The 273,651-nt window shown below is 35.9% G+C and overlaps 6 protein-coding genes and 1 long non-coding RNA gene across 10 annotated transcripts; 3 read left to right on the top strand and 4 right to left on the bottom strand.

Moving 5' to 3' along the window:
- Nucleotides 1-23,028: 23,028 nt before the first annotated feature.
- Nucleotides 23,029-23,817, bottom strand: LOC114355598 (uncharacterized). Its single transcript, XR_003656118.1, has 2 exons — nucleotides 23,570-23,817; nucleotides 23,029-23,168 (listed from the first exon to the last, which is right to left on the bottom strand). It is a non-coding gene; the product is annotated as an uncharacterized LOC114355598 (long non-coding RNA).
- A 17,785-nt stretch (nucleotides 23,818-41,602) lies between these two features.
- LOC114355586 (mid1-interacting protein 1A) lies at nucleotides 41,603-43,778 on the bottom strand. The gene is made up of 2 exons (XM_028308528.1): nucleotides 43,559-43,778; nucleotides 41,603-42,174 (listed from the first exon to the last, which is right to left on the bottom strand). The coding sequence occupies exons 1-2, from the start codon at nucleotides 43,600-43,602 to the stop codon at nucleotides 41,715-41,717; spliced, it is 504 nt and encodes a 167-aa protein (XP_028164329.1). The 5' UTR covers nucleotides 43,603-43,778; the 3' UTR covers nucleotides 41,603-41,714.
- Nucleotides 43,779-82,873: 39,095 nt separating this feature from the next.
- Nucleotides 82,874-176,003, top strand: dve (SATB1_N and homeodomain domain-containing protein dve). 3 transcript variants are annotated; one of them, XM_028308519.1, is made up of 6 exons: nucleotides 82,874-83,092; nucleotides 131,594-131,765; nucleotides 166,195-166,383; nucleotides 167,926-168,149; nucleotides 173,001-173,819; nucleotides 173,931-176,003. In XM_028308519.1, the coding sequence occupies exons 1-6, from the start codon at nucleotides 83,003-83,005 to the stop codon at nucleotides 174,591-174,593; spliced, it is 2,157 nt and encodes a 718-aa protein (XP_028164320.1). In that variant the 5' UTR covers nucleotides 82,874-83,002; the 3' UTR covers nucleotides 174,594-176,003. The 3 variants fall into 3 exon arrangements, with proteins under 3 accessions (XP_028164320.1, XP_028164319.1, XP_028164321.1); XM_028308518.1 differs by lacking the exon at nucleotides 167,926-168,149 and adding an exon at nucleotides 166,785-167,014; XM_028308520.1 differs by lacking the exon at nucleotides 82,874-83,092 and adding an exon at nucleotides 92,696-92,716 and having other exon boundaries at nucleotides 167,920-168,149.
- Nucleotides 176,004-180,332: 4,329 nt separating this feature from the next.
- LOC114355590 (lysine-specific demethylase 5A-like) lies at nucleotides 180,333-185,228 on the bottom strand. Its single transcript, XM_028308534.1, has 4 exons — nucleotides 185,214-185,228; nucleotides 182,041-182,190; nucleotides 181,112-181,194; nucleotides 180,333-180,468 (listed from the first exon to the last, which is right to left on the bottom strand). The coding sequence occupies exons 1-4, from the start codon at nucleotides 185,226-185,228 to the stop codon at nucleotides 180,333-180,335; spliced, it is 384 nt and encodes a 127-aa protein (XP_028164335.1).
- A 37,444-nt stretch (nucleotides 185,229-222,672) lies between these two features.
- On the top strand, nucleotides 222,673-225,784 carry LOC114355575 (leucine-rich repeat-containing G-protein coupled receptor 5-like). 2 transcript variants are annotated; one of them, XM_028308509.1, is made up of 3 exons: nucleotides 222,673-222,946; nucleotides 224,000-224,184; nucleotides 224,451-225,784. In XM_028308509.1, exons 1-3 carry the CDS (start codon nucleotides 222,937-222,939, stop codon nucleotides 225,774-225,776), a joined length of 1,521 nt encoding a protein of 506 aa, XP_028164310.1. In that variant the 5' UTR covers nucleotides 222,673-222,936; the 3' UTR covers nucleotides 225,777-225,784. The 2 variants fall into 2 exon arrangements, with proteins under 2 accessions (XP_028164310.1, XP_028164311.1); XM_028308510.1 differs by having other exon boundaries at nucleotides 222,701-222,764.
- A 669-nt stretch (nucleotides 225,785-226,453) lies between these two features.
- LOC114355574 (leucine-rich repeat-containing G-protein coupled receptor 5) lies at nucleotides 226,454-229,927 on the top strand. Its single transcript, XM_028308508.1, has 3 exons — nucleotides 226,454-226,712; nucleotides 227,466-227,670; nucleotides 227,775-229,927. The coding sequence occupies exons 2-3, from the start codon at nucleotides 227,488-227,490 to the stop codon at nucleotides 229,815-229,817; spliced, it is 2,226 nt and encodes a 741-aa protein (XP_028164309.1). The 5' UTR covers nucleotides 226,454-226,712; nucleotides 227,466-227,487; the 3' UTR covers nucleotides 229,818-229,927.
- Nucleotides 229,928-231,022: 1,095 nt separating this feature from the next.
- Nucleotides 231,023-272,126, bottom strand: wdp (Leucine rich repeat protein windpipe). The gene is made up of 3 exons (XM_028308503.1): nucleotides 271,937-272,126; nucleotides 248,900-248,941; nucleotides 231,023-234,103 (listed from the first exon to the last, which is right to left on the bottom strand). The coding sequence occupies exon 3, from the start codon at nucleotides 234,082-234,084 to the stop codon at nucleotides 231,967-231,969; it is 2,118 nt and encodes a 705-aa protein (XP_028164304.1). The 5' UTR covers nucleotides 234,085-234,103; nucleotides 248,900-248,941; nucleotides 271,937-272,126; the 3' UTR covers nucleotides 231,023-231,966.
- Nucleotides 272,127-273,651: the final 1,525 nt, after the last annotated feature.

Below are 273,651 nucleotides of genomic sequence, written 5' to 3'. Positions count from 1 at the left end.
ACTGGACCGACGTACACATGATATACTTACTTAAGTACCATAAAGTTACTAGATTCATGCCCGTTTTCACCATCAATCCCTAATTTTTAAGTGACCCCTATGAAAACAAAATTCCTGTAATGTGGTACCATAGGGATAGGAGTAATTTAAAAATTAGGGATTGATGGTGAAAACGGGCATCAGGCTGCTTGCGCTATACTCGACCGTACAAGAACTTCTGGAAGTCTGAGGAGAATGTGTAGATATGTTTATCGTCGGATGTCAATAAGCTGATAATATAATTGTGTAGGATGTTGTAAATGTAGTAGGTGCGTGTATTTGAAAAACTAATATTAATTTTACCTATAAAATAAATATATTCACAAAACAATAACAAAAACAAATCCAGGAAGGACGTTGTTAGAAAATCGACATGTACCTACAAGGGGTCATAACACGACACAGACAGTGTAATAGCAACGTGAATTTTGTTTTGTTAGTGGTAATTTCGAGATTTGCTTGGTTGTAAATCTGCATCATACACAACTAACCAATTTTTGTCTTTTTGCCACTCTGGCAATATCGAGGTAGAGTAGGATTATTATGCCTATTTTATCACAAATGTTAAATTAACTTGTTTTCCTAGGTTTCGTAAGCTGTCGATTTGGATTTTATAATTTTAAGAAGATTTATTTAATTGATAACGCACCTATAAATAAATTCAGAATGAACATTTAATTCTAATTATGACGTAAGTATAATCGGCGATTAAGGATAAAGCAGGTATATGATCTGTAGCATTAAAACAACTGCAATGTTATCAGCTCATCAGGCATTGATCGATTAAATGAAACTAATCTGTTGTTACCACCAAGGTAGGTATAATGTTGTTATTCTTTTTATCAACTTTTTAGATAAAACAAAAGGTGTTATTTTTCCTGTTTAAGGATAATTAGATTATAAGCTGAGCACGCGCCAATTCCGCAATGATTTTCAGATTAGATAGGTTAAAGTTTACATCCTGAATTCAAAATAAGATGGTTATCTAACATTTCAAAGTAAGAGCAGTGTTTTTGGATCAGGCTCGAGCGACAAAAGATTTCTGAGAAATTATATTTTTATTATTGTTTTTACTCGCACTAACGTATTCTATTTGCCGTGACAAGATCACGCCAAGTTAATCACATACTCAAAGGCAATGATAATTGTTTTGTGGACGATTAACGCGTCCTAATGCGTATTGTACCGTCGACGGCACATCAATTGAAACTCTGTGGCATCTCATTCGGTTGCGATAGGGGCGATTTTGCAACAATAATGTGTAGGTTCATGTGCTGTGGATGACGTGTGGTGGGGTCGCTGGAGCGGAGGGTCAGTCGACCTCTGGCGGAGGCCGCGCGTGCGTCGCGTTGCGCCATGCGGGTAACTGCTGGACAGCGGACAACACTAGGATAGGTAAATTATACAAAAAAACATCTTTGGTTTAAGAAAATGTGAAAGGAAATTGAGTTTTAGTTGCTTTAAAACCAACAGTTAATTGAGTTGGCAAACAAGTGATCTATGAGAAAGGCAGGAAAGAGATGATCAGATGGGAAAGCGAGGTTCACTTGAAATCCTCAACCACAGAGAAACTGGCTCGCATACAAAGGCGAATTTCGACATTTTATAAAACAAGTAATGTAGAGTCGTGCTGTGGCTTAATATCGTGTTAGTTTAGCAGTTTTATTAAAGTCTGGCATAGGAAGGTTATTATGACATAAGCATGTGCTTATATTTTACGAGTACATTATAATCATTTCTAAAACTATCAGTTTACATGACATTGGTGATCCTAAAAAAGCTATTCAAATTATTTTTGTACCTAACAGAGAGGGGTCAAGCAACCTTTAACGAGACGAACTTGACTCTAAAGGTAACCTGGTAGTTAATGGATCAGAACAATGCATGCTTAAAATAATAAATTATTGTATTCGTAGTACAGATTAATTAATAGTTCTTACTATTGATTCGGCTGAAGTACAAAAGTATCTAAACCTAAATGAGAATGGTTTATTAAGGTTGGGTGGCACCATTTTACTTTAACTTTGACAAACGTCAAAAAACTGTCAAACTCCATACAAAAAACACCTGTTATCGTTATAGTTACGGTTAAAGTTAGGTGGTGCAACTCAGCCTGATTATTTTTAGCATGAAATCTAAAATTAAAGAGGTCAAGTATGTACTTGACTTCTTTTTTTTCTTTGAGTAGAGTAATTAAAAAAATACATAATCATTTTATATTATGCGGGCACTTTACATGCAGGATCATAAAGGGCACCCGCAGAATGTCGCCCGCAAATTGTAGAACAATGATAATACAACTCTTTGTTTCAAAGCGAAAAGTTTATTGAATAATTAACTCTGAGATTTGTATACAGCGGAATTTAAATAATTAAGTTTTAATTACAGTACGATTTTCATACAACAACTTTTGGAATTAAATCTCTACATTATCAGAAAAATACACTGTCTTGTACACTTCGTAAGTTCTTTTTTTATTACGCCAAATCTTAAAAAATCTGGATTTAACCACTGGAGACAAGGGATTCATAATGAATGGGACAATATTATTTGATCCTCTAAAAACTAATTGATCTTTTTTGTATGTGCACTTTTAAAAATAAATGATGTTTTTTATTATATTTTATCTTTATATTAATTATTGGGTCTATATTAGTTGATCTACGGATAAATTATGAATGATCTTCATTAAAGGTAACATAATATTTATGTTTAACCTACTCTTTTAATGTTTGGTAAACNCGTATAACTTGACTTAAATATGTTAAAAAATTAGAAAAAAAATTAGTTAAATATGTTAAAAAATTAGTTTTAACACCTTTGCTGCGGCAGTAACTTTCTAATACTTTCCATTCCTTCGGTACAAGGTCAATAAACCTGGTATTAAAACTTACATTGTGGCGGCACAAGGCTTAAAGACCTTGTAATATTTAAGATATATTAATTTTATTTTTGGCTTCATTTTAATAGATATTGTGTTTTTTTTCTTTGAATATTAATAATAATGCATTTGTTGACATACACCTGAAGGCGTTCCTGAATAACTTGTTTAGTATAAAAATTATAGCTATATTCAAAATACAAGGCTTATGCACCCTGTGCCGCACTGAAGTAGGGAAGTCTGGTGGGTATTCTAGGGATGTGAAATACAAATATCGATAGTTTAAATTAAGTTTTAATAAAAATTGAAAAAAGTAACAAACAAAGATGTTTTAATAATTTAGTCTAAATATTTTACAAATAAGACATACACGCATAAATACTTAAATAAGCTATATTTAAAGAAAACATATTATTTAATAACATTTAGTTACAACTTCAAGTGTTTGTCACGAAAAACATTATTTAAATTAGCAATAAATCGTGTAGCAAATTAAATTATAATCAATTTGCAGTTTTGATTTTTTTTGTTTCTCTTGACACCATGTCGACATGTGCGTTTCTTACGAATGCGAGGCAACACTGGCTGCACGAAGCTAGCGTGGGGTGCGGTACCAGGTGCGCAGGGTACAAGGTGCTTCGACCTGGTTTCGCATTGTGAAGACATTTTATTACTTCCGTGCGGTACCAGGTCTAAAAACCTGGTATTAAGGTAGGTACATCATTGGATTCTATTTTAAGAAGACATCATAAATATATATTCATCACTTTCCTACACCGGACCCAATTGAAGTTATGCCTTTCGCACGACAAGGAAGACTATAATTTTCTTAGCCGCACGGTAAGCGAGACGTACACAAGGTCTATAGACCTGGTTTCGCACTCAACGTGTTAATTTAATATGACATTTGTCGATATGTCCCAACACTAACATTTTTGTAACTCGAGATAACCTTGTAGAGACGTCGTTAATACTCTAGCTTGATTTTTATAATTTCGAATTACTACTTATTGGTGTAATTTAACGCTGCATTTACACGAAATTAACATTTTTATTGGAAGCACTGTCGTCGAAAATATTGTTTGTAGGTCAGACGTGAATTATTTCTTGTCCGCCAATATTTAGCTCTCATTGATCGCTACTACAAAGTTATGTCGTTACTTTTGATGGCAGCTGTCATTCTAATCAAGCTATATTGGATAGACTATAGTTAAGGTAGTAAGTTTCATTTTATTAAAATATTTTTATTATATTATATAACTAAAAAAATGTAATTTTCGCAATTTTTCCTATATTTGCATTATATGACAATGCTTTATGCCAAATTTCAAGATTATGAGTTTACGGGAAGTATCTTGTAGGTTTTGATTCCTTTGCGAGTCGAAAATTTGTTGAAAATATCGACATAATCGGCAGTATCTTTTGATTGGCTTGGCTTAGAAGTTTGATATTTTCACAGCTTAAAGGGACAATAGACCTGAGTATTTCATGAATTTCAGCTTGATACGTTTACGCGTTCTTGAGATAAAGGGTCTTGACAGACGGACGGACAGACGGACAACAAAGTGATCCTATAAGGGTTCCGTTTTTTCCTTTTGAGGTACGGAACCCTAAAAATTATACTGTGTTGAACCTACTCTTCTTAAGTTCTTTCCTTTTTAGGTACGCCAAATCTTAAAAAATCTGGATTAAACCACTGGAGTCAAGCGATATAATATTATGTAGTTACAAATCATAGAAACGTTCAACATGACAAAAAGTGGCACATCTAAAAAAATATAAATATTGTGTTGTGATTTATTTACGTTAAAAATACATGAAAGATAACTTTATAAAGATTACTTTCAGTTCCTAATTCCAAAATCAACCAACAAAATTAATAAAATGTTAAAGGCTAAAAATAACCGCTTAAGTATCATAAGCCTTTCGTACGAAAGGTATGCGAACGTCACGTCTTTTAGGTACCAGTTGTGTGACGTCAAATGGAAGATTTTTGGAATGAGTTGCATTTTTTTTGCAGTGATACTTTTATTTGTTTACCTTTCTTTCTGTTTTAGGGTTGCGTCTCCTGAATTTCATTTTACCTACATTCTCTGGGGATCAAAAGTTGATACTTGAGTAAAGTATTGATTGATGCAGCAAAATATTAATAAACTATTTTTTGGATTTATCATTTTGACAGCGATAACAGATTTTATTTTATTTTTTATTATGGAAATTGTTTTATCATCTATGCCACAATCTATGCAAAGTAGGGTAATGTAATAACTAGATTGTTATTGTACACACGTGCAATCGTTGTTTTTATTACTTTCCAACATTATTGATCACGAATCTGCGGTGGAGTATCTTAGATAAGAGCTATTACATGTGTTTAATTAACGTAGTTTACCTAACAGACGTCATACTTGTAATACCCACGCAGGTTCATTAGCTGTTTTGTATCAAAATAACAATAATAAAATATGTGGATAGACGAGTTATGTATAATCAAACGCAACTTCATTTGGTCCGGTAGAAACTTTTATCTTTTTTATGGGACAGGAGGCAAACGGGTCTCCTGATGTTAATGTTATTAATCTATGTTAATGTTGTTAAAAAACTATTTGACTTGTTCCGTAAAAGTCACACTAATATCCGCAAAACAACAACCCACCTGCTTGAAAACCAGTTTGTTTTATAAATAGTCATGGTGATTCCCATTTTTTTTTTGTTTACTTATGTCTACATTCTCAAAAATATTTTTCGAGACGGTTTGAAACGTATTAATGATTGATTTTGTGTCCTTTTTAATAAGTTTTTAAAAAGGAGGTGATCCATACTCGTATTAGTTTGGATGTGTAACTTGTTTCTTTTTCTTAAGATCTGGTTAAACCGAGTTGTGCAAATATGTTTTGTCGAGAATTCTGTTCCGGATGTAGGTACTTATAAACAGTTGCATGACCATGTGGTTAACCTGCTCAGAACAAATTTAAACGTGCTATGTGTATTTCCTTACTCAAAATATATTTGCGTGTAAAAAATTTGGCGAAATTAACAAAATGAGAATGCTGTAGACGTTATTTTGTGTCTCTATGTCGTTTTTTTTATTTAAAAAAGGTATGTTTGCATATAAAATCAATTGAGTAAATACCAACAATTCAACATTTGCCATCTTATTCATTAGGCTTACTAAAATTGGACTACATTTTTAGATCCTACTGGAGACTTTATAATTTACATTTAATTATAATCCAATTTTGCTAAAACTAGTTTTTCTAGCATGTATTTTTAAGACCACCTAGATTTTTAAATCTAAATATCTCACCCAAAACAGCAGATCTGCCTGATCTGGTGATTCACATTCGAATCACATACGCACACTATCTAAGTAATCTGTTTACTTAATAATTTTTAGACAACATAATAGGTTGGTTTTCCTGGTAGTTCACACCTTACTGCGCATCTATACTAATGTCCACTTTGCAAACTCATCCGTGTTTTGAGATCACTGTGAATCTTAATCATGCGTTATGTGCTTACCTACCTATACTCATCTACATTCCGCAACATATTATTATGATACAAGAGACAAGCGATTAGAGCTAGGGTTAAGTATTTTTTTTAATTCTGGAAGAGAAATATAAATCTAATCAATTATTGATTTTGTTTTCTTTTATTTCAGCCGAATGACGTCTACTGCTGGACAAAGGACTTCGCCAAGGATTTCCACAAAGACCGGTCCTGCGCCGCCCGCATCCTGGCACCTCCCGCGACCTTCACCAGATCATCGGTCCACCTTGAGGGAGGTCTGCCCACACTACGTCTTCCGTCTTTTTCTTTAGAGACATCATTTTTGCAGAGTGTGTCGACGAGTCCCAGAAATAAGTGAACTTTTGCGATGTCTTTCTTCGTTCAAGTATTTAAATAATAAAAACTGTATATTAAGGTTCATATTAAATTTATGACAAAGTGACGTAGGTATGTAAAATAAACAAAACGGTTGTTGTTTAACTTTAAATACCTGCATACTAAAAGGATCAAAATGGCCGACAACACGCAAACACAAGCAAGGTTCAACATCTTTGTGTACTACAGCAAATACGATTGAATCCTTGAAAAGCTCTTAAGAAGAAAGGACACAACAGTCTTGAGCATTTTCTTTTGTCGGTTATTCATTCACTTCATTGTAATTCCTTGCACATCGGATCTGTAACGGATATTAACCGAATAACTAACTGGTGTACCTTGAATGCAAATCGAAAGGTGACAAATCTACTCCACTTTTATATTCAAGGCAGTACAATGACTCGTCTTGAGTTTTCTTCTGATCTGACTGTAATGTAGTTAATTTCTAGTTTGTGATTAATTTTAATGCGATAAAATACAATGATGTCAGAGAAGTTGTCTTGAAATAATCAATTAAGAAATAGGTCTTCAAAATGCGTATATAAAGTCATGTGTTATAATAACTTAACAGTTAACAGGTTCCCCTTTCTCTTGTTTATTCAATTTGAATAATATCTAGTTTTCTTTTTAGGTTACTAAGTATAGTAATTTATCTTGGTCCGAAATAATTAAATTAGAATGCAAACTTTCAAAGCTTAATCAAAATGGATATGTAGGTTACAATGTTTTATTTTTAGGTGATGACATGACAGTCAAGCTAAGTGGTCTCTAAAAAGATAAACACACAGAACTTCAGTCAGTTCGATGGCCGAAGAGGATGTAGCTGGCAACCATTCGACAACAACAATTACAAGAGGAAAATTTCTCGTACACGATATTTACTCATGTCCACTTCCTGACGCAAATGACTAGTCCTAATAACTGACGTGTTTAGTTGACGCCATTGTGATGTCAGCAGGCAAAAAGAGCACTTGAACTTGTAGTAAAGTTAGACTATTATTGACCTTTACCACCATACACAGGGAAAAAAGATTAACTTTTATGTTAACGACTGCAATTAGTTTCACAGCTGAACGACTGTAATTAATTTCACAAGTTGCCGTGCTTTATTTTAATGAAATTAAGTAAGAATGATAACTGTACAGGAATTTTTACTCAACAGAGAATACTGGACCGGCGTCGATTTGGTGTATTATGTTGATAGAAATTATCGTATACCGACTTGTAAATATTTTTCCATCATTATTTCATAATCCCTCCCTGGTCCATCAATAAAAGGCAGCCGAAATATGAATAGATAGAATAGAAATACGAGTATGTTTTTTCATTTAACATTGTATCAGTAATTGGTCCGTCTTATGTATTTTCCATTGTTAGGACATTTCGAAATTAAACTCTCCTATTTACGTTTGCGTTATGAAATAAGTAACATTACAAAATTATGTCAGAAATCAGGGTCCAGAATGCATAGTTTGGTTGGACTTTGGACTGTCCGACGAACTGGTTGGTGTGAAATTATGATTTTATGTTTCGTTGCAAAATCATGTCAGCAGAAGGCCGTTCAAAGTGCACGTAAAAGTTCGCACCACTATACTCCGGCAGTTTTGTAAACGTTCTGATTAAATCGACTCGCATAAAGATTGAACTGCTTTAAAAAGCATTTAGGTTTAATTTCTCTATTCACTGGAAAAAAAAGACGGTTCGGTGTCAATGGCTTTGATATTTTTTTATACCTAAATAGGCAAGCAATGATCAGAATTCAGGCCTAATGTGGAAGCGAGCTTAGCCCGGAGTTTCTAACCTCAGAGGGACTTTTCCTGCCTTTGGTTCTGAGGTTTACCAGTTTGCTGCCGAAACCCTGTTGAGTTTGGATGCTGAACATTGTTGTTATGATGACAGACTTAGGAAATATTATTTGTTTGAAAAAAATCGGTTTCTATAAGTGCTGACTAGGTTTAGTTTGGTTGGACTTTGGACTGTTAGAGGAACTGGTTAGCAGCAAGGCCGCTCACCAGCACCAGTCGTGAGCATGTGGATATTCACATATTCATCGAGAAGGCGGATTCGCTGTATATTCGGACTTGCAGGTGTTATAACGGCCTCGCTTTTGCATACCTACTTAACGTGTTTTCAAATCTTACGATCTTGAGTTGATTGACTTTGAATTGACTTTTATAGAGTGACCAAGCAGTTTCAAGTTTTCTGACCTAGCTGTGAAGTTAAAGCAAAGTCTAGGCGTCTGTTTGTGCGCTTATGCTATAGTGTAATAATTCTTAAAACAACACTTAAATAACATATCTTTGTTAAGTAAATAACGAGACGACAAACCACAGTTACGTCCTGTCTGGTGTTCATAGTGCAAGGACATGTCTAAGCTTATTTTAATAACTGCCAAATAAAACCAAAATATTAAAAAAACAACTTAAAAATAAAATTGTCTCTACCTCACAAGTTGCTGTATAGGTACATTTTAGGTACCCAGTTAAACTACAGATTCCAATGTGTATGTAGAGATGACAAATAAAGCTAATGTCTAAAAATACATACATTTAATAAGATACATGCTCTTATAAGCGCAGAAATTCGAGTCTTCAATACATTCACTAGCAAAGTTGTAATAACAAGTACCAGTCGATACCTAGGTAGAGATCGCGTGTAACTTACAAATCTTACAATCAGCAGCATATAAGACTGCATTTTTGTTGCAAAACCGCACCTATTGCAACTGAATAAGATACCACTGTTAAGTTTGATGTGCCGCCTTCCGTACAAGTTTGCGTCTCGCATAACGGCATCATAAAATACGCAATATGCTAATTTGTATCATGACTGCGCATGATATCACTTTATTGCTGCGGCTGTCGCTACCGCCTACCGGATAATCCTGTAAATAAAAAGAGTATATTTGTAAAACAATTTGTCATACATAAATCTGTTCAGAGATTAAGGTGACTTTGGAAAAATCACCCAAATTGACGTCACCATGACAGAAAAATCAATAGCTCGTCTTTATTACGATACATCATCTTGATGTAGTATTTCTATAGGCACATTGTAGGTACCTATGTATTTTAAAGCTGACGTCTGGGTGGGTATTCCAACCGCACTGTTGTTGGAAGTTTGCCCTTAAAAAGTTACTTGCTGTACTGATTACATTCTTAAGGTAGTTTTCCTTCACCTCAATTCAAGTGTTATTCAATAAGTTTTACTGTATAAAAATGCAACTGAAATTAAACATCTCATAGGATAACGCAACACATTATACCCCGATACTTGTATTGTACCAAGAACGGATTATTAAGTGCATTCGATAAGATTTTAACGTTGTATAAGTATGTGCAAACATCAGCAATGGTAACAGTAATCAGTTCTGAAGCTGATAAGTACCGGTAAGTGCAGTCAGGTCCGGTCAAGTAAGGTAATTGGTTGATCTCGAAGGCTCGTCCTACCGGTTTCGGAGAGTGGCGTGGTCGGTGCAAATCGCGATCGGCCATAATGACTCACCTGTCTCTTTTTGGGGCTGAGAAAAAAGGCTGGTTAGGAGACAAGAAAATGTTTGTCTTAAGCTGCTGACAAATAATGGGTTGAGCTTCGCAACAGCGCGGTGTGGTCGCTCTCAAGTAATCAATTGGCGGGTCAAATACCTAATATGTCTGCGGTGGGTGGCGTAGAGCATTGAAGCTCTAGGTACTTATTCTCACATTCTCACAGACTCGAATCTTCGAGACCGAGAGAATAGAGCTAGAACAAGAGCATCATTCGCCCGATTATCGATACATTGATTGCATTTCTATTATTCTATCGACACACCAAACGATTGCGAAAAAACAATAGAATAGGAATTCGTGCAAACAATCAATGATTTGCTATTACAGCTATTTGTAGATCGTTTAGAGATGCACACAAGATTTACCCATAATACAGTTTGTTTAATCACGGTGGCATGGCAGTGTTATAAGCTGCATTTGAGAAATCGCAATATAATTATGTCGAGGAAGTTTATTAACAGTTGTAAAACATTCTCAGTATTTTAAATAGTTAATAACACTCACCGCTCGAACTGGTCGAGATTTGAGCTAAGAACCTGTCGACGTGAAACAAGACCAGGTGGTCAAACTTCCCACCGTCGAATACATACCTACCAACTATTTAAGCAGGTTTTGTAAAAATAATTATATTCTAACCTGTATGTAATATTTCTAGTGTTTACGTTATGTCTTTAACATGTAAAGGCCATCGGTCACACACAAGTATGTTTTCATTATGGCATTGACTCGAGCGCTGATGAGAAGATAGACACAATACAATAGATCAATTCTAGACAGCGTCTTTCACTTCGTCGCAAACAATGTATGTACATAGGTAACAGAATAGGTACTGAAAGTAGTTCTCTCTGTTTAAAATCTAGAATGGAAATGAAAGTTATTATGGCGTTGATAGCATTGTTGTTTTACTCCTCAAAATCTATTTTTTAAAGTTAGGTCTTTATTATGGTCGTGACTATATATCAAAAATAACAATGTGAACAGTTATTTAGATTAAATAAAACCAATTTTGTGTGGAAGTTGTAGACACACTAATTGCAATTATACCTATCATTATATTTTATTAATTTATTTTAACAGCATTGAGACTATTACACCGCTCTTTCTCATTACTGCGACTCCAACTCCTATTTAGGGCCGATTTTTCAATCGTCGGACAACTTTTAACTGAAGAATAACCTTGTCATTTTGACATATTTCCCATACAAAAACTGTCAATGTGCCAAACTTATTCTTCAGATAAAAGTTATCTGACGATTGAAAAATCAGCCCTTAAGCATCCAAAATCTTAAACGCTCAATAAAAATGGAAATAGAAAGAAACAGAAAGTAACAGGTAGAGTTCGACCAAGATCCTGCTCTACATAATTTCTGTTATTATGCAAGAATCCAAAATCTTATGCGCTTTGTGCCAAGAAGTGTGACAGGCTTAGAAATTAGTTTTCACTTCCTGATTAGTACTTGAGACCAACAATTGGCCACACTTCTATATGCGGCACACTGTTATTAGTTTGTTTATCTATTATCTGTACACTTTTCTATTGTTATACCGACTAATTGACAGTTAAGTGAAGATGTTCTTTCGTCACGTGTGAAAGATCAAAAGATCTCAACAACATTATTTGTTATTTTAGTGAAAAATAAACATGACAGTTCAATGATGAGGTAATTTTGGATAATACGAGTATGTAGATGAATATGTTGGTGTAATACCTATCATACCTACTTAACTTGCTTTTGGTAAAACTACTTTCCTCGTAGGTTATAAGTTTGTGCAAAATGAACGAGTTCAATAGATCGAATACTTACTATAGATAAATGGATAATGAATAATTGTATCTATAGTTTCTAGAAGGAAAGTCCCTATTATGATCTCGAGCTCTCTTAAGATTTAGTCAAACTTTTCCTTGCATCCATATACCTATACTTAGGTATTTGTCGAAATTGATATGCCTTTAGGAGTTCAAGGTCATTCCTATACAGAACGACATTCGACAATAAGAATCAAATAAAGCTCAATGAAGTTCAATTGATGTGAAACACGAGATGATATCGTGGCTGGATCTGCGGCAATTTATTTTATAGATTTAGGAGTTATTTAGGTTTATTTGAAGTGTGTGTTCAGTCTCTACAACTTTTCAGATTATTTTTCAAACATTTTTCAGTTTAATTATTTAATTTTTAGCGTTAGTTCGTGGGTTCAATTCCCGCCTTAGGCAGTTCGATTTTTTCAAGTTATTTATAATTTTAAAATTTTTCAGTTTAGCTAAAACATAAAGTGTAGTCTGTATTTTGCAGCTCTATATTTTTCTAGAATAATTGATAGATGCATTTTTTAAAGATAAATAGGAATTGCGTAGATAATTAAATGTAAGGATAATAACAAAACGATTTGTGCCAATTTTATATGTAGCATTAAATTTTATTCGACCTGGCTACGATTGAAAAAATACTATTAAATTAATAATAAAATACTATTAAGTTAATCGTACTATGCAATTAACACGTCTTCTAGTCTTTATTGTCTGGTAGGTGTTTGTCAGTACGTTTTTACCGGATTAGTGCATAATATTTAACCCAGTGTTTTTATTATTCTCCAATGTAAATTAATTTTAATCTGTTTCGCAAATAAATCTTATATGCATGTAATAGCTTTTATGCATTGGAGAAATTGACATGCACAACTGTGTACCTACTCGTAGGTATATTATTTATGCAGTTATCCTTTAAAGTTGTTCTGAAATCCAGAGGACTTTGCAAATACAGTTACCGAACTTAGCTCGTGGTTGAAGTATAAAAGTATTTATTCTGTGGCATAACTTTTAAAAGTTTTTGCAGCGCCAGATTTCAAGAGCGAGAGCGCCTTTTGAAGCAAGCTGCGGGGCATTGACCGGAGGAATCCTGCCTCCCATTCTACGCTGGATCAATGTCATAATAGAGGTACGGATGGTAGACCAGCTTCGCAGTTTTATATTACCAAGAAAGTTTTATATGATGATTATACAAAATTGGATAAAATTAACTTAATCTAAGTAATAGATACAATTCTTTTGGAACCACTTTATTTTTTTTTTCAATAAGTAAAACATTTAAGAGTACCTAAAACATTTATTATGCAGAAGATTATTTCAAGTTACATCTTCGGTCCCCAAATGAAAGTCGAACTCCTATTCAACATCTTCCTAGGTTATCACAAAAAAGAATCGAAAATTCTGAATAAGTATAACGTTTTACAATTTCAGGAATGCTGTACTGCTGTAATTCTTCTGAAAACATATGTTCTATTTGGCTTTGGCGAAACATACGGAGCGACCTTATTAACTTAGCGAGTTCACTCTCTGGAAGAAAATCTGATTTGACAAATGAGATGGGAAAAGACTTTATCTATCTTTACGGTACAATAAAGAGTTTGAATTTGAACATATTGAACAAGAAGAGATCATGGATCACACCTACCTAATTCCCATAAAAGTAGAGTTCTCCATCTATGAGGTACGAGTAAGTTACTTAAGTACATTTTGACATAACTAAATAGCGTAGGTATGTGCTATTTTGATGTAAGAGTGAGGTACACATAACTATTTCCAGTTTCATTGATATGCTTTCAGTTGGCTTCTAGTTGACACTTTCGCATGTATAAATTATGTATTAAAGGACATAGAATTGTATTTTTCCAAAATAAATTATTTCATATCATTAGTATAGTAGATGAAATCAATATGAACACTGAACTTACGAACGACAAAAACATTCAAATGTAGCCCAGACAGGCCGTTATACAATATGTCATTATCGCAGTCTTTGTTAGTAGTTCAGTAGGTGAAAATAATGTAGAGTGGGTAGAGAAAACCGCTTAACATGTAACAAAGAAAAAAGTGTTCGCTGGTATTCAAATTTATAAACATTATGATAATCTTGCGTTTAAAGTAATCAGATGGTAATCGTATTAAAAGACTGCAGTGACCTCAAGTAAATTGTCGTAAATGCCTCAGAATATACAATAATACTCGACTGAGCACGCTATAGGAATTATCTTCGTTTTGTAAACAGTAACCTGAGAACCTTTACACTGTACTTGGCCAGTCAAAACAAACAATAACATCCAGCTTTGTATGCTGCACTTCGATCTTTCAAGTGCAAAAATATTTGATTTGCTGACCACAATGACCGAGGGCAATGTCACTAAGCCCCAAAACTGATACACATACCCCGAATTTCGAGTCCCTTATGGTGATTTGTGAATCAGGCACAAATTATATGTTACTAAAAGAAGAACATAAACTTCGTTATTTGTATTGAATAATTCATGGCACACGCAAGCCAAGAATCTCCTGTTAGGTAGGTATGACTATCAGGTTGTCATTTAGAGCTAGAATTTGGTAGAATAACTTGATTTAAATATCTACAACGATGAGTAGTTGCAATGTGTCATCAGGGAACACCTAAGGTAGATAAGGGTTAGCTCTAACAATAATGTGGTACGTTAATCAATCATCATCATAGTAATCATCAAGGTGGTCAACACATTGTCACAATATGTGTTGCCAACTTCGTGGCAAAAGTTGAGTGAAAGAAGATAACAGTAAAGGCCATCGCCCATACACGATATCTTATCAAGCAGCGCTGCATCCCAAAAGATAAGACTTGTAAATATGTTAACTGTTTTATAGCGGCAGTTTTATCGTCATAATTGAAATGACGAGCCTTTATTTTTTATTTATGTTCGGGTCTGATCATCTTTTTACATGCGACATCCAAATCAAAAACGAATCATCATGAAATGCTGTCATGTTTGCTGAGCTACAATATCAGATGTCACGTGCATCTGCATGAGCTTCGCATACATTTTTTGCGCTTAATGACGTCACAATTTGGCCAGTAGTTTAAAATAAAATAGGACACCTTCGTAAATAGCTGAAGTCGTCATGACGACCTCCAGAACCGGCCAAGCGTGAATTGGGCAAGTATCTCTTCCGGTCGTGTTCCGCTCGGAAATCAATGCAAAATTAAGAAGGTTCTCAACTACATAATATGCAAATTGATTAACAGGTATTCAGCAAAGTCCCTTTACATTTTTAATTTATCATGGCCAGACATAATATGTCCATTGAAGTGCCAGCAAGGTCAAGTGCGTTATCTGATAATCTCGGTTCAGGATGAAAAACTAGTTTAATTGCTTTCAAATCGCTTATTTTGCACATTTTTCATCATACTATTCATAATAAGCTACACATAGGTGTTCCTTTTTAACAATTTCGCTCTACTTAAACCGGACGACCGTAAGTAGTTTGGAGGGCTCACTATATTAATATTTTTGTTAAAACTACTAAGTATATCTATTTTGTACGTTCCTTTATCTAGGGATCCACATGAAACACTGATGTGCCATATTTAACCTTGTGTACCAAATCCGAAACCTCAATAACTAATTCGCGAACCAGAAGTGGGCCTATCATTAACTACAATCACTCATCAGTCTGAGTGACCTCGATGGGACCGCGCCGCTCTCGCGTGATTTAACGGTTCTCGCGATCCCATTGACGAGCTGCGCCAGCGCAGACATTATGGTGGATCATGATTTTATTTTTTTTCCTGTGGGCTTTATATTACACCGTTATTTTAATGTATGTAGATACTTATTATAGAACTAAGTCAATATTCAGTTTGCACTCAGCTGGTCGTAGGAGTTGACATCTTAAAACTAAAGCATAGAGTGAGGGTTTTGACTGGTTGAACTTCAAGGATAGGGTTAAATGACAATACGGATATAATGTCATGCTTCGTCGTCGTGAAAACAGTTAGTTTTCAATTTACTGTTTAATTAGATTTTCAGTAGCTTTGAAAACAATTACCTAACAGTCAATTGAGTTCAGCAAGTATTTACTTATCCTTCCTTCACAAATCTGTGAAAAAAATAACCTATTTACCTACTAAGTTTCTGTAATACTGAGTCATTATAGGTACCTATGTTTAGTATTTCAGTAACAACAATAAATACCTACCTAATTGCAAATGCTAACTTCCCAATCTGCAACGAAAATAAATTGGCTCTTTTGTTAAATAATGTAGAGTCGTTCAAAGTTATTACAAAAGCGTTTAAGTGATTGTATAAAAATCACCGCATAATTACATGAAAAGTGGTATCAATGTTACTTCGTATTAAATATTTGAACAATGATAATTCATAGTAAAAGTATCATAATAATAAACAAGGAAGCACAGGAAGTGTAATGGCGGGTGGCGCAGATAAGCATAGATCGCGGCGCATGCGGTTACATAACACACTTCCGCAACAAGTAAAAGTACGGTCATTCTGCTCGATGGATCCTCAACTGTTAAAATAACACGTAGAATCCGCAACAATAGCAGATATTTGGCAGATTGTAGAGTCACTAGTCGAAGGTGCCCATCCACTTTTGATGCTGGCCGTAGTTAGGTACTTATTGGATCAATAAGGTAGGATAAGATATAAAATAATAAGAACGCTTTCTTTAATTAAACGTTACGCTATTGATCACAATCTGAATGGTATAGTAGATAGGTAGGTATAGTCTTAATCTAAAAAGAAGATACCTAGATCTGAATCTAAAAGGTAGTACTTAGTACCTCAGTTCGTTTCCGTAACTAGTATAAAATCCAGAACAAATGTTTTTATAATTTTATCACTGTCTCTCATTCTATATTCTATTTTTTTAAAACGGTCATGACAGTATCAAAACTTCTGCAAGATAATAGGCAAATGGGCAAGATATCTTCAATAATACAGTGTGTCCGGGCATGTAGTGATCAAACTTTAAAGGCGTAATCTATGAACAACTNTTAAAACGATTCCAACAGACACTTAATCGATAGTTAACAAAGCCAAAGTTCACACGGTGATTTTAATTATTTTAATTATCTTCCACTAAATGTGTCATGAGACTGTCACGTAACAGGCAGTGGGCTCCTTCCCATCTGGTAGCGAGCATGTGCTAGCCACGCAGCTTGGTGATAAACCACTGAACTTAGGCCATCGTAAAAAAAGACTATCATCATAATTGCAGCCACAGGACGTCCACTGCTGCAGGTTCCCACCAGGTAGCGTGCATGTGCTAGCCACGCAGCTTGGTGATAACCCACTGAACTTAGGCCATCGTAAAAAAAATCTATCATCGTCCATGATAGATTTTTTTAGAGCTGCAGATTCGCAGCGAGCTTCATCCAGCATCTTCCCGCAACCTTTATGAAATAATATGTCCACCTCGTGGATTCATTCCACGCCTTGCTGATACGTGGCTTCTATTCTAGAACCTTGCTGCCCCATAGGCTATCAGTTCTGCGTACTATGTGCCCTGCCCATTGCCACTTCAGCTTGGTAATCTGTCGCTATGTCAGCGACTGTAGTTCATTTACAGCTGTAAACGAACTACATTTCTGATTCAATCTCGCAAAAAACACCGAGCATAGCCTTCTCCATAGCATGCTGTGCAACTCTGAGCTTCCTTAAAAGGCCTATAGTGATAGGACGCGACTATCATAAATAGCAGGCAGCGGGTCCCTTCCCATCAGGTGGCGTGCACGCACTGTCCACGCAGCCTACGATAAGGGACTGAACTTCGGTATTTGATGATAACAACATAAACAATGGTCGACCGGTCAGACAGACGTGCCAGCACGCACATTGACGCTGCCCTTACGCAGAACTCGCTAACCTTTGGTTTTCAAAAGATTACATTCACAGCTATGTCAAGGCGTAAAAAATTAAATAAGTAAAGTAACTGTCAGGAACGAGCCTCACGAAAATTGCGACTCAGATAACATTAAACCCGTTTTTTGTTGGATTTTCTTGTTATTTAATTTACAATAAAACTATAAAGAATAAAATAAATAATTACTTGTACATCTAATATTGCACGTTTAGGACAGTCCTCCAAGTTTCACTTTCTTGAAATATTTACGTTCTCAACATTTTGTTAACAGGTTTTTAATTTTAGCTATTTTTAAAATTATATTAAAGAAATACTAGCTGTATTTTTCAGCAGTGAATGTTGTCGACCACTGTCATTTGATAACATTTGTAGGCCAAATTTCTCTGGGGATTTGCCGATGATGAAATAATTACGAGTAAGTTCAATGTGTCTCGTATACTCCAGACTAATTATAATTACATGCTATCTTTAACAACATTTATACGACACATTAGGTAGACAGTGATTTGTAGATTAATTAATACGGAACAAACTAATTAAGTAGATCCGTATTTGATATAAGATATGGTATTATACACTATAAGCTTTAGTCACGTAGGTAAGCAATAACCAGGATTAATGGTTTTCTCAAAACTCTATATTTTCCGACTATTAATAAAATATTTTGTAGGTTATTAGTAAATTATTTTTTTATTCTTACATATTACTTACATAAAATGTACCAATTCTTAAGAACACTTGCACAGGCTCTGTTTATAGCTGTGAAAGTTCAATCGAGTAGCCGCAAAGCGATAATTTGGTATTAGATTTCTCTGCATTAGATAGTATTGTAAGTAATTTCAGACATACTTATCTTAAGCTTGAAATCAAGTAGGTAATAAAAGTTATGTTAATAGGTTAAAATTACAACTGGAATTGTAGCAAGGAGTTCACAAAAATTTAAGCTGATGGAACCTTTTTAAGCAGTTGACTGAACTTAGTTATTTTGACAATGGAATAATATAAGGCTGGGTTGCACCATCATACTTTGACTGTTACAAACGTCAAAAATCTGTCAAACTCCATACAAAATACGCCGGTTATCGTTATAGTTACGGCCAAAGTTTGGTGGTGCAACTTAGCCTTATTATCATGGTGTAAAAGAGCTAACAAGAAGTTCACTTAAATTACATTAAACTTTTTTTATCGGAGTAAAACTAACTCTATTAACATGCAATTTATTGGTCTGACACAGATGGCCAATGGAATGATACAATAAAATACAAGTTACGAGTATGTTGCACAATTTTAGCATAGCCTCGGTCAGCCGCACAATTTTCTCAATCGAATTAAAAATGACGGAAGTGTTCCTAGTGGCTAATCTCGTCATTTTTGTTTACCTAACACGTTTAACCGTGAATTCTTACGTCCTCAGGCGAACGACGAGCGACGTAGTACGGATTTATGAACGAAGCGGTTACACACAGATCTGTGCGGTTACATAATTATAATTGACCAGCGCTTGGGCAACACATTGAGTAAGCCAGCCTCACTGCATCCACAAGCCAAACTAAACTTTATGACGTTAACAATAAGAATACCAAATTATATCACAGACGTTATAGTCTTGGCCCGTTTTTAATTAATAGCAATCCGCAATCGTGTTTTCTTTTAGCCAAAATGAACGAAATAAAAATAAAACATTGTGATTTTAAGGAATTCAATGCTGTGTTAACAAAATAAGGAACACTTTTAAACAATAACTCATGAAATCGTACCTAGATCGTGTTGGCAAGTAAGTCTTATCATTTTTGTTGGTTGCAGATGTAGAGTAATTGTAAACTTAAAAGTCTAGAGATAAGAACATAAACTGTCTCTATGTTCTAGATGTCATCCATATATTCTGGAGTCAATACATATAATTAAGAGCTAATATTAATTACATTCAAGAACTATCATTTACGAAGCCATTTTATATTCTGACCATGCCAAGAGCTGAGTCATTGATGAGAACTTGGGATCACTGGTGTCGCAACTGATATATCGCTAACTACATAGAATAGCAATCAAATGATTTGTTAATCATATGTTTCATCATCCAACTTCAACTTATTTATCTCTACATTTCTTAGTAGTGCTTGAGCTAGCTAGACTTGAGTAGGTTGTTTCATACTAATTTACCGACAATGGTCAAAGCTGACAATTAAGCTGTCCTCAGAACAGGACTATTGGTTTGATATTGATTGAAAATGAATAGTGAAATTGATTTAAAATGACAGTGCAGGACGCGTTGTCTATTCATTTTCATTTTGTTCGATGAAATATAACCGATCGATCAATCGAAGTTTTCAATGAAGTATTGAACAATTATTTTCCTGACATGCGACTAATGCCATACTACGGCTTACGATATTTTTGGTGTAGAGACATATCGTACTGACACATAACTTAGATTACGCGTAATATAATACCCTGTTACATGAGTGCAAATAATACTACTCGTAGTAACTAATAATACCTACTCTGTCCTCGTGGCGTCATTTGTATGATAATAGAAAACTTAGGAATGCGTCTTAGAATGTAGATTACTCTATGTGTCATTTTGTAGGGGGATTTTTACCCATTTATCTACTCATAAATAAAATAAATTATTAGGTAAATAAGTACATAAAGTTGTTAGAAATTTAAAATGGGATAACAAAATGCGGTTCGATATGAGTATCTAACCACTTTACTATTGTAGATTACGGAGATACTTAAATTATAAGCTACATAATTATGAATCCCTTACGCCGTACTGTCAAGAAATACTTACAATAGATGAATCATTAGCCCAAAATAGAGCTGCATCGCATAAGATTTGAGCGTTATTTATTGCTGCATAAAGAATTTTATCTAAAATTTTATTATGTTCTTGGTTGCATTCTGTGCGGAATATTAATTTAATTGGTCTTGTAGGTGTTTACTTATCTTGCACGGAAGACTTGAAGGGCCATGGCCATATCAATTATATTGACTTCAATAAAGTAATTTAACACTAATTTGTCTAGTGCAATTAGTCCTTAAACTTGCAACAGCGAGCAGACAATATTCTTTGTTTACTGGTCTTAATTTTATTTTTACTTTTTATTTGATCGTTTGATGTTTTAACTTCTGGTTTCAATAATTTAATAAAATAAACACCAGTAAGTGAATGAAGTGATTTAAATCTTTTAATTTGGCTAGTACAACTTGTCCATAAACTTGCAACAGCAAGGCAGACAATTACCTTCTGTCTCAACTTTATTTTTAGGTACATTTTATTTAATCGTATTATATTTTTATTTCTGGCACAATAATTTAGTAAAAAACTCTAAAAATTTATCACCAATTATAACGACAATACAAGGTCTATTTATTGTTATTGTATCTTATAATAAATAATAATAATCGTTATCATCAACATCAGACATACAAATTCCGGATGGACAAAGTCGCGCTCGTATGTTGCGTAACTCAAATGTGTTTCACGGACAACGACCTACACTATCTGTTTACGTTTGTAATGAATTAGCGAATCGGTAAACGTATTCTTAAGTCACTCTTTAGATGTCATAACAGTGTCCATCTATCTTTTCTTTAGTCTTAAAATGTAGAGTCAGTAAATCTAATAGGGCTCTCAATTCAGCCAGAATATTTATTGTTGAAGCACTTGAATAAACCCGAACGGACTATTTACACCTCTCGTTCCCACCGCTGCAACTCCTGTGTAGCCAGGTTTACAGCTTGGCCGCCAATAAAAACCCAACCAGTGAATGCAAGTTTGTCCTGGCTGGGGTAATGAGAGTGCCTTTTTAACACGGAGGCGGAAACCTAACTTAATATAATAACATAATTAAATGCTAAGTGAGTTAGGCCAGTTGATACCCCTAATAATATAATTAATCAACATACTTTTTAAGACCTGTCAAAACGCAACTCTCATAGTTTTTATGGTATGACGTTACCAGTTCGCGAACTTTGACTGATGTTTTTTTTATGCTAGACAAGGCAGGTATTTGACCGCAATCGCACCTGGTGTTAAATGAGATGCAGTCTATGATGGTACATACATATCTGCCCTGTAAGTGCCTATTCACTCTAGCCTTATAGTGTTCAGGAAATACAGCAGCAGGCTGCGAATTCCAGTCCCTAGCTGATTAAAAACCTACTAAAAATTGTACAGTCGGTTTTCAGTGCTAGAAGGAAGTGTTTTTGTTGATTAATCTTTGTATGAATATTAAAATGATTTTTACCGTCATTATTTACAAATAACAAAATGTCTATGTATTAGGCAAAAGGTATTGTTTGTGCAATTACAATAACAAAATCACGAGCAAGTAATAACACTGTATTGGCACGTGTAGCCGTAAACTTGACAGGAGAACCAACTAAGTAACGTACATTGTATCATGCAAATGTTCTACTGGTTGTTGTATTATATTATGACTCGTTCGTTATAATATACAGTGAAAAAAATGAATAGAAAACTAAATGAAAACAGTTTTTCCAGAACCTGATGCACTAAAAACTATTGCATCTTTTAAACGGTGTAAAAAGATGCTCGTTTTTCTTGAATTTCGCTCACGTGAGTTTCAGCCTGGCTCATAAAGTCTTTATCACATTTTAACTNTTTAACTACTTTGAAACACTACATTTTATATACCAAAGAAAAATAAATTTACATATCCTTTTCATCCCCTACATAACAACTCCAGTTAATGTTAAGTTTACATTTTTTAGGTATCTGTTGTAAGAACCGAAATAAGAATTCAGGTATCTACGAACTTCATTGTATCTAAAAAATATGTATGTTTATAACCACAAAGCTTTGCGTTGTCAAGCATTTTTGTAGATATTGTAATCCGTCATGACGTCAATACTTATGTTTGTTATAACTATAAAGATGAGATGAAGAATCGATAAGGATTGCGACAAAAAGCTGCATTATCGATTAAGACACAGGTTGTTATGAAAACCGATAAAGACAATGGTTATTTATCCATTTATTTTTATTACATTCTGATAAGATATTTTTATGTACCTACAATGTGACGGGAACAATCCACGATTAGATATTTTTGACGACTCTCTGTCACGTACGAATTTCTTTTCTTCGTTTTCTTTATTTCTGCAAATAGAAATATTGAAGGTTAAGGAGTGACTGCACATAACGTTCTCTGAAAAGTGTGCGTTGAAACTCAACTCGTTCTTTTAAGAGCAGTACACTGCTCATATGCTATAAAAATAGCTGCCCCAGATTATGTATACAGTAAACGAAGAGCCGTTGTTTATTTTGGAAAGAGGGATAATTAGACCTACCTGCCATAAGTAATAAATAGAGGTAATAATAAAATCGATTCACCTATTTTGGGAAAGCAAATTGTCGATCATCATCAATCATGAAAGATTCGAACTTTTTTAATATGTTTTTACTTTGTCGAGTAATTAATTAGATACTGTCAATTAAATGGACAGCATTTTTTATTATAAACGGTGTGAGCCGAATCGATCTTTTGGTAGAAATCTTACCTTCGACGCTGATCCATCAATTTGTTCTCATCTATAAATTATTCTCTGTATTCTTGATTATTTTGTGGCATCACAGGTACTAATAATGTAGCGGAAGATGAATAGTCTGTATTTCACCTTTGTCGAAACAAAAATATAAAACTACCAATTGTATCACACCTAATATCACAACTTTTATATGATCCATCTTCTTTATTTAACTCTTAATTTAAATGTATTGAAAGAAGACTTGACCGTAAAAAGAAAACTGGAAGTCTAAAGGCTATAATGCTTTTTACCGCGCTTATATTTATAGTCAGTCGGGTGAAAATGTCAAAATAAAAATAAATAGTTTGTCCTTCAGGAATGACAAGACAAAACAAAGAAAAAAACTCGTGACCTTTGTGAGTAAACGTTAACGAACGACCTAACTATTTATTTTTGTTAATATTATTTAATTTTAACATTATACCTACTTATAGTTCTGTGCTTATGGGAATGCCCAAAGGAAAATTGTCGGAGGTCCTCTTTGGCTTATAAAGTGCCAGTGGAATAGCATTTTCAGAGCAAGCTCGTTTCAACATAGATTTCTTTAGAGTTTAGGATGACTGGGGTAGTGTTAAAAACGTTTAAGGAAGAATATTTATTCTATTACAATGACAGTTTAACTTTCTCCCGGGACAAACTTGACCTACACTGGTTGGAATTTATTGGCGGTCAAGCTGTAGATTCTGGCTACACAGGAGTTGTGGGAACGAGAGGTGGGATTAGTCCGTTTGTTTATTCTATTAATATATCGCTATTTGGGAGTTTCCTACCTTGAAACATCCGTATACAGTCTGCCTGTCGTTGATTTAAATGATTACGTCACAAATGTTACATGAAAGCTGTAACTTAATAATAAATAACTTTTTACGTTTGCGGATGCGCCCGGGCGCCCGGCCCGCGCCATTTTGTGTAGGACTTGTGTACTGCGAATGCGCACAATCACCTTTGTCTTAGATTGAACACAATGCCTACAATTCACTGAATCCTAAGTGCTACAAGAAAGTGACCAGTTTCATGACATTTCGAGTGAATGTTTAATAATTACCAGGAGTTGGATATGGGTAGATTATTTACGACTTTTACAAAATACATATTATTATTCACCTGGTAGGACCTACTACTACTGACTTATGGCTTCGTTATCTAGAGTCAAACTAGAGTTTTCAAAAACACAATCCTCCTTCTGGCGGAAAAACAGGACGGCAACTAAGATGAAAATGAAATTAAGAAAAAACACTTTTTTTTGTTTAATGTTACAAGTCACAAAGCTCTTTGCTTGCTAGGCTGCAGTTAGAGCATACAAATACAAAGAGATCAAGTCTTGACCTTTGTTTTACTTACATAAATGTTTATAAAGTTGTCAAAAATAGCCTATTTAATTGTAGTCGGAACCTTGGTTTTAATTTAGCAGCTAAACTTGAGGCTTCAACCAGTTCCGTAGATTTTATACTTATGATATAACTATGTCTCTAGCAGGTGCAAATAATCCAGATTTTTCCTTAAACGCGTTTTAAATTAAACATTATTTATGATAAAAAAGCTTGATATCATTCAGAGCGTGACTCGTGTAAGTGAGTGGAGACTTCCATCAGCTTTCATGTTATCTTTTGTCTTGCGTGCTCTAGTAGGTAGTTCATTGTTATTGCACGCAGATCGCGATGCGCATGCCAGCATGTGCCTTTGTTTATTTATATCACTCTACTGTGCATAAAGATTTTTAAACTAATGGAATAATGTAAGACGGACATGAAACAAATATTTATGTTACGAACTTTTTGACTCTACCGAAATACTTATGTGGCAGGACGCTTTCCTTGCACTGTCGTATTTTTCGTGTGTCTAACCTCCTTTGAATTATTTCCTGGCGTAGTCTTTAATACCATAAGGTCTGCCAGTTACCTTTGGGCTAAGCCGAAAAAATCTTTTTATTGTGACATTATTAATAATGTTACCTACTCTTTGCCGTTGTCTAGAAGTTTGTCATTGAATAAGAAATAGGTAGACAAACAGCCGCCTCTACATGTATTTTGTTTTGCATACGCCCTCAAGTTATTTACTTAAAATACACATAAACATAACCAGTGACGTCAATAGAATTTGGAACTGCGATGAATTTGATAAAAGTCGGATCATGCTGAAAACCAGTTCGAAACTGTATTATAATACAATACCAGTTTATCTATAAATAGTCCAATAAATAGTAAGAAATACGTAGTAAAATATAACTACGCTAGTTACGTCAATAAGCAAAAAAGAACTTCGTCATTCGTCAGTTTTTGTGAAGCAAATATTCGATAGACAAACATTATTTTTAAACAGCGATAAAAACGCCGAAAGCAGAAAATAGGTAATTTAATAAAAACAAAGTATAGATACAATTTACTATTTGTTGCTACCTAGCTAACTAGTAAAAAAGTTGTAGTACAATGAAAGTCTGTACCTACCGTCTGGTTAAAATTATTTTATACCTACTCTGTAGAATTTCCATCTCGATCCAAAACTCGGTATAATTTTAATGTAGGTAACTATAATCCTGATTACCGGGAAATTTATTTTAATAGAGATTTTTTACGCAACTCCAAGTGATTTTAAGTTATCAACTTATCAATTCAATATTTGCTCTTACCTGCCGTTACAAGCTAAACTGATTAAATTGCAAAAATGGAATTCCCCCCGGTTTAGATTAACGTACAAATGTAACAACCTAACCTAGAAAAAATATTATTAAATGGAAAAATACTTTGAATGTTTTGATAATTAAAAATGTAGAGTTCATTTAATTAGAGAGCCGTGGTAATTACACTAAGGAACGGACATGGGCAGAGCTCAGCCAGCGGCCATTTCTCGAAACTTCTTGAATTGCCTTCGTCTGTACAGTCAACAGTATATTTTTTGTGGCAAAACAGTACCTTATTACCAGTAATAAGATATCACAGTGTTTGGCTTGACGTGCTGTCTTCAGTACATTAACATGCGAATTTTGTTATTTAATGTGTGCTTTGGCCTAACTACCAGGTTACGTAATGAATATCAATTAGACATGACCTTTGCATAGTGGGTACTTAATCTTTGATGTAATTTAAGTTGCTTAAATCAGGTAAAAATCTATAAAAGTTAAATTGTATTGCTCTACAATCCTAAATATATTATTTACTTGTGTATTTTTCAGTGCCTCCGAATTAACTGAGACAATTCAATATAATTTATTTCAGTAAGTATGTTCTTATCTTTATAAAAATGCCAAAACTCACACAGACTGTAGCTTTTACTTTGGCTGGTGTAACTTACTACTAATTGCAAATAACATGTTTTTACTTACAGTGTGCCTACCATGAGTTTACGTTAGGTGTGCTCGCTAGCGACTGCGTAAAAAAATGACATTTAAATGTATGACATATTGTGCAGCGCCCCTAGCGGCTACTTTCAAGAAATAAAATCTTCATAGAATCTTTTGACGTATTCGCTAGCGAGCTCACCTAACGTAAACTCATGGTAGGCACACTGAACGCACACTACATATTGTGCTGTGATGAAAATTACACAAAAATGTCGCGATTCTCATAATAAATGTAGAACATCTCATCATATTACACATGTGACGGGGTCCTTGACTGGACAAGAGCGACCTTAAGATCTGGTTTAAGTGGAATAAAGCGTAATAGGTTTAGTTGATAAGCGTATTCGCTAACCGGTTCAAATGTTGCATCATTTGAGATCCATGTCAACACAATTATTTATAGTTTGGACTTTTCGCAACACCAAGGAAAAGCGTCTACGAAAACATGTCTACCGGTTTGCGAACACACGCGAAAAGTTTCAGAGTAATTATAAGATTAAATTTCAAGTAATAAATCATCCCTACGTGCCTACTACCCGTAGACTGGCCCCTAATAATGTATATTGTTATATTTTTAGGGAATACGTTTAATGAGAGTCACTGATATTATCAAGATGCGTCTTAAAAAAACAGTCCAATTTCCAGCATAGATTGATACTTTTTGATTGGTTGAAATTCAACATTAATCACAAGACAAAATCTATGACGGTGAAATAAACTAGTTTTGAAATACGGACATTAGAGACACGAAAAGCATCATAGATTATAATAATTCACCTCTACCAGTGTTACATCTGCAAGTAATCAATTAAAAATAATGCCTAACACCACAAATAGCCGGATAAAATATGGTGTAACTGGATGATGTCATTTGTCGCGATGCCATTGATTCTTTCTTTGACCTCTGTCTAGCGGCACTTGAGAGGCTTCATTGCGTTAATACATCTGCCTATATCTAATATTAGAACAAATACTAAGTTATTTAGTGTGACTTAACGGTCTACCTATTTCAAGTTTTTAATCCCAAATTGCTGAAAAGATATCAGCCTATCCATTTCTTTGTAACGCTTTTGCAGCTAAATTATTGTTGAAAAGATTAATAAATCCGTCAACACCAGCTACTCTCGTTTTCATATGTTACTGTCATATCCAATGAAGCGTTATATTTTTTAGATGTAGAATTAGAATACGTAAAAGTATTATACACATATTCCCACAATACTTATAAAACACCACTATTCGCTCTACACACTTAAAAAATATAAGATTCCCCGTTTAGAACTGACGATGCTGAAAATATCCAAAGTTCCTTGAACCCACAACAAAAACACTACATTTCATTAGTTTATCATAATAGCATGTAAGTAGTAGTCAATAGTAGTAAAGCCACTAAATTATTGTTACCACCTTTTGTACACAGTTTTGACAATAAAATTATGATTATTATTGATTATTATTATTGTCGTCTTTGGTTTTATTAATAAAAAAGCCTGCTTATTATAGGTACTAAGGAAATATTAGTTTTAGAGAAATATGATTCTGCTCTAGATCCATATTCATGTAAATCGTAAAATACTGATTAAATTTAATATCGATTTGATCGATTTCATTTACTTAAATTCATAATTAAAATATTAAGAGTTCACTGATTTACAATCGCATCAGCAATTATGATTAATATTGAGATATCCTTATTACAGAATAGTTTTATCGCATATTTTGTAGAGCATAAGTACAATTTGTTATTTACCTTAAAGTGGTCAAACCTTGAAAATTCAATAATGATACTTCCGTATTGATTTCCACACGTGTAAGAATTATATCAACTCATTAGAGAGATCATCTATTTTAAATAATTGAAAACAACTTTGATTTAAATATTGGAAATGCTATAACCTACCTATAGGTACTCGCACCCATCGAATAGGTGATTTATAACTATGACTACAACCTCTAAAGATATCCAATTACCCTACTTCACTTTAAGGCTAAAACCACCCCTGTCATTGACAGAGGGTTAACCCAAGTTCATTAGAACTTTAACCCCGTTTTAAAGAGGGGAATGGAATTAATAATATCGATTTAGGACTTTCCCCTTATTAAAAGTTGATAGAGATACCTACCTACTATCAGTTTCAAGTTTCAGCAATTTGTTAAAAAGGTCTCCAGAAGAGCTTAAAAGACTTTTCTTCTCGGCTCTTTTTTTCTTTTCTTCTTCTTATCACAATAGTTTGCACTTACTTAGTTGCTTTAAATTACATAAATATTCATCATCCACTGCTGAACATTAAAGGCCACCCCCAATAACTTCCATAATGATTGTGGTATAAACCCTAAATTTTCCTTTACATTTTCGAATGGCAAGAAAAATCTGTCATAGTGATATACCAAACTTTGTTTTAGAAGTAAGCTGACCGTTTATTGATCCAATCACTTGACGACATTTTCCTCGATAGCTTCCTAACGATGCCTAGATTTCATACGCTCAACGGAAGCTTTAACCCAGTTAGTATAAATCTGACGAAGGTCCGTCATAAGGGCCCTTGGATAGTTAAAAAATTGGATTCTTAGAAAACATTTTATAATGATTTTCCTAAAGAAAACATCATTTGCACTAGACATTCTAATTCAGAAATGGGGAAGGTATTTAACTCATAGTACATAATATAATAATATGTCTCCTTGTGCATTTCGAGGCCCCTGTGAGGTTGGGGCCCTAAGCACGGGCCCCACAAGCATTAAAGACGGTACTGTTAGCGCCTCGGTCGGAACCGGATCGACTTGCGCGGTAAACTCGACCGTTTTGCGACTGCGCAGTCTGCCTGAGCCGCCTGCTGACGTCTTCCGGAGGTTCTAGAACAATCTGACGTCAGGTTACGTCACCATGCCGGTCGCCGCTTGCCGCTTGCTCGACTTGGCGACCGTCCGAGTGGTATAGCCATAATGGCGCTACCATAATCTGCAATATTTAACTCAAATGTCAGATTGCTGGGAATACCTACCAATTATTAGGCTGTTAACGTTCTGGTAGAGGGGACAGGCCTTTCCCAAATGCAGACTAACATTTCAAGACTTAATTTATATTAATGGCCGCCACACCTCCGCATACTTGATTAACAAGTTTTAGCACAAGAGTGAGATAAGTTGCAAATTGTTTACTTAAGTCACGAAAGCGTCAAGGCTTTATTTCTTTACTTGGCGGACTGGTCGAATCGTATTCAAAATCAAAATAGTGGACATGCTGCGTTCATTAATAAATCGGTTGCACAATCCTGCATTTTCATATCCAAATCACGAAATAGCGATTATAAGCTCATGAAAAGTAATGTAAATATTGATGGTGTCAACAAACTAAGCACCTAAATCATTAAATGGTTGGTGCTAGTAAGCATGATAAACAGATTTTATATGACCTCAAAACCTTTTCGCAGGTAAAAATAATACCAGTCTGATATCCATCCATCCATGGACGAACGTAAACAATGGCTGCTCCCTCATTATTAAGCATATCAGGGAATCTTTTGATAATATTTATACGAGACACATAAAATACCACGTAGTTACCTACACTACCATAGAAAAAACAAACTCTGACACTACGTCTGCTTACTTTAAAATGTTAGTTTTATATGTTTTGGGATTTTTATTTTCTCCTCTTTGTGAGTGTAAGAAGGAGCGACGCGTTTATACGAACGCGCAATTGGTAAAGAAAAGATAAACCCTGAGCTCCTATAGTGGGATATTTGAAGAAACTTAAATAAGTATTTTTCAAATACCTAACTACTTAAAGACCTAAAATGATGGGACACACTTGTATCATTGTTCCCAGTTTGCTTATAAGTTATTTTAGACTTCTGAAAATATTATATCATTTCGTGCTTCCAAGAACGCTTTCAGCAATCATTATCTAACTGAGCAATTCCAGACGCCTATTGAAGATTAAACAAGTCTGAAACTACCCTCCAAACCATTTAGAAGTGATACTCGTTGTAGTTAAGTTACTTAGGTAGGCATTACTGAAATCGATATTTCAATGAAACTACATACATATTTCTATGTACTGGAGCGCAAGTCGCTCAATGACTACATATAGTGTGTGACTTAACGCTTCGTACATTAACCTAGTTACACAAAGCCTTTCTATTTTTACACTTATTTTCTTTATCTAGTGAATGTGAATCTAAAATAAAAGTACTAATTAACTGCGCAATATTATCGATAAACATACATAATTTTAATATTTATTCACTTGTTATAACGTTTTAATATGAACACAATATGAATCATGTATCCTTTTGTAATTTGTGCAATACAATAAGTTCAAAATTAAAAACTAGGTAGGTACTTAGTTTAATATGGAACATGTTATCTATAAATAATGATGATCATGGTAATCTAGACTTTTATTTCTGAAAAGTTTATATGTTGCATATAGTAGACTGTTTTTTTTTATGCATAACAAGGCAGGTATTTGATTTATCCTTTCTCTACATCAGTGGTTCTTAACCGGTGGTCCGTGGAGGCATTCCAAGTGGTCCACGTAGACATCGTAATAAACAAGTGACGTGACGTGATGAGTCGAGGTAACACAACGCAAACGGCGCACAGTGGTCGAGAAATCGATCTCCCCTTTCATAGGATTTTGAAAAAAAAGTGGTCCCTGACAAGACAGAAATTTGGTAAAATGGTCCCTCGTGACTTAAAGGTTAAGAACCACTGCTCTACATTGAGATCGAAGACACGTAGCAATAGCAACAATGTTGCTTCCTAACGGTGAAAGTTTTCAGAATTTATCCAGAATTCCAGTGGTTTAAAAGTATCTAACTAACCTTGGGCACACATACTTAGTGCCCTCTTTTTAATAATTGTACCTAGTTAACATACGTAGGAGGTACAGCAAGTTTGGCTAAAAAACAGTGTGCGTTTTTACACCTAAGATTACAGTCGAGAACAGATTATTTGACCAATTTTTGTTGCAAATTAGCATCTATAAGAATTGCCTTAGCATCCACAGTATCTACACATATACTTCTCAGCCAGCTGGCTTTACTAGCGCTGCCTTCGAGGACTCCGTTTTGCATGCACCGAGCGTTCGGTTGCGCAAGCCGAGGCCGCCCGGCCAGGGTTGGCTGCTAAGACTGCGACTTGAATTAAAATTACGATGACGTAGATTGAAGTTGTCTGATTATAAGGTCTAATTTGGTTATAGACTGAAAGACGGATTAGTGGTGAAAGGAAAAAGTTGTGGAGTCCTGATTTTCATGATATTCTTAACAAAATCGGAAAACCAGTACAGTTAATTAGATGGGAAATTAAAAAAATACGGGAGTAAAAACAGATTTTCCAGGAAATTTTCCAGGTACATCTGTTATTTCCTAGTAGAATCCTAGGTGTAGTAGGTAGTGTAGTCGTTCTATGATCAGGTTAGTTAGGGTCTCCCTCAAAGTTGACGATAACTTGGAGACAAATTATGAGTTATGAGTCAGACTCAGTCAAATATCGTAACAATCTGGCGCTTTCAGCCATTAGGAAAACTAAGTTCCTACGTATGATTGTGTTCATAGTGTAAAATTTTCAATGTAGAGCGACGAATGATTATACAGGTAAGTGTAGGTAGCTATCAGCCTTTAAACTTCTCAATACATAAATTAATTTATTGTTCGAAAGTCACGAATAGATAATCGGCGCTATTTCCTCTCACCGCACGAGTGTTATTTTAGCATTGGCATCCCTAATCGAAGGCCGCCACGCGGAAACTTGCAAGCCGCGAATTGCTACTAATTTCGTTCGTGTGCGTTTCGTTTCACAATATCTGTACCTATCTGTTATCCTCGTACACTTGACATTGGGGGGCGTGCCTCAACCTAATTCGTAAACTAAACGCGTTGGGCCAAGTAAGGAGAAGCAGTTGGAAATGCCCTCGAGGTGAACTTGGTCAACACCAGCATTCCATGGCGTCAAATTCTGGGTGGGCCGTTACATCACCACTTAATTATGGTGGTCACCATTGGCTACTATGTAGAAGTGGGTCTGTGGGTCGTCGTGCAAACTCAGTAGGTAATGTTAATATTAGTATCGTGCGTGCTACACTTCAGTGAACACGGGAATATTTTTTATCTATAGAAGTAGGTAGGTACTAAAATTAATGATATCCTTACATATTAGTGGAAAATTAGTAAAAAATATAACGAACGTGAATAGATTGTATGACTATGATTTAAGAGCCATTTTACATTTTCGTGCGAATTTCTAAGATTTTGGAAGCATGAATTACTATCTTAAGCAACACCCAGAGATTATTTAATAACTGCGAAAGATAGGTCAATCCTTGGTGTTGACCATTAATGAAACGGATTTACTAAAACTCTTTTGCTTAATTCACAGTGCCCCATCTCCCACAACCATTTTACGGAAAAATTGCCGCAGACTCATTTTCAAAGTCCTGTATCTATTATTTATGCTCAAATAATAAGCTTAAAAATATATAGTAATCATCGGACATATATTCTTGTAGTCCATTAATGAAATAGATTCTTGAATTTCATTACCATTATTGAGTAAAATCTAAAAATAATTTGGCAAATTTGAAGATTAACGTCACATTTTGATCGTGGTTTTTGGTTTAAAAACACAGCAATAACTGCAATAAAAGTATCCCAAAATAAAGAATATTCATTGTAGAATTGATTTCTACAGTTATTGTTTAAATATCAGTAACCACTTTGTCAAAATATTGATGTGAATATCAGTATAAATTACAATACGCAAGCCGACATCCATTNAGTCAGTGAGTGACAAAATTAAGTAACTTTGACCCGTTATAATTCTTAAACTACTGGTTCAAATTGAATGAAATTTTAAATATACCGTGTCTTTACAATGCCTGCATAGCTAATGAAAATTCAGCCTTCTAGTTTTATCTACAACGAAGTTACAGGCGGTCGAAAATGGCCTGAATTGCTTCGAGAAAAGGATGGTACGGCCGTGCCGCTTTTTTGCTCGACTTGGTGGGGGCACTGCCGTGCCCCCAGATATTATAGTATCGTGCGTGCTACACTTCAGTGAACACGGGAATATTTTTTATCTATAGAAGTAGGTAGGTACTAAAATTAATGATATCCTTAAGCTACTTATTAGTGGAAAATTAGTAAAAAATACAACGAACGTGAATAGATGATGTATGACTATGATTTAAGGTCAAATTCTGATTAAGTAGGTACCAAAGCTTTCACGCATCACCCAATGACCCTAAAAGTCCAAACCAAAGTTCAATATTATCAATACTGCACCTTATGTCTTTCGACTTTGAGATGTCTTTAAGATGTCAAGGCAGAGTTATCAAGGCATGGGATAAACGTGGTTTATTTATAATAATCACTATTAAAGCTGATGTTACTGCTACTAAGTACGGTCTTCTATGATTCCCAATATAATATCATTGATGATTCCTCACTTTCCTAGCTAACGCCTTTGTGGACCCTTTGAAACGGTGTTCGACCTGTCAACACGCCTACGCCTCGGTAATTTTGTATTTAACTTTAATCTTAAACTAGCTGTCACGGACTTCGTAAGTTCGTACGCGTGAAAATCGTTTGAACAACTTTTCCCGTTTCCGCAACATTTTGCACTGATGCTAGCTAAGCTCCTATTGGTAGAAGCGTGATGTTTATAGCCTTTAAAATAGCCTTCTTCGATATCCAACACTACTTAAAGTAAGGGTAGGCTATCCAAGACAAAAACATTTTTTCAAATCCGACCAATACCTACTTAGTCCCTGAGATTAGTTTTCAACCAAACAAACTCTTCAGCTTTACATAATATTAGTAACAGATGATTATCTACCGTGTTACTTGAGTTGGTAATTACCTACTATTAAACCTACTCAATATTTTTTATATCCGTCATTATTTTTATTTTAATTATCCCAGCAATAACTACTAACCTAAATAAAAGCATAACTTCTTAACGATGTTTTGGATAGTTGTGGTAAACAAACTGTAACAAAACTAGGCTTAATTATGCAATTCATTAATTGTCAATTAACTTGAACCTTTCCCTATCGTTAGTAACGGAATGATTCATGTGGCTATAATTTTCCAAATTATAGTACTATATTCTTCCATTGTATCAGTTCGAAGGTTAATTAGAGCCAATTAATAAGTTAGCGATGATTTTATGAGCATCGATATTCAAACAAAGTTTAAAAAATTAACAGATTTTTCTGCGTTTTAGAATTTCGTCCTCTTGCGACGACAGTGTGACATCTCCTAATTCTCCTACTATAATTTTGTATTAAGGCGGGCGGGTTATAACGCCTATAAACAGTGCTGTGGCCTTAGAAACTTTGTATTTTACTGCTTTGCAGAATCGGTCACGAAATCGTATTTTCAAAGAATGTTACATTGATTACAGGGTGCTGCTATAAGACTTTATAAATCGTCATAGTTACTGAGTAGGAATCTGATGACTGAAAGTGAGAAATGATTTAACTGCTGCAAACTGACAATTAAACTATTCTTATTTATTTACTTTGAAATTATGGCTAAGGAATTCAAACAATATTAAAACAATTAAATTTCAATATTAAGCATAGTTCTTCTCTATTTCTGTGCATAGTGCGTAGTTAAAATGTTTGAAATCTTGAACAGGTTTAAGTAAATGAGAAAAACGAGTCGTCAATCCTACTTTGAGTACTTACTTGCTTCTACTCGCACTAAAGTAAACAAAGATTGCTCAAGTTTCTGCGTCGTGTGATACACGCGAGGTCTGGCCTAGTCGACGACGGCACATCAAGCTTGACACTGCGGAATCTTATGTAGTTCTAATAAGGACGACTTTGCAATAAATGTGTATAAGCCCGATGCGTTGTTGCCTTTACTGGCAACTTCGATCGATGCCTGCGTTTGCGACTGTGAGTACATATTGTGACACGCGATTGCTATTGCTTCGCGAATACTGCATTTTTAAGACGCTTAACGCTTATTTTAGAGGAAAGTTCAAACGGAATCCTTGGAAAATACAAAAAATACTGGAGATAATACAATACATCATACAACTACAACACTGACAATCAGAAGCAGTACAAGTTCGAATGGTGCTAGAATATTGAAGTCATACTGGTGGTACTGCTACATGTAAAAGACGATGCTTCTTGCTCTGGGATTCTGAGATATTTTACTCCACTGAATTCCTGAATTTGACTAAAGTTACTGGACCGTCACTAATAGGTAGTAGAGTAGTAAAAGAATAAATAAATAAATATACTTTTTCAATGGTTTTGCTTGCCCGTGTGAATTTGAGCTTGTATCTTTTCCTGAAAATTTTTCCAAGTCAAAATTGCGAAAATTCGTGCGAGATACCGTCCGTATTTAAAACTGTGTATGGAAATTCCCTCAAAGAATACGACAAATCAATACAAGGTGATCTGGAATGTTCAGTTAAATGACCGTACGTTTCCATCGATTTCCATTCATAGTGCTGTTACGTCAACCATTCATTTAACTCGTAGATTGTAATTATTACGCTGTTATCTTGTATCGATTTGTACATACAGGAAGATGACATTCAGTTGTATGTGTCTTGTAGTTAACAAAAGACAAAAGTACGTACCTAAACAAGTGCGATTGCGGTCAAATACCTGCCTTTTCTTACTAAAAAAAAGTGCTTTAAGAAGGTCGTTAATGTCCCTAAATAAAAAATCCAGGTATTCAGTTTAGTGTACCAATACACCTTTTTGAAAAAAAAAAAACAGGTAAGTAATACGAATGAAAACTATTTATTTTATGGGTCACCTCTCGGGTGTCTAGTTCTACTGACATCTGACATACACAACACAGGTGATATATTAAATTAACCTACATGAATGAATTTCAGTCAGTCTCATCCACATGTTTCTCTGTTTGGAAACACGTGTACATAACATAATAAATATGCAATAATAACATAAAATTGGTAGGCTCAGCTAATTTAGTCCGAAGCAAATATTTTCCGATCCAGTCATACTTAGGTTCAAAGATCAGCCAGTGCGCGTAGTCCACTAATAGTTCTCGTGTTTAAATTCCGCTTAGGTTGGACTGCACCATCTTACTTCTTACTTTTACAAACGTCAAAAATCTGTCAAACTCCATAAAAAAACACCGGTCAACGTTATAGTTACGGTCAAAGGTAGGTGGTGCGACTCAGCCTTAGCCATCTAAACGTCAGTGCAAAGCTGCTTTTGCATCATCGGTTTGCATCACCGATCCGATTCGCGTAAACACTCGGCGGCCTCGGTGTGACCCGTTCTTTAGACAAATATTATTGACATCTCGAGTTAAGAAAATTATGCGTGATGATGCTTATCATATCGATGCATAATCTGAAGGTAGCGATTTACGCTCGTGCTACACAAAGCCGTAGTTTATATTCTGGTAGTAAATACTTAATATAATAAAACATAAGGACAATCAAAAGTAACGAGGGCATTTTCAAGGCGAGAGTGAATAGGCACTTACAGGGCAGATATGTACCATCCTAGACTGCATCCCACTTAACATCAGGTACGATTGTGGTCAAATAACTGCCTTGATGCATAAAAAAACAAAATTTTCTCTCATCATCTACAAAAAAACACCGTATTACATCTAGTTTAAGTATCATTAAATTTATCAAGTTATTTAAGTTAGCGAGTGTGAAACGACTCTACTTGCAATTCTACGTAGCGCCGTAGACGCACAGAAAAAAAATTGACGCCTTCTAAACTCAGGTTAATTAAAATTATTTTTTGTATTTTTGATCGACTTTGAAGGATACATCAAGATTATTATGATTTAATAAGGATATTTTTGTAACCGGAGTTTTGTTTAAGTATAGTAGAGCTACTTATGTATGGGTTACTGAAACTGCGTGTTGTAATGAGTAACGCAATGCTGTTAATTACTTCTACTGCAGCTATTGTTTACTTAATTGCATTCTAGAATGTTATCGTTTAATAACTTTATTGAGACTTCAGCCTCTTTCTGATATGCTTTGTATGACTTTTATGATATTACTAGCTTTCCGCCCGCGGCTTCGCCCGCGTGGAATTTTGTCTGTCACAGAAAAACTTTATCGCGCGCGTCCCTGTTTCAAAAACCGGGATAAAAACTATCCTATGTTCTTTCCCGGGACTCAAACTATCTCTATGCCAAATTTCATCAAAATCGGTTGCGAGGTTTAAGCGGGAAAGCGTAACAGACAGACAGACAGACAGACAGAGTTACTTTCGCATTTATAATATTAAGTTGGGATAGTGTCTTTTACAAGGGAGACCTTTGGAAAAGTTTAGTGTTGCATCACATGCCCAGTTTTAGACCCAGTTCGTTTTATTTGCAGGACCAATGCCATTTTTTTTGTAAAGTTTTCATCCAACATACTATCTTAATTTACTAGGCCTGTATTTTTAGGCTGGAGGCCTTTTTCAGCAGTAGACTTGCATTTGGCTGAAACGAACGAACGAACTGTGAAAGCTATTTTTTAAAACTTTCACAATCATCCAAAGTTTAAGGGTGTATTATTATAAACAAACATTAAGTAATGTCATAACTACCTGCGTCAATTGGGCTTAAGTTCCATTCTAAGAGGTTACTCATAATCTCAATGTTATTGAGGCAACAGGTCATTGTCAATATTCATTGTACACAATCACATTTAATTGTATCGTGTGCCTTGATGTTTGTATGCTGATATGGATTTATATAAATTACTCGTCGTACCTATAAATAAAATTGACATGAGCAAATTCTCTTATCAACTTGGTAACAAAATTGGTTTTGCCTAATGATAAGAACACTTGCGAAATATAATCTTTGTTTGTTATTATGTCGTAATAGTATTTAAATGCACTATAGTGATATGTCCCGGCTTGGCACGGCTATGAATATAATATAAACCTTTATATTTTCTGAGACAAGATACTTAACGTTGATAATGCAAATGCAACCGAACTTGGTAAGATAGATAAATAAATACAGATTGAATTACACAATTCAATTTACTCTGGTGCAACTTTTAAGTGGATTGCTGCTGTTTTTAGCTGATTAATGTAACAAGTCTGCATGTAGCTCCAACTGTCGATTGAGCACGGAGTGCATAGCAACTTATCTCATGTGACCTTATCTTCCAGATAGTATTCACGACGATCTCGTAACTGCGATAAAAATAATCTAGCATTTAAAATAGACTATTGAGTACACATTCTACACATAACAATCTAACCAAACAAAAATGATTATTCAAAGAAAAATCGAGACAAAACTAACGAAATGAAGCAAATTAGAGCCATTGAAGCCATATTGTTGGTTGTAATAAACGCAGAGACAAGGTCAGAGTAATTCAGACGCTGTACATAAGCAAAAGTATACAGAACGTTTTCAGTGACAGTGTTCTTACTTATAAAGTTATCGTGGCATTACAAGTTCATATACCTAATTCTCAGAAATAAGCAGAGTTGAAAGTTTCAAATGGTTACAGAAGTATCAGGATTTTCAGTTTCAGTATTATTTCTTCAAACTTTGAGCAAAGACGACTTCTAAATAACCTTGTTGGCTTTCAATGAGCTATTTGTAAGGAAAACTATAAACCACTTTATCCTCTTTACCGCCGAAAGCGGGGTCACTATGTCTTTTCGTGTTCCGATTAGTTTGACTCAACTTATTGCCGATTTCACTTGCGTGACAAAAATAAATACCTCATTAATAAATTCTTATAAATGGGCGTATAATGTAATAACATAGCAGACATAGTGTGGCGATATGGCTTCACTTTATTCCCTAGTAACCCGCTAACCTGTCTGCAGTGAATCGATTTCTGCGGAGTAGGTAATATAGCATTCGGTTCAAGGACTTGAGAGCAAACTACTGTAGCAACTTGGATGTGCGGTAACACCATAATTTCAGTAGCTAACATGTGGATTTGAAGATCTGCTCGTGTTTCTAAATGTGGGATTTTAAATCTGACCTCCAAGATGTTGATACTCATGTGATTATAAAAAAATCCGGCACTTATTTGATATTTATTTATTTTCTGCATTATTTATATTTAAAGAACTTTTTGTCCGATACGCTTTCACGCCTAAGACGGTGTCTATTTTTATAAATTTTGGCATAGAGATAGATTGTAGGTACTTTGGCGGATGTGCGTTACGTTTTGTAGCAGATTTTGGAACAATATTTTATATCATACTATGAAGACTATGAGAAAAGACTATACCACCTACTTTAAGTTGCGGGCACCAGCTAGTCTGCTAGTAGGTTTTCATTAAGGGCTAGGCCACACAAAACCTGCAATATATTGGTCTTAATTAAAATTTGCTAATGACAAGCCTGGGAATTCCGATTTGTTTCATAATAAGTAAAATAGTAGGTAATATGAATATATTGGTTATTGCCGTTTTTCCTGCATCACGCCATATTGTAGGTATTTCAGCAGTTATTTCATGTAGACAGCTATAAATATCCGTGTAGAGCGCGCTATGCGTAGCGTGATGAAGCGTCATCGTGAGTCACCATGTCCTGAAGAATTGACATTTGTAGTTACTGTGCAAAACAAAAACCTAGATCTGTATGAACTAGAGATATAAGGCAAGACTTTTTTCTCGGTTTCTAGGAATTTGTAAAGATAATTAATTATTACTTTATTTTTTATGTGACAAAAGAAGGCAAACGACCAAACGGATCACCTGATGGTAAGTGATTACCGTCGCCCATAGACACCCGCAGTCTCAGGGGCGTTACAGTCTGATCTGATATTATCTTCCTAACTATTGCCACAACATTAAAAATCATGTGAGATTGCGGTAATCTTTGAATTTGGTAATCTTTGATTAATAAAATGTTATTGCAGTTCTATGTTGTCCCTTGTTGAATAATGTATGCCTTAGTTTGAGGTAGTTTGAGGCCTGACGCACACATATTGACCTATCCTTCTTGGAATTTTTTAATTTCGAATTCTTTACGAGTAAAAAGTACCTACATATTAAGAACTCAATTGCCCTTGACCTTCACATTTCGTCGCTCAGGCCTCAGAATACGGAACAAGCTCAGGCACAAGTTACATTTGCGGAATACCATCCCAGCTGCCTTTAAAATAGCTTATGTAAGCACTCGCTCGACATTCTGTGCCATAAATATTAATACCTATTGTATATTATTACGTAATAAGTAGGCTCAGCATAATAGTAATAATATGTTAATTGTTCAAGTGTCACATTATATCATTCACATAATTTTACCTACCTAGGTAGGTACTTTCTTTGTGTTTGGTGTATTTTATGAAACAAAATTATATAGGATGTCTCATTAGCTTACATCAGTTGTATAATATCTGAACAATATAATTTTATGTGAATATTATCTGCAGTGTGTTTTCTTAACAGAGAATTTCATAAGCCTTTAAGACCCACCAATGTCCTTCACCACATTCCAATGAATTACATCAGAAAACTGTGCTAATGTTATGCGAAATTAAATTGGTAGGGGACTGTTTATTTATTGTATTATCTTCACAAAATATCAAGTCCTAAGTGTGTAAGTGTGTAATGTGTAATGCTTATGTCTACGAGTGTTAGAGGTAGTAACAGNAGTAACTGAAAAACTATAAAATAATGAAAATTAAGTTTATTAAATAATTAATAACCTCGTTAACTTACTGAGATTCCCATACACGTTCAGCCCTTTTAACCTATATGTACAGCTCGGGCCGCTTAGTCTATATGTACACCGCGTGCGGGACAGGCTTCGATCACAGGATATACGAACAGAAGTTCTAGACTGGCGCGCCGACCTCTTCCTGATACGACCTCGTGAGGTGCGCGGCGGCGGCGGTCAGAGTGCGCAGCGACCGCCGGAGCCCGCGCAGATGTCGCCGGCAGGCCGCCGCGGCCCTCGCAGCAGACTCCCTCTCATCCTCGCCCTCGATCCCGGAGTCCCCAGCGGCACTGGACGCGTCACTCTCGGTATCACTGATATCAGACACCCGCCTGCCTCGCTCCACGTGGTCCTCATTATCACCCGACCACAGCAGCTCAGTCTTCAAGTCGTTCAGCATGGAAAACATGCTGAATGGGTCATCGTCACCCTCCTGCGGCAAGTTCATCAGACGGCTGGGAACCAGCACTGTCTCGTCCATGGCGGTCACCATTTTCACAAACTTCTCCATGTCATTGAGGATGCTCTGTTTTGAGAACTCTGTATCATCGTGCCGGGCGATTTTGCGCAGACTGTTCCTGTAACAACGGAGAGAGAACATTAGGACTTGTTGTTGTTTACACGTTATTGGTGGGGAGATGGTGAAGTTTAACAACAATGATAATCACTTTTGCCAACTTAATCACGGGCAGATGAAAGATTAACTTTTATATAACAATATGTTATGATTATTAGTTTTTTTTAAATAAATAACAATGTTTACAAGCTACCTACTTGTAATATTGAAATAAGTATCTAAAAATAATTTATTTATTATGATGACATTGACAATGAAAATGAAATACAAAAGTATTCAATGATTGTAAATGCAATCTGAAACAAGTAGTGATGACCTCAGAATGTGATTACCTATCATTTATAATTTAAAAATATTGTATGGTCCATTATCATTACAATGCCTGAATGCCACCAACTTATCTGATGTAAACCGTCAGCATTAAATATTAAAATTGTGCTCGACAGGGTCCATACTATCCAATATTATTTTGAAGATCATAATAGCAATAAAGAATTTGAATTAATAATCAACCAAAATAATTTGTGCCCATTGACAAGATATAATGATTATTTTAGTAGGTATTTGTCTACACAGCTAAACAAATTCAAACAAAATATTGAAGGTGCTGTTCATTTCGTTGAAGGATGCTTTGAAACACTTAATAATTTCATTCAATTCTAGCCTATATTATCAATTTTGATTTTCAACATTTAACTATTCTGTTATCTACCTTACTATAATTTGAACATTTCAGATTTAAATTTTTTATTATCAATTTGCTCATTATTTTTTGCCATGGCATGAAGTTAGACATGCTCAAAACCAATCCATAGTGATAAGGAACACTTGTACAGTAAATTTATTGAACAAGGTGGAGCATTGAGATGACTCATGATTTAGGAATGTATGGTAGGATTGCATCTTATTATTTTTGCTATTTGGTCTTAGGCATTAGAAATATTCTAGTTGCAGTTCTGGAACTGGAATTTCCCGCATTTAGGAGGACCACTGAGTCATATTGTTCGCGCAGGCTCAGTAGAAACCCGCATAACCTCAATGACTAAATTCAATGCATCAAAGCGTCCCCTCAAAAAAATGGAAAGCCAGCGAGCTTTGCGGCGCATAAAATGTAAAAAAATGCGGCACGTTGCACATTTTACAACGATTTGACATTTCGCGTGAAAGGCAATTTCGACATTTCAAGCATGAATCGAACGACCGATCAACAATTTCCTTGAACCATCCAAGATTCCAAAAGACGGCAAAATGGTCACTGATCACTGCAACACGATACTCAGGAATGCTGCAACACACGCGTCCTATCCACTAGCTAAAGGCCTGCATAGGACGGGCTGTGGCCAAGTGCTGAATATTGGTCAATACCAAAAGAATTATGAACGTACCTGCTATTTTCCAATTTAGTCGATATGTCGGTGTTGAAAGACATCTTCTTGTGTTATTTAAACTAGATAAATATCACTGAACACACAACGCCCTAATTTTACTGTCACTATAAACTGATGCCACCAGCAACGGCTTACGAAACGACGCGAACTGACGACGCGAACATCAACGACCGTACGCAGCGGAGAAATTTGACGTTTGGCCAGAGGTGGGGAGCTCCGTCGTATTTATATGACTCGATCGTACGATGCGGGGGAAGTGAACTTCGATTAACTAATGATGTTTTAAAATTATCAGTTAATGATAAGCTTGTAATAATACCATACAAACAAACCCTCAGTTATTTTGCATTTCTTAACTCCTACGTAAGCTACAGTCGTAGTTTTAATTCATGAAAACAAGATTAACTCGCGATTGAACGGACGCAAGGAGCGTCCCACTAAAGTCACACCATACAGGAACGGTTTTGATTGGCCAGTTTATACAGTCGTGTTTTTTCATTGGTTACAAAGGGTTGATTCTTTTGCGCGGGTCATTTAAAGAGTGTTGTGATTTTGTAACGAACATTCAAAGTTTTTTGTATTTGGTTAATTTTGTCAAAAAAACTTTATTTTGCTGCATAACTTGTAACTGTAATTTACCTAACCTACATTTTTAAAAAGTAGGTAGCTATCTAACTAAAATAACTATTAAATAATATTCTTTTGTTTCAGTTTTTATTACAGCTGAATGATAGTAACAAAGGTGACCAAAGGTCTTTGGAATACATGCATAAATGCATATAATTATTATTGTTATCGTCGATTAATACAATTATATTCAAATTAATACCTACAGTCCTTATTTTGCGAACTAATTAAATGTTAATGTGACGTGTGTGGAAATTAAATAAATAAAATACCTACAAGAGGGTAGTTACCTACCTACTTATGCTATGTGTGATAGTAGGACTTACCTGCCCACCTACATATTATTAAGATTACACCTTACCTACTTTATGAAGAAGAATAAAAATAAATTATAGTTATGGCGAAATCATTGTTCTTTTTCTATAATAAGGGAAAGAGAGTGTTAATAAAAAAAAATTAAACACAAAACTCGCCAATAGGCACTTTATTTAATTATTATTGTAAACGATGCTTAATGATTTAATCTAAAACAGATAACTGACGCATAATTATTATAGGTTCTTAATAAGTACCTATGTACCTACTTAATTACTAACGATAAGTAAAGTATCTAGGTAATTCCTAGATTTTTTGATTGCCCATCAAACCCAAAAATAGCACATTAGTCACATCGCATTAAAGTATTAAAGTACCTACCTACCTTTTATCGATTCTAATAATGATGTTATCGTGGTGTTAATTATTACAACGTGCGATTGCCAAAGATAGGGTAGAGCATCAATGCGGTGATAATTTACTCGCAATTTGCTAATAGTCAAATGTTAAGTAGCTACTTATTTATTACATGTAAGGTATTTGTGGTATTAGTCAACTGTCCGCTACTTACTTACCTCGGAGAAACCATCAACACGTTATTAATGACCACGCACATTCAGTAATAAATGATCATAAAGTTAAGCAGATTAAAGTTTTTTTTAAACCTATGGGGAATTTGTGGGTCTGTTTAACACAATTATATTTAAACAATAATCCAATCTAGTAACCCACGGAAGTTTTGCATTGCTCTACCATTGTCTACAGGTAGATACCTACCATTTGCAGGTTTGAAAACTTTTGATTTACTTGATCAAGTGAAGGGAATTACAGTTTCAGTCTAAGAAAGAAAGAAAGAAAGAAATAATGAAAAAATATAAAGTTAACATAAAAATAGCTAGATATGTAAACTCTACTAAGTTCACCTACATTTCACGTGATTGCTTATCGTTCAGGTCAAATGAACCACACCTCCAGTCTTATTATCAATGATTGAATCACGAAACAGTTTGCATCACTGTCGTGATTGTGTTGTTGCTTACGGCAACTTGTTTCTATTCCACAAGTTGTTTGCTGGGGGTGAGGTTATCGGTCATAGCACTTATGACAACATAAATAAGTCAGTGATGATGACAGTCATTCTTGAAAGTCACACACCCCTCATTCGTCACATGGCTATTTACTAACATTTGCAAATGACATGGCTCTCTATTTACATAAATAGTTGAACAAGTTCACACATTACGCCATGGTTGATTGACTCTATGTTGATGACCGAGGAATAAATATTGTTATTTGTAGAAACAAAGCTGTGACGTTGGATAAGGAGATTAATTAGATTAATATAATCTTAGACCTGTTTACCCCATGTCCTATACATGTCGTTATCTTGACTAAGTAACAATAGGACGCTATTGTTAAGTAAGTAATCGGTGCGTAAATGCATAAAGGTATTCCTGTCTCTCTATTTTCAAAAGCGCCGAACTTGGAAGACAAAAAGTGGAATAAAGAAGAATTAATGAGTCATTGTCGATTCAAAGAATCACGTGTCGTTTTAATAACTACCATTGTGCTAAAATAATGAAGGAGGAGAAATTAATTTAGGCAGCAAAGTAGGACCTAGTACCTACCTACCTACATATTATAGTTATTTGAGAACCTTTACTAAAATTTTCACGAAACTTTTTGATTTCTTTTTTAAGTAAATTAATTTAACATAGTATTTATTACTTTTTCAGTTTTTTTGCTGCATTTACGTAACCACTTGTTTTTTTTATTGAGATAAAAGCACCTGGGAGGTATTCGCAAAGTATTGTTTTTAATATTTTCAGTATAAAAAAACCTGCACCAACTTAAGGCGCATGTCGCGGAAATGTTTACGTTTTCTGGTATTGTTATGTTAACGTCGTTAACCCGCAGCTATTCTTCTGGGGCTAAAAGTCAAACACCGATTGGCTTTGAAAACACTGTGACGTGGAACCTAGGTAGGTACAAGCTGTTTGATTTTCTAGATTTTATCAATTTTTTGATACAGCTCTACCTAGACCTACTTACTTAACTTAGTTCCTGAAAATAATAAGTAAATTACTTACCTATTAAGTTTGTATTTTGCTGTTCATGAACTCTCCCTTCTAGATGTTTAATTTTGGACATGTGGGACTGAAAGTGGATAAAACAATAAAATAAAACAATGCTAAATATGTACCTACCTACCAGACATGGACATAATTTTAACTTCACTAGAATAAAAAAAACCCACCAACGTCCCTTATTAATATTACTGATTAAAAACATAGGTGTACATTATTTTTGGATGACTAGAAATATCTACGAATATTATTTAAAAGATCATCTTGTGTGTTGTTTTAAAAATAGATCTGCTATAAGTAGATAAGTAATATTCTATAACAAATTGTTTTTAACGGTCGTGCGTGAGAGAGTTGGCACTTTGTCAATCCTCGCTTTAATTAAGTACCTATTATTGTTACTTTATGCTACAAGTTAATGAAAGACAAAAATTATGAATGAAAAATGTCCTCTATTCATGGTCAAGGATATCCTGAGTAACTAATCAATTTAACGAATAATAAAAAACTAGTTTTTAAGTTGCGTGACAAACTAGCCGACTTCGAAGAAAATTATTTTAAAATAAGGAAAATTAATCATCATAAACATTGAATTCTTCCAAGAAAAATAATTTTATCAATGGGCTTGTGAGTAAATCTTCGATATCAGTTCATTGATAATAAATCGGATCATATCAAAAGTAGTGAGAAACTGGAAACTTATTTTGTTATTGAAAAAAATGTTAAGCGAGTCATCTCATGTCATCATCCTTATTATCATAAAAGGTGAATCTCTGTGTGTTATGTGCTAAAACTATGACCATGAACTTTTATCTTCCGCCCGCGACATCATCGCGGGAGTCCCGCGATCAAACACTGTTTGTGGTGCGACAGTGTAGGTAAGTACAGGTACCTAAATAAATACAAGACGTATTTTTGGAATTTGCATAAAGATTAAAAGGGAGGGATATAAATTTGGTTAAATTAAGCTACAATTACAACTTTTAGGTTGTTATGGTTAAGTTTTCAGGCCATTTCATTGGTAAACTCTCTGAAAAAGCAAAAGATTCAGATAACTTACTTAACCTACCATTAATGAATAACATAAGTTAAAATATCTACCTCATGCATAAATAGTAGGTATGAATAATAAATAAAATACAATAATTTAATATAAACTTTACTACTTTGTAGTACGGTTTGTCGTAGCATAGGTTCGTAGCAAATCGTAGTATAGTAGAAACTTTTGGGTGAACGGTGCGGTGGTGGTACAACATACAAACGTACTACTGCCATCTAGTGATCACATCAAAAAGTGGCTGCGAGATAGTACTAAAAGTTTTTTATAGATGGCGTTACAGAATCATGTTAAAACACTTACAGTGCACTCTTATAGATGGCGCTGTATCTTCCAAATAGAAAATGTAGATGGCGCTTCTAGCTGTGAAATAGAAAATATAGATGGCGTTGTATCTTTTACATTGAAAATGTAGATGGCGTTGTGTCTTTTACATGGAACATATAGATGGCGCTGCAACTGTAACTCGTAACTCTTGAATGACTTAATAGATGGCGCTGAGTGGCGATAATAGTTAATAGCTACATGGACTTTCTTGCGAGTTGTTGGACTTGTTGGGTTTGACTCTCTTAAGGACAGAACTCAAAAATTGAATACTCACTGTGTTGTGATGGTTGATTATACAGGGTGTTTGGCGCATCGTGTGCCAAAATTATTTGGCGTATAGAATGGGTCATTTCCTATATTTTCAGCCCCCATAACACGTTCCATGCCAGGCGGCTACTTTTATAANCTAGTAAAAAATAAAATACAATAATTTAATATAAACTTTACTATTTTGTAGTACGGTTTGTCGTAGCATAGCTATAGGTTCGTAGCAAATCGTAGTAAAGTAGAAACTTTTGGGTGTGTGGGGTGGGTGGTGGTACAACATACAAACTTATATACTGCCATCTAGTGATCACATCAAAAAGTGGCTGCGAGATATTACTAAAAGTTTTTTACAGATGGCGTTACAGAATCATATTAAAACACTTACAGTGCACTCTTATAGATGGCGTTGTATCTTTCAAATAGAAAATGTAGATGGCGCTGCTAGTTGTGACATGGAAAATATAGATGGCGTTGTATCTTTTACATTGAAAATGTAGATGGCGTTGTGTCTTTTACATAGAAAATATAGATGGCGCTGCAACTGTAACTCGTAACTCTTGAATGACTTAATAGATGGCGCTGAGTGGCGAAAATAGTTAATAGCTACATAGACTTTCTTGGAGTTGTTGGGTTTGGGTTTGACTCTCGGATGGACAGAACTCAAAAATTGAATACTCACTGTGTTATGATGGTTGATTTTAATAATAAATATGCCATATGGCCCTATATGAAATCAGCCTATGGCGGTAAAGTCCTCTATTTTACTCTCTAATGGGATAATTTTTTTTCATCCAAAAATGGCATGTTGATTTATAATATTTCATGTTTTAGTTAGTAATTTCCAGCACAACATTTTGGACACATTAAAAATGCCTCTTTATTAATAAATATGACCCAATTCAACCTCAACTATACATAAACTTCACTACTCATAATAAAAAAGACATTTATATTTTCACAATATTTTACAGAAAATCATTTAATTACCCGGATTGATAAGTGCGGGTGAATAATTTCGATTAAAGCCGTCGGCTAATACAAGCGCGGCGCTAAAGTTTGCCGTCGACCTCGAGCACTCTACGGTTTGCCGCCACTAATCAAATTAAGCTTGGGATACTGGGATAGATTAATATGGCGGTGGACTTTATTTTTTATCACTGCAGATAGGCGTCCAGCCTCTTATGGGCGTTTGCCTGATGGCGTGGGGCGCACTGGTCCCGATGGCTCCCCGTTACCTCTTTCTTCTTCATTCGTTACGCTCTTAGCAGAGCGGTCGTGGTCACGTTGAGGCGTTGTCTCAACGTTACCTCTTTATTGGAAGCCAAAAGTATTTTGAAAATTAAGAAGAAAAAACAAAATAAACTTCTTTATGTAAGAACATAATGGAGCACAATTCAAATAGGTAGGTAAGTAAAGTTATTGCACCGCAAATGACATAAGTTGGACTTCGATAGGATCATAATATAGTGTAATAAATAAGGTTCCATATAGGTAATCCAAAAAAAAAAATCCCTTATGATGCAGGCAAAAAAAAAATTAAAATCTACAAAATGAGAAAATGAGACCTAAGCTCATGACGATGAAAAATGACACCGCCTATAATTTCTTTTAAAATATACAAGGTGCTATCTAAAGATCTCAGAATATCTATGCAATTATGCATTATACCAACTTATTTTCTTTGAAAATCACCACTCTGGGCGGATTCGTGAGCAGTCGCTCATAAATATGAACTTCCGATAATTACTCACATTTGCTGAATTTAACATTCGACAAAGAGCCTCTCTCCACATTAATCAACCCATGGGATATTCGGGCGATTTCATTGCGTCCGGCGGGATATGAACGAGTGTACAAACAGAACGAGGGCTCACTTGCGACCACTGCGCCACTCGCCGGTGGCCGCGGAAAAATTATTACACATTGCAATTTAATTAGTCAAAAGTTCGCGCAAATTGGATTGCTGAATAAATAGGCTGGCTGTCACATACCTACCTACTTGAAAATACGTTTTGATTAGTTTACACGATATATTGATAATTTGGTGATAATAATTTTTCGATAGGTAATTAATTATAACACATGACTGTGATAAAGTTTTATGGAAATAAGACGCGAAGGAAGAAATAGTCCCAATCAAAAATGTCTAAATAATTTATGGATAGTACAAGCTTTTCTTTCTTTGGTTGGTTGGTTTTAGTCCACTATAGGGTAAGTGCGCTAGTTTTCGTCCAATTATCGGAGTTGCCAACTTTGTGATGCGAAATGAATATCTTAAAATACCCTTACTCATATGTATTATATGTCATTTTAGTCCTTATATAGTCTACTTTACGTTAATATTATATGACAATAAGTAAATACCACGGGTTTTTTTATAAAAAATATTTTATGCAAAAGAGGCGATTTCACTAGTTTTCGTCCAAAATAATCAATTTTCGTCCTAGTGTACGCTAGTTTTCGACCACTGTGTAGAAAAAAGGGTGCAGTTGAATTATTAATTTAAAACCAATTCTACAATACAATAAGTATGGATTGTGGTATATCATTTGAAAGGTAATTTTTTTAGCTTTCAAATGATATCNCGTGTTTTCTGGAACCTGTTATTATGTCTTTTATGAAAGAAAGAAAAATAGGGCGGTAATAGGATACAAATTTTGGGGGGTCGTTAATAGGCGCACTTACGTTAGTTGTCTTGCCAACAGTATTTTACCTTTGACCTTTAATTCAACAGGCAGACGACGGGAGGCGAAAGGTTCAAGGGCTATTACGAGCGAGCATGCGCGAAAATGCAGAATGCACTGGCGCGCATGCTCGCGTAGCTATTTTTGGATACTAATACCACAGCTAATACTCGTTCTCGTAGACCCCTCACTAAATACCAATCTGCATCCAATCAATACAGCATCCGCGCCAACGACTACAAACACGCGTAACAGTGTTGTTACCTGAACTCTGGTATCGATACTGTAATACTCTCGAATTAATTTAAAATCGAATCAGAGATGTTTCGAATTGATGTAACTACAACTCGTTCTGCATAACTGGAGAGATAATGCCGCTAATAAAAACTGCTTTTTTAATAAAAAATAAAAAAGAAGAAAAGGAAACTTCAAGAACAAAAAGCTAACAGACTGTATACTGCAATTGTTTATTATTAATAAGAAAATTTAAATGGGACCACCCTTGAGGTATTACCTATACGCAGAAAAAAGATTTGTTCAAATCGGTTCATAATTGGCGGAGTTATCGCGTAACAAACATAGAAGAAAAAAAAACATACGGGTCGAATTGAGAACCTCCTCCTTTTTTGAAGTCGGTTGAAAATATATTGAAAATTTGACATGTAATGAACATTATGAATAAATTTCTTATTCTTATTCTGATTTAAAAAAATTCATCTATACTAATATAAACAGGTAAAGTTTGTGTTTGTATGTAAGGGGGGTCATTCCACCGGCCAAGAAAATCACGTGTCCGGGGCCAAAAAGTACCCGAATATCATAATATTTTAGTAACAAATATTTTTATCTAATAGTATTACTTTGGTTCTTGTTGTTAAACCACAGAGATAGTTAATAATAGTTAATTAAGTAATTTAAAAAAAATCGTAAGTCGTCAAAAATTGATTACCACGACGTGTCCGCGCTCCCGATTTCAGAACAGTCATAAGTTACTAATGTATAAAAAACCGAAAAAATCCACACCGAAATCTAGTTATCAATAAAAACACGTTATGGGTTATTTACTCTTTTTTATTTTAGTTTTTCTTAACATTTTATAAACACACATTGTATCCGAGCTCACAATGTTAGTAAACATAGAAAAAGGTTCGTAAAGTTCAGTAGGTACTAAAATTTATTTTCACATGCAGCATCTAGACCTTCTGGTCTTTTTCCGTTTAGGGACGACTCCGCGGCAGGTCCTGCAGGGCACACAGCAGGGTATGTCTTGCTCCTCGCACTGTATTTGGATGCAGGAGTGGGTTGCTGGCTTCGCTTTGGCTGGCGCTCTGGGAGTTATCAATTCCACCTGGCAATTGAGAAACTTGTCAAAAATATTTAAGGGTAACCTTTGGTTGGACCTTTTGTACAGAACAACTTCTATTTTTATTTTGATAATGGTGACACGAATATGAACAATGCTATGTTTTGGGGTTTCATGTTTCATAATCTATTAGGGACATAATGGACGAAGATTGACATTATTGGCCATTGTACCGAAAATCAAAAAGATAGCAGGATGGACAATGGATATGTCACCGTAAAATTGTGAATTCCGTCAGATTATAATCTGACGTAGTTAAATTACAATCTAGCCTTTTAAAAAAAAAATGCTAAACCTAACCCACTGTTAGTTTACAATCTAACGCGTTATACAGTGTGAGTCACGTTAAAGTGTACATATGAAAATAGATGAAACTAGACCTATTTTTATCGACAAAAAAGAGTAAAAAAAATTATAGAATTTTTTTTCTTCCAATTACTTATTGTAAAGAAAACGTAATAACTTTTAAACTAAGCGGTATATCCTGATAAAATAAAAACAGTAATAATGCTAAATAATAGGCAATACTAAAAAAAATCATAAAATACACAATAAATGCTAACAAATAATAAAAAATGATACTTTTTGAAAAAAATCTGCTTTTAAATTCGTGTTTTTTTGGTTATTTGATAAATTTCTCCAAAAAATGCGCCTATAACCGGTGGTTTTTATTACTTTTTATTATTTTCTATCGTATTATCTTTGTAAAACCAAAAATCGNCCTGTATATTATATGGTTGATTAAATATGCCAATTATGGCCCTATATGAAATCAGCCTTTGGCGGAGCACTCTACGGTTTGCCGCCACTAATCAAATTAAGCTTGGGATACTGGGATAGGTTAATATGGCGGTGGACTTTATTTTTTATAGTGCAGTGAATGTTAAGAAGAAAAAACTAAATAAACTTTTACTTAAGGAGTACCTACATTTCAAGCCCGTATTGACAAACATTACTATGAGGTGTCACAGTGCGCGTGGACGCCCAGGGTGACACACAAACCAATCACAGAGCTCTATTCAACGCTGTGCTTTCAATTTGCTGCTTCACTTAAGCAAGCATCGTTTGTGAATACGGGCGTCAAATAGGTAGGTAAGAAAAGTTATTGCACCACAATACAATGACATAAAACAGCATTGCAATAAAATCTACAAAATGAGAAATCATGAGACCTAGCTCATGACGATGACAAATGACACCGCCTATAATTTCGTTTAAAATATACAAAGATCTTTGAATATCTATGCAATGATTGCCCTAAACCAGTGTTTTTCAACATTTTTCATGACACGACCCCCCCTAGCATGAAAAAAATTTTGGCGACCCCCCGACCGTTCGCTTTTTTTTTCATGCATTTTATAATGTTACAAAAATGTTTGTAGGGACCGAATACTTCAATCCATACAATATTTGCATAATTATATTTCGGATAAATCTGTCTTGATAAGATTTTTTTTTACTGAAGTAGTTTTTACGACCTCTCGCAACCTCTCGCGACCCCCCTATACAGGGTGTTAGGTAAATGGGTATATGAGCCGACACTAGCCCATGTTAACATGGTCATATAAATGATATGGTGAAGTCAGAAATTTGATATCATCATTTTAATTTTTCAAATTTTCATACAAAATACATTTTTTAAAATCCGATTTGTATGAAAATTAAAATAATTAAAATGAAGATATCAATTTTCTGACTTCACCATACCATTTATATGACCATGTTAACATGGGCTAGTGTCGGCTCATATACCCATTTACCTAACACCCTGTAGAGGCGACCCCCTGGGGGGTCGCGACCCACAGGTTGAAAAACACTGCCCTAAACCAACTTATTTTCTTTGAAAATCACCACTCTGGGCGGATTCGTGGGCAGTCGCTCATAAATGTGATTTTAATATTCGACAAATAGCCTCTCTCCACATTAACCAACACATAGGATATTCGGGCGATTTCATTGCGTCCGGCGGGATATGAACGAGTGTACAAACAGAACGAGGGCTCACTTGCGACCACTGCGCCACTCGCCCGGTGGCCCGCGGAAAAATTATTACACATTGCAATTTAATTAGTCAAAAGTTCGCGCAAATTGGATTGCTGAATAAATAGGCTGGCTGCATGGTCACATACCTGCCTACTTGAAAATATGTTTTGATTAGTTTACACGATATTTGATAATTTGGTGCAATAATTATTTTTTATACAGTTGGCAGATAAAGACATACAGAGGAATATAGCACTATGGCAAAGCTTCACGTAAATAATAAAGACGCGTTTCTTTCTTTGGTTGGTTTTATTCCACTGTACTTATTCTTTATACATTTTCACAAACGAGCAACCTCTGGTAATGTTCTCAATATAGTATTTACAGGTGGCCATCCTTCTCATAACTTCGGAATATCGTAAGAAATCGTAATCGTAACTCATCGTAAGATTGTCGGGCCACCGCATAATCTTCCCAAAATCACAATTAAGTCATCTTATACTTAGAGCAATAAGATTTATTATCACGCCGCATTAGATGATTGCGAAAAACAATAATAATAAATTAATTATTCCGCCGCATAGCGCCGCGGCGAGCTCAAGAACGGCTTTGGCGAGCCTCAAATTTCCTAAACCCAGCTAAAATGAAATCGCTTCTGAGAAAAAGGGGTCTGTTTTAATGCCCATCAGAAAATAAATTCCCCAAGACAATAATGTGGGATTCGTTGCCAGATATATAAATTCAGAATAAAAATACTCGGCTCGTTTCTTGTGTAGGGATGGGAATTTTGTTGTTAATATCGATATGAGTTTTGATTGAAAGTTCGTTGGATATAATAAGTATACTTAAACGTTTGCCAATAATGTCAAAGTTTTTCAAGAGGATTGTCTGAGTCGATAGAAGATTGAAATAATATTTTAACGAGTGACTCTAGCGCTTCAAAGACATCCAGGGCTCAGTTTGCGGACCGAGCTTCTGAAACATTATCTTGGATGACCTCTTCGAGCAGGAGCTCCCCTCGGGGTGCAAACTGCAGGCTTAGTATGCCGATGACATAACATTCCATAAAATTAACTTTTAGAATATTGCTCAAAATAGTAAATATTCTAGAACTGTTACATTTTTTAAAATATAAAAAGAAAACTATTTACCGAGAGTTCAATTTGTAATCAATCAAGTTAAAACCCTTATTTTCGCATTGCACATACGTAACGTTACTTAGGCTATTAAAATGTCTAGTGTTGGAATTGATAGATTTTGTTGTTCATGTAAAGCAAAGTTCAGAATCAAACTTTCGCAACATTTATTCAAACTTCACTCTATCGACAAAGTAGATCTTTACCCACCCCTATAAGTAAGGCCGCCCGCGAAAGAGTTGCTGGCATAAACTTTAAGGCCGGATGAACAAATAAATGAAGAGCCCGATCAATACGAAATAATACAATTCCCCACAATACCTACTTCGCCTTTATTATCGGCTGCTTTGTTTCGCGTTCTTTGTTTTAAAATAGCGTTTTCTATGTTTCAGATGTAAGGGCACTTGGAATTGTACGAGGATTACGTTTCGAGCATTCGTAATCTTGATGGTTATGAACTAAATATCAAGAGTGGCAAGGTAAGTTCCAATTATATCGATGCAAATATCTATTGCAAGATTATAGTAGAAAAGTTATGATTAGAGTTAAATAAAGAATAATGAATTTTGAAGATGTCAGCTATCCAGGCGTTTAACTAAGTGATACGCACACTAAAATAGGGGTGTACATTTTGTACATTGTGGTAAATGCGATGGTGGTGCTAAGAACATTGGCTGGCGGTTTTGTGTTATAGTTTCACACATAGGTTCATATGTAAGTAAAATAAATATGATGTCATTGATAGAAGTAAATATTCCATCAAGATTTAAGTAGTTGCAACAAAGCACACTGAAATGTAGAGTTGGTGGAGGTGGTTAAATATTAGTTACAATTTCATTTCTTACATTTGCCAATGTTACGTAAAACTAAGTAACATTATTCCGAGTTTAATTTAATAAAACAAAAGAAAACCTCAAGCAGCGGGCGCGTCAGCGCGGAATCGGAAGAAAAACACCGATCGCGGCGAATGCTCGAAACGTTGTTGACACAGCTAAGTACCGCCCGCGACGCCTCGCTTCATTTGCATTTCTCTTAATCTCCGTTATGAATAAAGAAAAATTTCTCGCGACGTTTTTAAGCGCCGAGGCTTAAGCGGCCGCCCGCCTAATGAAGCGGCCGCGGGATTAGAGCCCTGCCCCCCACTTTCGCGACATTACACTTTTAATTTGAACGAATCTTATTATTTTCTTTTGTTGATTTAAGCCTCCAGCGGGAGACGGGTCGAGACGTGACCTGCAGTGGAAAAATGCGATTGCCATCTAAAGCCAACCGTTTAAATGAACGAGATTGGAGCTTAAAAAGTATAATGGACGAGGGGGGCGGGAGGGGGCGGTGTAGCAAGATGGCCGATTTGCGATTGAGATGAGACGACCCCCGCCGCCCCCCGCCCGTAAGATCAAGCAATATAATTAAGTCGACCGTTAACGTTACATCCACCTACTTATGGTTCCTCAAGCTTATTACCGCTACCTTTATTTTGTCAATCAAATATCACTCTTTTTCTCCTATGTCTATAATATTTTACTTTCCACAATTGTTTGTTGCTACCAAATTCAATATTGTCTAGAATACAACAAGCAAGTTCATGGGTTAAAGTTCAAAGCGTAAGATGAAAAGCGTCTACACACTACGCGACTACGCCGCTACGCCGTAGCGACCTGCACGTTGCGATGCAAATCTTCCTGCCGTCTAAGTAGCTCGTAGTTTTAATACGGCGTGTAGCTCCAGCGTCACGTGCCTGAAACGAACAGGCACTAAAGGCTTTATCCGACGTTTACGTATTCATAGTAACAGTCCAAGTCTTATACGGGCACCAGTCTTCATCTACCAAGAGAAGCTTTACTCGAGCGCTCGAAAGAAATAAGAAGACCGTAACATTTTGTTTCTGCGATCAAATATGGGACTTATTCTTTAAGAATAAGGTGAGATTCTGTTTGCAGGATGGGGGAGTCATAGATAAATTTACAAAGAGGCAGGTAAAGGCTAGCAGAGAGGCGAGATCGCGGGCACTCTTCGATGACAAAGCTGATCTGGTCACGTAATGAAAAATGACAAAACTGCAAGGCGTCTCGCCCCGGCTTTCAGTGGATCCGGCGAATGGGAGCCCGCCTTCAGGTAGGTATCAGGTATGGGGGTAGGTAGTCCTATAACACTAGGAAAGTATATAAAATACTACGGACGTGAGAAAGTTTTTAATGATTGGTTAATTTTTTGTTACCTAAATGCATACTACGAGTACATGTTTTGCTTTTTTACAGCATTTGGCTATTATTCCTAGAACTTAGTTTGGTAAGTACTTATTGTCAAATGAAATCCCCTCCACTTGGTCTGTGATAATGTAATGCAGCAAATGTTTATTTTAACAGGTGGAACATTATCTACTGATGCTCAGAATTGTATTATGGTGGTATAAAACATTTAAATATTCTATCAATTTAAATGAAACAAAAATATTTAATTATTTAAGGAGCCATAAAATCAAGACCACAGCTCATCCTTCAAAGTAGGCGCGCGATATCTATCGAAACAAAACGCAATAAAGCCTTCCTTTGAGTCGGAGAATACGGAAAAGTTCAAAAGTGGGGGCGACCGCAACACCACCTGGCGCGGCCCAAAAAATACCAGAGTCTTCAGCCACGAAATTTCAGCCATACTTCCAAACCTATAATCCCTCATAATCACCTTTACAAAGCAAAGATTAAAAACGATTCGGCCACCCCAAGACCGCGCCCCGCTTTTATATGCGCGACGGAGGAAAGTGCGATTAAATCATTATTTTTCTTAAGCTCGCTCAGTTTTTTCTGAGGAACTTTTTGTTTGGACTTCCGACACGATCAAAGGATCGTGTTCAAATTTACATAACATTCTTAAATAAATTGCGGGGTGGGTGGGGGCCAATTTGGCGATCGTACTACACAAACTTATTAATGCGATTCCAGGATTGATGCTTAATGTACTATTAATTTATTCAGCAGATTAGTAGAGTGCCATCGCATAATTTACGCTCGTATTTTGTGTCTTAGTAAACGCGTCTTGTAAAGGTATTATCTGTGTAGTATGTACGTATTTATAGACAAATAAATTATAGACATTACCTACATACGATACATTGGTAGATAACAAATCATGTGTATGTTTTTTGCGAACATTTAGGTAAATTAGTTAATGGGTATTCAAAAGTAATTGAAAATGTATTTACACTTGAGAAACACGTTTGTTTCAGCAGGTTTTTTTTATGTGACAGGAGGCAAACGAGCAGTTTCAGGTGGGACTCGAAGTCTTTATACAGCGTCTTAATGAAGGCAAGCCTTCATCGACGAACAACAAAACGTGATTGATACTTATCCTGAAAAAATGAATGTAAAATGACATTGAAAATAAATTGATTCCACAATCAAAGCTGCGTAACATATCCTTAACATACAAGTAATTCCTTCATATTCACGACTAGCTGTGCCTGCGACTTCGTACGCGTGAAAATAGTTTAAATAAATATTTGCCGATTATGCAACATTTTTTTTACTGCTTCGTCTAAAAACATTTCTCGATAAATGGGCTACTTATCCAACACATTGAGATAAGCGCGTTAAAACAACGTAAAACCAAACTTTTTAGCTTATAATATTAGTATAGATATCTCTATCAAAAAATTATTCCCTTGAAAGATCGAAACTAGATAAGGAGTCTCCTACCTGCTCTCAAAGAACTCATCGATTTCGTTAATTAAATGTTTAAGTTCGTCGTAAGTCGGGCTTTGTCTTACAAATGTCCATAATTAAAAGCGTACTAATTAACGAATTTCGCTGTAGGTATCGGGCAAAGTTGTAGTTTGTATTTTCTTAAATACTGAAACATGAATGTTAAAGTCGAATTGGTTCGTTGGAGGCGTTCGGCAGCTTTTGTAAAACTTATGGCAAAGAGTTCACACGCATCCGCATACCTATACTTTTTATATTATTTTCATTATCAGAAAAGTTCGATTCATGTAAACTAGCATAAGATATGATTAAATAAAACATTGATTAATGCAAGAAGTGACGGGTTCGTGTCCCGGTTGGATATTTTGAAAAACATAAGATAAACATAAACATAAACCAGTAGTGATGTTTTCAGGTTAAAAGGGAAGAAGGGAAAGGACGATAACACATTTAAGTGTACAAAGCGATTGCATTGCATCGTACCAATGTCCAACAAACTTCCTAACTTGTCAAAGAATATTTTCATGAACAAAATTCGGTACTCTTTGACAATAACGACTCAAAAAATAGAAGGAAAATTCCCCTGCACGCACACATTATTAGTAGCATCCTGTTCTAACAAAAACTCGATAAATAACGTTATTAGCGGAACAGTGGCGCCTGATTCAATCAACCACAGCCCCGAGCACCCACCTACAATTACTCGCTTTAAAATCATTTTAACCCTTGCCCGGTGGAGATAAGTTTATTTTGAGCCGTGGAGTGCCATCATTCATTTAAGTGCTTCTTTTGTGACGACATTCCGCTGCGCCTCTCCCAATTAACCCTCTGGAGGCACAAAAATTAAGTTAAATACTCCGACTTTGCTGCCGTGTTTACTTATTGGCAATCGACTGCGCACGGGACTGATTCTGGACGTTTGGTTTCAAAGGTACGGCAGGAAATTGTACTTAAAAATTTAAGTTTGCACGTAACTTTTAAACCACTGGTTAATTGTGAATTTTCGGGATGCGGGAGTTGAATTCGTAGATGTTGCCGCACTTAGTCAAATGTGTAATATTTTCATGCGAATTTCATGAACCAACTTCATTCAACATTCGTTCGTTTCAGCCAAATTACGTCCACTGCTGGACAAAGGCCTCCCCCAAGGTTTTCCACAATGAACGGTCCTGCGCTGCCCGCATCCAGGCTCTCATCCACCATCAACATTCACTGAAGTTAAATAAATATTTTCACTCGAAAGCATGTTTTTTGTTTAAAATTTCGGTTGCAGAAACTCAAATATTTTGTAATTAAGGAATGTGGCTAAACGATTATGATTTCGAATAAAAATCTATTCAAATGTTTTCATTGCCTACAGGGGAAGGTCATTTCTAAAGCTGGCAAGTTGGCTCTAAAATCTATAATAGCAAGTTCCATTCTTTTAGGTTGTCCATTGACTGCTGTCCATGTCTAGGAATATACGAAGGCCTGAGACCTACTTCAGAATCAGTCTCGTGCTTTGTCCCTTTGCTAATACAGCGGAGTTTTATGCTCACGTCGACATCGTTTTATTCTCTATGACGGCGAATCGATACGGTAAAGCGGTTAGATGCAACAAAGTTATCGCGAGGCACAATAGAACTTGGAAGAGTGATATACACCGTTGTGGAGAATGCTGTACATCGAAGTGTTGGAAAACTGATGAACGGACGAAGGTGTGTCAAGCTGTACAGATTTTATTTTAGTTGTAGTTATACATACAGTGTGAGTCACGTTAAAGTGTACATATGAAAATAGATGAAACTAGACCTATTTTTATCGACAAAAAAGAGGACCAAAATTTTTTGAGATTTTTTTAAAATTTTTTATAGAATTTTTTTTCTTCCAATCACTTATTGTAAAGAAAACGTAATAACTTTTAAACTAAGCGGTATATCATAATAAAATAAAAACAGTAATAATACTAAATAACAGGCGATACTAAAAAAATACATAAAATACACAAAAAATGCCAACAAATAATAAAAAATGTCATTTTTTGAAAAAAATCTGCTATTAATTTCGTGTTTTTTTGGTTATTTGATAAATTTCTCCAAAAAAGGCCCCCATAACAGGTGGTTTTTATTACTTTGTATTATTCTCTATCGTATTAACTTTGTAAAATCAAAAATCGCATGTCTCTATCCCTATCACAACATTTGCTATGATCGTTTGAACTAAGCCTGTCCGGGCGCGCCATTCAACGCTTCGTTAACAACGAAACTGAAAATGGCTCTAGATTTGTAATTTTGATTAAGACAAGTTAGATTTCAAATAAACACAAAAGATTTCGAAGTAAAATAAGCATTTTAGTTAAAATGAAAATTGTCTCTACCTGTAGCGGAGAATAATGTTGTGGCAGGCCTTTGTTCAAACAATCATTGCAAACGTTGTGATAGGGATAGAGACATGCGATTTTTGGTTTTACGAAGGTAATACGATAGAGAATAATACAAAGTAATAAAAACCACCGGTTATAGGGGCATTTTTTGGAGAAATTTATCAAATAACCAAAAAAACACGAATTTTAAAGCAGATTTTTTTTCAAAAAGTATCATTTTTTGTTATTTGTTGGCCTTTTTTGTGTATTTTATGAATTTTTTAGTATTGCCTGTTATTTGGCATTATTACTGTTTTTATTTTATCAGGATATACCGCATAGTTTAAAAGTTATTACGTTTTCTTTACAATAAGTAATTGGAAGAATAAAAATTCAATAAAAAATTAAAAAAAAATCTCAAAAAATTTTAGACCTCTTTTTTTGTCGATAAAAATATGTCTAGTTTCATCTATTTTCATATGTACACTTTAACGTGACTCACACTGTANTTGAGTACAAGCCGTCAGCTGTACTATATCTTGCCAATAGCCAATATAAAGCGGCCACATGATATTCATGGTGACATGCTATTTTAATTTACTGTGATTTATCAGGCTAACACAGGAAACGAGCTCAGCTATTGCGGTTACTGAATATGACTTAAGTTGAGCTATTTTGGTCTCCATCGCACTAGGATAATTTTAGTCGTGTTGGACAAGGAAAAATTAATTATCAAAAAATTATCTACAACTTAATTTGTATGCAAGTCTTGACCCCTTCTAACGAAATGGAGATTTTAGAGACTATTTAAATGAAAAGCATAATAAAATTTTCGAAAATAAAGCCCAATCATACTTAACAAGCTTACACTGATGTGCCTTTTTGGGACACAAAAAGAATCGTCACTCAACTTCATTTGCTGATAAGCTGTGTCGTGACAGATAGCGTGGAGGTGATTAAATAAAAGTAAGTTTTCATCAAAATATCTTGGGTATTGTGGACGGTCTACCTGTAGATCTTGACTACAAATAAGTTGCAGTGGTCGGTTCACCACTGTGCTTTAAAAGTTCTGAGTACCCAAAAGTTAATTTATCTAACGCAGTAAATATTGTATTTGAAAAGATCTGGTTTTGAAATGCTGCTTAGACAGCTAATATTATATGCAAAGTTTCAGTGAAGCTGGAAAAGAGGAACTGAAGATAGCTCAGTAGTTAGCTTTTAGGAGTCACTCCTTGCTTTAGTCTGATAACGATACCAACGATCTAGTCCAGTTTTCATAATCTCGCCTCTTGACAATGCTCTAACAGTCAGTCCAGCCACAGCCTCCAGTTCTTACCGAAACGGCACATAATTAATCTACTGCTGACTGTTAATATGATAAAATGAAGCCTCTTTTTCGTACCTCCACTCGCGTTGTCAATGCTACGAGTACCTATACTAACTCGCTGTCAGTCAAGCCACAGCTTTCTGTTCTTACCGAAACGGCACAGAATTAACATAATAAATCTGCGCGCGCCATCAATCACGTGGCCAGATGACTACTCGAAGGCTTCCTAAGCCCTCACTTTCATCTGGGTCCGGCGCCGTAATTACAAGGGAATGTGTTAATTCACTTTTTTGTGTAACGAATATTTTGAATACAATGACTTTTTTGGGGAGTCTAGTTCCTGGGAAAATAAGCGTAAGGTAGAAGTTATTTGGTTTTCNACACTGTATATTATGTTGGATCTTAAAACGCTGTAAACTTTAGATAACACCTGATGTACTGTCGTCTGTGAAATATGAGGATCGTACAAAGTGGCAATCTATCACGAGTGTGTGAAAGTACTTTTAATGATCTAAATACATAAGTAGGCATTAATTAGGTGACAATATTCAAATTGTGTTTCGCCATAAAGTAAATGATAGAGAGATCAATACTAAAAGTAATATTTACTGTCATAACATTGAATTAAAGTAAAACTGTAATGTGGTTGGTCTCAAAGTTCACGAAAGTTAAAGTTCAACGTCAAAAGTGAGGAGAGTGTCCGAATCTATCGTGACTATAGAATTTCCAACTAGTTAGGGCAAAGGATAGTTGTAAGTTTACAACACTTCAAACTGAAAACTTCACACCAGATCCAAATGCAATGTATCTCCATTCGTTATTAACTTACTAAACAAGACAACTTCTCAAGCTCACATGCATATCCAAGTTGTAAAACTTAAGCCCGCCGAGTAACTTGGCTTAAACAGTAAGTAGCGACATATTTCACGGCGGCTTGTACCTGCGCCTAAAACAATCAAACACCCACTTGGCTGCTTGCTTGAGTACACAAGTCCGTGGTTAGGTTTAACTAAATACGAAGTGCGGCTTAAGTGAGATAAGTTGTGAGAGCTAACGTAAATGCGCCTATTACCGCCAGTTTAAGCTGACTTCGGATAAACGTTAGAAAATTAGATATAAGACATGGTGATAGAAAAGACACTTTAATTTATTTATAACAATGATGAAGTAATCTTTGAATTCAAGTAGTAATAATGAGTATTCAATCACACAATAATTAATAAATAGCAATTTTATCTGAAAAAGCAGTTGTTTCTATTACCGACCTATAGACGAGGTGTGTTTCTATTAACGTTTTTTCTGTTTCTATTACCGACCGCTAAGAATATTGCTCTTCAATTGGGTATATTCTAAGAGGCACGGGTTCGATTCCCGCTCAGAGGCTCGGGAACCACTTGATTTTTTCAGGTTAAATTTGTTTTGCTTTTAGTTTTAGTTAAACTATATTTGAGTTTAAATAAAAATAATTTTCATTTAATATTTTATTTTTATTTTAATTTGACTATAATTTTTAATTCGTTTTTGACTGATGTTTTTGATTTTAATTGTGTGTAATTGTGTATTTTAATTTAAACTATGGACAATTGGACACTGTCTGTATAATTATTTTAAATTATTTTTTTATTAATCCAAAAGATCTTAAAAAGTTACATAGTAGTTGTGATAACGCATGATTGGTTTGGTGTCATGTCATAAATGTTAGTTATATACAAAATACAGGCTTATAAGTCTTCGCAGGTGGCGTTATAGTTATGAGGCGGTAATAGAATTAAGTATGTTATCTAACGCAGTAAATATTGTATTTGAAAAGATCTGGTTTTGAAATGCTGCTTAGACAGCTAATATTATATGCAAAGTTTCAGTGAAGCTGGAAAAGAGGAACTGAAGATAGCTCAGTAGTTAGCTTTTAGGAGTCACTCCTAATGCTTTAGTCTGATAACGATACCAACGATCTAGTCTAGTTTTCATAATCTCGCCTCTTGACAATGCTCTAACAGTCAGTCTAGCCACAGCCTCCAGTTCTTACCGAAACGGCACAGAATTAATCTACTGCTGACTGTTAATATGATAATAATGAAGCCTCTTTTTCGTACCTCCACTCGCGTTGTCAATGCTACGAGTACCTATACTAACTCGCTGTCAGTCAAGCCACAGCTTTCTGTTCTTACCGAAACGGCACAGAATTAACATAATAAATCTGCGCGCGCCATCAATCACGTGGCCAGATGACTACTCGAAGGCTTCCTAAGCCCTCACTTTCATCTGGGTCCGGCGCCGTAATTACAAGGGAATGTGTTAATTCACTTTTTTGTGTAACGAATATTTTGAATACAATGACTTTTTTGGGGAGTCTAGTTCCTGGGAAAATAAGCGTAAGGTAGAAGTTATTTGGTTTTCAATGCTTACCAGAAAATTTTTATTTTTATTTAAAGACTTTATTGCACACACAACAATGTTCAGTACAAAAAGGCGAGCTTAATGCCATAAGTCATTCTCTACCAGCTGACCTTGAGCAAAACAGAGATATTGAGTAGGCGGTGCTAAAAAGCTACAAAAATGTACACAATATAATACATAAAATATTATAATATATATACATAAATACATACATATAATTTATATAAAATGGATGACGACAGGTAAGGGAGGATAGGAGAGGATAAGGGAGAAAAGGAGAGAATAAGGGAGATTAAGACGACTTGATGCGTTCAAGAAAATGTTTGCGCACAGAGTGTTTGAAAACAAACTTACTAGGAGCCTGCCTGATGTTCTCGGGAAGAGCGTTCCAGAGGCGAATGGAATTGAGGAGAAATGAATTAGAGAGGAAACCAGTGCGGTGGGAAGGAGTGGAGAGAAGGAGCGTGTTGGACGAACGAAGTTGACGTGCGTGCGTCGAACTCAGAAGTCAAATTCTTGACATTTCAAAATTTTCCCCATAAAAGTCACTAGATTTACCGTCAGCTCTTTGTATCTGATTAACCTATGTAATTTGAATAATATTTACTTAACTTCCTAACAATTACTTCAACAAACTGCAGCTCATATTATGATAACTGGATCGATCCGTCGGAAATGCTCGCTGGAAATTGTATCAGCGAGGCGCTTTGAAATTTCCCATCTGGAGTGTAGCGGCCGCCATTTATGTAGTTTTAATTCCGCCATTCCTTAGCTCGGAGCCGGGATCTTATTTCATTAGCCGGCCGCGAGTCGGGCGCGCAGCCATTTAGCTCGCAAGCTACAGAGCCAGCGGACTGAGACACAGTGGCAAGGCGAGCGCATGATGAGCGGAAAATTGATTGGGTTTTACTCACAAGGAGATCAGTAAAGGGACCAAACACAATATTTTTATGTTTGTAAACTGTTTATGTTAGTGTTACTTTTTCTTTTACCTATAGCTTAGAATAAAATGCGCAGTCTGCTCTGATAGCCGTTGGGGCAGGAAAGTTCTCGAGTGGCGACCACGGATCAGAAACGCCAAACTCCAGGCCTCCCACTCTGTAGGCAGACGATCTGGTGAAAAACCTGGATGCGGACAGCGCTGGTCGTTGTTTAAATTCATGGGGAAGGTTATCACGCTTTCTTACCCGCTTATCTTATCTCAGAGCCTTACGTCACTCGTGCTGCTGTAAATACAGTGGAATCGTACTGCTTATGGTATATGTGAGATCTGTGGAAGGTACTGTTCATGGTATATCCTTGATCAGTTTATTTTAGTGTCGCTCTTTTTTTTCCCAACAACTGAAACTCCGCTCATCTCAGCCCAGAGCCTTACGTCACTCGTGCTGCTGTAAATACGGCGGAATTGTACCGCTCATGGCAGATATTTCACCTGTTTATGTCAGATTTCCACCATTTTCCAGCAGTGGACGGCTTTTGGTTCAAAAAGTCCGCTCACTTACGCGCATATCTCTGCCCAAGGCCTTACGTCACTCGTGCTGCTGTAAATACGGCGGAATTGTACCGCTCATGGCAGATACTTGATCTGTTTATGTTTGGGTTGCTCTTCCTTTTGCTTGTTATAATTAAAAGCGACAAACCCGTTTGTCGTTATGTGGAAACGAAATGGAACAAATCTGCTGAAACAATGATATTATTATGAAGCTCGTATTCTTTTTCGTCTGGGAAATACTGAACTTTCATTAAAACATTTTTATTAGATATGAGGTTTATAAGTCGGTAATTTGAATAGTTAGCTGCCTATATTATTAGATCCTACTAAATCTGAAGCTGAAATCAGGTTTACAGGTTCTTTTTTCAATTTTCAACGGGTTTGTTTTTCTTTAGGTTATTTTTTGTTTGAGACGCAACATTAATAAGAACAAATGTAGTAGCTGTATTACATAACAAAAATTACTTACGAGGTGTCACAAATAATATTCGTATCACCATTTTGCTTAGCGAGCTAACGTACAGAGATAACGTTATTTTCATATGATTTGATTTTGTAATGATATTTACATTTTAGTATAACTAAGCTTTAAGTTGTTTAACTTATGCGTATTCTTTTATTGTTAGAAGGCACGTTATTTATTTTCGTCAAAAGAAAGCAGGGCTCAAGGCACCATTGTGATCTGTACTCGGGGTCGGCTGATTGATGTCTTTAATTACAATTTTTAATGTCAACAATCCATGAATCTTCGTTCTTAGAAATATAATTGATATTTGTGCTAAGAACTTGTGAAGCTATTGTGAAATTGGTATTTATTTTTACGACTGCGAATTTAATAAAGTAACTTTAGTACTTATGTACTGACGTTATTTTTGTAAGTGCTTTTGGATCAAAATATCTCTTGCTAAATAACCCTTGTTTGTATTTACTCAAGTTTTTCATGTTTCCAGGTTACCGGGATCAAGATCAATAGACACAACAACAATTTTTTCGCGAAATCTGGTGTCAAATATTTGAATACTAAAATCGCTGAGTATACGGGTAAGTCCTGAATAACATGCTCATTTTAAAACTTTTCATTGNCTTCATTATAATTAGAAAAGACGTCCGAAGTAAAGAAAATAAACTAAACAACAATAAGTACTTAGACAAAACGAAGCAGAATCCACTGAAGCAGTAAGCGCTTGCTGCTTGAAATTTACGATTGTAAATAGGGCATTCCGTTTGTTTACTTATGACCGAGTAATTCGGTGAATCTGTATAATTACCGGCATTAAGATGATTCCGTTCCCCAACGAAGAGTGGGACTTAAGTAATGTTAAAACATTCAAATGTCCGCGAGGACCCTTAAAGTTGTGGTTATAAATTTAAAGACGATTCAGGAGATTGCAATTTTGGGAATAGATTGTTTTTGTAATGTTTTTAACGGGCGTGGTTGGGATTTGAATGGGAAGTCTCTTAGCGTAGTCTCGAAACTAGAGAATACTGAAATTGGATAAAAAGCCTCTGTTTGTTTTTTACACAAAAATATAAATTTTTATTTGCATACCTACGCAATAAGCAAATGTAATATAAAGTATTTTATTTCTTCTTTTGTAGTCATCTTAATATTCTTCTCTCACATAAACAATTAAGACAGTTCTAGTTCTTGTATGCATAAGAGATCAAGAAAAATATGTCATGAATGTAATCTTTTTAGGTCCCGGACAATGAGGAATAAACTTGATTACCTAAGTTACATACTTAATAAGGTTATCAGAAACGGTAGTCATCTGAACTGCTTCAATCCATTCCAAACCAGGGTAATTACTACCCCGTATTTATTCACGGCATCGATGTTTTGCTCGATTTTACTGCCATCGATAAAATCTCCGCTCTATTTGCCTCCATCCCACAGAGAAAAACGTACCGGCTAATGATTTGCTAACGATCATATTTATATTTTAATGCACCCGAAGATTATTTCCTTTGAGGGCCCGTCCTCTGATCAATCGAGACTGAGCATTACGTATTTCTGCCTCGGTTCCCGCTTAAAAATACTTAGTTCCAACGTTTTGGCAATAACCATTTTATGGTTCGAGATCGTCCTGATTTTTGAGGGAGATAACGAACTTAATGTAGCTTTGATGGCTAGATTTGTTGAGTATTTTGTTCGGCAAACACAATTTGTGGTATTGGGTATGTGTTTAGTCTGATACTGTATTTGCCTCATTAGATCTTGATTCGGTTTCGGGGGTATAAAAAGTATTATATTACATACTTGTACGCGAGTACAATTTATTTAATGTCTAGTGATCTGGGCTGGAAGCAAATACATTTTATGATTGGGAATCTTTTATTATTTTGGGGTTTTTGTAAGATATTTAGTAATTTTGAATACATAAATATTCTTATTCGAAATTATGCAGTGTCTTCTCATTTTGATAAATATCGGGGATTTCAAATTCGTAAAATGCATACCTAAAAAATAAAACATAGCCATGCTACTGGGTACGCCTGACTACATCGGTTCCATGTATTTCCTGAGCTTACATTGATAGTTATTATGAATGAATTTCATATAAATGGCAAAGCTCCCCAGATTGTAATGGCGCAAGAATGACTGGCCGCGCGTTTTCCATCTGTCTCCGAACGAGTAAACCGCAATACTTATTTCGATATTGACACATACAAAGCAGATCAGTTTATCAAGTAAAATGTGAAATGGGGAAGCGGCTAACGAACGAGAAAAAGCGGTACATCAAGCTAAGTACTGATGAATCTATGTGTTTTAATAGGAGTGAGATTGCAGCGCAAATGATAAACATAATTATATGTATTAATGTAAGAATTTTTAACTTGATCTACTGTATCTTCTCTGCTGCATTTAAAAAGTAGGAAATATGTTAACAATTGAAAAAGAAAAAACAAAATCGTAATTGATAAATTGTATAGTAGGTAGAGCTGCAATTCCAAGTCCTTGTATTTAAGTAGGTACATATATATTTAAAACATCACCGATAGATATAGCCCACCCCACTCCATCGAATAAATACCTTGTAGCAATCAAGTTTTTCTTCTGTACGTGTTGAGTTGGCTGTTTAATTTGATGCATGGCACCGGTTCACAGGAACGTATCTGCAAATTATTCCGAGTTTCCGCACCTGCTCCCGCTCTCAATAATAAAGTTGCGTTTAAACGCAATTCGTATGTGAGATACACGAATGAGAGCAATAAAGTGTATTAGGAGAAATGTATTGCAAATAGAATACCCGAGCCGTACGTTATGCTGCAAAAATACAGGTGCGCCGTTAAGGGGGTTTATTATGATTACATATTTTGAATAACTACGATCTAGTTAGATTATTTGAGTCTATGTAGGACGAGATGTTCTGGCTTATATTGAGCAGTTGACTCTGTTAAATGTAGAGCCGTTTAGGACCCCTTGTAGTGTTATGTTACAATAGAAGATTGGTAACTTGGACCCATCTTCTATTTATACAGCGCATCATACTACTTACATAAAATAATCCGTGCCAATAGATTTTGAAATTTTGCATAAAGTTCTATACCTACAAATAAACAATTAGGTACATATGGACTGAATTGTTCAAAATTATTTCATTCTACAGGCAAATAAATAGTTTTTTCAAATTGGGCTTATGAAAGCTCTTTATTTTCCGGAAAGAAAAACTGATTTTCAACTTAGAAATGTGATCACAGTTTAGCAAGGTCAAAATTCTATATCCTATAGGTTGCGTATTTTGATTTCCAAAAAGTAACAAAGCATCAAAAGACAGGTTCAATGCCAATATTTAACCCATATTAGACCAGCGTTTAGTGATTTCTTGGAATATAANTAATGACTGGACTAAATATTGGAATTAATTTGTGATATTCGCAGGCCGGTGTTTGTTTAAGGCGGGCGGCACAACAAGAGCTCGCAAACGGCAAGTCATACAGGCGTAGACCGAATGACGTGTAGAGCTGACAGGTTGTATTAAATAATCTAAAGCTGAGTTTAACCATGACTATAACCATAACAGGTGCTTTTTGTATGAAGTTTGACAGACTTTCGACGTTTATCAAAGTTAAAGTAAGATGGCGCAACCCAGCCTTAAGTTATGTTGATAATATAACTTTGTGACCTTCATAATTAAATCGTATTTTTTATGATACATATAAATTTTTATGATAAAAAATAATTACAAAGATAGTCGTTGTCGTTTGGTTAAACTTTTATAAAATAAAAAATAAATTAAAAGATGTCTCAAAAATGGATATTAGATGAACCTGGATTTTCCATCTTGATAAGTTACACGAGTAGGGTATTTTCGGATTTGTTCCGATAGCTTTAAAAGAGCAATTAGGAATGTAGATTTTTTTACCGCACACTAAACGACTCACGTGTCAATAATAGTAAAAACTTTTAATAAAAAAAAAATACTAAGTATCGAGAACTGAGAGGTAAATCGCCTCGTACCTATAGGTATCGAGAAAAGTTAATTTTGTTTCTGCCGAGTCTAACAGTTCCGAACTGTAATCGCTTACCTGTAAAGGCAGGTATTCACGCGGGGCGAATTTCTCGGAATCCCGCGATGATCCGGCGTCTTCGTCCGTCACCGTTCAATATCCATTAACTCATCACAAACCAAAACCAACCTAATAACTATAGGCTTGAGATGTAAAATAGCGTTTTAAAATTAGGAGTTTAGATATTGGAAGATGCCATAGTCAGCCGATAAGATTGATCGAGTGGGGTAAGAAAGCAGATAATCTGGTCGGACGATAAAAAATCGGTGACTTGTCAAATTCGTCGCATTCTCGTACCCATCGGCGCGTCGGATCGGTCTCGGTTAACCGTTTTGTACCCAGAAATCGTTTTCGATTCTCGATTAGATAGATTTAAGAACTTTTTGGTCAATGTGTAGTAGTTCCATTGCATTCAATTACTTTCATTTAGTGATCCGATTTCACTAAATACCTGATTCAATCTTTGGGTTTGTTTTGGTAGTGGGACTATAGCATGTTCTTTTACTATGTCTCTTGGGTTTCATAGAAAATCTCAAGGCGCTCAGAAGACTATAGGTATAACTATAGGCAAGAAATCGGAACTTGTATGATAAAAAAATGCTTTAAATAAACGTAAGTAATCTAGAAATAATAACTTTGTAAAATGAGATCATAGCATTAATTAATCTTGCTGTATTTTAAACATTATCCACTCGATTAAAGTAGTTATTAAGTAAGTAGAGTTTAAGATGTTTAGCTATTTCTGATCTGAATAAAAGTTATTTTGATTACCTTTAAGCAAATTTAGATAGGTAGGGCAGTACTAGAGAATTTTGATTTAAATAATATTAATATTGAAGTTCCAAATGTCCACATCGTCCACGCAGGTAGTTGTGGTTCAATATCGGATGACATTTCATTAATTATTTATAATCCCCTTTATTTTTTTAGGCTAGATCTTCGAATCGCAGCAGGTTGCAATGTTTATACGACTCTTATCATTTCAATTTCAACTTTATTTTGTAAGCGTTAAAATTGAGAATTGGTTAAGTTAAAGTATGATGTTGACGGTCATAACTATTGTAAGAAATCCGCTTTCTTTGACTGTAAGGATTATTGATGATTAACCGATTACGATGCGATAAAAGGATTCAAAGGGTATTTTTGTTATTTAATCTCTGCTTTGGTAAGAAACTATGCAATATTGTTTGATTTTGCCGTAGGAATTAACTTTTGCGTATATTTTTAACTTTTGATTTATAAACATCGATTCTACCTAGTATTAAGCTTGACTCTTTGTACGACTTATGTAGTTTTGAATGGTAACTATACCATAGATAACATTTAATACACTTCACCATCCAGTGGGAAGCACCTGGATGCGGGCAGTGCAGGACCGGTCGTTGTATAAATCTTTGGAGAGTCTTTAGTCCTTTAGTGAACGGCATTTGTTTGAAGCGTATACCATACATCATAAAGAGGTATTATTTCATCACAGAAAACAATTCTTCTATCAAAACTATCTCCAAAGACAACACAATTTCCTAGACAATATTCCCTAAAAACTTCGTCTCAAATTCTCTCAAAACCTTATGAGATGAGCTACGAAATATTAGCATGCCGCGAAAATTAATCTGCGCGGCGTATTACGCGAGATAACAAATTTGTATCACCCCCCTCTTGGGAGGCCTCCCACCGCCCACTCGGCCTACAAATCGTCTCACGCAATCTTCCACGTAGAGTCGACGCCAGAAGTATACGGCAAACTTGCAAACATACGATAGATTGATATTGTTAATAGACATTTATTTATTTATTTAAGGACAGCTAACAAGACATATACAATTAACTGGAAAGAAACATTGAAAACAATACATGCTTATACATAGTGTAGCCTTAATTAAAAGCTGCCACGAAATGTGCATAGATTGCGTGGAAGCGTAGTATTGACTAAAGTCTTACATCTACATCATAACAAAATAATGTATTTGGTGTCTTCTTATTTTTAAAGTGCAGTTGGTCTATGCCATACTGTCTTCTTAATTCACGTGGTTTCTTTTTAACCTTCTAACCACGTTGTCAATGTCTTATAAATAACCTCTAATAAAAATATTGCAGAAGTTTACTTCAATAACTTGAGAAGTCCCCGATTTATTATTACTGTCCTGTGTGCCTACCATGAGTTTACGCTAGGTGAGCTCGCTAGCGAATACGTCAAAAAATTCTATGAAGATTTTATTTCTTGAAAGTAGCCGCTAGGGGCGCTGCACAATATGTCATACATTTAAATGTCATTTTTTTACGCAGTCGCTAGCGAGCACACATAACGTAAACTCATGGTAGGCACACTGATAATGTTTGGACTCTACCATGTCCAGCGTCATATTTTATTTCTCTCTCTCTCTCTCTCTCTCTCTCTCTCTATTGACATCTTGATAGGTTAATGACACAGTGAATTGTATTTTATAGTCCCAGATTCGATTACTTAAGTTTATTGAAGTCGTTAGTAGATACCACAAAATACCGTTTGCACCTCAAAATACAAAGAGTTTTAGTGCATTTTTTAAATTCTTTATCATTAGGTCACAATCTACACTACAGAAGTACGACCCTCTCATTTTTTTAGGATTTTTCTGGTAAAATAGGTTGCGAAGTCTTGTAAAGCAAGGAATAACTTTACATCGACGATTTATTTGTTTGAATGGATTTTTCACCTTATTTGTCGGATCCTATTGGCGCTAAGCGTACCTGTGCTAGTCTTTTGTATCGCGTGACAGCGCAGATACAATCGTGTGTACTCCACATTATGATCGCCAGTAATAACAGCTGTTAATGATTACTTAATAGTAATTGTTTTAAACTTGTTGGTAATCTACAGACATAGTAGAAGTATGGCTGTAGTAGTGTCTATTTCTATTAGCTAATTTAATGAAGTAATCTCAACAAAAAATACAAATTGCTTCATTTGAACTATACTGCGCCAGAAGGAGTATGCATGTATATTTCTTTGACACGCTCTGTACTTCTTGTTGTAAATTACCTATCATTGTTGTAAGTAAATACTTTATCATGAAAAATAAAAAGAGCTTGATGTGAAATCAGAGTTTTGTAATCGATTGTTCTGTGTCAGAAAAAAATACAAAATTTTAGATTAAAAAAACATTCAATAGTGGTTTTACAACACTTCTTTCAATTGATGCACTGTCAACCGTACACGTTTTGTAATCTTTGATTATCAATTTTTACCTTTTTAACAGTAGCGTGAGCCTACGACAGTTAAGAAATACTAATCCAAATCAAAAATGATCGAAGTGACTAACATACTAAACTATGTCGCCATATCAGAACACATTAATATTAGATAAAAAAGATTAGTATAACAATTAAAAAATGAATCATCATATTTGATAGTTGCATTGCGTTGTGATTCTTTCGGTATAAAAACTTATTATTTAATAGCTAAAAGTAATAAACTAGGTTAAGGCTAACGTATTCACTCTGTGTTGTGCAGAAATTAATAATGTTTTAATAATGTGAGAATTTTTAATGTCAAGAGTCATTGATAAACTTCATGTTAGTGGTTTTGATAACGGAAGTTTAAAAATGCGTCATATTATTATACTCAGAGAAACCATTACACGAAGATTTTGATATTTTATTAAATTGTTTCTTCTCGTAACTCGTAAATACGAGCATCAGGTAGTAAGGAGAGGAGAAGGAAATTAAAATCTTAAAAAAAATATCTCGAATTTATACGGATTCGTGACCTTTTAATCTTTTTATTGCTAGGCACGAGGTAATACTTTATTATGTTTATTTGCTCAAATCAAACGAGAAAAAACTGACATTTTTTGTAGCTTTCTTAATAAGACAGTAGCATACACAAATTAACGCATGCCCTTGAAATTAAGACTCATTACTAAATACCGACTCCCGTTACGATCCATACGCCATTTGCATACGTTACGAAAATAGCGCGCGAAACCAGCTGCGTGACGTCAAGACTTTTTTTACGGCTTCACGGCTTGCACCTCCGTGCATTTGCCACGACGAATGTGGTTATCTGTGGCACTGACGAACGCCGGATGAAGTCTCGGATAGATAACGGCGCTGGCTCGGCGCATCGACCGGGGGGGCGGGGTTACGCCACGCCCACTCGGCGCGACAGAGACCACCTAATCTACGGATAACGGATAAACCTAACCGGAGGAGGTTTTCGGAATGTCGACGCCTAGTAACGCGATTGGCATGGAGGATATAGGCGGATTAGGAGAGCATGTAGCGCCAAGTCGAGTTGAGATCCAGAGGCGTGTTTGCGACGCTACGGGCAAGTGATTTTGTACTGGAATACGCATTTTCAATTGTCTTCGAGACAGACGAATCAGTGGCTGAGAACATAGCATGATATAATAACGACAGAAGTTAGCACCGAATTTTATAATTAGTCACTCCTTGGGTTCTTGGTAGTGACGTAAGTATAAGCATTCATTTAACATCACGTAGATACGTCTGAAAATCTTAACCCACTATTAAATAAATTGACAATAACAGTGTCATATTTCTTAAAAGTCTGGTAGCTTATAATACAGGGTATAATTAATCAATAAACAGTGCACTGACCAGAAAACTCTTAAATAAATTTCCTTTCAATCTAGAGCTGTGCTTTATTAACAACCTGCTAATTTGAAGCTATGCAAAATCATACTCTATTTCAAGGCGAGCGATTACACGCAAAGTTCAAGGTCGTAGTCCTTCGCCACAGAGTAACGAAATTCGAACAAAGAACGTTCGTATCTGACAGTTCTTCGTTGTCGATATAAGTGAGTGGCTATTCTGTTTTGTCGTGCTATATTGTAGCCAATTAAGTTTGGGAGCTGGGAGCACGTATCGTGTGTCATGTGACAACACATTTAGCGAAGGTTGGATAAATTGCTGTGATAATATAAATATGTAATAAGATGTGTAGAGTGTAAGTTGGTTGAAAAACCTATGCTTTTTTTTAATTCTATTTATTTTGGAAATGAAGATTTAAAAAATAATCTGGTCTCATTCACTGGCTCATATTTCAATCAAATGTTAAGGCCATTATTGGCCTTATTAAAAAATGTTAAGCACACGTTGAATATTTCCATACTACTTAAATGATTTTGTGATAAGCTCCTAACAGTTCAAAAATGTAAGATTTTAATTGTTTTTATTGCAGTTACATACTACCAGTATGACCAGTATCACGTATTACTGTACTATGACACCGTTATCAATCCAGAATAGTGGCTACCCTACTTACTTCGTGACGCCTCTCTATCACGTATCACTATTGTCACCGCGTTTCTGACACGTAATAGGTCCAGTTGGACAACTAGACTAGCAAATGAAAAAGAAGCGGTATTTCATTTATTTCATTGTTTTCTACATTTTTTTTAATACTGACTGAAATTGCGATTTTTATAAGCGAAAAAAAAAGTTTTTTGTACGAACACATCAACCTGAAAACTGCATCTAATGCACTAGTAATAAAAGCTATTTTACAACAAAAATGTACATGATGCTACCTGTATAAAGGACTATAGGAAACAAAAGACTGGAGAAAACAAGACCTGTTTTTGTAGTACACTGATACTGTGATGATACGCTTGTTAAGACAAATTACTTACAGCAAAAAAGTAATTTCACAATTACGTGTGGATAAAGTGGTCTTAATTTGTTTTACTTCAGGGTTGCTCTATAGTGGTAAACGTAGGGTTAAAATATAGCTTTCATTAAATGATTCTTATTTCAGAAATCTACAGTACGAGTAAATAATTCGTAAGATTCCTAAACAGATACTTTTCATGATTAATTGAATTATGAAATTAGGACATGAATTAATTGTTAGGTGTAAAGTTGACAATTTAAATTCTAATCTTGTTAATGTTAACTGAAATGTAATTAATATATTATTTTAATAGATTAAGTACTGGTTTAAGCTAGGCTCTACATTGCGTAAGATGTTGTTACATACGTTGGTCCTTTTAGAGTCCCAGAGGCGACCAAAAATGTGTTTAAAGGATTAAAGTGTTTCTAACCGTAACAGGCTTTGTATTTACACCATCGCTCTATTTAAATCAATTGGCAGCATAAGCTTTACTTACTTAAATATAGGGTTGAATTTCCAATGGCAAAATTTCGTGACATTTTAGAAACTTATAACCTCAGCTTGTTACAAAACTGGAAACCCGCTAAAAAGATAAAAGACTTCATTCAGGTGTGAATTGATGACAGTTATCGGAATGTTTGCTTTGGTTGTGTATTCTGTATTTAGAACCATGATTTTCCAAGCCTAAGACAATGAGTTAAACCAGAGTAACTATAAATAAATTTCTATTATTCTAAATGTAGAGTTAGATATAAGGTAGAAACCAATCAAGTTTTTCATCGTAATGCTATGATTGGAATGTAACATGTAGAGCTGATGGAAGAATATTTCTCGAGTGGTAAACTACGACCAGAAGAAGTAAGAAAGTAAGAATAGAGTAACCAAAAATAGCAAATCGTCATCATGTTATACTCTCTGGGATTAATAACAAGCTTTATATTCCAGGAAAAATATACTTTCACGAATCCCCAGTCGCATGGGCTGTTTTTTACCCCGATATATTCTGAATTCCCAGGGGAAGTGCAGCGTAGTTTTCCTGTAACATCACACACGCGAGTATAACCGCAAGAAAATTTACTTTGAAATATTCTGATAGGGTTTTTCTTTATGTAAACGGAACTTTTCCGAGCTTTCTAGCTTTTTCTAGCTAGGCTTGCACATCGGTGGACCGACGATCTGGTGAAGGTCGCGGGAAGCACCTGGATGTTGGCAGCGCAGGTTTTATGAAAACCCTAAAGAGAGGCCTTTGTTCAGCTGTGAACGTCCTTTGGTTGAAATGATGGTATTGTGCACGGTTAAAGTGGTTCTCCTGTGATGCTGCAATCTGTTAGGGTAGATTAAAAAATGTTTAATTAAAGACCCAGGCCGTACTTTAAAATACTGCACTCAGGCATTTCAGGCATAGATACAAATCTGAGATTGGTTTCAACGTAAAAATTGCCTAATTCATGACTCAAATTTTTGTATCAGTAAAATGAAAATATAGTATAGCAAGTAAATATTTTGCCAATTTGCAGGTACGAAAATACCTATCTACACTGTTTTAAGAGATATTATTGGTAGTAAAATATTAACACCTTTATGCTAATTCGTTTCTTCACTAGTCGGAGTAAGGTCTTATGATACGGGTTTTTTCTGTTACTTTTAAATCTCTGTCTTATATTTCGTAAATATTTACTTTATTTATTGAAATTCATCGTATTGTTTTGCTTCGAGCTCCTTCTATATCCTTCTAGTTAAATACGTTGTGGTCAACAAACAACAGTTATTTATACCCTGGACCACTTTAACAGCATATCAGACTTACATTTTTGTTGGATAATAACCCCTATTACAAATACATAAGTTCTCACAGTGTATAGCTTGGCGTGCAGTCGTCTGTATTATTAGAGCCCATTATGATCCTAACAATAACTACTTTAATGAATAACATTATTTAACTACAAAGGGGAAGCTTTTGGCCTGGCTCCCACCTGATGGAAAATGATCATGCTGAACCTAGAAGCCATTTCACCAGTAATTCACAACCACAGAAGAACTGTTTATCTTATCTCTAAACGGAACACATCAATGCGGTTAACATTGCTGCTTTATTGGAATATAAAAAACTGGTTTGGCAATCAAGATAAATCAATCATAGTATTTAATAGATAAACGACTGGAAATGTGCTTGGAGATTTTCATTTCCAGCTAGCTAGAAAAAGCTAGAAAGCTAGGAAAAGTTCCGTTTACACAAAGGAAAACCCTATCAGAATATTCCAAAGTAAGTTTTCTTGCGGTTATACTCGCGTGTGTGATGTTACAGGAAAACTACGCTGCACTTCCCCTGGGAATTCAGAATATATCGGAGTAAAAAACAGCCCATCCGAGTAGGGAGTCGTAAAGGTTTATTTTTCCTGGAATATAAAGCTTGTTATTAATCCCAGAGAGTATAACATGATGACGATTTGCTATTTTTGGTTACTCTCATTATTGCAAGATATTTGTTATTGTCTTTTTTGTTGTTTGTTTTCTTTATATATTTTTTTAGTTTGTCCATTTTATTCCAAACTTTAGTAGGTAATACTTACTCCAATAAAATCAAATCAAATCGATAAAAGATTCACGTTTCTTCAGAATTCATCCCCTAAAAGGGGGAAATGAGGTAACAAAGCCTGAAAATGAACGTGTGTAGGTATTTGTATGGTTTATCGGGTCATTAACAAAAAAGCTAGTTTAGGATAAAACTGAGACAAGAATAATGCTGTTGCATACTTAGGCTTAATTTAACTTTGACAAATGTCAATAATCTGTCTAACTCCATTTAAAAAGCACTGGTTATTGTTATTGTTACGGTTAAAATAAGGTGGTGCAACTCAGGCTTAGTATTATCGAAAAAAGGATTACGAAAAACCATTGACTTTCGGTCATTGTTTCACTACAGCTGAATACAATAGTGTTCGCGACCTATGGTGTCCCGGTTTTCATATCGTTGCTTTTAACAGTGATGTGTTTATTTTATATTGCACAGTTTCGAGGAAAACGGAAAAAAATATTGATGATTAACATTTACTAAGCTGAGCTGCACCACTTAACTTTAAACGTAACTATAACAATAACCGGTGGTTTTTGTATGGAGTTTGACGCTTGTTAAAGTTAAAGTACTGTCACTATGCTATATGTTTCCCTAAACGAAATTAACCTAAAATTAATATTAATTAAATAATATGCAAACACATAACTAACTTAACTTTTCAGTAATTAAATTAGTAAAATTACTATTACTTAATAACCACACACACACACACACACACACACACACACACACACACACACACACACACACACAATTTTCAGTTCCTACTAAAATAAGTCAATAGATATGCATGGTATTTCCTAGCTGTATAATTTCATAATGTAAATTATTGTAAATGGAGAGCGGGGTTTTCTAACACAAGTATCTACTTATACTTAAAAGAAAACCCCAATCGAAACCCTGTTTTTTCAAACCTGATTCTGAATAAACAATTTTGTAGGTATTTGTATTTTGTATTTTTGTACTATGTGAAGGTGTATCAGTGGATTTCTATAGAGTTTGATGATAAGGTGTAGGTAGAACATAAGTTTTAGCAACTTACTGAAATCAAATCAGACTTTTAGCTTTTGTAGCAATTACCAAATACATGGGGATGTATAAGGGTTATTGCCCTTAGCAATTGCTACAAATGCTAAAAGCTTATGAGGATAAGATGCCACAGTGCTTAGCTAGATGAGCCGTCATACCAGTGATATATTGCTTAATTTATAGCCCATCAGTAACTGTAATACATAGTATTTAATGTTTGTTTACCCTCATTAACCTAATAAGACTTATCAGCTGTAGGCTCTTCAATATCTTGCATTTGTATAGCAATCGAAAACTCAATGAAGCCAGCCGTTTCACAGCGAATGTATCGAAAACATTATGAAACGAAGATCTATTGATAAGATCTCCTACGCATACCTATCCTACGTAGGATCTTGCATTACTGGACTGCCGTGGGAACGAGTCTTTAGTTTCAGCAATTACTAAAATATTTACAGCACAAGCACCAAACTAAGCTTTTGTAGCAATTTCCCCTATTATATCCCCATAAGATGTCACAGTTCTCGAGTGACGACCACGGTCTGGAAGACGTAGCGTGGGTAGGCCTCCTACTAGGTGGACCGACGATCTGGTAAAGGTCGCGGGAAGAGCATGTATGCGAGCAGCGCAGGGCCGTTCATTGTGGAAAACCTTGAGGGAGTCCTTTGTCCAGCAGTGGACGTCACTTGGCTGAAACGAACGAACGAACGAAGATGCCACAGTGCTTAACTTGATATGCCGTCGTAGTATGTATTGCTTAATTAATAGCCTATCAGAGNTAACAGAAACTTTATTAATTAATTAATACAAAGTTTATTTACCCTCATTACTTAAAGTCTTATCAGCTATACTTCAATATCTTGCATTTGTATAGCAATCGAAACTCAATGAAACCAGCCCTTTCACAGCGAATGTATCGAAAACATTATGAAACGAAGATCTATTGAAGAGCCCGTCTTTGTTTTACTACTCCGAGTAAACAATAGTCGTCCGTTGCCTACGCTCTGCCCCAGTTTTCATTGTTGCTCGTTGTAAAAGCTCTATTTATATTGCTACCTAGATAATCTTTTGAAAAATAACGGTTATTAAATTGTTTTGAAGGTTAAGTCGACACCGCAAAGGGTTGTTAATGGAATTATCGTTTTTGTGGGATTATTCGGCTCGTTCAAACGGTACTGACGTGGGAGTATTGTTTAGTATAATTCATATTTAAGAAATTATATGTAGTTAAGTATAATTCAAAGTTCATCAAGCTTAAATAGTTAGAAGAACAGTTATTGAGGATAACGCTTTTTTGTTGTGTTAATTACTTCTTAAATAATGATCACTGATAAGCTAACTGTTTTAAAATTGGATCGGTTTACGCATCGAAATTACATGCGAATGATAAAAGAAACAAAAGAAATGAACTTAAGCTTTATTTGTAGTCTCATTATTACAACCATATCATAAGAGATGATTTTAAATAAAAATTGTCCTTGTTAGAGCAGCGATTTGTCATTAATCTCAAAACACGTCTTGATTAGCATCTTAACGACGCAGCCATTCACGGCGACCCTATTAATTCCGCCAATTTGTTATACACCGCGGAGGAGCATAAGAAATTAAGAAAAATTAACTTTCAGGAAGGTAATATTGCTAAACGGGCACGTACAAAATTATATGAAGCCGTGACAATTTTTTCCTGCACTAAGGAAGAGCCGGGAAGCCGCAGTGATTTATATAATGAATAAAAATGCTTCCTAGGACCATGAGGCGGCCATTTTGCTGGGATATTACAATTAGCCCCATGATAGCCTTTTAAAATTTGCAAAAATAATGTAATAAGGCTTCCGATTTGATTGAGGGTATTGCTTCATTCTCGTTATAGGCGAACGGTAATTAGGTGGGGATTATCTTTCTGAAGCGTTTGAGGCATTGCTTCAGCAAATTTGAAAGGGAAAATCTAGTATCTCTTTCATCTTAATTAAGAAGCAATAAGCAGATAAGTAACTTGACTATAACATTGATAAACTTAAGTCTCTTTTAATGAGATTGAGAAAATATGATTAACTCTATCTAAATAGTAATCCTTTTAACTTTACACAATTTCCAAATTATTGAACTTCTTTTTGATATTGACGTTAAAAACTACGATATTTTATGTACCTAGTTGGCACGAATTTCTATACATAAACGAGCTAAAACAAAGACGCATCACCAAGTCAACCGCGAACGAATGTGTGAGGCGAATCGCTAATCGGAAAAGAGCGCGCTTACAAGCAAATCGCTGGCCTACACCCCGGCACAACAAATTAAGCGTCACACGGCTGCAATCTGTGATTACAAGTGTAAATAATCTGACGAACGCCCAACCCGCGGGGTTGGGCTGAGAGAAAAAAAGAAACTCGTTAAAATAGCGGCTTAAAAAAGAAAAGCGCTGAAACGGGAAGGTTCGCTCGGGTGGTATCGGTTTTTCTCGACGCGGGCGGTTCGCTGGGCGGGGCCGAGCGGCAGTACCGCGCCGCCGGCCGGCTCGCACGCACGTATTCGGGCTCTTTGTCGGTCGCGCCAGCGTCGTGCACATGTTGTGTGAATTTTCGGCATGCCGATGTCGTCGTGAATTGTAGCAAAATGGACTTTCAGAGTGCGATGGAAACCTTCGCTGAAGCATGGGCTGCGGCCAACACCGTCAAGTCGGAGGTCCCGAGTGATTTGTCACAGGTGAGAAGATATTTTTGTTTTTTTTTCCGGATTTTTTGAGCAAAAAAAAAATCACGTGAATAAAAAAGTTAGGTTATTTTTTACGTACATCCAAATATGATTAGTTATGATTTTATTTATCTAAGTTTTGTTTTGTAGTTTAATAAAAACAATGTTTAACTAATTTTAAATAATTTTACTGAATCAAGATTCCAACTTATCACTTTGTTATTTTTATGTTACGTCTAAATCTACGTGTATTGTACAATGTGGACTAATGTATGAAAAGAAAATATCGTCTACCTGTTTTTCTGTTTTGATAAATAAATAAAATACTTACTTTTTAATTACTTTTAAAAATCTAAAAACTTATCCGTTACTTAAAACTCGTAGATGCAGTTTCAAACTCTGCAAATCTAAATAATAAACGCCAAATAATGACGGAAATAAATAAATAAAGTGATTTTATTAACTTTTTTCCCAATATTGTTGAAACACTGCAGGGTAGATTAAGTATTTGCCACGTAAGAATGCCGCGTTATCATGATAACATTGACATCAATTGAAAATTATTAAAACTTTTAACTTAAGTCTATAATATTGTAACTTATCGATGCATTGTCAGATTTTTTTAACGTTAATGCAACTGAATATGCAAGAATATTCTTAACGTGCAAATTAAAAAAGTGGTTAGATTATGTAACTAATTACCGTATCTTTTATTTAGTTTCTTCTTCTATTTAGTCCAAACAAAGCAAAGACTATAATTATGATAAAAGATTTAAAATTGATATTTATACACTTAACACAAGGCTTTGTCAATAAAGACGTATAAGTTGATCTACCTTAATTTTTGCCTACTTTTTCAAATAATAGTAAGTACGTAAAGACTACAATCGTCCCTGTAATCATTAAAATAATTAATTCGGCCAAAAAAACAAAGATACAATAATATCCTTTTCAAATCAAGATTAAAATAAGATTAGCCGGATTTATTTGAAAGATTCCTGAAACTTTGGTAAATTACTACACATGAAAGATGTTCCGCCGATAAAATTTGTTGTGGATAAGCATTAAAAGATTATCTGTGTTCTAATCTATTATCAGGTAATTTATCGGCATTTATTAAGCTGCATTTACGTGGCTAATGATGTGTGTAATTAGTTTACATTATAATTACGTAGTTAAGCTATTTTAAACAAACACAGAGGACCCGGCAGACCCACTGGTCGGCCACAAAAATGTACTTCCATTAGCAACTTTAGTGCTGGTTTAGATACTAATTGAACACTTACTTTTATCGATTATCGATAGATAGGGTTGTAGCGTGATTCACACGTAATAGATATTTTAAATGAGATATCTCTTGAAAGACATCATCAACACTAAAATGACCGCAACTAAAAATGCATTTTATCATCTCGTTACTTAAAAAACCAAAAATCAGTTAAAAATACCCAATTAATCGATTACGCAAATATGTATTTTTTATTGTCATTATCTTAAACGTCTTTTGAATTATCAAAAATAATAATTGAACCAAAAAACACACAGAGTATTATTATCTTGTCATAGCAATTGGTGCACTTACGCATTATTTCCCGTTTAATTGCAATTTAACTGCTGGACCCATTGCGAACCAGTTCTGCTGTGGTTTTAGATTTTGCGAATTAACTTAAATACCAAAAGATGCTTAATTGCACCACAACAGTCTTCTATATTTGCATTAATTAATATTCATATTCAGTATATTAGATATTTACTTTGTTTAGACAATGAGGACATTTAGCGAAATAATCTACGAAGATGATTTAAACAATATTACATAAGTAATTAAATAAAGTCGTAGATAAAAAAAATGGAATAAAGTTCAGTCACGTTCAGTGTCAGTAGATAAAAAAGATTATTTATTTTAAAATGTATTTTTTTAAGGTTTCATGACAAGTAGGGAAAAGCAAAGACGTCTTTTCAAGTATAGGCGCTTTTTGAAATTATGTAATTCAGTCTGTATTGTCAAATTAAAGAAGATTTTGACGGTGATCGTTCGTGTCGTGATATTATTATTTGTGATCGTTTTTACGTATTTACCCCACGATCCATGTTTTGTGACTTGAGTCTGATCAGCCCTTTAATTTTGGATGTGGATGGCCGTATGAATTAGGGTCTTTGTATGCATGATTAATAAAATTGTAGGTACAAATATTGATCTTTCTTGGTTTTTACGATTTGATTCTCAAATAACTAATTAATTTCAATGTAAAGTTCGTATTAACTTATCATCTTAATCATGCAAGAAGATGATTTTCTATGAATCGGTATAAAAATCTCAAGTAAGATAAAAAAAAACCTAGTATAAAAATCTTAAGGATTAATATTATAAATCCCAAATCATATTAATTTTTAAAACTTCACAGAATCATGTATTTTATTTTATTGGGATGGTGGATGTTTGTGTGGTATCCACCTATTTGTCGGTTGACACGGTGTGCGGCGAGGGGCGCAGTGCAATGGTTAATGAAACGTCACGGAGGGGTCGCAGTCAGATGCATCGTTACCTTCTTGTTCTATTAATGCTTTTGTTTTATTTCGAAATAGGCGCAATGGCAAGCAATTGTAATTTTTACGTCATTAAAAATTACTAATAACAACATTAAAATCAAAATGTAAGTGTGTAACTAATTTAAATGGTAGGTATGCATTACTTACGAGTTACACAATAATTTCTTAAGTAGCTAGTACAGATCACATTATAGTAACTTATAATATTTTATGGATTGAATAACCTGCAATCTGTAATATTTTTTTTCATGAGTTTATAAATGCCACTAGTGGTCAAAATTAAATAAAATATTTTTAATTTTGATTTTAATACAATCATAGTGCCCACCAGTTCTATAAAGTTTTTCAAGTAATAATTCCATGTTATTTCATTGAATAATAGTAATAATTACTTCAAATCAAACCAACCAACATAAAACAAGACTCAAAATGAATTCCAAACCACAAAAAATCATCTTAATTTCAGAACGTCTGGAAATCAAACATAATTTTTTATATCTTTTTTTATAAAATATTTCAGCCAGCACCAAAACCGAATATTCTAAAACAAATGCACATCGAAAACGTGTCGGCTAATCGATCATCACGGGCGGGCTACCGATAGCGGTGTTTATAAATAATCGGTTTGCGCTAATCCACTATCGCGGATTACCGATAACTCGGTTATTACCGCCACAATACCGCCGATAGCAGCCGTGATTGAAACGTTCGAAACCGTGAACTGATTTCAGTGGCATTTACGACCTGAAAGTAATGAAATCGTATGTCATAATAATGTAATATTTTGATACACGTTTAGAGCCGATTTAAGGAATGCGGGAATAATTTTAGATGGAAATTATGCAGTGGAAGTTTAGAAGTTTTACATTGTTGCCTAATCGGTCTGATGGATTTTGCCGCGAGAGATCGATTAGATCCGTTTTCTTATGAATGTTTCGATCACACTAATTGCTATCTTTAGAAGAGGTTGAATATTTGAGTGCTTTTGCATTTCGTTACAATTAGACTTAGGCTGAGTTGCACACCTTATTTTAACCGTACCAATAACAATAACTGGAGCTTTTTGTATAGATTTTGACAGATTTATGACGTTTGTCAAAGTTAAAGTAAGATGTACTTAAAAGTTCTTTTTTTTAACTCAGAAATCGATTTTTGAAATTTAACTTTTGTCAGGTTGTAAGTCGATGTTAGTTTGTAAAACTGTTCAAATTAATATTTCTGGTGCTCTATTTTATATCTATTACGCATTGGGTTCGGTAATATTTGTTGAACAGCCTCTGCTAATCCTCTATTCTGAAAATTCACACTAACATTATGTTAGATTTTGTACAAATTAGGTAATGCTGATCCGCTTAGTTAAATAAGTTTAAATGTTAAAATATCACATCATGCTACTGTCAAGCTAAATAAGTAGGTTAAATGTATCTATCTAAAGAAGTACGAGGTGTTCTTAGATATTTGATGGTATCAACCTGAAATTAGAAAATTATAAATAACTTGAAAAAATTGAAACCCACGACCTTAACCGCTTGCCGGGCGACTGCTGTTACGGCCAGCGTTTGTTTCATCAATGTTGGGTATAGGTACCTACCTTTAAAATGCGACTCTTAACGCTAAAAATTAAATAATCAACCTGAAATACCTGAAAGTAAAACTAAATATTTTGCAGATTGCAATAATAAAAACAAAAGCATCTAACTGAACTCGATCGGCTGACAAAAACAGGCGCAAAACACTGCATTCTGCGGTTTTTGCTGATGGCTTTGCTAATCATTTCACTTTTTTACCAGAAGCTTAGGCATAGATCATACAACGTGTACGAGTGGCCACAACAATCAAATATGTAACAAATTGTTTTAATAGTGCCTACTTATACGTCTTATAAAAGTAGATTTTTTTTTCAGCCACTGTTAATAATTCTATGGTTATGTGCAGTTTTTTGTGTATTTAATACATACTTTTCTTTAAGCAGATACTAATTAAAATAGAAGCAGCTTATAATCAACAATTACTAACATCTACAGCATGTTTCCTATAACAGAGTTATTCAAGGAAGATAATGCGTGCGCGATAACTGCAGAATGTTTTCTAATTGCGTAGTTTATTTAGGTACTTACATACACATTATCTCATATAGTTAGTTAGTTTTCACACGGTTATTGTATTCGTACCCACCGCCTCCATAATTACCATAACGCCTGCCTGTAGCACGATACTGACGATACTTAACAAACTCCAGCGCGAAACGTGTCGGCACCGTTACCGATTCCAAATGATGACTTTGATGTTTCGAAACCGAAATAAAAAAGGGTATAAGCACAATTACATCTTAGACTGGTACGTAGAAAGTGGGCGCGTGCCAAGCTCGGCCCACAAAAACGCCGGGAGTTTGTGTATAAATAATCCGTGCAATTAGACACGTACTACGTCGCGTCAGGTGAAATATTCTGTGGTTCAATTTGCGCCCCGCACAATGCGCGCCGAACCTAATTACGGCCCACGACCGACCCGTTGTCCGCCTATTACCACCCGCTACGGATCCGGACAATTTTTTCAACACAGATTTCCACCCAAATATCATTTAGTAAAAAATATCATCCGGCTACTCTCCGTACGCTTTTTTTTCTGTGAAAGTTCATTACACAGCTCGATGTTTGATATTATCAGAACTCTATGAGAAGCTCGGACTATTATGTCTGCTGTCAGGAGCGTTTGATTAGATATCTTTTTTGTTCGCATAATAAAATGATCTAAGTGCATGTCCAAGTCCAAGCCGCCTGCGCGCGCGTGCCGCGCCCGGTAATAGGCTCCATCTCGCGGATAAAGCGGCGACACCGTTACCTTTCTCAAATCACGTACACTATTGTAATATCCAATCGCCCAGAAATGAGATTGCGGCTAACAAGTTATTTACATTGACGTTTTAATATGGACAACGACTGAAAAAACTATTTAAAAAGGTAATTATAATGTAGTACCCGTAATAGCCACCGTACGCGCCGGCACGCTGCTTTTGTGACGCAGCTAAGCCCCGAGATTAATTTTGGCGGCACAATGAACCAGTTTATAGTCAATAATACGCGTCTTAATAAGTATCGGTTGCGATATTTGTTTGTCAATTCTGTTTCGAAAGTTGGGCTTGCAGCGCTCCCGGCGAATCGATAGGATCTTTATCACGCGTGGCTTTTTTGGGTGAAAAAAATGATTAATATAAGGGATCGGCTCGGACGGATAAGTAGTTGAGATTGACGGAATGACGCGGGGTCTGTGACCGCGGGGCGCGGCGCGGGGCGGGCGGCGGAAAGCCGCGAGGCCGCATTGCGCGGGAGTCGGGAGCAGCCAAAAACTAACCATAAATTACTGGCTACTTGCCGGACGGCCGACGACACGCGCGGAACTTTTTTGCCGAACCAGCGATCCTGTTACAACGTAAATTTCTCACGAACATCAGCTCATGAGGGCATATCTTTGAGAGATTGCTCAGAATAATGAGCTCCGAGATTTACGAACGACCGATGAACGATTTCATGTGAAAGCGTTGTCGCATTATTAAAATGAAATGAACTCATTACTTAGTTTACACTTTCCTGCTTTTTGTGAGTCTGCATTGAAATTGTCATTTACTGCGCGTTCACATAACGATAATCAAAACGCTGCAAGTTTTCCTGAGAAATTTTCGCAGTTGTTAATCATTACTCTAAATTGTTCGTACGAATTTTCCATTCCATTCACAAAAACGATCTCTTTGCCAATTTAAATGTGTGAATTAAAACCTGCTCGGTGTTGTGGTTTGTTTACCTTGATATTCTAGTTCTACGTAAATAAGTACTTCATTAGTTATAATTATAGTACTACAATCTGCATAAATAAGTTTAAAAATAGTAATCGTGAAACAAGATTTATTGAAGCGTCTGTTTATTTGTTGATTGACCAACACAATTCTAAATGGGTGCGTGATCATTAGCGAGTACTTCCAAATTATTCGCACCTTGTTAATCGTTTTGTGATTAAAAAATATTTCGTGGTTGGAGGTGAATAAATGTGATGCAACAGTTTAAATTTTCAAATTTTACTTTAGAAACAGATAAGATGGGATTCATCGCATGATCAATAAATAGATCCATTTCCCGTCAACAAGTCACTTTTAAGCCATGTAATTGACATTCTGTATTTTGTCTGTATGATACATTTCGTGACGTGTAATTTTGTCGCTTCAGAATGCTTATTTACTCCAACAATTGGTTCAAATCATTTATCGGTTACATTAATCACATTACTTTGATAGGATAAAAACTCTTTTCACGATAAAAAGTTGTCATCTTACAATTAAACACTTATTTCGTCTCCATTATCTTTTCAGGTGTCCGAAACATTCCCAAACTTAATTTGCGTGTACACGAAATTTATTTCGTACACAGACTTACAAACTAAGGATATTAAATCGACCCATTAACAACTAAGTTATGTTAATACGAAATTTTAAAAACGATGCCACGGTTTGACAAGAAATAATCGCTCGTAATCGTCTGGCGTCCGCATAATAACACAAAAATAAAATAGCAATGTCCGAATACTTTAAATTTAATATTCATCGTACTTGAACATACAAAGCGTGCCCGCCTTTCTTCGGGGAAGGCGACTGTACTCCTAGCGATTACCTGCTTTTTTGCCCCCCTCATTATGCAGATTCTGGCGAAAAAGGAATAAATTTAATAACACGCGTTCGTGCGCATGCGTTATCGAACGCACTTGCTTCTGATAATCTGCGCGCGCGCCGCCGCGCAATTACCCAGTGTTGCCAACGTATTTTGAAAACCACGTAGAACATGTTGGAAATGAACGATTTGAAGAAATCATTAGTAACTTAGTTCTTCGCTGATCTGTAAATTACTTTATGTTAACTGAAATAATATATCAAATGCCAACTTTTTATGTAATGTAGGTACCATGTACGTACATATGTATTCAGTAAGATTTTATACAAGTTTCACAGTAAATATGATGACTTTCCAATCGAACATGATACAAGTAGGACGAAAATTAAGGCATCCAATGTATTTACTCGTATTATGCATCAAATATAAAATCTGATGCGCTTTCGGCTGCTGTACAATGTACATTCGATCGTTTAACCATAAATTAAAACGAAAAATTAGTTGGTAACACCACGCATGAACGATTCTCAATCCGCTCCCGCTACATCGTCCGCGTGCGCGCTCCACCACGCTCTCAATCCCACCCAGAGCATTTTTAATTTCAGTTTCTCAACTAGTTTTGAAATTAAACTAGGTATATTTTGTTACTTAATCCGTTGAAAACGAAAGGCTTATTACCTGTGTTGGCACAGTAAAACTGTTTATGTGTAGTAATTGAAACGACACGGTTGTTTCTTCAACAATGGACGTTGTTTAGTTCTAATACGTTATTGCTCAACATTTAGATACAGCAAATGAGGTTAAAGGTTTCTAATCTAAGATATTATACTTTCGCTGTTACTTAAGCTCTACAGCATGCAGGTTGCAAATTCATTTTGTTGCAATGTTTAATAGATTTCCATTCTTGTACAAATTTGTTTTCGAATTACGTGACAACACGTTATAGATGCTGTAACAAGTTTGTGGTGAGCGGATGTTAAAAAGCAATAAAAGTTTCATGTTATTCAAATATAGGTTGGCTAAAAAAACAAAGAGACTGGAGTTTAAATTTGTCTTTTAAGAAGTCAAATAGTAAACAAAGAGTATAAGAAAACAGAGAAGTTCACAAAACTACGAGTTCTGTAATCATAGTCCCGTATTTTAGTATCAATTTTTCTCGCTCATGCAAGTATCTCGCTACGAGAAAGAGGGATGAAAACATATGAAAATCTGGAAATAGCGTTGAGAGCTGACGCTGATTACAAAATATTTGATATTAACTATGAAACAAAAACAATTGAACCACAAAATGTCAACGTAGAATACGAGACACATCTGCACAAACTACCTACATAACTACTTACATAATACTACTTAACATGATTCATTAGCATTGCCTAACTAATCGAAGGACTCTGCAAATCTAAGGGCGCATTCACACTCCCTGATCCTTAGGGCGCGTCTAAAAGGGCTACTCCGAAACGCTGTTTACGTAGTTTCGGGTCTATCTGTCACTGTTGCTCATGCTGGTATTTCACTTTGCGTGAGTGAGATGCCAACATTCGAAGTTTTGGATAACGTTTTTCGGAGTAACCCTACAGATGCCGGGTTCCGTCCATTATTAATTGCACTCCTCATGGGAGGATTATCCTTATTAAGACACCGCAGACCTGAGACATGCATTTCCTTGCCGTCTTAATACGGAGGGTTGAGGATCTCGAATGTCGGTGTCGACTGAACTTTGTGGTTCTTAACCAGATTACGTTACGTTGTTACTGTTATTTTAATAGTTAACATTTGCGTATACTGATTGTTAGAATAAAGAAATGTTTTGTCAAATCATAAGAGCAAATTACCTATGAATAAATTATCTACGAAGAAAATCATAAACTTGATCAGTTGAAGTAAAATATTTTTAGATGACAATGCACATTTAATTTGTATTCATTTGACTATAGGCACAAAGTGTTATCATTATATTTTTAAAAGAAAACAAAAGGTTTTCTTACGAACAATAAATGTTCTTATTGCGTCACATCCATGAATTTTCATGCGAGCTTTTCAAGCTTCGGTTTATTAAAACTACATTGATCTAGATTCTAAAATTGTAATGTCAATTAAATATAAGGCAATTAAAGGTGTCCATATATTGTAGGTCGTTAAATTGTGGTCGTTAATTATTTATCGATTTAGCGTTTTTCCAACCACTAAAACAGTGAAGGCTGCTACGGGCAGACGTTGCGTCGGCACTGTCCGGTCATTGTGTTCGTAGCGCGAATTTTAGGGTTCCTTAAATTGATAAAATAAATGTTTCAAATATACTACTTCATTTAATTCACTATTGATTCTCGAGAAAAGTTTTCGTTTTGTGACGTGACGTGCTTTTGCTTTTAATTTACACATGAATTTAAAGTTTCAGTTCAAAACTCTTTGAAGACAACTTAATATCATGGTGAGTACTTAAGGTCTTAATTATCTTATTAATTATATTATTAGTATTATTCTTAAAAGAATGGGTAGTTAAATCACAGACGTTTTTTAAATCAGTTAAATCAGCACTGTGTCATTGATCACTGATAAACCTTGTGCGTCAGCGCACTTGATCCTTTATTAAATGCATTCCGGGCTTTAGGTCATCGGTTTATTATGTCGGAGGACACGAGCTACAATGGCTACTGAGTTTCTGACTTGCTTCTTCTCAGTACTGCTGCAGATCATTGTCATAATTGTTTTTCTATTTCTTAGTTTTTAAATTTGCAACTGTCCACATTGCATGCCGTGGCAACCTATAAATTAAGACAACACTTAGTTCTAAGCTCTTTTAGTTATAGTAATTCCATGTATGCGTGTTTGTCTTGTTAGTTGTCCTAATAAATAAAATAAAATAAATGTAATATTGAAATAAAAATGTTTTTATTAGCAACACGGAATATCAAAATTAATAAAATTACTTACATAAAAAAAGAAAATTAAACAAGAAAGTCAGTATTTAAAGAAAAAAGTGTTCCAAAAAGGTCCCCAACTCAGGATATTGAGATTGAGACGTAAACAAAATGTCCAAAAAGGATTTTAAGTTTAATTTAAGGATTGGATTATACCAATCTTACTGCAGACTTCATCATCAAAAACTTTAAAATGTATAACAAACTTGCGCTCAGAACCTATCGACATAATTTGCCAAACGTGCGCGCCGGTAATTAATTTTGAAATCAATCACGATTTCTCCCGCCTGGACTCGTTACAAACTGTCAAAATTCGTGCAGTTGGTAGTTTGGTACCGGCCACAATGGCGGATCAAGTCGAAAACAGCCAAAAACTGGCCCCCGCGCCTTAGCCTTGAATGGCTTAGCCCCTGGACACGGGCAAATAGCTGACGTGGCCGCGGGCGGGCGCGCCCTGCATACACAATGCGCCCGCGCATGGACAAACTGCCGTGGAGATGACGGAAATTTCTTTCATCTCAAGTTCTTGTCAAATTTTGCCGTATCTATAACGATAACCGGTGCTTTTTCTACGAAGTTTGACAGATTTTTGACGTTTGTTAAAGTTAAAGCCCAGCATAAGACCAGGTTTCTGAATTAAGAGATTGAGCGTGCTCATCTTCTACTCAATGATAAATTTAATATGAAAATTCAGAAACCGAGGGTAGATAACCACGAAAATATGATTGATGTTAGTTACGATCCGTACTACACATCATCATCATCAGAGGCAAAATGCACATTTAAGCAATTTGCAATACTTAAGAAATTATTTACAAAGTACAAGAACAGTACCTACTTGCCAATATCGATTAAGAAATTAATAATAAGAATCATACAATTTATTCACAGAAATAGGTATGTTCAGTAAGAGATGCATAAGTAATATCTGCATAAACCATTGCAAAACTATTGATTTTCCATGAAAAACTGAAGATAATAAATTGCTTTTCTAATTTCCTAATGCCTTTTACGTTACTGTAATTGGATTGCTATCTTCCTGCGTCACCAATCAAACCCAAGCCGTTTTTCCAATGCCGTAATGATTTTAATTATTTTTCTCTGCTTGATCAGCATTAAAAATGACACTTCTATAGCAAAGACACGTAGGTGAGTACAGGTGTTCGTGCGTCTTCCCATCGTTAGCGTAGTCAATTGATTACCTATTGTACTGCAGAACATTATTACTTATATTTATAAACTTATCTAGTGATTTATTGTTAATTCTGCCGTTTTTGTGTTCCTTGCATAATCTGCTTTTTCACGAAGATTAAAATCATTGTTTTTATGGAAACATTCATGTGAATTGCTGTTATTAGTCTGCGAGATTTCTAATAACCATTGAGAATAATATTATTCAAGTCTTTGTTGTATTTGAAGAGTCTCTCCGCATCTCAAATTATTAAGAAACAATACGCAACTACACACTCAATTCATTTGTATTGTACTTGTATAAATAATTCTATTACGAATTAATAATATAACCGGAGCTTTTCTTAGTATGCATGTCTTTACAAGCGACTTTCATTTCTTTAAAATATTTTGAATTAGCTAACTAGCCTTTTAAAGAGTTTAGTTCAAATCTGAGTAGAGCTTTATGTAACACTACCCCGTTATACACTGAAAACTTGATGCAGTTCTATGTTTCCAAATTGTATTTTGACCAAAGAAAGTCCTGAAATTGACTTGAGTGTCATTATTTTGTCGTTTTATTGTTTTAGAGCTACAAAGTCTATCTGTGTTTTCTTTATCACATTTAAGGCTGTTAGCATCAAGTAATATTTGAGTTTGACCGCTCCACCGCCGCCGCTGTCCAGTCCGGTAATGGAGTATTTCGTATTTGCTTCATTTTTTATTTTTTGCTGGTTCGATTACGCGAACGCGATCGGCTCATCATTCTCCGCGAAATTCGGGAGCGTCTCACCAGATATTAATTATTGATTGACGATAAAGTAGGTATTCGTAATGTCCGCTGTGATTATACGCTGGGTAACATGTCGGAATGCCGGATTTATAGTGGTTCCAGTGATTTCTCTGACGTGACTCCTGATCTTCAACCGGGTTATTGCCCTTTTTATTTTCTTGTGAATTTCGTGGTTGCTCCCCCATTTCATTCGTTTCAATTGATATCTTATTACTGTCTAAATTATTTTATTTCTTAGGGAGACATAGACTTTCATGTAACTACGGTTATTGATCTCCAATTAAAATAATGATTTTGTCAGAATGCTATTGTATTAAGTAAAATATAATTTACTCAACTTTATACTCTTAGTTCACAACTACATGTGTGTTGCACTGTGGTTTAGTCACAACGCGGTTTCGAGTCATACGGGGAAAAAATACTTGTTTGCTAATGTACATGGGTAAGGTTCCATATGATCCTGAAGAATTTAATACTATCGTTATTTATAAGGTACAGAAGGATTTTCTACAGTAGAGATAATAAAGGCATATCAAGCTAAAATCTGACATCTTACAGAGTTATATTAAATGCCATTTTTCATCAAATACTCGTACAGTCATGTGTAGTCAGATGTATCTTTATGTCGTAGATTTTGACAAAACATCATTCACGCAATCAACGCCACGGGCAAGATACTAGATAGATTTATGCCTAACGTAGGCAATGTTTTGTTTATCTAAAGAGCTGTCTACACTGCTCACTGCACGCAGATTGTTTCTGACGGATGGGCTGATATCAATCGGGCCGTGTAAACTATGCTGTAGGTAGGGCTGACACTTTACGGAGATAGGATACGACAAAACTATTTTACATTAATGCCAGTGCAATGATAATTATTAGAGCTTTTGCGCAATTCTTTTGATCTTATAGATTGAGATTGAGAGATAAAATTGTAGAAATATTGTAAGCTAAGCTATCGAAAATAAAATCTATTCACATCTGAGATAATATTGGTTTTGATATCTTAATAATTTATATTGTTTTGATTGATTTTAATCAGAAACACCTATTTACTGTGGTAGGTAGCATCATCATACCGGCATTTCTTGATTTTGTGTAAAGCAGGTTCGGAGTTTTCGGCCACTATAAAAACAATTTTACTCTTTATTTCACGTCATTTAACGCGAAAACGCACTTACATCACTCTCCCGGGGTTGCGAGTGTCTATGGGCGGCAGTAATCACTTACCATCGGGTATTATAGTACTCATACTACAAGCTTTGCTTAGTTTGGAACTAGAAGCGTAGTGTAAAATGTCCAAGGATATTTATTTATTTATCTATAAAAAAGTAATTATAGATGAAGCTTTTTATTTATTCGCAATTTCAAACTTGTGACATGCGAAAGTAAACCTTGTGCGCTTGCCAGCCCTAGCTGTAGGTGGCTACTACGTTACACTCTTACATTTGCATACGCAACTACATATTTTTTTCTAAATAAGGGCTAGATGTAGTAGGGCGAGCAGTTGATGAACCCGTTGCGTTTTTACGAATGTCCATAAAAACATGTTAATTAACCACCATTCCCTTAGTGGTACCTTGGTTTTCCTGGATACGGATTCGCGAACCAAGACGACTTGATATTATTGGCTATAAAACAAAACTGTCAATTAATACTGGTTGATGACTTTGTAGTAACACATTACTTATTGCTCTTACCAATTTTGCTATGCAAAAAGTGTAAACACCACTTTGTTTGTCTCAGCCTTTTGTGGCAAAATGACAGACGATAGTAATTTTACACCACAACTATGAATATTCTTCATAAATCGACGGTAAAATGCTCCAAAACTGCACTAAAAGGGTGTATCTAAAACTGAATCAGCAACTAAAATCTTTTGAAAAAGCGTCCGACAAAACGTGTCGCTATTGAAAATTCTTGATAACGATCAACACGGCAAGCAATAATGGCACAATAGAGGTTTAATTAGTAAAAAGCGAGCTCTCAGCCGTCAGCTGTCGGCGCGCGCGCAGACTTCAGCGTCCCCTATTAATCCACGCTTAGCGAATTTCAACGATCACCGACGCTTTGGACTTGACTTGCATACTTTTATTAGAGGCTTAATTTGCATAAACTAGAGTTCTGAATTAAAAATCTGATCTTTAACATTGAATTAACAAGACGGTATTTGACATTTTGTACATAAATGACCGATTTTTTATCAGACTAACGAAAAAATAATCCGTTCTCGAGCATTGACCCACAAAACCACCCCATTTTTTATTTTCTCAGCAACAGAGAATAAGCTACAGAGCCGCAGCGTTCGCGGTCGGCAGCGGCGCGCGTATTGTGCCTAAAACAAAGGCACTAGCACCACTCGAGTTTAATTTTCGAGTGCGAGTTAGTGTTTGAATTGGTTTTAATCGTGGGATAAACAATGGGGCGAGTGCAGTGGTGTGCGACGACACGCCCAGACCATGTGCGAGCCGGCGGTTAGTTTAATTGTGTTTCACTTATTATACTTTATGTCGAGGATCTTGAGTGCGTATTCGGATTGACAATTCGTACGGAAAATCTCGAACGATTTTCGAATTAGTACCGCGCGGCGAATAGGCGTAGAGCCCGAGTGAGCTATTAAGCACTTTGACGGGACTCTATGAAATTGGGATCTTTTGCGCATTATTTTCCCTGGAAGTTGTAAAGTTAGACTGAAAGTGATTTAGTAAGACAAATACGGTTCTAGTTCCACTTTTGTCTTAGATATAAGGTCGATAGATCTCGTTTCAATAAAACTTTGGTATGCATATTAAGTACTTTACTTATTAGTTCGTAATGTCGTTATGACGACTCTATCAAGCGCAACCGCAGCAGTATCGGTTAGTTATTTGCATCTATAGCGTGACGGCAAATTCTAATACGTTGTGAATACGAAATTAATTAGCTATGATTATGCTGCGAATCATCTGTCTATTACCATAGTGGTAGATTATCGTTTTAGCGCGAAAAAACGGTGCATATGCATATGTAAATGTTGTGAGAACGAGTCGGGTAGGGGTGGGGGTGAGCGATGCGCGACGCGTGAGCAGTCATCGAGCGACGACTCTGCGCCCGCGCACCGCAGAGGGAAATTACGGAAACGCACACAAATGAAGCGTAGGCCGAGGGCAGACGATGGATTTATTTATTAAAAGTTTACGGTAGTGGATGAATTGTTGTCACGATATTTCGAACTTTTTTGAGATAAAATAAGGTTGAAAATGAATTAAAAATATTTTTCTTTATACCAGTAAAGGGTTAGTGGTAAGATTGAAATGTCTTTGGTCCGATTTTCTTAAATAAAAGATGAGCACACTCAAGCTAAAAATCTCAATTCGGAAATCGGGGGTTAATCACTTATTTAAACTGTAACATTATTTTTTTAAACGAAACTAACTATTTAAACGAAATCTAACAGAGACAACGGCGCATCAAGCTAAATACAATAGGTACCTACATTATACATTTGTAATATGTTGCTATAAAATGATATAAGATAGTCTGGTGTGCCGTCTATTGAAACAATTTTATCTCTATTACGTTAATAATCGACAAAAAATAACCCTTTAGAGGTCATTTGTTTTCGATTACGTCATATACCTGACCCCAACACTGATCTTATAGCCCCGTATTATCACACGATGGACAAAACTCGTTTCATCCGATTTCAGGCCTGTAAGAATGTGAAATATGTATTAAAATTCAACTTAGGTGTATTCTTCAGTCTGAATCGAGTCTTAAGCTCTGGAATGCCAGCTTTAGTTTAAATAAAAAAGATTTATGAATAAATTGTTGTTGCATTGTATGTGCATATTGACAGTTAACTTCCGACCTAACGTCAACAAAGGTGCTCACACATACAAAACACAATGCTACGATGCTAATCCATTGTTAACACATGCCTATGCTAATATTAATGCATTATAGATAACTTGCACAACAGTTTTTTCAGTTTTTGCGTTTATCAGCAGTTTACGCGATCGTCACGTATCGAATATGAATAATAAGTTGGCATTGCTTATCTAATTTTCGGGCAATGAATTTAATGTGTCTGATAACATCTAGTAAATTAATGGGAGCGAAACAAAGAAGCAAGTGCTCGCTGCCAGTTGTCACGCACTCGCACGCATTTTTTTCGTTAATTGTTTGGCGAAGGAAGTGCGGATTGGGACTTGGGAGCGTCGTTCCGTTCACGCGATGTCAGACAACAAATTTTACTGTTAATTTGTTGTGGACTTAAAATGTTACATTTATTTACGGTGCAGGTGCGTTCTAAATGCATTTAGGGGTACGTTTTGGACGCTTCCGTGACAGTTATCTAAGTTTTCATAAACGTGAGACTTGCTTAACTGTAGAGTATTGAAAATTATTGCTCCTACAATTACTTACCATTAATTACAGTTGATTTATACAACGTTTTACGATGTGATATTCCCCATCGCCTTCTTTAGACACGTTGTTTATATGCATTTTATTAAAATTACGCGTTTTTCTAATTCACATGTGTTTTATAACAGATATTAATATATCACGCAGTAATTGAAACATGAAATCTAGATTGTGCATTGTTACAGGCGGCCTTTAATTAATTTCCGTCATTTTTTGACCGGTTTCAATTATCACTTTTTTATTATTATAAAATTAATCGGTTGGTTAGCTGGAATAATCATGAAAAAGGTTATTCGAAGACAAAGAAATGATCTATTGCATATATTATAATTACTAACCGTTATTTCATATTATGTAATAAATAATTAATTTGCCATAGTAGAAAGGTAAATTATAAAACTTAACACTTTAGCATTTTATGTTGTTTTAATAGGTGTGATTTTTAAACAAAAATGTAGAGTCAGATGTGCTTTCCACTGTTCCTTAATACACTTTGTAAATAGAATAAAAGGTCGGCCATAAAAAAATTCTGTTTAGTTGCTTCAAAGCGCGTGTGATTCGTGCGAAAACGCACGCGTTACGATTTCTGAACACATTCACAGATAAGCTCTCAAATCGAAAAATATTATCTAGTGGACGAAAAAAGTTAATTACGACGTTCCGTTAGAAATCGCGGCGCACGCATCGGAATTAAGCAATTAGTTGCCGCCCCGCAGTATCGCCCGACGATCTTCATAAAATTCTCTTAAGATATTAAAAATCAGACAAAGCCCTTTCGCTATGAAAATTGCATTAAATAATTCGCATGTTTGTGAACTCATAAATAACTGGACACAATCGAGGGGGAAATTCTTTTAGGTTACAACTTTACAGTAAAATAGACTCTGTAGGAAAAGAGTTGTTCAGTAACCGATATGATCAATACCTTTTGCCGGTACAATAGTTGCACGTACTCTAGAGTTCACTCAATCCAAGTTCAAACGGGAGTCGTAACAATGAAACTGTACGATTATATTAATTTGCGGGTAGTTGGGAAACCCGTCACAGTCGTGCGACTTGTTTATCGAAGTATCGGCTGCTAGCCGATGGCTATCATCCGCAGTAACCGTTACACCGCGTAACTTTTCGCGAGAAAAAAGGCACAATTATAATAATGATCGTCCTAGTATGGGATAGAGGCACTTGTTTATGCAAATTCTCTACTAATTAAGAAGGAAATTATTTCAATGTTGTTTTGCATGTTGACTCGCAGCAAAAAGAGCGTTTCCACACGGGAGAGCGTTCATTGTCACTGGGGTACGTAATGCTTAAGGTGGATCGTCTATAGACAGATGAGAATCTTTTTGCTTTAGTTCCTAGAAAGCACTGACTTTCTCTCATTCTTATCCCATAAACGGATAAGTGCGATGTTTACATCCAACCGATCTGTTTTGTTGTTGTTTTTTACGTGTTGTTTTTATGGTAGACCGACCCGTTACTTCGGTCGCGTTATACGTTTGTTCTAACGTTTTGCTTTTTATTTTATATTCGTATTGTGTTGTGATACTTGTATTATTCATACGTAAGCAGTTTACGTGAATATTTCTATCGAAAGCTCTCCCTACTATAACAGCCTGTTTACTCAGCCATAACAAAGCTCTACCAATGAATAGTTACGAGTTGGAAACGATAGAATTTCAGAATACCTACCAAAATTCTTTTGAACATTCTTTATAAATCTCATGAATCACATCCACCGTCTAAATATTGGCTCTGTCTTACGCTAAGAACACTCAAATCGATCCGTTGCACTCCATCGCAATTCTTGGGCCCTTGTTTGTCAAACGGGGTTTTTAAAGCGGCTTAGCGATCGCTACGACCCAAGTAAAGGGTTCTTAGAGAATGGTTATCGCCAGCTTAATCTTCTAGCAAATTAGGATTAATAACTTTTTCCTTTTAATTCGGAACTCCTTTGTGAGAGAGCGTAATTCGCTTGACATGTCAGCGGGGGAATTATATAGAGCTGAGGATATGTAAAGTGCTTTTTGAACGTTATGGATTAATAACTTTTGTATATTTTGAAGATATGCACATGATAGAAATACTGTTTTATCATACATTTTATTACACACACCGATACAGCAAACCGCAGTATTTTTTTTAAACAAACAATACTTAGACATTATTTAATATTTCAAATTAATATATTGTAAGGAAATGGTAAAGCTATAATAATGTATAGTCATTACAGGAATAGGCAGTACTTACAGTATTTATCCTTGAGAGAGATTATAAGAATCCACTCAGTGCAAATATCGTTAGATTAGATAACAATACGTGTTTAAATATAATATAGATATGAGTAGCTTCTGATTTAATGGGTGATAACTTTATGGTTGTTAAAGCTGATCACTTCACTAAGTAGAGAGTTTGACAAAATGTAGAGCAAACATTATTCCTTAAATAATTATCTTCAGTCAAAATAAGATTAAGATTTGCCCCAATTTTGTTTGGATGCACTTGATTGCAATAAATGGCGGAAAGGATACAATCAGAGAGATAGTAAAATGATAAGGTGACACTGATAAGAAGGCTGGCAAGTGATACTTATTAAATCTTATTAATTATGTTTCAGGCAATGATTAGTAAATAAACTCTATGTATTTGAAAACATACCTAACGTCTATCTGCTTTTATGCACACCACAAAAAACTGAAAAATAAAATAGAATACATTTACCAAAACTAAACATAAATGGAACGGAATTATGTCCACTAATTTTCATCACATGAAATATGTCAAAATAACATTTTATAAGCATTTTAAGCTTTTAATCTTATGTTTTGTATTGTACCAAATAAACCTCTCATTCATTCACTTATTCATTAAAAAGTTAAAACGACTCAATTAAGGCATATTCCTAATTCAACCAAAGATCACCAAATAATACAAAATCACAGTACCAGCTCTATCTAATTCAGAAAAATTCTTAATTCAAATCCAAAGCCGACCAAAACAATAGAATGTCACAGCTCTATATACTTCCGGTCGCGTCGCGTTAAGGGGTGAGGGGTGTACGATGTCGGTTACGCGCTCTCAGGTGTGACGCGGCGGAAGCAGCTATCATTAGCCTACCCACATGGAGTGCGTGCACGCACCCTCGCCGATGTGCGCGAAACGGCCTTGTGTGCGTGGCCAGGGCCGCACTTGGGCGTGAGCTTTTGGTCGGTGGCTAGGTGAGTGACCACCAGCTTAAGAAATCGGTGTCAATGTTGCAAAAAAAATGTGAAAATATACTCAACATCAAATAAACCGCACCTTCCGTGACGCGAACTTTAAAGATTTTCTTCTGACACAATCATGGTGCCCCAACAATATTGGTGTTATTTGAAAGCCCAATAAATATCCATAAAGAAAAACACATTTAATTTCTTAATAAACGATTAACATATACCATAAATGTGATTTGAAAAAATACCTCACTTTGGGCCCACCTATGGGATAAATTAGACCAATTTTTATGGTTATAAAACCAAATAATGATCTCACGTGTCCTCTTTAACAGATGGATAGCGATTAATCCCAACTTAACAGTTTTATAGCCATAAAATTTGGCTCTAGCGTAACTACCTATTTTTTGAAGAAGTGACTTTGGATCCTTCTAAAGACACATTTTTGGGGTAAAAACCTTTCCTTTAATGAAATGAAGGTTAGAACTAGGCTTTTAAATGGTGCCAATATTGGTGGGAATTGGGGATGCATACGTTTGAAAATGCTTGTCGCGGGAGGTGCGATTTATTTGATGTCGAGTGTAAAATAGTGCCTATTAAAAACAAAACATGATGCAGTGTTCTGCTTAAATCAGCTTGTGTGTAAGTTATTTTCATGGGACTACATTTTAGATGTTATCGCAATCTTTTACTCCTTCGCAATTAAAAATGTATCTATTAATAGAAAAGAAGAGATACTATGATAGATTCATTATTGCACAAAAAATCATAGCGAGACGGATCTCGCTAGTTATAGATAACATACTACGTATACTAGACCGGATAAGATTAGGACTCTTTAAAAAATTGCGTTTTTAATTTTCCGCCAATTTAACATGAACTAATAACTCGTCGTTCGACTCATAGAGCTGCGTATTAATATTTTTCGCAAAGTAGCAACGTGTTAAATGAGTAATGAAAGCACTGAATGAAAAACGTGTCTAAGTAGCTATTCAGAATTCATTAAATTCATGAGCTAAATAAAAGTAATAAGTATCTAGTACATGTTCTTAACTTTTTGTGATCTTTGGAAAAACTATGGAAGCATATCATTACTTTAATCGATAGAAAAATGTGCTCCAGTTTCAATATCTAGCACGCGAAGAGCGTAATATCAGAAGCTTGTTATAAATAAGTTATGATAGAAAATGGCGTATAATTTGCATGTGTGAGATTATGAATATTTATACGAAAGTTGAATAGGATATTAAATCATAAGTAATCATATTGAACATGTTAATACGCTTAACACTGCAGTACACGCGCCCCTTTTTTTACACCAATACACGCGCGGCCTACTCTGGTAAGCCAATTTAAAATCACTGTAAATCAGTTTGTAAACAATTTATGAATAAAATTACTATGTAAATGATAAAAGTGTTTATTATAGTTCTTTTATAATCAAAGTTTCTTTGTATAACTATTTGGGATAAAACATTATAACCAGATAAAAAAGTTGTAAATTTTTTGGACCAAAATTGCACTCTGAGATCCATGTTAGCAAAAAAAAGATTACTGAAAAAATATGATTTGTTTTTTATCTGTCATAGTATTCAAGACTTTCTACTGCCTGGTACATGGGGTAAATCCATTTTTTGCAAGTCTTCCATAATTTTTTTCGTGAGTGATTTCGGGCTTTTGAGTAGACCCGCAGTTTTGACGGCCAATTTTAGAAAAGTAGACGCCTAGCGACCCAAGCTTTACTGGCTTATTGACAATTTAGTCAACGAGGCTTTCCTGGAATGCCAGCTCTCTGGCGCAAGTTCTTAAAAAGTTATAGCGTAAAATGTTACCCTGGTCTACTCTAGTAGGCCACGCGTGTACTCTAGTGTTAATATTATCATTGTTAATTATCACCTATACCAATGCCATAATTCTACTTGAATGATAGTTGTTTTCTTCTTTTTCACATATTCATGGATGATTTGATTAATTAGCCATTTTAATTAAATTAATGTTGGTAGTAGCTTTAATTGAAAGTTCAAACGAATTATCATAATTAATATTCAGTGTTATAAGTTAAGTTTTAATATTAACGTACCATACGTTAGTATCTACATACTATTATTTTATTGCGTGGGTTAGTTGTGAAAACTCTTTAAGCAACTAACTCTACATTCAGGCGACTCTAGCTCCGTATTGAGATTAAGACTCTTTTTACAAATTAGACTTTAAGTCCCATATTTTTATTCAAATATTAAATATTTTTTAAAACAATAGCCATCGCTAATTCGCTCGTAGTCCGGCCCTGCGCGCGATATCCGTGGCCCGGCGACACACGCCGCTAGACAGCGGGTGGACAATAAAACGTGAATGCCACTAAATATTAAAATTTCACTCCAATACTTAATCGTTTATGGGAACTGAAACGCAACGGGTTTTTGCACAATAAAAATATTTTAAACCCCACATTCGCTATCTTGATCGTCGCTGAATAGGTAATGGCAGTGATAATCTATAAACAAATCATCTGTCCGTCTGTTTTTAATTTGTCGGTATTTATTACCGCGATGGAGTGAAATGTGAAACGAACTCAGGGACACTTAGCATTATGATAATTTTAAGCATTTTTGTAGTCCGCTTGTTATGTGTTCGAAATAATTCGTTNTAGTGTTCATGCTTAGTAACTTGATTGATTTACAATGCTCATTTAATAAATAAGCCATGTTATACCAGGTCAAAGTCGAGTGTTCATCCCAGTGAACATTGCCAAATTACTAATAATCTTTGATTGTTCATCCCAGTGAACGTTGTCAAATAAGCTATGAAACGTTTATTTTTGCTTAATTTTATTTCAGTGGACTAATTTCTTTATTTAGAGTATTTTTTTATTTTGTTTGGGATGTTGGCAGCTTAATACTGTATATTGCATGAAATGTAATATCAGAATAATGTTTTGTTACTGGTAAAAGTGGACATAATTGTTTTCTAAATTTTCATGCTAAATAATTACATATTTTAATTTAGCGGTTGTTTGTAGATTCAAAGTTTGTAGTTCCAAATAATATTTTTGATTAAAATCATTTTTACTATTTTATTTAAACTCTGAAGAATATATTTTATAAATGTGGGAGCTGTTTTTTTATTATTTAGTGTCCACTTTTCCACTATTAAGTTATATGAAAAAAAAAATATGATTTTTTCTTTATAAACATTAAACATTGTTTTACCTGAACGATCACACAAAATTGTATGGTAATAGTTAATTTCTTACTATTTTGTGCACCAAAAAGCATTTGATAATATAAATTTTACTATTTATATGAATAATTGTTTTAATTTAATGCCGCTACCCTAAATTGGCAATGTTCACCCCAATGAACAGTTAAAATTCTCCATGTATTTGGCAGTGTTCATCGGGATGAACATTGTTTTTTTTCTATTTGGTGAAGTTCCGATTTTTTATATATTTTTTTCTGACCTATAAATAACCCTAAGAACATAAATCCGACGATGTATTTTTATTTTTTGATAAATAATGAGTCTGCCAAATTAAGGGTAACCAAATGTTCCTTGTGTTTAATACGCATATGCTTACATGAAAAAAGAAACAAAATTGAACACTTGCCATACATGCATATTCACCAAAACAGATAATGTAAGTATCCTTGTGGCATTGTCGAAGAAAACAATAAAGACACTTATTTCTTTACTTACGTTACATAATACGGAAGAGGAATAAATTAAAAGACATATACTAACTTTTTTTTATAAAATATCATTCAGAATCACTCACTTTTCCGATCTTACAATAACCAAATAATTTAAATAGAATTTTATTGTTTTTAGTTAATAAGAAATTGTATTATCAAGTAAATTATCATGTTGGATAGGAAATGGCCTACTGTACTTAATTTTTACAATTAGTGTAATATCAATTTACAACGAGTGAGTTAAAAACAAATCATTACGGGCGACACTTGTATGATTGATAGTTCATAAATAAAACTTATCTGCGTATTTCCAATGTTCACGTTAATTATTTAGTTGCATATTTTTCTCACGCAATCGTCCGCTAATTGCAGTCTTTGCAATAAGATAAGTTATAACATAGTATTAATTCTATAAAAATTAATAATTTTGGACATTTTGCTTAGAGCCTCTAGTCCTAAACTCGGGTTTCATCACCGTCATATGTTATTGTTGAAGTGGCAATGGGCAGGGCACATAGTACGCAGAACTGACGGCCGATGGGGCAGAAAGGTTCTGGAATGGAGGCCGCGTACCGGAAAACGCAGCGTNATGATGATGATGATGATGATGATGATGATGATGATGATGATGATGATATGTTATTTGGTCTCCACTGCAAAAGCACGTTCTTTAATTTACTAGAGGCAAATGGAGAATGTCTATCTAGCCAGCGCAGCGTGACTAGGTAGAGACTTAAATCATCATCATCATCATTTCAGCCATAGGACGTCCACTGCTGAACATAGGCCTCCCCCGATGGTTTCCCCAATGGCCGGTTGCTGGCGGCCTGCATCCAGCTTAGGGACTTAAATACTTTTTCGTAGATACTACAGACACAGAAAATACCCATACTTATTTGCACAAACACACTAATGTTTTGGGATAGAACCCGCGACCTTCGGCATAGTCCTGGTATAAACTATTAGTTACAAACGTTCCGGGTACAAGGTGTTCGTAATTGAGCATTGATATCTACTCGAAGTATCGATGTAATTGCACATTTTACGTGCACCTAATTTTCACTTACACAGCGTTTACTCTTGTTATTATCGCCAGTGCGTCACGAACGCCTTTTTGTACGGATACACACAATTTTTTACTATGTTAAAGTAACACAACGCGTAATTGTTAAAAACTGGATGCTAATCATGTTAATTTGTTGACCAATAACATTATAATGATTTTTAATGGACGCATCGCAAATTCATTCATGATGTTGCGTCTTAACATCAAGCCGCAATTAGTCTTTTTACCAAGAATATTTTAAACCTGTTGATTTGTTATTCGTAGTCTAAAAGATATTTAAATTTTGTAAATAATTTCATAGTAGTCAGTTCAGAAACATACCTTTAAACTTTATAAAACTTAATTATTGTTAGCTTAAGGCTGAGTTGCACCACCTAACTTTCACCGTAACTTTAACGATAACCGGTGTTTTTTGTATGAAGTTAAAGTAAGATGGTGCAACCCAGCCTAAGTTTCTTAACAAAGATTTTATTCTATTACACTATGTTTATCTCTATATCATTGAGACTATTTTAACGTCATTCCATTTTGTCTATTGCTCTATGTGTAATAATAATAATATTTATTTGATATCAGTGTTTGTATTATAACACTCTTTAAAGTATTATTACCAAAACAACAAATCTCGCTCTAACGATTCATAAGAGTTATCGTAATATATTATTATGTCTGATTATCAGAGCCGTACGCACTCGTCGAGTCGACTGAGAACATCAACATGGGCTAAAGCTCTTCCTTATCTTTGAACGAAAAGTTTGTCTTCATGTGATTGATATTAAAACTCTTTATTACTACGACACTTTTCAGGCAGATATAGCTTGCTCTAACACATGGATGCACAGTCTTACAGGGACAAGGGGCCACTCGGGCAGATTATGAGCTAAAGCAGGCCGTAGAAAATTAAAATAACTGAATAAAATTTACAGGTTGTTGTATTTCGCTATTTTTATTAGGTCGCTGGCGGGCTATAGTACATGGGTTTGCATGCGGCCCGCGGACCACGCAGTTAGTACATCCATGCTCAATCACTACTTAGGGATAACAATTAACCATTTTATCAGCTAGTGCTGAGATTTGGTGAAGAAACTTAGTCACTTTTGTCAGCTTCTTGTGTATTACAGTAATTAACGTAATTTACAAATAACGTATTAAGTGTGAGTTAAAGTACACGCACTCTCGTCGTTATACTCTACCAGTGTCCGTTTTTACAATATTTTACTTTAGTTTTATAGGCGAGCTAGGAGGTAAAGTCTATACATTCTTGTTTTTAAATACTCATTTACAATATACTGTGACCTGAGATTCATTGGTCCAGATTTACTGGTTTTAATTAGTTGACGACTCTACATTCTGATCTCGATTTTCGTCTAACTCCATCTGCTGACATCAGCGCAGCATAAGAGCCTATATTTAGAATCAGAGCTGCTTATTAATGCCTACGTTCTAACACCCGTCAACAATTGACACCGTAACCCCGGCTTTAGGACTATCTTCCATCGAGTGACGTCAGTTTATTGTCTCAAGACGCATTAGCCTTAATGGCCGGTTAGTGGACTAACGCCGTTTGATTACTGTTTGCTTAATTTGATAATGCGTGCGAGTTATGTTGTTTTTGATAAGCTTAGCTTCCGAAATTATCTAAGAGTCATTACAAATAATATTTTAGTAAGTACTGACTTCCCGAGACTTCATCCTCGCTAATTTTTATTTTTCTTTCACTTCCGGTAAGGTACGCTATTTTTGCCACCACCTTTGTTAACATGGGTTCAAGTTTGAACCTCTGCAATTCTGCTTTGACAGTATTTATTATATCTACCTTTTAATGAAGAGTGAAGCTAGTGACGTCTTTTAGTCAACGTCAAACATTATTTTCATTAGATTAACGCGTGAAAATTTGCACTATACATTCGTTTCAGTATACGCTTAGCTTTAGTCTACGAAAACTCCCGCCGTCCGCGCAATGTCACGGCGACCACTAGTTAGCTTACATGAATTATTTGCGAAGTCGTTTCGAATCAAGGAAATAGTGTTTTTAGTCAACCTCAAAGAGTATCTACGTATTTATTAGTTAGACTAGCGCCAGCTCGCGACTTCGTACGCGTGGACCCCGTTTTACCCCTTTAGGGGTGGAGTTTCGTAAAATCCTTAGCGGATGCCTACGTCATAACATCTACCTGCATGCCAAATTTCAGCCCGATCCGTCCAGTGGTTAGGGCTGTGCGTTGATAGATCACTATGTCAGTACCTTTGAGTTATACATATTTAATTTAGATAAAAGCATAGTATGAAAATTATAAATAACTTGAATAAATTTAACTGCCTAAGGCGGGAATTGAACCCACGACCTTAAAACGCATAGTAATCTATATTACATAATGTCTCACTCAGTATACGCTCAGCTTTAGTCTGGGAAAAGTCCAGCCGTCCGCACAATGTCACGGCGACCACTAGTTAGCTTACATGCCTATTTGCGGGCAGGACAATAGATTAGGGCTCCATCGGTTATCGTGGCGAGGCGGATGCGATAGTGGTAATAGCGACTGGATGACGCGCATGGGAATTGGATGGAAACCGGTGATGTAGAAACTATGTAATGGCATTGAGTGAGTTTATTTGTTTATTGTATTTACAGCTTTGAGGAGTAAGGGAGTAGGGATTAAGAAGTTAAATCTACTACTAATGTCACAAGTGTTTTATGTTAAAAGAAAAACGTATTACGTTTGTATGTTTTATGTTTTAAGGTGCTTTAGGTGATCTACATCTCCATTTAGGGTCGTTGGCCCAAGAGTTGGCAGTTGAGACTTCTAAGGACTCTATTTTTTGGGATGCTATTGTTTTGTAAGGGCCAACTGCCAAGCCTTTATTTTGTACGCCATCATTTCTTCGAGAAACAGTTTTGCTCTGCTCTAAATGTGAGCACAAAAGTCAAGAGGAAAGCTTTAANTGTAATGGCATTGAGTGAATTTATTTGTTTATTGTATTTACAGTTTTTAGGAGTAAAGGAAGGTAAAATAGGGTTTATGAAGTTAAATTCACTGCTAATGTCACAAGTGTATTATGTTAAAAGAAAAACGTATTACATATTACATAAAAATTTGTATGTGTTATATTTTTAGGTGCTTTAGGTAATCTATATCTCCATTAAGGACCAGTTGGCTCTTAACTTGACTTGAGTTGGCAGTTGCCAATTCTAAGGACTCTATTTTTTGGGATGCTATTGTTTTGTAAGGGCCAACTGCCAAGCCTTTATCTTTGTACGCCATCATTTCTTCGAGAAACAGTTTTGCTCTGCTCTAAATGTGAGCACAAAAGTCAAGAGGAAAGCTTTATAATTGTGCATCGTGCATCAGTAGGTATCAAAGCTATCGAAGCTCGTAGTAAAGTTCAACACACAAAGTGCATAATCGTAGTAATCGGTCGCCGGAGCCAAATGTCATCGACCCACTTATCTCATCCGCCATCCCTTTTACAATTACAACAACAAATGAGTAAGTGCACCGATATGCGCGCACGCATCGATACCGGTGCAGAGGAATAAAATCCTGTGTGAACGAACTCTAATCTCTGTTTTGTGGCAGCTTCCAGAGCCGATCGTTGAGCACGCACAGATAGACTGACGTTTAATGAACTCCAGCTATTAATTTCCATTTAAATGATCTGTCACCTTGAACCCTCTGTCACAGACGCAAGGACCAATAAAGTAGTCTTATTGTCACCAAAGTTATGCTAATCTAAATACACTCACTAATTATGTTGACAGCCATTATTTTAATTAAGTCCTCGAAACACTGTCAGACAATAAGTTAAAACAATCGGTCGTTAAATAAACAAAGTGTAACGATACAGGAAATGTGTCAAGCCGAGATAAAAATACTTTTTATTGAATGAATCTGTCAGCTAACGATAAACGCACGCAGTCGGCTATCTCTTTCAATAGGCCTGCACGTTCGTATTTTGGCAGTGCCTACTTAGTATTCTGCAGCAGTCTATTATAGATAAGTCAGTAATAGGCACTGTAATCCAAATTTTAATTCGCACCGCGAGTTTCGGCCCCTTTGAGGTCTATTGTTTTCGGCTTTATGTGGCTTTTACGTTTGGTAATGCGTTTTCGTGGTTGAATCGCTAATCATCTTATGCCATAACTCAATTATTATCACCATTGGAGCTCTCGTAAAAGCTAGAAAATGATCGGTTTTTTGTGTAGAAAAAAATGGTAATTTTGCCTTTTTTATAATATTTCTAATTGAGATCTTGCTTATCCCAGGTGGGCCTGGAGCCCAAGACCGATTGTTCGCCGGGTGCCCACTGAGATACCGATATATTTAAAAATAATCAGTATCAGTAAGTTCAAGTCCTGGCTGTTATCAATTAAAAAGAAAAGTTTTAAAAATTACCATTGTACTCTATTTACCTGTTACAGCTTTATTACCGTACTATGAGGTAATAACACTGAATTCTATTTGTCTCAAAATCTGCCGCTAACTTTCCAAATACCCGAAATCCGAAATCTACCTGTTCTCTAAACGCCGACCTTGAAGAAACCGTTAAACTGATGATCTTGTTTGTGAAGACTTATCTGACGTAATAGGATAAACAATGCGCGGGATTTGCTCATTGTTAAAGTGTCGTAAAAGCAGGTACGGCTACCTCAGTTACAAGAAACCCTTAATTGCCTTAACAGATTTAAGGGCCATTTAAATCTTTTAAAGCGCACCCAACTTCAAGGCGGGATAATAAGTCAATAAATCTGACAAGTTTAGTCCAAAGGCTGTTTTTTGCTCGACGGTTGTCTATTGATGTCTTTTGGACGTGATAATATTTCGAAAGAAATCTCGCGTTTTAAAAGTCAAGATGCTGCTTGGTCATAGCTAAAGTGCAGTTGAGATATAATTTAATTTCAGGTGATTTAGATATGAGATTAAAAATCCTTTAACAAATGTACGTCTTACTATTTAGGTGTTTAAATTGCTTTGAAATAATTCTGAAAAATAAGGAAGTTTTAAATATCTGTTTAGCAGCTAGAGTATGTTTTTTATTATTTCATGTTCCGATTTTGACAGAATGGTACATAAATTATTTTCCTTTTTTATTGAATCTAAAATAATAAAAATTTAAATGCAATTTTTATATGCCAGACTTGATTCTGAATGACTCCCTAAATATGGCTGGCACTTTTTTACTTAAACCCGACTACTGTAGATGGTGTTGATGTTACATTGTACTAAANTTATTATTATTATTATTAAATTACCCTTAAAATAAAGTTTTAAATATTAGTTCAGTAGCTAGAGTCATTCTTGACGACTTTGACATGATATACCTACCTATTTTATTATTCTTTTATTGAATCTAATATTACTAAAAATATTGAAATATTTTTTTTGTATGCCAGACTTGATTCTGAATGACTTCCTAAATATGGCTGGCACTTTTTTACTTAAACCCGACTACTGTAGATGGTGTTGATGTTACATTGTACTGAACGCAACACTGATTGCACAGTACTCAGAATAATAATAAGGAATCCTTAATTGATTTAAAAAGCTCACTCAATACCGCAGTCATTGTAAGCCCAGACTACCTACAGCGTATCAAAAACAGTATTCAGCCCGTATGCAGTTTACTTAGAAGTTGAACTGTCGAATAATAAGTGCATTGTGTGACCGTATACGCACACATGGATTAGTGAGGGGAATCGCTAATGGCGGAGCGCGCCACGATAAATTTGGCTATCGATATTATTATGTTCTTTTAAAATTATGGGCACGAAGCTCGAGGAATATTAATTTGCAGGCCTTGGTCAATAATATCGGTTTGAGCACTTTGCTTGTTAAGTAAAAAATATAAACAATTTATTTTTCAGTACATAATCTGAAGGCACAGATAACATAATTAAGGGTTGGACTCTACGGAGATATAGCAGAGATGCGCTAAAATGTTTACATGCCTTAGCGCGCTGATAAAATGCCACGTGTGTGCTTGAGATTAGAAATACCAAGCGGCCCATGGTTCTTACAAATCGCCCGACTAAAGATCTCGGGCGGCTCCTTAATCTAACCAATAACGGTCTATCAGATGTTCCCTATCGAAGGTCCTGATCGAGGTCAACGACCAAGCGAGCATATCGACACATCGACAACGGCGTCAGGGCGGCGCGCGCCACGCACTTCCGACCAGACGGATTTGCCAGAATCGGCGGTCTTCAAACGCAACGCAAAATTCGGACGGAGGCGCGCGCGTGAATCCATTTGAATATTTTTTTTCGGCACCGACATGAGAATGGCACTGCCCATCCCGGGCAATGCACACACACGGTGCAATGCCTATGAGTATACATAACACAGTCTCACATTCGACAGGCACCCACAATTTCCAGGCAAAACCAAAGAATTTTTATAGCGCATAATCTCAGTATGTTAACGCACATCATACCTCCACATTAACAGAAACCTCCCCGCAGAAATTAAGGCACATATTACTAATTATATTTGCTGCGCTTGAGTAAGATAAAAAGCAACAATTTAATTACGAAAAAATGCTTTCTTAATTATGTTTCTTTCGCTCGGATTCAGTGTATCCGAATTTCGCCGAGCCGGGAGCCCACACGGGCTTTCTTGCTACCTATATCTCACGTTTTTGAGTAGCCGTAATATTTAAATTGCCGACATAGCTCCCGCGGGCATACCTTGCATGGGAATGCGCGCCGGCGGTGGTCAAAACCAGCTTTTACCGAATGCGTTATGCGTTGTCCACACGCACCGGGGTGCTCCTTCCCTGTCTAACGCGGGGGTAATGTACGACGAAGACAAAGAGGCAGAGGTGGAAAGCGTCAACTTTTACTGGGTTTGTTACGTAAGCAAACGCATCCCGCCTAAATTTTGCATGGATGCGTCGCGCATGCGAAAAAGTGGTCCGACGCGGCGCGCCGGCCGCCGGGAGCACGTACGACATTACCTGCCGATGCATATTAATTGAGGAGGAAGTTTTGTCAACAATATCTAATGTGCTCCGCGAACCGCTGCGGTCCCATTGATAGCTTTTTTGTTCATATTGCGTTCCCAAAGTCCTTTATAGCAAACTAGACGGCGCCTTATTCACCGATGCAATATTGCATAATTTATGACACATCTATCAAAACAATAGTATGATTATTCAACGGCGGCAGTGCTTCGCGATATCTCTGTTCGTTGTCGAGTGGTTTAACTGGGTTATTCCATTTAAATCGTGTACTACTTGAGTATTAATTAGCGATAATCACGAAGGAAAATAATCTTCGCCTCGATTACTGACAGGTTTATTCTCAAGTGGTTCTATTATCTCGAGTGTTTCTATCGTTTCCTAGATAAATATAACAAAAATTCTATGAACTTATACTTGATTATTTTATAATGCTTCATCAATAAATCATAGGTTCTTTGTGAAACACGTGTAATGACAAAACACATTTTATCGACAATTTTGCGAACGGAACCGAATAAATAAATGACTAATCTAACCTACAATTTTATCTTTTTAAACATTGTTCCGATGCTTATTCCATACTTAAGTAGGTATATTGTGTAAATTGACATAATATTAGGTACAAAATTAACAGAAAAAGTATGTGGAAAGGTAAACCAAATACTCAGAAATTAATGCAATACATTTATACAATAACCACGTTTTATTGATAAGCCACGTGTGGATTAGCCGCAGCGCTCGATAGCCGCTATATCGATAAAATGATATAATCGCTTCAGGGATAATCGTTCACAGATTTATATTGTGTTATCGCATTTTAGTCGGCGGCATCAATTGTGCAAAGAGATATAAGTAAAGATTACGCGCACTAATCGCAAGGTTTCACAATTTTTATATCAAGAATTTTTATATCAATTCTGAGAAAATAATTTATTGATTTAAAATGCGCAATGCGCATCTCTAGTTTTTTCTGAGATAAATATAACGTTATAATATAAGAATTACTAATGCAATTTGTGGTTTTAGCACAGAGCAAAGTAATATTTTAGCTTTCCTGTTTAGATATCTAACCGCCAATTTTTTCCTAATAAAATTGATAGGCATTATTGCTAATACAAAACAGTGATTTAACACATAAAACGAAATGTATGTGGAAATCGATCCTTACCAAGCAAACTAACTAGCGGTTACATCCAGCAATTTGAGGCTTCCACACTAACGGTAAATCTGAACCAAATTCGTGCAACGGAGACCTCTGTGAGCGATCCGAGCTGATTGCTCACACGTTAGCGAAAGCCGGCCAAATTAAGTTAGCACGTTCAAGCCTAAAAACCATTTGTTTCTAATTTGTGGACCCGACAATATGCTCTTATGTTTATCCCGTCCAAAAATAGTGCAAATGACACTAATTACGTCGATGTAGCGGACCAGTGGTAATTGATTGCGCACACCGTCTCTAAGGTTGTGGTAATGCCGGCGAGCTTACAGCGGAGTTCGATGCAGGGATTGCCACTGCCAGGTATTAACTTTTATCAAAGTGGGTGCGTAAGCGAACTTCAGAACTAGAGTCTCTTGTATATTTTCTCTTCTCTTCTATATTATTCTATGCCACTTTGCTTTATTTTTCATAAAAGTTGATAGAACTGGATCCGCAAAACTTGAGAAAGTTACTGCTATAAGCAGTGCTGAATGACACGTAGATAGATAGCTTTATCAGATGATAAAGCTGTATCTATGACCACTAGGGTCAGCGGATAAAAAGCGGGGTTCCCAGAGCACTGAGCTGCGAACTGACAGTCAAAATGGCATAAAATGAACACTATCTCTGCAGTATGGCATAAGCTACGCGTACCGATGTGCATATGCACTAATTTCTGTGAGGAAAATGTTACCAGCATCTGTTTGATTATGAACTTAGACCGTGGAATCTGCCTTTGATTTTGTACTATAAATAAATACGTAGCTTCGTTAACTTGTACGTAATCTAATTAACTATGACGTATTGTCTGCGAGTTTTTCAAGATGCACAATTTCTGTTACGTCTTTTAACGCTTCCAGTGACAAGATTGACTAAATTGTTTTTATTTCATGTTTTGTCTTTTCTACTTACAAATAAAACAAATGATCATTTGTTGTGCTTCTGTGAGAATAAGTGTGAATCTGAGAGGATAGAATAGCTACTTACCTGAGCTACGTATGGAAATGAGCAAGCCATTAAAAGGGGCGTTCGTGACGGAGGGGATAGAGATTCCATCATAACTAATTAGGTATTGCGTTAACACTAAGGCTGGGTTGCACCATGTTACTTTAACTTTGACAAACATCAAAAATCTGTCAAACTCCATACAAAATACGAGGCCACGGACATGCGTGCGCCGCCAAACCACATCATTTTATTTTTTTATTTATTTACACTTTTGCACATATAACTGTACAGTGGCGGACTTAATGCCAGGTGGCATTATCTGCCAGTCAACCACAGGTCGAGCAGAGAGACTAAGGCGGTGTAATAAATATGACGTTCAATTAATATACTTACATAGCATTAGATAAAATAAATAACATACGAATACATATTAATACATCATCTTCTTCAAACTCGACATCTCTCCGACGCCTAGTACACCGGTTATCGTTATAGTTACGGCCAAAGTTAGGTGGTGCAACTCAGCCTATGGCTACGAGTAGGTGCGTAGTGCGTAATAGAATGAAACTCAACACTCGATTCGATTCACAACATCGATGGAGGGAAAAAATTAAACTCTCGCGCTCTATTTCAATTCATCATTTCAGCCACAGGACCACTGCTGAACATAGTCTGTCCCAATGATTTCCACATCGTACCGGTTGTTAGAGGTGGAAGTTGGTAGCCCATTTCAATTAAAATAGAGATACACGGGTGTCAACGCGACAAATAAACGCTTTATGTTGTCGATTGCGGGTTTTGATTAGTTAAAATTTCAGAATTTGGACCCATAACAGTGTAGAATCTGTGACAGAGATATGTTGACTTGAATTCGGATAATGTAATACAGACCTAAATTAGTTGTCTTTCTCGATGAATATAGTAATTTCATAAAGAAACTCAACTTTAAGGAAAATGCCAGAATACCTTGGTATGAAGGATGGCTTACTAAATGAAAATGATTTTTTATGTTCTTCAGATTAATAGTTATTCTCAATAAAGCTAATAAACCCCATTTAAATAATTATCAGGTATTGTTTTAAAATCTTCATGACCAAGAATAACATTTCATAAAACACAAATAGATATGAAGAACTGAAGATTCAAATAATATTATTGTGCTTATCGAAATGTAACAATAGTGTATCGTAATATAAACAAAAATAGATAAAACTTCTAACAATTTAGTTATTGTGGTATAACGTAATTTTATTTTAAAACGTGGTTAACGTAATTATCTTATTACCAAGCATAATACTTAGAATCGTAGTTAATATTACAGTAATTCTTATCAACTGAAGATTAAGCTATTGTAACTATAAAAATATTTGGTTAGGTAAAGGTTACATTATCATTTTTCATTAAAAACTGTCCTATCATAATCACAAGTAAAAACAAAATCTTATGTAAATTATGGTCTATCGGAGAGTATACCAAGGTAAAATTATTATTGACCATGCTGATTTGTAATTCCAATATGTTTTTCAGTATTTTTTGTTACTTTCAGCACACTGATTCAGTGCATACGAGTATTTTGACTATAACCAAAATAGGTTAAGGTAGCTTTAAATAAAACAATACAGACTAATAACACGTGATAAAAGAAACAAATAAAGTGATAAGTCTACCACATCCTCGATAAATATTGTTTGAAATATGTAAAACGTGGGAAATTCGAAATAATTGATTGCGTATCTATTGCGGTTAAACTAACGCATTGATTGTTTGATATTTTCAAGCGGTTTTGTTTTTAAAACCACATTTGTTCAAATAACAAGGAAATATAAGCTCTAAACTGCGCATTTCTAACACCTAAAAGCTGAAAAGCTTGTATCATGAAACGAATAATGAAACTCGATTCAAGTTTGAGTACAGAATCAAGCAATGATTGGAATCTGATCTTGAGTGCACATTTACACCTTCTAAAATGTTGTTTTACAAAAGCATATAAGTTATTACTTACATGCTTGACTGCAGAAAGAAAACCGCCACGGTGTTAAGACGTAGCTAGTGTAGCGTCTCAGGCAAAATAAAAACGATCGATTAAATCTATCGATAAAAGTGGATGTGTGTCATTACACTTTAAGATCACGACCCTCAATAATTAACGAAAGGCGACTAAGAATTCAGGTTTGTTTTCTTTTAATGTCGAAAATATGGGACATTCATCTAATGAGATAACATCCACGTGGCTGTAGCCCAGATTTGTCACATAGACCCGCGGACTGTCCAATATTTTATTGAGTTCACGCTGAATTTAGGCATCTTTCTAGGGTCATCATCTTTAACACTTTGGATTGGGAACGTCATCACTGATTGCAAATCACGGGTGTGAGTTTTTATTACAAAGTTTCCTCGTTTTGTGATCTTTCAGAAGGATGCAAAAATGAAATAAGTTTATCTTTTAATAGCGCTATGGAAATATTTTAACAACTATTTTTAAATTTTGCCAGATTTAATTAAGTAATTCACTTGTCAAAGGTTAGTATTGAAGGTTATTATTCTCATCAACAGCAACTTTCAGCTCACCTAGTTAATGTATCTTAGCTTACATGCATTTAGATAAGTACCTAACTTCATCATCATCATCATTTCAGCCAGTACCTACCTAACTTATTTTCTTAAAAAAAGTATCTTTCATATCACGGAGATTGTGAAGTCACGTAATCACTTGACAGGTGAATCTTGTACCTCATTCAATTTCAAATTAAAGCTACCACTGAAATACAGACCACTGCATTCGGAAACACCACTCAATTTCTTTTTAAAAACAAATGATGATTATTCTGAAACGCATCCCAAATAGTACCCCAGTATCCTCGTGTACCCCGGAATGCGTACAAATCCTTAAATCGACGTAAGCAAACGTGGTTAAGAGCAGGCTCTCTGTATGGATTAGGGCCGCTAAGCCTGGCTCCTGAGCGGTAGTCGGCAAACACGCGCGGGCGCCACTACGTTGTCACGTGGTCTGGGATGGGTAGACGTAAGACGAAGATTCTGTCCTGTAATAGTTCTAAATATTGAAATTCATCCAATTCCGTACCTCAATCTATGAGTGTATGCTTGAAATTGAATCTTTAAATTTGTATCCAAGTAAATTTTTCTACTCTACATAATTGCTAGTCTGTTGGCACGAATTAATAAACGCCTTTTCGTAATGCTTTGTTTTAATAGTGTCAAAATGTATTATTTTATAACATTTTTACATTAAAGCTCTTTAAAAGCTTTTTTGCAATAATAAAAAAATACATTTCTGTTGATTTTCAACAATATTGTAGATAGAGAACAGAGCGTTACAAGTTCCAACATAATTTCATCAGATTTTCAGCACAACGCAAAAAAAATGCCATTAGTGAATAAAATAAAATTTATCACGATAAAAAGTTATCCGAACGTGATTGAACCCTATCACGTGAGCGGTGATCTAACTGTGAAACTTTCAGCAATGGCCAATCGTTTTCGCCACATTTCGGTTAATTTCCACTGATGATTCCAATCATCGTGACCCGAAATAAATTTAGAGACCTTATCCGATAATCATCGGGCTATAGGCGATTTGCTTACAAACAGAGGGTCATGACCGCGCCGCTGGCCAATCGGCGGTCTACAAGATAAAAAGTATTTAATATTGCGCGCCATGTTATAAATCCCTACTTCGATTTTTGAATGGAGGCGCATGACGTCTGAGCAATCAACTTTGACAGAGTTTTGCGCGGGAAACGGAAAAATATGGCAATTTTTTCTCGATTTTCTTTTTTTTTTCGGTTAAATATTGTGATCGTTTGTTGAAATAGTTAACGATTAAGAAAGTCAGAAAGAAAGAAAGTGTGAAAGGATATTTATCAAATAAATTGGCAACACTGAAAAATTTATAAATGTGCAGTTTAGGTGCTGTTAATTTAATTTAATACAAGCCTTTTTCATACTGGCGCAAAACTCAATCATAAATTTTAATTTAGTAAGTTGTCAATGGAACAAATATTGCTGACAAAAATGAAATATCCAAGTTTGAAAAACCAATCGTTGTGAAAAATTCTACGTACCTATAACTTTATAAAGTTTGGATCTGTCAAAACTCTACATTCCTTAGAAATTCGCCGTCTAACCCATTTTTATGGCTCTTTCTTGGCAGTTACACTCTTGATGGCGTCATTATCTTTATTAATAATATGAAGATATTATGCTTAATAAGCCAGTTTAAAACACTTGTAAAATTATCCCCTAAGTTGCATATTATCCAGATATAAAAATATCCACGTGTAAACAAGTTATATAATGTTATTATTATGATTCCTTTCATAGAGGTTAAACGTGTAGTTTTTTAATCTTCCGAGATTCGTTATATAAATACTTCAGCTACGTAATAAGTATGTAGTCAGTAAACTTGACGTACATGAACGTTTTTATCTTGAATTAATATACGTGTTATTTTGTTTTTCTATGTAACTGGCAGATTAGACTGGACTGTACAGTGCGTATGATAAAAAATCACGCATTCTTATTTTAAATACAAGATAGTCTTTTGAAATGGCTTAAGCTTCTGCCAAACCAACGCGTGCAGATCGCTTCGGCGATGGCGATCACTGCGCGTGCATAGGGCAATGACAGGACGCGCGTCTTGACATTGTTTAGGATTAGCGACTCTACCATTGGACCTTACCTGGTTTATTAACGACACCTGGGTAATTAACTACGTGTTTACAGTGTCAATGGTGTTTATTTATGATTATGAATGCATGAATTTTCATTACTGGTCATCCTGAGAAAAAAATTCGGGGACAGATGCCGTGTATGTTCGCCGAATCCCGTGCCTACCTATATGCTTATTAATAAAAATTATGTTAAAGAGTTATTATCATAACTCAACAAATAGACATAGAAGATGACATTTTAGCACTTATGTTTTGTTTATACCAGTTGCTTTCCTTATTGGCTTGAGTTATGTGCGAAATTAGGGGAGAGTTCGGTATATTGTACCGCCGGGTAAATTATACCACCCTCATATTTCGTGAAGTATTTATTGAATGTCTGTAACTGCAACACTCAGCGATACACAACTAAAATCAATTAATATCGGCCATGCGGTTTTTGCCGTGACAACAAACACGTGTGTTTTATTTTGAAAAGTATTTTTTCATTGTTTTCAAGTAACTTTTGACAATACATGTTTAGTTTGTAATTTTGTTAAATTTAATTACAGGGTGTTTCTAATATATTATTTAGAAGCGTAAATTAGTGTGGATTACAATAATTTGAAACATTTTTCGGTATTTATAAGCTATATTTTTTACCAATTTTTTAAAAGCACTATCACCTAGTCGGCTAAATTGTACCACATCAAGTTGTATGGAACTTTACCAAAGGATTTTGAATTTTTTTTAGTAAATCATATTTTGAAGTTATAATAGCGTAGTTATGTTTGACTAACATTAAATGAAAGCAAAAGACTGGCAAAGTAGATTAGGTACAAGTGTGCGTTATGATAATTGGAATTACAAAACTTGTACTCAAAATCGTGATAACGTGTAAAACAATATCGATTGTCTATGTTATTAACTACTGTTCCTTTTCGTCTCCTAATTTGTTAAGAATNCGGAAAAAGATGACATTTTATTTTCAAAAAATATTTTTTTCGGTAAAATATTGTGATCGTTTGGTGGAATAGTTAACGATTAAGAAAGTCAGAAATAAAGAAAGTGTGAAAGGAATTTCATCAAATAAATTCTCAACACTGAAAAATAATAAATGTGCAGTTTAGGTGCTGTTAATTTAATTTAATACAAAAGCATTAAAGCCGTTTTCTTACTGGTCCAAAACTCAATCATATTTTGATTTAGTAAGTTGTCAATAGAACAAATATTGCTGACAAAAATGAAAATATCCTTTGAAAAACCAATCGATGTGAAAAATTCTACGTATAACTTTTATAAAGTTTGGATCAGTCAAAACTCTACATTCCTTAGAGATTCGCTGTCTGACACATTTTTATGGCCCTTTCTTGGCAGTTACACTCTTGATGACGTCATTATCTTTATTAATAATATGAAGATATTATGCTTAATAAGCCAGTTTAAAACACTTGTAAAATTATCCCCTAAGTTGCATATTATCCAGATATAAAAATATCCACGTGTAAACAAGTTATATAATGTTATTATTATGATTCCTTTCATAGAGGTTAAACGTGTAGTTGTTTAATCTTCCGAGATTCGTTATATAAATACTTCAGCTACGTAATAAGTATGTAGTCAGTAAACTTGACGTACATGAACATTTTTATCTTGAATTAATATACGTGTTATTTTGTTTTTCTATGTAACTGGCAGATTAGACAGTGACTGTACAGTGCGTATGATAAAAAGCACGCATTCTTATTTTAATTATAAAATAGTCTTTTGTTTAATCATATGAACTCTTGGAAATGGCTTAAACTTCAGCCAAACCAACGCGTGCAGATCGCTTCGGGAGCGCTCACTGCGCGTGCATAGGGCAATGACAGGACGCGCGTCTTGTCATTGTTTAGGATTAGCGACTCTACCATTGGAAAATTCAAAGAATTTCTTAGTAAAAATATACATTTGCATTTTAAAGACCTTCACCTGGTTTATTAACGACACCTGGGTAATTAACTACGTGTTTACAGTGTCAATGGTGTTTATTTATAATTATGAATGCATGAATTTTCATTACTGGTCATCCTGAGAAAAAATTCGGCGACAGATGCCGTGTATGTTCGCCGAATCCCGTGCCTATATGCTTATTAAATAATGTTAAAGAGTTATTATCATAACTCAACAGATAGACATGGAAGATGACATTTTACCAATTATGTTTTGTTTATACCAGTTGCTTTCCTTATCGGCTTGAGTTATGTGCGAAATTATTAGTTAGTATTCTATTAGTTAGTGTCAATAAGTCACATACCGATGCATCAATTAATTATTATTTTTATTTGTGAGGCGTTGTTTCTTCTAATGTGAATAATTGTGTAGTGCGCTTCATTGCCATACATTTAAAACTTTTCTATTTATAATGACTGAAAAAGTTTGACAAACTATACAGAGAAGTACCTATTAGGCTCAGATAAAAGTTTTAATACTAACCCATTTTAGGTTTGAATTAAATATTTTGGAACACATACCAAAAATGGCATGTCCATGGAAAATAGTACATGGATAAGTATTTAGAGGAAAATCCTCTGAAAACTAATTAATTTCATTGCTAGAAAAATGCTACTTATATGGAAAAACCCTAGTTTTCGTCTGTTGACAGCTCAAGATTTAAGAGATAAGCGTGATTTACAAATAGGAGACGTTTTGAGTTATCTCGAACAAATAGAGGCATAAATTAATCAGAGCTCAGTGCAGTAGAAACGCGGGTAATGCCAGGACAAATGTTACTATCGAGATTCGAGTGTTTGCACGTCACCATTACGCGTACACTCCAGCGGATTACGCGAGGCATAACAGTTTTTATCTTGAGAACTAATGTTTGTTTGGTTAGATGAAGGCACATGACGTGTTACGAGAAAATTTTGTGAATAACTCAAATGATCACAATTCTACGAAGTTATTTTGCAGAGTTAGGGTGTTTATTACTATTATTATAAGTCCTTTATGTTATAGCTTTGTTTGTTTGTAGAGTTTCAAGACTAAACTGCGCTGAACCAATTTTAATTAATCTTACGTATCTTATTGGAAACTTGTATTCCATAACTTAAGTGCTCAATTAATTCTCAATTTAGGTTTGATTTATAGTTGTTTGGTAAAAATAAAGAGCTATTTAGAATACTTCAGATTTTTGACTACGAGACACATATTCTCATGTTTTTTTTTAAATTAGCATCTTATTAGGTAACTACATGTCGCCTTAAAGGTCGTTTTCGATTGTAAAAGACAGAACAATGATGTTGGCTTAACTATATCAAGACTAACGACAAATCTAAGTGCAGATTAAACATTAAGACGTAATGGGAACGACATCCGCGACACCATTGTAAATATAATTAGAGACTAGAAAATGGTAGCTGTCAACCGCTGAGCCATTTATCTATTAATATTGTTATAGCAGCATTATTTGTTGAGCCTGTAATCAGTTTTATCTATAATAGTCGTATATGGATATTATTTAAAGTGTAATACCTTACACGTACCTATACTTATACGTACTTCAAATTATTTACTAATTAATTGTTAGATAAATTGGTACTAAGTTTAAAATGATGAAGATCAAAGTTATGATAGGTTGAAACTTAACATACCTAAGTTATTTTAACGTAACTAAAATTTCAATGTGAGTGAGAATATGAGTGAAAAAAGGAGACCTTTGATTTTGCCTTTATCTCGTAGCATAGTATAGAAGATATTTATCAAAATAGAAGATTTTAACCACTACTTCTAGTAGGTAATTAAAATTTTAATTAAAAACTCGCAACGTAATAGACGTAATTGCTTTAATACAAACAACACGTTCATTGATAAAACCAAATATTCCCACAGAACGGTTCAAATATTGAAGTACGGAAGTGTATTAATACTATCAATGTAGATAAATTGTTATACTTACCCGTCCCAATTGCACGTACTCCCAAATCAGTTAAAATGTTTTGATTCGAAGATTATTGTTGACACAACCGTGAAATTGCTGTGTAATGTCTATCAGATACCTATTTATTAATATTTTACAACTAATAAAGAGAATAAACATCGTCTGTAGCTAATTGTGTTTACTATATCAATATAGATTCAGAACTTTTGAGTGTAATGAACATTGGGTCTAATTTTTAAACTTCTTACAACAATCGCCTATATGACAACACAGGAGTGCGTGCAAGCCAAATGTCAAATTATCTAATTGCACTATTGCTTGGACCACTTTAAAACATTTTCATGGCTTTTCTAAGAAGGATAAGCAGTAGGATCACGGATAACCACACTCCTGCTATGAAAACTCTAATATTATTAATATAAAACCTGTAATCGATTTAATATTGAAATTTAGCCAATCTTAGGTTTGAATTTTAAGCTGAAGTATTAATATAGTTTTGTATTTATAATAACAACCAACTATCAACCCAAGGCGAATTTACTTTGTCTCTACACACATGGACATAAATGTTTTCATGAACGAGAAAGCTGCACACAGTTTCATTTCAAAGTCACAAATCGTCCAACGAATTCGTAAGTTCGGCGCACATACCTATCCATTGTAATTGTACGTTCTGCCGTGATTGCAGCAAGAGTTAACACATAATACATTACAGTTTGTGTCACAACACAATCAGTTNACTAAGTTAAGTTATTATAGCTTGAAACATACCTACGTTATTTATTTAATGTAACTAAGTTAAATTTCAATGCGTTGAGTGAAAAGCAGACCTTTAATTTTGCCTTTATCTCGTACTTAGCATAGTATAGAAGATATTTGTTAAAATAGAAGATTTTAACAACTACTTCCAGTAATTATAGTTTTAATTAAAAACATGCAACGTAATAGACGTAATTGCTTCAATACAAACAACACGTTCATTGATAAAACTAAATATTCCCACAGAATAGTTCAAATATTGAAGTACGGAAGTGTATTAATACTATCAATGTAGATAAATAGCTGGTACTTACCCGTCCCAATTGCACGTACTCCCAAATCAGTTAAAATGTTTTGAGTCAAAGATTATTGTTGACACAACCGTGAAATTGCTGTGTAATGTCTATCACATACCTATTTATTAATATTTTACAACTGATAAAGAGAATAAACATCGTCTGTAGCTAGTAGTGTTTACTATATCAATATACAATTTCGTAGATTCAGAGCTTTTGAGTCTATTGAATGTTGGGTCTAATTTTTAAACTTCTTACGACAACCGCCTACGTGACAACACAGGAGTGCGTACGAGCCAAATGTCAAATTATCTAATAGCACTATTGTTTGCACCACTGTAAAACGTGTTTTTCATGACTCTACCAAGAAGGATAAGCAGTAGGATCACGGATAACCACACTCCTGCAATGAAAACTCTAATATTATTAATATAAATCCTGTAATCGAATTAATATTGAAATTCAGCCAATAGTAGGCTTGAATTCTAAAGCTGAAGTTTGAATCTAGTTTGTATTTATAATAACAACCAACTATTAACCCAGGGCGAGGTTACTTTGTATCTACACACATGTACATAAATGTTTTCATTAACGAGAAAGCTGCACTCCGTTTCATTTCAAAGTCACAAATCGTCCAACGAATTCGTAAGTTCGGCGCACATATCCATTGTAATTGTACGTTCTGCCGTGATTGCAGCAAGAGTTAACACATAATACATTACAGTTTGTGTCACAACACAATCAGTTGGAGGACGAATCAGGCGCCGAGCGTAATCTGGGTTAACAGGGGTCAAACGGCATCACAAATTCCAATACGATATTAGACGTATCTGTGGCGCGAATCAACGATTCTATGGACGGTGCGCACTGCTTTATTGGCCGCGTATTGGTGCACTTGCTCGCTTTATGCCTGCGGTTGCGAGAAATGACGGCAGACTGGCGGACTCGATGTGGGAAAGCCGTTCCATGTTGTTTGAGTCTCCTCTTTCTATGTGTGTTTTTGGTTGAGTAGTGTAGATCGCTAGTTTCACCTTTTTCAGTACAATAGGACCGTTTGTTTCAGGAAAAATCTTTTTATTATGAACAAAGTTAAAAATGATATTTGTTCCAGCAATACACGTTAGGATTATTTCAAAGCGGATTTCCGAGGATTTCATGAACCTCTTATCCTAGTTTGATCCATTCAACCCTCCAACAGAGTGGAAAATATTGTACTTCAGCCATTATTTGACTTAATCATACGTTTTCGTTTGAGCGTGTATGCATGCATAGCTACGTTTTCTCGTCGAGTTTGTCTTGCTTCTTCTCATCACCAAATGATATGTTGTTCCGAAAATCTGAAGTAGTAGAGCAAACTAAACATTTCGAACACGAACGAGTGCTCTGAAAATGAATGAATTTCATGTCGTCATGGACAAAATCACCCCACTCTCTATTGAATATAACAGCAACTGCTGCTTCTTAATACTCGTGAAGTCATCAACAACACTATTAATTCGATGTTAAAAATATTGACAGCGAAGATCATAAATTCAGATAAACAATGATGTCACTATCATGACCACAATATTCAGCCAATTATCAATTCAGCCTTAATGTAATGATATTCTCTTACAATTACACATCATTAAAACCACCTAGGGGCAACCGCGAAAGATATCAGAACACAAGCCAAACGTTTATCGGTCTCGCTCACACAATCTGAGATTTTAATATGAGTGACTGAGATAGACATGGTCATGTTTTGATTTGTACTCCCGCTAAATTGCACAGGTCGTCCGCAAATACCTCCCAATTTAATCTGTCTCATGTAATTTGTTGTCATTGCACTTCACTAACCATGTTAAACGAGTATCATTCGGTCCGAGATTCGAGTCTCGGGGGACGTATGGTAACAACGCTCAATGAGCGTAATCAGAGGCTCATGAGCGGTTAGCGGACTGACGCAATGCGCATGTGTCCAATTTGAATCTCGACTCCTCTTAAGTGGCTCGACTTTTCTTAGAGCCGTATTTATAAACCGAACTAACAATGTAAATGTAACAATATTTTACGTCAACGTGTTTATAGCACCGTATAGGTCATTAAATAGTTAAACAAAGTCTCTTATAAATATTACAATAACTTTCCTATTTATCACATTTCGTAATCTTCATAAGGCTAAGCTTATTATCACAGTTCGGATTTATAGGTACTCTCTTTCTGATTTGTCAGAGCTCTACCAGCTCTACGTTTACGAGTACATACAAAATGAACTTAATCGTCAGGTGGTTAAAAACCACAGTCTTTAGTATACGCGAAGCTTTTGCTATCAACTGTACAACGAAGATGAATGAAAAGCCTGAAAGATTAATTTGCTTTAAATAAATTGCTCACAATTAAAACGGATAACTTTGATAAATTGAAAACCCGGTTTGATAATAAAGGGCAAAGCTGATCACTGCCGTCGGCCACAAAAACCGGGCCGCTAAATTTGCACCTCACTGTACCAAAATTGTCGTCAGATCTACGTTTCTGTTTCTGAAAAGGCGGTGCTAAGTGCTGACAACTATTTTTAGCCGCCTGTTTTAAAGTGGCCATTTTTAAACTGGTTTTCATTGATATTTCTTGTGTACGTCACAAAGTCACAAATTGGAAACGTGGAAAATGTCGTGACATGTTTGTCAACTGATATTGCGTCTAAAAATAGACTGAAAAATTATATTTAGTTGCCGGAGGTGATAAGTGGTGTAAATGAAAGAAGAATGACCAGTGATTGGGTTTACTAACTCAGATGTATGATGTGTACGGAGGTGAAGTAAATTAAAATGTACAAGCTGAAAAAATGTGTCTTTTAGATAATCTTCATTTAATCCTCGTTGGCTGTATTTTAGCTTATATATACTCTTCGCATCTTTTAGAAAAATACATTTGGCAAATGTAGATTTGATAGTTTGTGATAATAGAAAATTGGTAGGTTTTTTATAATAAGTAAACGATGTGTATCAAACTACTTTTAATTTTCAAATTAGTTTGAGACGCGACTCTTAACGCTAAAAATTAAATAACTATACTTTAACAAAAGTTTACAAGACATTCAGTCATAATAACAGTCACGTCCTAAGTAATTAACGTATTCGGATCACATTTCTCTACACCACTCTTACGTGGGCTGAAACATGTCTGTAACCAAACTGTCATCAATTCTGCACTGTCACGGATCATCGAACTGATTCTAGGCTGCGACGTCTGAAACAAAAAATCAACAGTTACATTATAAAAATTAATGAAAAACGGTGTTCAGACTTCGCATTTGCGGCACGTCCAGACGCGGCCGGCGCATACGCAGCGAATGCATCATGCAAGTGTACTGGCGGAATTATTCATCACTAGTTGCTGCCTGTGACTTCGTCTGGGTATAATAATTAATGTAGGAATTGAAAAGCGGTGTGTATTTCTTTAGCTTTATTTGTATTTTCCGGGATAAACCACAAGAAAAGGAAAGTCCTCGCTCCATCTTATTTCAACCGTCTTCTGTTCTGTCTTGTCCAAAATCACCTTTCTTATCCCTCATTCAATGCCTTTAACTCACTCCCTTGCGTTTCATTTCACACTCCCACATTAATTTGAATAGTAGTTTCATTATGGTTTTATTGAACTCCAAACCTACTGTGGGTGTTTTCATTAAATCTATTGTGTAGTATAAATCTATTGAAATTTTAAATACAAATTGAAAAATAATTTAAAAAGTTCTGAAAAATTGAAAATGATTTATTGAACGAAATGATCTTTATTTCTCTAAAAATAAATAAATAATTGTATCCGTATCTTGAGAAGACATGTAGGTAGGTATTGAGTTCCCAGTTTATGTACTTTACATTTTAATGATTATTATGTAAAATTCAACTACTTAATAGGAAGTGGTCCACTAGATTGTAATACAGTGGTAGCAGATGTAGAGCGGCAAAAATTGCTACAGACAAACTTATGGCCCTCATAACTAATTATGTTTACCTATTATAGGTAAAGTGAGGTAGGCCTCACTACATACAAACACAGATCATCCAAGTTTGTCAATCATCAGTCCATATAGACGTTACGTGGATTAAATCCCAACTAGGCTGCCTGCACCGCTAGCTTTATCGCGCCATGTAAAACCTGTATTTACATAAGAATTGGTTCTAGAGCAATAAAATTCTAATCCCTTATTCAGTTACTTTAATTGTATGGCTTCCTTTGTGTATGGTATGGACGTGGTCCACATAATAAATAGATAATGCGTTTGATGCATTTATGGCTTTGTGTGGAATTGCCATATTTTAACCTGTCTAAGGCTGAGTTGCACCACCTAACTTTAACGGTAACTATGACGATAACTGGTGCATTTTGTATGGAGTTTGACAGATTTTTGACGTTTGCCAAAGTTAAAGTAAGATGGTGCAACCCAGCCTTATTGTTTAACTATTAGTTATTCTACGATTGTGTATTAGTTAGTGATGTTTTGAATACCTTAAAGAAAAACTCATGCTCTAACGAGTGGATTATTGTGTCTAGTATTATTTATTAGATACTAGATGACATCGGCGTTTACTTTTGCGGGCTTAGTATGTTCTTTTGAGTTTTTTTTAGAATCCCCTTATTATTAAGCAATACCTAAATTAGAGAAGCAAGTTCAATGTAGTTCTTTTCCCTATCTTAAAATTGCAAGTTCAAATGCCGCTCGCTATCTAACCGGCTCTATCTAAGAATTGAACTTGGAACCAAAACTCATATCACGTTAGTAAGGCATACTTTACTGGTTCTATATCAGAGGAGTGTTCTTTTCAAAGGCATAATATTAATATGAGAATGTATTATTGTGAATAGTGTAATATCTTAACCAGGAAGCTTTCCGTTCAAGTTCAAAAAATTTAGAACGTGTTTATTTATTACATTCACCATCTTAGGCTGGGTTGCACTAACTTATTTTAACTTTGAAAAACGTCAGAAATCTGTCAAACTCCATACAAAAAACACCGGTTATCGTTAAAGTTACGGTCAAAGTTAGGTTGTGCAACTTAGCCTTAGAGTCTCCGCTGACTACAGACTTTTTCGGTCGATAGTTTGACAGTATGAAAGTACGAAGGCGTCGTTAGAAAGTCAGTATAGTGTTGCTCATAGAGTGGCAAAAAAAATGAATGATCATAGTGTAACTACTGATTTGTATTTTTCATTACGTCGCCCAATGACAGATTTTCTTTCTCCCGGGACTTGCCTTCACTGATTCTACTAATGTGAATGTGATAAGATAATTTTCCTTCTTAAAACTCCCTTTCTTCTTCCAGAACTATTCTTCTGAGCTGCGTCGAAGCAAGACGCCTCCCCGCCGGTCGCCGGAGGAGAGGGCCGTACCTCGGCCGCCGTCCGCGCCGGTCCACCACGAGAGGGCGCCTCACACGCCGCACCTCTCGCCGAAGAAGGAGGCCTTCAACAACCTCCTCAATAAAGGCATCACCGGTGAGTACTGGCTGATTTTTTCACGACTGCATTTTGATGAGAGAAATTTAGAAGATATTTGAATTCCAAATTCAAATCACATATTTTTTATTTTACTAACATAGTTTTAACTTACATTGTCACTATTGGACCCTGGTTCGAAATAAACGTATTTTTTTTTTGTAAATCTTATTACGGGCCGGCCAATATTTTTTAAACATTTGACTTCCGAATCATATTACGAGCTTTCGTAAATCACACGAGTCCCTAAACAAATAAAAGCATGTTGACGCTAAATTAATTCCAGACTAATATTGATAAGACATTGGATAAAGAAATAACTAATTCGGACTGCTAAATTCTCAGAACAATGACGTCTTAGGGAATCGTGCATCCGGAACTTAAACAAGATAATTTTTATATTAAAAGTTTCTTATAACGACAGACATATAAATCTGATAACACTACTTTTCATATGTTTTATGCTTAGATTAAAACTGAAAACACGTTTCCTTCAGTAATAAAAATGTAATACTAAAATGTTTTTCACATTGACATATGATTTTGTATGCCGCATTAACTGTCCTTGTTTCACTAATACGTCGTTATCTAATTAATTTTATTGGACACCATGCAACATTAACAAAACAGTAGACAATCTATTAACAACACATAAAACCGTTTATTTTCAATCAAATCGCGGCAAAAACGCGCCGCTCCGGTCCGGTACAGTCGCGGCAACAAGTCCGAATTATTCGAAGTCACGCGCGGCCCCTCGCTCGCGCCCTTTTGTCTACGGCTCATCTCCGTAATCTGATGCCATAATTGATTTACCGATATCTCCGCGGCGTAGGTTATGTACGCACTTAGTGATGCGAGACGTTCAGTTGAATCTGAGTACCATTTTGCTGATCCAAAACTGCCATAAATGTCATTTATTTTTTGTAATTTTAGGCTTTCAATAAGCACTTTTACATGTCCTAATTAAACCCTACCCCTTGTGCAAGGAGGTTTAGTACGAGCACAATTAATGCTGGCAAGTTTTTTGCGTATTACAATTTCACAAATGCCTCTGATTAAAAAAACTAGTCTGCAAATCTCATGACAAAAAATAAATTCATTGCAGTTGTCAGTATCGCTCGTATAGCGCGGTTGAACCGCCATCTATGTAGCATAATACGCCGCTTATATGAATGAAATCAATTTAAAAATAAATTGTCCAACTCCACGCCATGTTACTAAAATCGCGCGCAATTATCATCAAAGTGTGCAAGATCTTTACACCTAAGCAGTATCTTTTGGATTCGAAGATAAAACGACGATTATTATAGCAATAAAACGAGTTAATTGATTCTGAACTCATTTAATGAGTGTCTAAAGACCGGCCGCATACATAATTCGCTTGAAATTATGAATGTACTGTGGTTGTATTCAATAAAGCATTGGTTTTGTTACTTTATTGCCGGCTCGAGTAATAATTTTGTATTTACTGTCATTTCATTTGACACTTTTCTTTGTTGACATTCCACACGTAACGGGGTGAGTGATAATAAAATTCTAACTAATTTTGAAATGGATTGTAGACTGAATCTAAAGAAAATCACAAACATGCTGTATAAAAAATGGCGGGAAAAAGCGTCGTCGTTAATGCAGCTACTTTTGCATTACATGAACCTGTTACTACGCTACTACAACTAGTGTTTTAATGCAAGGATTAATTCTGCACTTTCCAATAGTAAATGTACTTTAAAATTACTATAACACGAAGTGGAAACTCATGGTCGATTTTTCATTAATGAAATAATTGTTAGGGCTGGCAATTTTTACTGAAGATTTAAAAAATCGAAATGAGAATATCTGCGGAAAGTTTTATTCTTCTGCTTACTCAAATAAGTGTCTTACGCATTGGGTGTGATCTGTCGCAAAATTGATAAGATCAACCCGCTTAAAAGTGTAAAGCTTTTTTCCTATTCCATGCATTATTCCTAAGTTCCAAAGTTACTAAAATAATCAATGTTAAATTGATATTTTTGGTGTTATCTTTGTATCTGATCAGAGCTTGCAGTGCCTCAAATAATTTAGTCCAATAAAAACACAATTATTACGAGTAGATATTTATAGATGCGTTCGGCTTTGAGTCCAATTAATCCTAAATCCCCTGTACTCTAATGAATGGGACCCTAAATCCGCGCACCTAATTTCACGACCAGTTTATCTTTGAATCGGTATCCAGCTATCGGCTTCCCATAGACTATAATACCGCGTTTATGCCCTCCGTAATAATTTCCCATTCATTCTGTTCTCTTTATGAATCATAATCTCTAAATCTCTGCCGGTCGTGCGTCCTCGTCTTACGCGGGGGAATGTACATAATGGTGTCCCGGTCTGATTCTTTTAACCCTTGTACTAATCCGGGACGTCCCGTCTGGCGTAAGCCGTGCGCAATGTCGCTATAGATGCAACGCCGGTGTGTGAGTGAAAGCGTATTGAGTTTAAAATAATTGTTTGTTTTTGCGTTGTTTGTTTTTTTATTATTATTATGAACTTGAAATGTATATTGAACTGGATAGAGTATGCTATACCAACCAACTATGATATACTTACCTAGTTGAGTTTATAAAAATTTGATATTCTTTTTCACCTAAGTGCTCATACTTAGAGTATTAAGGGTCGTTTGGTTGGTGAGTTAGTGCTAACTGTCTAATCCAGCCGGTATAAATCAGTATTAATTTGAACCTCCCCTATATCTTTAAGATGGCGTATTCAAAGGCGAGCACATGAGTTTAAGTAATTTTCTTCTTGGAAAGCTTGTTTATCTGTTTTTGTAGTTTAAATGGAATTTATTTTAAGCACTTTATTCAAGAAGCAAAAATCAAGGTCATTCTTGTGAAACTGCTCCATTCAAAGGACCCCCAATTATTTCACTACATAGACCCCTTGGATCTCATTTCATGGGGTCGACAACTATGGTATCAAAATGGAAAAAATGCGTAAAGTAGGTAATACACTTTATTCATTAAAACGAAACTTGCGTCTTTAAAACGCAAGTAGGTATTAATTGAATCAACAAGCTCTATCTTAGAACACATCAGGTGTGATTGAGGTCAAAATGGAAGCTCTATATTACATAAAAAAAAACATGAGCATAACTTGTACTTAACACTACTCCTTACATCGGTGAGCGTACTGTACCTACTTCAAACGCTATTAGCTTAGCCCTTTCTTCGGCAGGACTTAGGCCCAGGGTACACCGGTGAGCGCGCACGCCTAATCGGTCGTTATAAATCATTATTAATTTGAACCGATCTGCCGATTAGCCGTTGCACAATGCGCGACGGATTACGGACGACGTCGAAGATATATCTTTTTGTCAATTCGTACCTGGGTACCGTCAGCATACGCAGGTCAAAGCGGGTATGGTGAAATAAATGTTTTAATTGTTTACCTTAGGGCTGCTTTGAATCGTCGGGTATCTTTTAACTGAAGTATAAAATTGACATTTTGTCAAACTGTCCATATGCCAAACTTATTCTTCAGCTAAGAACAGTTAACTGGCGATTGAAAAATCAGCCCTTAACGGTACAGAGGGCCTAGTGTGAGTTTTCATCAAACGCGCTCACCAGTGAGCGCGTCAAAAAATGACATTAAATGTATGACAGATTGTACAGCGCCCCTAGCGGGAATCGTTCAAAAACTAAAATGTTCATACATTTTTTAAACGCGCTCACTCTCAGCCTCAGCCCACGAATAGTTTAATTCAATGCTTACATTTTTTATGACTGGTTACTTCAACAGCCTTATTGTGTCTGAAGATGGACACAAGAATCTTCTAATTTACTATATTGATATATTACTTTGAGATTCTTAGCCATTATCTTCCAAATATTGCCATCATCGGCATGAGTATACTTATTTCGCATCAAAATGACGCAAGTTAAGAATAATATAACAATTTATTATCTACCGAGTTAATTTTAAACCATTTTTAAATTGATGTCATTTTATCTTAAACGTTGTAATTATAGTTATAGTCATTGTGTTTGATAATAATGCGTGTTTGTTTTATTAATCTCAACTCAAACCGACGTCAAATACCCATCAACAATAATAATGACCCATCACATTTTTTTAAAACTTGAATACTTAGGTAGTTTTTATTTTACCCATCGTTCGTTTCAGCCAAATGACGTCCACTGCTGGACAAAGGCCTCCCCCAAGGTTTTCCACAATGAACGGTCCTGCGCTGCCCGCATCCAGTTTTTATTTTACCCATATTTAATGTTTAAAATAATCATGGAGTTAAGTTTAAAAAAACCACCCTTACTAATTAGAAGTCCAGTAAAAACATAGATTTTCTTTAAAATTACAAAACAAAACTTTCAGTATAAAATTTTTAAAGTTTACCTTTTCCGTGCTGACTCTACGTTATACGAATAAGCCGGTTTTATATAGATAAGCCGATTTATGTTTTTTATTGTGTCGTATTATTTTTTATTCTGTGCGTAAGACATAACCTAAATAGTAAAGCATAGTTTTATTGCCAAAATCAACGGTAGTTTCTAAAAGCTGAATGTAAATAACCTTATAATGTACCAACTTATCGTGGCTATGGCCGATTAAATACTAATATTTGGTTAGCAGCAGATAAAGTTTACACTAAAATTACAATATATCATATTTCCAATTTGATTAAAACAGTCGATGTTTTATTAGATGGTCATTTAAATTTGTCAGATTAACATTCAAATCACATGATTACGAAAAGTGTTTGGATTCCTTTATTTTTTTGAGCGAACAAAAACTAATGCTTTTTGTGTCAAAAGCAACTGAGTTTACTAGCGGACAAACCAGATTTGACGAAACTATGTTTTCTGTTTTATTTACTGAATCCGAAAACACAAATATTATTTTCAAAAAATAATATAAAAGAAGTTGTAAACTGGTGCAAAACAATTAAAAGGTAAATAAAAAAAACAATTGCCGTATTCAAAATCAGAGCAGAAATGGCGCGAAAAAATTCGAATTTCGAACTTGCAATGCTTACGTCACGGGTGCCAAGTTCGCGCGTGCTACAATAAACCCGAGCACACACGGCCGCGCGGGGTAGTTCGGCTTTATCTCCGGGCGACACGGGGCTGATCCGGCCCGGATGATCCGGATGAGCGCGCGATCCCGCGCCCCTGTGTGAGTACGTGTGTTGCTATTGATTTAATTGCGTTCGCATTTTCATTTACTTTTTTCCTTTTGATAAATTTAATTTATTTTTTGTGTCGCATTTTTTCATTTATAATTTTATTGAATAGTGAAACTGGACAAGTGAATAAGTTTTCATAGCCACACAAATGAAAATTAATCGTAACGTATTTAACTAAGGCGTCGCTTCGAGAAATCTACGATCGAATATTGCTACCTACTTGTGATATTTATAAGGAAATTTTGAAATCTGTAAAATTTTAATATTTTGGTAATCTCCGTTTAGTAGCACCTAGAAACTAATTTGCTTAGTTACTTAACCCAGCGTTTTTGTCCACCTTGAACCCATCCATCAATAACTGTTTCAGTACACGTAGGGATATTTCACTGCCATAATATTCTCGACCTCGCGCAGATCCAGATCCGCCGGACGAGTAATCCGGCTTAGGACTGATCCGGGTACCTGCGGGTGTGGTAGATGTATTGTGTGTCTAGCGCCTTCCAGGGTAAGCAGATTTCACTCTCGTACGTAACTAAACTTAAGTCGAAGGTGGAATTCAAGAAAAACCTATGTCAGTGTATTGCGATTATTTGATGTAAAAATTTGAACTTGGATTGTCTAAATCCCTTATAAAATATGGCGATAGATTTGAAATTTCGAAGATGTAATCTCAAATTTCTAATCTGCAATTTTTAACGGAATCCTAACGCGATAACCTTAACCCAACTCAGCAATAAACTGCGATTAAAATCTACAGTCGATTAGAATGATAGTATATTTGTCCAGCATTAGAGAAAACGAGTCCATAATGACGCAATGACCACTAAACATCAATTTGGTGAATGTGAATGACTGGGTGGTCACCACTTTAAATTCATGATGCTACTGGTCAATGTTTATATTAGAAACATGTTTCGAAAATTATCGTTTGATTAACGTATGGGTATCACATTTTTAGCTTGATACAGAGATTTCCAATCTAATTTTAAATTACACAATTTTAATTCTTAAACAATACCTAAATAAGGACATGTCGCAGAACTTTCCAAATTAAAAATGACATGTAGTCATTTCCCTATCATAAAATTATGATAATTTCGTTCGTCTAATACCTAATTTACGCACACGCAAAATATTTTTTGCATCGTTAAGGGGTATTAAAGAGATGAGATTTATTAGAAGCCGCGTCATATTTAGGCAAATCTACCTTATGTGATTTGTGATTAAACTCTTTGGTAAAAATAGGACAAAATCTAGCCATCCAAAAAAGGGAATTTATAAGACTGTCGTCTTCTAACCGAAATGCTGAAAGTACTTGAGCGCCCCTAACAAAGCGCCGAGGAGAGGGCTATGTTCGTACGTAGTTACACACACACGCGCGTCTAAGTAAGCTCCCGATCCGGATAAGTCCAGATTAGGCGCCAGCGGCTGCCCACCGTCCGGATACATCTCCTGGGAGATTATTGCAATCCGGATTTTGTTGAATAACTCGCCGGGGATTCATGTTATAACGGGTGTCCTGGTTATGTTTTGGTCTAATATACTGTACATTTAAGCTTAAATCTCTATCAATCCTACTACTTAGCTTACTGTAGCACAAAAGTTTTCTTTTTTCTCTGCCTCGCAAAAAATATGTTTACAGTAATTTATTTAAACAACAGAATTATTATACCTATTGGTTGATTATTAGGTAGCTCTGATTTTGGTGAAAAAGCTTATAAAGCTCCTTAAACGAAATAAACTTTTAAATTGTATTTTATTATCAGTATGTTTTTTTAATTGCAACTGCATTAGGTATGTCTTATATTGTTAACTTATTAGGATCGATAATTAATTAACAAAGTGCATAACAAAGACTCTCCTTTATAATCTCAGACTAACGACAATAGTGAGTAGAGAGCTTTTTAATAAGGTGCTCTGTAGTGAGCATCAAAGGTTAAAATAAAATGCTTCTGATTTTAATCATTTCGATATTTGACTACGTCACGCGCTGCGGGAAGCGGGGGGCGGTCCATCAATCACTTGAAGATAATCCTCCTAAGACTCGCGCGGCTTAGCGAAGACGCACACTCACAAGCACTGCACTATCAAAAACGTGCAATTAAAAATCACTCTTTTATAAAGACGCGTAGAGCATTCAATAAAAAATCAACTCAGTTCTGTGTGCGTATCATAATGCAAATCTTTTATGATTATTCTTTTGTGTTGGACTTTAATACGTTTTGCTGTTGTGTGCGCCAGTGTCGTATGTTACGGTGTGTGTATTTAATCTGTCGGCAACAACAGAGAGAGAGGCAATCAGCTGAGCCTCTGATCAATCGATAAAAAATCGAGCCGGGCGAGTCATGTGGACAAATAAGCGTGGCCGGTGCACACTGGCGGATGATCCGCACCATTTGTCAAGATTAGGCTTATGGGCGGTGGCGAGCGGATTGTCGTGCGTGTACTCTTGAGGCGAGTGAGCACCCGCCTTTATAGAGGTAAGAATTATATCGCGATTCTGAATTTAAATAAAACTGGCTGGAAAAATAATATAATATATAAATATATATAATAGTAAAATAACCGTTGGTAAATAGCTTTTGAGCTTATCATTTGAATACCGAATAGATAAGTGTTGCATTAGATCGAGTAGTAGAAATTAACTATTGAACATCACAGTACCTACCTACATTAATTAAAATTTATCTGTGATTTGGTTGATCAATTATTTTTATTTGTCTAATATTACCTACCTACTTTTCATGATCTTTCCAATTAAATATTATAAACTTTTTTATCAATACCCTGTTATTGTTAAATTCGTTCGCATTTCGCCACAAAAACAAAGATAGAGCCTTTATTTTCTAGTACCTAAAGACATTTTTAGCTCGCCAACCTCTTGCACAATTCCCCTTGTCATAATTTAGGGTACAATAAACATAGATATTGTTTGAAGTGGGAGTAAAAACCTTAGAAGTGAGTAAGGGTCTTGGCCTAATCGCCCCGTCTGGCTTACGGAACCCGCCCTTAACAAAATCTTAATCCCTACAAAGGGTTAGTAATATTATCTTATTACACTCGCAAGAAATAAGCCCTTAATTCGAGCTCCCTTTATAAAATACGGCGTAACGAAGACATCTCCATTGTGTTTTGCTGTTTATGGCGATACATTTTTATCTTCAAACGTCTTTAGAATTCTGGCATAAAATATGAGGGATTTTTAATACTTTACAACAATGAAAATGTATGAGTTTTATCTATGAGCACGAAGCAGTCCATAATAACCAAGTTCGAATAATATCCTAAATAATGTAGGTAATTAATTAGAATATAATATCACACCGACCAACGTCACATTTAAGTATTTGGCGAATGAAACCGCTAACGATAAAAGTAATTATAGTAATTTATTTTTGCAACTTTCACAAAATTCTTAAAACTTTTTATTTTATAGCCTTGAAAACTAAGTAAGTTCTCAATTGATAGAGCAATACTAGTTGTTCAATTAAGTAGTGACGTCATAGGTTACTTTTTCCCTACAAAAGCTATGGTAGAGTCGCGTAAAAAGTATGTCAATTGACTAATAAAATATGTCAAGTATCCTATTACCGTTTCATACGAAACAAAATCAAAGGATTAAATTGCAGACTTAGAATCAGACGGGTTATCCAGACAGACGAAAGCAGCTGTCCGCTTGTCCGTGACGTCACACACATAAATTTAGCTTCAATCGCGCTTCAAACCCATTAATCGCGGATTCAGTTTGGACGCACCTTTAATGTATGCTCGCGCTTAGGGCCGGCTGAGGAGACTCTGAATTAAATATTTATTTGCCAGACTGAAACGGGTCGTGCATAAGTATTACAGAACTAAGATGGAGGCTTTTGGTATCTTAAATGTCGATATGTATTTAGAATTGTTTTATTACGGAACAGAATTTATTATTGAGATTGAATCGAGTTTTGAGTGTTAAATGCGATAAAATTATACCTACTTGTTTCAGAATTTCATGGTCACTATAACAATTAATTTAATTACGTACGACGATACACGTGTATTTTTTAGGGACACAGAGGTGTTTCAGTTTAAAAAATATATCATTTTTCACATACTTAACAAACAATCAAAACGTTATATTTCTCAAAATTAACATTTGATGTATAAAATACGTAAGATTTTATTCAAAATGACCAAAATTTTAATCCTGGCAACCCTAAATCTAAATCCACGTCTACACACACAAGCCGGACTACAAGCTCTGCCGGTGTATCTCCTGAGATCTGATAAGATTCAAATAAGGGATTAGAGCAGGACAGCGCGAGGATTTGCGCTCAACACGTATGCGTGCGAGCGGGATGGCCGACGGGATTATCTGACGGACCGCGCGTATATGCAGTTATAAAGATCTGACTTCTGTGACGGTTACGTTCGGAACGTTATAAACTCACAGTTGTATAAACGGCTTAAAAGAAAAACAAAAGAAAATCGGGTTTTTAAAACTCGAAGCTGTCTTGACAACGCTCAACTTTTTTTCACATAAAAATGGCGGTTCTTTTCGTTCTCATTTTGCTGTCGTCGATCAGTGTTTATAAAGTTGCCTACGGTGGTGGAACGATTAGTCAAATTGATCGAAATTGCCATTATTCGCATATTTTTAGCGGAGATATCGCGCGAGAACTATCTCAAGGATCATACTAATAGCTATCACAAAATTATTGCAAGATTATGGGCTGTAAATGCTTTTCTCACATAAACTTTTTTCTCTCAATTACATAAATTCGTAAGTCATTTATTAAATGCCTTTTATTAAAAAATAGACGACATTTTATTTCACTTAACACTTATTCGGGCTTTAGAGACATTCTTTATATTCACTACCATTAATAAAACCTTTAAAATATCTTAGCCTTGCCAAAAACAACTATTCCAGCGCACTTGAACAAATAATATCAGCATGAAAGGTGTGGTACCTATTTTATATGCGGGATTACCGTAAGACGGGATGAACGAAATCCTGCAATCCGGTATAGCCACATGCCGGCCTTTTTCAGGATTTTCTCTCACGTCCCTTTTACGACATACATTTTTTGTTTACAATTCGGCCTACGTGATTTGTGCGAAAATGAATACAAAGTTAATCTGACGTTTTTAAAAGAAAAATCTGGTATTATGCATTGAAAGTCTTTCGATGAAAAAGCAAATAACGATAATTTTATGCCGCACTAATTTTAAATCCCCATTTCAGCCTTTTGGTAAATTCGTTGTTTTTCACAAATAACTGCATGCATATTATTTATTATGTTTTATGACTCGTAATATGTAATTCTTAAAAAAATTAACATGAAGCATGCAGAATGTTTTGCTTAGCATTTTTTTTAATGAAATTTCACATTTCCTATATTAAGCCGTACCCCACCAGGTTAAGGCACCGCATGCGATACGCACAGATTACGTCAATGCATACAAAAGTACTATCCCAATCAGCGTCGGAGTTTACATTTTTTATCCTTTTCCATTCCGCCGCACTAATCCGTTCAGCTTATCTCCGGCTTGCACTAGAAAGCTGCGAGATTAATGCCTCCAACCTAATGTGGACTGAAGTGCTCGTTATGAAGGTCGAAGGTCGCGTGCAGACGAATAGTAAGGGTGAATGTGGTAGTCAATGAACTTGGTTGTAACCGCGACCTACGCCAGGGGTTGGGCCATTGATGCGTTGTCCTTACATTCACGGGTGATTCTTCCCTTGATTTTTTTAGTATTACAGTGCTGATTCTTTTTTTAAATTCTTAATGATGGGTGATTCTTCGCTTTTTTAATCGGTTGAGATTTGAGTGTTAAGAATCGCTTCCACAAGTTGAGATTGGATTTTTGTGCGCTTTTAAGCACTGAATTACGAAAGCTTATCATTAGTAAGATGATCTACGGTGGGGGGGGGGGGGGTTTAAATTGCTTTTTTAGATTGCATTTTTAATTATCTCCGATTTTGGGATTAGATAAAAAAAAATGCCATTTCTTTACATTATTTCCATTGGCTAAAAATCCATGATTAATTTTTCGCTATTTTTTAAGTCTCAAAATTAGTACTCAGTATAGTATAGTAAATAGATTATGCGATTTTATTTGTAAGGGTTGTCACAATTAGTATTCATTCACGGCATTGTGCACAACAAACGATTTTGGTAATCTTTTTAGCGGCTTTTTATACGTGTGCGGATTATCGGACGGAGGGGGTCAATTCCTGTTTCTAGAGGGGGAAAACTGGCCATTGCAAAGCAAAAAAAGTTGCGCAAAAGTAGGTAGGTAGGTACATATGCAGGGAATGTACTTTGTACCGTGAGTAAAGTCTTAGTTTAAAAGGATGCCAAAGATTTAAATGTCACCCAACCAAGGCTGAGTTGCACCATCTTACTTTATTATTCGCATGAAGTGAAAAAAAAGTAAGCTATCTTCGTCTTGGGCACATTAAATCCCATTGAATTTAGGATTTTCAGTTTTAAACTAACTATTCGGGAGTTTCAGTTAACCCTAAAATCTTTCATTACGCTCGGGTATAAAAAGTTCTTATATCTATTTAATTTTACCCTTCTAACAAAAAACTTTTTTAAACAAAAAGATCCTGGCCACTCACAAACAGCAACTGAAACGTTTATCCTGTTCATTTACGTATGCGATTTAATCCAAAGCGTTGATATACGAACGTATCCGTCGCATATCCGTCTGGTCGCTCGTTAGGTCGGATATAAATATTTTATTTCGGATAAAGCCCTGCCGGCGAATAATCCACGCGTACTACAAAAAGAGATAAGCCCGTAGTACGATTAACTGACGAGTTTTTATACGATTTCATATTTTGTTGTTACACGGGTCGTATGTTGGTTATGATTTAAATGCTGTATGGACAGTTTCACAGTTTTGTTTTTTTAAACAAATTGTTATTTTGGTGTCACATGCGTTTTAGTTCATCCAACCGTTTATGGAAAGAGTGGAATCGAGGTAATATCTATCTTTATGCATACGAAGGTACCATTACTAGATTATTGAACTAGAGGGGTCACCTCTAGTTCAATAGAAAATTTGTCTCTTTGTAACTGAGTTGTAACAAGAAGAGTATAAATGTCACACGTGTATAACCTCATTCCCTCAATGTTATTGTGTAATGGTGGGTGTGTAGTACTCTATATCCATTGACAATATTTCTGGATACTGGATTATGAAAGTGTAGCCATATGAGAGGAAAGAATTACAGATATGTAAATAAATCTATCTTATTGCATAGTCAATTGTGGTGAACCTGCTCCTAGCACAAGCCAACTGGATTCTGTCTAGGGGTTAATAGGTATACAGGGTGTTAGGTAAATGGGTATATGAGCCGACACTAGCCCATGTTAACATGGGCATATAAATGGTATAGTGAAGTCAGAAATTTGAAATTATCATTTTATTTTTTTTATTTTCATACCAAATAAATTTTGTAAAATTCGATTTGTATGAAAATTAAAATAATTAAAATGAAGATATACATTTTCTGACTTNTGGTATAGTGAAGTCAGAAATTTGAAATTATCATTTTATTTTTTTTATTTTCATACCAAATAAATTTTGTAAAATTCGATTTGTATGAAAATTAAAATAATTAAAATGAAGATATACATTTTCTGACTTCACCATACCATTTATATGCCCATGTTAACATGGGCTAGTGTCGGCTCATATACCCATTTACCTAACACCCTGTATATTAATAATTTGTAGTCTTTACAAAAATCGCGTGAGGCTTGAGCCCACTGTCTGGCATTAAAGTACGGCGCGCAAACCACAAGGCCAGGCTCTGAACAATTTTCAGCACAAACTTTCATATTTCCAGCAAAACATTATGGATAAGAAACCCGAAACTCATCACATTAATTACAATCCTTACCGTTCCACAGATAAACGAAGCCAGAAATATGGTTGTAATTACGCAACCTTTTCACCCGCGAAATATTTGCTTTTTGTTTGCTCCCGTTTGATGTATACGATTTATCCAATAAGGTTAATGCTACGAACGTACCCTCCAGGATACGGGACTCCTTTGACATATTGTATTAACCCCCGTGATAAACATGTACTAACAAATGTGTTGTGGAAGCCGAAACGGCGAGGAGGTGAAGGAAGACACCTAGATGATATCAACCGTAGTGAAGTAATACGGTTGATAGATCAAATCAGATCAACTGAAGTGGTAACTCGGCAGATATTCGAAAAAAAAAAAGTCAAATATTAACTTCTCTATTTTTTTTTGTTGACAAAAATGTTATGAAAGTTATTTTTTAAAGTTTGTATTTTTATGTAATTCTTATTATTATAACCGTGTCGTAATTTTTTATTTACATATTTGAAAATCATCAATGAAATCAAGAAAAGTATAATGCAAAATGAGACAGCTCTTTTAAAGATACGTTTTCTATATCATAATCACATCGACTAAGAAATTAATAGATAAATAATTAATAAATTCAATTGCTAAAAACCTCTCATAGAGCCGGATGCATTTTACCAATCACCAAAAATCGGAAGCGTATCATTATTTTAATCTAAAGGCAATCTCATTCCAATAGCAATTACCGACACTTATTAAGATTAATCACGCGCCGCGTAAATGCAAACATCTCATGTCCAGTTGCCGGTCGCATATTTCGCAACTCCGATTTGTTCCGTACTTTCGCTTAAGCCAGATTTCAATAGAGTATAATCTCGCCGTAATGAATCTCCAATCCGGATTAGCGAGGGGCCTATAATGGCTGACGACCGCGCACGACCGTGCGCTTTAGAAAAACTTTGATTAGTCGAGTGCATATCGGCTTTCGCAGGGCAGTTGTTTTATGCCGCCCTTTGTGCGTGCGACCCAGGATTTGAGTAGGTATTTTTTAAATAATCTTCTTGTTGTTGCCGACTCTACAATCTGAAAAGCGTGGGCAGTTGAGATTTAAGTATTTAAAAAACCAATATTTGGTCCCATTACTGTGGGAAGAGAAGCGAAAGGCCATGGGATCGAGTCCTGCCTGAAGCGCAGCGTCATTATATTATGTACATATTTATCTATTTTCATCTATACCCAACCATAGAACACTCACAACATAAATATTAAAGCACTTTAATTTAGTAGCACTTTAGCTCAGTTTAGCGAAGGATGTTGTTTATAATAAAAGTATTGCTAAAGTAAGAACCTCATTTAGATTCAAATGAAATTAACCTGTAGAAATATTATCGTATTATAAGAAAACATTAACTTACACTTACCATTTGATCCAAAAGCTGTAAGAAAATCCACATCACCTCTTAATTTAGACGTCTGATTCCATCCAATAAATTGTAAGGGCGACGCGACACTAGGCTAATCCCATTGGCGGGCATTAGGGCGGCTTTGTGCGGACAGATCGCGTTCGCAGCCGAAATTACCTAGCAATTGGTAGCCGAGCCGAATTGCCTGTGGGCTCAGCCTAAATCGGTTGCAGACACTTTTATTGCCCGGCGAAATCCCGCTGACCCGAGCTCCAGCCTCCGTTTTATCCCGGGCTCGTTTAATCCCGGATTTGACGTCGCTTAATCCCAACCCGTGTTGGATATCGCGTCGACACAGGCCTCGTCCGCACTCTTGACTATCCTTTCTATATTGATTCTATATATACCTCACCTTTGCCGAACTTTGCGCGTAAACAAAGCGTTCGAGCCTTTGAGGATTATCTCCGTAATACCATTCAGTGTCGTGACAATAATACATTTTTATTATGATAAAATAATTGAATCGAAAGTATCGAAACGAAGTAATCCATACTATTATTGTGACACGGGATTACGCGTCGCGAAACGCATCGCATTCGGATATTTGGGCTCAATGATATAAAATTGTATGCAAAAAATGAGGAGATTAATTTGTGTTTTCATTGGGTGGTGCGTAATGCGAAAAATTGAGCTCTCGGTAGCAAATGAAAATGATGGCGTCGTATTATTTTATTTCGTCGGATTGTCATACAGGGAATGCATTGTGATGTCTGGGTGCTTTATTGTATTTTTTGTTATGATTATAATATGTAATTAATACTTTGAGCTTTGTACAAATTAATTAAATCGTCCAGAGACAAAGCACGTTGTCTGTGTTTGTTTAAAATAAGTTTTGTTTCTTGATTTCATGTGAGTGTAATTCTACCAAAAATCTGGGTAAATGTTACAACTACACAAGGCACAAATGTCAAAGTGTCAAGCTTGATATGCCGGAAATCGACTCTCCGTAAAGTTGTCACGAGGTAGGTAAATTAAATGTCCATCTAAATACTCCACCAAACATAGTCAAAATTAGAATTGAATTCTAATTCAAAACATTTTGTCTAACACAAGTAATTTAAATTAATGAAATTAATATGAGTATGATTAGAGGCCAACGTTGTACGGCCGAGTCTTTGAGTGCAATCACATATTTAATTCAGGTATTGAAACGTTCTAATGGGAACATTTGAAAGAGTATATACGAGTATACCCACACTCGCACCGCCGCGCATCGGATTTGGCAAAATACGTAATTACGCTCGCGTTTAGAAGCCAAAATTATATTTGATGGCAAAGTGAATAGTCGCCTATTTCCCATTTTAATGAGGATTATAGTTTCTAGTGCATTTAGAGCTCTTCGCGCGGTAAAATTAATTAGTAAATCGGCTGCGCTCTGTATGAATCATTTCAAAGACTATTTAATGTTTGCACAATTCGAGTTTGCACATTCGATTAATGTGTGCTATCTCGTACTCGTTTGCGTAACATTGTATGGGGCCTTTGATGTGTTTTATTTATTTTTAATTAAATATCAAGCTCAAGAGAGCTGAGTCACAAGTATTTTTGCAACTATTCAATATTGATAAGTAAGAGGAGTTATAAAAAGCAAAGTTTATTTAGGGATCCAGGCATGATAATATAAGATTTTAGTATTTTTGGTTCTAATTTGAGATTGATGAAATTACTGGAAAGATTTACGATAGGCAGCAGCTTCTGTTCCTAAGTTGCACGAAATAAAATCGTCGCTGCATTTAGCTAACAGACCATTAGTACCTATATTTGACGTAACACCAACACCGCAGCTTACTAATGTTCGCTAATTTCTAACACGCAAATTGCGCGCGAACTGATCTCCAATAAAATGCGCGAGCACCATAATGACCCCACAACTAAACATTAGAACAGCAGCCGATAATGCCGCTAAGTCCGCTTGGTGCTTAATTAGTCGCGCGCGTTGGCTAAGGCTGGTTGCATAGTGGCTCTTATGCTTACTCTAGCAAGCGAAGCTTTTGGTGTTTTGTTTTACTACTACATACGTTGCCGCGTTGTCACTAATAGTTTTGAGTTGCGTATACTGTCCGCACTGATGGTAAGCGTGATTGTGAAACCAGCCTTATTCCGCGGTCATGTGGAGCTTGCAACTACGTTTGGAACTGGTTTCGTGTGCAATATGAGGTCTTGTAAAGAGGTACGAGGAGTACTTATTAAAAGTAGAAAAAGTATCTAGTCGTCGCGCGTACTTTAATCCATACTACGTCGTAGAGACAGTTTTCAGTAAGATTTTCGCAAGCAAATACTATGACGAATATTTAAAAAAAAACACAGTTGCGTTACAGTTCCCCCTGAGCAAACCTTGAAAAACAACACATGAAAAATGACTTTCCTGATAATTTTCCTGCGTGACAAATAACTTAATAAGGATTTTGTCATACGTTTGATCCTCTCCCGTGCACACGCTGGAGCGCTCTGCGTTAGTGTGAACACAGCCTAACGCTTTTAACTTTTCAAATGCGCTCATTCAGTGCAGTATCATTTGGATTCGACAGTCCGATTGATTGTGGAGTATTACCGATTTTAGGGATTAACTCCGTTTTAGGTTAGAAACTGGTTTTATTACAAAGTCTACTATCAGGATTAATTTTGTAAAAGTATGGTAGCTGAACAAAATATTTTTATGACCTGAAGAACTTTGATTATTACATACTTTAGCTGAACAATGAATGTTCACTTAATTTTTTCATGAACCTGAAAAATATCACTTGACGAAACAATATTGTTTGTCACAATTTTAGTGTTCTCTGGAATTCTCTAAAAGACAAATTTTGTTACATCCAATAATTTTCAGAGCTCATTTTAACAGAAATAATTACTTTCAGCCGACCGTATAAAATGTACAAATCAATCCGTTGCAACAGTAATAGTAATCCGCGATTTTTTAATGCGTTGTTTACTAATCGCGGCTTAACGGGAGTTTAATAAAAACGCTCGTATGCGAGCTTAATTAGAGCCGGGCTTATGTAGGATTTGTACTAATGTGATTTTAAAATGGATATACACAGTGCCGTATTATCCATAAGGCACTTTAGGCCAGTGCCTAGGGGCCCACTATGGCCAGGGGCCCACTATGACCAGGGGCCCAGCACTCCCGATAAAAAAATGTAAAAAAAAATTATAAATGTTACAGATTATTTTTATGCAACAAAACTCAAACCACCTCAAAACGTCGTCTTATTTTGGTTTACACATTCAATCGTCATATTTCGATATTGTGGAACCTAATTAATTTTCGTGACGTTGGCATTACTGCTTTGGTTTACATGACAGGTCGACGGTCGACGCCCTTCAGAGGCTAAAAAGCCTCACTGTGGAGGCTAGGGAGAGGGCTGAGGGTGTGTTGACTGTATCATCCGATATAGCCAACGCTTTCAATACCATCCCTCATCCCACCATACTCTAGGCACTTCAACATCACTGAGTGCCTCAGTACCTTTGAGCGCTGCTGGCCGATTACTTATGGGACCGCGAAGTCCTGTATGTTAACAGAGACGGCCAGCTCAAACGGCGCGGCGTAGCCAGCGGGATTCCGCAAGGTTCGGTGCTCGGTCCACTCTTGTGAAACCTAGGCTTCAACTGGCTCCTCCGGGGCGTCCTTCTCGCGGGCATGAGTGTCACATGCTATGCGGATGACACTCTGGTCACTCCCCGAGGAAGACATTTGGGGCCGAGGCTCGGCTGGCGTCGGCGGGCGGCACATTAGTCGCTCGCAGAATACGACGCCTCGGCCTGAAAGTCGCGCTGGAGTAGACTGAGGCCCTCTTCTTTCCGGGGCCAGCGCGACCCTCCCGACGCGTTGAGGACGTTAGGATTGACGTCAAAGGCCAAATGAAATATCTGGACCTCACACTTCACGGGAGGTGGCATTTTAGCCCGCACTTCAACGGGCTAGCGCCACGCCTCCTCAAGGCAGCCAGCGCACTGAGTTGGCTCCTCCCGAATTAGGGAGTGCCACAAACAAGGTGTCGTCGACTTTATGCCGGCGTTCTGAGGAGCATGGCGCTGTATGGCGCCCCAGTCTGGGCGGACGCACTCAACAAGAGGGAGAATGCTGCCCTTCTGCGCAGACCCCAGCGGGCCATAGCGCAAAGGGTCGCAAGGACCTTCCGCACGGTAGGGCACGCTGCGGCGTGCGTCCTCACTGGTACTCCTCCTTGGGAGCTAGAAGCTGGGGTCTTGTCCATTGCTCCGCAGACGGAGAAGGGACCGGAGAAGGCGGTTGTACGACCGTTCTACTCTGCCCCCAGGTGGCGGCCAGCAGGCCGGGGGTGCGGGGGCACCCTTGTCACCTTCGTCTGACGGGAACGGCTTGGCGTTTCGGGCATTCCCGTCGGACCCCCACAAGGGGGACGTGTAGGGTCCGCCGTTTAGGTGAGCTATCGCTGTAGCGTGGTGTCGCGGAAGCCTAAGGCTACGGCCGGATACTCGCGACACCCCCACTCGGGCTACGACGGAACGCCGCGGTTTTAGTAGGTATACCCCGTCCTTTTCCCTTATTAGGGCGCCGGGAGTCCCACACACCACCCTGTCCCCCGGNGGTGATCCTGGCTGGCACGCCAGACTGCGGCCAAGGACGAGATGAGCAGGCGAAAACGCGAAATTTTGGAGTCGGTTGTGCGTACTTGGCAGACCAGGTGGAAGGGAGAGACGAAGGGTCGGGAGCTCAATCAGTTTTTCCCCGACGTGACTGGGAGACTCAGCATGCGCTGGGTCGAACCAGATTATGTGACTTCTCAGGTTCTTACGGGGCACGGCTGCTTTAACAAGCGGCTGTGAGGCTGTGAAACATGGGGTTAAGGGACAGTGCGAGCTGCGATTGCGGTGAGCTCGAGGAGGACCGTCACCACATACTGTGGGATTGTCCCCTATATAGGGACATACGCGAGGAGCTGCTGCAGGGAGTCGTGCTGGAGACGCACGGCCCCGCTTGGTACCCCGATCTTGTTGCGTTAGAGGCGAACTTCAAACGGCTCAAGGCGTTTGCGTACAAGTGGCATGCGAGGAGGACAGCACCGAACAGTTCGGCGCCATAGGGTGCCACCCGTTGTTGTGATAGTCGCAGCCCCAGAACGGGGAGAGTAGCGCATAGGGACAAGGAAATAGATCAAAGAATTTGTAGGGAGTCAAGCGTTGCGCGCGGCAGAGTGCAACCTGCTACGGCAGACGCAGTTCCGCGCGCATCTCCCGCGATTCGGCCAGTTATAACCGCAAGGTTGGCATGGCCATGGGTGGTGGTGGGTGTCCCCCGGCAGTGGTGACGGTGCGCAAAGCATTTCCTCCGCGACAAAAAAAAGGGGGGCCCAAAACGAGCTGTGCCTAGGGGCCCCGAGATGGTTAATCCGGCCCTGGATATACACTTTTGTAACAAAAACAAGGCAATAATAAATTATTAATGTTCTTGTTATTTCTGTGTGTTGTGAAAGAGTGAGTCAGTAATGTTTCTAAATGTGTCGGATAAGTAATCATATTTGAACATTTCATTTCTTTCTTCTTGATTTCATATTCATAACAGGTTCAATTTTAAGGCTTCATGTTAAGTATTTTTTTTCAATTCTGACTTATTTGGATGGGGTATTAATATTATTGTAAATTAGGGTTTTCTTCCAATATTGATTACATCTCAACATAGAAACAAATACTTAGGTAGGTTATACTACATAGTTTATTTTTTAGGATTAGTGTATAGTATATTTTTTTAGACCTGCCGCAGAATACCTTAGACTCTGCATACTTAGATTAGATAAAGTTTCGTATTTTTTATCCCACCTAATGAAAAATTTTGTGTAAGTTGTAATTTTTTTGGAAAATCATACTTTTATCAACTAGGATAAAGACTATAAAGATGTCACTGTGTAGCTTGATCTACCATCTGTACCTATTAAGGGCCACTTCTCATTGTAATGTGAGAGGAAAGTTACACGCGAAATTGTTTCTAATCCAATACAGAGAGAGCAGGCTTCCCACTCAATTGAGTTTTAAACTAGGCCCGATTAAAGCTCAGCGCTCACTGCCAACTTTTTAGGGAGGCTTCGACTGTTTTAGTATGTGAAACCTAATTAAATGATACACAAAGTCTGTGAAAAGCATTGGGGATAAGTTCTGGGACAGTTATTTGCGACATTATAATTTGTTAAAAAGTATTTTTTGATTAATTTTGTTTGAGTTAAGCGGCTGTCTAGTTCACTGGAGTCTTAGTCACTGGCAGCCGGTTTAGATCTATTTGGCAATTTTGCTCTCAGTATTTTAAGTACCTATCTATTGGAGGTGGCATGTCTTATTTCATGGGCCTAAGATATATTTGTTTAATAATCTCCATATTCCACTGGCTACGAACTATTCGTAGCACTACTGTTTCTACCGCGTACTATTCGTAGCACTACTGTTTCTAACGCGTACTATTCGTAGCGCGGCTGTGTTTCTTACGGCAAAGCTGGCCTAATCCACCGGATCCATCGGCGCCGCAAGACGCTTGTTGCTCGCTCGTGGGGCTTCCTAGTACAGGATGACGGGAAAAAACGGATAGTGTGGATATAGTTGTGAGAATGCAGAATATATTCAGTGTATTTGTAACTTCATATTTAACACAAAAACGTACGGAAGTTATAAGTGTTTGTTGAGACTACTATACAATTTTAAGCAGTCATTGAAATAAATATATTTAGTAGATTGGAAAATTTGTTTAAGAATTGTATTTTTATTGTATCGTATTGAAATATTTTATGAAAAGCTATTTTGTTTTTGTAAAATGAAAAAGATATTTTGAACTAACTTTTTAGCTACAAAAATGATGTTTCCTGCTTTGGTAATGAACAGGAACGTTTAAAAGATATTTAATAAGTTAAAAGACGATGAATAGATATTAGATAGACTTATTCAAATAATATGTATATGAGCTTCACAATCCCAAGACGTCACAGCCCAAAATGTACAGGCAAGCCCAACATCCCCTGTCCCGAACTAAGACGTCCGTCAACTTCGAACGGTCCGGCCGTAATCTGAGCAGGATTTAGTTAACCGCCGACCAGCGGACGCACAACGCTGCAGATTAATTATTTATAGCCCCACCCTCCCCCTTAGTCCAGACGCCACGACTGCTCTCCCATGCAAACTACTCGTCTTAATACAAAATTACGCCAACTTAAATATTAACAAATCGCAACTACGGCGAACGTGTTAAGGTCGCTTTTGCTCTGCGTGAATAATTTAACGCTCCTTTGTCTTCATTGTCCAGAAGATCTGGGGCTTGTGATGACCACCTTGTCATGGACGGGCTTTGCGCTAAACCTCTACTGCATCTTTGCCGCTAAATCGCTTAAGTCCACCCGCTTGGCTACCGAATAATGAATCTATAAATTATTTAAGTGAATAGTTTTGTGATGGTATCGAATATTCGCCGACCGTTTCAAAGCCAGGATTAGGGAATCGGCATACAGATATTTTAATAACAAAGAACCTGCTGTAATGAAAAGCGCAGTGACATTTCATTTGTATTGAACAAACCTGATGCAGGTACGTTTCTATTTGTGTAATACCAACATTATGATACGTAACATTACCTTCAGAAATCACAAACTGGCTTGTAAACATGTAAATATTTCAATGTATTTAAATATACATTCTAACGGACATTGCTAGAAATATATCTTAAGGTGATTAGCACAAATCTTGGCAACCGTATAAGCATAAGCAGGCTCGGTCTTCCCTAACAATACGTATCGAGTTATGCGTACACGTCGCCTTAATCCTTAAGGCGTAGCAAAGCACGTAATATGTAGAAACCTTCTTAACCTAACAGGATTATCGGTGGAGGCGAGCATTTCAGGGCCGGATCACACCTCTCCTTCGACTAACGCAGATTTTATTACATAAACGAGATTAATAAACATTACCGAAATGGGGTCGGAATTGAGTTTAGCCTGACATTATACTCGTATTTGTTTTGTCAGCGCGAATTCGTAACATAATAGAAACACAATCCTTTTGAATTAGATAAGTGTGTTAAATCACTTGTTTTTCGCTGTGATCATTTTAATTCGTAAGTTATTAATGTTAATAATAAATTGTGGTAGAGTCGTAGCAGCGTCGTAGCAAAATGCTACGAACGAACTTGGATAGTAAAATCACTGTAGCAGCAAGACTAACAGATATTGAAATGCTGAGGGTGATGCAAAAGTATTATTGTTTACTGATTAATTGTTAATACATACTAAAGAACTATTAAAGATGTTTAAGAACGTGTGGGTTAAATCTTACAACTTGATATTGCATCTTTATTTTTGTAAGTGGCACTTCAATAATATGATATCTAGCTGTTCTCACGATCCCGATGAAAAGCTTAAAAGATATCGTGGTTTACAAACAAATCTTAACTTCACTTCTTAAACAATGCATTTGATACTATCCCACTTGACGTTGACAGTTGCTGTGTAACCCCCAATTAGATAGCAGTCAAACCGTAGCACGTGCGAGAACTCCGAATAATATTCGATGTCAATTAAAACGACAAACGGGGGCGCCTCAAAAAGGCCATTTATTAAACACAATCACCGCCTCTGGCGAAAACTGACAAACGAGAGATAGGGGCGTCTAAACCTCGCTTTTGACTTCTTTGACGTCGATAAGCGTAGCACATTGTCGATCCGCCACAATGGTTCGTTTTGCAAGTTTTCACTCTGTAAGTAGGTAAATGTGTTAACGATTGACGGGGGCACAAAAGGCGCGGCACATTCATACCGAGTTGCCGCAACGAGGGCTAAGATAATGATGTTTCCTACAGACATCCCTTTGAGTGTCGTATGAATTAATTACAAGCGCGTTTATTAAGATACAAATCGGTTCGTCTCGTGTACGTTTCGAATGTAACTAAGTTGTTTTGAATGGGGCGGGTTTCAGGCTTTCGTTCTACTTGAATATGAGTTTTTCTTTGCGTATGTGACAGTTTTGGTATGTAGGTATATTAGATGTAATAAAAACGTTGAAATAAAATATTTTCACCTGGAACTTGATGAAATAAAATGAAGTTTCTTATTTACTTGTATATGTTGACAACTGAGATCGCAAACCATTTGTTAAAGTTTGTAAATCGCTATAATCGGTGGTTTCTTAAAGCTATGTAAAGAAATTAAGTTTTAGGTATTCATTGCGTGTTTACTGCACTATATCTTTAAGACCTGATCAAGTGATCATCCCAAATACGTGTTTCTTTTACACTTACGTGTTTCTTTTACACTAAAACGTCTACTTTTATCAAAAAAATGGCTGTGACATACGGACGGACAGACAGACATGACGAATCTATAAGGGTTCCNTTCGTCCTAATAAATAAGTAGGTTATTAGTAATTATTTTTCTACTTTTTAATGTAGGTTTTTTGGAGTCGGTTTTATTTTTTTTTATAAAATTTTTTAGACTACAATTCTATGTTTTATGGTACAGCGAGCGACTGATACCGCCTATTTTTTAGATCATTTTTTTTTTATAAATTCACAGCCATTATAATAATATTTTTTTATATTGGAAAAAATCAGTGTCGTTAGCGCGTATTTGAGGTCTAATTGTCGATATCTTTTCTACGAGAAACTCATTTTAAGTGAAAAAGATAATATTAAANTATCAAAAAAATGGCTGTGACATACGGACGGACAGACAGACATGACGAATCTATAAGGGTTCCGTTTTTTGCCAATTGGCTACGGAACCCTAAAAACCAATCAAATCTACATTCACAAATATCGGTCAAGGGCTCCCCACGAAATACGAAATATTTGATCCAACTATTGGCCAAGCTCGCCAAACAGTCGGCCAACGTTGGGGGAGAGACGTCTTCATTAAACCACGAACGCCCCTGACAGTACGCCTTGACAATAATTGCCGGCGTTATCTGAACCGCATTGTTCAATTGATATTAGCGACGGGTTACGGAATAGTGGAGATTAACATCTATTTTCACTTAATTAAATTTAGTTACTGTTACATTTTGTGTTTTCGATGTTTCGGCTACATTTTTTTCGTATTGGAATAAAAGAATGCAATAGTGACTCGAGTTTCTCAGCACCTGGTCCATTTATTGTCCCGTATCAGTAGTAGGGTTAATACTAGGACGTGTAAAAGTGCTTTTTAAAAGTCTACTTGCAAAAATATAATGAGTTTTATAATTTGCTTGTACTTACGAGAAGAAAAATCTCAATAAAAATAAGTACTAATGTAACTCTTATAAAAATTTCGCGTTGAGACCCGTGTTTCTCTATTTTAATTAAGAAAATTCTCATCTATATATATAAAAATGAAACCCGTTTCGCGTTGTCACGGCATCACGTGTGAACGGCTGAACCGATTTCGATAATTCTTTTTTTTTTATGTTTGTGGAAGTCCAAGGATGGTTCTTACGGAAAAAAATATTAAGAAAATCTCTACGCTAAGGCGGTACGAAGTTCGCCGGGTCAGCTAGTTTAATATATTTTATAGTTAAGCACGATTGTTTTCTAATATGCCTCTTTGACTAGAGTAGCATTTCATATCGTACTTACTCGAAGTATCGTGAAAATTCTACAAGTGGTGTGATGAATTTTCGTTGCCTTTCTTTGGCCAAAATAAAACACCGCGGACTGGAATATATCAGAAATACTATACAGGTGTACTAACTTAGCGACCGTTAAATCCGTGCACTAAACTAGGACATAATAAAAGCCAGGGCTTAGGAGTAAGCCAGTACGCAGTCTAGGTGTCACGTTACCTTCCTAGACGGTCAGTCGATACGCTTGGTTAACAACAGTACCTCTAGTAGGAAAAACTTTCGAGTTCGTTTCGTTGCGTATTCAAAGTGTCATCGAAAAATTTTGTATGAAAAATTAAACAGCGCCCCCTATATTATAGCCGCCCTAGGGGGCGCTGTTTAATTTTTCATTCGATTTCAAACGAACTCGAAAGTTTTTCCTACTAGAGGTACAGAACTAAAGGCTGGGTTGCGCCATCTTACTTTAATTTTGACAAACGTCAAAAATCTTTAAAACCCTATACAAAAAACGCCGGTTATTATTACAGTTACGGTCAAAGTTAGGTGGTGCAACTCAGCCTTAGAATGTACTGGAGAATCCAGAACTTAACGTAAGGTTCAATTAGCGAAAAACATATATTGATACTTTATTGCAGACACAAAACAGGAAAGGAACAAAAAACAATAGAGACGCTACTATTAGTTATTTAACAAGTGCTAATTTAAGATTGATAGCCAGCAATTAACTTTATCTATATGTAATTGTCAGCGTTTATAACATGAGCAACTCCTTATTAACTAAGCATGTAGGTAATCATGGACATGCGATATTTAAAAGGAAAATCGTGAAAAACTAACCCCGTTGTTTATAAAGATTGCTTAACCGAACCGGTGATTAGTTAAACAGTTTTTTGTTTCCTTCAAAATAAGTAATTATACACGAGTCGAACTATGGTTTACCTATAAAACAAATAAACTTTTTTAATCGTTTGCTGATAAACGAACAATGCTTTGGAAGTATAAAGTATCTATCACTTTATACATTTTAAAATAAAAAAATGTGTATTTTCATTTGAATCCAAAGCTAGAATCTAGATAGAACTCAGTTCAGACTCCGTTTAACACCTTACCTTTAGCGGTAATCCTTTTACACGGCCCGGGGCAACAAAGTTTTGCCAGACGGCATAGGGCAGTCCAGTTTACCGGCCACCGGACTAGCGAACTGTTTAGATAAACGACTTTATATTTAGTATTAGAAAGGTCATTTAAATAAGTAAAGTAAAGAGATCGCAGTATTAAATCTCATAGTATAAGGCTGAGTTTCACCACCTACTAACTTTGACCGTAACTATAACGTCAACCGGTGGTGTTTGTCTGGAGTTTGACAGACTTTTGACGTTTGTTAAAGTTAAAGTAAGATGGTGCAATCCAGCCCTAATCTCGCAATAATAGTAAACTATTTGCCTTCAGTCGTTTGGAACACGTTATGACACAAAATACTTAATCTTTTTAGTAGACAAAAAATGCCTTTCCAACATTAAAATGTAGTTTAAAGTTATTTGAATTTCTGTCGTCAATAGGTCTGTATGTCAATATGACCTGCCAAATATAGATATTAGAATAATGCTGAGCTTCAGTTTTAATTCTTAGGAACGAAGTATCTACAAGTAGTAGGTTTAAGCGTCTCACGTTACACGCAGACTTATAAGAATTAGTGAGTAGATTGCACTTATTCGAACCGAACACGTGAGTTAGCATATTATTAATATTGATTCTCAAGAAAAACTTATTTTTAATGAGCGCGGTCTTAACTAATTTCGATTCGCCAAGACTTGATTAATCATCAAGTCGGCAATATCACATCAAAAATTTCCTAATGAATAAATGAATTGATCACCAAACCGTGGTTTTTTAAAACCGGCAAAAATGTTAATGATACCGCAGCTAACACTTACGTATGTAAGTGCCATCTAATGATATGGTGCAATCAACTCGCTCGACTGACATGCAGAATCATCATTGGAGTGATGAATCTTTAAATCTTCTTCAGCCGATAAAACTGGAAGTGGAGTCGTTATTTTGATGCAGACTTCATACCATTACTACCTACACCGTTTTCAACTTTTATTTTTTAGACTAGACAATTGTTGCATGTTACAGCGAGCGACTGATAAAATCTATTTTTATTTTAGTTCTTTTTTTACATTTACAGCCATATTAATAATATTTTTTATAATGACGAAATCATTGTCGTTATCGCGTTTTTTAGGTCTTTTTTTAGGTTTAATTTTAAGGTCTAACTGTCGCTATCTTTTATACGAGACTGAATTTTGAGTGAAAAAGATAATATTAAATCTTAAACTTAGAATAGCGTGGCGTGGTAGAGTCCAAACCATTCTCGTTCGCGGCGTTTTCAATAAAACTCTTGATTGTTCCTGATAATAGACATAATAATATAATTATTATGTAGTGGGCATGCCGTCGCGACATGTATTTATCGGGTTTCAGCATCCGTCCGCGGTCACGCCATGACTTATCCGATCTAAATAGATCATCGCTCACGAATAGCGCGCACACGCGAATCCAATAGCCCTGTGATTTATACAATGACAGTTAAGTATAGGTATAAAATAAAGTAGGTAACGATACGGCTTCATGTATTCAAAACTGATGATACAGTTCGATTTTTTCTGTTTTGACGTGCGGCGGGACTCCTTGGCCCCGTGACACTGGCCACCAAGACATTGTGTACATATTTTTTTCATTCAACCAATTTGTTTTTGTAGTTGGATTCTTTACACTGTGTACTTATTTTTTTCATTTTTTGAATTTTTTTACTTTTTTCTGTAGTTCAATTCTTTCTGTGCTGCTATTTTCTCAATGTTGCGGCCGCGCACACTGGCCACCAAGAAATTATTTCATTCCATTCTTTTTTTATTCAAACTATTTCGTTATTCTTTTGTTTTCTTTCCTATCTCAACTTTCGATTTTTCATGCAATATTTTCTGCGAATCGAATTAACATTCGCGTTTACTATCATATCGAGTAATTATTTAAACGATTCCACGAAGCACATACTACCAAATAACTGCATATGATATTGACAAATAGTCAACGTTTTGACTACTTGTCAATATCGTATACTAGCTGACCCGGCGAACTTTGTTCCGCCTTAATGGCAATAAATAAGCAGACTTTTTTTTTAATTTCGAACGGGATAAAAAGTATCCTATCGTCCATTTGCGACGACAACGTGACATCTTCTGTGTTAATCTAATTGAAGATGTCACACCGTCGTCGCAAATGGACGCTATGTCCTTCTCCTGGCTCTAAACTACCTCCCTGACAATTTTCAGCTAAATCGGTTCAGCCGTTCTTGAGTTATAAGTGGTGTAACTAACACGACTTTCTTTTATATATACAGGGTGTTAGGTAAATGGGTATATGAGCCGACACTAGCCCATGTTAACATGGGCATATAAATGGTATGGTGAAGTCAGAAAATTGATATCTTCATTTTAATTATTTTAATTTTCATATAAATCGGATTTTATAAAATTTATTTTGTATGAAAAAAAAAATGACGATATCAAATTTCGTCGGCTCATATACCCATTTACCTAACACCCTGTATAGATTTACGTTTTTGTGATATCATGTCATCAATACTACAAATTAGGTACGTAGGTATTGATATATTTCACTAATAGTTAAATGTGTTGATTTTTAAAAGAACATAGTTGCAAAAAGTTGTATTTAAAACATACATTATTTACATTAGAAACTCAAAAACCAAATTTCAAAACTTTCACATAGAGCCTAAAATTTAAACCGTATGTCTTCAACATTAAAATACCTTTTAAAAGTAGATTAAACACATCAGCACTTTAAATCACCTAAACAAGTTGGAGCTTATACATAACCCAATTAAGCTCTGTCTATTCTTGCGCGGCTTTGGATGAGACTTTTAGAATGCTCATGCAAACTCCGCGCTAAGTACATACGTCTCTCACAGTTCATTGTTAATACCCGCCCGCCTAATGCAACACGCTACTGGATGTGCCAAAAGCTTAACGAGATGAAAATAAAAGAAAATCAAGGAAATATAACGTGGAGAAAACATTGACTTCAACACCATACACCCTTTTTGATTCCGCAAATTGAACCCCACATCAAAACAAAATACGACTCTTGATGTACTGAAACGAGCCGATACTGAAAGAAAATATCAATAGCTTCCTACTATAAATATTCCGTGTTATTTTACCATATTGAACCATACGAGATTATCTTTTAAGACTCGCAAGGCATTATTATGTAGGCCGGATAGATACAATCAAAATACTGCCTACAACAGAGGTGTGAATTGCAAAGAGCTTGATATTCTATTTCTAAAGTTCGCACCTGATAGATACCGCTAATGTAGGCGTCATCGGCTCTGCGGATCGAGTGAGCTACCTCTAAATAAAACAAGAAACTAAACTGCTATTAATATGCTCGCTCGAATAATCTCCTTGTCGTATCTAGTCTCTCTACACACGACATTAGGGCGGGGGCGCACGTAAGCCCGCCGAAAGGCGGTGAATTTGATTCTGAACATATCTGTTTAAGCCCGCGTCCGAGTTTGCACGTCACTATCTGCCGTGAATCGGTTGTTGTGCTCCTAGCTTTAAAGTGATTTTCTTGGTTAGTCTTTTGTTTAAATGCGATATAAGTTTGCAGTAGACGCTAGGAAAAAAGTTATAGAGTACAATATGACTCTACATCATTTACAACCCTCATCATCATCATCATCATTTCAGCCATAGGACGTCCACTGCTGAACATAAGCCTCCCATAATGATTTCTATGTTGATTTACGACCCTAAAATTTGATAAATACTCGTAGGTAGGTACTTTTACAAACTAAAGTTACAAGTTTTTCATCAAATCTGATTACAAAAAAATAATGAGCTTTAAGAGTGATGGTAAACTTTAGTGCAACTTTTAATGTATTATTATTTAAGTACCTAAAGTTCGTATCAAATTATAAATTAATGTAATTAAGTAAACCTCAAAACAAAAATCTAAATTCAAGTTGTCTAATCACACTCATGTCCTAGACCGTAGGTACTTCGAATCTTATGTGCTTATAGGTACCTACTTCGAATGCGGATCTTATCTTTACCTAAAAAAAAACAAAACAAATCGAATCGGAGGGCAGAAGACGGAGACTTAGCCGATCCGAGCCACTCGAAAGAGTTGAACAAACGCCGTCAAGGAGCCTGCCAGTGCAGGGAATTAAAACTTTAGACTAACAGGAATTAAGCCGGCAAGGGAAGTCTTGGCATAGGGACAGCCGACAATGTACCTCTGTTGATACTGGGGTTTTCTTCCCCCGATTATCGATATTACTTGTTGTATTATGTTTTTAATTAGGAATAATGTTTGATGGTTTCAAAATGAAAATTGAGACTTCTTATTCGATTATTTTTAAAGCGACTCATGAGACCCTATCTCATTAGAAGACTAGGTACCTATAAGTCGAACTCTAAGAAGTAAAAAAAATATATTTTGAGTAAGTTTTTTTCAATAATATTAGGTAATAGCTTCTTTAATAAGTTATTACAAAGTTAAAGATCTGCAACAAAAGTAAAAGCTGTCTAAATCAACTTTTATGCAAAATTACTAATTATCTCATACTTTATTAGTGAAATTGAAAATTTTCAGCATTTTATACGTACCTACATCTTCTAAGAACCCAAATGCATTTTNTGCATTTCTAAACTCTTTCCATACAACTTAAGATCGGCTTAGCCCGTCTTCGCTCGTGTACTGTCTAATTGCTGTTTTATGTTGTGCACTCATGAACGCAACTTAACTCCAATTTACGTCAGAAGATTAGCTGAGAGGGGAAACAGTTTGGTACTTATTAGTTTAGGTTTGAAGATCAAAATTGTGGTAGCGATCGGAATAGATAGGTAGTTCTGATTGGTAGTTTTATATGAAAAAGTCTTTATAATCTAGGAGCTTTAAAAGTATCAAAAATATTGAATATACTCGTAGGTAGCCACGTCTTTGTTACTTTTTACCTCAAATTATAATGAGGCATGTTCTCGTCAATAAATCAGTAAGTACCTTACATGATGTCAACTCTGGAAACACACGGAATACAATCATTTTTCAATCCATTCTAAAACTAATTCCAATTTATTTAAATCACATTAAACATTATCATGACTCAGCGTTTATCTCAGTCGAGTGAATTTCCACAAAACGAACGCATCACGCCGATCCGCACAAAACTTTAATCCGTCAAATAAAAATGGAATAAAATAGCGAGGATTAACGAACAAACGACGCGCGTTTCGTAAATTCGCACACATGCGCAAGCGCAGGACTAACGCGATTTAATTTTATGCCGGATTTGCGATAAGAACAGAGATCTCTCGACGTGTGCACGCGCCGCCCGGTATGCGCTCAAGGCGAGAAGTTTGTACGGGGAAATTAATAAGCAAACCTGATAAGGCGAAGCGACCAGTGTTTAAACACTTGCCTCTAGGTAAATTCTAAAAAGGTGTTCTTACACCATCAATGGCCTGACTCCTACATAAAAATTCATTGTAATACAGGTAGATGTTATTTTTTATTCTATTTCTATATCGTGGTCGGTTAATAAATTGACGACATGTTAGGTATGCGGGGTTGCGAAATTATTTTTGTAAAATGTAATTTAAAGCACCATGAGATACTTTTCTTCATAATAACTACGAGTATACTAGTAGGTTAGTAATCAGATTTCAGAATCGTAACAAAACTCTAAAACAATGCTGAAATCTAGGTTCAAGAATAGATTTGAGCCTTAAATTGATTCAATTCTAATGGTTAGGCTAATCACAGGCTTGATCTGTACAAATTCTAGACCACCCTTGGACTTTGACAAATATTTCAAAGAAAATATACTATTCCAATAAATCCGAATTGATTCAACCATTCTCGAATTTAGCCCATAGCAAAACATAATGACATTTTTTTATTAAAATAACACAGACGAAAGATGCATTAGATCAACGTTGATTCTACTTGATTTCCATGAAGGAATTCATATTAATTTCATAATAAAATTAATGTAAAACGCAACCGGCTTCGAACGAGGACTGATTTATTCATCAACAACAGGGCGCCATTTATAATTTATCAGACGAGTTAACATAAATTATTGAGTTAACTATCCTATAATTTTGTAACCAAACTGAATGTAGGCGGCACTTTTTGTTTATGTGAAGCTTGAAGATCTCCCATGAAGATATCCACAATTCACTTAAATTCACCGATATAATAAAAGGACTTTGAATTGACAAGAAGAAGCATCGAATAGGCGGGCCATAGGGCACGTAAAACTGACAACAGTTCAGAAGAAAGTTCTCATATAGAGAGTGTATTAAGCTTCCATCAAGTGGACCTATCAGTCTACCTTTTTGAAATTCCCGGAAGCCACTGGATGCTGACGTCACAAACTCTATTTTTAAAGACTTTTATGGACTAACCTTTATCCTTGTTCTGCATTAAAAAAAGTCCTACAGTGGATGTCTATAGATTTTCAATAATGAAGATTAAAGTTTCAATTGCTAGTCTAACCGTTATAAGATCTCCAAACTATATTAATCGAAATACCTGGTCTAAACACACCAATATTAATATAACAGATAATTGGATAGTTCACCCTCAGGGGTACTAAACAAACTATAGTTTCGCAGTTTCATAACCGAGGGATTTAACTGACCAAAGGACGGGCGAGCCTGAGCCCCATAATCCGCGCTCCATGTTAAACCATAGGTGGTTACTGGCTAGGTGCTAACCCAAAGAACTTGCCCACGCAAACTATTGAAAGTTACTTAAACGATTACCGCTGGAATTTCAGGTGTTTTAATGTAAGCTGGCGGCCCCTGTAGGGATGCGATTGGTCGCAAGAACAACTGACTCCCTTTGCAAATATAACATTGTGTGTTGCTCCTGCTTGCAAGCAGATTTACATTTTAATTGAACTTGAAATAACTGTAAATGTAATATTTTTCTTGAATGAAATTGATTAAGTTATTCGCTTTCGACACTGCTAAAGATTTGCTTATCTTCGGTAATACTAATTACTTACTGAAATATTTTCTGGTTATTTTGTGGTCGCATCTTTGTGGCGCCTCACGCCGCTAATGCAACGCGACGCGACACACCCAGCGAGGGTATTATTAAGAGATTACTGTATGGCGAAATTTATAATTTCTCCGAACCGACTGTTTCGTTACCTGTATTTCGGTATTTCGGGATAGTATTATGTAAATTCAATAACAGTTGAGCCCAAAGATACCCTTTTGTTTTCAATTGGGAATCACTTTACGTTTTCAGGAATAACTATTGTTTAATTGGTTATAGCTTCTGCCATTAATATCTATTTCAGGCTAACTTTAAAGCTAATACATATGAAATTTCTGAAAATGTTATAATTTCTAATATCATTTGCTCATTACTTCATAAACAATGTTCTGATGTTGCGTAAAAAAATTACATCAAAATAAGGCACAATATTTCGTCTGACGGAGTAAATTTTTTGCCCTCTCAAAGGCTTGTGCCAAAGCAACTCAAAGTACAATAAAGCAGACGCACTTAGACGTTAAAAAAGTGCATTGAAGCAGCAAAAACTATTTAATATAGCGCTAAAGATTTCCAACAAAGAAAGTGCCTGAAAGTACCGACAAAGCGATTTTCTGCGCCCAAGACATGCAGCGGGGATTAATTATTACTTTAACATTTCTCTCCGTTTTTTGCCGCCGAGTCAAAAGCAATGTTCGGTCGCCTGAAAAGTTGCTAAATAATTAAAACGTCTTACGTTTCGACGTCTACCCCTTAAGTGGCGATTTTTCAGCGACGCCAAGTTTTTCCGTCCTATTTGAGTTCTTTGGCTTATGACGGCCGACGTTAAGTATTGTGAAACGTCGATTGCTGTCTTGAGAGGAATTGTGTTGCACCAAAATGACTTTGTATTAAAAAGTTTAAAGGAAGAAAACCTTAATAATAATAAATAATATGTGTGTAACCTGTGCTGGGCTGTGCTGTGTTACATATTCTTTAATGTCAGTTGGAGTAGACAACACGAGTAAATAATTGTTCTTCATATTTAAAGCTGAAAAAACTCACACTGCTACATGACAATGACTTAATAATTTGAATTTATTTTCAATTCAAAGAAAATTAAAATTAATTGCTAGAAAGAAAAGAAAATGGGTCAACATTTTCTTGTTAGTACATAAAGAAAATTCATTCCTTCTTTATAAACACGGAATTTCTCGTTACAGTGCCCGATATTTTGCATCTGAACTAATTTCTACTTTATTAAAATTAAGAAATAGGTCTGTATAATCAAATTTTCTGACTCGAACTTTTTCTTTGGCACAGGCAAGACGCTTCCAGTCCACTGCGTTGTGGAGGCAGTGTCGTCCGTTGAAGAAGGGGCTTGGCGTCGAAGAGCTGCGGTGGAGACTGACAGCTACGTCATCATACCATCAGCTACTGCCTTCCACGACCTGGTCCCTGCTGCCATGATGAGGCTCGGCTACCCTCAAGAGTTGGCCGCTGCTGCTAAAGGTAATTTATCTCAAAATTAATATAATTCATAGATGATACTGACTATTTTACTGCTTCATAGTATGGCGATTTCTAGCAAGCACTCAGCTAACTGGCATTAGGTCTCGGGTTTGATCCCGGTATGTTTGTGTATCATTAGTCTTGGTGCTTCATATTAGTAACAAGCTAAAAAAAGAAAAGTTTGGTTAAACCATTATCTGGTACCCATAGTAGCTTTGTTTTATTTTATGTGGTACAATATCCAAATATATTTTTATTGGATAGAGTCTGATCGATAGTTCCCTAAAGGACTTCGCCAAAATGATCAAACATCTTCTAGATTTACGATTTTATTTTGTCTAATATGTATTTTCATATTGTGTGTTTTATTATATCAATAAAGATATTTTATTCTTCACCAGGTTCAGTGGTCATCAACAACTGGAAGCCATTGCCTTTCGAAAGGATCTCCGACGGGCCTCTAGCCACAGTTGGAGAGGTGCTTGGTGAACTGACGACTGTTGCCACCCTTCGCATTCAGCTGCTAAGACCTAGACCTACCCCCCTCCAGGACATCAAGGACAAACTCCTGAGACTCCTGCTGGTCCAGAGCAGACCCCTCCTGATGTCTACTGGATGCCCGTTAGATGAGGTAATGTATTCGTCTATCCATATTTATGTTGCGCTAGCAGACTAGTCAAGCCTTAGGTCATTTTGACGCTGCATATTATGCTTTTGAGAATAACTTCTACACACACTTTTTGTGGGTAGGAAATTTATTAGAATTGTATTTTAATTGGTCTGGTCTTATTTTAGCGTAATGATTTTAGTAAGAACTAGCGGCCGCCCGCGACTTCGTACGCGTGGATCCTGTTTTACGCCCTTTTCCCGAATTTTCTTTGCTATAAACCTCACGGAGCCCGAGACCTTTCCAACGAATGCAAAACCGTGGAAATCGGTTCGTGCGTTCTGGAGTTATAGCGTCAGGGAGGAAAACCCGACTTATTTTTATACGTCATCAACATCAGTCGCAACAAAAAGAAGCTTTTATGGCTTATATGTAAAAACTAATATGTATCGCTAATAGATAACACGAAAATTAGACAAAGGATTAGCGAGGAATGGACATGGCGCACAATTTTTGTTGAAGATGCCAAAAAAAAACTACAAAAAATTAGAATGAATACTGTATTTTTATTTTTTTGATATCTTTAAAAATGACTGAAATATTCAAGCTCANGCGTAGTCTGGCTTTGATATTCAATTTTCAACTGTATTACCTTGACAATCAGTTCAAAATTGATTACTAGAAAATTATTTGACAGACGATTTCTACTCTCGACAAATGCATTTGAATTAGCCCACTGTGTACATATCCAAGGATATTTTTTATTGGATAGAGTTTGATCGGTAGTTCCGTAAAGGACTTCGCTTTTTATTTAATTAAAATACCAAAATTATCACACATCTTCTAGATTTACGATTCTATTTTGTCTAATATGTCTTGTCATATTGTGTGTTTTATTATATCAATAAAGATATTTTATTCTTCACCAGGTTCAGTGGTCATCAACAACTGGAAGCCTTTGCCCTTCGAAAGGATCTCCGACGGGCCTTTAGCCACAGTTGGAGAGGTGCTTGGTGAACTGACGACTGTTGCCACCCTTCGCATTCAGCTGCTAAGACCTAGACCTACCCCCCTCCAGGACATCAAGGACAAACTCCTGAGACTCCTGCTGGTCCAGAGCAGACCCCTCCTGATGTCTACTGGATGCCCGTTAGATGAGGTAATGTATTCGTCTATCCATATTTATGTTGCACTAGCAGACTAGTTAAGCCTTAGGTCATTTTGACGCTACATATGCTTTTGAGAATAACTTCTACACACACTTTTTGTGGGTAGGAAATTTATTAGAATTGTATTTAAATTGGTCTGGTCTTATTTTAGCGTAATGATTTTAGTAAGAATTAACACATGTCGTCATCAACATCAGTCGCAACAAAAAGAAGCTTTTATGGCTTATGTGTAAAAACTAATAGGTATGTATCGCTAATAGATAACACGAAAATTAGACAAAGGATTAGCGAGGAATTACTGAAAAACCTAATCAGATTAATTTGAACATAATTAAATCATCCATGCGCATGAATTACCAACTCGTTAACGGCATTAACAAATTAATAATGTAATGCGTATTCCATCCGATCGCGTATTGTCTAATTACTCTATTCAGCTCTAAATCTATTCCGAAAACACCTGTCAAACCGAATAACGAGGCATTAAAATCATCCGAACTCATTCACGTGGTTGACAAAACGCGTCCGCAAGAGCGCGCTAAACCGAAGCTCACAATGTTCCGTCGCGTTGTAATGTTCTTTAATGCTCTGTAACCCCTGCCCGGTGTACAATAAGGCTGTGGAATAAGGCCCTACTTCCATTGGGGGCGATGCGATTTCAGCGTACAAGTTGGCCGGCGGTGCTCCTAAAATGGTAATTAAACTGCTCAGATTTTATCAATCTTACGTCAGTTACGACATTGTAGAGTCATATTGACTGATGCGGAACAATACTTATCTAGCAATTAAGGAAAACTATGTATCCCTCTGCCTCCGCAGCTGTTCGCCTCCCATATGAAGCTTTTACTCTTACATATCTATGGTGTAACGTGTAGTTGAAAGGAAATTGTTTAAGCCTTCTCTACCGTCTGTTTATTCAGAAACTCTACGTTCTAAAGATCATTTTATGACATTGATAAGGGGCCAAATGATAAAAAGCTAACTAAGTAGCTAAGTTAATAAATTAATTTGTAGCCAAACTAAGCATAAAACTGTTTATTAACGGCGCAGGACCGGTCTTTGGGGAAATTCTTGGGGGAGGCAGTGGACGTCATTACCAAGACTTATGATTACTTTTAACAAGAATGTCATCATTTCTACCCGCTATAGCGTAGCTTGTCACTCGTCTACCTCATTGGACGGCCGGCCTAATACCCCGTAACCCCTGCCCACGTCACAATGAGCCTGTAGACTAAACCTTTACCCCTTATTATCAACGAACGCATTGTTTCCCATATTTAAACCCACCCTGGATGCGCGCTCTCAATTGAAATTTATTGCGTAGTTACAGCCGTTTCGGTTCTGATAGGTATTCCAAAGATTTATACGACGTTAAGTGCTTTTGCTCATGAAATTCTGTATGTTATTAAGATTTATTTTGCTTTGTTTTTTAGATTGTTGTTCTATAGAATGATTTACAGCATACGGATGAGCTTAAGCTAAGAATATGACGATTGTAAATGATCGGGTCTTAGTATTAATTATAAGTAGTGGACTTTAATCCTAAGAAATTGATTGAGTTTCGTACCTCAGACTAGAACCTTTCTGAATAAAAAATAAAATATTGTTCTGTGCTATAACACCATCTGAGGTAGCGTGGTGGGTTTTTACTGGGGGTAAAAGAATGTCTTTCAAGTTTCAGTTTTTAATTCAGTAGTTAATACTACGTAATGGATACTTAAATAATATAAAGTGTCGGTAATTAACTAATTAAATGGACAAAGCAAAATTAGGGCTCAAGCTGAATTTTCAAATAAAAAACAAAAAGACATTTTCCAGTGTAAGTAGAGTTTTATTGCAAAATCGCACCTATCACAACCAAATAAGAAAGCCAATTGTTTAGCTGAACATGCTGTCGGTACCAAAAACGTAATCAACCGCACGGCATTAGCTCTACATGTCGTCACATTCGCAACCTTTCCCCGGATTCGCGCAGATAACGGTGACGTCATCAACACGACAGCCATCAAGCGGCGGATCCGAAGAATGAGCGTGTATAGTCCGCTTTACAAAGAGCTGTATATTATAGTATAGGTTAGGGTACGAGCTAGGGTAATACTTGTTACATAATAAATTTAAGAGAGCATGACTTAAATAAATTGGAGTGGCCTGTATACGTAACTTAAGGTTCTCACTTAAAAATTGATTCGAGCTGCGTGTAGACTTGTTACTCGTACATAGCTTCGTAATCTTTTAGACTACTTAGGTATCTGATTATTTTTTATTAGAGTCGCACGTAAAAAAATGTCGATAACAAAGCTACTATACAGATTAATATAATTTTACGAATTTTCAAATAAAGCTCGATTGTTAGCTAACTCATCAAACTTTAGTATTTGTCGCTAAAAAGATACATAAATTATAATCATCATTTGTAACCTTGTAACATGATGTGCCGTTGACGGGTAGGTAAGCGACAGCTAATTTTTAAAAACAAAAAAAAAACATTTTTTCTCGTTTATTACGAATTCAGTAGGTCTTTACAGTTTGAAAAATATACAAAAGTTTACATGTTTTAGACGTGTCAAAAATATCAAACTGAGTGTACCAAACTCGTTGAGTACACTCTCACAATTCGGGACGTCGTTATAATTTGGGAGGTTACGCCTAAGTCCCTGCTAATAAGGATCATCGCGGGAAGAATTAAGGAAGCATTTGTTTTGATGTTGCGGATGTTCGCGACTCTACAAAAGGAGGTTTTAATGGAAATTTGAGAGCTTCATGCTTATAATCTTTTGAATTGAAAACGGCTGACAAACCGAGATGATGTTTTCACATAAATATAGAGAATTTCATCAGGAATAATCAGGTATTCATTGAGAGACTATTTCAACGTATATTAAAGGTTGTTAGTTGTCTGAAAAATGTTACAAAAATATAACGCGATAAATTTTCCTCGCATATCAGAACACCCAAGAAAGTACCTGCAAGCTCCACGAACGGAAATGTAAATTACATTTTACATAACTGTAAACTGCGCTAGAAATTATCTGGTTCGCTTTAGGCGTTCCTATTTTCATAAAATCTTTACCCACTTAAAGAGGTTTAAATCTCCATATCAGAAGATATATACAGTAATTTGTCGGCGCTGAGCACCTGTCTCACACGCGGGATCTCCATACATAATAAATTTAATTGAATCGCAACTCATCCTCGCGTAGCTTTATTATATTTTCAAAATATCCATCTCTGGAGGGCGGGGACACCCTCGTCTTACTCGAGCCTTGAAAGAGGGCTAAAAGGAGTTTTAGATGTACGAACGCTTTTGATCTTATTAATACCATAAAATAATGCTTTATAATCTTATTAAATGCGAGGTTAGCGCTCGATGCGCGCCCTCCAAAGCTTAACCGCCTGTCGGGTCGCGATTTCAATTTAGGCTCTCCATTGACACAGTTAAGGCCACGAACTATTTTAACGTCTCACTTTATTTCGAACGTTAAATCATAAAGTCGGAAATTCAGAATTTATTTTTCGAAGTTCGAAATGAGGCAAAGGAATACAGAGCAAGATAATCAAACAAGTTCAACTGCGAAGTTGGTAGCTAAACGGCAGATGAACTCGGCTTCTCGATATTATGGTAATTTATCGCACGCCAATTTGCGCCACTTCGATTCCAACTTTGAACAAACTTTGGACGCGCGCTTATAGAATACTTTGTAGAAGGGTTTTTAGAAAGACAACGAAGGATTAATTTTAACCCATAAATTCTCTAAAGACTTTTTTGGAATAAGACACAGTTTGGTAAATAACTCGTAGCGTCAAAGCGATATCAGATAAGACTAAGCCTATTGTGTTCTAAGTTGTCTTTTCTAATGCGCGTACATCAAGAAATGTTCGCAATACACACCAAATTACGTAGGTACTTAGGCGGATTACACGTGACACGAGTTATCACGCGCAGGCGCCTCGTAAATCTTCCTTGGAACTGAAACAGACAATATCTGAAAGCAAATATGGCCTCACTATTTAAAAATATAAAACAAAGAAGCAGATTAACGTATCACTCGCGCTTGAGTTAATTCCTCGCGACATGATTTATAGCCACAATCTCGATGTGTTACACTCACACTTAATTTAACATTTTGATTTAGCAACAGTCGAAACACACTCCTTGACAACTCGCTTGACGTCGTAATCGCTGGCATTGTTCTGTGTAATCTAGTGATACGGGCAGATCTTACTTGCATAATGTCAAGCTGGGTAAACTGGGAGGCGAAGCTATAATCCGACGAGTTCTTATAGAATGACTACTTGTTGCGCTATTAACAATCCAAACAAGATGTTATCAGAGCAAATACATAGTTGTGAAATTTAAACGTGTAATGGAATAATTTTCGAATCGAGCCGTTGATTAGTTGGTTAAACAGATCGGCGCAGGAGCGGCGTCTGTAATGGGTTAACACTGAACATTCTGGGAGCACTTTGTCCGCGCTGGCGCTAGTTGGATGCGCAGTGGGTGGACGCTAATTGGTTAAACGCCCTTCCCGCTCATTGTTTTAGAGCAGACCATGATTGAAGTTTCGGCGGCGCGGGAGCGCACTAACCGCCGAGCAAACACCTCCGTCAGAGCGGTGCGCATGACACATGCATTAACAGCCGACCTAATATTTTCATAATCTAATGGCGATGTTCTGTGAAACAATGCTCCGTGTTGATTCAAACAATTATCTCTGTATCTGTTACTGGTTAGAGTGACCTCCTTAAAACCGTCTAAATGCTGTTTGCGGTATCTTGTTTTTTATTTACATTAGTAACAGCACGACATGAGTTTAATTTCGTAATGTTTTCCGTTGTTACAGATGACATTGGCTCAAATTTGTAGAGGGCAGGATAGGACACCTGGACCTCATAATTTTCACGAGCCCTCGGAAGAGATGCGTCGCAAGTTCGAGTCTTGGTGGAGTGCGCAGGTGTCCCCACGGCCGCCCCCGTTCAGTCCTCGGCGATACCCTTCTCCTGGTCCCAAAAATCGTTCGCCGACACTGAATTCTATCCCAGATCACTTACACCCAGCACTACAAACAGTTCAAAGCCAATATCCTACACAGAAGACAAGAATGCGAACAAGTTTCGATCCAGAACTAGAATTGCCAAAGCTGCAACGATGGTTTTCCGAAAACCAGCACCCAAGCCGCCAACAGATTCAGCAATATGTCCGAGAATTGAATAATTTAGAATCGAGACGTGGCCGAAAGCCACTCGATGTTAACAATGTTGTGTACTGGTTTAAAAATGCACGCGCTGCTCAAAAACGTGCTGAACTTCGAAATATTGGAGGCTTGGGTTGCCACCTTGGAGTCAACGGTTTCAACAGTAGAAGCCACAGCCCTACTAATGGCTCTTTGATGACAGGCAACGACAGCTACGCCTCCCATGATCAGAACTCAATGAAAAGTCCCATGCAAATGTCAGGCAGCCCTGGAAGGTACCCAATGTCCGTGATGTCTGAGGATAATTTATCAAATGGAGGATCAGATCTTGAAGAAGATGTTGGCGACCTAAATCCTGATGATAGGCCGGAGAGTCCTGATGCACCTCTTTCTTTAATAACAACGAAGAAGAATAATGACGCTGATGACATGCCCCAAGAGTCACCCAAACCACCTGATATAATCAAGGTAAATGATTTCAACAAAAAACGTAAAAAACCTACACTGTCATTCACAGTGCAGATGTTGTTGTAATTTAATCTAGTCTCTTTAATTAATAAGTATTCTGTATTGTCGCAGGTACACGACATCAAGCAAGAGCCAAAGGATTTGAGTAAGCCTGAGCAGACTCACAACTCTCCACAACGATCTCCAGCAAAGAATAGTGATAGCTCCCACAATAACAATAATAACAATATAGAAGAAGAAAACGGGAACGTGGATGATCACGATGTGTCTGACGATGAAGTTGTGCAAGAGCGGCATTACAGACCTACGTCACCTCATCTGGACCGCTTACCGTTCCCTATGGTGCCAAATCATCCAATGTTTGGACATGGAATCATGTACATGAGCCAATACATGAGTGGGTTCCCTGGTGTTGGCGCGGTTCCGGGAGAAGGCGCTAGTGGCCTGAACCTGGCTCTGGCTGGAGCATCAGACGAGCGTCGTAAGCGCAACCGCACCTTCATCGACCCAGTCTCCGAAGTGCCAGTCCTGGAACAGTGGTTCTCGATGAACACACACCCTTCTCATAACCTGATACTCAAGTACACTGAGGAGCTTAACAGGATGCCGTACAGGCAAAAGTTTCCCCGACTCGAGTCAAAAAACGTGCAATTCTGGTTCAAGAATCGGAGGGCGAAGTGCAAGCGACTGAAGATGTCCCTGTATGAGCCTTCTTCTCCATCGCACTATTCCCACCCTGGGCACCCGCATATCACAGATCGCAAACTGGTGTGAAGTGTGCAATAAGTAGTGAAATTTCAGCCACGTCAGATAATTAAAACGAAAGACTGAATCCGAATCGTTTAATGGTGTACAGTGCCATGTTAGTATTAATATCAGGGCGGTGTCGTAATCATCACAGTTAAAGGAGTAAAGTATGAAATTGCTGTTTTTTTTTTCAATAATTACATTGTTCGTTATACGATAGCAATGTCCATTATTCTTTTTTTTATTTTAAATGACTTTTTTTCTAGAATCATAGTCAAATCATCAATATCTTTTTAGAAGTATGAATTTTCATTTTTTTTTTCTATTTGTATCCTGCAGCTTAAAGTCTCAATCTATCTACAAAATTTCATAAAATTCCGATTTGTAGTTCTCTAAATATTCGCAAAAATGTTTGTATGGAAAAATTAATTTTCGTTAAATTCTCCATACAAAACGGCAATTTCATACTTTAACACCGATATTAGAGCGGTATCGTATCACAGTTCGTATTATTCAATGAACTCTTTAGTACTTTAAGTACAGTCAAGTTTTTGCTTTAGGTAGGGACTCCAAAGCAGCTCTTTTAAGATTACATTTTAAATATTCGTGTTTATGTACATGTAAAAAACTTGTCACAATTGAGAATGAATCTCATATGTACTCCGTATGTAAATAATAAGGATTATGACTCAATTTTTATTTATTTAATAAATAATGTAGTTGTAAAATAACTGTTATTCCTTAGGTACGTAATTTTGAATGGATACTCAAATAAAGTTCCACTTAAATTATCCTTAGACGTAGTTCATTAGTTGAGGTTAATATTAGAATCGTATTCAATGTTATATTAAATTGTAAATTTTTTGTGTAATTAAGTCATATTATAGTGATAGTACTGATATTATTGCACATAATTAGAACATCAAAATTTCTAATAGATAATGGTTACTCGACCGATTTAGTTCGATTCATAATTGATAGATTGATTACGCACATTCCTTGTTTCGCTTTATGTTTAGTAATACTTCCTCAATCCAAAGATTGGTTAGTGTTATATAGTAATCATGTAAGATATGTATAACAGACCGCTCACAATATTATTTGTTAGGATACTGTCTTTACGAATGATCTTTGGATAAGTTGTTATTGTGTGAACACACGAAAATAGTGATATCATCGTACTATAGTCGATTATAGTCGTACTGTTGATTTGTTAAAAAGATATTTTTTTCTATTGATACTACACACAAGGAGTAAATCGCATTATTGATTTATGGTCGATATAAATTCGATATAGAGTCGATTTGTTTTAAAGATCTTTGAATCCGAATCACTTTGCAATTTCTTCGTGTGTGTCAGCTCAGTAAAAGTTCATCTGATAACTCGAATAAAAATAATCTTTTAGTTAATTTTAATCATTGGTTATAAATTTAATTGTTGCCAAAAGATATCTTTCTTTAAAATTGTAGAAAATCTGCTGGCAGAAAGTATTTGTGAAATGCCGTATCGCATCCTGCGACGTATTTCCAATTACCTATTATTAAATTGCAGTATTTAAGCATTTATTGTTTGATGGCTAGATCACTAGTTTTAACATACAATTGTTTTGTTATTCCATGTTATGCTTGTTTTGTGAAGCTGTGATGAAATTTCCAAATATTGTACATATTTTATTAAAGTTAATAGAGTATGGTAAAACTGTGTCACTATGCTCACACAACAGTTATTTACCGCTTAGGTAATTGACATATTGGCTAAATGTTTATTCGATTCAATTATATAAACTGAAATTAAATTGAAGTATATGAAATTATCTATATTTTATTTGACTCGCCCTAATATTTAACACCGTAACATTACATACACAACGCTGTGGAAAAATAAACACACACGATGCTCATTCTACTACCTACCTAACTTTCAGTAGTTGGGTTTAATTAGTTAACCTTTAAGACCAAGTAATTACCTACAGCGGTATCGAGTGGCGTGGAAGAGGAAACACAAAATACCTACATAAATGGAGAAGAACCTGTCCAAATAAGTAGTAAAGCATTACATTGCACTATAGAAAATATATTACCTGGTCACCAGGCGATTAATTAAACTGAATTAAATGAACATTAAATGTGAGATAGTGATTAATTATGCTTTGCCTGCACGTTCTTAAGCTACGGTTTCACATATCGCTGGAAAAAATCATATAGAGGGATCAAATTAAAGCATAGCCTAGTAACGCAAAAACTAATTTCACGACATGAAAGTTCGTAAAGAGATTACAAATAGTCAAAAGTATTTGGTTTCAGTAAGCACACACGATATTTCAAATATGATTGAATAAGTATCATCGAATTTTAGTTACCTAATAGTATAAGTACCTAAGTATGGATAGAAGAGGTTCCTTGAGATGAAAACATGACACGTTACTTAACCTGTTAAACGACAGCTTAGTTAAAGAGTACCTACCACATAACAGTCTAAGTTCGATAGCCAAGTTGCGCCAAAACTGAAGCTGAAGATCCGAAACTTAAAAGAGCCCAACTTGGAACTTGGCAAGATATCCACAGACTATCTCTAAACGATAACAGATAGTTTCGAGCTGTCAAACACTACATGTCAATAGGTATTGGGAGGCGGAAGCGGCCGGCGGCACCCGCATCACTGTCAGCCGTTGTCTTGGCTCCCGGACTATCTGCAGACGTCTTTGTTGACTTCGATCGGTTTTCGGCTGATTCGGAATGTGGGTGACTTGTGAATTTGGTATCGATTGCTCAATTGCCTAAAGCTTCAGCCTATAGAATCTTAAACATTAACAAGCTTGGCAACTTTACCACTCGCACGCAGATAAGTAGTTAACATAGGTACATGAGGGATCCCCATTTATATCATAGTCCCACTTAAATACCTATACTCCCACTTAAAAGAAGAAGACACAAATTCAAGTTAATTTCGCTTAATTTTTTTTAGGAAAATATTAGATTTTTCAGTCAAGCTAGAAAAACTATAGTAGGTACTATACTAAACATCATCATCATCATCAACAGCCCTTTACAGTCCACTGCTGGACTATGAGCCTCCTTCACTATAGTGGAGGGTTTTGCCATAATCTCCACGCTTGGCAGGCGGGTTGGAGAGCGCAGTTTAAAAGATTGATGTTTTTCAGAGAGCGCTGCTGCCCATTCTCTGTTTGATGTGTAGTCCCTAAGTCGCCTCTTACGACACCCGCGGGAAGAGTAGTGGTTGGTGACAAATGTATTCTACTCTGCCGTCACCACACGGCTTCTAAACAATATTATGTTAATTTGTAAATTGTAATAACCCCTATAGATATTAAAGCAGCAACATTTGTCGTGTGAGCGCCTATGCTCATGTTAACGGAGACGTAACTACTTATGCCCACACATAGTGTGTATGATATTTCATTTCAAACCCACTGTTTCAAATAATATTTTCTTGGGATATAAACATCATTATAAAAACAAAAGAATAGAGGCTCAATCTTAGTTCAATGATACTTTAAAACTGAAAGAGATCTGACGTTAATTATTTGAAGTAGCTCTAAGCATAACATACCTCCTCTAACAAACGTCTTGAGTGCACATCCCACGATACAGACTCGATGTGGAACGGATTATACCAATTAAAGGAGATTTTAACTTTGAAGAAGCATATTCTTTGATCTTACAACGCACTCACTCCATCCTTATCCGTTTTAAAGCATTTTAAAGCGCCTGCCTAATTATTAAGATGAGCGTCTGTGAGTTGCTGCTCTTAAAATTACGACAGGTGAATTAACTGTTTACATCGATAGAAGAACATAAATAGAGATAAAACAGTAAATAAATGTACCTAAACTGTACATAGGTATTTAGGTATACCTACTATTTCTTTACTCCTCAAATGTGCACGAATTTCATGAAACTGTTGAATATTATGTTATTACCTACATTAGTCGACGACCTCATAAACGTAGTAGGAAGGCGCTGGATGCAGGCCGTTACCAAACGATCATTATAAAAATCATTGAGGGAGGCCTATGTTCAGCAGTGGATGTCCTATGGCTGAAAGGATGATGATGATGATGATGACATTAATTAGTTGAACTATTATCACAGATAACACAATGGTTACAAAAGTTACAGTTAGGTAGTGTAGATAGTTGAGTAGGTACCTACTGTATTTTTGAGACGTTACTTATGTGATTCGTAGAGATGGGCCGACTAGTCGCCGACTAGTCGGGAAAGCCGACTATTCGGCATAATTTGTAGTCGGCCGACTAGTGACGACTATTCGGCAAAATATGCCGATTATGATCGGCGCATTACAAAATTAAATATGTGAATGAAATAAAACTCATAATCGCCAAGATGATTGTGAGGTAGACCAAGGGCGTTTAACTAAACCACTTGACTGCGAAAAATCAGTAAAAAGTAGTTTCACCTGATTTAAAATTTTGACTGTCTAAATTCATACAAAGTTAAGATTAGATAAAATTACCAGGAAATCATCAAAAATGTGTAAATTTTATGTAATTGGTCCATATAATAATTATGACACTTTTCACTTTTGNAAATAACTATATCTAATATCTAAACATAATATTAAGTGGTTTTACCGTGAAAAAGTAACAAACATATTACGACATAGGTAGGTACTACTTTCGCATATAATACGTAGACCTTTAGGAGAGTGACTCGGAGGTTCATGGTTCTGGGTTCAATTTCAGGATTAGACAAAACGTTTGAATTTGGACTGGGAATCGCTTTGTGTATTTATTTTCAGTTGAATAAGGAAACTGAAGCTGAACTGAACATGTTTGTCTGAAAAATATTTATTTTTCAGCTCAAGTAAGATTCCGTGTTTCAAAGAGCATGTTATAGCTATTTTCAGCCATGTATTGTTGGATGGATCATGGATCTGTTTGCAAATAATTAAGTAAACATTTTGAATCAAATGGTATTTTTCATTACAATTTAATAACATAGAAAATATAAGACTTTGTTTTTGTAAAATTTAAGTTAGACGTTGGTGGAACTACCTAATTAATAAACTGAAAAATAAATTAGTCAAAAAGGAAATAACCCGATAATTACCTTTCAATTGAGTCTGAATGACTCTTTTCAATAATACCTAAATCTTATCTAATCGATTTGTCAATAGTAAATGGCCTCGAATATTTACGGAAACAACACTAATTAGTTAATTTGTTTACAACTATCCTTGCAAACTCATATTACTTACTTAAGTACTAATCTAAAATACACTAATGTTAGGCGTCTTCTTATTCATTTTATAAACAAACAATAATAAACTGGTTTATTTATTATCATCACCATATTATTGGTTTTTAGCTTTCCTTATCCAATCTTATGGTGATTTTTCATAAGTTAGGTACATAATGAAAAATATTACGTCTACGTACCTTTACACCATGGTATAAACAGATTGATGTAGATTTCTATGGTTTAAGATACGAATGTTTTAACCACATTTTTTTTCAATCTNTATCATTGGTTGGACTACACCACGACTGCTACCGGTCACGTTGCTATTGGACACTGGCAACTGGTTGCTGAGATCTGTAATACGCATGCTGATCACGGAACCTAATCAGAGTAGCACATAAAAATACGTCGGGGATAATAATAATATGATCGCATCGAGCAAATGTTACATAATAAAAACCCATCTTAACAACCCCTAACATCAATTTAAAACGAAAAATTAGACTGCAATCTCTTATAAACAAAGAACACCGTACAACTTCGCTTAGAAACTAGTTCTCACCTCCAGCAAGTCTCCCTCCAGCATAAGTTCTTCGAGCTTGTGGAGCAAGCCGGGAGCGACGCGGGCGCCGGGCGAGCGCGGTGTTGCGCTATACGCGTGCTCTACTGATGCCGACGATCTATACACAAACAGGCAATAGTTTTATTAAAATCCCTTCAGTAGTATTTACGTCTTCCCCTGCCGCGGGTGTTGTTGCGGGGTCTCCACTCCAGGGTCTTTCCGGCCCAGCGATCCTGGTTCATCCGTGCAATGTGTCCTGCCCATCTCCATTTACGGCTCTCTATCTCTTCCACCACGTCGCCGATCCTTGTCTTTTCTCTGATCCACTCGTTCGTCCGCCTAAACGATGGACAGACGATATCCGGCAGCAGGCTGGAGTGAACTGGATGCGTGTGGCCAGGGACAGAAAACGATGGAGGGTTGAAGAGGAGGCCTATGTTCGAAGGCGAACCCAAAGGCTGACATAGATAGATAGTATTTACGTAAAAGCACTTAGTAGTAGGCGGGGCACATAGCTCGTAGAGACGATGGTCGTTGGGGCAGAAAAGTTCTCGAGTGGCGACCACGGGCTGGAAGACGTAGCGTGGCCAGGCCTCTGCTAGGTGGACCGACGATCTGGTAAAGGTCCCCTGAATGCAAGCGGCGCAGGACCGTTCATTGTGGAAAACCTTGGGGAAGGCCTTTGTCCAGCAGTGGACGTCATTTGGCTGAAACGAACGAATGAACGATTTATATTAGTAAAGTAACGTTTGTTTATTTACCTTGAATTTTGTGATACATCATGCGCTCTTCCTGTAGCTTTCTTTAGTTCTGCATTTAGTTTGTCCGATTTTTCTCTGTTGGTCTGTAAAGAAACAAATCAAATTAGGGACGATATCCTCAAAGTCTTCAAGCCATCAAGGTTCTAATGATGTGTACACAAGGTACAGTTCCCTGCGTCCTCCCGGCGTTAACATTAAACAATTGAAGGCCTCACGTCGTCAGCCATCTTCATCAACCAAAAACAGACCCTAACACCATATACACAAGGCCCAAAATTACCTGCGGTCGCTCAGCGTGTGCCAGAACCCAACAAACGAAGTTTTAATAGCGTTAGCTATCTATCATCAACCAAAAACAGACCCTAACACCATATACACAAGGCACACAATTACCTGAAGCCAGAGCTTGTGCTTGAAATAGACAAATGAAGTTTTCACTCAGCCAGCCTCACATCTATCACCCAAAAACAGACCCTAAAGCCATACACACAAGGCACATAATTACCTGCGAGCAATCAGAATCCATCAAACGAAGTTTTTATGGCATCAGCTATCTATCATCAACCAAAAACAGACCCTAACACCTACACAAGGCTCACAATTACCTGGGGGCCAGAACTTATGTTAGAAACAGACAAATGAAGTTCTCACTCTGCAAACCTCACATCTATCACCCAAAATAGACCCTAAAGCCATATACACAAGGCACACAATTACCTGAAGCCAGAGCTTGTGCTTGAAATAGACAAATGAAGTTCTCACTCTGCCAACCTCACATCTATCACCCAAAATAGACCCTAACACCATATACACAAGGCTCATAATTACCTGCGAGCAATCAGAACCCAACAAATGAAGTTTTTATGGCATCAGCTGTCTTTCATTACCCAAAAACAGACCCTAAAACCATACACAAAGCCCATAATTACCTGCGGGCGTTCAGCGTGAGCGGGCAAGGCAGCAAGCGCTGGGCTAGCGAGAAGCGCACGCGCAGCATCCTGCCACGCCATGGCGCGCTCCGTCACGCACTGTAACGCCTCGCCTTCTGCTAGTCGCACTGGCAGCTTTTGTAGCCACACCTGAGGAAGGAATATTACGTTAGTATTACCACAGAATAATAATAAGTACTACGTACAGAAGTTTTACTTCGCGAAGGTATTTAAAAAAATGTATGCTCAATGTCATTAACAATATGGTGTAATTTAGCCTGTCTCAAGAGTCAAGCACCATTTTGTTGACAAACGTCAGTGATCGGCACTGCGCCGAAGCTATAGGGCTGACTTCGGTAAAATGATGTGATGTGAGGTGCCAAACTGCGGAAAATGGCGGGGGAAATATAGCCTGACCAGGAACATAAAAACTAGAGATGGGCCGACTAGTCGCCGACTAGTCGGGAAAGCCGACTATTCGGCATAATTTGTAGTCGGCCGACTAGTGACGACTATTCGGCAAAATATGCCGATTATGATCGGCGCATTACAAAATTAAATATGTGAATGAAATAAAACTCATAATCGCCAAGATGATTGTGAGGTAGACCAAGGGCGTTTAACTAAACCACTTGACTGCGAAAAATCAGTAAAAAGTAGTTTCACCTGATTTAAAATTTTGACTGTCTAAATTCATACAAAGTTAAGATTAGATAAAATTACCAGGAAATCATCAAAAATGTGTAAATTTTATGTAATTGGTCCATATAATAATTATGACACTTTTCACTTTTGAAAAAATGCATGGAATTGCAACGTATCCTGCGGGGAAGTGGTAGATTATGTGGGGCTCCTCTCATCGGAAGGATGAGGAATACCCACATAAATAACCCCTGAGCTCCGTCGATCGCCTTAGTGTGAAGAACTATGGGAATCCAGACAAAGCCATCAACTATCACAATCCGTCCCGGCAATTGCCCACCTGTATGGCGAGCCCTGCCTATCCGACGGTGGTGGTAGTCCGTGCTATGCAGGCGGGGGTACCCCCACGCCCCCAGTTCGCTGACCATCACCGTGGAGGGTGGAGAGGAATCAGTGGGCCTAGGATGCGTGCCGCGATAAGCACAATTTTTCCCATACATTTTGACGTCGATAAGTAAGAATAATGTCACGGCGCGCATCCTAGCCCAGCAGGAGGCGATCATATTGTCACCTCCTCTGACCCCTTCGCCGTCGAAAATTATGGCATCTACCTTAGGTACTGTTAGGTGATTGTAATGTTGCTTTTTATTTTTTCTCATAATTTAAAGAAATCTCATTTCTCAAGAAGTTATATATTTATCTCTTTAGAAATCTAGATATTCATATTTTTGAGAAAATCTAGATATTATTCTTCGGACAAGTAGGTATTAGAATGATCGGCATTGCCGATTAGTCGGCCGACTAATCGGCAATTTGAAAACCGATTAGTCGGCTAGTCGGTTAGTCGGCAAAGACCATAGTCGGCCCATCACTAGTGATTCGAAATAAGTAATCGTATTCTTAGATAATTTCGTATATAAGGTCCTTGATACCTACGTACTTTTATATTAAAGACGTTTGAAGTTCTTAGCAAGAAAAAGGTATTAAAGATGAAATATCGCTGTTGTCTTGTTAATATCAGTTAAGGCATTAAGTTTTAATCTAAACAAAGTGTCTGGCGAGCGAAGCCGGCGGTTAATGTTAGTTAAGCGTGGATTATGACGCGGTCGTAATAAAGCAATTTATTACTGCGCTGGTAATGGCCGACGTCTTCGGGATAGTGGTGTGGACTCCTTTACTCCTAAAGTCAGGCAGTTCTAAATTTTAAAGTAGATTAATTTAGGTATTTAATTAAAATAACAAAAAACTGCATAATTACAGCTGTGAGTGTGTGTAAAAACTTAACCAGGTATAACTTGTAAGTAATTACATTAATTTGTGTTTATTGCAATCACAGTTTGAATATGAACTTCAAAAAAGCAGTCCGAGGGCAAAAATACTTTTTTTATACACAAATTCTTGGCCAAAGTTGCATGCACTGCACCTGATGGAAAGTGATGATCAGGCCGAAGGTGGAAGCGAGCTTCTCCCGGAATCCTTAACCACAGACAACTGTTTTTGGCATTCAAAAAAATATTAGAAGAAAATCTAAGCTAAAGTTTTAACTTCGTATACGAGCAGTTGAAATGATGAGTTCACTGATAATAATATGTAGAGGTCCAAAAACGTGGAAAAGACGCTACCCTCTTATTGACTCAATCTCAAAGATAGAGTATAAATAATCTTCTAGAAAAATAAATCTTCTGCAGTTATGAGAAGCGTACGGATTACTAAGACCACGCAATTTGCCGTGTTATTCGTAAAGACTTCGACAAAATCCGGGACAACATCTCATTTTTCGTTTAAGTCGAGGGTAAAAATGTCATGTCAATTAATAAAATCTACCGTAAGCCAGGCTTAGCTGGCTCCTTGTTATATCATAACTAAGACCCGGGCAATGCCAGATAGCATCATAAGGAGTGCACGCGCGAGCGGGCGTTACGCTCGCTAGCGTAATGTTTTTCAGAACGTTCGGCGTAGAGCGGTAAGTGCAATTTTTACCTGATTAATTACTATAGGTACTTGAAAATATGTGTAGATTTAACCTTGTAGAGTGCACTTTGAGCAATCAATTAAATGAAAAGGCAATTAAAGTTAATATTTGAATACCTAATACGAAGATTCTAATGTGAAAGTTTTCAAGAAAATTATCAAACATGCTTAGAACATAGACCAGTAATTATATGACGAGTCCAGTCCTTCTTTCTTTAACAAATTAATATTGAATAATAAAATTTTTGTTTACTTGAATACTAAAGACTTGCCTTTAATTATCAAAATTAGAAATCACCTTAGCCGAACACTGATTTTATTGTTATTACTGGCGAGCGCACTCGCCTCCGCTCGCCGTTGCAATAAAAATCTCGTCTTAGACAACGATATTACGCTGTATTAAGTTGCTCGAGTAAATCTTCCTCAGGCAATGGGGCTTAAGAGTTTTATTGTCTACACGGGCTGCATCTACGTAAACACGTCGAACTGGAAATGAAGCCGGTATCGATTCAATTCCGTGAGCTAACTAGGTTCTATTACATGAAACTTTTATAACATACTTTATAAATATACATTTTGGTTAGGTTAAGTACGTACGACCACACATGAATGTATCTAAACACAGTCTCATCACAATATTTAGTTGTAATAGGTGTTATTTTACAACTAAGATGATAATGGTGATGTATAGTTGTAGGTATGTACTTTCAATTGTACCTGCTTATAAAACCACTTTTACTACATATACTGACCAGATATAACTAGGTAGCTGAAAGCTAGAACCTTTTTTCTTTATATGTGGTGAAAATCAGACAAATCCGCTGTCCTATGTAATAATTTTTAAAATATTTGGAATGTCCTGAAATTAACTCTATTTTGTATTTTTGATAGTTACATCGTCGTAGAGTTACGAGTATAATAATTATGTGTGATTTAAAGAAAGATAGGTATGCTATACCTATGTTTAGATTAACATTTAAACGTAGTATTTAGTAGCGATAAGACTGTTTTCTTGCAACCACTGTCTTAATTTTTCTACATAATCTTTATCTCTCCAGGCAGGACATCTGTAATAACTGCCCGCCCATAACTCAGGGCTGATCCCCGCCCAGAACGACTACTCCCTTGGATATGTCGGTAGCCACTTCATATTAGCAGCTGCATGTGCAGATATTGACACTAAAGAGGTAGTTGACACCACTAGTCAAGTGACACATTATAAGCTATCAATATGCGACTCTATAATATTTTGCATGGCAAAGAGAACCTCTGACGCTACTAGTTTACTTAGGCTGAGTTGCTGCACCACCTAACTTTGACCGTAACTATTACAATAACCGGTGTTTTTTGTATGGAGTTTGACAAATTTTTGACGTTTGTCAAAGTTAAAGTAAGATGGTGCAACCCAGCCTTGGTAGTAAAACTTGATTAACTTCGATCGAATTTTTCAGCAAATTGAACCCATTCTGTTTTCAAGACAAGAATCATAGCTTTTTTTAAGGTATCGGTTATTAATTATTAGTGTCAGCTACGTTGTAGTGGTAAAATAATTAGGCATGAACCTTAAAACTACTACGAGAGCCGTACTTTGTAGCGTTTTTGTGGAGGTCTATAACAAGAGAGGTCCAGTGAATTGTTTAACAGTGGAGCTCTAGGTACGCTCATGATGTTAGTGATGATGAAATATCGTCTTACTTTCAGAATTTTTATTTAAGTTAATGTTATCTTAAAAGACAGTATTTCATATGCGTGATAGGTACATCAAAAATAAACATACATGTACAAATAAACTTGCCTTACAACCTAACATTTAGCACAACAATCTGAACGTACAACCTAATACCAAAAGTATCCTTGTCAGTACACGGCCGTGTTTTTTCGCTCGCTCGGCTCAGCTCGCGGTCGGTGTAATCTCAAATCTCCCGCTGCCAATTTATTTTCATTAGCGATCATCCACGGTTAATTTTATTCCCTACTTACCCCGGAAAGGATCGGGAGTCTTCGGAATACGATAATAAGGAGAGGGCTTGTAGAAATATTTGTTTTTATTTAGTCAGTCGAAATCACAATTTATTTATTAGTAGGTATTGGTAGTAAAACACATTATTCCTATGTTATTGAGAGATGCACATTGCTAGCACAGATAGCATGTGCAGTGCTTGCTATCAAAATTTTCAATTCATATACAGAGAATATACTAGCCTCTGTCCGTTGCTTCACCATCTTGGTATTCAGTTTGACACAGAAAATCTCTTTATTATCCTCTATTATCACAGATAGCTCCCAAGGCCAAACATTGCCAAACTATGCTAAATTTGTTTCAGCTACTTTAAGCCTCTTACAACGACAAACAATAATAAGAAAACATTCGTATTCGTATATATTATTAGAGATTACCTTCCTTTCCTTGAAAACATTCAGTGGTCAAGACGCTAACTTCGATCCATCCATCTCCACACTTCCGAGCCCCGGCTTCGCCTCATATCTTGAGCGCAGTATCTGTGAGTTGCTTAATTCATTTTCACGGGATAATATTATTTTTTTACTCCCCCAACTTTTTGGGGCTTATTTTTTATTCATTCGGCCTACTGATTGGGGGCCTTGCCCAGGTGTAATCAGAGTGACAGGGCGGATTGTTTGCGCTTAATCTTATTCAGATTAGGTTTTTCAATTCGAAAGAACATTGTTAAATTCGTTTTAGAAGCATAGAGCATTTAAAATTGAACAGATTTATAGAGTTCTGTTGAGTTCTGTGAGTTAATGAGATGTGTGTGATGTGGATTGTAACAAATGAGGTCAAAAACTCTAGAGCTTTCACATTTTGACACTATAGTGTCATGTCACATGTCATGACACTAGTGAATGAACTTTCTAAACTCACATGACTAAATTAGGTTGACGGCTCACGGTCCGAAGCACGGAATCATATTGCTTTTCAAACACTCAGGATGAGGCAAGCGTACAATAAATCAGATAAAGAGATAATCTACTCAAAAGAACTTTTTTAATTTATTTACGGAGATAGAAAAGGGCAAGTTATTGACTGTAATCACACCTGATGCTATGTCTGATTTTTGCGTATGAATCGGCCTACGCATACGTTTTTGAGACTACGTAAGCCTCTACATACCTACATATTAATATCGTAGACTCATATAAAGATTTCCACTCTCACTAGGACTCTAGATTGATTGGCAATCATATTGTGTTATTCTGATTCCATAGAAAAGACACAAGTGAGTGTAGGTGGATAGCTTTTCCTACATCTACGGTCCTGAGTGGGCGCGCTAAGAAACAAGAACACAACACAAATATACAAATACATTCCACCCGCACATTTTTCCACCATCTAAGGTAACAATGGAAAAACTTTCACGACAATACCGAGAAGAAACCTTCCAAGACTAAGTTACTTATACTATACAAATACCGCTATTCTTTGTGCATTACAGTATGCAGAAAGGCATTATTTATACAAGTAAATTTCANAATTAAAATAACAAAAAACTGCATAGTTACAGCTGTGAGTGTGTGTAAAAACTTAACCAGGTATAACTTGTAAGTAATTACATTAATTTGTGTTTATTGCAATCACAGTTTGAATATGAACTTTGAAATGCAGCAGCAGCAGTTGAAATGATTAGTTCACGGATAATAATATGTAGAGGTCCAAAAACGTGGAAAAGACGCTACCCTCTTATTAACTCAATCTCAAAGATAGATTATAAATAATCTTCTAGAAAAATAAATCTTCTGTAGTTATGAGAAGCGTACGGATTACTAAAGCACGCAATTTGCCGTGTTATTCGTAAAGACTTCGACAAAATCCGGGACAACATCTCATTTTTCGTTTAAGTCGAGGGTAAAAATGTCATGTCAATTAATAAAATCTACCGTAAGCCAGGCTTAGCTGGCTCCTTGTTATATCATAACTAAGACCCGGGCCATGCCAGATAGCATCTTAGGGAGTGCAAGCGCGAGCGGGCGTAACGCTCGCCAGCGTAATGTTTTGGAGAATGTTCGGCGAAGAGCGGTAAGTGCAATTTTTACTTGATTTTATTGCCATATGTGTAGATTTAATCTTGTGGAGTGCACTTTGAGCAATAAATTAAATGAAAAGGCAAGTAAAGTTAACACTGCAGTACACGCGTCCCTTTTTTTACACGAATACACGCGCGGCCTACTCTTACCAGAGTAGGCCATTGGCTTACCAGCCAATTTAAAATCACTGTAAATCAGTTTATAAGCAATTTATGAAAGAATTACTATGTAAATGATAAAAGTGTTTATTATAGTTATTTTATAATCAATTTTTTTTATATAACTATTTGGGATCAAACATTATAAACAGATTTAAAAGTTGTAAATTTTTTGGACCAAAATTGCACTTTGAGACCAATTTTAACAAAAAAAATTTACTGAATAAATATGATCAGTTTTTTATCTGTCATAGTATTCATGACTTTCTACTGCCTGGTACATCCATTTGTTACAAGTCTTTCATGATTTTTTTGTCGAGCGATTTCGGGCTTTTGACTAGACCCGCAGTTTTGACGGCCAATTTTAGAAAAGTGCGCAGACTCTAACGACCCAAGCTTTACTGGCTTACTGACAAATTTAGTATACTAGGCTTTCCTGGAATGCCAGCTCTCTGGCGCAAGTTTTCAAAAAGTTATAGCGTAAAATGTTACCCTGGTCTACTATAGTAGTCCGCGCGTGTACTCTAGTGTTAATATTTGCAAATAAAGCAAATAAAGTTAATACGAAGATTCTGATGTGAAAGTTTTTAAGAATATTATCAAACTTACCTAGAACATAGACCAGTAATTATAGGACGTGTCCATATTCTCCTTTTTTCTTTAACAAATTAATATTGAAATTGAATAATAAAACCTTTGCTTACTCGAATGCTAAATTGCCTTTTAATTATCAAAATTACAAATCATTTTAGCCGAACACTGATTTTATTGTTGTTTCTGGCGAGCGCATTCGCCTCCGCTCGCCGCTGCAATAAAAATCTCGTCTTAGACAACGATATTACGCTGTATTAAGTTGCTCGAGTAAATCTTCCTCAGGCAATGGGGCTTAAGAGTTTTATTGTCTACCCGGGCTGCATCTACGTAAACACGTCGAACTGTACGGCTAGCACGAAAAACTTTCGAGTTCAAATCGTTTGCGTATTCGAATCGCCATCAAAAGATTTAGTACCTACGAAAACTACCACAGCTTCCTTGTGAACGTGTCGTAAAGTGAACTTAGTATGAGAAATAGTTCGTTCGTTTCAGCCAAATGACGTCCACTGCAGGACAAAGGCCTCCCCCAAGGTTTTCCACAATGAACGGTCCTGCGCTGCCCGCATCCAGGCTCTTCCCGCGACCTTTTATATAAATAAATAGTTAGTTAGTTATAGTATAGAGAAATAGTTGCACGAAACTTATTTTGAGAATCAAAATTGTCACGTTATCGTTTAATTCGAAGATTGAATTCCAACTCGAAAATTTTTCGTGCTAGACGTATGAAATGAAGCCGATATCGATTCGATTCGGTGAGCTAACTAGGTTCAGTTACATAAAATATATAATACTTAAAATAGCATATACATTTTGACTAAGTTACAGACGACCGCACATCAATATACCTAAACACTGACTCATCATAATTAGGTGTTATTTTACACCAAAGATGATGTTGGAAATGTATGTAGTTGTAAGTATATGCTTTCAACTGTGCCTACTTATAAAAGTAAGTTTAATTATATCAGATTTAGGTTATTGAAAGCTAAAACCTTTTTCCTTGAGTTAAAGAAAGCTAATATTGTGTAATGAAATTATTTTTAGAATATCTGAAATGTCCTGAAATTATTAAATCTATGCATTGTCGATAATTACATCGTCGTTTGTGTGCTGCACTTATCTTGGTAAGCATGCTGGTTATCCTTTAAAGGGAGTCTTTTATTTGTTTATTTATTGATGCAAAACAATTATAAGCTTAATGAGCAGGTCCAAAGCGCTTACAAGCTTAAAAATAAAAATAAATTTTGGTAGTGAAAGAGTGTTTTGTTAAAGTAACAATACTTTCTTAATTTTTCTAAATAATCTTTATCTCTCCAGGCAGGACATCTGTAATAACTGTCCGCCCATAACTCAGGGCTGATCCCCGCCCAGAATGAGGACTCCCTTGGATATGTCGGTAGCCACTTCATATTAGCAGCTGCACGTGCACATATCGGCACTAGGTACAGACTAATATGGTAGTTGACACCACCATGCACCAGCCTGTTGACATATTTTTTATGAGTTGTAATACCCGACTCTCCAATATTTTGTACGGAAATTGAAGTCCAGCGAAGGGTCTAGCAGTAGAATAATGAATGCTGATGATGTAACTTTTAGTTTTACTAATTTTTTTATTTTAGAATCTTTACAGAGTTATAGTTGAGTAAAATGGGTGTTTTCTTATTAAATCGCTATATCTATTGCATCCTATATTTTATGCTGTTTCGTACGTTACTAGTTTTTCTTAATCTGTAAATGTTTTTTTTTTTTAATATGCATGGTACATTAAATCAACAAAATAACATCTAGCCTAAGAATACACTTGCTAAAACCTAACAACATTTGCCGCAACGAACTTAAAATAATAGCTAATACCAAAAGTATCCTTGTCAGTACACGGCCGTGTTTTTTCGCTCGCTCGGCTCAGCTCGCGGTCGGTGTAATCTCAAATCTCCCGCTGCCAATTTATTTTCATTAGCGATCATCCACGGTTAATTTTATTCCCTACTTACCCCGGAAAGGATCGGGAGTCTTCGGGGTACGATAATAAGGAGAGGGCTTGTAGGAAATCTAGCAGCAAGGTAAAATTTTATTGTGGTAATTTGTCTTACGATTTTTTCGTATTCTGATATCATCGTATCAAGATCACTATTTATTCATAGGCAACACAATATTAATCCCTATGAACATGATGTCATCATGTTCGTAGAACATGATGTCGGGTCTGTAAGTGTTAACTATCATATTTAACGATTTATATACGCAGAATATGGCTGAGTTGCATCACCTAACTTTAACGGTAACTATAACGTTAACCGGTGCATTTTGTATGGAGTTTGACAGATTTTTGACGTTTGTCAAAGTTAAAGTAAGATGGTGCAACTCAGCCTATGACCTACCTATCTTTGCCCGCCATCGAGGTTTTGACACATAAACCTATAAATATAAATTTATTGTGTCACAAAAACTTCAAGGTCCAACTATGACGAATTTCTGTCAGTTACACTTATGCCTGAAAAAGTAACAAACAAATGAAAACAGTTTAAATTCATATTTGTATTATTATTATAGACTGCTTCATTTATTATTAGGTATAGATTGTCTTCTTTTCCCTCTTTAAAAGCATTGAGTGGTCAACTTTCATCGGTCCATCTCCACACTTCCGAGCCCCGGCTTCGCCTCATATCTTGAGCGCAGTATCTGCGAGTTGCTTAATTCATTTTCACGGGATAATATTATTTTTTTACTCCCCCAACTTTTTGCGGCTTATTTTTTATTCATTCGGCCTACTGATTGGGGGCCTTGCCCAGGTGTAATCAGAGTGACAGGGTAGATTGTTTGCGCTTAATCTTATTCAGATTAGGTTTTTCAATTGGAAAGTACATTGTTAAATTCGTTTTAGAAGCATAGGGCATATAAAATTGAACAGATTTATAGAGTTCTTCTGCTATGATATGGATGGATTGTAACAAATGACCTCATTTGTTCTGAAAACTCTAGAGTTTTCACACTCTAACACTAGTGTATCATGTCACATGTCATGACACTAGCGAATGAACTTTCAGGTTCGGCCAAACCAACGCAGTCACACGCGATCAGCCGGCGTACAGCGATGGCGGTCAATGCATTTAAGTCTGATCGCCATCGCTGCACGCCGACTGATCGCGTGTGATCGCGTTGGTTTGGCCGAACCTTAAACTCACATGACTAAATTAGGTTGACGGCTCTTGGTCCGAAGCACGGAATCATATTGCTTTTCAAACACTCAGGATGAGGCAGCGTACAATAAATCAGATAAAGAGATAATCTACTCAAAAGAACGTTTTTAATTTATTTACGGAGATAGAAAAGGGCAAGTTATTTACTGTAATCACACCTGATGCTATGTCTGATTTTTACGTATGAATCGGCCTACACATACGTATTTGAGACTACGTAAGCCTCTACATACCTACATATTAATATCGTAGACTCATATAAAGATTTCCACTCTCACTAGGACTCTAGATTGATTGGCAATCATATTGTGTTATTCTGATTCCATAGAAAAGACACAAGTGAGTGTAGGTGGATAGCTTTTCCTACATCTACGGTCCCGAGTGGGCGCGCTAAGAAACAAGAACACTACACAAATATACAAATACATTCCACCCGCACATTTTTCCACCATCTAAGGTAACAATGGAAAAACTTTCACGACAATACCGAGAAGAAACCTTCCAAGACTAAGTTACTTATACTATACAAATACCGCTATTCTTTGTGCATTACATATGCAGAAAGACATTATTTATACAAGTAAATTTCGTTCGCATCTAAATCTGTGCCCGAATTAATTTATCTCGCGAAAATTAACGCATGAGTTACGTCGCCCACTCTGACATTCGCTAAATCGCACTTATGCATCTCAGTACATTTATTTACATAGAGCTGACTATACCTATTTACTCTATTTATATTACGATACAGCGGATGAAAACTTTTCATTATTACAAAGAGTAGGTATTAGTAAAATATGATGACTGTCTTATTGCCAAAAAGGTGTATTTACATATCGACTTTTAAAAAGCCCAATTTATCCTTAACTTTACTGTTTTATTCATTTAAACATTCCTCTGAAACAATTTTAGCTTTTACCATACATTCCATGCATGCAATTAGTGAAACGTTAATTGGATGTTTACTGACCCAGACGGATAAATCTTCAGTCGAACTTATGTAACCTATCTGAAAAAAAAAACCAAATGAAGAGATTTTTTTTTATTTAGAATTTAGTGAAATTTTCACGTGGCGGTTATATCCACTCTACACACATCCCAGTAATTTTCCTTCGTGTGGTATTTACCGCGGCCTCAGGTGAAAAGATCCCACGCTCACCCACCGTCTGCAGCCGGCTTAACTGTTGCCTGCCCCACCGGCTGATGTGTTGTCACATCTCACAATATGTTAATATGCTGTCCGACTAATAGTGTAACATTAGTTTTAATCTTGATATGAATCCATTGTTTAAGCTATGCCAGACATCAAAATCTAAAATCAAGAATGTGTTTGAAATCCTGCTCCATTTATGAACACTTAAGTTGTTTTGTTTCTATTTTTTCAGTATTTTTCAGTTTTTACGCAGTTGGGCTTTTTTGTTTTTTTTTTCAACATTCCTACCATCTTCATTTTCTTGTCTCCTATGTTGAACTTTTCTTGCGTTCCTAAATTTTTAAGAAGGTTCAAAACAATCTTTAATATTTTAAAAATTATGATTCATTCCTAATTGAAAGTAGAGATTTTAAATTCATCATTCATTAATATCACCATCATTTAAATTTGTTTGCCCTAATTTACAGTACCTCCTTTAATTTACGATAAGTCCTAAATTGCTTAGATGAAAAAATCAAATCCTCCATTTCGAATGACGATTCTTTTGATTAATATCAAAATTAAAGCACCGTACATTTATACAATACTCCTAAAAGTAAATAAGCTTAATTTTATTGCCCGGCTCTCAGTCTTTAGGGGCATTTAAGACAAAACAAGTTAATTTTTAACGAGGCCTCATCAAAATCGTTTAATTACATCCCTAAGGGACAGCTAAGCGTGAAACGGAACGCTAATCAACCGTTTGGAACATCACTGACATAAAACAACCCTCGAAGATTGCAACCTCAGGAAATTATCTCTTTAAAAACTCCCCCAACACTTGACGGAGGTGACAGACGATTATCTCAATTCTCTCTGACGTCTGTTAATTCACAGGACAATAAGTACGTCAGCGATGGTTTTAAAAAGATTTTTGTATTTATTTTTTGTGAAAAGGAACGTTTTCACTGCAACGGCTGTCGGAAGACTTTTGTCTTTATTCACTTTGCAAGTTCATCTGCTGATAAGCGAGTCAATTAAAACAGTATTAAAAGCAAAGTATATTTTATTTATGTTTTTTTTTTATGTTTCTATTACTAATGTTTCTATAACTTTAATAGAATTAAGTAATATCTGTTTAGTTTCCGTTTAATTCAAAATGAACGTCTTACGATAAATCTGAATAATTTATTTAGTTTTGCTTTAAAGCACGCGACAAAGTTGAGTAATTTAGGCCATAAGCCTTTTTTTAGTAAAAAAAAAATATTTTGAGCAAATAATTTATCATTTTCAAAAAAAGTATTTCAACAAGAGTAAGACAAACTTACTTACTAATAAAATGTTACACTCACTTTGGACAATAGTTTAAAGTGACATTGTCACTTCGAAATAGATTTTCAACCCGCGTGTAACTTTTAGGGGGTTAAAATATAGGTTTGACCTATCACATTAGATTTTGTTCACCTTTAATCTTTTCAAAACCCTCGCACATTTGATATTCAAGTCGCAGCCATTACAATGCGATTGGCTCGGCGGAAACCGAAGAAATAAAACAGCATTAAAGGGGGTGGATCCAGCGTTACCAGATAAAGCGCATGCAAATGTTCTGATGCACATCTTTATATCGGACGTAAACACAAATTATGGCAGACATTGTGGCGGAGTCTACAGTGTAAGTGTTAGTAAAATGCAGTGGTTAAACGCAAGCTTAAATTGTATTTGTCTGTCTTGCTTGAACCATGCTGGTGAATTGTCTAAAAACTGAGCTATGAGCGTGACATGTAAGCAAATTGACCTCCCTGCTAAAGACTTGTTTAGAGGTTTGACGAGAGGCATCGATCAAATTGTATGAAAAAGTATAACGCCACGTCGTCGCGCTCTACATTGAATTATTTTTTGTTTAATTACATTATGAGCAAGACTATTGAGATTTAATATGCAATGTAACATTTTCAAAGTATGCCACAGTGTCTGCTGAAGCAACATTCATCTTCATTTTACAGGTTTTTCTTACCTATAAAATAACACAGTCAAGTGTCTCCTATCATCTGTTTAAGAAATAAAAACATCTTGGAACTAAGTAATAATATTATGTACCTTCTCAACCCTGATACAATTTAAAGTTAAATCAATTATGTTTGTCAAAAATACAAATCTTGCTTTAACTTCATTATCTCCGACAAATACGTAAAGCGTCACCGAGCAAGTTGTAAAGTGCTCGTGTAACAGAAAATTCAATAAAAAGCTAAAAGCCAATCTTATCTTCGCGGGAGGAAATTAAGAAACAGCGGCGGGCATCTGACACGGCGCTCTCGAGATCTGTCACTAGTGACGGGAATACTGGGAAAATATCGATAAAATGACGCAATGTTTATATCCTTGTGTATGTAAAGCGAAAAGACACGATTCTACTGAAGACTGGCACAAAGCTACAATGAACGATGACCACGGTGTAAAAAATGTCCATATAATTTTCGTGAATCGGTGCAAGGTGAGAAAAACAGATGACGCCTTACCACATGAAAAACCGCGTGCTATTTCGCGCAATAAATCATTTTTTGATATTCAATAAAATATCTAGTTTTATGAAGAAATCTCAATGATGAAATTCCTAAAACCTTTTTAAACTAGTTCGATTACCATCAGTTAATTTGACTTGTGTTATCATTACCAGAGATGTAGCTAATATTAAGCTCACCTGTTTTCAAAAGAATCCAATAAGAATGTGATAGACACAAAAGAGGAAAATAGAGTAGACATTCTTATCTACATATACTGCTATTTCCACCAACCCTAGCACATCACTAGCCATTTTTAAAGATAGAGTGTTGAATGCGACAGCGACACGACACCGGGTTTCGGCGTCGAAACGCTGAAATAATTCCAATGTGACGCCCCCCCGCGGCCCACAGCGGAAACCAGCCTTATCTGGGCGAATACCGCTTGTTCCATTTTTAAACAAGCCACTTCTTTATTTTGTATTTACGGGGAGGGGGGCGCCTTCCGCCCTGTGTTACCACATGAATAGAGACGCCTTCTTAATGGGACTTTCAGTTCCTAAGTCATCACGTTTTTAACAATACCCGCGATAAGTAAGGTCGGATAATAAACGGTGGAAATGTGCGTGGAGATTCTGGAAAAATTGAATGAAGATCGCGATGGAGCGCGAATTTCGACAACTTGTTTCGAAGTTGTGTTATTTGGCGTATGAAACATGGATATTGAGGCGTAAAAGTTTTAGCATGTCTGAATAACGAATATTATTTTGTGAAATCCAACAAGCGGTATTTCACAAAAAATATTTTTAGACATTTCAAGTCGAACACTTTGTGATTCATTTTGGCGCTTAATAAGAATTTCATTTTCAAACATTCTTCCGAAGTTATACACATTATATCAGCAGTTATCAGTTCGATAGGTTAAATCAAATAGGTACATACTCGAATAATATCTCAATAAGCTCATTCATAACATAGTGTTTTAGTTCAACAGGCCGAACCAAAAATAATGTAATATTGCCATACGCTCATACATTTTGTGTTAATGAAATCACATCTTCACGCCACCAACTTCCACACAGGTGACTGATATCCGAATAAATATACGAAATCTGTAGATAAGCGCCATAGCTCACCGGTACGCGTCTTCTGGGTACAGTTTATCCGCTATCGTGCGGGCAATATCATTACGGGGGCTATTCAACATTTTTATTATTGCGTTACTATTGTCTTATGGCGCGACGGAGCTAGATAACGGGTGGGACACACAGCTTTGGAGAACGACAAATATATTTTGATTTTAATTTAGCGTAAAGTTAGAGAAAAATATCTACTTTGTAGTTTTAATTATGTCTTAAAGCCAATGTATCATCTTCCTCACTTAATTATGTATTTATTTATTAAAATCTTTTCCTAAATTGTCACATTAACACTCACTTCATAATTACGTCGTAAAATTTATAGACTTCGGCTTCAGTTCACTAATTTGGAGAGTCGTAATCGCTTCGATATACCCTTCGCTTGTGATCGATTTGACGTCATCTACTCGCTCTGGCATCTGATACCAAAACCTAGGACTACCTCCTTGGATTTCATTAGACCCAGTAGATACCTAGGAGTATTGAATTTGCAGTGGTAGGAACCAGAGATGATACTGTAGAGATTGTTGGAAGAATCAACAATGTCAACACTGTGGGATCCTATGCAGTTCGTAATGCGCGATATTTTATTTTGCTACAGAAATGTAGAGTCTGAAAGTGTTGTTGACCGTATAAAATTTTGTAAAAACACCTATTTCTGGCTCTACGTACCGACTGCTCGTATGTTCACGCCACAAACCGAGGCGAGATACGTTTCAGATTTATGTTAGCAATGTTTGTTGTTTCACCTTGCGAATAATGGGCACAGATTTATGAATAAGCCTTCGTGGCGGATGATTGGTGGCGATAACACTTTGACTAATTTCCGCGGTTTGAATTGTTTAATCTTGCTGAATCCGCTTCACGCCCGTGAATGGGTTGTTTGCATGTACCCACTTGTTACTGCTCCTTTCATGGAACATCACACCCGTAATTGTAATTATAGGTTGACACTTTGAAAGCATTGTTGTGGTATAGTGCTCTACAAAATTGCACTGTAATGTTTGTGGTTGTAAAACTTTGTGTGGAGTAGGTATTAAAAGATTTAGCCATAACCCAATATAATTTAGCTAATAAAAATAGTGCTTTCATTATCAAGTAAAGGCACTTTCATACTTCCGATCTCTTACTTGCGACGTGGTCTCCACACTTACAGTATTTTCCTCTTTTGCTTAACATTATATTATTATAACATATTAGGTATCCGTTGCTTTAACAATCTCACAGATAATGCACTGAAATTGGAAGCATATTATCATTTTAATTCTATAAATACCAATATGATATAATCGATCAAGATTTGCACATACCTACCTACTTATCGCGCGTTAATCCACTTTCTTTCAAGTCACACGATTTGTTATAAAATATCAATATTTTGGGTGAGAAAATACGAGTAGGTATGTCATCGATAACATAACAAATTATTTAACTGATTATTTTTTGTAAATAATATTGTATTGTCTATATTTATTAATATATGTAAATTCTTAAATTGTAAATAAATTAACCTAGGAATATACCTAATATTAATATAAACAAAGCCCGTAACACTAAGGTAGAACCAAATCTGAATAATAACTACGCAAACTTACCCGAACGGCGCGAAACCGCAAACGCCGTATCTCAAGTTATGCAAATACCGCTTCCTGCTTACAAGAGATACCATTAATCATTATCTAAATTAATTTCGAACGTTTAACAAAATCTCCTCTTAGTTTCTTAAAGTCACAATAAAGGCGATCGCGGTGCCCCATAACTCATACCGGCTTCAGATTACTGATCTTTAATCCCCCCGTTTCTCTTAAAGTTAAGATTTACGAGCGAATGAATTATGTGCCCCCGCCAAATAAGCTGGCATGAGTCTATGAAAAAAGTTTGCATGCGAGGAAAGGTTTGCAAGGGCGCGTGCTCACGGCGTTAAAGGGAGAGTGGGTGTAGTTTTTTTACGTTTATTGAGAAATCAGCTTTCTGTTTGGTGCGATTTGAAGACTTGTTTATTAGTTAGTTATTGTTGGTGACTCTTGTTATGTAGTAGACTATACTAATATTTTATAGTTGGAGGTAAGATCCAGTTTCTCTACATATAGTTGGAGGTAAGATTTAGTTAAGGCTTTCCGGTTAATGCACGCTTTAACCTTCAACTTGATCATTACTTTCGAACGAATCATTCACTCACTAAATAGGTAGGTACTCGTGCCTACGAAATCTCAAAAACAACGTGTACTTGACTGACAACTTGTAACAGGGTCCAATCAGTTCAAACCCTTTTTTTTTAATCAATTCTTATTTCACTTACGTCATTTATCAAAATCTGAGATAAGGCTGACGTCCGACCGTTTCAGCGTTAGCTGAAGGAATATTTATAGCAGTAACTTTATTTAATATCGGGTTCACCTGGCTCCTTTGTGAACAGAACTTTTAAGCTACTCCTATATTGCTTAAGCAAACAACACCGACTTGTATGAAGTTAGCTGATATTCTTAGCGTTTTTCTCATACAACATAAATAAATAGATTTCAGGCAAGTTGAAAAACTGTCTTGATTTGACTTAATGAAATAAATCTATGTAATTTCTCTATTTATTCTCTTTCTTAATGTTTCCAAATTAAAGCGCAGATTATGTTTTATCACCAAAAATATTTTCAATAAGCCAGTACCGACAAAAGTAATATACCGCGACTGAAAACATAACGTAACACCCCTTTTCTAAAACTAAAGCCATTGTACAGGTAGAGTTAGAAGTCCCTTCGACTAACTATCCATTTCCCCAAAGCTTTACAACTCTCGGCCTTTCTAAGAAGACTGTACCGGCGGCACAATTGATAATAACTTATAAACTCTTTCCATAAGTAACAGCAAAAGTTCTAATTGGCGTGTCATCTTGGAAACGGGTAAGCTAACACATGTGCCCCAACTTTATCCCCGCAACTTCAGAAATATCACAACTTCCCACAAAGAGGTAATTGAAAGATTGGGAATTCCCCGGCAAGCACATATTTCAAAGGCGTTTTCTCCAGGATAATATAAGGAGATAGAGGACAGAGTCGGATATAAAATATGGCGTCCTTTCATGAATCTTATTAAGATATCCTCCGAAAATAGAGAGGGATGGTGCATTAAGGTCTTGTGATGCGCGGGAGAGGGACAGCGTTATAGCTGAGTTTACGTATATATATTAAAATAATACAGGTCTGTTAAAGAGGTAGCGGGAGAGAATTTATCGTAGTCATGAATATGATTTTCTTTAAGAAGTGGATATAGTTCCGTAAGAGGTGGTTAGTGTCAAAGCTATTATAGGCAAAGAGTTATGATGGCGGTTTTCCGATAGGTTTTGTTTATACTTCGATTGTTTTTCAGAGACAATTTCTATGCTGCATGGCTGTATTTCCACTAGGTACCGTAAGTTTTTCTGATACGTCATCAACTAGGGTGATTTTGATGGTATTCAACTAGCATGGCTGACCTACATTGGGGATCAGTTTAATAGTAGGTTAATAAAACAACCCCTGTGGTCGTATAATTACGAAACAGGACACTGAATACTTATACCATTTGGATTTTAAAAGACTGCAGGTAACTATCATTTCCAGATAAATCTACGAGTAGTAGACTATTTAATGTACGACGCTACGCCGCAAGTTCGTAAAAATCTACTTATACCCAACCATTAAAAGTCGTAAGTCGTAATAGGTATTTAATTTGTAAGTCTGGATACGAGGGGCCATTACTCAGAAGTTTCCTACAGTGCAGCGCTATCGGAGCTAACGTGCAAAACAACTCGGAATACGTCGGTTAGAGATGATAAAATTTGCATACGAAACTTTAAGAAACGCAACTTGACATGATAAATCTTGGATTGGAAACAAGTTTTCACAAAAGTTTAGTTTGTAACATGTCTTGGTAAAGGCAAATAATTAGAATAATAAGAAAACTATCCACATTGATATCGTAGAATAATTGTCTCTAGTTACATACAGTTTATGGCCTGCAGAAAGTGATTGAATTTTTCGGGCTACTTTTCCGCTTGCCTTAGTACCTTACTGACCCCATTATCGTCCAGAAGCAGTGGTAGGTTTGAAGTTACGCTTGGCACTAGATACATACTTACACTTGCGTGCAAAAATAAATTACTTATTATGGCTTTTAAATACTTATTGGCTAAAAAGTACCTATTTAAACATACGAATTCTTGGCAAACAAAAGATACAACTGAATCAAGATTACCAACATACCGGTATTCGGTATTTGCGCCGGTATTGTATCAATACACAATAACTCAGCCGGCTCATTCCGCCCGAGCTTATCATTCAATTCCGCGATATTAGGGGACGATATGCAAAAATTACCCATCTCCCTTTATCCCCGCATAAATAACATTACGGGAGAGAGATAGCGTGCGTGAGAGTGTTTTTGTAATTACCGTATAAATAATAATTCAGGGCCGTAGATTACGGTTAGGTAAAGATGATGCACGGCCTCTTACGGCGTGACGAGGGCGAGAGTTGCCAAGTTTTTGAATAACTAGATTTTTGCTTTTGCGTGGTTAACAGACCCAGCAACCGTAAATGTTTACATTTTTGGAAGTGTTTGGAATAGAATAGAATAGAATAATTGTTTATTTGCATACAACTACAGTTGTTACAGCTATAAAATAAGTCCACATGTTTTGCTACATCAAGAAGCATGCAAGTTTGAATATTAATACATAAAAAAGAAACAATGGAACCCCAAACTACAGGATATTGTGGGTTCGAATCCCATGGGAAGCAATGTTGTAGTTTCATAAAGAACGCACATTTTTACCTGGAATGAAGAATCTTTATGGCTTATTATGTATTGTTTATTCATAGCATTTTATCTCTGCCTATGCTTTGTAATCATAGTCATTTTAGATAAAAATTACTGTGTATGTTTTTTTTTAAATTGCACTTGAAAACTGCATACGTTATGCAAATATATTTTCGGTGTACCTACATATCAATTGTAGGAACCACACAAAAAGAAATGTATTGCTAGTCAATATCATAACAATGAACATTCACCTGAAGATTGACGCATAATATCTAATCTTCTGCAAAATTATCTCATACCTACTCTACCTCACCCTAAAATGCTTAGCCCTTCAATTTAAATTACTTTCGTACTCAACCTCGGTTCATCTATTTAAAAAATGATGATGTGTTTTTACGTAGCTAATGCAAATTTATCAACCGCATGTTGACAAAGCGCCTTGAATAATGACTGCCATATATCCCCGTATCTTCGCGATTATTGCCTAAGGGGATAAAGTATAGTGTAGGGATGTGCTGATGACGTATCCGTAACTGAAAACGTTGTATCCGAAAATGTTATTTCTTCTGACTAAACGATAGAGTATTTTTCTCATCGTTTTAATATTGTGTTATTGTTTTTCTTTCATCTAGATTTATTCACAGTGATTTCTCTATACGTAATTTTATTGCAGATGCGCATAAGAATATGTTGTACGTATTTGGAACAATGAAGTGAAAAAAAAACAATAACAAAAAATTGAAAAAAAAATATTATGTTGATTTATACGTTAAGATATTTGCATATAAACACTAGTACTACAGAAAGTAACAGAGTCGACTGGAAACTGCTGATCAGGAGTGAAGTTTCTCAAATGTAAGAAATGTAACAAAAATGTACAAAACTATAAATTGATGTCAAAATGGGGCAATCACATTCCTTAAACGGTTTTAAATCCGAACAAAAACAAAACACCGAAATGTTCATTACCATCAACGGACCTCACACATCCTAGAGTATGGTATACCTCTGTAGAGTCGCACCACGCGTGTAATTTTAATGAATATTTATATTGTTTGTGTTGTGCTTTTACTTTACTTTGTTTAGCCGATGGAGGCGCTAAAGACCCGCGTGCAGGATAAGGTGATTATGATCGAACGAGGTTGATTATTGGGTCTTCAAAATTCGTGGGTATATTTTTGGTTAATTAATTTAATCTGTCTTAAGCGTGTATTCTAAATATAGCGCTAAGTGTTTTACAAAGTTTCTCGATAAGCTATTAATATACCTGTTTGAAGCAGTTGGTAAAATAATAAACCTTTTCGATGATCAGGTCAGGGTTTTAAACGTGGTTTTTATTAACCCTATGGAGGTCGATTTTTCCAAGTCCTAGGAAACAAATTAATTATCTTTTATATCTTTAATCCTTAACGCCCGTCACACTATTCGAAAAAATAAAATGATGACATTCAAAAGATAAAAGATTATTAATCTACAAAACAAAACAAAAAATATTTCAAACCTGCAATTTATGCTCACCTTATAGACCAAGCAGTCAATATTTCATCTTATTAAAATTCTAATCCTGTACATTAACAACAAACAGGATAAAACAGAAGGCACCCCGTAAACCATTCATCTCGCCTTAATGCTGGCAATAATTAAAAATCTCATAGGTGCCTGCCTCCTCACTTAATCGTTAGGCCCTATGATTCATTGCGTCCTACCTTGAAAATTATCCAACCTTGTCTCAGTAAAATTTCCTTGTTTTACTCCGAAATGTTAGGGGAAACGGAGCTTGAATACTGTGACAAGGTTCCAAGACGCAATATCGCGCGCGATATTAGGAAGCGTTTACACGGCCCGCACGTAGAGTAATAAATAATATAGTAATCAGTGCGATTCCTTACATCCCGCGTCTTATTAGGAACGTACATTCAACATTCGCTAATACCACGGCTTACTGGCACATGTGTAGCAAAGATTCGGGGAATTTATTGTGCTTCGGCTTATGAATCATAAATAAGGCTAATTAGAGTGCCTTGGATTGCCTTAACTGCTTGTTTTGTTGTCGGCGATTCCTTGACGTGGAGTGGTTTTTAAATACAGTCGATTGTATTTTGATTACACTTGGAAGTGTATTGCCGTTTTTAGCAATATTTTTTTTTAGAAACTAAGGAGTAGAACAACATTTGCAAAATTAATTACCTAATCACATTATGAGACGTAAGATGTAAGAAAGAAAAATACATTTATTAAATATTGCTTGATTTAAATTTTGGTTAATTTTAGTTAATTCAAAAAACATTCATATTTAAGACATCGCGTATAAGTATTTTTACCCTACTGCGCCAGAAGGAGAGTTACGTTTTTTAAGTTGTAACTGTAGATTTAACTTTTGATATTACAACGAAGTGCTAAATAGCAATGCAGATTATTTACTAAGTGTAAAATTAAATGTTACGATTTGAAAAAAGAAAATCCAATGCTCCTGCACCTTGGAAAGTCTACTACATTAATCAAAGTTAGAGCCAACATGTGCTACCGAATCCATTAATAACAGTACGGTAAGAAACAAATCATAATCAGATAACACACACAGTCGATAATGCGGCAAATTATGAAGTTTTAACAAGTTTCCCAAATAAATCTCGAGGCGCGGTTATCGCGCGGGCGAAGGCGCGAGCTTTGCGCAGTGTTGCCAACACAGAAAAATACTCATATTGTAGAAAAAAAATTTTTTTTTGTTGGCATCGTCAGTAAGAAACGTAAATTCTAGAGTCTCGTTTAGAGAAATACAATACCTATTAGCTACTTATCAAGCTGGGCAAGTAATATTTTAGTCTCTAGGCTAATTTGAAGATAGGAAGATATTATTCTGTTTAAATTAGATATGTACTTACCTATGCCTTGTTAGCCGCACAAATATAAAAAAAAAACATATCCTCAATCGACCCCAACCCCAATATAGTTTGTATAAAAACGAAATTACTAAAAATAAAGTAATTATACCCTTAGTTTCATTTTTAATATTTAGTTCCGAAAAGGTGTCTCTGATCATTTGATTCTAATATTGCTTAAAATTATGCTCTTTTCTATGTCACTAAGTAGAGTCTTCATATTATTGTATTGTAACTTATGCGAACAGGGGAAATTGTAAAGGCGCACTGGCAACCCCAGCACGCAGAGTATAAGTGGTAAGGTAAAGAATGGAAAGTTGGCGCGATAAATTAATTGTATAAGTTGCGTCTGAGGCACGCGACCCGACAACTTTGGACTATTAATTTGGCTCAAGACGAGCGCTAAATAACGACATATTATCTATACTAACTTTCCTAACACAAGTGTAAAACTCAAAAGGGGAATCCCAAACAAATAAACAAAATTCAATACTGGGCACTTTAAAGTTGTTGAAAAGAGACATTGTTGTACTTGTATGTAAATAAATAAAGAAAGAGAAAACTACAGGAATTACAATGAAAAAAAATACTGGTAGAAATTTTAATATTTACTTGTAACAAGCGAGGGTTTTACTATTTATATGACAGCTTAAATATTTGAGGGGTTTCATAGCAAAATTGTTTATACATCCTGTGATGGGTTTCCTACCATATCCCGAAAGTAAAATCATCGATTTTATATTATTTTTCATTCCAAAGAAAGCTACACATTAATATCGTAGGAAAACTATTGTGACTCAGTCTCCGATAGTAAGTAGGTACTATTCATTTAACAGAATTCTAAACTTAGGTTGTTATTCTAAATTTAGATCAAATTGATTTTAATATTATCCATTTTACAAGTGAAAGATCCTACGCAAATCAATTTACAAATAATTTCCGGTAAATAAGTATCTTTCTGCGATGATGTGGGTTGTAAGGTCGAGGTCGAAACAAACGAGGTCATAAGCATGGTGTCACGTGTTTTATGATCCTCTAAAGGCATTTGACCTGGCTCAAATAAACTCATTTCCTTCTATTTTGAAGTCGGTTAAAAAAGCGTAGGACTTGACTCCATTTTTTTTTTGCTGATAGTTAATTTTATTCGAACCTATAGTGTCTTAAGTAAAATGGATTCAATTGCTTAAATTCTCAATGTGTATTGTGTGTAGTGTGCACCTATATTATGGGTATCTTTCTGCGATAACTGTCTTCAGTTCACTGTCAACCTGGATATAGGCAATTCATGCCCGTTTTCACCATAAATCCCTAATTTTTAAGTGACCCCTATGGTAACACATAACAGTGATTTTGTTGTCACTTAAAAATAAGGATTGATGGTGAAAACGGGCATCAGTCTACTGAAAGGACTGAAATATTCTGAAAAACTTTGCTATCATCCTTCATTAACTTTTCAAGTGATCACCATAAATACATCTAGACACCCCCCAATAAAGGCAGTACCTGAATAGCCCTGGGGATTCCCCAACCATCCTGATTGATTGGACCATAATGACACCTAACAGAAGTTTTCACTTCGCGAACGAGTAATTTCGTCAATTTCACGCATTAAGCACTAAAGTGTGCCAATAAATTCCACAGAGTTTATATTTCCAACGCAATTTAGCAGTTATAATGTAATTTACTACGATATTTATTATGAGGAATCCAGTTTGAGGACAGTTTATTTATTAACTGGTTTTATAATGGTAGTTATAATGATCGGTCTTTTCGTTATTAGTTGTACAACGGTTAAATGATATATCGTAAAATAAAGATTCTAATATGATTCATAAAAACTATACTCTGGACCAGTTTAAATATATTTTTTATAATTATAATAATCTTGAAAGTTTGCACTCAGTAATTTTATTTAGATAATGAATTTAACCTTTTATTTTATAAGTAATCTTATAACAAACTATGAAGTCTTTTTTAGTATTTGTGATAACTAAAATAGCACATGGAGTTTCACAAAACGACTACGGTATACTCGTACGTAAATCGACTACAGAACGAAAGCATTGCTATACTTGTTTACTACGACGCGCTACGAGGCTACGAAAGCAAAAAACTCGTAGCCACGTGGTGCGGTGGGCGGATCGGAGCGATGATCCCCACCTGTTGAACGGCTGATCCGCCCTGCTGATCCGCCCTAGGATATTGCGGCTCGGATACGCGAAATCCCCGCCACGCCTAGTGCCGCCCAGTCACGGATCTGCGATTTCTTTGAGTTTCTGTTGGTAGCTCGTGTAAATGGATTCCGTGACGGAACTTGGTAATGTGTTTTCTGCTTCTGTATGTATTCCTGCTTAGGTTTAAGATGTAAGTTTAATGCAAAACCCGTCTAGTTTTACCAAAGCAACTGAGTTGGGTAATTTCTTACTTAATCATGAGTTATTGAAGAATCTACGAGAACTTTCACTAGTGCTTAATAAACTTTAGAAGATCAGAAAAATAGTTTTGTGTTTTTATCAGGCACAAAAACAGCTATCGAGAGCTGGTTTTAGAAAACCTTAGCTTTTAATATTTAAACTTTAACTCAATATATTTTTATTATTTAGAATTCGAATCGAAGTATGTGCTTATTGAAAAGAGAGTAGGTACATAGTTTCATAGAAACTCATAGAAGAAAACAATCAAGTGTAGTAATTTTATATAATTGAAAGCTATCAATTTCAAGAAATAATATTTTAATTACAGCAATTTAAATCCCCCTCTACGGGGCCCTAAATCTCAAGGGTTGCAAATGGACGTCACTTAAATAAATACAGTCCACAACATTCCAGACTACACAATTTTGAAGCAAAATAGCCTCTATTTAAACTGCATAAGATATAGCAGTGCTTAGATTTATAAGTCGTGTATACATTGTTCATCTTACCTCTAAGACATCGGCGTTCGACCGACTACAACTAAACTCTTAATTGGCTCGAATCGAATTACAAACGGGGAATCGAACCCCGATCCTGCACTTAGAGATCCTTTTAACGGTTTAGTGGAGACGGATCCCTTTTGCCAGACGATATTTGGCAATTAAAGGATATTAGTGCTTGCCCTAACACGACACTATTGGTATCTTAAGATGTATAGATGCAATGAAGGGTTACGATGTTGGTATAATATGGTTTGGATGAAGGTATTGTTAATGGTAGTGACTTCTAAAGGGAAGACCTGGCTAAGTCTACGGTTGGGGTCAATAGTCTGATGGATTCCACACGATATGAGATGAAATAATAATGCAATCATTATCTGTAGTTAACGTTTTCATTATTACCACAGTACCCATTTGATAGGGCGAAAAAATGAATAGTAGAATTAAACACAATATTTTAGATATTAAAACCATGAAAATTTTATAATATAAGTATTGACTTGTATAGTGAAAATTTCTTGATCGCGGCATTTTATTAGAAATTCCGAATTATGATAAAAAATTGGATCCCTTCTCTCTCTAAGTTGCATAACACTTTCGTTCGTTCGTTTCAGCCAAATGACGTCCACTGCTGGACAAAGACCTCCTCCAAGGTTTTCCACAATGTACGGTCCTGCGCTGCCCGCATCCAGGCTCTTCCCGCGACCTTCACCAGATCGTCGGTCCACCTAGTAGGAGGCCTGCCCACGCTACGTCTTCCCGTGGTCGCCATAACACCTAATTTTAAATGAAAAACAATTATTATCATCAAGACCAACTCATCCATCAGTGGTTTATAACCCGAATAACATGTTGTACAGAAATTGAATTCCATGCAGAGTGGACCGAGATGCCAAGAGTTGCTGCGAGTTGCCCGTCTTTGTGGACACAAGACGTGGAAGGCACTTTACTGGCCGATAGTTCGAAATTAGCCCGGGCTGGCTGCACAACGATCAGTTAGGACTGGATTTGACAACTCGTTAAATATGTATAGTGATCGTATTGGGTTACTTTCTAAAATTATTGGATTTCACTTTTCATTGTTTGCTCTGTCTATTCACTACATTACCAAAAAGCTTAGCTTTAAGCTAAATTATTACTTTGCTACTCTATTACTTTTTTCGCCAAGTGTCCCATAAGAGAAAATCGTACCTAGATAAAACAGTAACACTGAACGTTTCTTATAGTTTTCTGTAGACAATTTGTTATCGCATTTTACAGCTTTTACTACCTAAAACTCAAATAAAATTGTGAAATAATGTCGTATATCAATATTTCAGTGGCTGAAATAAGTTTTTTAATTAGGTATTGTTATTTTCTTTAATTATCATTACATTCCAGCCCACTATGACACCAATCCAGCCTACTATGACACAGCGTGTTAATTTATACCCTTTGTCAAATTTAATCATAGTTTAACTAACTACTGTTTCACCGGCCAACCTCTTTGGTCATCGTGCGCCAACCGTCTTTAGAAGCATTACCCGGAAATGCACTAATGCTTCTCCAATACCGTGGAAAACTGTTAAGGGGTTGGTTAGAGGCTTTCTAAGATACTGATATTATTAGTGCATTGTGCCTCTAACGTCCTACAGAGAGCCACAACTCTGTTCCTACAGCTTTTCAACCACTGGCCATTCCATTCACGACCTTACTCCCAAGATGTTAAAAGTATTCGTAGAGTTTGTGGACCGCAATATAAAAGTTGCCAAGTCATATACAAGTTTGCTTAAGTTACTGTCCGCAAGCAAGGGGTCATTATCATCCAGAAAGCGGTATAGAAGCTTTTGAATTTGGAACGTTTGAGGGTTATTAATTCAATATGGCTGCTCGCTTCGTGCATTAGTAGGTACTGACCGATACCGAAGTCTCCTAGAATTGATTTGGTACATATTCAAACACTACTATGATATTAGGCGTTGGAAGTTTGTTAATTTTGGGAAAATCAAAATAAAAGGAGTCTAGAATCTTGATTATTTAAAAAAGATACTAAAAATTATAAGTACCTAGGCATAATTTTATATTTTGTATAATTTTGGGTCAATCTTGAAAGCCAAAAAAAAACACTGTCCGGGGGAAAAAACTACCCATAACGCTTAAAATTTAATGTAAGATATTTTTTTTCTGTTACTTTCATGTTTAAATTAAATGGGGCACAACAAAAACGGTGTTTATTTTAGCTTAAAACATCTGAAAAAAATCTTCGAAGCCTTGATATTTGATTCCCCTGGGCTGTCCCTTTGTAATTTTTTGAACAAACCATTAATAATTTACCTATCTATAGTGATAAATTTAAGATTTTTTGTAATCTAAGAGTTAAAGGGTGAGTTGTTTAATGATTTAATAAATACACAAAGTCTGTGCCAGTCACTCTTTTTTATTTAAAAAANCACGCATATTACGCTGAAGTATTGGAAATCCCTAATTTTAACATCTCTTTTATTAAACTATTATTCGCATGAAGGTTTTAGTAATCCTGTAGCTGGATAACAAAGTCTCGGTTAGGTTAGGTTAGACTTGCGACCTTACGGTAGCGCCATTTAAGTTTCGGAGAACAAAAATNTTGAGAAACTGTTAGTTACATAATATAGCGTCATTGTTGCCGCATAAAAAGGTGTTGTACTTTTATGCATACAATACCGTCTACAATATTGACTTGTGTTAGAATTTGTTTACGTTAGAATAATTTGGTAGTTTTTAGATATTTATGATGATTTGTTACAGTTCATTGATAGTTCCTAGAGAAAGATATTGTTTTTTTTTATAATACTACTTATAAGATTAATGATAATATAAAATGAAACCAAAAATCTGATAAGTTTAATTAAAATAAACGATTATTCTATACAAAATGTTTTATTTCGATTCCCCTGGCATCTTATATTGATTCCCCTGGCACCAAAATTTTAAAGTCATATATCTTTTTATCTAAACATGTGACAGTGATGCCTATTTGTGAAATATGTTTACAATGGTGTGATATTTAGCCTTTTGTTAGTAAAAGTTTAAACTCTTAAGTTTTAAAAAGTGCCAGGGGAATCAACCGAATGCGCCCAATTTCAAGATTGACCCTTTTCTGTTTTCATTTTTGGTTATTCAAATTAGGTATTAGGTATGTAGATCTAGACAGTATTTTTGTCAATTTCGGGATCATTTTCATTTCATACATAGTTCTTCAGTAGAAAAGTTCTTAATTTATTTAAGAATCCCAAATTCCAAGTAAATAAGCGTAAACAAATGTTTGCATAATCATCGCGGCCAACTCCATCTTGCCTCGAACAGCCGAATAAATATGGATCTTTTGAAGCCGCTCGCCTCCTAATTGCCTACAGATGGAGTTGTGCCAATTACGGACAACATCCAGCGGGCGGGCGATAAATGGCATAGATACCGCGGGCGCTGATGGCGACTAATGACTATCGTTCATGGCGATCGCTGGCTATTGGCTATCTTTGAACCAATGTTGGGTGTTTGGTGCCATTTGACACTTGTTATCGCAAAAATAATGCAATGAACAGTGGGAAAAGTGGAAAAATCTGTTCTATTGATTATTTACAGTAAGAAAATAAGTAAGATAATGTTACGCATTATTTGGAATTAGGCTTTTATTTATTTTTTGTCTCATTTTTCCACAGCACAAGTAAAATGTGAGCTATTTTTGACCGTAAGTACTTAGTTGATGATTATTGATTTGTACTTTTGTGCCTTCTAGTGAGTTATCACCAAAGAAACACCTTTACAACTGTAATCTTAATGGGCAAATATTCTAAAATTTTAATGGGCAAGGGAACTGTTAGGATTATTATTTTATTTATTTAACTATTTTATATACAAAAACTGTGACGCAGCAGTAAAACGCAGTGAAATTCGTTAGCTACGATCAGGGCACATTAGCCTTACGATACTGCGGTCTTGATGGGGCCTGCGAGAGACACGGTCGTAACGAATTCCAGCGAGCTCGATTTGTCGGAAAATTCCGGAATATCTAATGAACATATTTTTAGTTCTTCTAAAGCATGGTCCGTGAGCACGTAGAATTTTGTCCAATGACCCCAAGCTACCCGTCCTTATCGCTCGCGCGTAATTATATTAATTTACTGTCGCGACTGTGCGACGGGTGCCCGCAGTGAGTGTGCGAGCGCTATAGCAACATAATTACGCGCGAGCGATAAGGATGGGTAGCTTGGGGTCATTGGACAAAATTCTACGTGCTCAAGGACCAGGCTTTAGATAGGTATAGAAAATATTTCAGATAACTATGCCAAGATTTTTTTTCTCAAATTAGCAAGCAATGTGAATTGACACCTTACTACTTTATATTTTTTGTCAGGCGCGATAGTTGCCGCGACAAAGGCTACAACAATATTGCCTAATAGTATGAAAAATTGCTTTTTAACACTTTTCACATTAATATTGTTGGTGCAATTGTTTTCCGTTCTACAGACCCGTGTGTGACCCGGCGGTAATGTGCGCGGTAGTTTATGTCGCGCGCGATAGTCGCCGCGACAGAGGTTATTCGTTGCGCTAATGTGCCGCTGCATCTCGTTTGCATTCTGCATTGCACTCGCTTTATTTAGAACCCCGATCAAAATAGCTCACGTAAAAGTTGGCTAGACGTGCCCGTTGTAAGTAATATTATAAGTAATACTCGTTAACTGAAAATACATTTCTGGGAAATCTTATTTTCTCCATTCTACGTAATCTGGTGGACTAGAGCGGACTAAAAATTAATTTTAAAGCTCCCTCTTGGTTTAAAATTATATTAAAGATCTTGAGATGTACCTACTTACTTCAAATTCATAATAAAAGCGTACTGATGGAGGTTTCATGAATTAGGTACATGAGTCAAAGCTAATAAGTAAATATTTTGCTTTTTAAGTGAGATTTCAGAAACTTGAAAAGAGATTAGTACCTACGTCATCAGAAAATGTAAAAAATCTTCATAAATACCTAAGAAATCCAAAACCGAACCAATAAACTGTACGTAGTTCCAAACACATAAACGGGAGACGCAATGGCCTGGAAATTCGCAACAAAAATAATGGAAACACGACTCCGACTCGGTGGAGTCCCGCTCACACTATTTTCATTTCGTGTAGTGTCTCATTTAATTTAGTTGAAATTCTAACGTAGCTTTGCAAAAATGTCAACTCTATTCCGCCTCAGCCGGCGTTTCGTTTCACTCGGATGCCTTGCTACCTCATTTTATGGAATGTTCCACGGTTCCTAGACGGGCTTTGAGAAACTATAACTTTATGAAAACTTATACAGGAGCTCGGAAGTAAGACGTGGCTTCCAGCAAAAATTTATCAAAGCGTATTTAATTTTCGTTATGACTTCTTCCCGACGAAATAGAGATGCGGTGATCAACTTTTGCGTGTTTTGGAGAGACGTTGCACTCGACTGCTACAAGTCTGTACAAGTCGACGTAAATGAAAATATATTCGTGCTTCAGAAATTAAGATAACCTGGTGTTACTGACCGTGTAACTTTTGACTGCACATAAAGTAGGACAATAGAGTTGTGACGAGTTGCTACACAAACACAAATTACACAAAACGAAATAGAAATAGTATTTGACAATTAAAACAATTGCAACTCAATAGCATAATACTTGGGTCTTACTAAGCTCTTGCTGAACACAGGCTTAATCCCAAAAAAAATATCGCAGTCCATAAGAGTCATAAAAGTTATGTTTAGTTCCATTAATGCACTATGAATTTTCTATTTGTAATAGTTAGTACCTATTATTACTTATCTCTGATAAAATTGAAGTGGTTGTAAGATATAAAATTGCTTTATATCAGTTCTTAATCGCTTTACTTTCCAGTTAAATCATTTTGCCAGTTATTTTTATCGAAAACAAAAGTTTGACATCATCCAGTCTTCTCGAGAGTGAACTCTATTTGAAAATATCGTTTCTATTCAAAGACTAAACGTAAGTAAAGACTCAATAAGTATATTAAAGTTGCTGACATCAACGTAAGCGAATAAGAGCTAGGAGATTTGAATGTCGGTTGATTCATCACAAAAGGCGTGCGTGGGCGACTTTGTCTCCGGATCCGCTACTTTGTTCGCTCGCGGCCTCAAACGTCAATCCTTTTATGAGGGAGGAGAATGTTGTCGATGGATTTTGATATCGATAAATCTAAGGTCTGGAAATCTTTGACAATGTGAAATAGATAATATTTGACTGGTTATGTTAAGGTATACAGATACATGACTCGGTTATGTTGTAGAGATTAGCAGAGAGAGAATTGAAGCTTCGTTACAGCGATAATGAGCTCAGAATAGCTGCTGTAACTAACTAATCTCTGACATTCTCTGATGGAAGAATTTATTTTTGCTTAACCGTCCAATTTTTATAAATACATTGATTACTAATATTTCACCATTTTGAGTAACCTACTTTATGAATCTTTAAGTTTGCATAATATGAATTTTTACTATTATGCAGTGTTTGAAACTTCGGTGTACTATTGCACTATTGAACTTCGCAAACTATTGATAATTTTATCTTAATCTTATTTTATGACAAGTGTTACAAACAAACTATTCATCGAATACACCCCAACACTAAACCGTTCAGCATTTTAAGTATTTATGGTACCAGAATAAAACAGCATTGAGTCGCATCCCTAAACCCGCCGTCGGGAAACAGGCTTATACCCCCGATGAGTGCTATCACTCGTGGCCTCTCAGGCCGCTTCCCGCGGGACTACGTGTACTCGACTTTATCGACTCCAATATGAATTTCAGATGGGCTATAAGATTCGGCTTTGAACAGACAGCACTAGCTAAACAAACTTCTTTGTATAGTTATAATAGGCGCTATGGGACTTCTTGGCTGGAAAGTGAAGAGGCATGTTTAGCAGCTTTGTTTTTTTTTCTAAAATTTGCGTTTAGGCGGCTATTAATGTGTAATAATAGTGAATTATTAACCATTAAGTGTTCGTGAACGTGCATGAGTGTAGGCAAATGAAACTGTTTTGTTGCAAGAGAGATTATTGAATTCTTAATAAAACATTCTTCTTGAGAAATCTTGAAAAGTGCAATATCAATTTTTAAGTTCTCTCAAGAAGTCCGCGTGGAAATTCGAGGGAAAGGGGTATCATCTCATCTATCATTGTCTTTCTTTATTTAATTTTCATCAATGGAATCTTATTTTTACTTGAATAATAAATACTTGACACTGGCTAAATATGCACACCGCACAAAGCTATTGAACAAAAAAAAATGGTCTGATTCTACTCAAGCGTGTGCTCTCGACTTTACGCGATCGACTCCAATATGAATTTGAGATGGCTTTGTACAGACAGCACTAGCTAAATACTGCCATCTTATGTAGTTATAATAAGTTCTATTTTGCAATGATTTTAGTCTGCTTGTACACAATCGTGTTTGATAAATAAGGTCTCGATAGTTTTGCTCTCCGATTGGATTGAAGTATTACTTCTCTTTGAACTGGCGTTTTGTATTAAGATGCTATTGGTTTTGATAGATTATTTTAAAGCTGATTGGGCCTCTTTTGTTAATATTGCATATTAGACTGCGATTCGCTTTTGAAAATTGAATAGCTAATTAGTTACAATTTCAGTAAAAGCTGATCAAGCCAAAAAGTAATTTGGTTCTGCTTATAGACTTAGAAATTAATGTTTGTTAAGATATGATACAAATTGACTGAAACAGAACCTAAACTTTTCGTTTCGTTTCAACCAAATGACGTCCACTACTGGACAAAGGTCTCCTTAGGATTTCCATAACTTGTCAGTGACCACAATATTGTTTCACTTTTCAATTGCACTAATTAGGTGATTGCCAAAAATTCTTGTTGATAATGTCTACGATTGCATTCTTCCTATTTATTTCTGGCGCGAAACAAAATCATACAATATACGACCGCAATTACGTTAACATAATACTTATATCCGTGATGTTACAAATCAATAAAATATATTCTTTGTAGCGATTCCTCTTACTACGGACTTAGGGTTGTCAATTTCATTAATTTCATTAATTAACCTGTCGACTTCTAATCGACTAGTAAATAGTTTTTTTTTTTAAGATAGAGCAACAATTAAATTACTTTCAAACAATCAAAACGTTTAATAGGATAGTGTGTAGAAGAGAAATTAATTTGAGTTTTCTTCCACTTCATCATCATCATCATCATTTCAGTCATAATAAGACGCCCACTGAACAGAGGCCTCCCTCAATGATTTGTCCTGAATGTATGTCCAGCATTTAACGTTTTCCTGCTACCTTTATAAGGTCGTCGATCCACCTTGTAGACCACAACACATTGTTCTTTCACTTATAGATACACAATATTGCCAAGCCGAAAACAATACAAGGCAAAAGCTAACCATTCTGACCGCACATAATCCTATTTAAATCCAATTGCCGAAAAACTTATTTGGCCGAACTATCAAGTCAGATCATGGAGTCAATAGAGAAAATTGCCGTATTTGTTGTCATCTCGTTCGGGCAGCTTAACTTATGAAGGGCAAATCCTTACTGGGCACAAATAAATAAGGTGCCTTGTATGGTGAACGACAAAAACGTGAAAGGATATTTCGTTAGAAAAAGTCACTGCTGCAAACTAAAGAAAATTAGGAGATGTGCTCTTACGTTTGACTTATGAAGGTTTACATCTAGCATTGGATTGCCTCTGGGTGATGTTTATGATGTACTGCATTGCACACACTAGCTTTATTGCACTTAGAATGTAAGCATAGTTGAATCGTACGCATGTCAGGTAGCCGAACCAAAGTGGTCAAAGAACCAAACTTGCACCAAAGTTTGACAAAACACTGTAATTTTTTAAAATCGTAATTAATTACTTCGGAATTAATTAGCGAACATAAGTAATAACAAGTTGTTGCTGTTATGATTTTATAAGAACTTTTCATCTACCCAGTAGATCAACGAAAAATATCGTTACACGTTACTCACTTCTATTCAACTGGCTCTCTACATTAATTTATTGTAATTATAAAAGATAGAAATGTTTGGGATGCGTTACTGCCTAGCTCGCATAAATATTTATAACTTTGTAAATTTTAAAGCCTGTAAACCTTTGAAAAAGAGGCTGACAATAGTGACTGAGTTTCTTGCGCTACTTCTTCTCAGCACTGGCCCATTTATTGTCCTGAAGCAGTGGTAGGGTTAATACTGCGACGTGTAATAGTGCTTTTTTTAAGCCTATTTACAGTAATAAATGAGTTTTATGAGTTTTTATGAGTTTTTTACATCTATGCTTTTGTTCATTCACAGACGTGATATGATATATTCGCTATATTCCCTGTCCCCGGAGCAGATCCGAAAGGGTCAGTAGATTGCAAGGTCCGTAATACCAATATCGCTAAATTGGCGGGTTAAAGTTTTATCTATTATTCCATTCCTTATTTTCCTTGAACGAAATACTTGATGTCGTAAGCTAGATAAAGAAATTATGTTTTATTCCATTCATATTATGACTATCGAGAAGGTTATAGGCCTTATTGTTTATTTTAGAATTAATCAATCATCATTTTATAATTTAATTTTGAATTCTTTTTTTCCTTAAAACACTTCTAATTTACTCGTCGTACTTAATTGAGAAAGATTCCAAAATTTTGCTCATAAAGAAAAAACTAGAATTTGCCTACTTAATCTTTAAGTAACAGTACAAGTTTCAATTATTCCAGATCCTTAGGACTACGATTACTTATCAATAGAATTTGTATTTATTAAACAGAAATGAATAAAGTGTAGTTTGAAATACAATATAAAGAAAAATACAGGTTGCTAAGTAGGTAGGCTCTACTTTAACCAAAAAGTACCTTTTAAAAACACCATCGACATCGCCATTACGTCGCAAAATATATCAAAATGGTCGTCGCTATCCCAAATCTTTAACAAAATAGCTCCCGGAACACTTTAAGTCTAAGTAAGTGGTGTTCGGCGACCGGAGATTTGCTGGACCGACTCCTAATGGCCGCTTTATCCTTATTTATTGAACTCGCGGCGATACAAATTTTAAGTTTGCCCGTCTCTATAATGCGAAATTCTACCTCATACCGAAGTGAGTCTGTACCTCTCTATGCTTTGGTGTGAGGTACAAATGATGAAAATTGAATGTTGATAGGATTCGAATGGAGTGGACACCTGGAAATCTATTTCGGTAACTGAAGTAAGTGAGAACTGGAAAATTGCTGTTAGTTTATATTAAAAAGGTTTGATTCAGTGAAAATTATATGTAGAACAAATTAATGCTCTACATACATATAAGTTTTCATAGAATTCCCTAAAATAAAAGAGAAGATGAAAAGATAATTGAGTTTTTGCGTTATCTCTCCTCGATATCTTCCGATAAGTGCTAAAGTACATTTTTCTAAAGTTTATTTTCTAGTTAAACAAGTTTGTTACCATGGAAATTGTACTACCTAAGTTTATTAGATCCACAGATTATTATGATAACTGATATTTTCATTGTGATAAAATTTGAACAGATTAGTAGCCCTCAGAAACAATTATCTTTAATAACATCTAAATAACAAAACATTCACTCGAAAAGAATCACAATCACGATTGCGCTCATTGTGAAAATACATCTCGAAATCAATAACAAAGCGTTCTTCAGCTTCGCTTCGAATTTTAATCGACGGGGCTTATCACGGCGTCTTACCCACCCCACTCCAGGAGGGGGGTAAATAGGTCACAAGCCCTAACAAGTTCAGACAACCGTGGCGCTCGAACGCGAGTTGACGTGTCGTCTCACTAAAACCCGCACCTGGCTTTATAATCCAAGGGCACTTAGGATTTTCCATGGAATTCAAAAGGCTCGGATTTTCTCGGAAAATGTTTTCTTGGATATTCAAAATTTGCTTTGCTTTTAGAGTACTCAATGGATATTGGAAATACTACTGAATTAATACCTAATAGATCATAATAAGTAGAAGTTTGAAAAGTACTAATTTATCTTTCACGGAAAAACTAATAAGCATGATTCAATAATTTTATGCATATAAAGTTTAAAAAACTCTGCTAAACATATTGAAAGTCACACATTCCGATTGATGAGTTTTTATACTGACAGCTAGATTGATTCAGATTTCAGCTATTTCAGATGTTAATCATGAGAGGCCGTATTGGGTCGCTCTATCATGCGATATAAAAGTGATATTTATTCAGACGATATAATAGTTAAATTATCCAGAAATCAATATGATTATATGATCATTATTTTTGCTCCCTGTGTACCTACAATTATCAGAAAAGCTTAAGGTGACTTAACATCACCCCCCCCCCCCCCCTTTGTAGAATTTAATCTATCACAGTTGTTACTATATGGGTTTGTTCTTATTATAACACTATTTATTTATACGTTCCCAACATTTAATATGAAAATCTTACTCTTACTGAATCTTACAGCCTAAAGCTCTGAAACTATAGAAGATAGATTAGTTACATACTGAAAGAAAATTTAATACCTAATAACGACGGTATAACATCAAGGCACCATCAAGTTGCACCATCTTACTTTAACTTTGACAAACGTCAAAAATCTGTCAAACTCCATACAAAAAGTACTGGTTAATGTTATTGTTACGGTTAAAATTAGGTGATGCAACTCAGCCTTAATAAATTGTTACACAACGGTACATGAATAACGCTAAATGCTGTTGGGGCATGAGTAACCTATTCACGTATTTTTTGTACTGATAGTAACAGATATATTTCTTTGGGTTCGGTGATAAGTCGATACGTAATCAGTGATAAAACCGCGTCGATAACGCTCAGCTCATATACAGGTTGCTCTAGAAATTATTTTTTAAACCCGTTGTAGGTAGCTTATTAGGTTGGCACTTTTAATTTAATTACTCGCTATTCAAAACAGCGATGGAGCGTGCTATGCTCGGAGTTTCCCTGCATGATCGAATCAGAAATGAGGAGATCCGTAGGAGAACCAGAGTGACTGAAAGCCCGCAGAATCGCTAAAATTAAGTGGTGGTAAATTAATCAGTGGGCAGGGCACATAGCTCGTAGAGCTGACGGCCGCTGGGGCAGAAAAGTTCTTGAGTGGCGACCACGAGCCGGAAGACGTAGCGTAGGCAGGCCTCCCACTAGGTGGACCGACGATCTGGTGAAGGTCGCGGGAGGCGCCTGGATGCGAGCGGCGCAGGACCGGTCTTTGTGGAAATCCTTGGGGGAGGCCTTTGTCCAGCAGTGGACGTCTTTCGGCTGAAACGAACGAACGAACGAGTTCTTAGCACTGGTTTTTTTCTAGAATTTTCATAGACATTTTCAACGACAAAAGGTTACTTTATTGTATGTTGTAAAACTTATATTCAGTACTCGTAGATTTAGTAACATTGCTCTACAAAAGTTTTCCTTATTAGGCGTGAAATAATTTATGTTTTCGTACCTATTAACTGAATTCATTCTGAAATGAGAAGATCTTTGGACCTAAAACTAATAAGAGCGATCAACATGATAAATCTAACATTCTGTTATGTTGTTATGTGAACAATAAAGAGTCCACTATCTGTCAGTCATCCCATCTCGAAAATTCACGTGTGTATAACTGTAGGCACGGGCTAAAGCGAAAACCATGTAAATAGAAATTATACAAAAANTGCTTTTAGGGTACTCAATGGATATTGGAAATACTAGACTGAATTAATATAGATTATAATAGAAGTTAGAAAGTTTGTACTAATTTCTCTTTCAAACATGATTAAATAATTTTATGCAAATTTTGCTAAACATATTGAAAGTGACATACCTATTCCGATTAATGATTTTTTATACTGATAGCTAGATTGATTCAGATTTCAGCTATTACAGATGTTAATCATGAGAGGCCGTATTGGGTCGCTCTATCGTGCGACATAAAAATGATATCTATTCAGACGACATAATATAAACTAGCGGCCGCCCGCGACTTCGTTCGTACGCGTGTTACCCCCTTCATCTATCTTACGCGGTTTAGATTTTTTCATACAAATGTTTTTTCCCGCTAACTCCCGTTCCCGTGGGAATTTTGCAATATCCTTTTGTAACTAAGCTTTAAGTTTACTAAGGTACCTGCATGCCAAATTTCAAGCGTCTAACTTAATCTGTTTAGATTTTTCATAAAAAAGGATTTTCCCGCTAATTCCCGTTCCCATGGGAATTTCGGGAATTGATTATTTTAACTAAACTTTAAGTTTATTAAGGTACCTACATGCCAAATTTCAAGTGTCTAACTTAAGCGGTTTAGATTTTTCATACAAAAGGCTTTTCCCGCGAATTCCCGTTCCCGTGGGAATTTCGGGAATTCCTTATATGAAGAATAATTGTACGAAGTTTCGTTAAAATCCGTCGCGTAGTTTTTGTTTCTATAAGGAATATACAGACGGACAGACAGACAGACAGACAAAAATTTTACTGATTGCATTTTTGGCATCAGTATCGATCACTAATCACCCCCTAACAGTTATTTTGAAAATATATTTCATGTACAGAATTGACCTCTCTACAGATTTATTATAAGTATAGATAATCCAGAAATCTAAAATGTCTGGAAAGTTTATGGTGTACGTTACACCAGCCCCCATTTTGTACGTAAACATTGCAAAATTTAATCTTTCATAGTTGTTCCTATGTGGGGTTGTTCTTATACACTATTTCGCTGTTTGCAATTACTTGGGGACGTACGCAGCATTTATCATGAAAATCTTACTCTTACTGAATCTTACAGCCTAAAGCTCTGAAACTATAGAAAATAAATTAGTACAAACTGAAAGAAAATTTAATTATAACAACGGTATAACATTAAACAATAAATCGTTACACAACGGTATATGAATAACGCGAAATACTGTTAGGGCATGAGTAACCTATTCACGTATTTTTGTTACTGATAGTAACAGATATATTTCTTTGGGTTCGGTGATAAGTCGATACGTAATCAGTGATAAAACTGCGTCGATAACGCTAAGCTAATATACAGGTTGCTCTAGAAATTCTATTTTAAACCAGTTGTAGCTATTAGGTAGGTACTTATTAAATTAATTACTCGCTATTCACGCATTCAAAACTTTTTTTGACATTTATGTAGTAAGTTGAAAAGTAATAAATAGATGTAAGAACAATGGTATTTTCCTAGAATTTTCATAGACATTTTCAAAAGGTTACTTTATTATATGTTGTAAAACTTATTTAGTACTCGTAGATTTAGATTCCATTTGACTGTTTACTATAATGTACTGTCGTAAGCTCTACGGTACATAAAGAGTAACATTGCTCTGTAAAAGTTTTCCTTATTAGGCATGAAATAATTTATGGTTTCGTACCTATTAACTAAATTCATTCTGAAATGAGAAGATCTTTAGATCTAAAACTAATAAGAGCGATCTTAATCAACATGATAAATCCAACATTCTATTATGTTGTTATGTCAACAATAAAGAATCCACTATCTGTCAGTCATTCCATCTCGAAAATTCACGTATGCACAGGCTAAAGCGAAAACCATGTAAATAAAAATTATACAAAAACCATCCTGATAACGCTAAAACTAAATGTATTTACATTAACAACCCTATATTTTGATAGCTCAGTAGTGAATGACAGTGATAAGAATCGCGTAGATAGATGTACGATTTTGGCTATTGCTGTGAAACGTCGAAAACAACCTGTATTCGGGACTATCTTGGGACCAACCTCGTACTAAGTTTACTATCTCCATATTCGATGTGAGTATTGGCAAACCCAGTCCATATACGAGTGGTTTTGAAGAAATAATGTTTTAGAATTCAATAGTGAATAATATTTTTGTTAGTGGAAAATTGTGTGTGTGAAAATTGGATTTTCATTTTCGTGCGTGGGTGGACATTGACGTAAAATGTGCAACAGATAATAAATGACATGGGGCCTGGTGAGTACTTGAAACAAAACACTAATGATTGTATTTTTTTGTAGTTGTTTTTTACTAATTTTGAAAATGGAAAAACTTCGGATTTCCATTGTTTAGTTCTTTGTTTTAAAAGTGATATCGCTGGCTCTGGTATTAACATAGCGATTTATAATATTGTTTTTTAAATCTGTTATTAATTAGTATGCAAAAGGTACCTCTTTATTAAAATAGGTGAAGTTAGGTTATGTTATTGTTTTTATCGTAACTATATTATACAAACATCATACAATATGATTAGTTAATAGGTAAATAATCATGAGCTAGTAAGCTTTAAACACACGTTATATTTATGTTTTTAAACTAAGTACTAAACATTAATAAATAAACTTATCCAGTTTAAGTGGAAAAATACAATCCCCAGTGAGTAGATAATACTGTCCCAACGAGCTTGATATAAAGTATGATAATATTTATCTTTTTCATGCGAATTTCTATTTAGCCATCTCGATATGGCTATTGCCATTTATAGCTACCAGACATTATTAATATGTCATACGTCATTAGACTCCAGCGAGATTATAATTTGTACCTATAGTTGAACGATTTTGAAACGTCAAATCGCAAAGATCGGAAAAAGTAAGCCGGTATTGATGATTTATTAAATTGAAATAGTATCTAATTAAAACAGGTTAAGTTTGCATAGTTCATCTAAAAATCATCATCATCATATCAGCCCTAAGACGTCCACTGCTGAACATAGGCCTCCCCCAATGCTTTCCATGTTACCCGGTTGGTAGCGGCTTGCGTCCAGCGCTTTCCTGCTACCTTTATTATCATAAAGGTAGCAGGAAAGACGATATCTCGTCGGTCCACCTTGTGGGTCATCTATAAATATAAGTGACCCAAAATGAGTATTTTATTTAATCTCAACTTCATTTAAGATGACGGGCTATCGTCTCTACATATCGTTAAACTTAAAACTACTCAATGTGGTCCAAAACTAGCATTTGAGTTGAAATAATCACACATAAATACACTTTTAATCTACAATTGCTATTATTTTTTAATTTTCAGGCGAATTTCTCACCCTGGTGATATCGATATGGCTTCTGCCACTAACAAAAGGAGGACCAATAAGGCGAACGCGGGAGGTAGAGGCAGACCTGCCACAATGCCTCACGTACATTCTAAACTCTAAGTTACTCGTGGATTGCTCGGACCGAGAGCTGACTGAACTGCCTGAAGATCTTAATTACGAAGTGAGTAGCAATAGCAGTCGTAAGAGAAGATAATAAACGTTATTTTTTGAATTATAAACCAATTATTGTCCATTAAGGTTACTTTTGAAAATAACAAGATTGTTGAATGTTTGATAAAAATAAGTCGTTCGTCCTGGACAATTCCTTCATTTCCCTCATTCTTATCTATTTACAAAAGTATATCACTTACAATTACGTTCCAAAATTTATAGAAGTCCTGACATGGCTACTTTATTATTAATAATTCTAGTTTTTTATTTTTCCAGGCTAAGGTGCTGATAATGTCCAACAATAATTTCATATCGTTTCCACCACAACTGGAAAGATTCACAGGGCTGGAAACTCTAGATTTATCGGCCAACCATCTCAGCAGTCCATTACCCAGCTATTTCGGAAATATGAACAGCTTGAACACGCTCAACTTATCAAACAATAACTATGGAGTCTGGGTCGACACCGGTCGCATATTCAGCATTACAAGGCTAGATTTATCAAGGAACAAAATAAACAACATAGACGAAGCTGCTTTCTCCAGAATGCCCCAGCTAAGATTTCTGGACTTAACTGAAAACAGAATCAATGACCTACCACCACAAATATTTGCAAACACACATTCTCTAGAAATAATTCATTTGTGCAGAAATTACTTCGCAACCCTACCTTCATTTCAGACGAATTCTCTGAAAACTTTGCATCTCAATAGCTGTCAGATTTCAAACTTAGAAAAAGATGCATTGGCCGGAATGTCCTCACTCGTGGAACTGCATCTTTCCATGAATCAGATAGAGTCAATTCCAGATAATTTTGCATCGAATACTCTGCAAGAATTGGATTTGAGTTACAATGACATATCTTCTATCACTGACGACACCTTCGTATCATTACCGCATTTGGCAGTATTGAATTTGAGGGGCAACGATTTCAAGGAGGTTTGGTCCACTTCACACTTCGCCTCAAACCCGTTTTTGAGGGAGATCCAAGTGAAAGGTAATCGATGGAGTTGTGAAGGTTTCCATTTAAACCTCCTCTTGACTTATGAGTTTTTAACAAGAGATCCACCGAAGATAAAAGACAGGGCGTCGCTGATATGCTATTCGCCCGCTAACGTGACTCAGATGAGTTGGCAGCAGGCGTATATTAGGACATGGCATCCAAATGAGGTGTCTACAGTGTCGTACACGTCGTTTGCGGTGTTCATAGGGATTATTATAGGTGTAGTGGTGACGTCTTGTATTTGTCGAGGACTTATGGCAGCGAGTGGGTCTCGGACGCCGAGACAGACTGCTCAGACGACTGTTGTGAATCTCAATGGTACAGCGCAGCCTGCAGAGGATGCCGTGGTACGGAGAGTTCCTTTGCGGGAGGAGGATTTGCCTCCGAGCTACGAGGATGCGTTGTTGATGCCTCGACTGCGCAGCTCTTTCCACTCTCTGCCTGACTTTGTTGAGGAGGAGGAAGAAGAAGAGAGAACTCGCATGTTCCGCAGGTCCAGGTCCATTGGAGACCTCACTGAGTCGCGGCCCAGGACGCACGACAGACGGTCTACGAGGCGTACCCTTCAAATACACGCTAATGCCAATTTAGACTTATAAGTAATTTATAATATTTTGTTACAAATAATAATTTTATGTGCGTAGAAATAAGTTTAATTTAACGATAATTTTAATTATTTCTGTTGGAAGAAAAACCTTATTACTCTTAGCTTATTTATTTTTAAATTGAATAAATTCTTAGGACCTGACTATGATTTTATTTAACTTTTACCCTGGGTTTATACCTTACACTGAATAAGTAAAGGCAATCTATGAATTTGTATGAAGAGGAAATGAAACGAATATTTTTTGGAACTTTTAACGCCATCTATATCTTTTTTACTAAAACTAATGTTTCTATAGTCTTTTAAAGTAGTTTCATACCAATGTGACAGATGTCACTATTTATGTAATGTGGATCTTTATGAAAAATAATAATAATAGGTAGGTAATAGCTTTTTTCTCAGACAGCATAACTGCAAAATTACATTCACAAAAATATTTTTCTGATTGAAACATACTATGAACTTAGAATAATAATTATTTGTTTTGATTTATTTTCTCTAAGCAATCCTATTAAATTTTCTAAAGGCAATACGAAAGTAATGGTATTTAAAAATATATTTTATTTTGTCTGTATTTATGCTTACAAAGCTATTCAATCCAAGTGTAGGACTAGATTACAACACTTTCGCCATTCTTTATCCTTATCTAATGATAACACGTCATAATTGGATTCTGTCTCATACAATGTACTGCAATGACCGGGTCTGGACGTACAAGTTATAAAAAAATAAATATGAGTTTTGTTAGTTAATTATCCGTGTCAAATAATTGCTTAAACAACATCCATTAGTGGTCGGTGTTAGTGTTAAAAATAGTCATTAAAACTGGATAGTAATCGTTTCCGTCCTCAAGTGCTGCTCGGATTTGTGTGACTCATAAGAAATAAATCTAAAAGTAACTATTTTCATACAAATAAGCAGGAAAAAACAGGTAAGTTTGCTACATATTTGTAATTTATTTTTTTAATTAAGTGATTTTCCAACCAAGTGTAACATTCGTCATTCATCGATGACTTGAATGATTGATCTATTACTACAATTAAAAGTGTATTTGTAGGGATTCCAAATAACGATTCCATTCCGTTTCATCGTTGACCACTACTAGATCAAAAAGAGTCCAGTAAAAAAAATTAAGACTTGCATACCCGAACTATACAGATAGAGCGTTATTTTTCTCCTCCAACGAAATGTGTCTCAAAAAACATTTATTCAAGGAGCTGATTTACCCATAGGAAACCGTACCGGCATAAAATATAACAAGTTATTTTTTTTAATAAGAATCATTTTCTTACTCCATTATTTTTAATTTGAAAACATTGTTAGTATCATAGACAAAATAAAAAATTAAGGGGGAGAAAAATATACTTATTTATAATCCGTTTAATTCATAACCATGATAAGGTACGCTCAAAACGCGAAACGACCCAAATTAAGGTACCACAACCTACAACATTGTTATCAACAAATGATAACAAAGATAAAATTGTGTGTGGTATACATAGACAATGCAGATTTAATGTAAGGTGTGCCCCAAACTCTTTTGGAGTAATACGGTAGTACGTGACTGGAAAAACTGTAGGGTGCAGGTGTTCAAACCAAATAGGCTGGTGGATTCTTGACCTTAATACGTGAACAAATTGCTTACAACAAATTAATAACTAAGAGCCAATTTTATTGGTTTCAGACAGTAATGACAAAAAGACGTGATGAATTTTCAACGCACGGTCTGTCTTCTGCTGTGCGCATGGGCAGTGGCGGCAGAAGTCTTGGACTTTGAAGACAAAAGCCCCAATGACTTGTGCTACATCTGCTCGTGTAACGAAGGACATACAGAAATAGACTGTTCTCGGAGAGGACTGCGTGATCTTCCTGGTGGCCTTAATGCAAAGGTAATTTAAAATTTTATTATTCCAAGTAAAGAAAGCAACTGTTAGGATATTATAATATGTATAAGTATTATCGTTTATTAATTTCATTTATTATAACATTTCAGGTCAAAAAACTGAACATATCAAACAATGAAATCACCACTTTTCCTGAAGGACTAAGCAAACTCTCTAATTTGATCAAATTGGATATTAGTGGGAACCGACTCACGGAACTGCCTAAAAATGGACTTTCAAACCTCTCGGCTCTGGAAGAACTTAATTTGTCAAGAAATTACTTAGAAAACTGGATAACCATGAGCCCCAACGATTTTCTTGTTCCAGCTGTGCATTTGAAAGTATTAGACTTGTCTTATAATAGATTCAAATCTATGGACAATTTAGCAAAAATAGAATTGTTGATAAGCTCCTCGCTAGAAACCTTAATAATGGACCATTGCGAGATAGAATCAATATCTGGAAATTCTATGCTAAGTGGCTTAGGTAACATCAAAGTCTTGAAACTAAATTATAATCCTTTAGTAACACTACAAGGCTTGATATCGCCTACACTAAGAAGTTTATATGTCAACAATTGCCAGCTTACATCAATAGAACAAAATGAACTATCATATTTACCATCTTTGATCCATTTGCTGATGGCACATAACTACCGACTGGAACTCGCAGACTTACACTCCACATCATTAAGGTTTTTAGATATATCCTATTGTAATGTTTTACGACCAAACCTTAACGGTTTTCCTAATTTAAAAAAAGCTATTGTAAATCATAATATGATTAGGTTTTTACGAAGCTATGAATTTATAAATAATACCAAATTAGAGTATCTGGACTTATCTTACAATAATATTGGTTCAATAAAGGTTGATACTTTTCGGGGACTAGGTTTATTGAAATACTTAGACCTATCATGGAATGAAATAGGGATGATTCCAGAAGGTGCTTTGTTAGAGATGCCTTCTTTGAGTCAATTAAAACTAGCAAGGAATTATCTAAACCAGGTTGGACATATAAAATCCACCTCACTCACAACATTAGATATGAGTGCTTGTGAAATTCATACGATAGGTAAAGATTCACTAGAAGGCTTGCAATCACTTATAGACCTAGATTTATCGCGTAACTTACTATCTCATATCCCTGATAGTATTTCGTCTAATACATTGAAGTACTTGAATTTAAACTACAATAGACTTTCCATGGTTAACAATTTTACATTTTTCATGCTTCCGCGCTTGACAGGACTAGCTGTAGTTGGAAACCGATTCACAAATGTCTGGAATAAGGCTTATTTTGACTCAAACCTTTATTTGGAGAGACTGGACTTAAGTGACAATATGTGGAGGTGTGATTGTAGAGATGCAAACATGTATGATTTTTTTGAATTCGTTACTTTAGAACCCTTCAAAAAAGAAGAATCATACAACCTTGTATGTAGCAGTCCAGTAAATGTTATCGGACAAGCTTGGTTGGAAGCTTGTTACTTCATATGGTATCCCACCCAAAATGTCGCAAATGCAGATAGTTTGATTTGGTTTATCGTTGTCATGATAACAGGATTAGCCTTGTGTATATTATTGGTCAATTGTATAAGAAATTCAATGAAACGGAGGTTGCGTGCTATTCAAGCAGAAAGAGAAAGGCAGGTGGAAGAAGCAAGAGATCGTTTGAGGCAACTAAGACTGCGGGCTGAGCAAGAATCCTTAATTAATGCCCCAGATCCTCGAGATTTGATTGCACCACCTTCCTATGACGAAGCTCTCACCATGCCTAAGCTAAATTCCTCAACACATTCCCTTTGTGATGCCGGAACCGGGAAGACTAAGAAACGGAGAGGTCGCAGAAAAACTAAATCCAGCGGGGATTTGCTGGATGAAACTGAACGAAATGGAGATTTGCCTGTGTTTGAAGACACAGAACTAAGTGAGACGCCAGATAATAATAGGAGGAGGCGACGACGGCCACCAAGACGGTTTGGTAGCCATGAAATAGCTGAACTTGAGCACTCACCGGGGGCTCGTAGAAGACAAGTGTCAGAATACGAAGCTGGAGATGACTCTGTGACCATAGAAATAGAAGCAGAAATGGAAAGACCTAGGAATCGCAGGCATTCTGGCGGCGACGAACCAAGGGAGAGTAATTTTTAAAATTGTGTATAATACTTGTTATTTATACCTATGTTAGGAATGTGTCCTTGTTGTTATGATTAATCAATGTTCCTTTTTACACATTAGAAAAATAAATAAGATCGATTCCACGTGTATAATATTATTTCTCAAAATGTAAAAAATATGATGTGTAAGAAATGAGTCATACTAAACTACCGATTAGTATAGGTACCTTAGGTTTATATTTGAAAAATTATATTTATTTTTGTAGTGTTGTCTTTTTATCCTAACTTATGAATTTAAATTTTATATTTCTGTAGCAGTTTATAAGTGTGTGTGACTTATTATTATAGTTGAATGAAATAAACGTTTATAAAATGTGTTGTTTCACGTAATTGTAATCAATAGAAGTGCCCCCTATTAATTAAATGTACCATATTACAAAACTCTAGTCAAATGTTTTACTATTTACAAAACAATCAATATTAGTCATTTTAAAATTTCTTCAGAGATATAGGTAAATGTTATTATTATTATACTAACTTTTATTAATACTAACTAACGCAGCGTCATCTGAATTCCATGTCTAACAATACATTTTCACACATTTTGATAGCTGAAACAAGTGACTGAGTCGGGGCGAAAGGTGCTAGTTCAGTACTCTCGTACAAGATGGCGCTGGCAGTTCAGTTAGTGAATATTTTCGGCGACAGTGCTGCCGCCATCACGAGTTTAACAAAATAGTTTTTTGAAGTTTTCAGTTCAGAATTTTAGGGATAATTAAATTCGGTCCAGCTGTTCATAACTTAAAAATAGTGTAACTATCCTCACATAATGTAGTTTCAAGCTTTTTAAAAGGTTCTAAATGTAACTAAGATGCAATCATTGAATTAAGTTAGTAGGTAGGTACTCTCAATGAAAATAATATGCCTTTACATAACTACTTTGAGTTATAGTTATGATTCATTATCATGGTATTATAAGTAGAATTCACTTTTTCACGATAAAAGCTTTAGTTGCAGCCTTGGGTCTTTTACCCAATTTCAATACCAATATTTCCGAATAATATTTTTCATTCTGTTTCTCTACTCTATCTATTTGCATTGTATTTGAATATGTAAATATTTTAGTGCGGTAGCACTCAATATAATGTAGATAATATCTTTGCCTAGCTTTCTTCATATTGTTAATACTTCAAACTTTTAAGCTGTTTAGGTATATTTGGAAGTAAAGGAAACAAAAACTTGATTCAACCATTTATATCGTATAGTTCGAAATAAAAATACATCATTTATAAATCTTCTTACTGAACCAGTATTGTTCTCTATTTTGTTCTTTCGGTTTCGCTTGTAAAATTCAGAATGGTTTAAAATAACATTTATTACAGCATTTATAAATTACTTAAACGTACAAAAGTCAAAGACGTGCGAAGCGAAATTAATACAGATAACTATAGAAAAGCAATAGTTCATAATTACAAAATAAAATAATTTCACGAATAATAGAGCTAGACAAATGTACACTAGAACCAAAATTCAAACAATATTACAATCAATCATATATTTACACAATGTGAATTATCATGTGTATCTTATAATAAATGGTATCACATTCTTATAACTACACAATATTATAACTTATAAAGGAACTTATGCTTAGCCAGACCATAGAGAAAATCTATGGGAAAATGTGAGAAACAAACATAGCCAGATTTCGTTGTTCTTAAACTTTCTATTTGTTTGCGGATAAGTACACAACCATTGAAATTTCACCATTCAAAGTACCGAAAACAGAGATAACTAGAATAAACTATCAGAATACAATCAACTATTGTACAACATGCGTTGGTCGTATTAACGTTTACGAAGTGGATTTACTAAAACGAAACCATTATACTATCATGAACATGGCAACATCTTTACACGTACAAAAATATGTTTACTTATTGCGCAATATACTCTCATAAATATTTATACCACTAATAATGTTAAAAATAAAGGCACTGTCGACTACAAACACACTTTGGCAGCAAAGTTTTTTGACGTTACACTCATACCAAAATCAGTCCATCGCACTATAGTTCCCTGGAATATGCTTACAAAATAATCACAGAATTTCGCCAATAGTGAAGTAGTATTGATTGACACCGTTTAACACTAAATATAGTCCGTCAGGGGACGACCGCGTCTCAGGTGGTCGACTTGCGCGTGTTGTCCGCCGGGGTGATGATGATGTCCCCAGCGTTGGACCTACTTCTGGTGACTAGGACTGGCGTCTTCGGCTTGGGAGTCTCCGACAACTTGATGCGAACGCGGCCCATATCAGGCGAATACACCGGGACGTACTCGCGCGTAGGCGATAAGAAATCGGAATCTGTGATTTGGTCCCCATTCATCAAAGGCTGCGATACATCTAAATCGAGGGTGCCGTTTAGACGAGGAGTCTCATCGTCATTTGAAGGCACAAATATATCCTCGCTGGACAACGAGTTGGTATCTTTCCGAGAATCAGGCGACGCTGGTGCCGACTCAAAAGACGTTTCTTGCTGAGGATGTGGTTCACCTGCTAAATTGTTGTCCTTTGAACTGCTTTTATTCTGATTTGTATCTCTCGGGCTATCAGTTCTTACATCATTGTTATCTCCATATTTAACACCGTTTGATAAATCTCCGTTTTCACCTTTCTTTTGGTGTGCTTCATGGGTTGGTACTAACTCATATTTTCCATTGACTTTCTTTTCAATTGGGGCTTCCAAGCCAGCAGGCTTACCTAATAAAGATTTGTTCATATCTACCATTTCTTTCGATGCTTTTTCAACATCTCGCTTCTGTTGTCTAAGTAGCCTCCTGTCTCTTCGTTTTCTCATCTGCCCTTTGACTATTGCAAATCCAATTAAACCTACTAGAAGAACTACGATTATAGCAATGCATACATATGTTCCGGTTTTATGTGGTTGTACCTTATCTGTTGTAGTGGGAGCTGCACCGAGATTTTCCGAAGCCTGCGTTACTCGTATATGTTCTGAAACTGTCGTATCTCGAGATACTTGTGGTGTCACATGGTCCTCTTTCACAACTGGTGGGTCGGTATTCATGTAAAAATTACGATCGCCTTTGTAGACTGAAGGCATTTCAGGCATTGGAAATTCCGAAGAACTATCATTTACGTCGTCGAAAAGTCTGGTCACTGGACCGGCCTCTAAGTCCTTCAACGGCGTTGTTGTAGCCGCTTCCGTTGTTTCTGTTATTGGTTCGTTATCTATGAAGTCACCAAAAATCAGAGGAAATTCTCCTGAACCCGATCCTTGGCCAGATCCTTCTAATGGGTCTTCAGTATTATGTTCATTTTCCACAGGCAATACGTCATCGGATCTTAAAATGTCCGCAGCATGTTTAACACTGACAGTAGGCTCTATGATATTAGGAACTGTGGCTGTATCGAATTCACCCGATCCTTCAATATCATCTAAGGGTGATGATGACGTAGAACGATCAACTCTCAAAAACATTTTGCTATCATCATCCTCAGCTGTGTTAGAAGTATGAATAACTTCGCCATCATCCAAATCACTTGGTGCCACCAGTGGCATAGATCTCAAAGCTGTTGACTGTTCGCCGATTTGGACCGCATCCATTGCTTGATCACCCATCATCATATCAAGATAATTTGGTTCAGATTTTGGAATTTTACAAATGTCTTTTGTCTTTAGCTCTAACCAAGAGCGACCCTTTAATTTCACTGGAGAGGAACATTTGACTCTATCGATTAATACGTTTGCCTGCAGCAAGCGATCTCGTGCCATAATATTTTCACAGGAACAGTTAAGAGGGTTTCCCTCCAATTCTAAATGCTCTAGACCATCTAAATGTCCAAGGTCTGAGGGCACATCTTTCAACAGATTGTTAGTTAAATCTAGTGAACTAACACTTGTCGGCAAATGCGTCAGAGAGAGCGTTTGTATCCTGTTGTTTGCCAAGTTGAGGTGTACTAATTTTTTCGCATTGTGCAAGAACTTGTTGAGGTTCGTGATGCCGTTAGTGGACAGATCTAGTGTAACGACTTCAGTGAGTCGGTCGAGTTCGTGGGTGAGTTTGGTTATATTGTTGTGTGAGAGGTCTAGGATGTTGATGTTGTGATGTTTCTGGCGGAGGGTGAACTTGTAGAGTTCGGCGAGGTTGCTGCAGGTAGCGCGGTGGAGGCCGTCACGCGTGGTGCTGCACACACAGCCGTCGGGGCACACGCCAGCGAGCGCCGGCGCCAGCAGCAGGCACACCGCAAAGGTGAAGGAGTACAGGCGAAGCCGCATCTTGAATTTAACTCAGCACCTGAAACGAAAAACGAATCAAATTAAAACTTGTAACAGACTTGATTCTGATTCATAAAATGGGCGTCTCAATGCTGACGCTTCAATGACGTGAGGTAAATTACGTCCACACGCATTTAACGCTAATCTGTTAGCGGTCAGTTGTTATATCATATTTCTGCCGCAAACAACACGTGTTTTATAAACATGAGTTGCCCTTTATGCATTGTTCAAAAAGGTCATTATCGATAGGTTCGAGTTTAGCAAACTATCGTTCTCGTAGGGAAATACTCGTACTTCATTCGAAATATTTTCAACGAGTGGCAGGTCTCGCGTAACAAGCCAGTGATTAAATAAATCACAACATCCTTACGATCTGTCGTCTAAATATAGGACAGAATATACGAGCGCTCCCCCGCGGCCTATTACTCGCTCCACCTCACCAATTATTATTATTGCAACTGCAGCACACGGCAATTTGAATCTGCCGACTTCCTTTCATGACGGCTAGGTCTGGCTAACTTTAGACGTCTTCAATCTACAATGGAGTCGTCCAAGACTAGCTCAATCATTCTCTTGTCGGAGGAATGAATTTTACAAGGAGCATTTTCTTTACCAGAACATGATTGCATTTGACTTAGAAGAAATACATATAATTGCTTATCATTAAATCAGTCCGATCTATTAAATAAAAAACCTATAGACAGCTATACTTCAGTGAGAAACTTTTATAATGCTTCAATATTCTTTGCATGGGATTCAGAAAATTAGCAATAAAGGTTTCTTTCTAGGCTTGAATGCCTGGAATAGATAAAATCCGTTATGAAAAGTTATTATAATAAATAACTACAGCGTGTCCACGAAGAAGACATAGGTACTGCTGTTGAACTTGGTCTACACTGATATTATAGAGATGAAGCCGTCCGCTTTGCTTTATAATTTTGTAAAATGTGATATTTGCTACACCATTATTATGACTAACGCCTGTAATCTAACCTTACGTGTGGTACAAAATGTAGCTGCTGAATAATGTAAGTAAATTAACGAACAATTTCCTCAAATATTGATTACACAACAATAACTCTCATAAAAACAAACAAAAGTATCACTATTGGCAATGTTTCCGTAAGGTTCCCATGTTTACAAGCGCAAGATTTAGAGCCGCCCAATTCCCGGTGCGAGTACATAATAAAAAGTTCTATTTCGGTCCAAACAACATCCTCGTGCACTTGGCCACTTCTCAGGGCCGCTGGTTCAATGTTAGCGGCAGGAAGACCGCAGTTACCAATTTGCGAACGTGACGCTGAGGCGGCACTTCGTCGTTCAGTTGTTCTGTCGCCATGTGGGGGCGTAGTGACTTGAATGAAGGATGGAAAGGCATGGCCGTTTTTTTTGTTTTACAACTCTGGGTTTCTACAATTAGAGATACGGTCTTGCCTGCCAGTTACAGTAAGAACTATGGTTGCAGTAGCAACGTTTGACTAAAGAGTGCATTAAAAATTGCTAAAAGCTGCTCTTAGGCTGAGTTGCACCATCTAACTTTGACCGTAACTTTGACGATAACCGGGGGTTTTTGTATGGAGTTTGACAGACTTTTGACGTTTGTCAAAGTTGAAATAAGATGGTGCAACTCATCCTTAGAGAACTTAATGATTTAACTGTTTATAAGAACCAAAAAAATACTCGACCATCCAACCTTGCGATATTTAACTTTGATAAATCAATTACATACAATTACATGATTATCTTCGCGTCTATTATGATCACCTGATCCCGAACCATCATCGGATCGTAATCATGAATCATAAACACAGGCTTTGTTTCATTTAATGTCTACCTTTAACTTTAACAGTCGTAGACAATTTGTGGTGGTAATAATGGCGTTGCCAAATATAGAATTGAATTTTTAATATCCACAAAAACGATTATTTGTGGATTCGAGATGTTAGCCAAAGTTTTTGTTTATCATGCAAATGCTAGTTATGTATACTTATTTCTTGTTTACTACAGGTATATTTGTAACGGGCTGAATGGTAAACATCATTATGTAATTTGTACAGTTTGGACAGCTAATTGCAGTTAATTTCTCAGATTGGAGCTTCAAAGTTTAAATGCGCATAATGCAGTAAGTTCTAATGGAAAAAGCCTGGCGCCAAATAATAAAATCCAAGAATTTTAATACATACAAGGTCTCTTTGAATGACAGGAAGAATGAAACTACGCACCAATTCAAAGTAGCTACGCTACACATCATCACGCTACAAATTCTACGACATTTGCTACGAGGATTACCTATTGTCTACTACACAAATTCATCGCTTAGCTATGATGGCAATCTCACTGTCACACCTCATTGCACTGCAGTCTTTTTCACTCATCTTTGGTGGAAGAAACGTAGCCAATTTTGGCATAGCGTGATTATTTGATAACCGCGACGTATCAACGATTGACGTCGATTAACGTCTGAAAACGTCATCCCCGCTGTATTGCAAATGCCTTAAAAATATTGAGGGCTATTACAAGATTCAGGCAATAAAAATGAAGTAAGGCTAAGGGTTGACCAAACTGTGTGACGAAACGTATGAGTCACAAGGCTGCTTACCACAGACCGGCTGACCGTGTGCCCGTAATGTCACTTCTTTACGATATTACCGCGTGATCTAGGGCTACTTCGTGTTTGATGTGGTATTTTTAGGCACAATTTCACGGAGCCTACTTATTACCGTGTTTGCTAACGTGTGGCGACGACTATTTGTGTATGTGGTTTATTGTTAGAGGGCTATTTTTGAATCTGAGATGTTATTTTGGGCTATAAAGTAGTAATGTAGAATTACATTGGAATTAAAAGATTATTTATCTTTGAAAAAAAACCTTCCTTTATCATTGCAGAAGTGACAATCTAACTTAAAAATTGAAACAGAAGATCTGTAACTTTCATTGGCGTTATAATTTTTAAAATATACAAAAACTTTTTTCATTTTCATTTTCATTTCATTTTCATTTTTCATTTTCACTTGCATAATTAAAATACGTCGACAACCCTAACTATGAAATATCTGCTCCTGATACATATCAGTCGTTAAGTAATTTCTTTGACCAGCAGCCGAGATAAGGGGTTATAATAATAAGCCACGTAGACTTCAGGAAGACGATGATTACCCTTGCTGCCCCCGTGCCCTCTTTTGTAGAATTTATTTGCAGAATGACACGCTTTTTTTTTAATTTATTTAATTTGTCAACAAAGATCTTGTGAATGACATCATGGGTGTTTTCTTTATCTGCTTTTATATTTTTATCACTAAGGAATCAATCTCAACATTTTGCAATCATTTACAACGTAGACGATTCTGCGTAACCGTTATTATTTGTCTTCAGGCTTAAAAGATTGCTCTAACTAAAAACTCATTTATTTATGCAAGTAGGCTTTAAAAAAGCACTTTTACACGTCCCAGTATTAACCCTACCTCTGCTTCAGGACAATAAATGGGCCAGTGCTGAGAAGAAGTTAGTATTACAGGTTACAAAACGTATGAAAAATATCTTAACCCTTTCATTGCCCCATGCATGCATGCTCTTGTAAATAATAGTGGATGAATGAATAACCCGTGGAAATTAATGGGTTTAACAGTATCTCAGGGTTATGCGCAAGAGTGGATTCGCGCAACAAACTGGAATTGCAATGTGCAGTGGGGAGTAACTGAACCTGATCATGCGCAGTCGACTGCGAATCTGGGAACGCGCAAACGCTAGTAACGACAGCGTATCAAGAGTAACACTGGCTGGCGTGGCGTCTTTGTAGTTCTAATAGGCGCCATTTTGTAGCAATAATGACGCATCTTGTGCTGCTAACTGTATACCTACTTATACAGTACGGATGACAGAATATCAAGACTAACGCTTTAACGTCCATGTGCTTCATAAAGATGCTGTTTTGCAGCAAAAATTACGCTTGGTGTGCTGTCAACTGTAGAGAAATATTCCATGGGTTAAAATACAAAAGGGTTAAAATATTTTTCTGATGAAACGTCTGCTAATCTTGACTAGAATATAAGTTTTTTATTAGTCAGTGTTAATGGAATTTCGAAACTGTTTATTGATGGAAATCTGTGCATCTAATCTACTGCCTGCTTGGAAAATAAACTATTAATACCTGTAGTTGTCATGCGATTACCTACATTTCATTGAATATTACACGGTAAATCTTAGCTGTTAGCTTATATAATTCTAATTGAAATATCGTAATAAATACAAGACGTATTACTACGCATTCCATCAAAGATAAAACCCACATCTAAAGCTGTCAAATAAATCTAGATTGCAAGAAGGTAAGAAAACACTACAGCTAATAAAACGAATTCTGCAGACCTCTATCGCTCAAATAAAGATAAAAGAGTTCCTGCTTCCGAAACTATAATATAACCTTCGGTTTATTTGTATCAGTATGAAAGTATAGTAAACTATGGCGCACTTGAACCTGACTGGTGTTTATTATTCTAGCCGAGAGAGCGAGGGCTGTCGACTGAGAAGAGTTAAGATGATGATGGCAGATCAAGGTAAACATACCCACAATGTTATATCTTATGTATAGTTTGAATAGGCAGGATTTTACTTTGACAGAGTTTCGATGATTTTTCACAAATAAATAAAATAACATAATCATGTGTAAATTGTAAGGCAACGTTTCTCTGCGTTTGCAAACTTAGTTTACGTAAACTTTTGTAAAAAAAAAATATGCCAAGAATAGTGTCAATAAACAAACATATTTTAGTGCCGTTTAAAATTTGCCAATTGCCTTTCTACACACTTACCTAACTTAAGTACTGTCTCAAAGCAGTGACAAGATTAACGTTAAAATAGTTATATGTTGTGTTGTTTGTCCTTTTTAAAGCAATCTTTATTATCTGGCAACCCTAAAAGAAGTCCATTAACTGACGCGTGGGCATAAACGCAATAAATTCAATGATAACTCGGGATGGAGTGCGAATTATCCGACTATCACTCCTATGTTCGGACGTTTATTAAGGAAATATATTTCCAATCCCAACTGTAATAAGATATGAATCTGAATATCATTTGAATAGCAAATAGAATAGCTGTACTTAACAGCAATACTTATTTGGAGAACTTGATTTGAATATTTCAGGATTGGCATGGCCTGCGGCTGTCTTCAGATAGATTGTAAGTATTTTTGTTAGTCTGTCAAAGAAATTATGATACGACTAGCTGACCCAGTGCACATCGTACTTTTTGTTCATCAGAAATAATGTAGAATATAATGGTGAAATGTTTATTCTAATCATTTGTAAATAAAAGATACAGAACACAACTAGAAAAAAATTAATATTATAGTGAAATAATTTTTCAAATCAGTCATAATACAACAAAGGATCAAATCTTTCCTCTATAAAATATTAGTGACTATACTATACATATTTTTCTACAATGAACGGTCCTCCGCTGCCCGCATCCAGGCTCTTCATTCAGACGTCATTTGGCTGAAACGTACGAACCAACTATATTTTTAACCTTTTATCAATCCAATATCCAAATTACACAATTCCTTTAACTCATCAATCAATATGATACGAAATATCTGTAAAAGTTTTGAGATAACAGCCAAAGTATTGTATGTATAATGATTCGTGAAATGGAAAAGGTGTACTAATTAAATAAAACTGCCAAAAATTGCGAGTTGAAAAAGTTGATAAGAGTGTAATAAAAAAATATTTTATCTTCTGCATGTAGACCGGCACTTACACACTTAAATGAAAATTCATAAAAATATATGTAAAGTAGCATGTTCATAATGATATTTTTAATGACAACACTAACCAGTGTTGAAAATTAACACCATTTTATCACTACCTGTTTATTTGTTGCAAACCACAACAAATTATCTCAAAACGTTACTAATATATCTAAGCAAAATTGTAATTTCTCAGCTCATTAAAATTAGGTTATGTCGATTAATTTATTATTAATCAAATTGAAACAAGTATCAAATTCCAGTGGTCACACGAATTTTTCGAATATTTTTTTTATATTCTGCAGGCCAATAATTTGAAACCAATAAGTACGTGGGACACTATTTAAGTTGTGAGCCTAACTATGAAAACAAAGTAGTTTATTATTAAAATGGTATTGATTGCGTTTATTGGTATTGTCTTTCATGATTTATGTACTTTTTAATGTGTCCGAAACACTTTTCATAGCATTTTTTCCACTCAGCTTGAGGCACCTCCAAAGCATGGTTTTTGACCGCACCGACAGTTACTTCTGGCTACATAAATCGCTGTTCACGCATTTAATTTTAATATATAGGTACCAAAAGAAGTGTTTAGATTCCAAGCAAGAATTTTGTAGCGTTGGACCTGTTTATTTCATATTTTGAGTGTTCAAATAGTCAATTGTTTGACGAGACGTGTAAAAGCTCACATTTTCGTCACGAATGGCGGTTCGACTATGCTGGTTAGTTTCCTTTATTAAACTGAAGACTTTTGGAAAAAAGTGGCTGTTTACTATTAAGAATTAACCATTCTAAATTTCTCTAGTGACGTTTCTGTCATATAATCGGATATTTCGAAAACATAGGCGACCGTAAGTTTCAAAGTGTTCCGAGCGAATGGGACTTTTGTTGGAATTGGTTCATCTTAAAACACCTCCATAATCGATAGCTGTTTATTTTCAGGTTAATTATGCATAGATCCTTAATTCGTCAACTGTCACAATTTTAAAAACGGCTTTTAAAGCTTTTCAAACGTATTTATCAAACATTTCCAAGGACTAAACGACACAAGCGTCCTATTGAACGTTTGAAAAATTTTGTGACATCCAGCGAGAAAAAAACGTATTAACCATAATATGGTCCTACAATATTTTATTACTGCTAGTGGAATTAATGCCTAGGATTATCTCAATCCTACGATATATCACATGACGAGGTTTCTATTCCATTTTTTTGACAACATCAATGTTTTCCGCCACTATTAGTCATTTTGGACGACTTTCGCAAAGTTCACTGGTGAGGCAATGAAATACAATATTATACTTCTTAAACTAGCGTTTTACAATGGTAAAGGACAGATCTTTATTACCGAAAGTGAAATTTAGCTGACCGCTTCAGATTTGTATTGATTAACCACGTCGAAAGCCATAGTAAATCTTCGCGCGAAAATTTCCGCAAATCAATTCCATGTTTTTGTAGTCAAGATAATTTTCAATTCAATGTTAATAATACAAAACGTGCTCAAATGATAAAAAGTTTTGAATAAAGTTGTAGTGAAAAATGTCCAACTTTTCATTAAAAGTATTAGATGTCGTCTAACAACACGTTATGTTGTCGAGGCTCACAACTTAAATAGTGCCCTAGTACGAGTATAACCAACAAAATAGAGGGTAGTTGTTTACCAGACACAATAGCACAATGGTGGAGTAATTTTTCCAACGTTCAAGTTGACTGTTTCATTGATCTGCCAGTTTGTAAATATTGCGCCTTTGGAACAATGATGTTAGGTTTTAATTATAGTACGTACGTGGAATACGTGGTATTTAACAGGTTGAAGTATCTTTCTAAATAATTTGTTTAAAAATCATTCGTATTATTTATTGACAATATTTTATATTGTAAAACCTAAAGTACACTAAATAAATAAATTCTTGAACTAGAACTAACTACATAGGAACGAAAGTGACTTCACACAGTTTAAATTACTGTATAAAATGTTTAACAACCTGCTGCCTGCAACCTATGAGGTGTTCATCATCATCATCATCAACATCAAGTCGTTCTAGTCGTCACTACTAGAGGATCCTCTCTAATATACCATGAGGAAAAGGGAGGATTTTACCTATGGTTTTATTATTTCAATTAATTTATAAAGCAGCATATTATTATTATAGAAAAGAATGCTCTCACAAATGATAGCAGCGCAAGAGTTGATTGTTCCCTATAATTACCAATGTAATTATTTAAAAACTAAAATAGCAAAATCATTTAAAAAAATGCCTTACAAATAAAGAAATTTTTGACTTTGGCTTTGAATGAGGATCAAAATGCCAGTGTTTCTGTGAACCATAAAGTAACCAATAAGACGCCCATCGAGTTTCGAGTTTAATACTAGCAGTTTATGCGCGGGCGCACCATCGTAAAACCCAAACTCGGCTTTATATTGCGGTGAATAAAGTCAGTAGCAAAAATTGACACCCTTTCTCCTCGTTAGCAATGTGTTTTTAAGGATCTAAAGACTCGCAAGGTGACTGTACTTGTTTCAAGTTTATTTGACTCTTTTTGCAATTGAATGCGCTTTCATGTTCAACGGAATTGCTTTAATGTTAGACACAGATTAACGTCAAGTTTTTGTTTAATTGGTTAGCTGTTTATTTTATTATTCTCGATTAAGGTACAGAATTTGTACTTTTGATTAATTGATAGTTTTCAAATACAAATACTTGAGGCTGTAAAATCGCCTATGCTTGATTAAACCTTTGATGCCAGTCGATAGCCCCGTCCAAAAGAAACTGTCAAATCGTTCAAAACTTCAAGCGCTCGAAGATGCTCACGCTGTCTATCAGATAACTTTATAACTTGTGCTTTATGACGCAGCATTAGAGACAGAGGTCAGAACAAACTTCATGTTAGTAAACACTCGTATCGCGGTCGTGGCCGGGTCATTACCGGGGCGGGTCTCATTAGGCTAATTAAATTCCAGACTGTGAAGGCAAATAATTTTCTCCGCACACACCTAATTTATAGCGCCGTTATTTAATAAATGATTAGCGATGCGTGCTTGTTTTACCAATTTCAGTCTTGTAACTGATTCACGGGCCTTGTATTTTAAGATAGGACGTAACTAGAGAACATGATAACTATGCAAGTTTAATTTTGAACTAATGAATAAAGCTGTAAGAAATTGTAGGGGCCTTGGTTTACTAATTTCTTGAATAAGAAACTAGAATATTTCCTATTAGCTATTAGTAGGTACACCACCACAAACAATCAGAATTGCACCCACAGTTTGTGCCACTTATCTGATAAAAATATCACATATCGGTGGCTATACGAAAATATCTTTATCAATATAAATATGAGTTATAGAGTGGTTGTTAGTGATGTTCCTAAAATAGAAAAGTCGATGCCACAGTCCGTTCTGCGTTTACACAGCAATTGCCTGGACGTGGCTACCGGCAGCTCACCTGGTAACGGTTGTCACCGGCAACCAACCGGTCGCCGATTGCCAACCGATTAAAACAAAAGACTGTATGCACATAAAACTGCACAACACACACGAAACAAACGCAGTATTCCAAACAATCACTTGAATTTCACTCGCGCGTCGCAAAAGTGAGATTTCTCCGAACGTTGCAAAGTGAAGTGAAACATTTTATTTGCGCTCAAGGTGAGGTGGACGTATTGTCCGCTACTGGACGACGTCCAAGTGAAACAATTTTGAAAACTATCGCTCTATTTTGCCGGCCACGTGGTTGCCGATTGATATGGGATTGTCAGCTTTTAAAAGTGGTTCATTGGGTCATACGATACGACGAGACGTAGCCATGAACGAATGTTCGTTCATGATCGTAGCTGAGCGTGTCATGCTACTATGGTAATAGTATCGTGTTTGTAAACTCGAAGACACGCAACGTTATATGAGTGATGATGACATGGCATGGTTACCTACCTAATTTATAAATAAAATGTTACATTCAAAAATTTAAAGACTAGCTGTATTTAGACTATCAAAAGGAACAACCTTATTACATCCTATGGCCATTAGTAGTCCTATCCTATTACAGTTAGCCTCAATACACAAATATAGAAAGAAGAAAAATGATCGTTATATTTTTCAGGTTGAAAATCAATTAGTATGTGAAAACATATTTGCAAAAAGCCTCTCACAAAATGAAATCTCTACTATTTACTAAAGGAAATCTTTATCTACAAGCACAATACATATATCTGCGTAATGGAAAAAAATGTGTAAATAATAATTGTTTACACGAAAACAGTATAAGTTCTATCCGTTTTGATCACGAATTATTCAAGTATATTCAGCAGTGTCGTCAGCAATTGCGTCAAACAAACTTTTTTGCAAACCAAACTTGTGTCCGGCCAAACAACCGTTTAAGAATATAATAACGGTGTCAACACTAAAGTAATAAATCTAGCTTTTTTATCTATGGCTTAAACCATAGATAAAGAACAAGATTTGAAAATAGAATAGCCGATAACAACATTCGTGTTTAATCTATCAATATCAATAAAGATTAAACTAGCTGTACTAGGACAGCAAAATACCTATCTTAAAGCACGCATCTATCAGAAAATTTGGACAACTAACCCAATACCTAATTCCTATTAAAATATTGCAAATAATAAATAAGGTGGGCGTAACCTACGCACTGATAGCAAAAAATAATAGTTATTGTAAATTACCAGTTTAGTTAATTGAACGGTTGACGATCCAGTTATAGTAGGTTTATGGTACACGCACAACCAATTATGTATGGAACAATTTATATTGATGGCAGTTACAGTTCACTCACATCGATATAATTTGAACAGCTGCGATTTTGATTAAAATATCAAAATATACGCAGACTTACAGTTATACAAATCTGTAAGGCATCAACATCTTCTAAAATGTTTATCAAATTATTTGTTGTAGGACGCAATTAATAACCTGCCTACGCACCGTTAAATAATCAACTAAATACCCAATAACGATGAACCTATTAAATATAATAAAACTTTAAAACGCCAATACCTAATCTATGCCAAGTTCAACGACCTCAAAGTCAACAATGATGTTGCACAACTGCGACTAGACGCACCAGACGGGTCTGGCGTTAAAAAAGTTCACTTGCAACTTGCCAGACGGTGCGAAGGAGAACTACACCTTTCTAACACTTTAGAAGCATTGCCAGATAATTTAAAGGGTAAAAAGATTAGCTCCAATAAAGAAATAAAGCTTGATAACGAAATGACAATTACACTCAATGTCATTTAAAAATTGCAGCTGAAAGTAAAAAAAGATTCGCACCTTTCACTCGGACTTGACGATGTGCCAAACGTGCGAGAAAAGCTGCATATAGCTTAAGCGACTTGTTTGTCCCTTAGTCAGGTATTGAATGCGCGCAGTTTCCCGTACAAAGTTAGGCCTTCAAAGAGCTACCGGTGTTTCTCAAACTTGGGAAATTCTCACCAAAGTTCATATATTTAACCTGTTATAAGAGGAGTTATAATAAAGAGAAGATTGGACACTTCAGGGCTCGAAAATACACGCATTGATAATTTGATAAGCAAATAAAATAGAGACACAATGAGCAAATTCATAAACACAGTAACTGAGAGGATTTTCTATTATGCGATAAAATAAATTAATAGGCAATATCAAACGTTTCCTGTTAATGTAACCTGATCCACAGAGAATCTATTCAGCAATTTTTATACTTTGATATTTAATTCGCGATAGGGTTTGATTTTGTCATGATTTATCGAAATACTCATTGTCACTTACTACAATTGCACTTTTTGTTCAAATGCAAGTAAGCTCCACGTGAAAAGAAACGTGACAAGATTGTAGAGTGTAGACGCTTTTACCTAAATCTTACGAGACACTGCGTCGCCGTTGCCCGGCACCGCTTGCAAACTGTTTTTAAATTTTTAGAGCTAATTTAGATTTTATTGCAGACGTCTCTGACTAATTTGCAATTTGGAAGCTTTAATGTTCGCGTGTTTTAATTGGTTTTGTGGTTTTTACCGCTTTCCACGTCTCCTAAACTTTTTTATTTTTGTGCAAAATTTTGCGAGCTTTCATTTCTTATGAACTTTGGACCCGATTTTCTTCCTATACGATACAAAATAATTTCCAGTGAGCAAGAAAATAATTCATAACATCTACACAAATTATTTATTTTTAGATTAGAGTTTAATACGAGTAGGTATAACGGGTTTACGTTCATCTTTTCATTAATTAGTGCCAAAATGGTCAGCGACCGCGTATAAAATTGATGTTTATGCATTGTCACACAGACCGTGCATATCATATTATTGTATTTAACTGTTGATGATTTGGGATTTATTAAATAAAATAATCACTGTGTCATGTACATCCTGTTTTACTCTCCATTATCCCCAGACAATACATATCCAATCTATAGTCTATTCTCAGTAGTGTTGTCACATTACAATAATGTTACATCTTTCCTTTTAACAAATTAATTAAAAGATACATACATTTGTTATCAGTTGATTCTGATACAAAACTCTAGATGACTATAAACAAACAATTATCCTACCGGCTGCGCCATATCATATTATTGTATTTAACTGTTGATGATTTGGGATTTATTAAATAAAATAATCACTGTGTCATGTACATCCTGTTTTACTCTCCATTATCCCCAGACAATACATATCCAATCTATAGTCTATTCTCAGTAGTGTTGTCACATTACAATAATGTTACATCTTTCCTTTTAACAAATTAATTAAAAGATACATACATTTGTTATCAGTTGATTCTGATACAAAACTCTAGATGACTATAAACAAACAATTATCCTACCGGCTGCGCCATATCATATTATTGTATTTAACTGTTGATGATTTGGGATTTATTAAATAAAATAATCACTGTGTCATGTACATCCTGTTTTACTCTCCATTATCCCCAGACAATACATATCCAATCTATAGTCTATTCTCAGTAGTGTTGTCACATTACAATAATGTTACATCTTTCCTTTTAACAAATTAATTAAAAGATACATACATTTGTTATCAGTTGATTCTGATACAAAACTCTAGATGACTATAAACAAACAATTATCCTACCGGCTGCGCCATATCATATTATTGTATTTAACTGTTGATGATTTGGGATTTATTAAATAAAATAATCACTGTGTCATGTACATCCTGTTTTACTCTCCATTATCCCCAGACAATACATATCCAATCTATAGTCTATTCTCAGTAGTGTTGTCACATTACAATAATGTTACATCTTTCCTTTTAACAAATTAATTAAAAGATACATACATTTGTTATCAGTTGATTCTGATACAAAACTCTAGATGACTATAAACAAACAATTATCCTACCGGCTGCGCCATATCATATTATTGTATTTAACTGTTGATGATTTGGGATTTATTAAATAAAATAATCACTGTGTCATGTACATCCTGTTTTACTCTCCATTATCCCCAGACAATACATATCCAATCTATAGTCTATTCTCAGTAGTGTTGTCACATTACAATAATGTTACAGTGGTGCATTTAACAGTTTTGGTTGGGATAGTTTTGAAATAAAAGCAGATTAAAGAATACGGTTCTGCCACTCAAGGTCACTTTTATTACTGTACCGTTCCAATATTAATCATCGGAAAGAGACGGGGAATTATCCATTGCTCTTTAAATATCGCACAGCAGAAATAAACTTCAAGATAACTCGGTAATGTTCAGAACAAGTTTTGCATCTGGCGTTGTTTCACCTGCCGTGTCGACAATACAACTTTGGTTATGTTTATGCGTGTTTTTTATGACTTGCAAATCAAGTTCCATTCATACGGTCTCGGTAAAGCTTCAGCTTATAACTGCTAAAGTGGTATTAAAGAGATCACTAACATCAATAAAATATTGTAAAGAAAATTCAGTTTCAACTAGATAATCATCATAACTTAATGCCTACAACAACCTTCTGTCTAGAAGATCTGGGTTTTTCAAAAACTTCGATTAAGGTAGAAGTAGGCAATTTATAACCTACCATAAGTGAATATTTTTCTAAATTTATAGATCCAGGATATACGAGTAAAATTAATATGGAATACAATAGTTGTTATTGGAATTTAGCAGTACAGTGTTATCTGGCTAGATAAGATTTGCTAATCTCCGTGACGCCATGCTGTAGTTAGCATTGTACAAACTCCATCGACCGTTTCACAGAAAGAGGCATATATGTATTTGTAATACTATTTATATGGAATTATTTTGTTATAGGTAGGTACGAAAGATTCTTCTTATCTGCGAAAAAGGAGATACTGTGATACCATCGGTTACACTAATACATCCACACTAAAATGATTCAAATAAAATTGAAGACGAAGAATTCGTTGAAGTTGACCAAAATCAATATCAATTAAACAATTTCCAACCTTTTGACTCAATAAAGAGAGGGTAATATAAAACAAGTTTAGTGATGAACGCTCGTAAAACAAGAAAACTTCGAACTGCACTTTGTGAACAATTGAGAATCGATTCTCTGTCCCACAGTTCAATGAGAAGCAATTGAACAAATTGGATGTTGTTACTAATTAAAACTTTACCACTGCATTTCAGTTCATGGATAAAGCAATGTTTTAATTTTCTGTGATGCAGATGAAACATCTGCTGGTATGGCTATTTGGTACAAACAACCTTACATTTTGACTCCAAACCACAAGCTTAGAATTACTCAGAAAATTGACAAAGTCCAACTAAGCCGGTAAAGTGGACTATGACTGATGACTTCATTGCATCAAGTTCATAGTTCGCGATTTTAATGTCGTAGATTTTCCTATTACGTATCATGATAGGATGATACAGTCATCATGATATTATTATGCAGCTAGAAGCTAAAATAGAAATAACATCCTTGAAATAATTCTTATCAGAATTTCGTAGGATCAATGTTATACAAAGATTACATTAATGTCAATCTATGCCCTGTTCCCAAAATAATGACCAATTACTGTATACCTTTTGTGTTATTTCTTTGTTCAGGTTTTCTTAGAAATAAGATGTATAAAGATACAAGTGATATGACTCAACTCACCTTTCAAAAGAAGTAGTCAGCAACGACATCCCACTTGCACTTCTGCAACAAAATAAAATTAATTTAGCAAAGCATACAAAAAACTTGATAGGGATAATAAAAGTTTAATAATAGTTCTTGGCAAAATTACGCAGCTGTTCAGATTATAAGGCTAAGAAAAGGAATTCCTGACGACATCAAAGACGGCGACGAAGAGAACAAATCGAGTATTATACAATATTATTGGTTCAATGCCCAAGCTCGGAACAGCTGTTGCGGGCTAGCGGGGCACGATGCCGCTATTATTATATAAGCAGGTAAAAAATCATACGTTTGGAATTCATCCACCCGAATTCTTGGATCAAATAACGGTCATTTACAAACAACAACAACACACGAACAGATTATCAAATTCATCCACATGTTGTACCCTGTTCAGGGTTAACATCAATTTTCTCAAAATTTTACTGGCTTACGAAAGTAATATTGTGACATTCTCACATTTGACGTAGTAACTGCCAACTAAAATGCCTTCTGAAACACGTTCATATTTATTTCTGTTTCTGATAAATAAATAAGACTGTATTGACCCAGTCTCAGTCTTGAACGAAGCCAATAAAATCAGTGTCCCCCATTAAATCCTTAATGGCAGTTCAAAAGCTATCGCAGACTGAACGCAATGATGTTCTGCTATCTAATGACGTGGACTGCCACAAGGAGCGATACTCAGCCCCAAGTTAAAACGCTACAGAAACTAACTTCGTATTCCATTTTCCTCAGCCACTGATATGATTAAATCTTTAATGTGTTCTAGAATTTACTAGACAATATAACTACTATCGTCACTCATAATAATATTATTCCTTGAAATCGTTTTAATTCGGTGTCAACGATTTAGCATGTACTTATGTATTCGAATAAATTTGAATTCATGCCGTAGTAAATTGGTCTAACTTAGATGATGATTTCATTATGTACCAAGAGTTTTCTATGAGCAATGATAAGAATGACAATAACATTGTTAAAGTCATTACTAACATTGTCTTCAACTGAGATGTGGATTCTTAAGTTATGGTGGATGACGTCAGATATGAAATAAGTAAAACAAAATCTTATCTATCATTAAGTGACGATGCAACAAGGTCATTGATATGCTTACATGATACGCCCAACTTGACTTTGATTTGACTCGATATAATTATTCAAGATTAGCCTTAGTACAAGTCGTAACTATGTATTTCATGTGCATTATAGATGTATTAACATTTAGTTAATTTACATAATACAATTTTGTTGGGAATATCCTGTCTGGAAGACGTAGCGTGGGCAGGCCTCCCACTAGGTGGACCGACGATCTGGTAAAGGTCGCGGGAAGTACCTGGATGCAAGCGGCGCAGGACCGGTCTTTGTGGAAATCCTTGGGGGAGGCCTTTGTCCAGCAGTGGACGTCTTTCGGCTGAAACGAACGAACGAACGATCCTGTCCAAATTTACTATTCAACATATAGGACACACTATCAAAAGTTTAATTGCATTGGATTTTTATATCTTTATAAACTAGTCGTTAAAACCATAGCAATAAATAATTATAATATTTAATGCTAAGTTTCCTGTTAACTGCAATCTATATAGTCATATTTTTCTTACTGAACAAATAGATATTTCCTACAATAAATGAACTGGTTTTCTGGAAATGTGGACTGGATGCAAATTCTAATAAAAGCTAACACGTTTTGACGAACGGCCTTCGATCAGGGCATTGGTCTGTATATTTAGAATGTTTGAGTGAGCATTGTTTTCGTAGACAATGTCATACTTCGTGAAACCGAAAACATATTTAATTACTTCATTATTTTTTACGGCTTCTTCAACTGTAATTTAAATTTTGTCGACAGTATCGGTAAAGTAATAGGCTAATTAAGTGCATTTAGCGTAATGTCTAGGTAAAAATGCTGCTGGAATAAGTCTATCTAATTTTACATAGGTAACACAAATTACTACTACCAATAGGTCACTTGTGTGGTAAATGATTTGTTACAATACATTGTACAATTTCTTAAAACAATAGATCGCAAGAAGAGACTTTCGGGTCAAAACCAGTGACTAGTCATAACTGAAAAACTTAACTTAAATTCACTTATATATTTAGGTACAGGTACTTACATTGTTTTGTGAGTCAATGACGCACATCATTCAAAATTCACAACTGCATCTAGAGCTTAGTAACCAACCACCTATAACTAATGCTGACTTCATACATATCCAAGTAAACTGACTCTGATGGCGCATTGTAATTCACGCGTGCCTACGCACACAACTTCGGTGACCTAATATCATATGTAATATCTTGTCAGGCTGCATAATATCATTGTGTGCTTATCAGAAAGAACGTCGTAGGCAACTTCAGCTTGTATTATGACCTTCTTGTCTTCTTACAAAAATATAGAGAGAGTTTATTTAAATAAGGGGTAATAGATGCTCCAAAGCGCTCTTATACCCAATGAAACAGAATGAATCTTCAGTGGACTTAAGGCATGATATTGCGAATTAGAATAAGAATTTTCGTTACAATTGTTTCATAGATTTCTGAATCAACTAAGATCTTTACTCTGAAAGTCCGTTTTTCTCCTTCGTTTATAAGGGCACCAAAGAAATCATGTCTGACACTCATTGGTGACACACAAACATGGTGCATCAATTGTAAAATAGTAATGTCTTTATTGCGGCGATCGATCGCAAGATGGGTCATTAGCGTCATTACGGCGCGACGGCGGACCTTGGTGTCGTTTTTGTAATCGGAGGTGCAATACAAGACGTTAGTGATTGTTTCATGGCTGTTTGTTGAAGACAATTCAGTCATTTTTCGTATTCATTCATCAAAAAAAGAAATCATGCTGATTCCTAAAAAATAGATGACACTATCGACCATAATGGAAAGAATAAATTTTAAGGCAGGAAACATAGCTTAAGATGATGGGTAGAAAGTTCTTAAAAAGGTGGTCTTCTAATAAGACTTGATGAATTAATTTAAAATTTTATTAATCAAGACGAATACTCAATGAATCTGTATAAGCGACATACCGAAATTGCAACACTTCACGTTACCGCACAATGCTTCATCTTTCCCATATTTAGGTGACAAGCGCAATTATAATTCAGTAACATGCTACTACAACGGTCCATTTACATACAAACATTAATCCTTATCGTCTAAACCATTAATATTCAACTTCCAGTATTTCGCAGTCGCTTAGCAATTCTAATTACTTTAATTGTCTGCTGCTGTCTCATGATCAGCGGGCCGACTTCGTTTAATTATTATCAGATAGTTCAGCGTCAGACGAGTGTTACAGATATTACACTAAATTATAGCTGCTCTGGCAGTGGCAGTTAAGATAACGGTGAATGCAAACCGCTGCGAATACCGTACGGGAAATCCAAAAGTGGTAGTTAGCTTGCAGCCAAATTTAGAGTTTATTCATATTTGCTAGAATTCCTTAGTCGCAATGAAGATACAAAAGATTTTGTGTTTGGAATGTACAAAGAACAGTAAAAGGTTTACTCTGAGGTCTTTAAATTCATCATCATCATTTCTAGCCATTAATAGGTAAGCCGTAAGAGATAATGTTCTGGTCGATACGTTTCAATTCTATCTAGCCTTATACAATTAGAGATGACCATAAGGCCACAGGAAAAGCCAACTACCTCATCGATAAGATGAGGTAGTTGTTGATAGAATACTTTATTACAACTATGGATATACTACAAACTGGATTTTCCCAGTCAAAAACAGCAGCTGTGAAGTGAGATATAAAATTTTAGAACCACGATATACTATGTACTCAGTAGTATATCACGTACACTATCTATTATACGCATAGCGTGACAGCACACCGCGTAACATCTGTGTCCCCGTTTCCTAGATAATAAGAAACAATTTGGAGACTTGTAACAATCCAACTTGGCCTTGTAGTTTCGTGATAAGGCCAAAATGAAAAAACGACATCATCCGCTCATAAGCACAATACTTATTTCCCGTTTATTGCCGTTACGTTGTGGCAAGGCTGCATAAAATGACAGCAATAAATACAGATGGGTAGCCTCAACTAATATTGTTCACATTTTTTCCCCATTTGTGAAACATTAATATAAAACAACTGCTTATAAGTTTTCAAACAGGCATTCTATTCATAACTGATAAATGGGTATTCCAAAAAAATCTGAATAAGTAATGAAACATTATTCACCTGACTAGAAAGGCGTGCGCCAAAAAGACTTGCGTTATGATTCATAATGAATAGAGAAGATGCGATTACGAAAGTGATCTTTAACAATCTAAAGAGATGAACCATTAATCATATAGATGCCCGTAAAAATTGTCGTCCTTATTGCATAAAATTGTGGTATATAGAAAGTACCCATTACGTTCTTCATTATGATAAATATCTATCACTATTTGGTGAGACAGTTACTAATGTTTAATGCTGCCGATTGTCAAGAACCAAGCCGAATTTAAGTTAACATTGGTCAATGACACAAAGGTGCGAATGTGAAAGTGGTCGAGTTAGCAAATAATGAGATAGTGGGTGGCATTCGCGAAACCACTCGCTAAACAGATCATGCGTCGCTCACAGCTAATGAATGTATCACCGAAAGTTATTAGCAAACGATTTCTCCAGCCGTTGACGAGATAAATGACGAGGCATGAATAGTCGCTAATGTGAATGAAATATAAAGCTAATTGTCTATTGACAAAACATGAGATGTTGCAGACGCAAACTACAAGGAAGTAGATAATCCGATTGGAGTCTTACGCAAGAAGTAAGAACGCAGAATGGAATTACTATTTAAATGAACAAATCAAACAAACATGAGCTGAGGACACACATCTCGAACATAAAATTGACCCTAATTAAAATTTTATGGCATCTAACCTCGCAAAGAATGTGTAAATCAACATGACTTTTGAAAAAAAACTGTGACGGAACTTGTTTTTTACAGATAACTCCACATTCTTTTTGGTTTTAACGCTTCATCAACATGACTGGGGGTTGTGATTTATCGATATCGCCCATGACCAGAAATACTTGTTCCTTTTATTACAGAAAGTTACATTTCGTTAAGTGCCTAGATTTGCAGCTGTGGCAAAACTTACTTATTGGGCAAGAACACGCAATACTTAGATTATTTCGTTCCTGCAAGGATGTGCGATTAGATGCGTTTGCGGTCGACTGTAGTTACCCACTGGTGCGTAAATTGCAACTGAATAGTGTAATCTCATATGGCTAACACCCATTACTTAGCACGCAATGCACTGGCGCAGTCCGCCGTGGGAAATTGGATTAAATAATAACATCTGTATTTTGAATCGATATTATCTTTGCATTGAAACCCTGCTGCATAATAAAACACACCGCTTGCAGCTTGCTATGCTTGCTCACTCTATCACAAGAAGAACTTTAGAACTTGTCCTCAGGTTTTTGTTTGTTTTGGGATCACGTTTAACTGTCAAATGGACTTGATGAACTCAATTTGGTTTTAAATATATTTCGGGAACGACTCGATGGTAGGTCGAAAATAGTCAACATCCACTTTTCACCACCATTAGACCTGTCTTCTCCCATTACTATTAATAGGACGAAAACTCAAGAGATTCTCTTGAAAAATCTGATTTTACATTATTGCACTTGGAGTAATTTTATCAAAAATTTTAATATCTTCTACCGGACATACCATATTGATGGATTTATCGCATCGCACACTTATCATAATGTGAAAAGCCAACACAAAATACTTTCTGATAAGCATGTTTGGTTAGTAACAAGGTCAAAGAGGGTGACGTGACACGTTGTTGTCATTGGGCACGGAGTTTGCATGGGGCGACATGACGTTGAATGAAGCAATATTCGCTTGTTTATACTCCCTTCAAGGTCTTTTGCCCCTTTCCTGTTTGTGAGCATTGAAGTAATTAGTACATTATAACTCAATGTTTGTGAGTTGCTTTTTTATTTCACGAAATACAAACAACACCATCCTGTAATTGTATAAAGCAATGATCAAACAAATACAACGTGCTGCCTACATATCGGTTAATGTGTCATCCTCAATATGAAATTGACTTGCTGTTGACTCGATAAGAAGACCACACATATATTATTTACTTATCTTGTTTAAAGTTTAATATCAAATGTGTACTCTCTATATTATTTGCAGGTTTTACAATAAGGACTGCATGATAGAAACCAAAATAAGCATAGTTATACCGACGAATATCAAAGCAAACGAGAAAAGGAAAACGAAACGTGAGATAATTCAATCATCCGTTGAAGGCAGATTATGAGACGTAGAGCTGGCCTTGTCGCTCATTTGACAAAAAGTGGACATCAGTGTCGTATGTCTCATCTTGCGGCGTCTACCGTTTCTCTTACAGTACAAATTATTAAAATTGCCGTCCTGCCATCTTTGGCTTTCCTCACTTTACTAATAGGCTTTGCGTGGGAATCTTCGCTTTGCCAATTATCTAACTGGTTTTTGACGCGTCCACCACATAAGATCATATTATTACCAGTGTCATAATTATGTACGCTAACCATTGACGTAAAGCCGAAAATACGTATATTCTTAAAGTCGTCTTCAACTGTACTTTCGCACAAGATTTTCCTCGATCCTTGGCGACCTTTCGAAACGTTACGCCAGGTCATTATTTTCACAGAATCTGTGACATCAGTGTTTGTATTGAATCACATTTTTGTTTTTACATTAGACGGGTCTATTCTGGTGACACTTACGTATATGAATTTTAGATATACGTGTGACCGTGAATCTGTAATATCCGGCAGTGTTGACGATTGGTTTAGCGTTGTTAGCACGATGACGTTAGACTTGTAAATTGGTGTCCCACGGAGCACTGGTTACGCCAGGTTGCGGATAAAATGCACTTGGAAGTTACACGTGCAATTTTAAAGTTACGAAATAATTCAATTTACATAATTTGCCAAGTGAATAAGCAAGGTCAAGTTCAACGCTAATGATAAATGTTTTCGATAACTAGATAACTATTCAACTGTGGCGCCGTGTCTGACATTGCTCGCTAATTTAACAATCAGTTGTTTTGAGAATTACGGAAAGACACTGCTAATGAGCATAAAGCTTGCCAACTAGACTGGGCAAGTATGCGGGCAAAAAAGGGTCGGTAAGACCCGGGAAGGCACAAAGGCAGTGTCGGAGGTCTTGTAAACAAAATGTAAGGGAAACGATTTTTTGTAAGCGATTTCGTATCGGCCGACGGCGCGACGCTCTCAGGTAGGAATTTCTAGAACTCAACGGCACTCAAACTAACATTCAATGTTTGAGCATTACCACACTCTTTAGATATTGTCTTTAGATATTTTGATGGCTTTATGAGCCCCTCAAGTGATTTACAAATTCTTTTAAGAGCTTTATTTAAAAGTGACAAGACAAGCCAAAAAAAGGATGTCAGTTAACAAAAAATATTTTGCCAAAACACGCAACAGCACCGGTGTTTTGTTCGTAAATAATCTTGAGGATGACATCAAAGATAGTGTGTAATACAACTACGCTGATTGCGTCATTTTAATTCCTAGTTTGTCATTGTTTGGGAAACACTGGCCCGGCGGAGTGCTAGATATTATCGCGATTACTTATGTATGAGTGCAAACGTTGCTATCTCGAGTCCACTGTTTGCTCAAATAAGGACAAGCTCACATACGTGACTGTGTTACATGCACGTTAACTTTACGTACCGACCCCTTAATCTGTGGTTCTCATAAAATTAGCAAACTTACTGCTAATTTAAAACACCGTTAGTTAGTGGGATAGGACGTTCATTATAATCTTAATGGAAAACTACATACGCGTTAGTGTAGAAAATCATCATTTGTAGACATCTGTCGAGACCACTTCACAACCTAATAGAAGAACTACGCGAATTTTGCGACATTAATGTTTGGTTTTACTCTTTCACACAGATGTTAACAATTTTTGTTAGACAGCTAAACAAACGGCCACTTAAAAAAGACGTCAACGGCTCAGTGTTGTTTTAAGTGCACTGTCCTCGAGTTTCTATGGTCTATTAAGTCTTTGGTCAAACTTAATGTGGTAATGAACATGGAAAGGCTCTTCGGCACTATCTAAATGCCAATCATTATGTAACTGTGACGTTACATAGTGCAAATGCACTTTGTAATGAGTCACGGATCTATTGGTTAGTCTGCAAATGTCTCTAATATTTTATTCATAGACCCGTTCTTTGGATTTCATAATATTGTAATGTTGAAACCTTCGACTTAACAAACGCCGAGTGTTTTAAATTTTGCATTGCAATTTCCATAACTGCATATTGAAAGTATTGTCATATTAAGTGGATCTACGAATAGATTTTACTTCTTTTTTCTTCTCTTTTATCATTCTGTGATATTTACTGCTTCATAACTTCTTGATTACTTCACATTGGAAATGGTAGTTATAGTCAACATTTGCCCACAACAGCGTACCTACTTGAAATTCTTACGGCTTGAGACAACACGCTTTCTTTGTATAGACTGACCGTGAAAGTGTTATCTTATCTTTACCATTATTTCACTGTAATAGGAGTACAAGCTTCATTTCTAAACTTCTCGGTTTTGTGTTTTCGAAACAAAAACTGGTTTTCGTCGGGGTAAAAAGGTACCTATGCAACTTTAATTTAAACCTACATACGTTAGGGCTTATCAAATAAACATGGGTCAACAGAATATGTTAGAACGACGCTTCGTTCTTTGGGTAGAATACTGAGTAGCTGATCGCATTTATGACTTGGACACTTGTGTATTAAGTATGCTTAGATGGATATTATTTCCTGATCCTGAATCGTGATTTGAGTCCCAAATAGAAATTTATGCACCCTCATAAAATTTAAAATGACTCAATAAGATTTGTATTACCTCAGGGAGAAATACAATAGAAAACATTTTATAGCATCGCCATTCAGAAGCATTTATAACATCTTCAACAACTTAAGAGCATGGGACAACACTTGATATTTTTTCATCCATTGTGATTTGCATCAAGTTTGCATTACTTTGTGACGTCAAGACAAGAATGGTTACATTTGTCTAACCATCAAGATAAATATAGAAAATAGCAATCAATTTTGGCTGTTTCTAGTATTCCGAAGATATTCAGAGCGGAAATGTATCTAGCGACAAGCTGGGACATTCTACAACATTCTAAAAATCAAGGACATTAATCGCGAAAAGAGAAAAAGAAAACAAATATAACATTAATGAGCACTTGATTGAATTGGACCACGAATAAAATGAATTACGTCTTTAAACGGAGTGGTCTGAGTCTGAACTTGAAAAACCGGTACAAATTTCTATTGATTGTAATGAATTGTTAAGCGCTTTAATGTATTTTCAATAAATCTCAAACTGGTTTTAGAAATGTTTACTACTTTTGTGCAGCGTATTTATAAAGAGCTACAGAAATAAACACTCGTTATGCCCAGAGCGTGAGAAGTAGTTTGTAGCATAATTATAAATTTTGCATCGACCAATCAAAGTAAAGAGTCTGAAGAAGTTAAAATTATCGAAGATATCATGTGTGATATAAATAGCCATGACTTATTTAAGTTAGCTATTTTATATACTGATCACAAAATTACTGGAATGCACGCTGCTGTAGTTAACATGCACATGACAATTAGATGAAGCCATATTTATAATTGTCAATCGAGTACCCAACGGTACAATTATGCCAATCACGCATCCGATCGCCTGCATCACAAAACAATGAGATAGCCAGAATAAAACAGCTTGCTTTATTGATAAGTGCCACTTGTGGTCTAAACTGAATAAATATTTTTGATTTTGATTNGAATAAATGATTTTGATTTTGATATAGAAGTTATTTTATCTACTGATTCTACAGTTTACTTCTTCTCTAAATAGATAACTGTGAATAAATTAGATTTTTTTAACAACAGAAACGAACTCATCAATAGGTACAGTACGACTAGAAATAAGGTAACAATAGTGGCATCTCGGGCTGATGCTGTTGCATTCATTTGTCAAAGGAGTCCCGTGATTCTTATCAGCATTGTAAAGTAGCTCTTCTATTTTGTCTATGTTCATGCAATATTCATCCTTTGTAATTCGACCACTAGATTACAATTTGATTCCAACGGCCGCGACCGATGCATAAAAATCGAACGGAAGTTATAATTTATTCGCTGTCGAAACAATATGTCGATGATGTGGCGACACTTTTTGGGTGGTATTAGCACACTACATGTACGGACATGGCACTGCCAAATTATTCGGTTGCATTGTCTACTTAACTTTGTATGACGCTTGTTTGAATAGGCGTATCTAACTCCATTACGCATACGAAATGAGAATAAAATTTGTGAATTTTAATCAAATGGTAACGACTTTTAAAGGTATTTTGATCATATCTAAATTGGCCATTAATAACAGTAGCTAATTCATCTCAGTCTACATTTACGCGTTCAAACTAGGAAATTCATAAAAACATTCATCAGAAGCTTTCTTAGACAGTCCTCGGAATACAGCCCGGGGCGCTGTCGAGCCGCCTGTAAAACATTCCTCCTCATTTACGCGAAGAGTAATCTAGTCGGTAATAGCAATTTTATGGCTCTAGAAGCCACAACACGGCACAGAGGGCTTGTAATGAGCCGCCTGCCAGAGGCAAGTGTATTGCAAACCATTCGATTTAGACGACACGACCTTTACACCGATGGATAAATTGAAATGAAAAGATTGAAATGCAATCGTAAGAGATACATGGATTACAAAGTACACCATTATGTTTGTAGATAACGATACAACCTTGTATTTTATTGATGATGACTTTCAATCTTTTTCACACACTAATTTCGTTTATGATACAAAAGCTTCAAAAGCCATTGGATTGGAGAATTTTGTTTCGATAAAACTAAGCACAAAAGTAACACAAGCTATAAAAATTGTATACAGTTAAATTGTGTTATTTACGTTCAAGCTAAAGGCAGCTTTTGAAGATGATTTGCAATTTGGGATGTGTGAGAGTTCCAATAATTCTACAATCTATGTTCTTCCGATGCAAGTTGTAATCCAACAAGTCGGAAGGTCTGTTATGCACTTACGGGATTCTTCAAGACATTCTGATTTGTGTCCTATGTCTGAGATATAGGGATGCTAATTCAAGTTAATGATAATGGTAGCGAAGTCTGTGGAAGTAATGGTGCACGTCGCTCTGAGCTGCGGCGCGTTTGACCGCCTAATTAGCAAAGGCAGATACTTAAACTTTTTTGGTGACACTGTTAACGTTCTTCGGTAGCTCTGTGAGAGACAGACGTGTGCATTTTTTCACCATTTACGTATAAGTAGGATGCGCATACGCCGCTGTGCTTTCTAATTGAACGTATAACTTACCTCCACTCAACGGATTGCGACCAAAATTAAAAATTCCAAGAAATTTTCAGATTTTTGCAGACTTGACATTAATTACTTCCTTACTCGTTTTTAGGGCTAAGTTTTAAAATCAACGTCTTATCAAGACAAGATTAATAGCATATCAAAATTAAACATGCATGGCGAACAAGGACCAAAAATAAAATTAATTAAGGTAATAAAGGATGGAATTCTCGAACCGTTCGTAACGGTCGATTAGCAGAACTAGCGGTGATTTTACAAAATGTCATAGAAAGTAAATTGTCTGGATATAAGAAAAAGCTGCAAAAAATACAGTCAAAGATGGTCGTGTGAATGGTATCATGTGATTCTTAGAAATGTTTTTTGTGTTTATTCTACAGAGTTTTTGTAACTGTTCAAAAACTGTAACGTTGTGTTTGCTTGTCTTTCTTGGAGATGTCAACATTTTTTTGCAAAATCTTAGTTTTAAAAATGAGAATGTTACATCGTATTTAAAACTGCCCAGTTTATTTATACAGTTGCCGGTGTTTTTACTGACACTACCGACTAATTCTTTATCATTATTTGAGCTTGTTTAATTAACTGCATCGCTGTATTTTATACACATTTCAACACAATAAAATAGTGTAAAATTTTGGCAAAGATACTTACCTAATTGCTCGATAGTTTGTTCGTTTATCTATCGGTAACACTGAAATGCAATTTGAAAGTAAATTGAGTTTTTCATCACGAACGTAATTCTTATTGTCTGATAACGAGTGAGTTAGGTAACAGGTTATGAAGCACTCGTGCGCATCGCATACTCCAAATCTTGTAGCAAAGTATACTAAGCAGTTATCTATTATACCATTTAAAATTATGCGCTAGACTCCACTAAAAGTGTAATGAGACGTTAGATAATATTTGTACATACCTATTTGCGAATAGTATCTGCGTCATTTCTGAGGAATACACACGACTGATTTACACACAAATGCCTAATTTTGTTTTTGTTTTTTTCGAATGTAACCAATTTTGTTTAAATATTAGATTTGTGTTACAAACTCGTACATAACCTCTCGGCACGTTTAATCTATAGCAAAAATATGACTACGATTGACCTCAGACTCAGAGTTCTTAAAAACATGACCAATAAAAGTGTTAACGACTGAAAGAGACAGTAAAACTGTTAGATGCTCACTAAAATCGAATTGTTATTGGATAATCGAATCGTTTATAGCTCGCGTTTTCCATTCGATACCAGTTGGAAAGCTTGATACGAGTGCTTGCGTGGGCGGGCCTGAAGGGTCCCTAATGAAGGTCTAGGACCTAGGCTTTACGATTGTTAGGACTTAAATAACCTACGTCTAGTTCCGTAGCTAGATTTTATATGTTATTGTCCTCTCAATAATTAAGGATAATTCGCTTCTATTTTACTAGCCTTACTAAATTAGTATGTAGCAAGTATTTTATTAAAGGTTAATAAGCTTAACCTTAGCTTTTATGTACATAAAAGCATAGGTACCTATTCAAATCTTGCAAGGTATTTTCACCATTTCATCTTTCACCTTCCTGAGCAGTCTCATTATAGGCTGTCATATTTAATTTTAATAACAGAAAGTTCAGGGCTGCTTTCTCTGCATTTTCATGTCCAAGATGTCTTCCGTAGCATACAAGACCATTTCCCTGACGACAAATACAAGCTGCTGCAGCTAGTAAATTGCATATAAACACTGCTTTACGTTTTAAAAATACGTTTCGAACTGCAGAAGCTACCTAACTGGATGCCTAGAACGTAAGCTATACTTAAGGGCCGGTTGGTTGTAGCTAGATTTATTGGCTTGGTCCTGCTCACCCACGCTTCGTAGGCGTTTCGTGATCACCGAGAGCGTACTTATACTAGTGATGTACAAAACTCGAGACCTCCGAGTCCTTTTGTCTAGAGCTCGGTTAACAGGACTCGCCTCATTTGTATCAAGCTCGACTCGGGGACTTTTTCAGTCTTTTTGAGAGCTCGATCGATCTCAAGGCTTTTTGCAATGCACTAAGTAGGTATACTTATAGTCTTTTTATGTGCTCTAGTTGTGACGAGCTGTTGAAGAATGAGGATAATAAGTAGAGGTAAAGCACAATAGATTAAGCATCTACGGTCTTTATGACATAAGATATTCAGTATTTTGTGTTCTAATTTCGATTTTACTGAAGACTCGCTTTCATTTTTGAAGCCTCGAAGGAACCAAGGTCACTGAGTCCTGCCAATCCGCCTCGCTCGCGGCTTCAAAAGTAAAACTCGACTCCTTGAGTTGTACATCACTAGAGCGTACCCGAGTTGGAGAAACCCTATTCTAACGGAAACGATTTCTCATTATTTGCGAGACATCTATGGGCTGGGAAGGTATAAAATGAATAGTTACGCCGCATAAACTCTTTAGATTAAGGGCAGTAAAAGGCAGGATGCCTTCGCACTCTTGTGGGGTCGCGTCGATTGTCTTTATATTGAATAGTTTAAGATAATATAGAATTTGTGATGCAAATTGCACTGGGGATTACAAGCTTGTGAAATACAGCGACAATCGATTAACATAAAGACAAGACATTCAATGGAAATAGTAGATTTCATCCATATTATACTGATACAAATGAAACTTTTCAAAAAACTGTTCTATTTCGGCATAGAGATAATAAAAACGAATGTGGTTTCACAATAAAATCTGAATATCTTGAACAGGGTAATCCACTAAGTGCTGTTTTGCTGGAATGTGTAAACAATCACTAAGATTAGTTGATGATTAACCATACGGAAGGGGAGCCAGCAATTTCTATAAACTATCCAATTGTTTATTATAATAAGGCACACGCGTAAATACAAACGCAGGCGTAAAGGGCGAAACGTAAACAATTTTGAAGGTTAGTTAAATTCAATTCTGCGAGGCGCAATATTGTTATTGAGGTAACATTTATCGGGATTTAACGGTTGTCTGTTAACTACGGCGTTCCAGGATTGGATTTAAATAACGTAACATTAAGATTTTCTTTACGCTTCTTCTTCTTTAGAGAGAAACTTTTGTCTATGTTATTTTAAACATTCAACACAATGGAATGGTGAAACTGATAAACTCTTACTTATTTTTAGCCTCGACTCAATAATCTGTTACCAGAACCATCTAATAGATAATATTAATCAAGATAATGGAGACCCAAGGTAATGAAATGTTGAGTACTCTGATTGATTAATCATTACATTATTCGGAAAGCCTTCACTGTGCACGAACACAATTCGCTGTATCAAAGATTCTTTATCATGTAAATAAGAAAAATCCAATCGCAGTTATAGTGTTTCAAATGGAATAAATTTCCAATATCACTTTATGCCAGTGTGATAAACGCACGACATAAATAACACCGAACAATATCCCGAAGGATAAAACACCCTTCCCGGAATCAATGTATGCATTCACAAAGCGAAGGACTTGCAGTGAGGTCCGTATAAATATGTTTACACATTTCCAACCCCTTTCTTGTCTTCTTCCCACATTTCAATGTCAAAACTGCGATGGATTAGACCCGCATTTTTACATTTCCTATTTATGGTTATTTCTTTTTTAACCCTTCTTCTGTAAATTACTGTGAAATGTGTTTGTTATGTTTGGTTATAATAGTTATTGCAAAAGGAAACATTAAATATTAACGAATTGATTGGGTAATTACTTTTACCATTTAAAAGCCACGGTCACATTTAAAATAAGGAAAAGGCAATTCAATAACACTTATATTTACTTTATAAGTATGACACGGCAATTATCTATCTATACTTATAATAAATCTGTAGAGAGGTCAATTCTGTACATGAAATATATTTTCAAAATAACTATCAGGGGGTGATTAGTAATCGATACTGATGCCAAAAATGCAATCAGTAAAATTTTTGTCTGTCTGTCTGTCTATCTGTCTGTCTGTCTGTCTGTCTGTCTGTATGTTCCTTATAGAAACAAAAACTACTCGACGGATTTTAACGAAACTTGGTACAATTATTCTTCATACTCCTGGGCAGGTTATAGGATACTTAGGAATTCCCACGGGAACGGGAATTACCGGGAAAATCCTTTTGTATGAAAAATCTAAACCGCTTAAGTTAGACGCTTGAAATTTGGCATGCAGGTACCTTAGTAAACTTAAAGCTTAGTTACAACAGAATATTACAAAATTCCTACGGGAACGGGAGTTAGCGGGAAAAAACATTTGTATGAAAAATCTAAACCGCTTAAGTTAGACGCTTGAAATTTGGCGTGCAGGTACCTTAGTAAACTTAAAGCTTACTTACAACAGGATATTGCAAAATTCCCACGGGAACGGGAATTAGCGGGAAAAAACATTTGTATGAAAAAATCTCAACCGCGTAAGATAGATGAAGGGGGTAAAACGGGATCCACGCGTACGAAGTCGCGGGCGGCCGCTAGTCTGTACTAAAATTCTAACATCATCTTATTGCGTACCTGTCTTTATAGCAATTCGAATTCCTATTTCTCTAATCCTGCGTTTGAAAAGGTGATCTCGACAAGAAATGAAATATTTGTCCTTGCTGGATCCGGTCCCAGCTCGACCATATCGAGGGGTCGTCCAAGGGTCCATTCCGTGGCCATCTTTGTATGTATTTATTTATAGGATTACGTGATGTTTGTTTATCAAAAGCCGTACTGGCTGCTCAAAATATTTAAAAACTTAAAGTAAGGTATTTTCTATAGTTACTTCTACTTAAATATTAATAGCCATAAGATTTTTTCACCTAAAAAATCCCTCACATTTGACAAAATCTTAAAGAAATATTAGAAATAAATAAAACACCTTATGTTGCATTAACAAAAACGCAAATCTATCGTGTCAAATTAACCCAACACGGCATGTTTTTCCATATCCAGTACCGTTAACCAGCTTTGAATTTTAAATCAGTTCGGAAGAAGAAGCAGTTAAGCCCATAAAAGGAACTCGTACGACTAGGATATTCAGTAGTAACGAGAGGCCTCTTAGAAGAGGTACATAACAAGGGAAAATAGCCAGATACTATGACAGGAATGTTAAGGTGACACGGAGAAGTGTGTCTTTTTATGCCTGTAGGTCCATATCTAGGCATCACTAGTTTTTAACGGCAATTTGTTACGCTTGGAACATCAATCTTCTTCGTATGAACAGCATAGCTAATGTGTGATATATTATTATAATATTCAGTGACAATGTCAATTGCTTGTAATTTGAGATTGGGAATTTATTATACGTAATAGTGGAATAATATTCTATTATAAATGGCATCAAAAGTTTGATAGATGTCGCAACATCATTAGCAGCCACGTGTAAGACTAACATTTCCTGCTTTTTATCTTCTGTCTGGCCAGACGTCAGCACCAAGTCAACAACAGCACAACCACGTGTCTAAGGTGAAGTAATTGCCAGTTAGCGTCACTCCGTCGTGAAGCGCGCTTTCTGTGCATTAGCATTACAACAAACTTGTGACATAACTGCGGCTGCTGTGATTTGTGTTGTGGTTTGTCAAATATTTGTGTTTTTACAGAGTATGGTAACTTGTTATTATTTGTATTTATCAGTTCATTCATGACAATAATGTTTCGATATCATCATCAAGTCATTTATTTGGTTTCCTCCTGTAGGAACAAGACCCTTTATAATTTAGTAGAGGCAAATAGAGGATTTGTTCACTCTCCACACTATTCAGACGTGTTGGGGAGGTCTGATCTTCGCACATTTAACCCTTAATCACCTTTAACGACATCCACGAGAAAAGTGTGAGAGTGGGACTCAAAGACCTTTTCCTCCACACGGTCACAGTGATAACAATATTTATAGCCTTCATTATCTAAATCATAAGAATGCAGTAAATTAGTTACACTTAGTGCGCTACCGTCGACATACATCACTGTAAAGTGTGATTGAGGATATCATCAAGGTTCTGTTAAAATGTAGCTACGTAGTTCTCTTTGACTTTGTAACATCCATCACGTTCTGTGATTAAAACTTTACGTAACAATCTTAATAAATCATACAAAAGATATAAAGATTAGCTACCTCATTTGATAATGATAGAAATGGGTTTTAGTCGACAAACACAGAAATGATCATTGGTAACGAATTTATGTTAGTATTTATGTTTTAGAATGGCATCTAATGTGTACTAAATTTTCAAAGAACCATAAACCACTAAAGTGTTAGGGTCGTAGATACAAAAGTAATGAAGAAAAAATATGGCTGTCGTTAGACTAACAGCAGCAGTAACATTAGAGTTATTGGTTTAGAAAGTGGAGATGTCTGGACGTTGAAATGAGTCTTTGTTCAAATTTTTTGTTGATGCTATGAACCAGATGCCGGACTATCAATACAGACATTGTCCGCGGTCATGAGAAAATCGTCTCCCCTCGAATACAAACAAACACACATGTAAAATCATGTTTCGAGAATTTTACTTTTTATGTAATATTCGTACATGTCATTACTTCCAGAATTTGCCTTAAATTAACAAAACACAAACAATCTAGTGAAGACGTAAAAACACGTAAAGTTCAAAGAGTTAATTGCCCTTGATGGCATAGATAGTTATTAAGTTGACACGTAGATCAAGCAAATACGTTTACCGCTCAACTCTTCCGCAGTACAAAGGTCTCAATCAGTACAAAAGATGATAACATAACTATTCGCTAAAGCAACGTCAATTATTCTGCCAAACATTTATAGCCTTCTTCATCTAGGCGACTATAGGTTAATGCCTAATGTTTTTCCTTTCTTCGGATATGTATTTTAAACTAGGATAATCGTTTTACAAGAACTGTTAAAATTAATGTTTCACATAAAGCTCTTCTTGGTTCACAAGTTGCCTGCTATGGATACATTTTGCAAACAATCCCAACTAATATTATAAATGCGAAAGTAACTCTGTCTGTCTGTCTGTTACGCTTTCCCGCTTAAACCTCGCAACCGATTTTGATGAAATTTGGCATAGAGATAGTTGAGTCCCGGGAAAGAACATAGGATAGTTTTTATCCCGGTTTTTGAAACAAGGACGCGCGCGATAAAGTTTTTCTGTGACAGACAAAATTCCACGCGGGCGAAGCCGCGGGCGGAAAGCTAGTAGTGTTATAATTTTTCCTCTAATAAAGCGTAAAACTTCAATGAATTATTCAATCACTATCTTATGATTGATATTTTCTAATAAACATTGATATTTGAATAGTTAGGCACTTATCTCATTATTTATGTATCGATAGTCGACAAAATTGGTTTTATCTTCGCTGCAGAGTGTCCTGTCAAGTTGCCGATAGCGGAGCATCTTTAATTGGTTTAACGTTCTCATGCTTAGTAATTGATTCAATTAGTTACATCTCGCCTAATGACTTGTTTGCCACTAACGTGTGATCTAGATCCGGTGCGATATCATTTGTGATAATACTATCTTCTACAAACATGTCTTTGGTATGTGCGTAATTTTCTACAGTTATTGATTTTAATTTTCCATTAGTACTATTTAGAAGAGAGACTTTAGAAACTGATTACTTTAAAAGTAAAACTAAAGGAAAGTCAGCTACAGTCGCGTGTGAGTTTGTAAATGCTCGTTACTGGAAGTATAAATTATAAATATAAATTATAAATTTAATGACATAAGCCCAGAAAAAGTGACATTGGTATAACACCAAAGAACACAGTTTGAGAGAACAAACTTTGAGTGAGTAGGACAAACATTTTCAAAGACTTTTCACTTAATTTTGCATATCTATTTGCATTTGCAAACGTGAAACGTATTCAACGTTTCAGTTACATCATTGATGCATCCAGATGCTGCATTATAATTGAACTTATATGTCAACGTTCGCCACACAATAGACCGGCAATTACAGAAGCTAGGTACTGTGACTGTGTGTTGCCCTTTGACCCATTAATGTGGACGCACCTTTACCGCATCTGACCTAATCGGGCTCGATGTTCAGTCACGCGTTTCAAGTTCAGGCTATTATACAGCTTAAAGTTGATAACGGGTCTTGAACAATAACACATAATTATGTACAGGACATACCTACTTGTATTAGCGATAAAATGAAAAAATGTTGGATGACCTTGCCCTAATTGTTTTATCAGTTCTTACCTATTGGATAAAAATTTCAATATTTTTTCTTTGACATAATAAGTTACTGTGTGAATATTAGTTTAATAGTGAATCGAAACGCTACGTTACATATTATGACAAAGTACACGCTTTGTGGACTCAGTCATGACACATAATAATGTTTTAGGTGTGCTTTGATGCATTAACTATTATAGCAAACACTGCGCTATTATCTAACACACACACTCCTAGAGATATGATATGAATACAAATTGTTATTACCTTTGTTAACAATCGAACAATAATTGAAACTGCTCTCAAAATGTACGCTCATGAAGCACAAAATAATGATATTGAATTGAATTAAAACGATGCAAACGCAACTGAAGTTCGTTCATCTGGCTCCAACTTTCCAAGGATATCAAGTTATGAATCAGTAGGTGCCAAAGAAGGTAACAAAAACGCGCTCGATGCGAGATAGCTCACGAATATAGATATTGCGGCAGTAAGAAGACATCATACGCCAATGACAAAAAATGTGAAAGCAAAATTTGCATGCATCATAAGTGAACTAAACATTATTATGCATACATTAACAAGACAAATGCGGTGTTTCGAAACCCCGCTAGCTTAAACCTAACAAATCGCAGTCTGTATCGCGATATTATTCATTGCTTGAAGACCTAATGACACCAATTTTTTGCGCAGTCCATGCGCAAGTGTTGATACAGATTTGCGGACCGAATTATTTCAAGAGGGGTGAAAGTAGGTAGGTACTTTCACTATGGCGGATTAAATGGCAAAATTCTGATAGCGAGATTTGGTTTGAAATATCCCGAGAGTTCGTTGACATTTAAAAAGTACACATACCTGCAAGTGCCTTACGTAAAACATGACATCGTTAAAAAGTAAAAAAACAGCTTGTCTCAATAAAAGGTAGAGAAGGAAATGAATTTACATTTCAAGGATAGGATNGACATAATAAGTTTATTATATTTGCTGCTACGGAACCCTTTGTGCGCGAGCCCGACTCGCACTTGGCCGGTTTTTTCAATATAAAATCAGACAATAGAGAGAAAATCTTTTATCAGGAGCCGTCGGTGGAATACACATACGAGTACAAGAAGGTATTCTAAAATGTCTTGGCACTTCGAGGTCCTTCGTAAATTTTGAAAACAACTGTTGATTTTATGTAAGAGTTACTGCACTTTGTTGCATTTACCACCCACTTGTTACGAAAAGTTTCACTTGCCAAATCTTTAAAGTGATTCTGTTGTAATTTACAGTGTTAAATAAGTGCTTGTAAAGTTGCTTTATTTTAAAATTGTCTCTTTTTATCGAATTTATAAAACCAGAATAAGCGATTCAGTAACAGTTTAATTTTGTTTAATAATAAAAGTATGAATGAATAATATTATTACTTTTACCCCAGCCATTCAACTGTCGCACTGGACAGATGTGGAGCATAAGCATGTGCAGACAATTTGTTATCCGACTGAACTCTTTAAACAGTTAAAAAAAATTCATTGCAAAGAATGAACTGAGTAATGTGTTTAGTATTCGATGATAAAATGAGTAGGCCAATGTTACTGATAAAGGCAATAATAATCTGAACCAAGACGAAGTAATAATTCGAGTAATACTCGTATACAAGACTACAGTCTCGAATGAAGCCATCAAATATATAATGAAGCACACTGATATACATGACTCTGAGACGTGATTTACAAGAGATAAAGTTAATTATAAGACAAAAATAAGTTCTGCCATGATTACTTTGAATACAGACTTTAAGCGTGAAAAAATTGAATATAAAATTACTACAACAGAACAAAACTTTAATGAAATAATAGGTGAAGTAGTTAAGCAACCTTAAATCGTCGGAACTATGTATTCACATGAAGCTAAGCACGTTTTATCTAAAGCAACGAAGTCGCAAACTAGTGTTTAAACTTAACCTCATTGAAGAACCAGAATATTAGCTTGTTAATCAGTAATTGAATTGGCACACCGATACGCACAATTTGCATACTTATCGCCATTATAAAACGTTAGTTTCAGTTAAAATTGTTACACGAAGGAGGAAATGAAGTGGTAGAGTAACTCAGTGCTGGTGGTCGCGGGGTTAATCGAAAACGCTCGCTAATCGCGCGACTATTACGTTAATAGCCGCGACTGCGCCGGCGCAGCCTCCACGCAGTCTATGGCGAGCTGAACGTTTAAAACTCAAAAGACATTTGCCAACTAGGTCTCCGTCTTAATAGTCTTAAGTCATGACAATGTATGCCACGCTGATTTTCAGCAGGGATCTTTGGGTAAAACAAATAAAATAAAAACTGATCAAAATCATATGCCCATTTGCAAGGTGGTCCTGGGGTTAATCGAAAACGCTAGCTAATCGCGCGACTATTACCTTAATAGCCGCGACTGCGCCGGCGCAGCCTCATGATAATGTATGCGACGCTGATTTTCAGCAGGGATATATGGGTAAAACAAATAAAATAGACTTTGATCAAAATCATATGCCCATTTGCAAGGTGGTCCTGGGGTTAATCGAAAACGCTAGCTAATCGCGCGACTATTACCTTAATAACCGCGACTGCGCCGGCGCAGCCTCCACACTGTCTATGGCGAGCTGAACGTTTTAACACGGTTCTGCTTCATCATCATTACAATTGCCTCCGCTCAAAATCCGTCTGACTTCACCACAAACACCGGTCATTATTTTTATTATATCTATTATTGTATTTTTCAAGTTGTAAGTCTTGGTTTGGATGTCAACAGATGTCTGATTGGATAATGATCTGAATTTGAAGAGTTGTTGATGTCTTTACAAAGCAGATTGATTTGACCGCCCACGTCTTTAAAAATGTTTAGGGTCAGAATTCTATGCACTTTTATGCAGATTTACGACGTACTGGTTCATTAGATACAAAACATTTCTCTTCGACCTCTGGATTCAAGAAAAATCACGTTGAAGATTGTTAATATTTTTCCACAAATAAGGTAAATTACCGACTTGTACTACCAGTATTAAATTAAAGAATGATGTTATTGAATGAATCGGCCTAACACGATAGGTTTGATTAGTTTTATCATTGAGTTATCTACAGTAATTGTGCCAAGAATAAAAGTGTGTGGTAATTACAATCTTTTGGTTGAAACTTAATTTGTTTTGTATTTTATTTTAACAATTTTAATGTAAGTTATCTACGAACGCAAAAATGTGTTCATACTAATTCACTAAAAGTGTAATTGTTTAAAATAAATGGAAAACGTCACTAAACAAAACGACATAGACCTTGAAAACTCGTTTTTCATTAACACCATAGGTGGGTATGATGACGATACCATCATAAACATCGTCCGATATCCATCCATAAATTATAAACCTTAACATTAAGTCCAAATTGTGAATTCAAAGTCTAAATATCCTAATATATTCACTCAAATGTTAGCACCGGTCAAGCACTGACCCGGTGAATTTTAAATCCAGCAATTCGTAGACTTAACTTTTCTGCGTAAACGTAAACTACCTACTTACCGAGAATATTGTGCAAATTTCTGAATCGGTCGTTCGTTCGCTGAAGGTGTAAAATACAGTTGAGTCCAGCCGAATGGTCACTGAGTCTGCACTGTGGCACTGTCACTGTATGCACGGGTTCGCTGGTGCGTGCTCGCACCGCGTGGTAGCAGAGCGGCGGGTCGGTTGCAACTGGCGGCACGACGACGCGGCCGGCCCGTTGCCACAGCGTTGAAACCCGATTTCTGATAGCTCTTGCCGTGTTCTATGACACAGTGGAGGGTCGGGGTCTTGCCCGGCATTACTACAATAATAACAGAAGTTTTTATTCCAAAATTCTTTTCAATGAAATTCTTATCAGCAAAGAATTTTCTGGAAAATAACGCGAATTTTCAGGAAGTATTTTGCAATACTTAATGCATACAGATTTTATAATTTCCATGCTTAAATATCTACATAATATAAAATTTACTTCGGATTTCAAATGATAACTTACCTACAATAGATGCCTACAAATATCAGTTTTACAATTTACATTTCTGATACTACGATAAGATTTGATTGATATGATTACATGCCATCAAGAACAGTTAATTTTATCACACATTGTTATTTAAAAATAGAATCGCTTTAAAAATAAGTAAAAAATAGCAAAAAAAGCAAAGCAGCCAATGACACGGTGTCCGTAGGTGAAAAACCGAATCAGCTGTACGTAGCAGCATCGTACGATGATCGCGCCACTCGACTATTACCGTACCCACTCTTTTTTTGCTACATAGCGTAAGTTGTACAGCCAGTATTGCGTGTTATGTATTTGTATTTTTTAAGATTTCGTATCTGACATAAACTTATCTATCAAAGTTATGAGCAAACATCCTCAATTCATATAAAACGAGAATATTGATGTTGGTGTTAATAATTATGAAAATAATACCAAAATAATGAAATTTTAATGTATCTTGCCCCATTGTGGTTAAATGAGGACCAGGACTTATATTATTCCAGACCAAATAATCCAAAACTCCTCAGATTCTGCTATTTAATAAAATTAAAATTATATGTTTTGTCATTAAATCACCGAGTTTGCTACGGCATGAGCTAGTCTACTATCAATAAAATAATGTGACATAATAATTAATTACTGATTTGGCACGTGATTAACGCTATTGTAACCCTAACACCGTCTAGTCTGCTTAGCATTTGGTTCAAAAATTACTTATAAGGTTTTTTTCCAGTTTTGATGACATTACAGTATAACAAACTTGTCTGCGTTTGTATGTGTCGAATTTCGTAAATCGTGTTTTGTTTAATATTTCGCTGCGTGCGCGCTACGCGACTGTGCAATACATGCAGTGTGCATTTAGGCCAAGTAATGCTAACAAGTTTGCTCATTAGGTAGGATTATAGATTTTTATCAAAACTTAGACTAAATTACTTTTCTATGATTAAAAGACTGGCTGTACATAATATTTACAGGTTAACAAGTTTTAACCTAGCTAAGGCTAAAAAAGACTATGAACTAATGTAAAATCTAGCATAATAAATTCTCATAACGCTCTTATTTTAATAAATAAACTATTTATTTATTTACATGTATTAGTACAAAAGTAAAGAATGTCCGAAAAAAGGTCTCCTCACCTTACGTTGCTGTCGAATCCCGTAATTTTACTCGAGATCCAGTAACGAAGGATCCCGCAAAAATATACCTACTGTTGTGTAAACACAAAAGTGTGTGT

The sequence above is a fragment of the Ostrinia furnacalis genome, unplaced genomic scaffold (assembly GCF_004193835.3).
Source record: "Ostrinia furnacalis isolate ACB-3 unplaced genomic scaffold, ASM419383v2 OfSCF2422, whole genome shotgun sequence".
Taxonomy (NCBI): Eukaryota; Metazoa; Arthropoda; class Insecta; order Lepidoptera; family Crambidae; genus Ostrinia; species Ostrinia furnacalis.
The sequence above is the reverse complement of the archived record's forward strand: the minus strand, read 5'-3'. Positions and strand labels throughout refer to the sequence as shown.

Bases quoted from the DNA above. Each gene is read 5' to 3' on its own strand.
- LOC114355590 (XM_028308534.1), bottom strand. The intron at 181,195-182,040 runs GTAATTATGGGC...GTTTCTTTACAG, and splicing joins CTCACGCTGAACGCCCGCAG to ACCAACAGAGAAAAATCGGA. The intron at 180,469-181,111 runs GTAAATAAACAA...GTTTGTGTATAG, and splicing joins GATGTATCACAAAATTCAAG to ATCGTCGGCATCAGTAGAGC.
- LOC114355574 (XM_028308508.1), top strand. From the start codon at position 227,488: ATGAATTTTCAACGCACGGTCTGTCTTCTGCTGTGCGCATGGGCAGTG. The intron at 227,671-227,774 runs GTAATTTAAAAT...ATAACATTTCAG, and splicing joins CTGGTGGCCTTAATGCAAAG to GTCAAAAAACTGAACATATC.
- dve (XM_028308518.1), top strand. From the start codon at position 83,003: ATGGACTTTCAGAGTGCGATGGAAACCTTCGCTGAAGCATGGGCTGCG. The intron at 83,093-131,593 runs GTGAGAAGATAT...TTCTTCTTCCAG, and splicing joins TCCCGAGTGATTTGTCACAG to AACTATTCTTCTGAGCTGCG. The intron at 131,766-166,194 runs GTGAGTACTGGC...TCTTTGGCACAG, and splicing joins CCTCAATAAAGGCATCACCG to GCAAGACGCTTCCAGTCCAC.
- wdp (XM_028308503.1), bottom strand. From the start codon at position 234,084: ATGCGGCTTCGCCTGTACTCCTTCACCTTTGCGGTGTGCCTGCTGCTG.
- LOC114355575 (XM_028308509.1), top strand. The intron at 224,185-224,450 runs GTGAGTAGCAAT...TTATTTTTCCAG, and splicing joins CTGAAGATCTTAATTACGAA to GCTAAGGTGCTGATAATGTC.
- LOC114355586 (XM_028308528.1), bottom strand. From the start codon at position 43,602: ATGTCTTTCAACACCGACATATCGACTAAATTGGAAAATAGCAG. The intron at 42,175-43,558 runs GTACGTTCATAA...CCGTTGTTACAG, and splicing joins ACTAAATTGGAAAATAGCAG to GAACAGTCTGCGCAAAATCG.